At 43.2% G+C, this 275,990-nt stretch overlaps 10 protein-coding genes and 2 long non-coding RNA genes across 25 annotated transcripts; 5 read left to right on the forward strand and 7 right to left on the reverse strand.

Annotated features, from left to right (window-relative positions):
• Nucleotides 1-1,751: 1,751 nt before the first annotated feature.
• CLIC5 (chloride intracellular channel 5) lies at nucleotides 1,752-69,828 on the reverse strand. Of its 2 annotated transcripts, none has more exons than XM_027455333.3 (6): nucleotides 69,230-69,828; nucleotides 28,567-28,676; nucleotides 28,115-28,240; nucleotides 26,654-26,760; nucleotides 7,224-7,405; nucleotides 1,752-4,750 (listed from the first exon to the last, which is right to left on the reverse strand). In XM_027455333.3, exons 1-6 carry the CDS (start codon nucleotides 69,719-69,721, stop codon nucleotides 4,583-4,585), a joined length of 1,185 nt encoding a protein of 394 aa, XP_027311134.3. In that variant the 5' UTR covers nucleotides 69,722-69,828; the 3' UTR covers nucleotides 1,752-4,582. The 2 variants fall into 2 exon arrangements, with proteins under 2 accessions (XP_027311134.3, XP_027311135.1); XM_027455334.3 differs by lacking the exon at nucleotides 69,230-69,828 and adding an exon at nucleotides 54,773-55,141.
• LOC140002265 (uncharacterized) lies at nucleotides 24,573-29,754 on the forward strand. The gene is made up of 2 exons (XR_011808604.1): nucleotides 24,573-24,890; nucleotides 28,575-29,754. It is a non-coding gene; the product is annotated as an uncharacterized lncRNA (long non-coding RNA).
• Nucleotides 69,829-71,851: 2,023 nt separating the features above from the next.
• Nucleotides 71,852-79,514, reverse strand: LOC106020300 (uncharacterized). The gene is made up of 4 exons (XR_011808605.1): nucleotides 78,888-79,514; nucleotides 76,543-78,414; nucleotides 73,251-73,417; nucleotides 71,852-72,748 (listed from the first exon to the last, which is right to left on the reverse strand). It is a non-coding gene; the product is annotated as an uncharacterized lncRNA (long non-coding RNA).
• A 601-nt stretch (nucleotides 79,515-80,115) lies between these two features.
• On the forward strand, nucleotides 80,116-86,614 carry ENPP4 (ectonucleotide pyrophosphatase/phosphodiesterase 4). 2 transcript variants are annotated; one of them, XM_027455335.3, is made up of 5 exons: nucleotides 80,116-80,224; nucleotides 80,998-81,100; nucleotides 81,623-82,484; nucleotides 83,426-83,596; nucleotides 85,868-86,614. In XM_027455335.3, exons 3-5 carry the CDS (start codon nucleotides 81,665-81,667, stop codon nucleotides 86,230-86,232), a joined length of 1,356 nt encoding a protein of 451 aa, XP_027311136.1. In that variant the 5' UTR covers nucleotides 80,116-80,224; nucleotides 80,998-81,100; nucleotides 81,623-81,664; the 3' UTR covers nucleotides 86,233-86,614. The 2 variants fall into 2 exon arrangements, with proteins under 2 accessions (XP_027311136.1, XP_071892629.1); XM_072036528.1 differs by lacking the exon at nucleotides 80,998-81,100 and having other exon boundaries at nucleotides 80,122-80,224.
• Nucleotides 86,615-92,442: 5,828 nt separating this feature from the next.
• ENPP5 (ectonucleotide pyrophosphatase/phosphodiesterase family member 5) lies at nucleotides 92,443-102,838 on the reverse strand. The gene is made up of 4 exons (XM_072036529.1): nucleotides 99,640-102,838; nucleotides 97,094-97,990; nucleotides 93,922-94,098; nucleotides 92,443-93,130 (listed from the first exon to the last, which is right to left on the reverse strand). The coding sequence occupies exons 1-4, from the start codon at nucleotides 99,650-99,652 to the stop codon at nucleotides 92,757-92,759; spliced, it is 1,461 nt and encodes a 486-aa protein (XP_071892630.1). The 5' UTR covers nucleotides 99,653-102,838; the 3' UTR covers nucleotides 92,443-92,756.
• Nucleotides 102,839-102,978: 140 nt separating this feature from the next.
• RCAN2 (regulator of calcineurin 2) lies at nucleotides 102,979-181,610 on the reverse strand. Of its 3 annotated transcripts, none has more exons than XM_005030419.6 (5): nucleotides 181,450-181,610; nucleotides 173,884-174,110; nucleotides 118,955-119,128; nucleotides 116,717-116,888; nucleotides 102,979-110,151 (listed from the first exon to the last, which is right to left on the reverse strand). In XM_005030419.6, the coding sequence occupies exons 2-5, from the start codon at nucleotides 174,106-174,108 to the stop codon at nucleotides 109,991-109,993; spliced, it is 732 nt and encodes a 243-aa protein (XP_005030476.4). In that variant the 5' UTR covers nucleotides 174,109-174,110; nucleotides 181,450-181,610; the 3' UTR covers nucleotides 102,979-109,990. The 3 variants fall into 3 exon arrangements, with proteins under 3 accessions (XP_005030476.4, XP_021134836.4, XP_005030477.1); XM_021279161.4 differs by lacking the exon at nucleotides 181,450-181,610 and adding an exon at nucleotides 178,195-178,345; XM_005030420.6 differs by lacking the exons at nucleotides 173,884-174,110; nucleotides 181,450-181,610 and adding an exon at nucleotides 140,808-141,181.
• Nucleotides 181,611-193,065: 11,455 nt separating this feature from the next.
• CYP39A1 (cytochrome P450 family 39 subfamily A member 1) lies at nucleotides 193,066-222,765 on the reverse strand. Of its 7 annotated transcripts, XM_072036530.1 has the most exons (16): nucleotides 221,332-222,765; nucleotides 221,111-221,167; nucleotides 219,944-220,073; nucleotides 218,856-218,934; nucleotides 217,831-217,941; nucleotides 211,717-211,852; nucleotides 210,255-210,429; nucleotides 208,656-208,805; nucleotides 207,721-207,814; nucleotides 206,184-206,282; nucleotides 204,215-204,305; nucleotides 203,081-203,214; nucleotides 202,122-202,217; nucleotides 200,365-200,453; nucleotides 196,877-196,964; nucleotides 193,066-195,813 (listed from the first exon to the last, which is right to left on the reverse strand). In XM_072036530.1, exons 4-16 carry the CDS (start codon nucleotides 218,925-218,927, stop codon nucleotides 195,742-195,744), a joined length of 1,407 nt encoding a protein of 468 aa, XP_071892631.1. In that variant the 5' UTR covers nucleotides 218,928-218,934; nucleotides 219,944-220,073; nucleotides 221,111-221,167; nucleotides 221,332-222,765; the 3' UTR covers nucleotides 193,066-195,741. The 7 variants fall into 7 exon arrangements, with proteins under 7 accessions (XP_071892631.1, XP_071892632.1, XP_071892633.1 ...); XM_072036531.1 differs by lacking the exon at nucleotides 221,111-221,167; XM_072036532.1 differs by lacking the exon at nucleotides 219,944-220,073.
• On the forward strand, nucleotides 221,267-229,249 carry SLC25A27 (solute carrier family 25 member 27). Its single transcript, XM_027455343.3, has 9 exons — nucleotides 221,267-221,403; nucleotides 222,761-222,952; nucleotides 223,689-223,773; nucleotides 224,306-224,428; nucleotides 224,750-224,862; nucleotides 225,510-225,594; nucleotides 226,255-226,347; nucleotides 227,281-227,383; nucleotides 227,971-229,249. Exons 1-9 carry the CDS (start codon nucleotides 221,301-221,303, stop codon nucleotides 228,040-228,042), a joined length of 969 nt encoding a protein of 322 aa, XP_027311144.3. The 5' UTR covers nucleotides 221,267-221,300; the 3' UTR covers nucleotides 228,043-229,249.
• Nucleotides 229,250-230,236: 987 nt separating this feature from the next.
• Nucleotides 230,237-241,881, forward strand: TDRD6 (tudor domain containing 6). The gene is made up of 5 exons (XM_013109232.5): nucleotides 230,237-237,182; nucleotides 237,657-237,775; nucleotides 238,909-238,998; nucleotides 239,742-239,799; nucleotides 241,256-241,881. Exons 1-5 carry the CDS (start codon nucleotides 230,543-230,545, stop codon nucleotides 241,324-241,326), a joined length of 6,978 nt encoding a protein of 2,325 aa, XP_012964686.4. The 5' UTR covers nucleotides 230,237-230,542; the 3' UTR covers nucleotides 241,327-241,881.
• Nucleotides 241,882-242,459: 578 nt separating this feature from the next.
• On the reverse strand, nucleotides 242,460-256,746 carry PLA2G7 (phospholipase A2 group VII). Of its 3 annotated transcripts, XM_005030413.6 has the most exons (12): nucleotides 256,569-256,746; nucleotides 254,430-254,804; nucleotides 250,830-250,954; nucleotides 249,068-249,218; nucleotides 248,404-248,497; nucleotides 247,776-247,844; nucleotides 247,237-247,384; nucleotides 245,838-245,951; nucleotides 245,565-245,656; nucleotides 244,952-245,125; nucleotides 244,169-244,317; nucleotides 242,460-243,801 (listed from the first exon to the last, which is right to left on the reverse strand). In XM_005030413.6, the coding sequence occupies exons 2-12, from the start codon at nucleotides 254,482-254,484 to the stop codon at nucleotides 243,698-243,700; spliced, it is 1,275 nt and encodes a 424-aa protein (XP_005030470.1). In that variant the 5' UTR covers nucleotides 254,485-254,804; nucleotides 256,569-256,746; the 3' UTR covers nucleotides 242,460-243,697. The 3 variants fall into 3 exon arrangements, with proteins under 3 accessions (XP_005030470.1, XP_038032877.1, XP_027311145.1); XM_038176949.2 differs by lacking the exons at nucleotides 254,430-254,804; nucleotides 256,569-256,746 and adding an exon at nucleotides 252,233-253,952; XM_027455344.3 differs by lacking the exons at nucleotides 254,430-254,804; nucleotides 256,569-256,746 and adding an exon at nucleotides 252,229-252,364.
• A 1,825-nt stretch (nucleotides 256,747-258,571) lies between these two features.
• ANKRD66 (ankyrin repeat domain 66) lies at nucleotides 258,572-272,805 on the forward strand. Of its 2 annotated transcripts, XM_005030411.6 has the most exons (4): nucleotides 258,572-258,730; nucleotides 258,839-259,085; nucleotides 260,434-260,662; nucleotides 266,964-272,805. In XM_005030411.6, the coding sequence occupies exons 2-4, from the start codon at nucleotides 258,947-258,949 to the stop codon at nucleotides 267,142-267,144; spliced, it is 549 nt and encodes a 182-aa protein (XP_005030468.4). In that variant the 5' UTR covers nucleotides 258,572-258,730; nucleotides 258,839-258,946; the 3' UTR covers nucleotides 267,145-272,805. The 2 variants fall into 2 exon arrangements, with proteins under 2 accessions (XP_005030468.4, XP_071892639.1); XM_072036538.1 differs by having other exon boundaries at nucleotides 258,575-259,085.
• On the reverse strand, nucleotides 267,753-273,779 carry LOC101804486 (uncharacterized). Its single transcript, XM_038176842.2, has 2 exons — nucleotides 272,831-273,779; nucleotides 267,753-268,789 (listed from the first exon to the last, which is right to left on the reverse strand). The coding sequence occupies exons 1-2, from the start codon at nucleotides 273,777-273,779 to the stop codon at nucleotides 267,753-267,755; spliced, it is 1,986 nt and encodes a 661-aa protein (XP_038032770.2).
• Nucleotides 273,780-275,990: the final 2,211 nt, after the last annotated feature.

Raw genomic sequence — 275,990 nt, forward strand, 5'->3', positions numbered from 1 at the left:
ATGAAAAGACAGATTTTTTAAAAAATGTTTTGAATACTGTTTTTTTCCAAAAAAAAATCATTGCCTCCTTCAACTTCTCAACAAGTATAAGCCTCACAGCTTTCCTGCCTCCTCTGGAATCATTAGGTCACTGCAGTCATCAAAATTAATGAAGAGATGAAAGATTGAGCAGAAAGGCAAAATCTTACTGGAAAAAATATTTCTTAATATGAAAAGCAATTCAAGAATAATGAATACATCTAGCAGAATAATAAACAACTGCAAACTTCCCAACACCTAAAAGAATACATGTGAAGGAGGACACGAGACTTTGCATTTATTTTCCTGTTTAAAACACCAATTCATTCTAAAAAGTCAATGCTTCCACGTGCCTCTAGGGCCTTAAATGAGTGAGATTTCCACTGCCTACATTTTCACAGTACCCTAAACTTAGCTAGTTAGCCCGAGCTGGCCATTCCAGGAAGGGGCACTCTCTTTGCTTCTCACCTTTGCCGCTGGGGCAGTGGTGGGAGCAGGGCTGCAAGCAGTGGCCTTTGGACATCATCCCACAAGGTGTCTGGGTTATCATAAAATGTGCTTGTCTGTGTGCCCACCCATGAGCACTAGCAGTGAGAAAATGGCAGAATGGTTTTAGATTGCCTAGAGTTGACTTTCATCAGGGACAAGAGAGGAGGAAAGGTGGCTGGAGGTTAAATAAATAAATGTATATTCAGAATTAATACTATGCCCAATTCAGCTGGTCTTTCTTGCAGGAAACAAAGACGTCTAGCTTCTTTGTGATACCGACTGCCATTCTTCCCTGGCAGTGGCTTTTCAGCTGATGCAGACACAGGACAAAAGCTTGTAACCCATAGCTTGATATTCCCCACTACTCCTCATAAAGCAACACCACTTTGTAGTGGAAAAAGAAAAAAGTTTGTCAGAAGCCTTTAAACAGCCTTGAGACAGATACTGCCTTGGTCTTACCTGTACAGCAAGATGACCCCTTGGCAATTCAAAAAGTCTAACAAAAAATGAGAATAACTTGTATATGGGATCCTCTAGCACTCCCATATCACTGGTAATAGAAGAAAAATCAATATTAGTTCCAATATGAATGGAGTGTTGGATTGACTGAACAGGGAGCTTTGAAATAAATATCTAAGAAATGTTTGGATGAAATGGACATCTTTACAGACATTTGGTCTGCATTTCTGAAATGTAGATGATTAAATCCACATTGTTGGCTTCTTCCCCCTCTGCACTATGTCTTTCTTTACATCTTGCAAAAAATTTATGAACAAAGTTATTGTAAATCTGCAATGTCTGTCTTGTCACTTAGATTCTTTTCAGAAATGCTGCCTTGCCAATGTAGACATACAATCCTGTATGATTAATATTTATTACTTATAATTCTAAATACAATGGAAGGTCACCAAAAATACCCCGTGTAAAGGAGACTGGAGCCCTTTAAAACCTCACTGGTGATGGATCCTCAGTCTTGAGAACTGGGCTCAAAATCTTAGCAAAACACTTTTCTATGTAGGATTTCCAGTATTTCCTGCTTCTGACTATGGCTGAAGCCAAAAAGCACAAAGGTGAGCAGAAGTTACAGATCTAAAAGCATGAGCCTGGATTTCAAACCCAAACAAAGGTCAGGGAATGCCTGAACCTGTCCATAATCTTGCATCAGCCTATAATAGAGTTATGAATAAAATGCAAAGCCAGGATGCAGGGTGAGACTGGAATAACCACAGAATGGGCACCGTAGCTGATGGGAAAACAGTTTATTTTTTATCTTCTCATATCTATCAATACATTTGTCCAGATTTCTCATGTGTGTGGTGTTGCTAGAAAAGTGAAAATATTTTGGTTTTGTATTACTGATTGAAAGAAAGGTAGTTTGTGGAATTTTCGGTTTTATAATGAAATCCTAAAAAGATTTTAAGACATTTTAAAGCAAACCATCTTACAAAAAGCTCATTGTGCCAACAGCTCCTTTTCTCTTTGGTATAAGCTGAACCATTTTTAAACATCATTCTAAAAAAAAAAAAAAAAGAAAAAAAAAAAAAAGATGTAATTTGAGGTTGCTGAGATCAACTGATTGTGATTTGGCCCTCTTCTAGCAAAACTGAAGTAAGACAGATTCAAGCGTTTCAGAACAGGATTCAGCAAACTGGTGAAGATCTGGAGACAGAAGAAATCAGGACAGCCCCTGAGCTGGTTCATTTACCCTGCCTGCATCTGCTGCATGTTTGTATGATCTTTTTTAGGGCGCTAAATGCAATAAGCACAGAGCAAGAAGCTGTGTCTGCCTCTGCATCTTCATTCAAAGATCACTGCCACTGTGATTAAGCAAAGCCGCTAACTGAAGCACAAACCTGGAGAGTGACAACTGAGGAAGATTTTGTTCGGCATGCTCATCGCCAAATCATACTGACAGTGAGAAAATCCCAGTGACCATCAATCAGACACCAGACTTTTCACTTGAAACAAATTTGCACAGCACTGCTAATAGCACTCTGCTAAACTGACAGAGCCATCTTGCTCAGCATGCTGAGTGAAAACAAAAACCAAAAGACAGACGGAAAGGACCAAGTGGATTAAAATAAATAAATAAATAATTGCCTTAATTTAAAAAAAAAAAAAAAATCACAAATAATTCCAAACTCATGAAGAAATGTTTTTAACGAGCCACATGTGCTTGTGCAGACACTTCTAATCTCATTAGATTTTTCTGGCTGCTATTAGTGTTCTCTGAGCCAGCTGATTTCTCAGCAATATTTTAAAGAGTGCAAGCCTTTGCCCTCCAGTCTAGCCGTTGTTACAATAGCCCATTCTAGGGGAAGACTTGGGAGTTCATGGATTTTCTCCGGAGGTTTTGGAAAGTTCAGAAGAAATTGATCACTGCATGCAAAACAGCAGTCAGCCACAAACTATCTTCATAGTCAATGAGCAGCGCTCTGCTCCCAGCTGGGTTAGAGTGAAAAGTGGAATCGTCTCACCAAAGCCATGAGATGGCTTCAGATCGTCACTGCTGTCACACAGCAGAGGCTGGGTTTACTTGTTCTCTCCAGTCCTCTGGCTCTCTGGCTGCAAAGAGGTTCCTTGTAAGGTTTCCCCATGGCCTCAGCTCACCAGTCTGGGGGTTCCCTCAAACCAGCACAGCTCTCTACAGCTCTGATCAGAAGGAGAGCCACACCAGGTGAGAGCTGAGCTTTATTTCATCTTTGAAAACAATCATAAATGTTCCCAAACTGAAAACTGAGAGCCATGTACACCATGATACATATTAGGGCATGAGAATTTTATGCAAAAGAGCTGTCATTCTGGATTTGCTACAGTAATGTGCACATAATCACTACCCCAAAGCAGCTTTTTACAGGCAGATGCTCCAGATAGAACAAAATAATCAGCTTACAGAAACCAATCCAGCATCATTTAACCTCGATGGCTGAACCTTGGAGGAGCGGGACTAAAGCATCATGAGTGGCTTTGTCCTAGTGTGCTTGCCAACTTTCTGGCTGGAAGTGTGCCTCCTCTCTGCTTTTGCCTGCCCTCTTCGAGGCTATCAGAGTGTACAGCTCCCTGATAAGATGATGAGCGCTTGATGGTGACCCATCTGGAGCCCAAAGTGAGGAAAGTGCTTCCCCTGTCTGGAATTCGTATGCAGCAACAGCTTGCTCCTGCCTATCCACGTTTCCCAAGATAGCAGTATAAAGGAACTGGCAGCCGTACAGTCAAGACGATGATATCCTACGTGGTTTGGTTAGCTGTGCCAATTCTGGCTATGGGCTTGACTCAATATGCTGCCCCCGTTAGTGCTGTCTCTACAAACTAGCAGATCCACTGGGCACTTTGGCATTAGCACCGCTCTTCCAAGGGCTGCCTGCTCAATTGCTCAATCACTCTCTTTTGCTTTAAACTTCAGAATCCAGAAGCATCATGTAAATTTTATGCAAAGTAGCATCTGCAAGTCTGACATATTCACTCAGGCTTCCCCCTCTTGCGCCAAGTTAAAAATAAATACCCTATAAACTCTTGGGCCTGCTAAGACAAAAAATGCATTCAGATATATTTTTTTAAAATATAACTGCTAAGAGCATTACTCCTTTAGGGTCAAACTTTTTTTTTTTTTTTCCCCTCTCTCATATTTTGTTCCTTCCTCAAGAATTTCAACAGCACTGAAAAAAGTGTCCTTCAAATAGCCTGCAAAAGAACCAGTTCTACATGTCCCTAGTTGACTTGCTTGATATTTCAGCTAATATCATATTTTCAAAACTCCAGAGAAAACAGGTGCTAATATACCCCAACATGAAACAAGGAACTAATAAAGTGGACTCATTTCAAATACTGATTATGAGTAATACTAGTTGTGCCAGATCATAGGTTCAGTTTTCAAAGGGTCTCCACCCCCTACACTAGAGCTGCCTTCTCCTTTCCCCAGTGAGAGGCAGATTTGTCCTGACCAATACACTTGAACAGGTGAAGTCACAGGGATGCCAACCAGATAGCATAATGATAAAATATATCTTAAGGCAACAAGGAGAAGTGTCTGTAAAATGGGAATCCCCCAGGGATGCTGAGCTGCTGCAGGGGTCAGTTAGGACTTGCTGAGCCGCTTGGCGACATCTGCATAGGCTTGCTCGATTTCTTTGTCTGCTGCACAGGTGTTGGTGAATTCATCCCTGGCATATGCATTCTTCAGGTACCGCCAAAGGCCCGTCATCTCTGTTGGGAACTCAAAGTTGCGGTATTTCTTTGCAACAATCTAAACCAAAAGACAAAAGAGGGAGAGAAAAAATGTCCTGCTGGTAATGTATTTCCAGATTTCATTTCAGAGAGTTTCTTACTCTTTCTTGTAGTATAATTAACAGCAAAAGAGAAAAATGGGTAGTAAGATAATAGAGCGGGTTGCCCAGAGAAATTGTGTATTCCATTATTGGAAGCGTTGGGTTGAACAGGTCTTTGAGCACCCTGATCTAGTGAAAGATGCCCTAGCCCATGATCTTTAAGGGTTCCTTCCAACCCAAACTATTCTATAATTCTATATATGCTTCTTTTATATGCCTTGGGACACATGGGCTTGTAATACAAAGGCTCGAAGAGTGAACATTGGTTATCCTGTGTCTTGCATACTACTTGGCATAAGGACACTCTACTACAATTGCCTGGCAACTATCTACAAATTGTGCCCTTTACGGTACCTAAAATTCATTAACTTTACTGTGTTATTTTCTAGTGTTTTCCATCATCTTTATGTGCATCACTTCTTAACTCTGAGATGCCAAATAAGGGATCATATAGCTGAATCACAAATAATAATAATAATAATAACAACAATAATAACACATTTAGGGAAAGGCATTAGTAACAATTAATACATAACATTTTAATATTAGTTATTATATTTAACATTACACTACATTATATATTTACTATATTTATATTTGTTATATATGTAATATATTTTATTAGGCCAACGAAGTCAGAGGATATAACTACCTACAGCTGCTGGAAGGCTTTATCTGTGTTCTTGAAAAGGAAATATTCAGGGTGTTATGGGTACCATGACTGAGAAACCAAGATGACTTAGACATTATAAACAGCACTATTAGGATAAACTGGGGGGAGAAAATGATTATTTCAAGACTTGTTAGACTCGGAAATTGTCTATCAAGGGAAATTTTCGAGTTCTAAAAACACTCAGGCCCTTATTCAGCAAAATATTAAAGTGCATACTTAATTTTAAGCACCTGTATAGTCCATTGAAGTCAATGGGACTAATCTGTGTTTAAAGTTAGTTGGCTGGTTAAGTTGGATTGGGACATTTCAATATTTCTGTAAGAATATACTGTATAGAATAATCTTGTGGTGACAGAATGAACTAGCTGATAGGAAGGGATGGATTAGCTGATTTAATGAGTGCTTCCAATCTCTAATTTTTCTGACAGTATAAAATTGTTCCTGAGCATAAATTACATACATATGTGCCACAGAGTTCCCCTTTATTCTTAAAGCACATGGTAGAGCTGTTTTCCATCTCGGATTTCTTAGGACAGTCATGTTCTCAGAAATGACTACGATTTGTTTTTATTACCAGCATCTACTTGGTATATGAGGCCTTATGCTGTCCTAAACTGCATTTAATTAAGCATTCTTGCCTTCAATGATATTTCATACACACATGGGGAAGATAAAACCTGCTGAGCAACTAAAGTCAAGATTTTCACAACTTCCAGCACCCATTTTTCATCAAGTGAAAAACTCTTAATACTTTACCCTTTTCTTCCATCTGTAAAATACTTTTCAGATAATATACTATAGTTATGCTTGTCTGAGAAATATTTTAAGCCTCTTTTGACATCTTTCACTTTATCCAAAGGAAGCAGGAGTCATTAAGGGGCCACACAGTGATTTTGCATTGTCTGACTCCAAAGCCACCAACAAAGATGAGCCAAAAAGAAAAAGAGCTAACCCTGTGAGGATATTATACATTTCTTACCTGGTGACTTATGCCTTTTTTCTTTTCTTTTTGCATGTGTGCAGTCAGCTTCCAGGATCAGTTTATGTTTTGGCTCACCGAGCCAAATTAGATGCATGACTTGGCTTTAATTCCTAGCTTTCTTGCTTGCCAAGGTCTGCCAGGTACTTGCTTTATTCTAAATAAACATGTAATCTGATAAATTAAATAAATGTAACATTTGGAAGTCAGGATGATGTACATCATTTGCACTGTACCAGCGACCATTGGACATCGTAAAACCTGGATCTCGGCATTGACTTTGATTTGTTAACTTCTCTGTGTGAAACACCAGCTGGAACAAATATTCCACCAAAAGATGGAATGTCTCTTAAGTTACAAATGGGTGGGAACTGACTAAAGTTTTGACATCTCTCTTAAGAATAATGGGAAGTAATTAATATGAAAGATGGCTTTTACCAGCAGCAGGGTGAGAATACAGAGACAGGATACCCAGATCTTAATGTTGTCTTTGCTACTAACCAGTGATGGGACATTTTCCCCATGTATTAAATACAAAGTGGCTTAAGTGAACCTACGAGAAATACTGATGAAAACGTGTTTCAAGCTCTGCTTCTCAACCTGTATAATTGCTCAGCTATGCTAGGGAGCACAGAGTGAGTCAATACCTGGGAATTACATAGTGTGTAGCACAAAACCTCATAATGTATGAACCAGAGAACTTCCCTGGCTTCTTTGTCCATCATGTGGCACCTTTTACCTTGACAACATGGAGTTTGGGCAGAAGGTTGCAGTCAGCAAGGGTCAGGTCATCACCATCCAGAAACTTGCGTTTAGACACTTTCTCCTCTTCAGTGCTATTTGCATCAATCTCCTCTGGCAGTGGGGTCCTCAGATAGTCATCCAGCTTCTTCAGAGCCTTCACCAAACCTTTTTCAAGGGCTATGACAAAAAGGAACAAATAAGTGGTTAGGAGAGGGTGAGAATTATTTAGAAATACTCACCATCAGTGGCCGTGACACGCAAGAAAACAAAAGGAAAAATACACACACACACACAAAAAAAAGTTGTAGTTTTACAATTCAACACTCTTCCAGAGCAATTAAAGGCAACAGCAACAATTCCAAAGATGCTAACCAGAACTCTATTGAGCTGTAAGATACACTATAACTGAAACAAAAGCAACATAACAAAAACTAAATACAAAGCTAGATAAAGGAGATGAAATAGTTAGCCATCATTAAGATTTCCCTTACTTCAGGTTCATTTAGGTGCAAATTCTCTCTTTGATATGTCTCAAAAGGAGTGCCACAATGGAGATAGGACTTCAGACCTCAATTATTAAAGACTTTGTCCCACACTGCTGCTGGCTCTAAAGCATTCAACACTTAAATTACACTTAGACTTTATGCACAGCAGCATGTAAAAATTTTACTAGAAAAAATCAGCCTGGGCACAGAATTTGTGTTCATATGCTTCACCAGAAAGAAAGTAGAAAAATCTGATAATAACAATATACTTATAGAAAACTGAACTGTACACATTGACTGTACACAGGCTTACGTGTTATTTAAACAGCAAACGCTCTGGGGCAAGAAGGATCTTTTGCATCTCTGTTTGAAGGGTGACAAGCATGATAGGGTCCTGGCCCCTGATAAGTGCCCCAAACTGTTAAAACAATATAAATAAGAAACAGCAAGAATTTACAATGTGAAAAAATAACAACATGACTCATGGGCTTCAGGCCAGAATTTCAGCTGGTGAAAATTACCTGCCGTGATTTATACCTGCTGCAGACCTGGCCCAGAGTCAGCATTTAAGGCCTAATCCTGTAAAATCTTGTATCTCTGAGTAACTAACTGCCATTTAAACTTTAGGGAGACTACTCAATGTGTCGAGTTACTCATGCAGCGTATCACTACAAAGCCTAGGGAGATAAATATATTTATGGAGCACAACGTGAGCTTCAAAGGGCTGCCGTGTTTGCCCCATACAGGGCAGGTTGCTGGCACAGGTAGCTCTGCTGGCTCTGCTGTCAGCCACTCCTGTGTTTTTGGCACGGAGGGAAAGGCGGCATGTATGGGGCCACAGAGAGAGCAAGAGCTGAACACCACAGAACATGATTTCTCTGCTGCCCTGACATCCATTAAACCTTGTGCCAGGGGTGGAAGTCAGATTAAGCTGCCTGGTGCCTTGCTCCCACTAAGGCCTCTTGGCCAAGCAGCAGGGAACCACACCAGCTCTCTTGTGGCTGACTCTTAGACACAGTGGCAAATCCTGGCTTAATTGATTGACCAGAGGAACGACTGCAATCCAACTGAAAACACCCCGACAAACATAGCAGGGAGGAGCAGAATTTTATTTCTGAACGCAGATCATCTAAAGTGACTGAAGTGTTGCCATCCATAAAACAAAAGTGTTGCCATCCCTTATTTAATCAATTCAAATTGCATTTTGACACTGACGTTCTGCCGTCAGATCCTGGCAGTGTTGTCTTTAATCATCTGCAGCTGTGCTCCACCACACAACTTCTGCTGAAGGGTAGTAACTGCCTTGCGTGTAATATTACCCCATGTGGCAGCACTCGAAAGATTTAGCAATCTCGTCTTGGTTTGACCCATAACACCTGTTGAATAGATCTCTTTCTCTTGGTCAGCCTCAGACTATATCCTCTTACAATGAATTCATTTAGGGACAATGGAATCAAATTACTGTAATTGAATTCAATTTTGCTCATTCAGATTTTAGAAAACTGATTTAACTCCGAGTATTTTCCAGCATCCCTTTTGCCCAGTAAGATCATTAGTTCTTTGAGTGATCTGTGCAGTATTTCCAGTGGAAATGCTACTTTAGATACACCATGCTAGTCCCTGGGGTTATGTGTGTTTATAAAGACAGGACCATGTCCAGGTGACATGGATTTATGTAACTTTTTCTGGAACTTTTTGGGGCTTTTTTTTTTCCCCTCTTACTGATACATCAAAATGTGTCATAGTTGTCTCAAAAACAATGCCTGGAGTGGAGCCTATTTGTGACAGTGGGAAAAACATCTATCTGAATTCATACTTGGCTCTTGCTTACAACTGCTTTAGGCCAGAAATAAACATATGTGCAGGGTTCAACACATCCGAGACCTCATTCACAGGCTCTGCTGGAACTCACAGGATCCTGAGATCTCCCACTGAAGCCACTACAAGGTGGGACCATCTCATATTCTGATAATTAAGAACTACTACTTCTGACACCTGTGACTCCATTTAATTAATTAGAACTCTTCTGATCTCAGTAAAGGTCTCAGAACAGCCAGAAAATAGAAAGGCAGCAAACAAGGGAGAACTGACTTCCTTCCGACTGAATAATAACAGCATTTTGAAAAGCTAAGAGAATTACAAACCTAAAGTTGCAATTTCAAAATTTAGGTGCACAGGGTGGATTTTTTTAAAGAATTTTAAAAATTTCTTGAAATTTTGTCAAGACATTTTTTGAAATCCATATGCAAATACCCACATTACTAATCCTAATTTCTAGGAGCCCTATCGTATTCAGATTCCTCTATGTAATAGAGGTAAAGCCTTAGTTTCCTTGAGAAGGTCCTCGGAGAAAGCCACACTTGAAATAGCAGGATGTGTAAAAGAATCTTGAAAATATTGAATCAGGAGTCTTATGAGCCTGATGTCTCAGAGAGTGAAGTGTCTTGTACTGATATGGGTGAGAGAACTGCTTCATGGATTTGAATTCACCAGTGACTTGCACAAGTGAGAGGTACCAAAAGCAGGTCTGATTTTTATTTCTTACCAAATAAATTAAATAATAATTATAACAATGTGTGTGAAGAGCTGAGCTTTTAACAATGGTATTTCTCTGAAAAGTGGAAGACTGAGGTCTGAATGCCTTTTCAAAGTGGTCAGCCCAGACCTCCAAGATTAAATCGCACCAGTGGAGTATTGGGTAATCTGTACGTCTCTTCGTACAGATTATTTCAATGGATCATCATTTAGGGCTGATAACAGGTAAAAGCACGAAAAACTGTAATTTGCTCTCTTATCTGGTCAATATTTAAGAAACTCCATTAAAGATGAAAAAACATGAGCAAAGACTGAGAAATAATCTCCTCCAAAAAATCCTACAGCTCTGAAGGTTTTGGGTCCCTTGCTGAGAGCAGTCTCGGCTCACATTGCAGAGCAAACCAAGCAGAAGACAGATTTCAATCTGAACCTGCCACACTATGGATATTTTGTAAAAATCTGGACGACAACTATATGTTGTCTCCTTTGAGAACACAAAGAGCAGGAGGCACTCACTAGGGCCTTGTGAATATCAGTCACAACACTAGACAGAATGAAGACATTTCAAAATATTTGGCTAACTAAAGAATGTGTAGTTTTCCATTTGTGAATATATTACCCACAACAAATGTCAGAAGTGGCTAGACAGCTAATTTGCAATTTATCCTCATGGTAACATCATTAAAGAACAGAACAGGTTGGTTGATAAGAGCTGAAGCTCCATCCAAGTCAATTGTTGGGATTAATCTTCCCTAATGTGCATAAATAAAAATAATTGTTTTGAACTGAAGACCCTGAGGTTCCTCTGTAGTTAGTGGAGTCTTCTTTTCTCTGCCGTTCGTGGTGTGAGTGACCCTAAATCAGCTGTATGGAAAAATTTTCCTGAAGCGGCTCATCTCAGCCTTGTATTTTGCTGGTAATGTCAGGGTGGAGGATTCAATATTACAACACCAAGTGGAACTATGCCTGAGAATGTGGCTCTCTGCTGTTTTTGAAATTTCTACCTCCAATTTCTTCCCCACCCTGTAGACTCGCACTGTGATCTTAGAGATCCCAAATGTAACCAGCCCTGTGAGAGGAGCCCTGTCATCAGGTTACTATTGCAACATCTGCAAATATCTGAACTCACAGAAGCCATCTTTCTGGCCAGTGAAATCACTAAGCAAAAGGACACGAGCAATGCATTGTCTCCACAGAGATGCACTGAATATAAATTCAAATTCCAATAAGTTTTACCTGTGGATATTCAAAATCCGTGGTGGAATCTCCTCTCTCACCCTTCACTGCTGTGTTCTGGGTTATTTATGCAGCCAAAGACAATTTACATCAGTCACAATCCTGCTGTGTCATCCCAACAATAGTGAACAACGCTATCAGTAAAAAAAAAATAATAATACTCACGAGCTCTGTGAGTTTCCTCCTCTCCACAAAACTATGCTTTTATACAACTTTCCTTAAGAATTCTGAGTTAGAAGCCAGAAAAATAGCACTTTCCAACCTCAAAGCAACCACAGAACACTTAATGAATGTATTACCATCTGTCAAATGCACGGGGTGAGGTTCAATTTAGCTGATGATACCTAATTCACAATGACGCTCTGTTTTCAGCAAAAGGTTACTTGATGTTGAACAATGAGATTAACAAATCCTGACATGCACAGAAATACAAATAATGTAACAAAAGCTAATAATTGGCAAAATTGTGCTCTCAGTTACACTGACATAAAAGAGGAGTAACTCCACATTGTCAACAAGCTATTCCATATTTACTCCAGTTCAACCAAGACCAGATTTGGCTCTGTTATTCAACTCTTCAAGCAAAAACTTCCTTAAACTATTAGCCTATGCAACTATTTCCAGGGGACAAAGAGAAATCCTTCTGTCTTGAAACATTTATACCACTGAACTGAAATGAACAAAACATAGGAAAATGTAAATGCACAGAACAATCCTGCAAGTCAGGAGGAGGGCCAGATTCAAAGATTCATTAGTAGATAGTTTGGGTGAAATTTTGGCCAAACTGAAGCCTGTGAAAGTTTTGCTGTTGACTTCAGTGGGGTTAGGATTTCTCCAGCATCTTTTAAAGCCAAAAAAGGACTATTAGAATCATTTAATCTGACCTCCTGAATAATAGTGGCCATAAAACTTCCAGCGTCGTAGGTTGTTTCCATCTCTATTTTCTATGGGTCAAATAAGGCTGAAGCAAAATGGAAAGTAACTAGAAAGTAGTAAAAGAAAAATGGTTCGGAAAAATTAAAACTGATTCAGACCATCCACACCCACTGCATTTGCAGAGGTCAGACAAGGACTCTTCTTCCCCTTCCTTGAACTCAAATATTTCCTTCCTTGTTTAATGCTGGGATGAGGAGAAATAGCAAAGCAGACAAAGCACATAAACACCAATCTCTGTGGCCTGAAGGAGCCACTGGAAGGCAAATCATTCCATCTTAAAATAGTAGCCCAGGAAAAGCTGAATTACCACCAGAGGAGCCTTGCTCTCTCTTTTGAGAACAGGCAGACTGGCCACCTAAATTTAAAATAGCTAAAATTGGGTGAGATGACTCCTGTTTTACGTGTCTGAGTGGAACCATTTGCAGGATGAGGATTTTACTTGCTGGTTATTACAGCAAAGCATGGACAGCACAATAAAAGCAATAAGAACAATTGATTCTTTGGTCAAATTGAACATAAAAACTATTTGATCTACATTAAAAGAGAGTAAAACTGCTTACATTTTTAAAACAGTCTTAAAGAAAAATAACATAAATTTTCCAAAGGTAAAAACAAAAGTAAAATTGTGTTTTAGGTTGTTTGTTTAAGTCATGCCTACATATTCAATGATTTTCAGGTGACTTTCCAAATATTTATAACCTTTGAATTAAAATTTTCATTTTTTTTTCCAAATTCAAAAAGAGGAAGAAAAAGAAGAATCCTTTGTTTCAACAAGATTAGGAGAAAATACTTTTTCTTTTCAAAAGTCATTATTCACCACATTCAACTCACATTTGACCATAATTTAAAATACCAACACCTCCCGTGGTATTTTTTTTTTTTGTCAAATAAACATTTTATCACAAAATATTTTGTCCAAGCCAAAGTAAAACATATGTGGCCCTCTTCAAAAGGGAATACCACTGATAGCACCGTGACAACAAGACTGAAAAGTCATTGAAGTCCAGCAATACGATGGCATTTGTAGCTATCATCTGAAATCACTTGAGACTGACCTCAGCAGAGTTGCAAGTTTCTTAATTGTCAAGCCTAGGCAAGTTCAACAAACAGTGATCCATGTACAAAAATGAACAATGATTCCTGCTGCTACCCTGGACAACTGATTGATGCTTTTTCTTTTTACTGCTTTCTTCCACTGCCCTCCAGTAAGATTTATCCTGTAACACACGCAAATGAACTTGGTGAAATATGCAATGAGGGAAGAGAGGGAACAGTACATAAATATTCACAGTCTCACACAAACAATCTGAGATTTATTTCTCCTTTAAAAAAACAAACCACCTTTCCTGATCACTTCCAGATTCACAGAGTTTGATATTATATGAGACCCAATACTGTTTTCTGGTAGGAGAGGAAAACCAGCTAAGAAACAGCAATTTAAGGTAAGAAAATAATATCATTCTACTAGTCTGACAGTCTGATTAAAGACCAAGGATTCATATTTTCACTCTCTTTTTTCTACATCCTGCTCATTTTTTTTTCAGGCAGGCTCAACAGAGTATTGTAACTTTAATCTGGATAGATTAATCCTTCTCACATGGAGGAGCTGCGACTGCAATATGTATTACTGCCACTGTACTGCATATTGAACAGTTTATATTTCTCCCCGTGATTTCAATACAACCCTGGAGATTTGAGTGCTGCCTTGATTTCCTCTGTGTAGCCATTTAAAAGACAGGTGTCTCATCTCAGCTGGTTTTGTAGGCTCCCTCTCTGCCCAGAGGTACAGAGCATCTCTGGAGAGCAATCCCCTCCAGCTGCCCGACACCTGATGCAAGCTGGTGACTCACGCCACTCATGCCCTTCTTGCTGCACGAATCACACACGAAACCTAAAGGACTAGCTCAGACTAGACACCTAACTTTCGGGTAGGTGAAGTTGGGCAAGATGAATCCCACCCTTGGACTATAATTTCACAGTTCACCTAAGTGATGTTAGGATAATACCCGCCATTCTTTTAAAGTTACTGAGATATTTAGGGTTCACACCCCAAAGGGCAAGTACATCACTGATTTGAGCATTGCAACATCCCATTTCCAGGCATATTTCTGCCCTATAAAATCCCCAGCTCTAAGGAGGATCTATATTGAGAGGCAAATGAGTGGTTAGTCACCAAAAGGAGAAGGATGGAGGTGTGGCTCCCATGCATCCAAGCCATTTAGATGCCTAACTCTGGGACAAAGGTAGTTTCTGGGGTGAGTCACCTCTGCTATTAAAGATGTTCCACTCTAGATAAATAATTCAATATTCACTGGAACAGAGACTTGAGCATGTTCCCACAATAAAGGTAAATGCCCACGCTGAAAAGTAGCAATCCTCCTGTCTGTTTCCACTGGCTTAATGAATCAATGAAGACCTTGTTGTGTACACAGAGGAGAACCGAGCATAAATAGGCTAAATAGGCACATATTTTCTATGTACATACATTCTGTGTATGTCCACTGAGAGCAATGGAGTTGCTAAACCCCAAGAGCACTGCAGCCAGATCTCAGGGTAACATGGAGCTGAAATAGAGCCACTAGATAACCAAAGCAACCTCAGGAAACCAGACACCAGAAAATCTATTGAGGTACTTATGGGTGGGACTCACCTTGTCTACCTTCAGCTATCTAAATGTTAGGTATGTAGTCTAACCTAGCTGTCCAGGGCAGATATATTAATAATGTTAAAACGCAACACTAAAGGAATTTCCCTTCCCTTCCTACCCCATCTACAAACATCTAGGATGTGGACTGCTCAATCAGAGCTTCATTCTAAAGGTCAGGGATATTTTGACAGACCTGTCAAACTCCACAAAAAGCACATTGCTATATAATTGAGCAGAAACCTCAGTTCCCCAGGTAAATTTCCCTCAGCCAGAGCACAATGATTCACAGGAGGTTACCTGGATTTGGGAGACCTGAGTTCAAGTCTTTTTTTCCAAGCTATTCTACATGACCTTACATAAATGATTTAAATTCTCTACTTCCCATATAAAAATAAGAATGATAGCACTCTTCAGCCACAAACTTTACATTGGTAAAAGCAGTAATGTACTAGCCATGAATATTTGTTTCAGGTTAGAGAGAAATAAACTGTAACTACAACAAAAGTAAGAGACATCATCCCATTTTTGTGGTAGCATCTGTCCTACTCTCAGATTAAACCTGTTGAAACAGGTGAATTGATAACGTCTTCAGAAAGAAAACTAAACATATAATTCTCAAGTTTCTAGAAAGTTTGTTTTGACTTGGTTGTAGTTTTAGGTTAAATCTCATGTTTATTCCTTCCCTTTTCTTTGTTTTAATGTGGAGGCAATAATAAATATAATGTTTGTAATGTTATCATGAAGAACACAACTGGAGCACCTCCAAACTGGAGCTATTTTTTAAGAAAATCCAGGTGTTAGAGAAACACCAAAAGCAAGGTTCATTTCCAAGTCTCCTAGGAGTCCAAGTGACCCTGAGGGCAGGAAGCAACTGAATGTAAAACTACTGGCCTACAAGTGCCCCAGGAAGGGCAGTACCTAACTTGCATTTCACAAATCATCGTAACCCTATAGCAGCATGTAAGTGACAAGCATCTCTTCTAGATCACGTCCCCAAGGGCCTAATCCTGACATTTGCAATGCTAGTCTTGTGCAGGTGTCCCTAACCAAGTGTAGACAAGCAGCAGCTGATTTGCATCAGAACCCTGAAAAAAAAAAAAAAAAAAAGAAAAAAAAAAAAAGAAATCCCTACACATTATCAAGCCATATAGTTAAAGCATGAGATTATCACTCTGGTATCTTGATTTTTAAGGTACTGTGTTTTTACTCTGAGTGTGAAGTTTTGTTTTACTAGCACAGAGCAATCAAGATGATTCTGGGACTGACAAAGAAGAATTAGCTACATTTTTCTGCATTAAAATAAGGGAAAAGTTAGCTTCTGGTAGAGCATGTAACTAGGCTTCTGTGACAGTGCTGTGGGGACCCCTTGTGTTCTAATGTTTAAGCAAAGAAAATTGTTCTACAGGCTGTTGATGCTTCCAACTTTAAGATTAATTTATTTAAATCCTGGGGGTATAGTGGAATAAAGTCCCCTTTTCTTTACAGCGGGATAATCCCAATTGCACTCCAACAATTCCAACTAATTTATTTCACTTAAACAGCAGCGAAGACACATGAGAGGGAAGCAGCAATGCCTAGCCAGCAGAATCTGAGAATGAAATTTTAAAAGCTTATTGGGTCCCCAAATCCCTCTGTTCACATAGCAGATCTCAGCCTTAACTTATTTTTATTTTAATGTTTCTGGTATCCTCAGGTTCTGCTGGCTAGGCACTGCTGTTTCCCTCTCATGTGTCCTTTGTGTTCAAAAAAATCATTACTGAGATATATTAAAAAAATAAATAATGAGACAATAAGAATTACAAATGACTCATGTCTTTAGTCTATTCCACTTCTTCTCTGCTTTTGAGATTTTTTTTTTGAAACCCCACTAAATGACTTAGGGATCATCATGATTGTGCCTTAACTTCAGTGTTCTGAATGGAGCAGCAGCAAAAAGATTAAATTATGTTGGGATGCCTAACAAATTTCCAAGCAGTAGTAAAGAGGTCATACTCCCTCTTTTGCAACAACCCTGTTGTGACAAGTATTAAGAACATTTTTCCCAGTTCTGGTGTCCCCGATGAAAAAAGTCTTTGGAAATTCCAGGGAGAGGTTAAAGGAGAACAAAAATATAGTGCTCAAGGACTGGCAAACAAGCCTCAAAATGTCAGGTTTGAAGAGTTTATTTGTTTGACTTATCAGAGAGAAGGCCAGGAGGCTAAATGTGTGCAGCTACTCACCCACGGGCAAAATATCTGTGAGGTGTGAGTGAGCAATGTGAGCAGAGCTCTGCTGACAAAGGCACGGAGAGGTCTAATGGCTGGAAGCTGGACAAATTTCAGTTTCCACATTGCCAAAGCACTGCACTGCTTAAGGAACAAGTAGGAGGGAGCAGAGGCAGACTTAACTTCTTGGGGTGTTTATAAAGGGACTAAGAAAAGGGGTTTTTAATCCAGTTCTGGCAGAAATGGGAGAAACTGGGCTAGAGAGGGATAATGCTGCATGGGAAGGACACAGTCTAGGTACTTTTACATCCTTAGTGTCATCTCTGATGTCCTGTAACAAGGACAGAGCTGGGTTGCCTGTGCCACCTTCACTGTCAGAGAGAATTTGCTACTCAATAGTAAGGCAGTAACTGCAATTAAATCTCATCTCTCAATATTTGATCACAGTATCAGGGGAGCAGCTGGATTTTGGATTAGACGGACCAATGCCTTGAACTCAGGGATAAAGTATTGCTGCGTAGATGCCTTCCTCACACTTTTAGGGTCATCCTGACTCCAGGTTAAGGTTCAGAATATTTTTTTTTCAGCTTTGACTCACTGAGTCACCAGGGATTCACCTTCTGCAGTGCAGAATATGGACCAGTTATTGCCATCATCTGAGCAGCTCTCATTCAGCACATTTCCCCCATAGAGGGGCATTGTGCATCAAAGAAACTTCAGTTTCTCCTATTCTCTGCTCAAATTGAAAATAACTTATACTCTAAAGGACTGAAATACTAACATATTTGCTAATGGGTGAAACTGGCCGGGTTGTGCTTTGCAAGAGATCTTAATAAAAAACCCAAAGGTCCTTCTAGCCTCAAACTCTGTGAAATTATTTATTTTTTCAATCAGAAAAAAAAAAAAATAATAAAAAAAAATCTGGATATTAGAAAAGAACTGTGTCTCCAATTCTCATTTAGTCACCTTTTTTTTTTTTTTCCCAGCACTGTTTTCAAGCTAAATGTCAACTATTTAGGATCCCCTTTAATAAAGAAAATTAGCAACACTGATTTTCAGTTGTCTCATTCTTCTCTTCCCACTTATTTTATGAAGAACATTTGCATGCATAAAACAAAAAAATATGTTTTGGGAAAAACAGATTCTGGGCCAATCCTTCTCCCTTTGAAGTCACTAACAGTTTTGCAAACTTACTTCAGCAAAATCAGGAGCCAGTTGCTGGGCTCTCTCTCATGTGATAGCTCACTCTACCGTTGCTAAATATAAGCCTATGAACCCTCTTGGGATCGTAGGACCAGTTGGGTGCTTAATTCTAGACATTCGCGCATGTAAGATTTGGATATTTTACTGAGTAATGCCATAACTTCATTGAAATCTTGATGCATGCGTAAGATGCACCAAGTATATGGCAACCAGTGGAGTTACCCACCCGTGCGAAACAGCAGAGCAATGAAGTTAAAACCGAATCCTAAATAATAATGTAATTTAGGCCTCCCATTCCAGCAGCGAGGCACTTAATTCCTCCCAGGACTGCTGCCGCCAGATTGCTCTAATCCATTTCCAGCTGTGCTACCGCTCCTGTGTGCAAGCGAGGGAGCTCGGCTGGGAAACAGAACAAAGAATCCCAGTGCAGCCAGCAGCACTTGGAGGAATATTCAAACACACAGGGGAAATAATTCCCTCTTAAAGAAGAGCATCTGCCAACTACTGTTCCCATTGCAAGGATTTCAGTCTAGGCCTGGCCTGTGCATATAGGCCCTGATTCAGCAAATGCTCGGGAACATGCCGTCATTTGAGCGCACCATTAACTTTGTGGACTTCAGCACATGTTGTCACCTAGTTTCTAGGGTTTTTCATATTCTCTGTCACATATGTATATAAATATATATATTCTTTCTTTCTTTTTTTTTTTGTTTCTCTCTCCCTCCATATGGCATGCTGTGCTCACAGAGCTACATTGACATGCATACACAGATGTGTCAGAAAATGATGTCTGTGAGTACATTAATGGTAAATGTTTACTGTCCCCAGAGAGCCTGCAGCTAAGTGTGCTAATCAGCATTACCAAGTCCCTGCCTTGGAGGTCCTGCAGTCTGACCACATCTGGACTTACAGAGAGTTTTAGTCTTCTACTGGCTTCAAATATTATTTTTCACATTTCCATCAGAAAATCTTCATGCCTTAATTAGCAAAATTAAGTTGGAAGGTCTTAGAGGAAGAAAAAAAAAAAAAAACAAAAAACTAAATGATAGGAAAGTTCAGAAACTTTCCCTAGTAAGGTACATGCTTCTAAGGTTAAGGCGATGGTTTGTTATCATTTTGGAAAACTGAAAACCTCTTCCTTCCAATGGCATAAAATTTCAGTTCTTACTTTTGGCAGGTCAAAAGATATTGGTCCTTAAACCTGTCGCTGGTACCAGACAGAATATTGACGGCACTGGGCCTCCAGCCAGAATAATTTTGAGGGAAGTATTCAAAAAGTTATTTCTCCAGCAAACTTCTTCTGTAAAATGCTGTTTCTGAGCATTTTAAGACTGGTCTTTGATTACTGGGCATAGTGGAGATAAAGCAATTTAGGATGGATGCCGAGTGCAACTTGCTGCACTCCTTAAGAAGTTCGCACACAGCTATCACCACTATTTTAGTGATCTTTATTTGTGTGTTTTTATAAAAAGACAGAGTGGAGAACAGTTTTATTAACATATCATGAGTGAGTTATACGGGTCATCCCAAATGAACGGCAATAAAATCTTTATATCGCACTCACCAACATGTATTCGGTACTTTATGTGCCACAAATGTTGCAGAAAAGCTATTTTACATATGTTTTAAAGACTGGGTATTTTTTTATACTAGGACTGGTTTTGTAAAGCTGCCAGGCACTTTAGTTACCGCGAACCCAACAGTACTCAGCTCAGAGGGAGCCATAAAAACTTGTTTAAAATGTTCTAAAATAGCTTTTTTGTCCGTCAAAATGCCACAGTTAAAGATCTGTCATCCTGAGACGTTCCATAGTTAGAAAGCCCATCATAAAGCAACTCCTTTTCTCTAAAATGATTTTAAAAGCTATTTCTAGTCCATCCTGGTTGCACGACAGAGAAAACTTAATATCATCACAGTGTAGGACAAATTATGGCTCATGCCGGGTTTTGGACAGGTGTGGGGGGTTGTGGTAGAAAAGGGAAATTCTGCAACTAAAGAGGAAGAAGGAAAAAATTTAACGGCAAATTGATACACAGACACACATATATACCTATATATTTATATGGCACCTTGAAAATCTATGCAAAAGTTGTAAAGCATTAACATCGGTCCTGAGTCAGAGCCTGCTCCAAGATTCCTGCCGAAGGAAACTCCTGATCCATCTAAGGGTATTCAAACAGCTTTTTACTTTACCTTGCTCCATTAAAATCAACAGGAGCTTTGTCAGGAACTTTGCTGAGCAGGGGCTGAAGCTTTTAGGCACAGAAAAAGACAGAAAGATCAAAGGCTTGGGACAAGCTGTGTCACGGCTACAACCTGACCTCTTTGGATGCGAAAAGCCAGGCTGGAAGGAAGCAAGGTGACCTGCTGCCCCTCCCCAGTGGGCAAGAAGATGCTTTGGGGAAAGATGCTGTGCTCCCCTATGCCTGCCTATATGGTGATGGAGAGCATACCAGACCCTGTTTGTTGGGATGACACCAGCTGACCCACAGCATCAAGGAGCTCACCACAAAGGGTCTGCACCACAGATCCATCACTGCAGTAAATATTCAAGGTGGGTTTCTGGAGGGAATTACTATTCTGCTGGTTTAAGGAGGTATGCGATGGCTTCTAGAAAGGACCAGAGCACACTGTCCAGCCTGTGCACCTACCTATATGGGGTGTCTGACTCTTCTCAGCAGAAGAAACTCCACAGAGTCACAGCAGCTTAAAACTGATGTAGGCCAGCCTTAATCCCAGCCCTGTCCGTGTTCGCATACCTACTGTATGCACACACACTCAGCACACGAAGAGAGACATTTCCCACCTCACGCGCTTAACCACAGAGTGTGATGTAGCTACTGAAAGAGGTGAACAGCATTTAATCACATGTAAGTTAATGATTTAAATGCTCTTTTATTTTTGGCCTCTTGATGTAAATCCAAACCAGACACGTGGAGTCCTCTGGTCAGACGGCTGGAAATTCCTGTGCACGAAATCATGCTGGTGGTCTCCCAGCTCAGCGCCTTCTGAAGAGCTGTACAGTGAAATATCCTTCCGTACCACTAATGAATGCGCCCACCCACACTGGAGCTGGTGCCCCCTAAGAACTCAATTCAAGAACAACTTTTTAAGCTCATAAATGGAATCAAAGGGCTCATTCTATGAGCCAAAGAACTTAGAATTTGAGGCGGAACGGTTAATGGGTGGTTAATACAGGCTGTCCCCTTGGTTTGCAGTATACAGTCTTGCAAGAAAAATAATAAGCAGGATACTGAATACGTACACAGCATTCCAATTAATTAAATTGCATCCTCCTCTGATGAATAGATAAGTTGTTACTACCCTGGTTACTGTACAGAGCTTGAGTGATTTGCCCAGCATCAACAAAAGGAACCCAAGTAAGCTCCCAGGACCTTGGTTTCTCTCCGAGGTCCTTTCTCAGACAAGGTCTCCTGGATATTACACAGCTGCGAAGCAGCCCAGAAGTCTCAGATTTGTCATGCAAACTTGAGCAACGTGAACCTGAGGAAGAGATAATTTTGAAGAATACTGCCACTGCTTTCTTCCATGAAGGAGAATGAGCCATGAAGTGAATGAGCACTTCTCATAATTTTGAGTGGCCAAGTCCAGTGGCAAGGGTCGGAGGACTGAATAACCCAGTTGCACTATCTAAGCCAGATGTGGCCCTATTCTTGTGATGAGATGATCACTCCTTCAGAGAGGCCTGTTATAAAATTATCGAGTGACATGGGGGGTGGAAGGAATCAAGCCTGTTGTAATTGAAGTGACTTGAAATAATAAATGCACACACTTTCTTTAAACACAGCTTGCCACATCCTGAGAATCTGGAATCAATTCCTTCCCTTTCAAGAAGCTTAAAAGTGGTGGGACTTTGATATGGCATGAGCATGTTTGCTTCTGGGCTTACAGCCCTAGCCAGCCCATTCCAAACCTTTCAACATTTTTATATTATAAGACAGAAAAGTTAGCAAAACAAAGATGGAAAAAAAGCATCAGAGATTCAGGGAGCTATTAAATCAGGGCAGTCTAGCTGCCAAATACCTTTGGTAAGTGAATGAATCATGATCAATAACATATTGCCATGCAGCCTTACACGAGAAGGTTATCACCTGTTTCTGTGCCAGACATGAAACATAATGGCATGTGGCTAATGAAGTACTGCATGAATCCAGAAGAAAAAAAAAAAAAAAGAAAAAAAAAAAAAAAAAAAAAGAGGAAAGAAAGAAAAAAGAGGAAAAAAAGGATAAAAATGAAAAAAAAAAGGAGGAAGGAAGGAAGGAAGGAAGGAAGGAAGGAAGGAAGGAAGGAAGGAAGGAAGGAAGGAAGGAAGGAAAAGAAAAAGAGAGACAGAGACAGAGAGAAGAAATGGGTGTGGGGGAAGTACTATTATTCTATGTGATTTTAAAACATTGTACATCTAAGTAATTTAAATTCATCCAGAAAAATACAATTTTTTCCTTGAAAATTTTGTCAAAATCCATAGGTTTCTATGAAGTACTTCTCTTCTGACAATGTCACATTTGTAGGAGGAAACTGTCTTGGCAGAAGGAAACCTAGTATTTCAGGGAGATGTTTCATCCTTGATCGTAAAGCTTCCTGCTTTATACATTCACATATTTGCCAGCAGAGGGTATCACAATCTTAGAAACAAACAAATATATGTATCATTGTGTCTACTTACATGTAAGAATTCAAACACTAAACCAAGAAATTACAAATCTTATTTTTTCATGACGTTTCCACTTCCAGGAATTAAAAAAATAATAATAATAATAATAAATAATTTAAAAAAATCAGACGCTTAAAGGCTACAGGCTCTGTTATCAGTGCCTTCTCACCACCTCTCCATAACAAATAGCCAAGTGATGGCATCACTTGAAGTCTGAAATTGTTGTACGACCCTAGCTGTAAACCCTCCTGGGAGAAACACTAGTTTAGGCTTATCTTTGGCATGCATTGGGTTCTCGTTAACTCTCACATCCAGTATCCTCCTACTGTGTAAATCTCATTAATAATCCCAACCACTTCACACCACTTTTCCGCAAAGATTTCATAGCCACAGGCTGTAGTAAGAGCTCATGTTACTTAGATCTCGTGATCTCTGCTAAACCAGGATGCCCTGAAGAATGATCATATATAATTTTACCTAACCACACTTCTTACAGCTAGAGATCAGTGGATGCTACAAATTCCCATCCTGATATCCCATGCCTCAATGAATTCACCTCCCTGACTTCCAAGTTAAGAGACTAAAATTTAAACAACCTGATGTTTGGTGATTTAGGATACTTGGTATCCAACACTCTCCTATTCCCAACCAAAAACAATTAGAATTATTTTTGATGTAATGGTCTGGGGTCTCCATTCTGCTTTGGTTTTATTGACAAGTGTTCTTCTATTTTGATCATGTACAACAGATGTCCCAGTCACTGGTGTGGCTTTCCAGTTTAACCCACAAATTTGAGTCAGCTGAAGCTAGGACTCAAATAGAGGATGGATACGAGATGTGCCATTACATCTATTTGCGAGTTGCTGTGTATAGGAAATAGCCACAAGCAGCAAACTCTGTTCTTTTTGGACCTTACCTACTCACATGGAGATAGGGAAAGGGACATTCCTCCTAATTGCATAGTATCTAGTGTATAGTATCATATATTATATTACTATATATCATATATTATATCATCATTTATCATCTATCTATCATCTATCATACACCATCATATATCATATGTAATATATTTAGAACTTGCTTTCTGTTTTTACAGAGCAATATATAATTATTTCTGCTGTTATATAGGGAGGGTAAGCTGCCAAAATCTTTTGCAAAATGTAATGTATCAGATCAAGGCTAGAGTACCAGATCCCTTTTTGATTGATGCTTCAATTTAAAAAAATACCCATCCAAAATAGCTGCATTAGGAATTATGTATGCAGTGATGCAATCCTTTCCTTTCTTTTCTTTTTTTGCACATAATCTCTTCTCTGCCCAAGAAATTCAACACAGCTACCTTTTAATTAACTCATTATCTGCCATCCAAATCAGCCTTGAGAATAACTGCTGTAGGTTCAGATGAACTGGAAAGTGGGTAAAGTGTCCCTGAGATAAGGGAAATACTTTTCTTGCTCAGCCTTTGAAAAATTGAAGTCAATTACTCTGCTAAAATTGAGATCTAATTCCCAGATTTTGTAAAACTCTCCTCCCAGACCCAAGTACTCAGAGGTCCTCAGACACTTCACAACAGTGTTACAAAGAACACATAGGTACTCTGCTCATCTCAGCTTTATTCTCCTTGTGCTGCAGCACTCCAGCTGTAAAAAATTAAGCTAAAAACACCTCTACTTCAAAGAGGAAAGCCGAGTACCAGCGTGTGTCTGCTTATCACAGGAGCATGAACCAGCAACAAAATGGGGTAAGGAAGTTTGTACAGGGCAAAGTTTGTTGCTGTCTTGCAGCTTACTATCTCTTTTCCCTATAACCATGGTATGCTCAATTGCCTTGGAGAAGGATTTTCATTTTCTTTGCAAAAGTACTTAAACCAAGTTTGCTAGGCAGAACTAGGGAAAGCTCCCATTAATCACACTGGAGATAGAACAAATGTAGACAGCCCACCAGGAGCACTTTGCAGGGTTAGATTCTTTATCTCACAGTAGCAGATATCCAACCTTGAATTCCAGCACTGGTTGCAGCCAGATGCGGACACCTCTAGGACTGCCATTTATTACCAGCAGGAGCTGCCAGCCCTTACAAGTCCAGGGATCTGCATTTCGCAGAGTCACTGAGAAGCAACACAGCAGGATTTTACATGTGGACAAATACTTGTGACAGTTTTAGAATACAAGGGACAGCACAGCTGAATTTAAGGCTTACAGTTGCACCACGGACCATAAAAATTCCTTGTAAATGGCCAAGATATTTATTTTAACTGTAACATCTATTTAAGTTAACTCTTAATTTATCTTCTTTTTACAAGCCTTCCTACAGAGGTTAGCTGAGCATCCCATTGGCAGCAGACAAAAAAAAATAACTTTTTAGCATCCCTGCAAAGTGAAGCACTATAATTATTTCCTTCTGTTAACAACACAAAAAAATATTAAGGAGCAGATTTTTATCTGACATAAATCATCATTTCCCCATTTTCATCTCATGAGTCAGCCCCAGGCAATGAAATATAATCGCACAAATGAAATCTGTGGCAGAGCTGGAACCTGAAAAATCTACTTTTCTCTGAACAATGTGATGACTGCATGGTGTTTAGCATGCCTTAGGTCTCTGTGAAATTAGTAATACAAGGTAAGATGAACGTCAATGAATGACTGCAAGTTCTCTGCTAGATCATCTCAAGGGATATGACAGTGTAAATCCATTTGCTTTCATGGAGCAACAGGAGCTTGCACTAGCTGGAGCTGTGCCTCTCTGAGGGGAAAGGAATGTGCAGAAGAAAAGTGATTTCATTAAGAAGAGAGTGTAGGATGCATGTAAATATGCATGGCATCCAGCTTCGGGGGGGGAAGGGTATTTCTTTTGACACAAATGTATGAGGGAAAGTCTGGAGTGTACAGCGTGCAATTATATTTCTTAAAGCCACTTCTTTCATTCAATTTCCATTCAGTTACTTTCCATTTAATGTCACAATATGACTCAGTTTATATCAGCAAATGAGCTATACTACCATAGCATAACCACGAGATAAGTGGGAGAGCCTGGTGTCAATGTCTACAACTAAGAAATTATGCAGGGTAAAAAGGCACAGATTGCTTTCCGTTCATTCGCTCATTCATTCACCAATAATTCAGTACTAAACTTTTAGTACGGTGTCTATTGCTGTCACAATTTTGGACCCAGACAACCAGAACTCCTCACAAGAAGTGCCTGGGCCGAGTAGAAGCGTTAGAGCAAGCCACCAGCCACCTCTAGTAGCTCTGTGGGATCCTGTTCCGATGGAGAAGCTTGGCTACTATTGAATGCTCTCTGTCCTATCTTATTCGCTGGTATAGATGTAGTTAATTCGACTGTGGACATGTGAAGTACATCTGAACCTACCATCTCAAATTTATCAGCAGTGGTATCTGATATTATCAACACAGTTTACAATCAAATGAGGAGAAAACAGCAAAATAATTCAGCTTCTAAGCACAAAAACTCCCCGGCACATTTGATAATGACTCTACTCACCAGCATTATCCTGCTGCTTGGTGTTTTTGATGTATGCAGAAAATTTGGAGAAGATATCGATTCCAGCAGTGTTTGATTCCCGGTGCTTAGCAGCCAGCTTGGGATATCTGAAAGGAGGTTGGAGAGTAACAGCGTGTTACCAGCACTATAGTCATGATTACAAATACAATTTAAAAGAAGACATTTTTAAAAAGCCCTTTACGAGAAACTGCAATTAGCATTGTCATTTATCTCAAAACAACAGCTTGGCAAGACCCTCTTAATGATATCTGTATCTGTCAAGGCAGAGATTTGGGCAGTTACACAGGGATGGTTTCAGGACAAAGGTAATCACACTGGTGTTTTATGTGACCACCATCCAAGATACAGTGGCCTTAAATCAAGAGGAAGCATAAATTTCCAGAAAGGTGCAGGGGAGGCTGGCAGCCAGCTCTCTCTGTTATGAATGGCAGTCATGTCTAACTCCCTGAGCTGAAAATGTCTGCCAGGATGTAATAGTAAGGCATGTTAGCATCAGCCAGGTGAAGGAACATAAAGTTTTCAGTCTCTGAATTGTTGTTTTTATAGACATCTGGCACAAAGGAATATATTGATCTGAAAGATCAACATGAACTAACGACTCCTACTGATTTCAGTGGTCTTGGACTAGACTACAGAAAACTTAAGTACCTGATCTCTTGCCTCACGACTGGTCCTATGGCTGCTCATTCAGTTGGAGGTAAAATGCTCCATAAGGAACTGAGAATATTTTCTTTGATTCATAGATTTTAAGGTCCAAAACACAAGCCAGCAATCTTTTTTCTCTGTTATCCTTGTACTAAGTCCAAAATGCTTGACTAACTAAGGCATATCTGGTGAATCTGACATGTTCCTTGGTTGTTTGTTCCAATGCTTATTCATACATATTGAAAAATCTGTGCCCTATTTCTAAGCTGAATTATTTTGGTTATAATTTCCAGTCGTGGGCTCTTGTCATTTCTTGATGAGGCTAATGAGCACTTTTCTGACTCCAGAGCTCCTTGTACTCAGCAGTCAGTTCCCCTTCCAACCTTTTTAATACACCACACAGCTCAGAAGCCTTCAGTTTTTCATGATAAAACACTTTTACTGGCACAGATATTTTGTGTGGCAATGCTCTGCATCCATTCCAGGTTATTTTTAGCTCTGTAAAATGTGGACACCAGACCCCTACAATTTTTTATTTTTTTTTTAGCATTGGTCTCCTTAATTCTGCATACAAGGGCATCCTGAAATGTGTACAGAGAAAACATTCTGCAGTTATTAGTCATACAAGTAACTTTCACACATGGAAGTCATCTCACTGAAGCCAGCAAGTTTCATAAATAAATATTACTCCTGTAAGTAAAGATCGTAGGAGGGAGTGCTTTTTAGGAACTCCTCTTAGAACATCTTTCATTCCTAGGAAATGGCATATTGACTAAAAAAATCCCAAGTTCTTACTTTGGAGGTGCAAGAGTCTCTTCCAAGAATTCCTCAATCTTGTTAACATCTGTCTTGACTTCTCCATTAAAAGTCAAGAAAGGTGGGTGGGTCCCAGGAGCCAGATTGTGTAGATCAGCTGGCTTTCTGCAGAGAGAAAAAAGGTCATGGAATCACCAATCTTTATGGTCAGGTAGCTGCAAAGATATTTACAGTTCCTGCAAAATCAGTTTGCCCTTCTATTTCTTCAGCAGTTTGTGGTGAGAATACTTTTAAAGTACCCTGAACACCCTGTTTAATATAAAAACATTCCACAAGTGCAAAAAGAAATAACAGACTTGAATCCCAACTATTTTGTTGTGCACCACAGGCTCTCTAAGCCAGATACCAATCTCACTGAACTTGGTGGGGCCTTTCTATTGGAAAAACACTGGATCGTATAACTACTTTCAATTAAACTGAACAATTTTTACCTTTTCAGGTCAACAGTGGTGACGTTGAACACAACTCCTTTGAGCCAGAGGATCATGAAGAGACGCTGGGAGAAGGGGCAGTTCCCAATGCTTTCTCCATCTATACCAGCCTGAGGGATGGAAAAAGACGAAAAATAGAGTTCAGATATGTTAGTCACTTATCTCCCTCAAGATGGAAATTGGATGTTGAAAGAAGAATAACAAGTTCAAAAATAACCTACAGTGCCTGTTATCTTATCTAGTTTATCATTAGCTCCATAATGGAGTTAATCCAAGATTCAGCCTTCAGCAGGTGCTTGAGAAAGCAACCTGGTGCCTCTCCTGGGGACAGCTCTGGCTCTAGATGTGTCCTTTGCTTATGGCAAGCAACATCCAGAAGACTGTATATTCTTCTCACCATATGTTCACTGTATGTTCAATTACTCCCATCCTACAGGACTGCCTGCTGCGTTGACATGCTAGGAAACTCAGGTTTTCTGCTCTAAATCCGTGAATTGCACATAACTTGGTCACTGTTTTACTATCCAAAATGGGGACATTTGGAAGTGGATTTAAACTCAAACATGGCTAACATTCACTCATTCTTCTTCATGTCCAGTAAAGAAAGAGCCTCAGACACAAACAACTGGATCCAGACAGAAATCTGCATCTGAAGACTTCCAAAGTTCAAGGCAGACTTCAGCCGCCACATTCAGTCTGTTCCTATCTCTAGCACCTAATGAGTTGCCTACAAACCACTACAAAACAATAAAAAACTGCTAGTGTTAGTCCTAAGGAAACAGCTTGTGTTTTTTTTTCCTTTAAAAATTTATGGTCTTTAGCCATGCAAATTCTGACTTTAAGCCATAGAGGGATACAAATAACACTGTTTGAACTGAGCCAAAGCTGTGTCCAAGGACAACATCCTTCTACAATAATTACGCTTGTGGCCAAAGCTTTCAAGACGATAATGGTTTTGATAGATTTCCATTTTAATTTGTGGTACCATTGTGTTTAAAAGAGTCTTATAATCCTGGTGAAGCAACCAACCTTCCTTTGTTGACCCATATGGGTTGCATAACTGTATTTTATGCACACAGTGTGTGTCTGAAAATGGCTGATGAAAGAACTAAGCAAATACATGTCCTTTTCCTCTGGAGAAAATATTATATTACTCTGCTTGCTTTCATAAATTTTATCTTATTAATATTCAAGCTGTGGAGTGGCATTTCTCTATCTTAAAGAAGGAATCACTTCTAATTACTGCTGTTTTGTGAAACGTTCACAGACCAACTAGAAACATTTTGAGATGTGTCCAGTTGCTACAATGGGCATAGGAAAAGTTTAGCTGAAAGATTATCGGGTAGGCGTCATGAATCTTTCTCATGTCTTCAACACAGATTTTGATAATTCGGGGTTTAAAAACAATTTCCAGACTTCCCATCCACCAAAATATGGAGGGAGTGTGTATTCAAGGCTTGGAGACAGCCCATTGTAAAGTTTAGGGCTATGTAAAGAGTTTTTCTCTGGGCTCAGATTCGGTATCAAACACTCAGACTTTAGAGATAATTGGATCTGGGGGTACAGTTTGGCTGCACTTCTACCTGCAATTATAGATCAACCAAATGCCTGGCACATGGCATATACAAGAACCTGCAAACACTGTGGATAAAGTAGAGGTATGGTATGAGATGAGCAAGAGAAGATGCTTCTTCTGTCTGCTTGGCATGTGAATATACTAGTTTTGCACAACTTTATTAATTAAACAGTTAGCTCTGCTCTCCAAATTTCATGGCAGAACAATGACAATGTTGCCATGGGAATACCAGGCACCACAGTGTTGCATGCAATAATTACTGTGAAATTACGTTTATTGTTTTGGCTTTGGCTTAATAAACACTTGCCAAGAACTTGTAACTTCTTAGCCCTCCTAAAAAGAGTCAAATGCCATAAGGAAAAACAGTGACACAACAGCAAATTTCCCCTTGGCTTTTTCACCATCTCGGTCTAATCATACCCTTCATAGTGGAGTTGGCTATCAGAGTCTGCAAACAATATATTACAAACCTTAAACTGAAGGAAAAACAGATTGACCACTGAATTAGAGAGCAAAATAGTGCAGACAGAAGGGTTGACTCCCACTTAACATCCATCTTCAATCCATCTTCTCTGGACTTACTTTGTCTTATTAACTCCATTGAGTCTGATTCACTCTTCACCTGACTCCCCTCAAACTGAGTATAAAACCCTGATTTCCCAAGTCCTGCAGATACCTTCTGAGCAAATGGGTCTGGTATTGCCATAACACACAGAGCCCCAGCCCTCTTATAGGTCTCCATCCTGCATGGAGGCACTCTCCGACCCGTCCTCATAACCCACTTCTTGTGCTGCAAGTAACAAATTTCAACTTCTCAGGAAAGAGAGGCCATTTCCCTGCACTCTCCAACTATATATTCTCATAGGAAGGTAAAGGATTACCTAGATGTGCATCTTTTTGTACTTCCTCCACCCTGAAAGGCAACAGTGAAAAACCCTCTCAAGACCGAAGAGGAGTGAAGGTGGGACAGAGTGACTGAATGGCAACTAAGGGACAGTTGTGATGGGTCATGTGAGGCAAAGGGGTGCAGAAATCACTGAGGACAAAAGATGTGGAGTCTGGAAGAAATAATACTCATTTGGAGATCAAAAACAAAAGTAATTGTGTAGGTCAAACGAGGCCTCCAACAGCTCCAAATGGTCAGAACGTCTTCCCAACACTTCCAGACGAGTGGAAAACATTAATTGCTAGAGACATGTTGGGAATACACAGAGGAAATTCCAGAAACGAAAGATAAACTAAAGACACAGTATGGTATGATCTCTTTTCAAAGCTTCTGGATCTGGAAGCCAGGCTCATGATTTGGGTGGAGTCTGACTCATGGGTTTAGATCTCATGTGACTGGCATAATTGAAAATGCTACCACAAATCACAAGGCAAACTGGTGACAGAGGAGGGAACAGAATCAAAATCTCCCCAGCAACACAATTTATCCATTAAATTCAGCTCTTGTTAGCAAAAATTATAGGCAAGGCTCTGTTGGTTTTGTGAATCCTTTCTCGTTGCTTCTAACAGCAGTCAGCAATTCAATGCTCAGCACTCAGAAAGAGCAAAAACTTAGTGGGTAATAACTTCAAAGGCTTATCAGAGTGTCTTGAGATTACCTGTGAAGTCTATTAACTACTAGGAGGAGAGGAGGAAGAACAGAGAACTTCCCAGGCTTAGTCACTTTCAGCTTCAAAGGAAACCAGCTTGCTTAAAGCACCCTGGTAGCGACTAAATGCAAACCTATTATGTGTCTGTCTCAGCTTAAGGGCTCAGAAATGCAGGAATTAAATAATACCTTAATCAAGATCAAGAACTCAAACAGTGGACAGAAAGAAAAGAACAAATAATTGACAAGCTGTAGAAACACCGTTTATCCCTGCTGCTACTCACAAATGAGCACAAAAGCTCTCTCATGTAGCTTCCCTGAGGCACAGCAAAGTGATCAACTGCTTACAGAAAGGAGCAAGTCGATGAAATATGCACCTTCCCTGCCAGTAACGCTGGATATTGCTGATTCAATGACTGCAATCGGCTATAGACTTGAGGCTCTGTGGATGCCAGGATCAAGGAAACTGAGATTTTAAAATGTGCACTTGTAACTCTCAGTGCTGTGAAAGGGTTTCAGAGCCTCTTCCTCCCCACAGAACAGCAATGCCTCCTTTGCCCTATGGAGAAACACCTCACCTTTTCAGACAAAAAATACCCAGAGTGACCATGGAAGAGTAAAATGGATTCAGGAATTTGCTGGGTGAGACCCCTTGGCCAGTGCTCATCCCACTGAAGTTTCCCTGAGATGCCTAAGGCCCCCTGTGTGAGCAAGGCAGGGAAGCACATCCAGAAGATGAACCTAGCCACTTTTCATTTTGACTGAGCCTGATGAAATTTAGATGGGATGTATGTAGACCCCACTAACAGAAAAGCCTGGAGTTTGTGGAGGCAGAATTGCTGGATTCTTTTGCTCCATCTTGGAAACATCACTTTCTACTCTTGTTGCTTCACTTAAACCTTTATTTATTAGGTTAGCTACAAAACAGGATGCTTTTCTACTTGGCCTGTGACATTTAGGTACTACGCACCATTTGATGCATGGTCTTGCCCTGGAACTCAGTGTAATCACATTAGGAAAACCCCAGCATCACAGCAGCTGCTTGCCTCTGTCTGAGCGATGACAAGAATGAAGAAGGTATTCTCCTTTGTTATTTATAAGGCACTTCTCCTTAAACAATTTAGCTATTTTTAATGAATTAATTAAAGCTTAAAGATATTTGTGAGCACAAGCAGGGGATATACCAACACATCACCAAGGAACAAAATTACAGGAGGTTTCAGGAGGGAGAAAAAAAAGTCTCGGTGATTTTATGAGCTTGTGCCAAACACTTCTATAGAGTAGCAGCAATACCGAGAGCCTCCAACCACTGCACAGCATAGCTGAATGACGCGAACAGGGAGCTCTACTCAAGTTCAGGTTACTGCTTTGCCTTAAATGAAATAACTGTAATAAACTTCCTCACTGGTTCCAGAAATACTCCAACTGGTAGATGCAGAGTGACTGCAATGCATACAGGCAACTGTATGTTATTATACCTAACCTTAAGAGGGAAAAAGGTTTTGTTTCCAGTTCTTCCCCAAATATAGAAGCTTTATAGCAACATACTGTCATTAATAATGACTAAGCATCTAGCTTAAAAATGGCAGCACTGGAAAGAGCTGCATATTGGAAACCTCTGTGCTTTCTCCAGGAACAGAATATATTTGGTTTTATCTATTTTCCTTCTCTTTTAATTTTTCATTGCATTGGGACCATTCTGTCCACTGCTCTCTTGGACTCTCTGGTAAAGTAGGCAGATATTTTTGATGACACTAAAATACATTTCTTTTTCAAAAGGATTTTAACAAGTTAGCAAGAGCAGGCAGGCTAGTTCACCCAAATGTTTCCAAGTAAGGATTAAGGAGAGAATTGATTTCATCATCCTTACAATCAAAATCTAGATTCACATTGCACATGATTGCACTCTCTCTATTTTAGAATTGGGAAAGCGCCTGCCTTTTGACACTTACTCTCCTTACACTCAGAACCCAAAGGGGAAGTGAAAATCCTATTTGAAATGCAGAGCAGGCCAGGAAATATCCTATTTATTGTGCCATTAAAAAGAAAAAAATCTGTCTTAGTAATTATACCACACACACAATAGCACAGATCTCCATTGTAGGGAAAAATCGTTGGCTGCAACATGAGATCGGAGAAGCCAAGGTATTGCTTTAGCAAGGCTCATTTTTTTTTTTCCAGTTTCTAGTCTCTTTCACAAGTTCTTGTCCAAATGTAAAAGCCAGTAAGCTATTTGGAGTGCCACCAACGGAGAGGCAAGCTAAGAAGTGTATACTCATAGTGTAGCACTGGTAGGTCTCAAGCAAGAAGTAAATCTTGTAGTGAAAGTCCTGTGCATCACAGGACACTCTTGTTGACTGTGGCTCCAGTTCAGGAAAGCATTTAAGCATGTGCTGAAATACATCCCAATTCAGAGGAAGTATACGCTTGACTTTAAGCATGTTCTTAAGTCTTGATGATTTCAATGGGACTTAAGCACATACTTAAGTATTTTCCTGAATGGGAGCCTATAATAACAATAATAAATTTGCTGTGCAGCTTTTTAATTTCATTGGACTTTTTCCGAAATTTCATTTTGCTACAAGAAACTCCTAGCAGCAGCTTTCCAAGCGAGGGCAAGCTAGAGCAGAAATATATTCCTATGCACACATACATGGAAATGGACCATGTGCATACACGTCAAATAAAAATAGAGCATTTGCTAGAAAGACTGTCAGGATAGTAACAAAACAAAAAGGAAGTGGTGAATATCTTTAGCCAGCTCCCCAAAAGCCAGCCAAAATGTCGTCCAAGTTTGGCATACATACAGGCATACATTATAGATGCACATAAGCTTAACTTGGTTTGCATTGCTGGCCAACTTAAAGGGAGCTGGCTTGTTCCACGCCGTTCAAATTGGCTGAGCAGCACGTCAGTAGAGCTGAGGATCTCCAAGGAAAGTGCCGTTATTACACTTTCCAGGTCGCTGCAGTTTGGTTAGAGATGCATTTCTCCTCTCAAGACATTTGGGATTTTCAGGTGATGGAATTGCAGGTTGGAGACCCCATGGGTATTGGTCTTCAGGCTTGGTAAATCATTATTTTCCAACCTCTTATATTTATATTAACTTCAGCATGGGCAGGACAGGATCATATAGGCCAGGTTCTTCCTGGGGATCTTTTCATTACAGTTTAGGATGTTTGTAATTAAAGATCAATTGTGTCCAGTTGTTCCATCCACCTGGGGCAGAGCACTTCTACCTGACACATCAGCTGAGGTGCCGGTAGCAGAGCAGCAACCTGCACAGAGAGGTCTTGGTTTTCCTCAGGGTTTTTTGGGAGCCACTGGCCACTGCATATGTTTTGCTTTGAAATAACCTTTGTGATGTCTGGGAATGCCAATCTGTGTGTAGGTTAGATTCGGAAAACTGCAGCCTGGTCACAGGTGGACAGCCTCAGCATGGAAAAATTATTCATGTTATTCCATCACCTCTCCTGCTTTCTTTTAAAGCACTTAAGGCTTATGACTTGGCAAATATCAACAGAATAGAAAAGCACAGACTGGTCCAATACCTTGGACCAAGAAATTATTTTGTTCTCAAAAAAAAAAATTTGTAGATCCCTTACCTATCACTGCATGCATTCACCTTTACGAGAAATTGGTTATAAATAAACAAAGAAGTAGAACCTGTAATGAAACTTCTACACCTAAATATATACAGCAATTTCTAAACTAGGGAATGATAAAATATATATATTGTTGTGTTTTTTTTTTTTTTTCTTTTTCCAAAGACAATGCTCTGCTATGAGGAATTTCTGCATACCAAATCTGACTTCCTCGCAATTGTGAATAAGGGAAGAACCCCATGATTAGTGACAGACATTAAGCAACATTGGCAGTATTGTAAACACAAACTGCATATAGCAAGGTCTTTCACTTATAAGCATTCTTTTCATGTCAGCAAAATACCAGCTAAAGGAACGGGTCATCTACGCAAGCTGACTTTTTCAAAGGGGCTAGCAGTTTTAGAAGCTGTGAGACAGTTCAAAGATGGCTGACTTTTCAAAAGTATCAACTCTCCACACATGGAGAATCAGGCCACAAGCCACCCAGAAGGAATAGCTGTTTTTTAAAGTCTCAGTAACAATTTTCTAGATCTGCTTTGGGAGTATCCCTTCTATGAGCTTCTTGAGCAACTGGGGAAAAAAAATAATAACACGAGAGCACTGAAAAGCAAATTTCCATTGTCACACTATTCTTTTGAGGAGGACACATGGAATTTGGCAAATCCTGGTGGAGATGTACACCAGGTTTGGCCGTACCACTGTGCCGAGTGTCCTGGTGTTGGCGACCCAGCAGGACGGGCAGGGTGCTGGGACCATGAGAGGCTGAAAGAGAGCTCTCAGTGCCTGGCTTCCCTTCATCCCATCAGCCAAAATCTCCTTTCAAAATTGCTGAGACTATTGCAGTTTCCCTCCCCTCAGAAAACCCACAGCTTCTGTTCAATAAAGCTGCGGATGTTTTAAAATGTGTTTTTCTTTTAGACTTTGAGCAATTTAGAGAAAAATCTTGAAATTCTTCAAAAACCAAAATTGCCATTCTCATCACAGCTTCAAACTAGAGGATTATGCACAAAGTTTGTGTGCATCTGGACACAGTGGACTGCATATATGTTTTTTGGCTTGACAGACAAAAAGAAAATCATCCTTTACACTTTTTCTTCAGCTTCTCCAACCTAACAAAGCAATTGTGTACCCACCACTCACCAGGATCATGGCAAACGAGTCTGTATTCCCATATTAGCCGTTGGATGCAACTACAGCAAAAGGTTTTGAAAAGCTTTGTTTTTTGGGGGGGATCCATCTTCAACTATTAATTACAAATGAGATAACATGAGGAGGGAGGGGGGAGATGAGAAGAAGAACTCAAGAAATGCCAAATGTATAAGCTTAATGTATGGAATGATACTGGAACAAATGATTAAGGAGCCAGCTCACAAGCAAACGTGATATAGAGATGGTAAGAAAACATAATATTATATGGAACAAATGACGTTAAAATTATCAAATTTTGTTCTCTGACAAGGTATCCAGCACAGTGAGTAGGAAGGATGTGGAAGGTATCTAGAAGGTGACTTCTGTAAGGTTTCTAACACAATCTCCACATCATATTTTCATAAGGAAAGTAGGGAAATAGGATGTGCATAAAATTTCTGCAAAGTGCTTGCATGAGTAGTTGAAAAAATACTTTTGGAAAAATAATAATCAAATTTTCTGTTAGTTTAGATACACATAACAAATAGAGCTACCATAAAGGTCTGTGACAAGATGAGTCATATTTAATGTTTCCATCAGCAAAGTGAAGGAACAGAGAGAGCCCGATGAAATTTTCTGACAGCAACAAGCACAGAGGGGTTATTGGTATTTCCCAGGAGAGAAGTAGACTCCAAACCAATACTGAGAAGTTGGAACAGTGTCTGAAGTCACTTAAATGGAATTTAGTGAAGTAAACCACAAGGTATAAAACGTAAGAAGAGCAAAATCCATTGCACAAGTGTGGGATGGGGAACAGCGAAGGAGGTTTTACGTAAATCACAAACAGTATGAATCACCAGAATATGCGTCCACAAACAACAGCAACCTGATAATGTGATGTATGTGTGATGTTTTACTAGGAGTATCAGACAACATAACGGTCCTCAAGCACATAGAAGACTATTTTACAAAGAGGATGATGATCCACTGTTGCTCATGTCCACAGAGTATAGGATTATTATTTTGCTTAATTGCAGCAATAAAGCTTTAGGGGGAAAAAAATACAGTGTAATTATATGAAAAATGAAACACAAAGCAGGCTTTCTAAGGAGGTTGTGTAATAATCTGCATTGGTGGAGGCTTTGAAGAAATCAAAAGGGAAAAAAAAAAAAAAAAAAGGATGTGAAAACTGGTCTCTCTTTATTTCATTCTGCTGCAGAGAAGGGAGGTTGCATACAATGTTTTAAAATGCTTTCTAACAGTATATATTCGTGCCTGACAACAAAGCTGTTCTTGCTCTCAGTGCTAGGTGGTGCAGAATTCTGCCTTCCTCTGACCTGCACAGGATGAAGTCTGGCCCCAGTGAAGTCAATGGGAATTTTGCCTGTGACTTTGACGGGACCAGAATTTCACTCACAGGTTTAATGGCCAGAAGGGACAATTATAATAATCTTTCCTGACCTTTTGCATAATACAAACCATAGATTTCACTCAGCTTGTAGCCAGCATCTTGTGGTTGAACTAGAACATATGTTTTAAAAGGTTTTTGAGGAGAGACGTATGCTAGACATAGAGTGGTAGTAAAATCCCCTCTAGTGGTCTATGTTTGCGTTGCAGGGTGAAGTTCCTGCTCCGATTGAAGTCGACTACAAACTTCTCATCTGTAAGATTTTCCTAAAGATAACTAACTTTCCCCATCACTTATATATATAGTTTCTTTTTCTCTCTTTTCCAACGATTGCATTTCTGTATGTGGGATTAACTAGTGGAAGGGATCTTAGTCACAGGATCAGGCCAGTGCAGTACTCAGAAAATAGTCACCATTTTAGTAAAGGTCAACGGAGATGCTCAAGCATCAGCTACTGCTTGGTTACTGTGGCTACCAGGCTGTATCTCCTAAGAAGATGTCTTTCCTTAAGACAAGTAAACTTGTCCTGCAATGTATTCGTACTGGATGGCTGTCCATGCTCTGCGCATACAGGCTGCAAATCCTACATTTTGGAAGCATATGCCTATAGGGCCATATTCTGATTTTGGTCTTTCATTTCCAGAGCTATTAATGGACTATAGACAATCTAATTCTGCTCCCATAATAGTCAATATTCATAGAAAATATTCCTACTAAAGATAGATAATCCACTTATTTCAGTGAAAGCGGAATCATATTTTAGATTCACCAGTTGCTTTCTAATAAGTGATTAAAACCACAAGTGATTTTATGAGCTCTGGAGAAAAAAACTGGGAATGAATCTGTTTTAGGTATCCGTAGAGCACCAATTACGATTGTTTTAAATATTGATGATTCAATATCCCAAGAGCTGATTAGAGATGTAAAAAATTTATTCTCCCAGGAAAGCTTGTAGAAAATAAAGTGAGAACTAGGTCATTGTCAGAAATTGGCATGGGCAATGCAAATTATAGTAAAATTATTAATGTTTCTGGTAGAGATCGGGTGCAAATATAGGAGTCATTTCTTTAAAGAAAGCTCTGTGCAGAGACCTCCAGTTCCCACTCCAGTACCAGAATCCTGCTTGCAGTTGTTCTTGTAGGAATTAAATCTGTGCACATCTGGATTTTGAATGTCTGTTAAAAATCTCTGAGCCTGGGATGGTAATCTGGTCATATAGTACATTCTGCAAACGCTGATGAATTGCAGCCAAATTTCCATGCCTCTAAGCAGCATATCAGACTAACAAATAATAACAGCAGCCAGGTGCTGAAAGTTAATGCTGAACCTGAAATCAGATCCAGGGCTGAATTATTTATTGAAATTCCAGGACTTTATTTGTGCTATTAGAAGAGAGAGGCACTTGCAGCCCCTGCGAATACAGGGCTGAATGGAGGGCTGCCTCTGACAAGGGCATTTACCACTGAACCAGCTGACTGCCGTGCCAGCCATAATCTGCCCTCGATGGCCTCATTTTGTATCTTATTTAGCATCATATAAATATCTTCATGAGGTGACTTCTGAATGAATGGGAGGGAAGAGCTATCAGGAGCTCTGCAGAGTTATTCTGCAGTGTCCAGGACTCGGTCCTCCTGCCTCTTGTGGCATTGCCAAAGTTACCGGTGCTGCAGAGGGTATGAGACAAACCTCACCAAGATGGGAGCAATGGTTACAACTTTCACTGAAACCAGATCAAGTTGCATTGCAAAGGAGCAGTGCATCGCAGGCTCCAGATAGAATTTGATTTGGTGTTTGCATCTCACCATGACTTCCCAAAGCAACCCCCAATATCTTCAGTAAAATACTTACTGGTACAATAATGACACTGCAAGCATTTGGACTGAACCTTGAAGTTGTGTGGTTACAAATAAAGCATAAACAAATTTTCTGGTTTCCAGCTACTCACAGAGAAATCATTACAGAATTTAGTATTCAGGGAACATTTTTTCACCTTTAATATTTACTTACATTCCCAAACTGCTGTATTTGTTCATCTGGTCATTTACACTACATACAGTCAAATTTAGCCATTAAAGGGGTTGTTACTCTACAAGGTAACCTTTTCTGATAGCCATCTACAAAGGAGGGGAATGCAATGCTCCCTGAATATTTTATTAAACAAGAAACAGAGAGCAAGTTCTGAGTTTGTAAATGTAAATACCTGCAATGAAAACAAAAGCCTAAGAAGGACACAGACCCAAACAGCAAGCAAATGTTCCTTGTTACTCATCTCAAAGCAAAACAATTTGTGTTCTCAATATCAAACACTCAAGAGAATAACAGTGATGCGTTCCAAAAAGCTGCTGAGAAAGTCTGAACAAGCGTGTGTGCTATTGAAAGTATTATTTACAAGTATCTTATGAAGGTGTGAAACTAATGCATAATGACTGTTGCAAATAGGGAAAATCTGATGGATCAGTGAGCAGAGTCAGGATCATATTTCTTATTATCTCAGTGCAGGATTATTTCTTAAAACTTCTGTGTCTATGCTGTTTGGGTCATTTTGAAATGCTGCTTTGAAAACTTCCCATAGCATGCTTCTTTTACAGCCTTCTCAAAACACAATTTGACTTGATGCTCAGGCTTACTTTCCTCTAATTCCATTTTATTCTATTATCCAGCATAAAAGAAAAACTTAGATAATGAAGTTTAATTAAATGCTATTTCTTAAAATCTTGTAATTCTTCCTTTTCTTCCCTTGGTACAAAATCTCACTTACACCACTGCAGTTTCCCTAGCACCTCTTCACTCCTTCCTGTTCTCCTGCTTCTGGTATCCCTGGCCATGATGCCTGTTCTCAGTGTTGGCAGTTTTTATGCTCACCATCGAGTCCCCTCTCTTGGGCCCCTCATGCTCCAAGAGAACCTCTCTCCAAGAGGATCAGCCATGCATGGTGGGACTCAGAAGCAGTCAGCAACATCTTCCTCCTCACATCTCTCTTCCTCGGTCTCTTCGTCCATTAACAAATCACTTTCTCGGTGATTTTGTTAAGAGTCTCTCTCAGCAGCTTCTCATCACCATTATCTCTTCTTTCAGTGTCTTCTTGGTGCCGGTGTGTGTTCTACAGGAAAATGTTCGCTAGCATTTGAGAAGTTTCCCTGGGAGATTTTTGTTTCATCCTAGGCTCCTGGTAGATCCAGGAAAGAGAGCACATAGGTTTCCATTTTGCAGGCTGTCAAAGAGCTGTTTGCCATGATGACTGCGATTTGCAGAATGTCATTTGAACGACATACACCAAACAACCACCAGAAAAACTCATTGGAACATCCAAATTAATGAGATAATTGAGAAACTAGTATTTGCTGAGAGAATTTCTCATCCTTTTATATATATTTGAGTACAGCAAGCCCCAAATCTCTCAAGTATCTAAATAAGCTCAGAAAAAAATAGCCATTTTTTCATGTTTTTCACTACTAATTCCCTCTGAAAGAGAGAATGTGAAATGCCAAGTGCACTGGCAGTTCTTGAAAAATACCAAATCTAAAGAAATTCTATAAATACCATTTCCATTGAATAGAGAACCATCAGTTAGCACAAAAACCTTTTTCTGACAGCAGGGCACAACATGACTGTTACTAATTGCACCTCTCTCAACAGTCCTGGATATGTTTTATTTCTTTAAATGTTCCTCCAGATCCTTGGTGCACAGTGTAGAAGAGATGCCCAGGGTTTAATCAGGAAAAAAGCACTTTTGTCCATGCAAGCTGAAGCAAGATGCTGACACATGCAAATTGTGCTGGGATGCCAGCCAAGGTCGGGGAGAAGAGGCATTTCCTTTCCTTGGAAAAGAAAATCATCATATCAAGGTTACATCCCCTTCCCAACCACATCCTTTCCAGGATCACAAAGGCTGGACCCAAGTAGCTGTGTGCAATCAGCACTTTTTCTATTACTATTATTATTCTTAGAAAACCGTCTCTTTTGAGATAAATAATGCAGCCTTCAGGCCTAGATCCTACTTGGCGGGAAAGAGGGTGAGGTTTCCCCACAGAAGCGTGCCATAGGGCTGCTGGTTTCATCTTTGAGATGGACAGGTAGGAAATTCCCACTCCAAAACAAGTCTTCCTGCATCCAGGTTTGATTGCCTTTTGTATGGAGTGAGTAGTGAGAAGTGTGACCTCTGAGATGTGCAGAGAAATGCTGCATTGATGATGAACTAAATGATGAACATCAAGTCCAGGAGTTGGACTCAATGATCCTTGTGGGTCCATTCCAACTGGGATATTCTATGGTTCTATAAATAAGAAGAACTCCAAATGCTCACATTCATGCACTCTCAGGAAAGGCTCTTGGCTCCATCTTCAAACAGGGTAAATAGTTTTGAACCTCAAACAAGACCCAGATTTAGAGCTGGCTCTAGAGCTTAACTGGGGAGTGGGATTTACTGACATTAAAGCAAAGCCAAAAACCCAAAGTTAGACTAAAGTTATAGTTCTATAAAAGGCAACTCAGTAAACTGAGGCAAATATATCATTAATCTGAAACTGAATGTGCAAGTCAACAGAGGAGAAAATGAAAATGATTGAAGTGATAGAGGAAGTCTGAAACAAGGCTTAGTAAGGAAGCAGGTAGGAACACTGTATCCTTTTGTCTTGTCCTGAAAACGGAAAGAACTGGGCACAGTAAAACAATTAAAACTGCCATTCAGTGAGGTCCTACAACCTGCAAGAACATTCTGTGATTCAACTCCTCTTCATCCAGGAACAGCTTTTAAAAAAATACTACAGATAAAACAAACAAACCAAACAGGTCTCCAGTTGCACAACGAAACAGCAACAACAGCTCATCACAAAACACGGGGCGGTGAAAGAAAATCATTTCCTCCCATGATATGCATTTGTATCTGTTTGAAGTAAGCTGCTCATTCAGCAGCTAAAAGCAAAAGGAAAGCAGTAACACAACGTGCCTGTTGACCCACACAAATTGAATCACAATCTAGAAAAACACCGTCCACAATAGCAGCGGTCCATCAGAGGCCGGTTTCTCTGAATTCCACTCGTCTCGGACAATACACAGGTACAGATGTGCACCAGCACCCAGAACCACAATAGCTAGACACGGTGGGTGGCAATGCTCAGGGTGTTTATTTGGGTGCTGAAATACTATGGGGAAGAGAAACTTGGCAATTAATATAGAGGGGAACCTGCCCGACCTGAGAATTAATTTAGTATTTTGTGAGGACCTAAACCACAAAGCAAGAGTAGATTTATAGCCATTGATCTATGTAAAGAGAAAAAGGGGAATGTGATTTTAGCTAGAAAAGGTGCTGTGCTGCTAGAGATGAAAATGTACATTGGTGTAAATGTCTCATACATAATGAAACTAGGACATGGAGATGGCATGACTTAGGGAATGGCTACAGGACAGCCAGAAAAAGAATTCAGCTCTTGCAGCTCCCGATTTAGCTCTTCCTACTTCTCAGCCACAAGGTCTGACCCACGCTGGCATGGATGTTCAGAACATGGCCAAGGCAGCATCTGCCTTTTTTCATCTTTGAAGGCCCTTCAAAGGCCTTTTTGCACCAGGGGAAGTCTAGATTCTTGCACCAGGGGAGGTCTAGGTTGGGTATTAGGAGAAATTTCTTTACTGAAAGGGTTGTGCAGCACTGGAACAGGCTGCCCAGGGCAATGATTAAGTCCCTATCCCTGAAGGACTTCAAGAAACATGCAGATGTAGAGCTTTGTAACATTATTTCATGGTGGACTTTAGTACTAGGTTAAAGATAGGACCAGATGATCTTAGAGATCTTTTCTTTCCAACCTGAATGATTCTATGATTCATTCATAGAATGAATTCTATGATTCATTCATTGAATTCTATGATTCATTCATTGAATGATTCTATGATTCTATGATGGCTGGCCCTTGAGTACCCAGAGAAAGATTTTAAATTAAAAAAAAAAAAAAACTTACTTAAACAACACCTGAACAAATCCCTTTATAATATTGCGCTAAGGACACCAAGATACATTTTAAGACATGCAAGTGGCCTCTGAACACTATTTCTGTCAGAGTGGCTTCGACCAGATTTGTGCCACATTTCAGTGGCACAGAACACCAAACCTTTCTTCTGTGCTTGAACCAAGCCCTATTCTGGTTTGCCAAGACATCCTCCATAGCAATGTCTACTTGGTTTTCAGATATTAAGGCATGTTTATTCCTGTATTGACTCTAGCTATATGCTCTTCTTTACATCATATGTAGTCTTCCTCTGAACTAGAAGAATGAATACATTCATTCGTTCTTGAATAAATGAATGATTGATTTCTGTTTTTTTACATGAATGAGAAATACCACCTTAAGGACAGCACTGTCTTCAAGCTGGACCATCTATCTCCCTGGATTAGTTCATCATGCATTGAACTCAACTGCTAGGATGCAGCAGCACACACTCCATGGAGACAACAAGTCCTTTTCCAAACAGCACAATATTGTACTCAGATGTCTCTATTAGCAGTAGAAGCTGGAACATTTTATATGGGCTTTGTCATCTTCAAGGTTAACAGAAAGGGAAACTAAAGCAGTACATAAATCATGCAAACTTCCTTCTTCATGTAAACTGCATCCCCAGTATAACGACCAGCTATTAACATATGAAATATTGGCAAATGAAGAATCGAGTCATGATATTTTTTCTTAGTCCAGAAGAAACCAACATATGCAAGAAGAGGAAAAAAGTAATTTACTGTTATTGTGACTATTCCCATATATAATCTCTGCAAGTTTTATATCTATGAAATTCAAATTAGGTAGAATTTAAAGCAAAAGAGAGTCAGCTTCAGTCCTGAATATAGGTTTTGACCATTCTTAATAGATTTTACATCAAGCCTGCATAGATAAATACCATTGTCTTCTGTCATCTGACCTGTACACAAAATGAGGGACTACCAAGAATGAGGATTTAGAAAAGTGAACTGTCACTATCTGAGCAACTTCATCCTTAATGTTACATTATTTTTGCTGAAGAAGCTATAGCAAGGATAGGTTTAACTCCTACAGTCCCACAGGTGCATTAATTAGTCATTACAACACAAGTCTCTTGAAATATGCCTCAATTAGTGCTTTATCTGAGGTTTATGCATGGTTACCAGAAATAAGTACATAGAAGCTATTTCAACTTCATTTGGCAATCAGGCACATGGAAGAAAATTGGAGAAGCGTGATACTTCACTGGTAGAAGCTGAACCAGGAGACTTAGGGGACCAACACTGAAATGATGAGAACTAAGACACTTATTGGTATAAATTTATGAGTCTGTGAGAACAATCAGACAAAACAGAGAGGTTGGAATAGAAGTCACTACAGAAGATACAAGACCCTGAAAAGGAAAAAGGGAGGACTAGAAGGAGTTTGGCTCAACTGCTGCCTGAAAGCAGACAAACGTCCAGTTCCGTTTTGTTTGATTTCTTTTATGTCCAGGAAATCAGGATTTTCAACATACTTTGTTAGGAGACAGTTCTACATCACACACCTGATCCCACCATACATTTTCAGTGGTGTTCAGGATTCTTTTCTGGGAAAGAGCAAAGAATACTCCCTGCTCCCACAATGCCTCCACATCTGGTCGAGAACTATAATCAGCTTGTTACAAAGCTGGAACTGAGACCAGGAGAGCCTGAAAAACTTGTCCAAGGTCACTGAAGAAGGCAGAAGAGCAAAAGAGTACATAAAAGAATTTGGGTGGTAACCTAGCAATATTACTGACCTTATGTTGCAGCTTCTGCATGGCAGGACCTTTTCACATTTTGACTAGAGGTGGATCAAAATAAAAATCAGGAGTTTCAACCTGGTGAGAACTGTTGCTTTTGCTCTGTATTAGGATAAAGAGCTGAAACACTGATTTGTTCATAGGATGGAAGTTCAAAAATATCAGTATTTGGGGCCACTTTAACATGGCAAAACTTTGCAGTAGCATCATACAGAATGAAGTATAGCTCTGGTGCTTTGTGTCCCAGTCTCTTTTCTGAGCACACCTTCTCTTCTGACACTGTAGCCACACAATTTCTGTGGTACACCAGGGTAGCTGAATAGAGTAGGAATCTTATATCATGGAAGAGATTAATCATCCAGGGAGCACTGTCATTAAAGAAAATTATATATATAGCAGAGTAAACACATAAACACTCAGAAAGATAAGTTATCAAATGGGAGATCAAGTGCACCCTCAGAAAGTTTACAGACCACACCAACTCAGGCAGGCCTGTTGATCTGCTTGAGGGCAGGACATCTTTGCAGGGGGATCTGAGTAGGCCAGATCAATGGGCTGAGGCCAACTACATGGCATTCAACAAGGGTAAGTGCTGGGGCCTGCACTTTGGTTGTAACAACCCCATGAAGTGATATAGGTCTGGGGAAGAGTGGCTGGAAAGTTGCCTGGCAGAAAAGGACCTGGGGGTGCTGGTCGACACCGAGCCAGCGGTGTGCTCAGGTGGCCAGGAAGGCCAAGGGCACCCTGACCTCCATCAGGAACAGCATGGCCAGGAGGGCCAGGGGAGTGACTGCCACTTGGTGCTCGACCCTGGTGAGCTCGCATCTTGAGTGCTGTGAGCAGCTTGTGGCCCTCACTATGAGAAGGAGTTTGAGTTCCTGGGATATGTTTAGAAAAGTCCAATGAAGCTGGTGAAGGGACTGGAAAACAAGATGTACGAAGAGGGGATGAGGGACTGGGGTTGTTTAGTCTGGAGGAGGCTCCTCCTGGCTCTCTACAGCTACCTGAAGGGAGGCTGCAGGGAGGAGGGTGTTAGCCTCCTTTCTCAAGTGACAAGTGGTAGGATGTGAAGAAATGGCCTCAGGTTGTGCTGGAAAGGTTTGGATTGGACGTCAGGAATAATTTCTTCATGGAGAGGGTGGTCAGGCATTGGAACGGGCTACCCAGAGAAGTGGTGGAGTCCCCATCCCTGGAAATACATGTATTTAAGAGACGTGTGGACATGGCACTGAGGGACATGGGTTAGTGATGGGACTCAGTAGGTCAGGTTGATGGTTGTACTTGGTGGTCTCGAAGGTCTTTTCCAACCTAGATGATTCTTCTATGATTACTGAGACAGAATAATACTCTCTTACAGTCATTTAAGTTAACAGTCAAATAAAACATTTTATGGAGTCATTCCACATGTATGCATGAACTTTGCTATCAAGTTTATCAGCAAAGAGCAATGACAAGTAGATTTCAGTTACAGAAAAATCTACCTTAAAGTAAAAGCCATGGGGACCAACTTTGTACATGGGCAGATAGTGATAGGACAAGGGGGAACAGTTTTAACCTAAAAGAAGGGAGAATTAGATTAGATGTTGTGAGAAAATTCTGTATTCAAAGGGCGGTGAGGCCCTGGCCCAGGCTGCCCAGAGGAGCTGTGGGTGCCCCATCCCTGGCAGTGTCCAAGGCCAGGCTGAATGGGACTCTGGGCAACCTGGTCTGGTGGGAGGTGTCTCTGCCCATGGCAAGGGGGGTGGAACGGGATGGGCTTTAAGGTTCCTTCCAACCCAAACCATTCTGTGATTCTGTATAATATTACTGACTTTGGAACTTTAAAACACAACTGAATACATTTTGAATTACTTTTGCACTGTAATAATTTTCAGCTCTTAAGTATAATATAAAAGATCATGCCAGGAGAACATGATGCTGACTAAATTCATTATACCTACCAAAAAAAAAAAGGGGGGGGATTTTTTCACTCACAGCTGCTGTGTATATATACCATGGTTATAACACCTAGATGAATTTTATTGCAGGTCAGCAATACAAAGTACAAATGGGCAGAGCAAGGGTCAAAGAAGGAAAGGGAATGAGATGAGGATCTGTTTTGGACTTTGTCAATGTTAAACACTGCTTTGTCAAATGAACCATTTGAATTTACTTTCTAAATACATACTACAGCACTTCAGGCACCTGCTCTGATTTCCTAGTTCAAAAAGACAGGGGATGAATCCTGCACAAAATCAAGACCTTCCTTATGCCAACTGATTCTCCCTATGACTTTGAGTAAGCCTTCACTGAGAAAAAGTGTCATTGACATCTTTTAATCATTTATAACCCTAACACATAAACTCTGCCAATTAACAGCTGTCTAACTCTATTAAATAAAGAATAATTTGAAAAATCTTCTACTAGAGCCCTTAGCTGGCAAATGGAAATACTAGTGTTTATGATACCTCTCAGAGCTAGGATTAGTTTACAGATATCTGTCAGGTTTTGAAGAATTAGGTGTCATACAAGCACCAGTAATACAGGTAATACTAGTAATACAAGTAACACAGTTACTGTAATGATCATTTTGTTATTCTAAATGATCCTCACACAGCATTCCATCAAAATATATTTGACATAGCCAGGTGAACTGATACTAGCGTGTAACTACAGAGCACAGACATACTTCCTACTGGCTCTCTTGGAAAGGATCCCTGTATATTTTTGGGATGCTCTGTCAACCGATCTCTGTGACATTTACTGTTCTGGAATAGCCGCAGCAGAGCCATATATTGCCGATAAAAGTTTCCTGGGGACACTTATTGGAGCTTCACTGTCACCACTGAACTGTGACACACCAACCTGTGATTCTGACGAGACCAGAGAGACCAGAGAGTCAGCTGCCAGAGATGGAAAACAAGCTATCTGCAGCTAAACATAGAGCTCCCAAAGCATACCGATGGCTATTTCTAAATACAGGCAAAAACAATTATGAATATCACCAGCTCTTTATGGTGGAATTAAAACACCGTATTTACCTGATTTGACTATACAGCTCAAAAAAATGAAATAAAGGAAGGAGTTAGTAGATGGAGTTTAAACAAAATCTCAGATATGCTTAAGGTGAGATTTCTCAAAGGCACACAGGCTGGTCTAACTGCTGCTGCTGAACTCAGCAGTGCAAGCTTCACTGGATTTTATGGCAACAAGATATGACCCATCCTGAATGTCTCTAAAGTCTTATCTGTTCTAATTATGGGTTCAACTGAGAAAGGTATTTAAGGAAATATTGAAGTCCATGCATAGTCAACAAAAATTTGAATGTTTAATTTTAATCAGATGCTTTCGTCACATCTAACATAGATTGATGCCATCAAGTTCAATAAACGGCCAGCAGTCACGCCTATTTATCTAAGGGAAAGAAAAAAAAAAAAAAAGCAAAATGGCAGGTAAGGATGTCACTCACCTTTAGCTAATGATTACATCATGTATGCAGGCAGGAGACAGAGATGAAATTCCCTTCTTAACTTGAGATCCAGTTTCCCAATCAATCATAAAAGTGTTCCAGCCTAGGTTTAAGGTGGCATGGATAGTGGTTATATCCCTGCCAAGTCCTTTTGTACATTTGGCCTGCTTAAACTGTACACTGTCTGTCTCCAGTATTCCCACCAATGAGACACTTGTCTTTGTACAAGACAAAATCTGCAAATGCTCAGAGAGAAAACAGAGACGCAGACACACAGACTCTGGCCTGTATAACTCTGGCTAAAGCTTTTTTGGCATGTTGCTTTTCTTCATAACAAGGAAAAATATGCAACTTGCAACTTTAAAACATTTGCTAAGCATCTATTTCTTAATTTATTGAATTATGTTTTTTCAGCAGTACAAAATTAAAGCAAAACTAGATCTTATCAAAGTGGATTTTTTTACTTGACTTTATTCTTTAGATTACTTCATGGTAAATGCTGAATTCAAAGACCAGAGAAGCAAGTCTCAGGCCAGGTAGTATTTCTCCCATCTAACCTGGTCTGCAGTGGGTTACTACTAAGTTGCTTGTTCGAACAGTGTGATTCAGATTTAGGAGGCCCAACTATCTTTGCTCATTTTACACGCATAAATTCTGTGGGCTTCAACAGGGTCAATCCTGACTTGAAAAGAACTGAGCAAGAAAGGAACTGAGCCAGAATCACACTGAAATGCTTGAAATCTCCTGTACGGAGCTCATGAAGCAACATTATATAAGTGCAAACAAAGCTTTAAAATTATTTTCCTCCCAGTACTTATGCTGATGTCTGGACTACCAGTGGACTTTGGTATGGTTTGGAAACCTTGATACCAGTGCACAAAGACAGCACACTGGAAGACAGGAGACTGCTGCTCATGCACCACCTCACCAAAGTTTGGAGGAGACAAGGCCTATGAAGCCCACCATTTGCTCGGCAGCTCAGAATGGACAAGAAATGCAGGATCCTTACAATAACACCCATGCTCAGGGCAGCTGCCAACAATATGTTATTGTCCTCCTTGGACTGCCAGACAGGCTGGACCAGCTGTTTCAGTATCACTATTCTTCTTCCTGGTACTTTTCTTTACTATTTCCTCTTTACCTAGAAAGTTCTGCTAAAGGTAGAAATTTTATTTTATTTTTTTTTTATTTATGGAAGACAAAAGCTGAGTCCACAGCAGCTGGTAAAATATCCAGTCTTCTTAAGAAACAGGAATGAACTTTGTGCCTCCCAGATCTGGTTGGTATTTCTAGTCATCATCAGAATGTTTCTAGAGGGCAGTCTATGAATCAAATAAATTACAGAGCCTGTATTCTTATAATAGGTTAAAAGGAGCCTGTCAAGCTCTCTCACCCAGTTAGCAAGGCCATTACTGGCTTTGAGAAGCCCCAAACTTTGTAACTGAAACCAGTTTTCTTATCTCAATGACTCCATCACCTTAAAAACACAAAAAGCTTTAATAATGGGGAATGATTGCACTGAGAGTAACCTTTTTATCTGCATCTTCCTTTAGGGTTATATTAGAACAGCTCACCAAAATCCTGACTGGGTTAGTCTGAAATCACCCTATGGTGGAGATAATTAAAAACATCCGGGCTCGCCCCTGGCCGAATCTTGGCAGTGCTTTTAAGCATACTCCTAATAGACACCTAAAGCTCCTCAGAATGAAATGTTTGGAGGTGACAAACGGCTTGTAGGCTCCCAGCATGTCTGCTTGCTCCTCCAGCAGACCACGGCCACACCGAAACTAACCTCTTTTCTTTATGATAAGCCTCTAGCAGCAATGACTGGAGGAGTCCTTACAATTATATCACCACTGTTAGTCCTTGAGCCTTACTTTGGCTGCTGCCATATCCCTGAGATGCTGCAAGGACACCTTCACCATGGCTGGTCATGCACAACGCTCTCTGCTCCTAATGGGTGGGACAGGTTGAGAGCATTTGGTGTGGTTTATGACTTTATGCCTTCAATTAGCATCCAGTCAACGGCTGAGTCAGTGAGTTGAAGGTCTCTAACAGGTCTCCCTCTGTGCTTTTCAAGCACTTCCAGTAGATGGGTGTTGTCATGACTGCAGGTGAAGGCTCTGTGAAGTAAAGCCTTGCACCTTTTCAGCAAAAGCTCTTGCAAACCTGGACCAATGACCGTATCCAGAATATCCACCCCAATGCCACAGCGATGACTGGCTGCAGAAATAACTGTCTGCCAGCTCACTGCTTGTCCTCCTACTGCCACGATGACACCACTGCCTTTTGATCATCAGAAATACAGATTCTTATGTATCTTACTATAGATATTTCTAAATCAGCAAGATATATTTAATTAAACACACTTTGGACAATTTCTGTGTTTTGTTTGCTCTCTAGACTGTGCTCGTCCTGAGCAATGCAATCAGACAGCTCCACTTCTGAGTCTTGTTTGCATCGTGTTTGGTTTTCCACGTTTAAGACATATCTGCAGTCAAATTAACTTTCCAGATATTAAGCAGTACTCTAATTCTGAAATGCAAGGAACATACATCCAAACACCTGGTTACACAGCAAACAAAAAGAAACCATAAAAGTTCAGTGCTCCTCCCATCTGCAGTTTAATAGTCGGTATTGCTGCACGTCTCTCAAAAGAACACCAGTTCGGTTTAGTCATTACATTCAAGTGTACAGGAGCAAGACTGCCAAAAAAAGCTAAATATACCTTCCATCAGGGTGTCATTTATACAGAGGCACTTTGCTTCTCCAGCATACAAAGAAATAAAATTAACCTGAGTTACAACCAGCTGGGCTAAGCACAGAGCAAGCGCTACCTCCTGATGCTTACTTCCCCAACGCTGCTGCTGCCAGCATCCTTCGCTGCCATATAGCAAGCCTTTTATTTTCCAGCAGCCTCTTCCAAGTCCTTGTCAAACAAGTTCAGAGAGTGATTTGCTGCTGGAGAGTTTTGGTGTTTGCCACGGGCCTGCCTACACAACCTGCGGACTCGGCTCCAGCAGCGTCTCCCCTCTCTGCCCAGTGCCCCATCTTCCCACCCCTGTGCCCCGGCCCATATTTGGGGAAAGGAACAGAAAGGAACGCTCCTTAACAGCAAACCATCTCCAAGATCCAGGTTAGGGCACCATTAGAAAAACAGAAAAAGGAGTAAAATCAATGGGGATGATAACAAATAGGCATGATAACCGCTTAACCCGCCTCTGCCATCCCAGCTCAAATGCCCGTGTCCTGAAGCAGCACGGTGGTGCCCAGCCTATCTGCATGGCTGGGGAGATAGCTGGCCTGCATTAGGTTACAGCACGGCTCTTTTGTTTACAGTCATCCCTCTGCTTGTCTTTCTAGGGCTCCTGCTTCACCACTTGTTAAATAGAAAAAAGGAAATAGAGCAATTGTGTAACACCTCTTTTTTTAACCTGAGACACCAAGTGCTTTTATTAGAGGCTCGCTGGCTGGTGAACAACAGCCTGTTCTGCTTTATTTGTGCTTGCAGAAGATTCAGTTTTCTCCAGGCCATACCTGCTGTCTTACATCTCTGCGTTTTCTGGCCGCGTATTCATTCAAGGGTGCATGGCTGAACTCTTTCCCTCGAGTAAATGTCAACTCTGCAAAAGCAAACGATGAAACGCTCCCAGACCCCAGCACTGCCTGCTCTTAGCACTTCCCTCGAGTGTGGTCCTTGATGTTTAGATTTTCCACCTGCCCCAGCATCTTATACTCACCTGGAAACTGCCACCTTTCTGCTCTTCTTCCCAAAATTAAAACAGCATGAGGGCCTCCTCCTGCTCCTCCTCCTCTGCAGTATCCCTTTATCCAGTTATCCTTTTAAATTTCATACTCCAAATAAGTTTTCACCTGTTCACATTTCTCTTACACACTCCTATTTTTCAGCTTTTCGCTCCTGTCCTGTTTGGATCTTCTTATTTGTTTTTCAACTTTTGAGCTGTCTGGTTTAATACTCTGGTTACGTGCTTTGCTATTCAACTTCTTAGACTTTTAATTAAATTAATGGCACCTTTCCAAAACTTCAAGAACTGCAATTTTTCAACCCAAACGCAAAGTCTCCAGGAAGATACCAATTAATCCTTTCACTGCAGCTCAGCAAATGATGAGTTTTATGTGAGTCTCTATACAGCTCAGTACCATGCATTATGCAGGAAGTCACGTTGCTAAAAATGTTCTTTCTGGAGTTATAAATCTTCAGGTGGTGGCGTGGCTCCACTGACTACAGTAAAAAAAATTTGCCACTCACTTATGGATCCAGAGCTTCACACACTGAAAACTGGCCTTGACTTTCACAGCTGATGCTAGTTAAATTACCATACAACACAAATCTCCGTATCAGCCTCAGCAAAATAGGGTGGGCACTAAAATGAACCACAAGTTACAGGTTTGCCTTCCAGAACACATTTGTGAGGACAGAACACAAAAAATCTCACCGACCTATTTTTTAGCACACAAACCTCTCTATTAAACTCACTTAGGTAGAAACAACTTGCAGAGGAAAGGTATCAGGATGTACGGACCCAGGCAGGTCTCTTTTAACATGTTAAGGTCCACACAAGGGATGTACCGGACAGTTACAAGCCAGGAATTCTTGTAAAATCTTTGACTGATAAGGAAAAAAAACTCTGTACTGGCTCGGTCAGAAAGGCCACACCTGAAATGACTGGTTTTGGAAGATGTATACGCATTGTGGTATGTGGCTGACATTTCAACTTATAGCCCAAAATATCCATCAGGGAGTACAAAGCAATTATGTACCCTCAGCTTGACAGAAGGGAGGAGCTGGAATTTGCTTTCCCAATCATTTGGTACTCTGTTTGCAAAGGGCCCTATATAACTCCCACATATTAATAATGATCCCATCCAAACCAGGGATGGTTTAGGCTCGGAGAGACCAAACACCTGGGTTTTACATGGGCATGGTGGATTGACATGGGCAGAGGCTTTAAAACATGCTCTGAACGTCAAAAAATCTGAGCTCTCCAGTGGGACAGCCTGCGTGAAGTTTGCTGTTACTCAGGTTGTTTGCATGATGGGGCTGAACTGTGCCACTGACTTTAGCAAAAAAGTTTTCCTATCCCAAGACCAACAGATGTACCCAGTTTGAAATATTCTAAAATATTACCATATAATGGGTGCACTTGTTTTTCTTTGTTTAATCACTAGATCAGTTTTCTTTATTAGTCACCCTTGTAAAAAAATCAAACTGGGCTTCAGAAACCAAGAGTCCAGGAAATATAATCAGAAGTCTGCCAGCTTAGCTCTACCCTTTGTGTTTCCGGAGCTGTCAGTGCTTCAAACCGAGGTACTGAACTGTGGTGCCCCTCAGCTCTTTGCTCTTAATTCCCAAAAATGGAGAAGGAAGTTGGGATTCCTAACAAAAACCCTGGCACTCCGAAGTCGGGACCCAGCACGTTGCAGGCAGCAGGCTAAGAATAACAGGACAAACTCACAAGGAGAGCAATAACAATAAAATCAAGGAACTCTGGCTCTCCCTCTGCAACATTACCTAATTCTAATGTCATGAAAAAGAAAGCAGCATGAACGTGTTTGCAGGAGATAACAGGCTGTCACAGCACCGCGTCCGCTCAGCGCCAGAAAATTAAAGTTTGATCATTAAATAGAAGCCGAGGTGATCCGAGAGCCACACCAGTGTCCAGTTCACAGAGCAGCTTACCTTGACAAAGAGCTCGATTTCAGGGTCCTTCCCTTCCCCATTAGCACGAAGAGAGTCTGTCATTTTTCACCCCCAAGGCCACTGGCTGATCTCCCGCTATTAAGTGGCAAAAGGAGGTTTCAGCCCCACAGCGGGTGGGTTTCCCTTCCAAAGGAAAAGCTCTGCCAAGCTTTTAAAACATCACTCGCAACAATAAAACCCGAAACCGGCGGTGAAGACAAGTTTGCAGGTGGATAAATAAATAAGAGGCAAATTGCAGGCAGCGGAGGAGCGGTCCCCGCCGCGGGGCTGTACTTCTTCAGAGCAACAAGTGCTGCTGTGCTCTGGTACAGAATCCTCATCTGTCAGAGCTGCACTTCTCGCTGCCTGCCCAAAATAGCCCGGAGCATAAAAACAGAGGGTGGGGTTAACTCACAGGGGAGGAGACAAGCTCCTGGTACCTACAGCAGGATCGGTCTCTGAGCAAAGGGAGACGGGCAGAGGGAAGCTCCACGACAGGCTGGGCTCCTTGCTTTGAGCACTGGGGGTGGTTTTCCTTCTCTTCTGAAGGTGTTTTGTCCTGCTGCTCAGCTGTTTGAAATCCTAATGCTGTCACTGCTGAGGATGGAGAGGGGAAAGAAGCCCGATTTCTTTACCCCATAGGCTGGATGCTGTGTCAGGGCAAGGAGTGTGCAGGAAGGCAGAGCTCTGCACAAGGTGGAAAGCCCTGCATACTGGCAACAGGGTTAAGCTGGAGAACGAAGAGCTACAGGGCCTGGGAAAATAAAATTAAATATTTGGGGCCAACTATTGCTGGACTGGTTGCAGAGTGGGGACTGGTGTGTGATGGCACGCTGAAGCACGGAAGAAAACTTCTTTAAAGGGCTTCAGCCTCCTAACTGACACACCTGTGATCCCTTCCCTCACCCTGGAGTGACTCAGAGGTCACCAGGCACAAATCCTGAGCAAGAGGTGGCTCGGGGCGCGGGGCACTGACAGGGCAAAAAGGCACGGGGAAGGGCTGCGCCCAGGGGTGGAGGGGCCGGGCGGCACCTCCTCATCTTTGCCATCACTGTCAGCAGGGACCGGCTACCTTCACGCCCTCAAAAAGTCCCTTTTTGGGACATTTTAATTGCAATACCTGACTTTTTAATCACAAAACGTGCTCCCATTTCAGGACCGCAGCAGCTCCCTCCCGCATGCTGGGTGAGCCAGGCATGGTAGGAACAAAACTGACCTCGCATGGCTGCGGCACAGGTTTACCCTCCCCTACTGGCACCCACATGGCTGTCGGGAACTGTTCTGACATGATCAAACAGTCGACTTTTTATAAGTGCTCCCAGCTGCCAGCCGTCGCGATAATCTCTGATTCCCTCCCCTGACCTCCAGGCGCTTGACACAGGTCCAGGAAAGCAGTGGCCAACATCTCCGCAGCATTTTGGGGAAACTCTCTGGGAATGCCTACCAACAGCTGTTGCATGCGCTCCCCGAAGCACTCAAATGGTTAACAATCTCGTTACGCTGCTGCAACTGTAATTACAACATAATCAACCTCGTAATTAGTGTAAAAGTGCGCTTATGGTTTTTAGATCTAATTAGCACTCATTCAAATAACTGGAAGGTTAACTATAAGAGAATTAAGTGTTATTACTCCTTTGATTTCAAATTTTTACATGTAATTTTTGGACTAGGTACATTAATTACCAAACATTTATAGTATAATTATTCATAGGCCTACAGGCAAACTTCCAAGGACATGGGCTAAGCGTACTTGTGTGTAGCACAAAGAATCATTGCACTGTAATTACATATTACAGTTATAAAAGTCAGCCAAATATGTAAGTACAGTCACCGTATCTCTGAAATGCATCCATAAATAATATATTATCATCTACGTGGCTATAAATTTTGCTGGAAACTTTCTTTGCTTTAGCATCTCGTGCAACACTATAATTTCCCTTTATTGAAGGCTCCTGATAAGGATGGCAAGTGGGCTGTCCTGACTGAGGTCACCTGTAGCTCCAGCCTCACTGCAAACACTGTTTGGATATTGGCAAGTGTTTTGCAGGGTTTGTATCACAGGAGGGTATATATCAGCTCTGGAAGAAGAAAATATTGCCAGCTACAGTACTGGTAATGCAAAAACAAAGTGTTTAAATAAAATCAGCATTCAAGGTATCAGCAATTACAAAGATTTGTGTGGCCTATTTAGATTTCTATTTTAGAATGGAAAAACATGCCCTAGAAGTGCCTACTTTTTTTCCACTGGTAAAAAAGGGAGCCCAGGGTAACAGCCTCAGATGGAAGGCGTTACAATGACCAGACAAATCCCACTGTAACTATTAAGTAACAGAAATTAGTGCCTGATTTCTACACACGTGCCATCTCTCACTTCAGGCAATGTGCATGCTGTGCTCTTCTGGAAGTTCAGCTACAGATGCAGCAATTTCTGCAGAGACTCAACATATCAAAACATTTAAATCCTTCCTCCCCAGTTACTGTCTGGGTTTAGTCATGCATTGTAATTAGTTTGTAAGACAAGGATTTTTAGACTGAAGGACAGCAAAGTAGAAAGGAAACTATAAAGTCCAAAGAAAGATAAGAAAACCTGAAACTGTTTTCATTTTATCCCAGATTTAACGTAATGTAGGAACGGGTCAGGCCCCATGGGCTTCATGCTGCTGGTGGGCCACAGCGAGAATAATCCAGCCCACCTCAAAAAACTCCAATTTTCACAAATCTCCCTCTGGAATCCCAAGAAGAGGCTCCCTGCTTCAGCTCAGGTTTATTATTGCTAACAGAAAGCATCATCCTGAATGTTCATGACAAAATCAAAGCTTAAAAGCAAGCCTGTTTGATTATAGGCCACTTAATTAAATGGGAGTGAATGCAAAGATACATAGCAGGGAACAGGATTATCAGGACTCTAGCATAGGACCTGCTGTAGAGCATTGTCTTTAGTTATTACAGCTACATTCTGTGAAATGCTTAACACTTTCCCACTCCTAAGAGTTATTTTGGAGAAAACAGGACTTAGATCTTTAAAGAAGTTGCTCAGATCCAGGAAAAATAAATAAATAAATAAATAAAGAGTCCTTGTTCATATAAATGCTGAGTTGTTTTTTGTTATTTGTTGTTTTTTTTTTTTAAATAGATCCTAAAAGCTTGGTTTAAGGTAACCATTATAAGAGGCAGTGAGGAGTAGGAGGAAATATATATATACTATATAATATATATAGTATATTATATATATTTATATTTATATATATGTAATACTTCAGGAATCTAATCATGCATTTTCTGCTTTGCTGTCATCTAAAACTGACTTATCACTTACATCTGGGTGGAACCTTTCTGACTATAATGGTTATTATTGTCCACTTGGCTCTATTTTGTGTTACGAAATCAGCTCTTTCTTCAGTCAAATGAAGGGTAAGATACCGATAAATAATTAGTACGCTCTCATTCTGCTGTGAAGAATGAGTCGCTTCGTTTGGCCTATCATTTTCTCGCAAGTCAGAAGTAGCAGAGGCTTTGAGTTACCTACAAGAACATTAGATACTGAATTATGAACTCTTCATAAGCCAAGTCATTATCGTTTGAGGCTTATGAGACATATAAATGAATATGACCACATCGTGCCATTAATAAAAGAAGAGGCAAGCTACAGAAAAGGAACCGTCACATCTCCACGTAAGACCTCTATTGTAGGTGCACTCTACCACTATCAGCTTTCACGGGCCTGATCCAAGCCTCACTTCCAGCAAAGATTTGTCCTGAGGGGGTGAATCAGAGGCCAAGCATCCAGCATGTAATTCTATCGTGGAGCTCTCCAACAGGCCGCTGAGCTACCAAGAAGGATCAGTGCACAGAGTGCATCCCGCGGCGTGCACGTGGTGCCGCTGCCCATTTCATCCCGGTAGGGCAAGGAATCACAAGTCTTGTGTGACAGAGAATATTTCCTGGAAGGCAGAAACATTATGTTTTTATTTCTTTTTTATGTTGGGAATAAACTTCCGCTATGGAATAACAAAAGAAGCAAAATCTTGGTGCAGCTGGAGTAAATGGTATCGGGAGCTACAATTTTTACCTGGGAATTATTTAACTGCTTAATTGCCTAAAAGGAAACCAACCAAGCAGCAAGTGCAGACCCAGGTACTAAACCAGCATGTGTGAACAGGTTATGAAAATATAGCTTCTGGGGACAGTTCTGAATTACGGTAATTTGCAACTGCATTTATTGCATGCTGGTATCTTTGACATAGTATTTATTTAACAAGCGAATATGTGAGAAACTGTGAAGCCAAAAATAAAAGGGATTAATTGAATAGTTTTAATTTTCTTTTGAATTACAACATCTCTATCTAGCTCTTGTTTGATCTTCAGAAAAATCAAAAGAGATTTGGCTCAGATATTTGGGGTCAGACTGTTCACCTCCCCAGGGGAACAAGGCATGCCAGGATGTACAAAGCACTTCTTAGCCTCAGAGCAAGGCTGGGTGAGCAGACATTTTCCCCCAGTTCCAGAGATGCACCGTGCCTCCAAATGTGTTACTTTGATGGAGCAAGGAGGAACTGTGATTTTGTTCCCTCTTCTAAATTGTGCCACACTCAGGGGCGTGGGACAAAAGACAGCCATACAACAGCTGCACAGCCTGATTGTCCCAAGAAATGGATGAGGTGGCAAATGCTGGGCCAGAAAAACTTTGCATTCCCCTTAAATGGCATTTTTTAGATATTCCCCTCCACAGCCATCCCCTAGACATTGTAAATCTGTTGTAGCCATGAGCTACAGCAGCTGTCTTTCACCATACGGTGAGAATGCATGATTTTAGCTCTGAAGGTCTCTGGACAAAACCCAGCTGCTTAACAAAATGGGAGATCACTAGCGTCAGCTCAGATGGGAGTTTCACAAAGTGAGCTCCATGACATGATTTTTCTATGTACTTATGTTTTCACATGGATGCAGTATCAAACCTCATTGTAACGTTAATGAGCATTAACAGCTTCAGGAGAAAAACCCACTGCTGTTCAGGGTGAAGGAGGATTTCGTTATGGATAATCATCTCTCCACTTGCATGGAGACAGTCAGAGCTGACCATTCACAGGGAAGTGGCACTTGAAAGGTACAACATCATTTCCTAATGCTGCATTAGGTAGAGAGGTTTCTAGAGGACAGAGGTTTCTTTAATTACCATTATCTCCCAAACCATCAATTCAATTAAAAAACATGAATTTCTTCCATACACAACCAGGACAGCGCTGGAAAGCAGTATTGCAGGGGATATAATGGAGAACATCACAGATTGTCCAGATCTGTGGATTATATCAATAACATAGCTGATGAAAAAGGGAATATGGATATCCTCAGCCCTTGTTTTTCAAAATAAGTCCTCCATAATGTTAAGTGCTATGAAGAAAAATTACACCAGGTAAATGTGGTGTACCCACTGTTGTTGACTCATTGCTGTCATACAACTAAAACCACATAATTTTACTTAAAACTCTGCAACAGAGGAAATAACACATATCTCTGTCTTAATTTACAGGTGCTCTTAGTGCAAGTCCCTGTTTAGATTATTTCTGTTCATTTCTTGGCGCACTTCTCATTACAAAATAAATCTAAATTGATTATAACTTGATGCATATAATTTGATGCAGCACACAATGCACTGCTCCCACCCTGATTATTGAATATACAGAGAAAAGGTTTGAAATGGCATGTTCATGTCATGCAGATCTCAGCCTGGGTTTCAATTGCTCCCAGTAAACAAGGCCCCAAGAAGGCACAATTGCTGCTGATTTCGGTGGATGCATTTGTGTTTCACTCTGTTGTTTAGCAAGCAATTTGGCTAACTGCAGAAATTACGTTCCGTATCGATGCGCATTATTTCTAAAAGATGAAGCCTCAACAGCTCAGTTTGAAATTACTCGTGACTCAAAGCTGTTCCCTTGGGGTTCAAGTGCTGGCAGCAGCCACCTTCAGCTGTGCCAGATGGAGCCGTAACCAACCTGCACAGCAGGTTACGTGCACACATCTGCACGGCAGATTACAGCATCCTCCATGGTGTGTGCACTATTTGGCTTAAGAAAGGGGCTTCTGGCTTTTGGCCCCCCAATAAACCCATCCGTGATCACTGTGAAATAGCAGAGGTCAACATCTCGTCGATGGCAGTGCTGTGCGCCTGGGTTAAGTGCTGCTGGCTGACCTTGAGCCTCCAGTGGACTGTGTAACCCTTCCATCCTCCTTAGAAAATGCTCATTCATTTTTCATTTCACCTTTGGGTACTTCTGTGCTAAAGTTTCCATAAAGTTTGCCAGTGATCAAGCTCACTTTCCCTAGTGCATCACCTCAAGCTGTTATGAAATGAATGGCAGTGTGGTCTTTTCTTTCTTCCACACAAAGGCTCAATGTCTTGACATTGTAAGATCTCATTTTATTTTTCTTTGCTTAGAGACCCCTTTCACAGCCCTGTTAACTCAGGCAACAGCATGGATCAGAGCAATGAGGTTAGCTGAGCACAGTGTGAACCCCTCTTCAGCAGCGACACTCACAAGTTATTAGATTTCCCTGGTGAAAATTAGCACCACACACAGGTTATGAGGACTTTGAGATCACATCCCTAGGTGAAGGAAGGTGGTGGCAATTCTTAACGAGTTTAGCTTAAATCTGAAGGTAAATCCTAGTGGGAAATTCAGTCTGAAGTAATGGGGTCTCATTTAAGCCTGTCAGAATTACCTAAATCTCAAGATTTCCACAATGTGTATGGCAGCTATCACTTTTATAAGGAACATGTGGGCCCATGGGTGCTGGCTGTGATATTCCACTCTCACTGCTTGGTGACAATTATGATATAGCTCTGTAGAAAATGGACTAGCTTTTCCTGGGAGACCTGCATTAGTTAGGAAAACGCCAATGATATATGGAGCCCTTTACTCATTATTAGCAATTTCCATCCATTCCTAGCCAAGCAGCAAGTGAGAGTTGGATGCCAGACATACTCATAAATACACATAAAGGCATTTTGTGATGTTGTGAGAAATCCTAAACCCCCCTGCAGAGGAAGGCAGCTGTAAGAGACTCTCAGGTTCTCCTTTGGGTTCAGGTTGACACTGAAAAACATCCTTCAAAGAAGGAAGGCAAAGAGTTCAGAAAGGGAAACTCAGGTGTGCTGCCGGGAGTGACTCCTCTCAGTTCTGTATCTGGTACACATGAGAGCTCCTACCAGCACTGCTCATGCTGGGTTTCCTGAGCACAAAAGAAAGACTTCATTCTACAGAATTATCAAACCAGCATCCTCTGCAATTATCTTGTTTGCTATGAGTGATCTCTCAATTAAAACATAAATTAAAAGGTAATTGAATGTTCTTAGGGAAAATGACTAGGCAGTTATAAGTGACCTTTTCAGATAATTAAGTGTATCAGATCAAAACTGAAGGCAAGCTGGCCAGGTCATCTATTGAGGTTGCAGGATATTATAAACCTATTATAGACAGGGAAAAAAAACAAACACCCTATAGTTACACTGAAGAGGAATCCACCCATATAAATTCCATAGTGCAAAGCTTCATAAAATCACAGAGGAGGACTCACAGCAACTGGAATTAATCCAGGAGGGAATGATTTATTATTGATAGGGCTGATACTGCCACCTATTTTTAAGTCTCCCTAATGCTTTCCCTGATTACAACGTTTTCAATTCCATATAACTTTTGCCAGACTATAGAAGGGGAGTTTTTTTCACACAGGTGTCTGCCTTCTTTACTTATGCACAGCGCTTCAGACACCCAAAGGTCTCTCTTGGAATGCAATCAGCTGCTGAAGCCACTGTTCCCAGTGCCACTGTCTACATTTAAGGAGAGATGAAGCTTGAAAGGGAACAGAAATGCAAGAATGTGACTCGATTCCCGCCTGGTCAGCAGCAAGGCTGAGAACAGACTCCTGAATTCCTCAGTGCCACTAGTGCCAAATAAAAATCCAATAAAAACACATCCAAATATCCAGGATCCCCTAGTTAGAGATCATTCCCTATGCAGCTATGTGTGTGCATCCAACATTCCTGCACAGAGAGGCACAGGTGCTCTACCAGCATGTTCCCTAAGCCTTACCACTGGCCCACCTGTCCCGCTGTGCTTGGAAAACCCGAGCTTTGGTGTATTTTGTTAGCTTTAAAATTAGAACTTGTTTCCTTCCTCCCTGAGTCACACAGCCCAGTGTGCGCCTTTATTCCAGGAGTTAATTGTTAAGGGGAATTAAGCAGCAGAGAATGCTCTTGGGCGACCTGCGTCGCCCAAGAGGAGCACCGGCTCGTCCTGGCCGGCAGCCACAGAAGAAAGGCCAGGGCAGCCCTGCTGCGGGCTCTGCTTTTATACTCTGCTATTTTTAGCTGTTATCAGCTGCGGGGCCTGGGGCCAATCAGCGCCCAATGCCTCAAAGAAACCCTGCTCCAGTCCAAACTTCATTCTCCGCAGCCTCACGGGGAGGAGCCCGATGACCGTGATTTTGCTGCTCCCAACTTGTGCTGCTGGCTACGTGGTCTCGTTAACTCACAGCGACGCACGCCGAAGTAAATGAGTAGTTAGGACCAGGAGGCAGCTGCTGAGTCAATGGAGACGCTCCCTGCCTGCATTTGGTGAAAACACAAAGATTTTTGTTTGCCTCGTGAAGCCCAGTGCGGAATGCGGTCCTGCAGAATGATACATGGATGAATAAATCAGCCCCTGCCTTTCTGTCCTTTTGTTTTGCTAAGGTGTTCTTTGTTATGTCATTTAGGAACTATGTACTGTGTAACTAGAAACTGCTTGTTGGGTACTGACAAATCCATCACCATGGAAAGAGAAGGAGGGCGGGTGCCTGGGCATATCACACCTCGCTGATATCCGACCCTTCTCTGGCATATGTGTTTAGGTCTTTCCACAGAAATGTGACTTTGCCGTGATTTGGGGCTGTGATGGTGGGGTTACAGCACAAAAACCCAGCCCCTAAGGCCATGCAAGGTGCCTGGCCCCAAAGCTGCTGTTTTGCAGGGTGCAGGTCTCCTACCTGCCAGAGCATCTGAATCCCAAATCGTGTCCAACACCTCAGAAAGAGAAATTTCCAAATTTTTTTCAAATACATTTTAAAATAAATCCAAAAAGAGAATAAATTCAGGTGGGCAGAAATCAGAAGAGAGATCAAATACACATATATTCGCGTATAAACTTCTACTCCTGTTTTCTTCCCAGACAGACCTCAAGCTACAGGGATAAAGCTCTGAGCTTCTACACAGAGATGCTAAATTTCCTAAAAAGCAGTATTACAGACAAGGAAACAACTGCATCAGGATTTCAATTAAGGATCCAGAGAGAAGCCCTTTGAACCTAATGAAGTTAAAGTTCAGGACCAGTACCTGTGAGTACACCAATGGGAAAGTGAAAATTAGGCTCTGTTGGTGCTCTGTAGGCAGACTAGGAAATGTCATAGAGATATTCGAAATATATATACATATATATTGCTGCTGGAAGGAAAACAGGTGTCAGGGTAAGTGAAAAACTGTGAAAGGCACCAAGAAATTAATGAGGCTTCTTCTGACTGACTCTAATGTGTTTACATCAGGACATTTCACTTAACTAGAATGATGTATTTACTTAAATGATGGTGGATATCTTAAACAAGGAAGTTATTAAAATAATCTTTTTTTTTGCTTCTTGTTTAGTCTAGATATAAAAGTAGAAACAACCTGACACAAGATGCAGCTGTGAAAAGAGGCACCTTTGTAGAAAGAATTTATGAGCAGAAGGGAATTGCTATGACTAGCAGAAGTGGCTGTCCAAAAAAATAAAAGTAAATGATTGGCATGTTTAGCCCAAAAACACCTGAGGAAGTCTAAGTCTAAACTGACAAAAGAAGTGCCCAGTGGAAGAAGGAATGCTATCAGACCATGCTGGCACAAGAACAAGGATGCATTAGCTGCACATGAATAAATGTCATTTGGAAATTAGAGTAAGGGGTCAAGCCACCAGAGCAGTGACATTCTGAAACAGCCTTCCAAAATGAGTAATAATGGGCACTCAGCTTGCAGGCGGACCTTGATCTGTTTATTAGTTATGTAGTATGTGATGAGGCTGCCTGTGACACAAAAGGACTCAATTTTGTGTCCCAAAAAGTCACCTGCAGATACATGAAATTTTCTTCAGATTACCAGGAACACAAAAAAAAATCATGTTGGTAATTGTGCAAAGATTTTCTCCTTTGTGTACCTCATGTTTTAATACATATAATCAAGCAGGGAAATTATATTTCTTTCTCAGAATACGTGTTCTTGAGTTTTACTTCATTAACGCTTGTGGACTGCTTGGAGGTGACTGCATGGAAACTGCAACAGAAAATCAATTAATTTGCAAATCAAAATTCTGCTTTCAAACACTGTTTGCCTATATTGAAACTAGACCTACGCACTAAGCTATTCACTTCTCATCTATTTCTAATTGTGTTGTTATATCTTCATGAAGCTCACCGATGTTTGGCAACATTATCAGAATTATACCAACATTAAAATGTCAACCACAGTTGTATCACTCATCGATGTGATACCTGGAGGTCTAAATAAGAAAACCATACCTGCAGATAACATGCCAATGACTCATGTTAAAGAAATATAGCTCTTTTTTTTTTTTTCCCCATAGAATATAGATTCATACAGGCTTGTAACATTTTCCATTAGGCACTTGTAAGTATTTAAAAAATTGACATTGATACAGAAATATATTCTGGTGTACCTTTCCACCTATGAGAGTGTATAAGAGGACGTTGAAAATATTTCTGAGAGAACCAGTAAATACAGCTACAGAACAGTGGAAATTTTCCCTCTAATGCAGGCTCTTATGATCCAAAGACACAAAACAGATTTTCTTTTCATGACTAAATTCTTCAGCTACATTTGAAAGGATAACTAAGAGAGCAAACCTAGTAAACTCATTTGGCTTTTCTCTTCTACTCTGGTGTCTGAAATGAAATGTAACTATAAAACAAAGATAGTTGAAATAAGTATGTATGGGGGTTGCTGTTAAAAAGTAAATAAAAAGGATAAGAGTTGAATAAATTTAAAAAACAGTGCTGTTTCTCCATCTTGGAAAGAGGCTAATATGACTGAGGTTTTCTCCCTTAGACTGTCCAGCAAACCATCCAACATCATGATATTTGTTTACTGTTGCACTTTAACCATTGCTGAGTATAGACATCAAAAGAGGAAAATTAAATAGCCTGAAAAATCAGTGTGGAGTTTTTTTTTCCAGACTGATTACAATGAGAAATATCTCACCTTAATGATACCCACTACCAGAATAAGCTTCTAGTCTAATTGGTCATCCAAGCTCTGTATTTAACATGGTGTCATTCAGCTTCCTTAACTTCAGGTGGCCACCTTGCTGTATTCAGGAGCCTATGGCTCAATTCAGCTGCCTCAATCTCAATATCCAGCACCATCTGAGAGGCCCTAGGAGAGCTGAGACATCCATAAACAGATATGAGAAAGGATATACGGGACACTCGTGGCCTTCTGCAGGGGCAGCTGGAGCTCAGGAGGGAAAAGGCATCCAAAACAACAAACTGAATCAGGTCACCACTTGATACAGCTAACAGAGTCTGCAGAACAACTAACATTACCCTACAGCTGGTGCCTACACACGAAGGAACATCCCATTGCACTATTTCAGTAAGCTTTGTGTTGCAAAAGGAGCCTAGACACTCTGCTGAGACACAGTTAACAGCTTACAGACACCTGAAGTTAGGTTAAGTAAGCCAAAGCCAATCCTTTGTTCCTAAAGAAAACAAAGAGCAAAGAGGAAAAGCAGCTTTTTTTTTTTACATATATTGTTACCAACTGCTCTGCTGGGACTATCTATTACTTCGTCCTTGTAGAACATCAGTCTCAGTAGAGTTTCTGTTTCTTTTAGGGTATTGTTTCTGCAATAAACAATTAAAAATAATACAAAGTACTCTATATTGGACAGAAGCCATTTACCAGCTGACTGCAATGTTAGTTGTCAGGGGTAGTATGAGCAAAAAAGTAATCAATCCGCAAATCCAATCATTTTCCTCTCCTAAAATGTAACAAAGGACAAAATGTTTCAAAAGAAAAGGACAAAAGGGGCTTGGATAACAACCTTTATTTTTCTGAACATCAAAAAGAGAGTCAAAAAAAAAAAAAAAAAAGACACCAACAAGAAACCAGTAAATAGATCCCTTTTTAATTTTCTCTTCGTATGACCTACATATGTGCTTTGTGTTTGCTCTGGCTGCAATCAAATCACTGCAGAGTTACATTTCCCAGACAATGCGGGTCCCTATTCTGAAGCTGTTGCTACGTTACTGGGCTGTACCCTGCCGCTGTCGCTGCTGAAGGTGGCCCAGGAGGGGTGGCTGCACCTTGGCTCACGGTCATTTCCACTGGCCAAAGGGGTGCACGAGCAAGGCAGGGGCTTGGCAGAGGTCAGAAGCAACACCTTTTACCCTCGTATCCAAAAGATTAAGTGAACTGCTGTTAAAGCACACGCTCTGTTCATGACTGATAGGCAGGGAGCTGGATGTTATCTATAACAGAACCGCCACTCCCTAGCTTTTCATGGACAGAATAATTTAGGTAAGTGTAAATCAAGCCATGAAGAGACCCACAACACAGTTTTTCTCCTCAGAAATAAAGGTTACATGCCTACCAGGATTACATGTTAAAACCTAAGAGTTTACCAGTCTCCTGTCCATGTCAGGCTCTACAAGGTAGCCACAAAGCCACGTTATGTCTGCATGGTATGGTGAAGGTATGTATGCATTGTACTGTATGCATTAGTAGAGCGAAGGCATTGGTGATAGTATTCTTCACCCTGTATTTACACCAGAGTAGCTCTCTGCCTTCAAAAACATGCTGTTTTCACTGATGGGTCAGATCACATCCCTAAGAGAAACCTAATGCTCCTGAAGTCAAACAGACGACACAATCCTTGCGATAGCGCTGCATTACAGCTACGTGCAAACAGGCAAGCACTGCACGGTCTAGGTCGTTACCGAAACCTTGACTGGGGAAACTCCAGGGCTGGAAGATGAACTTTGTCATCCTAAATGTCTCAGGATAAATAAATATGCTTAAAGTATAGCAGATGAAGCATCCTGACTAGAGACTTGGGCAAATGATGAATTAAAGAGGCACTTTCTGGAGTATTTTTTTGGCACTGCTAAATACACTACTTGTACCTGAAAGCGAGAACTGAAGGAATACAGAGATTAACTGGAGAGAGTCTGGAAGAGGTCAAGCAAACAAAAAACCCCACACCACACCTAACCACTCAAAGCCTCAAAATCACAATTCATGCCTGAAGGCACGCTGGAGGAACTGTATTTGTTTAGTTTAGGAAAGAAAAAAAAAAAAAAAAAAAAAAAAAAGGAAATATGATATCTGTCTTCCAATACATAAAGGACCTAACTATTAAAAAGAAAAATAGCATAGCTGAGAGCAAGAGAATTTTAACAAAGGAAAATATTTTTCCCAGGAAAAGAGGAAAATTGCAGCACTTTAGTGCCCCCCTCTCACCCCCCCCCCCCAACTTGCTCCAGTAGCTCCATGTCCCTCTTGTACTGAGGAACTCTGACAGCAACTAATCAGTGTAACCGCTGAATCTGCATCTCCAAATGTTTTCAAAGTTATAAAAGCATTTATTAGAGGTAGTCTAGATAAGGCTGGAGGTCACATTATACAATCACTTGATATTCCAGCGTAGTATATCTGTAGTTGATTGTAGTTGTAAACTGTATTAAATAATAAGACTATCTGGAGAGAAAAACATCCATCAATTTCATTAAAACAATCCAAAAAAAGTATCTCTTTAGGCTATTTGTTCTCCAGTAGTCATTTCCAGCTATGGCCATGTTAGCTTGAGCATGTTGCATCTTGGTCTTTAAATCTGCCATAAAGGATGAACCCTGAAAACAGTTGTCCAATCACAAAAATAAGTAAATCTAAATACTGAAAGAAATAAAAGAAATACCTCTTTCAGGGATGAGAACGTCAGGAGATTTTATTGCCCTTATTGCCCTTATTTAAGCTATATATTTCGTTTTCTCTATAGCATTAATAGCTATGACATTTGAGCTACTAGATAGCAAAACAGGGGGACAGTTGAACCAGGTTAACTGAACCAGTCCAAGTAGTAGTCTAGCTGTAATGGCAAGGAGATCTTACAGAATAAATGAATTGCTGCCACAACCAGAGTACTGTCAGCATACTCATACTTCCAGCTGAGCTGCAGAAAACCCAAGCACCTCCACACAAGTACTCTCTTCACGTGTCTTAAGATTTAAAAAATAGAAGACTGGCTTGGCCTCCTGAAGCATGCAGGCAGCAGGCTTGGGAACAAAGCTGTGTGTAGCTGTGTTTTACTGATTTGGAGGACACACAGACCAATTTGGGATTTAAAGCTAGTGGACTCTGAAAATCATCCAAGCTCTTACCTTTACAAACAAGAAAATCTCATGATCTTCCTCAAAGTTGTAAATTTCTCTCAAGTTACTGCTATGGGGGAACTTGAGGGAAGTTGGAGAGTTGGAAGAAGTGCTCTGGCTCCGACGCAATGGGAAGCCCAAAAATTGACAAAACATGTTGTTCTCGAATGTTCCGTCTTCCACATGTTTATCTTCCTGAGTTGGGCTCATCTGATTCATCCTCTGGTACGGGTGGTCATCTTCAGCGCTGTGTTCTGAGGAAGATCCAATCTCCCCATCAGCCTCGTGCTGAGAAGCCACAGAATTACTGCGGCTGTTTTCTGGGCTCTCCTGACTACAATCCATCATCTCTGGATCAGTAGTGGTGGAAGAAGGAGAAGCTGGATCTTCAGGGACATGATTGTAAAGATGATCCCCTTTGTCTTCCTCATAGTCTGGAATCTCAAAGATACTGGTGTCATTAACATTTTGATCAGTGCTGGCAGAGATCTCATCTTCCATGACTGCTGGCTGGTGAGTTTACCTGCCTTCTGGTACCTTAAAAGACTACAACTGAAGTGAGGTGTTGACAGATAAACACTCTTGGGGAGGAAGCAGAGTCTGTGGTATGCTTTTTGAATGCTCTGCTACACATGACAGATCTCCAACAATAATTTACTAAGAGCTTTAAATCAACAACTACACTTCCGCTGAAGTAAATGATAGGGTTGTCTCACCGTTAACCCCTTTCTTGATCTGACTGCTGGTAACTATATCTTAGGGTTTAGAACCACTTTTTGTTCTTTGTCTTATCTCCTGACCAAGCATAGTGAAAAGAAAACTGAAGCACCTAACAGTATTAGAAAGCTATGATAAAAATCACATATTCTTTCACTTGTGTAAGGAGGTAGAAATGCAGACTTCATTCATTTACTCATCTCAACACACTAAAGCCTAGCATTAAGGAAAAGCAAGGCAAAATTGTGCAATATTTCAGTGGCTACTTACAACATCATCAGTATCATCAACAAATAATGAATGATCGTTATAAATAAAACAAATTAATTAAAAAAAAAAAAAACAAACCTCTATGCAGAACAGGCAACATACTTGAACTCTCTCCAGTTTTGCCATGGGTTCGCCTTAGGACCTTGAACCAGTCATTTTGCTTTTATCACCTTCACTCTCTCATCTGTAAACTATGGCTCAAACTGTAAAACACTTGTGAGCCTTGAAGTCTAGGAAAAGAAAGCACTGAGTAAGTGTTAACTATTATCGCGTACAGTTTAATACGTTATTACTTCTAATCACATTTACCTTGCATATCTCTGTATTTATAAAACATAAACAACACAAACCCAAGTTTCCAACGTTGGGTTAGTTCCACTTGACTTTTGCAATCTATTTATCTCTAAGGAATGGAGACGCTCACAGATATCCACAGAATCTTAAGCAGATGAAGACAACCGCCCTTGGGACAGGATGATCTGACCTCTAAAAGACCCAGATCTGAATTCACCAGAATTATGGGAGCTTCAGATCTTACTATCTAAAGATTTCTTATCTATATGCTTACTGCCTCTCAGTTATGCAGATTACTAACAAAATAGTTCAAATTTAACTATGTTTAATCTTATGGGTTTGAGCCAAAAACAAATAATAATAAAGGGGGGGGGGGGGGGGTGGCGGGGGGCATTCTCTTGACCCATCATGTTGACTTAAAATCCTTAAAACTTCCTGAGATGCAACTGTCACAGCTAGGTTGGATTTCTAAAAGTAACCCAAAAGAGAGGTTAAAGAGAAAGATCGTGATTCCAGCAATCTCCAACCAGAACAACCAGGGGAACACATGTCCTTTCACGTGATAGAGTAACAGCTGCTGCCTGCCTGCGATTTACGACTGTAGTTTACTGTCATTATTCTTACATTGAACTTTTTAGATTGCTAATAAAGTTGATATATCAAAAGCAAACCAATAATTCAGCTTATTAAACTTGGATTCACCTTCTAAGGCTCTTAGATAATCTGGAAAGCACCAAAATCTTACTCACATCCACGTTTAATCACCGTAACAGTGAGGAAAACCACTACAGCAGAATTTGAATTCTCGACATGGAACCAGCAATACCGTAGAAAGATGCAAGCATCAGAGATTGATGAGATCTTGTCGCTCATGAGTGCACGAGACCTAAATGATTCTGAAATGTGTGCTGTGTAATCCATATTGCAAACTTCCAGCATTAAAAGTCAGCTATTAGGCTACCAATAAAACTGTAAAAATAATGAATTTAAATTACTACTGTCATGACATTTGGTTCATTAATCAAACTTACAGACTTAACTTTTCTACCATGAGATGCCTGTAGAATGATTTATATCCAGAAATTGGTGCTTTACATAAAACAGAGGTTACATTCTGGTTTTGTGGAAGGATTTTTGCTATCAAGTGAAAATAAATTTAGTAGTATTAGAGACAAAAATGTTACAAAAATCTGTGTGTAGTCTAAATTGGGATTTTACGGGATTCTCTTTGTGCACAGCTCCCAGCAGGAAGCTGGAGACCCAAAAGCACTTTCCTGGACAAATCCAGTTCCCTTATCTGAAATAGGAAAGTCCCAGTGACAGTGGAATTAGTGAAATTATGCAGCAGAAGGAAGAGAAATCCAGAGCAAAGACCTGCACTGAGGAGCAAGCTGTGGGGCCTTCAGCATAGCAGCAAGGGAGCAAATACCTAAATGACAGGCACTGAAAGATCTGACACTAAACCTACAGTCACAGAATCAGAATCACAGTCATCCCTTTACAGATCACAGACATACAACAGCATTGCCAGAGAGAGAAACTTTAGGGAAAACCAGAAACCCACTGTGTCATATGACCCTTCCAATAATTTGGGGTTCTCTAACTGCTGACTAAAAGTATTAAACAGAATTATACCTCCAGCCTCTTCTGCTTTTCTTACTGATTCTTAGATCAGGTGCTTTTAACCCAGTGTTAGCATGCAAAATTCAAGTTGTAACTCAAGGAAAGACAAATAGCAAAGAAGAAAAACAGCTCCCCAGAGTTGTCACTGAGGCAAAGAATTTTATTTTAATAGTAACCTTACAGACCTCTGAGGTTGTAGCACTCTTCTCCATGTTTGGCTCAGAGCTTAGAAAGTGCTGCTTCAGAAAACTGGTCCAGTCCAGAAGTCTTGAAATTTTCCTGTGTCTTTTGTTTTCAGTACAGTCTACAATCTGTCACTATAGTAAAGAAATGTAAATTTCAAGAAACCTAGGGAAAAAGTTCCTAGTAAGTTCATTGATTTTATAACTGATTTTTTTTTTTTCAATTAATATTTTTTGCTTTTAAAAAAGCACTGGCATTTCTTCACATTTTATAGAAATTCACTTGTATTTCCATCTGCATCTGGTCAAATTCTTCTGAGCATGGCCTTGGTAAGTGACTCCCACTGATTTTCAAATCTTTCTCACCCAAGGTTAAATTTCAGGGTTAAATATTCTGGGATCATAAAAATTCCCTTCTTAGTTACTCGTGCTGGCAAATCACCTGAGGAAGAAAAGGATAAGGACACACTCAACTCCTTCAGAGCAAAACAAAGAGCAAAGGACAGTTGTGTGGTATTACAGCAAATGACTTTTTTTTTTTCCTCCACAAAGACATTAGCAGGATGCAGCAGCACCTGCTGGAGGGTATAAAATATCACAGGTAAAAGATATAAAAAAAGTGTAACATACAAGTATCAAAAAAAAAAAAAAAAAAGGAGTTGGTGTTGATTTCATTAGTCACAAACATGAGTTAGCTGTGTTCTGTTTTACCCTGCATGCCTACCAAGAGCAAAGGAAAATACCACTCAGCTCCAAGGTCCAGACTTCATTCTTGTGCCAGCGATAAAGCCCCACAGGGCGCACAACCACCATTCAGAATTTACACAGGTGGAAACCAGGTGTGTTTCAAATTACATGATATGAACCCGCCGCTAGTTTACAACCCTTACATTTCATCTGCAGGGAAGATAGAAAGAATTTTAGTGCCACAATTCAAAAGTTACCTGACTACAGAGGTGATTGAAACTGAGGTGCCCACACTGTGCCCTTGGGACACTGCTAGAGTTGTGGCCTGCTCTCCTGTGTGCTGCTCCCTCCAGTCCCCAGCCAAAAAGATCTTCATCTTCAGCAAAGGAGCAGGGCAGAGCAGCAGTGAAAAGGCACCTTTCTCCTGCAGGAAAATGAGAAGAAGGAAGGTGTATAAGGCAAATGATTCTGCACTCTGTAGAGGTAAGAGAGCATTAAAAATCTCAGCACGTTGCACTCCATTCTCTACAGAAAAATGAAGCCCTCCAGGCACCCATCCCAGCCCCACAACCACCAGAATGGAAAATTACAAAGAAGAGAGATCACCAATTTCATCCATCTCCCAAATTCCTCTGGTCCCAAATCTAGAAGGCGTTAAATTAACATAGCAATACTTTCTGCTTTTAGTTCTGTAATTCAAACTGTGTCACTTACCACTATGTGTGTCATCGGCACTCACGTGAACCACCCAATAACACTGGTCACTTGCTTTGCAAAAATAGAAATAACCACATAAACCATAAGCAGCAAAGCTCATATAAGGATGGAGAATGCAAGCATGCAAGCAACAGAAGTATTTATTTTCAATATTTTTTTTTTCACTTTATGACTGAATTTCTTTTTTCCTTTTTTTTTTTTTTTTTTAAGAAAGAATAAAAAGAAAGAGTAAAAAGAGATAGTGAGAATTAACATGATTCTGATTACAGCTTTCAGTTAGTATGCATAAAACACAAGTCACTGTCAACCAGTAAAATCTAGTAGGTCTCATTTTTAGAAACTTTGGTTTTACTAAGCTTATCTATCTGTTGTTCAGCATCTAGATGAAGCTCATCGCTGATTCCTTCTATAGTCCAACAGTAGAATGAATGGTGTCAGAAGATGAAGTATATTCTGTTGATGGTATTTAGTAATGCAAATCCTCAGTCACCTGAGCTTCCTAAAACAGCCGTCTTTTAGACAGCAAGCTTGGAATTCAGCCACATTTAGGAGCCTAGCAGTGGGCATCAAAATTCACAGTAGGAACCTCAATTCACACTGCAGAGATGCCAAGAGCTCAGTTCAAAAACCCAAGCACACACAGACATTTATTAGTATTTAAGCTGCTTGCTTAGACCATCTTTGTTTTATCCCAATGATAAACTATATCCCTGACAGACTTAGAAGACCATGTTAAAATCAGCCCCCTGAAGCTGCTACTGAAACTGTATGTGCTCACCTGGTAATCCTAACAGAAATAACCACCTCCAGCTTTGGCTTATTTGAAAATGTCAAGCTGAAGACCAGCTTATAAAGAAATTCCTGCACTGCTAAAGTCAGGTACCCCTCACCTCCAGAGAAGAAGAGAACGATGAGAAGAAGAGGATGTGAAGAAGGAACAGTAAGAACAACACCAGACCCCTAAACTCCGTAGCGTACCTCACATTTTCTCACAGATTAATAATTAAACGCAAAAAGCCACATTACACTGTCTAATTAAATTCCCTGTACAACAAGAATTTTACCTGGGTACCCCTTTATCTAAACCACTAACTTGCATATCTTCTAGAAATGCCATCGTACTGCCATAGTACCGAAAGCTTCAAGAGATGCCTCATCCATCAGTTCCATGAGTAGCTTCACTAATTATTAGTCTTGCTTAGGAACAGCAATCTGCTTCCACTGGAGTTTCTCAGGAAGTCATCTCCAGCTGGCTCCCACTACAATTTCACGCTTTAGTTACCGAGTCCTTCAGTTTTATTGGCTCTCCAGGTACTTACACAGTCTAAGCAAGAACCTACAAATCTTTCTTGATAACCTAAGCAAATTGAGATGTCTTTGCTTGCTTTATAGTATCTTTTTCCGGACAGAAGAGGGGCAAGACAATGGAATAAACCAAAACACTCACAGTTGCTGGAAGCTGCTGGACCCAAACAGGATGGTGGTAAACAATGCTTTTTAAAGTCTGTAGGAACAGAGGGATCTTAGCATCTAAAGAGTAAGGACCCTTTGCACTTGACAGCACTCACTGCAAATCCCATGAGTATTCCTGGCCATTTGGGACACTGGTTTTCCAAAAAACACCATTTATGACAGCACTAACATTCCCACAGCTTTGCAACACATTATCTCAGCTACGCTACGGGTTCTGGGAGGAAGACTGTTTACAGTTTACAGACGTATTACAATAAAAATCACAATAAAATCATACCACTTCATTCTCACTCCTGACTGCATGGAATACTTGGATGAAAACACCACCAATTAAACTTTCTTACGACATTTCCAGTCCCACCTTTTTCTTAATAGGTCAGCAGCGCCTCATCTCTTGCAGTTCCCAAACTGTAAGGTTTTATTCGCTACTGATCTTACATTGAACAACACAAGGCAAAGAACTTTAAGTAGCTTTCAGCTCTTAGGAAGACTCCATGCAGGGTACTTTTCTACTTTTGCCCCAAGCTCTCTCTCTACAAGAACGAGAGCCACAAGATCCTGCACCGCTTATTCCTAGAGCCATTAGCACTCACAGAGCTGTATGGCAGGAACAGACTGTGGAAAACAGGTCCAAGCACCTTCAGCTCTCCACAGTTTTTCAAAACGAGAATAGGTTGGTTCAAAAGGAGGAACAAGGCTGTTCAGTACAACACTGTTCTCCTCCAGTCTTGAGATGGTCACGTTTGGATGTCCAAGAAGATCACACAGATGACTGTGAAGGACAAGAGGTTGCACAGATGTTCTGGAAAATGTAGCTGTAATTTAGTGTGCACATAGAGTTAGTTCATCATCTGAAACTTACTTCATTTCAGTTTCATTTTAACTGTTGCTATATGCAGCTATTAGAGTATCTCTATTCTATTTAAGATACAGGAAGAAAAGAGACAGAAAAAACATTTCAGAAGATAGAGGACTGGTAGAAGCCTTGGATCATTGCATGATTTTTTATACAAGAGTCAACATGCCCTTGAAGGAGACCTCCAGAAATCCATTTGCTGCTCAATTACCTGGATTCTGTGATCTTCAGGGGCTGGCTCCTAAACTCAGGACCTCACTGTAATAATGGTCATTTGCCTTCACCCAGATTTTTCTTTGCTACTAGCACTGTATAACAGATCTATTTAAAGCCAGCACACCAACAAATTTGACTCTGCATAAGACAAACACTTCTCCACCAGGAACTGGACAAACAATACAAAATTAATTTTGCACCAGACACTTGATTCTCATATTATAAATAGATTTTCATTGCTAAAAATACCAGGCATAGCCATTGTCAACAGACATTTTTCAACTTACCTGCTGCAGGGCCTAAACAATTATTACTGATTCAGATGTTACAAAACCCTGAATATTGGCTTTTCAGTTCCTTTTGTAAAGCTTTGTCTGGTTCATCCTCCAACTCCACAGTTAGAAATTCCATTAGAATACCTGATGGCCTAAGAAATATTGATGTTCTATTCGCCCAAAGCAACCGCTCCAAGGAAAACAGTTTTATTTGCCTTTAAAATCTGGCATCATTTCAACATCCTTGTTTACCCCCGAAACTAAGCACACATGGGAAGCCCAGCAACCAAGCTTTAAGCTTTTATACAGCAGAGGCTCTAGTGACTGATGTAGAAAAGGCAGTGACACCACACTGCTCTGTATCACCCCACCACACAGCCTCAGGGATATCATTCCATAGACAGTTTGAGAAACCGTGCGGTTAGGAGCTTCATTTTGTTTATAGTCTCCATATACAACCTATTCTTCAGATGAAATAGGCACTAGAAGCTGAGAGTCTAATAAATTTTAACAGCTGTTAGTCACTTTGTCAGCTTTTATGGTTTCATGAAACGTCTTCACGTTTTTCTTCATCTCTTCTATATAAAGTGCATCAAAATACTAAAAGTAACCAATTTAAAAAACTACTCAGCAAGCGGAGTAAGTCAGCAAAAACTGATCATGGAGATCTGTCATGGATAAAACTGAGGGGAAAAAAGAATACAGAAAAATGCTTCTCTTTCAATATTCAATCTAGTTACTTTAACTGGAAGTAATGAAAGTGCCCTGCATTTTCTTAAGAAATTAAGACAAATACCTGAACTATTCATGTGCAACACCGTGTTTCCACCTCAATAAAAAGGAGTTGCTTTCCCCCCACACCAGTACCAACAGGAGAATATGGTTGCCCATCTGGAAACCAAACGTTTTACTAAACCTAACCAAAGACTGAGAATGTTTTGTAGTTGCCGACCCTTTACTTTCTGTCATTCAGTAAATTCCACAGACACAAACAAATGTGTATCATGGTTTTCAAGCTGCAACCACTCAGCTCTAGCACAGCAGCAAAAAGCTGGCATCTGAAGCATCTGGCAGGACTTAGTACAATCTAGTGCTTAGAACTACAGTCTGCAGACAAACGTGGGGTGAAATACAATAAAGAGAGAAAGGTGGTGAAACGTAACCATCTTGGTCATTTCCAGTTTTACTTAATATAACTATATACATAACTAGTCCATTTCTTGTTGGCATACACTGTACACAGAACTGAGACCTGCATTAAATGTGATACGTGTTGGCTAGCACATTTCAGAAGCGCAGAGTTGGTGAGGAACGCTGCCTTTATGATGCGTCAAATTGGACGCATTACAGGTGAATACTGTAAATAGGTTTCAAAGCATATGGCTAAGGGTAAACAAGAGATTACTCACACCTTTGAGGACCGAATAGCTGAGTAAGTATGCTGCCGAACTAGGTTAACAAGTGACCTTTGATGATTATGTCTGTATCTCTCAATAACGTTGGTAACAAGACCTGAGTCATATACAAAACTGAATCAAAATTAGACAAATTAAAAAATTGCATGTTATGTATACCCTAGACCTTTAATTCACTCCCACAATAAATCTTTAGAAGCAAATGCAGTACAGTAATTGATAAAGGATATTGCCCTTTCCCACGTGGCCGTGTGCATATTGACAGAGCTGAATTAGCATAGCTGAAAAAACAACCCACACCACAACCTTGACTTGAACTTTACATCTGAATTGCGAGGTCTCAACTGTTTACCTTTTTCTTTTCTTTTTCTTTTTAAATAATCCTGTGCTTTGCCACACTTAGTACACTCCATGAATCAAGGTGAATCAGAGAGGCATGTCACCTTGTCCAGCAGTTTTCTCTTGCCACCTGCAAATCAGCAGCCATAACTTTAAAAGCACGCCACAGTTGGCACACAGAGGTAGCATATCCTGTTGGACTCATACATATGTGAAAGCCATTAAGAAGAAACAAGCTGAAATGTATGCAGCATTCAGGACAAACAGGCTAGCAGGGCAAGCAATGCAATTTAGATCCTCTGCTTAAGTCTGCCATGAAGCTATAGACATGTCTCTTTCTCTCTTTTTTTTTTTTTGGATGAAATTGGAAATGTAGTTATGAATTCTGCTGTATTCTGTTCAAGGACACGTTTTCTCTCTCTACACAGAGATGATTTTATTGTAATTCAGCACCAGTAACTTAACAGGTTTTGCAGAATTACTAATCCATTCTCATAATAAAAAGGTTAACCAACAAAATGCAAATTGTTTGTCTGAACTTAGGCAAACTGACCAAAACCCAGAACAGGCCTGAACACATCACACCACACACTGCCTTCTTACCAGCAGCCCTGGCGTGCACAGCACCTACATTCAGTAATGCTTTCGTTATGCGTGTATTCTGGGCTTTAGGGTAAAAAGGTGTTGTCACGAGAGCATGACAAGGTCACGCAGAGCCAAGCGCATGAACAGCCAGCTCTGAGCTGTGGGACAGAAAGGGAGAGGCGATGGAGGAGAGTGGAGATCTGCAGCCGCACTGATGACCCCACAGCCTGGGGTTGCCGCAGCACCCTGGGGGAATGCCAGACCGCTGCTGGCCACCCCACAGCGTCCCACCTCACGGGCACTCCAGCCCAGGGTGACAATGAACACCATGGCCCCCAGTCACCACAGCCACCTGCTGCAGCTCCCCTCAGCCTCGCTCCCCGCAGTTCTCCTCAGCCCCGTTCCCCCCAGCCCCTATCACCCCGTCAGCTCCCCTCAGCCCCACTCCCCTCAGTTCTCCTCAGCCCAGCTCGCCTCAGCTCTCAACTTCCCTCAGCCCCCATCAGCTCCCCTCAGCCCCATTCCCTTCAGCCCCCTCAGTTCCTGACTCCCTTCAGCCCCACTCCCCCCAGCCCCTACCTCACCCCTTCAGCCCTCTCCCCTTAGCTCTCAGGTTCCCTCAGCTCCACACCCCAAAACCCTGTTCCCCCCAACCCCTATCAACCCCCCCAGCCCTATTCCCTTCAGTACCCCTCAGCTTTGCTCCCCCCAGCCCCTATCAGCACCCCCAGCCCTATTCCCCTCAACACCTCTCAGCCCCACTCCCCTCAGCCCCCCTCAATTCCTGACTTCCCCCAGCTCCACTCCCCCCAGCCCCTATCAGCTCCCTTCAGCACAGAATCCCAGAGCCATTAGGGTTGGAGAAGCCCCCCCAAGACCACCTGCTCCAACCACCCCACCACCAATGTCACCACTGAACCCTATCCCCAAGCACCACGTCCAACCTCTCCTTGAACACCCCCAGGGACGGTGACTCCACCACCTCCCTGGGCAACCCGTCCCAGTGCCTGACTGCTCTTTCTGAGCAGAAATGTCTCCTCATTTCCAACCAGTACCTCCCAGTACTCCCAGTCCCTCCCAGTACCCCCATCAGCCCCCTACCCCTATTCCCCTCACCCCCCCCAGCCCCGCTCTCCCCAGCCGCCCCCCCCCCATTCCTCCCCGCGTCCCTCCCCCCCCTCCTCCACCAATCACAGCCGCCCCCAGCGGGCTCCCCGACCAATCGCAGCCCTCCCCGGCCCCCCCCCTCCCTCCCCGGCCGATGGCTGCCGTTTGCCCCTCCCCTCCCCGGCCCCTTCCCCTTCCCTTCCCCGGCCGCCGCCGCCGCTCCGCGCCCCCTCGGCGGGCACCGCACGGTGGGCACGGGGCGAAACCGCCGGGGGAGGGCATTGGGGGGGGGGGTCTGGGGGGCCTTTACGGGAGGATTTGGGGGTGTTTAGGGTGAATCTGGGGGTTTTGGAGCGAATCTAGGGTGTTTGGGGTTTTTTCCCCCAAAATAGCGGGGTGCCCCCGAGGTGGCGGTGCTGGGCTGCAGGGGCTCTTCCTGTGGTTTGGGGGAAATTTGGGGGGGTTCAGGGGGGCCTCAGGGCCCTGCGGCACCTTCTGGCTGCTGGGGGTGCAGGGGGAGGTAGGGGTATTGGGGCAGAAAGTGGGGTCACAGCGCGCTGGGGGCACTGCAGGGGTAGGGCAGGAGATGCATGGGAGGGTAAACCCAAAATATTTCCGTCTGTGTGTCCCTGGAGTATCTGACACTGCTATGGTTAGGAAGTTCTGTGCTTTTCCTTCTCTGATCAGCCCGGTTTTTGCAAATACCCTAAAGGAGCAAAGTGCTGGAGCAGGGCTTGCCTTGGGAGCAAGGCAATCTCACATCTCTCATTAATAATCCCGAGCTTCCTTCCTCTTTAACACCCTCTAAAATCCTGCTGCATCTCCCCGACCCAAGCACCTGTCACATGAAAGAAGTTCGAGCGTGTCCTTCCTGCTGCCAGCTTCTCCTGACTTAAAAGGACAGGGAAAAAGCTCATGAATTATACCCTGCATCCATACTGTCCTTTAATTCCTTGATAAGAAATAACTTCCATCACCGCACAGGTTACTAATGTGTTTTTTTTTTCCCTTTTTATTTTAGAGAGACATATGGCACACAAAGAACAGGTTTAAATGCTGTTACGGTCGATGTATAGCAGCTCAGAAGGAAAGCAGAAGTAGCTCCTGGCAGTTCCCTGTATTGAGTAAGCAATAAGTCAGGAGGAGTGTTGAAAGGCTCAGAAGCCTTCCAGCAACTCCAGATGGTAGGAAAGGTGGGATGAAAAAGGAAATGAGTTGCTGGGCTGAGCACTGATGTGTGAACACGAGTCCTGAATGTGGAGCCAAAGCTGTTTAGTGCCTGTGCTTGAACATGCAAAAAAAATATGTGTTGTTTGGCTTGGAGTGCAGAATGTTAACAAGAGAGACAAAATGATGGAATAACTGCTTTAAAAAAAAAAAAAAAAAGAAGAGAAAATGACTCTTCCTTTCATTTAGTCTGCGATGAAAAATGTCTCGCTGCTCATTTGTTTTGATACGTGAGGAGCTATGGCAATATATGGAAACTTCTGAAGTCAGCAGGGAAACTTTCTGTTGGCCTCAGTGGTTGTTTACACCACTTGTTCTCCAGTTAACCTCTACAAGGAAGATGTGTGTGATGTATAGCTAGTTAAACTGGTTCCAGCGCGCTTATTTTGAATTGAGTCTTGTCTTTTTACATTTTTCAGGTGCATCTGCTTAATTGCTGGAAATATTTTGAAGCATCAACCATGAGCTTGCTGCTAACCTTGCTCCTGTCTGGAATAGTCGCCTGTTGTGGTCACCCGGGTGATTCAGTGCCTAGGTTACTCTTAGTGTCCTTTGATGGCTTCAGGGCTGATTACTTGGAAACCTATCATCTTCCTCATCTTCAGGAGTTCATTGAAGATGGTGTGCTTGTAAAACAAGTTACAAATGCTTTTATCACCAAGACTTTCCCAAACCATTACAGCATAGTGACAGGTTTATATGAAGAAAGCCACGGCATCGTGGCTAATGACATGTATGATGCGGATACCAAGAAAACGTTCTCGCAGTTCAATGATTCAGATCCCTTCTGGTGGAATGAGGCGGTTCCAATTTGGGTAACAAATCAGCAGCAGGGAAATGGGACGAGTGCTGCTGCAATGTGGCCTGGTACTGATGTAAAAATTAACAATGCGACCCCCCACTTCTTTATGAAGTACAATTTTTCAGTAAAGTTTCAGGAGAGAGTGGAGAAAATTGTTACGTGGCTGAACAGCTCTGATCCAGTAGTCAATTTTGCTACGTTATACTGGGAAGAACCAGATGTGAGCGGGCACAAGTATGGACCGAACGATACTGAGAACATGCGCAAAGTGTTAGAAAAAGTGGATAATCATGTTGGTTACCTTAAGAGTAAGCTGAAGGCCTCAGGTTTATGGGACTCAATTAATGTCATCATAACGAGTGATCATGGGATGGCCACATGTTCTCCAAAGAAGCTGATTGTCCTGGATGGCTGTATTGATCGCAGTAACTATGTTCTCATCGACAAGAGTCCAGTTGCTGCAGTGCTGCCAAAAAAGAGTATGTGCTGGTTTTTGTTTTTTAAGTTGTACATTGAAGGGGTTTTGTTGTTGTTGTTGTTTTGTGTTTTTTTTTTTTAAGTAATATATTGAGATTTAAATCTTGCTTACCTTCACATCTTTTGCAGGATGAGTGTAGCTAATACTGCACAACTTTGACATAATTTAATGGAAAAGCAAAAAAAAAAAGTCAGTTTAGAAGTTACTTTGCTTTGGTAATCAGTGGGATGAGGAGCACTGTGTCAAATTACCTATGCAATTAGGCACTTAGAGTGCCTGCTCCCTTGTTGCTCATGTATTCTATAAGGTTGCAATTCATATTGAGCATGAAATAAGCACACAGGTTTATTCAGAAAAAAAAAATGTCATTATTGAGACTTCCAACTAAAAATCTAAAATCAACGTTGGTTGCTTTACAGCTTTCGTTTCTGTGAATGAAACTTGAGTTTTCATACTGTGAATTAGTTTTCTGTATCTCAGGGTAGTCTCTAACAGGTGTGACTCATGACACTGCTGGTCTTAGTTTCCTCAGCTGTGACCAGACTGAAGCAATTATAGCAAACAACATGATTTATAGATTAGCAAAAAGTTTATTTTCACTGCTTTGGCTAAAATATTGACTACTTTGGTGTGTGATTGCTTTCTCTTGATCTCTCTGCTTGAATTTTTTACCCACTCCCCACTTCTCCAAAAACACAGGGTTGAATTTTAGGTTTCAGACACAAAGTGCCTGGTTTAAAATGGGTGCAAGTTATGAAATCCACTTTGATACATTTCACTAGGGATGTAGAACAATAAGTTACTCTGTCTTTTAAAAAAAAAAAAAAAAAAAAAAAAAAAGATTGTTTGGGGAGGGGAGGAAGAGATCTAGATTTAATGAGATGATTGCAGTAAACAGGACATAATTTCCAACTGTTTCATATGCATTTTTTTTCTTGACAGATAAAAAATACGTATACAACTTACTGAAAAAATGTGGCAATCATATGAAAGTATATCTCAAGGAGGAGATTCCAGAACGATTTCATTATCGGCATAATAAGAGAATTCAACCCATAATTCTGGTTGCAGATGAAGGCTGGACAATTGTGCAAAATGAGTCTCTGTTAAAATGTAAGTGTCATTTCCTCGTTTGTGCTCTTTGTGACTTGCACTGGTGAACTGTTTGGTTTATTCCAGCAATCTGAAGCAGGTCCTAGCTTGCGAGTGGAGTCTTTGCACTTTAGAATCATCTCAGACAATGTTTTCCAGAACATTCTCAGCCTCAACCTGGGGTATTTGAACAGATGAGGAAGATAGGGGATGTTCTGTTGGCTCCAACACTTGACTAAGTTCAGCTTAATAGCCTGAGATACGCTTTGCTGGCAAACTTGCCTCAGGTAACTCTAAGTCTGTATTTCAAGCTTTGACCAGCATGTGGTTTAAATATTTATGCATAAAACCATACAGAAAAGAAACATAAATAAGGAAATATTTGATGTTACTGTACACACATTAGTGAACACAAGAAATGGGAGGAAATGTTATAAATAATAGGAGCCCAATAATAATGGCTAAGAAGCCAGAATTCTTCCTGTCAGGAAGATATCAAATAGCATGTTTCAAAACCAGTGACAGATGTTACTTCACACAATGCACTGGTAAGTTATGCCCTTTCTTCCTGCTCTACTAATAACGTATATATGGGTTCAGAAAGCAACTGGGCAAATTTTTGGAAGAGAAATCCATTAATAGAAATTAAATACAAAGGTACCAATTTCCAGAAAGTTTCTAAGCAGCAGAAAGCTGCTGGTATGCCAGGGCTAGCACTCAGCTAGCTCTGTGGCATGGTTCCCAGACTATCTCTTATGACTGGGTGTGGGGTGGCGGAAACTCCCAGTTTCGCCCAGCTTGTCTGCCCTTTGCACATTTAAGTCCAAATTTTGTCATTATTTGTCCAGAAGTACTGTTTATGATGTAAGACGTGCTTGTATTTGAATTTCCCCTAAAAGTTTGCTGCAATCATCCTCAAACTGACAATGTTTAACACCTTCAGTTCCTTCCTAATAGAACTCTTTGTTTTCATGGTTAGGTTCAATGTAAAGTACCTAAAAATAGTTAATAACTGTATATTTAGAAGTAACAATACTGTCTTGGTTGAAATGAGTCACTTGTCAAAAGAACTTTGCTAGCCACAGCTTTCTAGAAGCAGGAAGGGGGTGTTTTAGCCTAAATGGCCATGTAAGTGTTTATTGTTCTCGTGGACAAAGTGGCAGCACAATGATTGGCAAGTGTACCAATACCAACACTGTTCCTAGCAGTGTTAGCACACGTGCGTCCTCCTGCAATAGCACTGTTCAAAATGAGTAAATAGTGGAAGGAAAAATATCTAATCAAATCTAATTAGATTAGATCTAATCTAATCACAAGCAAGATAAACGGTGCAGGTGTGTCTTCATAATAACAAACACAATGGTACAAAACGTTAAAAAGGAACATTGAAAGTATACCAAAGTGGTAAGTGTGACTTCAGGCAATAGGACTTGTGACATTTCAGATCGGAAACCGTTTAATGAAGTGGTTAAGGAGACAGTTCTGGGGGCAGATTTACTAAACTGATACTAAGAAATGAACTGTAAACCAAAACACAGTCGCTCAAACTCTGTGCTGAGGGTGCTATGAGAAATTTTGGCACGTAGAACACATTTGTCAGGCATGATATTAGGAAATTGGACTATGGCTGCTTTTTAGCTGTTTATATTCCACAAAATGTCACAGTATTTCTTAAAAATCTACCAAATGCCCAAGTACTGGTGACCTTGTAGCCACAAAGTTCTGTTGCGTGTCTGTGATCCTTTGCCTGTTTTTTGCTTTTGATTATGTAGGGATTTGTTTGGGTATCTAATCTGATAAATTTGGGTACCTAATCTGATAAGCGTGACCTAAGAGGACTTTAATATGAACAAAGTGAACACTGTCAAGGGGAAGATGTTTGACTTTTATGAGGCAGGTGCTTCTTAAGGGGAAGTATCTTTCCAAAATCCAAGAAACACAAGCTTGCATTCCAGCTACTGACTTGTGGAGTGGTAAAACCCTTTTCAACTTCAGCATGAGGAGGGGGGGGTGGGGTGGGGGGGTGGAACTGAAAGTGTCAGTGAGCAGAAAGAAAAGAGATTAACCGGGGGAGGTGAGGAAGGAACATGGCTTAAGGCTGGTGTGGGAGAAGACTGCTGGGGAGTCAGGAAGAGGGAAGGGGCTCTGGGTTCTTTCAGAGTTTGGTCCAAGGGCTGCGTTTAGTTTCTGCATCAGTCCTTGGTTACAATACATGCCTTTTTGGGGGTGAGGGGAGTGCTCTATATGTAAACAGTAACTGCGATGTTAACTCTTGCATTTGCCTTTCTCCAGTAGGTGACCATGGCTATGACAACGCTCTCCCAAGCATGCATCCATTCCTGGCTGCTCGAGGGCCTGCTTTTCATCGGGGCTACAAGCAGAGCACAATAAACAACGTTGATATTTACCCAATGATGTGCCACATCCTCGGACTGACCCCGCAGCCGCACAATGGCACTTTCAGTAACACCAAGTGCTTGCTCACTGACCAGTGGTGCATAAATCTCCCCGAAGCTATTGGGATAGTTATTGGGGTTCTTATGGTACTGACTACTTTCACCTGCATTATAATAATCTCAAAGAACAGAGTAGCTCCTCCACGTCCATTTTCCCGACTTCAGTTACAATCTGACGATGATGATCCTTTAATTGGATAGCATGCAGAGAGCTGAGCCTAGCTTGCTAAACAGTGGTTTCAGCAGGCAAGTTCAAGATTGCACTGGACGGCATTCTTTGATGCACTTTAATGGTATCTGTGTAAAATACTGTACAGCCAGAACCTGTTAACTTGTTTGTGTGTGTTACTTGACTAGTAAAAAATATTTTCAGAAAGAAATACTGAACAGGTTGCTTTTTGCTGGAAGAGATGATTTAAGAAAATAAAGATGTTTAATTTTTCATTCAAGACTTTGAATGCTTCTAAAATGAAATTCCAGAATGAAATTCCAGACTGTGAACTAGCAAGGATAGACAAAATGAATTTTAACGTTTGTAAGTGATAAATATTTTTGGTATTAAATTTAAATTAATGTTGATTTCTTTTAGTGTTTTTGTACCTGTATTGGAGAGAGATTATTTTTTTTCTGAGTTAGAAAAAGTTAGTTCAGTTTGGACACTATATTCTGATTTGTTCTTAAATCTGGGGAGAAAGGGTGAAGAGAAGGGGTGATACTTGTGTTTCCACCTTAAGCCAGCAATATGACAAGTAACTGGTGAGAAGGAGAAAGGAAGTCAGTGAGGAAAGAGCTGTTACGTATCACTTCTATGCTGGCAACTTCTAGCTTGAGCAATGAAGTGTCTGGTCCAACAGCTAGAACACTGGGCAGATGCTGAAGCTTCCGTGTGTGTCTGTGGATGACTCAGTTCTGTAGTTTCTGCACTAGGAGAGCTGAGACAGGACTACTTGCTTATCTCAAGGACATTGATTTAATCTGAGAATCCTTGCTTGGATTATTCAGCTTGATGGGCTGGAGTAGTAAAATGGCTGCTTCTAAACACTATGAAAAGTTTTTTTCAGGTGTGAACTGCCGAATGTGTTACGGAATAAAAGTGGGTGATGCCCTGTGTACCGGCTGATGATTGTCTTCTGAAGGCTGTCATGTGCTGAAAAGGAACAAGTTGAAAATGTCATCAAGCAAGGATTCAAAACTTTTTGTTTTAAACTTAAAGAAATCTAAATTTAAAGAAGAAGGCTATAACTTCATTTCTCAGTTAGGATGACCTTTTATCAAAGTTCTGGTGAAGACCAATGCTAATTGTCCTAATTGAACCTCTAGATTCCTTTTTAATTGTTTAGTCTAGTAATTTCCCGTACAAGAGGAAAAAAAGGTAGTTTGATTTAGATAACCTTAGTTACCTCATCCTTCAATGAGGAAGGAATGTGAGATGATGTTGTCAACGTTAACCCAGAAAGAAAACTGCAGTTACAAAGTCCTTTTCCTATATGTTTGACAGTTTCATGAGCTGGTGAGCTGAAATGAGAGAGCTGTGGTACGTGGTAGCATGCAATACGGTTTCTTGTTCACAAGCTCAAATTCAGTGCAATTTGATGTTAGCCACTGACATCCTCTTAGTAACTGAATGGACCTCCAAGTGTGGATCTTGGGGGGAAGGGCTACTTTGAACTGCCCACTGAAAATATGATAAACTAGAGTTAAAAATGTGCTCCGGTTTTGCTAAGTCATATCTCCTCTTGTCTGAGGATTCTGTTGTATTGATTAACCACAGAATACAAAAATGAACCTATTCTGCTTTCTTTTTCCGTTTTTAAACTAATCATTCTTACTACTTCATTATTTTTTTTTTTTAAACTCCAGATTAATCTGAACAGAGAGAGGCTCAGACCCTGGAGCCCCTTCAGAGGTTTTTCAATCTCTGCTGTTTCTAACAGCATACTAGATGTTTGACAGATGGTATGATATACCGGTAACTAGCTTAAACACAAGTTGCTGCTGCTTTGTCTCGTGTTGGAAGATCCGAAATACTTGATTGCATACAGTAAGAAACCAGGTTAATGCCTAAGGCCAAAGTGAATGTTGAGCAAGGTAGAGTGCGGGCTTAGAGTTGTGAAAGGGAGGATGCTCGAATTCCTCCCTCAGAGGGAGCTGTTGGATTCCGGTAATTCTGCTAATAAAGGCTGCCATCCTCAGAGGGTGGTAGAGGTGCTGGAGCTGCTTTGTACCGCCTGTATTTGGAGAACCACGACAGCTGAATTATCTTCATCTCGCTGGCAGGCAGGGCAAGACCAAACTGTACTGTCCTCTGACCACAAGGGTTATTCTCCTAGATGCTAAAACAGATTATCTCAGCACGTGCTGCGCTCTGTCCTTCCTCTCCTCCCTCCTGCCCCGCACTGTTAGCCTCACAGCATGCGATCCACATGCGTTCAGCTCCACGTACATCACTAGGACAGGCCAGGCTCAAGGTTAACGCCCAGATTTTAATTACCAGGAGCGTAAATGTGCAGCGGGTAGCACTGATCTCCACTAACTGCTGTAACAGATAAGGAAATGAGGCTTGAGTGCGTTGCTCCAGCTCGCCCTTCGATAGGAACTGCTGCAGACAAATGAGCTCTGTGAAACCAGAACGTGAGCAGCAGGAGCTAGCAGGAACCCTTAATGCCTTGTACTCCTCTTCCCTTTATCACTGAGAATAAAGCCTTACAGCGTGCAGTGGGAAAGAGTCAGAGAGCTTTAATGATTACTCAAGAAATAGAATAAAACCATTCCGATTGCATTGCCTGTTATTTTCAATCCCAAAGATGAAATATGCCCTGTGGGAGTGCTGAGCGCTCTTCCTAGTGCAATTCTTTGCTGCTGGCAGGGTGAGTTTCAAAGGAGCTCATCCATGTCCAGCACTAAAGCCAGGCTTTTCAGAGAGATTAGAGACAAAGCCAGATAATCCAGAACGTGGCCTTTCTCTTTTGAGACAAAGGTAATGTATGTACAGTCATTTGTTTAAACTCTTAGCACCTTACACTTAAAATCTGTACAAATTACTGCTTGTGAAAATAAGCTGCTCGTTTCTTTCTGAAGGGTGAATTCAAACCATCAGAAGCAGCTGTGGTTCCCCCTTCCTGAATGCTGTGATACAGGAGACATCCCACAACAGGTTGTGGTAACCTTAACGGCTGGTTGCATACATTCAGCTATGTTCATACCGGGCTCATTAGGAAAGGGGAAGTTTTTAGTATTTAAACTGGCACTGGAGTGGAGGCTCACTGCTGGGAATTAAGTTTTACAGGGACTGATGTTCCATTTCTTTATTTGACCTCCATAAACCAAATCTCAGCTCTGGGTGTAGAGGCCATAAAACACCCATCCCCCTGCAGTGCTGTCGTTTTTGTCCACAGCTGTAGGACTGAGCTGATTTCAAATAGCTCTAGGTCCAGAACATTTGTTTCAAAGGAAAGTTTAATTTTATGATAAATTCAGAAGTTGCTGGCTTATTTTCAAAAGCAGTATGATTTCACACCAAAGATCAGACCACGGGGACAGATGTCCGCTTTAATATGCGGAGTGCCAGTCTTCATTGAAGAGAAAAACAACGCGGCAATGGACATTTTTTGACTTGGTATGACTGAGACTGCATCACAGAAATACCATTCATTTGCAATTCTGCTACTGAATTTACTGTTTTAACTGTGCTCGCAACAATTTTTGTATTCTAACTTCTAATAAATGCTCAAAATAACCTTTCTGCGTTACAGACATTTCATTTCTTGAAAGGTGCTTACATCAGCATAGGTAGGATCAAGACAGCATCTGTGGTGATAACTTAAGCTGGGAAGATGAACAGCAGGACTCAAACTGCCTCATGGTCACTGCCCTGTGCAGCTCAGGATTGTCTTGTGTGCCTGAAGTGTCACGTGGCACAGCTCTTTGCTTTATAAAAGCCAGCTTTTGTGCTTTTTTTTTTTTTTTTTTTGAGATTGCATTTATTGTAAACAGTATTACTGTGGCTCTACCAAGGCAGCTTGGAAGAATATTTTTAGTACAGGAAATATTTGAGATCCATATGATTTAAGTTCATTGTTCCCCAAGTCATCCCCCATGACTAAAGTTTTTTGCCTTTTTTTTTTTTTTTTTTTTTTTTTTTTGAGCAAGCACTCAGTGCTTGATAGCACTATTACAAAGATATATTTCAGCTTTAACACTTCCGAGCAGGAAAGAAGCATTTGGCATCTCAAAGTATGCTTCACAGGTCAATAGTGAAGGACAAAACCATGCACGCAAGCTTCTCAGTCCCCAAGCTTACGCTACAAGTAGTACACGGTGTACTCATATCCACTTTCCAATCGGTGTGTTCATACATCATAAGAAGTGTCACATACACAGAAACCAAATCCCATATCCTCCCCAGCCAAAAAGGTAGCCTGAAGAATCAATCTCACATCACAAGTCTGAAAAGCTGGCATTTTTCTCCAGTGGTATCACATGTGCTTTCGATTTCAGTAAGTGCACAGACACGAGCTGAAAACAGTGTTCAGCACTGTCTGGGCAGGCATCCTCACAAGGTAGCTGCCCAAGAGGTATCTGCAAACACACAAACAGTGAAGGGAACATGTTTAAACTTAAACTGAAATACCTGAATGCTGAAAGGCTCCCTTTGGTTTCCTAGAAACTATCATTTTACCCTCTTCAAAGAAAGGCTTTACAGTGCAACACAGGGCAGTTAAACTGAGAAGAGCTCTCATGGTCGCAGTCCCAGCCTGCTTTGAATATTGTGTTCCCCAAACTCTTTGTCAGTGGAGAGCTATTGCTTTTCTTGTCATGGGAATAAATCCCAGCAGGGCTGAGCAACGCTGACCTTGCCCCTTCCTTAAAATCAAGGGTCACCTTGTCTTATCGTAGGACTGCGCCTGTCACAGTAAGAAAAGGGTTGAATACAAATCACTGAGAAAATAACGCAGTTATTTTCACATCTGCCATAAGCATCACCATGAAACTACTGCAATAAAGACAATTTATGTTAAAGCAGCTTGTTCCAAAGTGCTGCAAACAGGGTGACTGAAGAAGCTGCATATGATGGGGGGGGGTTATGACACCTTGAGAGGAAGTCCATCTCCAATATTCATCGTTACTCCCATAAAGCCAAAATGTCGATCTATCTTTAAACACACACTCAGTTTGCACCGCATTTGGTTTTCAAGTTGTAAATATAGAAAAATGCAGTCATTTGCCACCCATTATGGATAGTAGGTAGGGGAAGGAGGAATTAGTAACAATTTAGAAATCTAGGTTTGCTTCTCAGGCTTTCCAAGCCTCTCTAGAAACTACTGAGAACATCACTACTGCCTCTGTTTTTCAGCTTGATGATCCTTCAGTTTTGGTTGGTGTCAGCAAACCAAACCCGAGGCCTACATAAGGGGCTGCTCCACGAAGGGCCAGCTTTCCAATGTCAGGCACTGCTACCCCAGAGGTTTCCCTTTGATGTTTTCATAGGAAAATGGTGATATGGTAAAACAAGAGAGAACACAGAACAGTGACACTAGAACAGCAGAGATGAGTTAGGTTGAGGTACAGAACACTTCACATCCCCACACCAGGGGCTCCGGCCTTCCTAAAGCTGCTGTTCCAGCTAGACCTTGCCTTGGCGTCTCCACTCCCTTCCCTCTCAAGCCTTCCCTGCACCTAGCTGTGGCCTCTGGAAGCTTTCCACGTCTGCAAGACAGCTGAATGCCAGCCATGCAAGTGTCCTGTAAAGGCTGAGGAAACCAAGAGACGACTGCATGGCAGTGGGCTGAGCAGTAAGTCGTGTGCCACTGCAGAACTGCCACCGAGGCGGTGAGCTCACTTCTGAACTCACCTGGATGCCATTAGTTTAGTCAGGAATTAAGCTTAGCAAGACAAATTTTGGATTTAGTTCATTGTAGCTCCTTGCTAGGCCTGCTGGCAACCCTCCCATCTGCAGCCTGAGCTGGTTAGGCACAGCATTAGCTAGGCACAGCGTGTCTCCAAGGTCAAGAGGTTCCCATCCTTGCCCTCTGCTGGGTGCTGTGGATAAAGCAATAAAATTGCTTTCACAGAAATAACAGACTGAATATTACTGTGAATTTTAAAAGAGTTGTTTTTTTTTGTTGTTTTTTTTTTTTTTTCCCCTCCTTCAGGCATTGTGCTCAGAAGCTAAACAAAAACTAACTCAGAGGAAAGCAAAAACAGTTTGTAAAGAAATCTGATGACTAAACAACTTCTGTTACTTCATATCACATCTTTCATACATACCTTAGCCAGCAGCTTCTCACCTACCATCTAAGTGAGCTCACAAAACCAAACAAAAAAGGAACAACAACAGTAACAAAGTAAATAAATAAAAACAGAGGCAAGATTAATTTCAGCAACACCCACGAAAGACTCAGAAAAACATAGTTGTATTGACTCACACTTTTATTGACTCAGAATCAACAATTTTCCCTGGCAAAGACATTGCTCTGCAAGAACAAACTCCAGTCTTGTACTTTCTTTCATACCAAAGTGTGCTTCTTCAGATTTAAGAGTAGGGTTTTTATGGCCATTCCTGAAATTGTGTATTTAATCCTAATCATATCAAACTCTAAGGCCCCACTCAGACACATCAGATAAAGCACGAGACAGCAAGCAGTCTCTGGTAACAGATCAGATTTTACACACAGTGACAAGCTCAGTATCACTCTGAAACAAGCTTGCACATGTACTGGCAAACATTATAAATCTTGTAAGAGTGGCCAGGCAGCTTCAGTATGTTGCATTTGCATGGTACTTGTTTGGATGAGGATTACATGCTTAATAAAAAGTAACAAAAAAATCATAAGAAGACAGCTGCCTAGAAAGACTCCAACAACAGTAGCACAGAGGTCTGCTCCCAAGAATACAGGAACCCTTCTAGCAAGAATATCTTTCACATTGTTGAAGGAACCATTGTTTGGCAGGGGAGTAATACCAAGGAGATGGCACAACAAGGGGTACAAATCTGTAGAATTCATGGCTTCTCTGGTGACATTCTTTCTGAAAGCAGGCCCGACTGCCAAAAAAATTGGGTGCATTTCTTGTAAGTTGTTGTCATATCCATGATTACCAACTAGAAATAAAAGAGAGAAAGAGAGATAAAGGTCAATATTCCAACGTTGCAAAGCAAGCATTGAACCTGTTCCCAGAACTAGCATAATGCAGGAAAGGAACAGCCTCATTTATTCTTGCAGAGGTTTAATAGGAAAAAAATTGGTCAACAGCACAAATATCCCCTAGTAAATATCAGGTCATAGAAACATACACAGGAGACACCTTAAAAACAACTTAAGAGCTCATTGAAATAAATAAATAAGTAAATAAAATTCACATGGCAGTAACTCTACTTTAAATGGCATCCTACACCCAACTATCCTCAATTTCAGTCAAGGAAAAACGCTCACTTTGCAACTGGACCAGTTCTCTTAGAAAAGGCTACGTAGCTCAGTACTCCCAAATAAACAGCACACGACAGAACACTATTCATCCTCAATGAGTTCCGTTACATCCTCCTTCATTTTCTGAGAAAGAGCTCATCAGCTTGCTAGATCTCACAGGGAGACCTCAAGTTATGTGGTCACTAAACCACGTGAATGGTCTTATCTCATTAGGTTTAACTTTTTGAAAGACTAAGTCCAGTTCCCTCTCCCTGAACAGCAGTGTACTTCCTACCTCATCAGGGAAAATATATATTTATCTTTACAAGTTAAAAACGTAATTATATAACTATATAAATCATATATACTTAGTTTTCCCTCCCAGTCTTAAAAAAAAAAAAAAAAAAACATTGGTTGAGGTTGGGAGAGAAAGTACTATGTGAAGCTTCTGACTAGGAAGATAACACTGCAAAGACAGAATACTTACATGGAAAACCATCGGACTTATTGAATACGATCTCCCATCCTTTATCAGCCACAGCTAAGATTGGCTGAATTTTATGGTTGTGCTTGTAATGAAATCTATCTGGAATCTGCTCCTTTTTATAAACAGTCATGTTGGGATGAGCGTTGGCCAGAGCTTCATATACTTCATCCAGTTTGCCTTCAAACAAACAAAAAAAAAAAACACCAAAAGATAAAACTATGGATATGTTTACTAAAACCATCACTACTTTAAACACAATTGTCAGGAGAAAGAAAAAAGGACAAAATGCACTTCCCCAAAGGGTACTGTTAGTTCCCTGTCTTTAAAGTGCCAAACAGAGGTGCCACATTGTTTCTTAAATTGCTTATTTCTGTTTTCTGAACTTTGCTTTCCAGTAAAAGTCAGTGAGCATGCAGGGTGCAGCAGGACAAGCTGGGATGCCAGCACAAAGAAGGGAGAAACCAAGACACTGCCAGAACATAAAAACAAATCCAGAAGTCTGTATGTTTGAGCAAGCTTCTCCCCCTTCTGCCTCCTAACACTTAAGCTTAGATTTGTGCTGAGGATTGCGCAGTGGTTTTAGTAAAAAGCCTGTTGTATACCACCACAGAACCTCAGCTGTGTGCTATTTAAGCACCTTGAGCTACACCCATGCACAATCCACACCTCTGAGTCCACAGCTGCTCTCTGCAGGCCAGCTGCAGTGCTTCAAGGTCTGAAGCAGGGCTGTGAGACATCCACCTCGTCCCTGTGACCCACACAGATGTTTTCAGCAGCTAAGTGGGATTTAGGCCCACCCTGCCACTTTGACCTACCATTTCTAGCTAGTCCTGCCTTCAGACCCAGCTGTGGGCCCTGTAAACTGAAAATAGTTTAATATATAAGGTTTCTTATCTCAAACTGGCATAAAATGAGAATCATCAAACTTAAGAACTGCAATAAAGGCCAAAGAGAGGCAGCATAACTTCTGATATAACAGACACTAGCTACAGCAATGAGGAAAGGACTCCATATTCATACCTCCAGGACTACATCACTAACAAAATTTACCTATGTTAGTCCTCTGTATGAAGTAATAGGGAGGAGAAGTCCCAAATATAAGAAACTGTGTTATTACACTAATTTAGTTATTTGAATTAATATATTTATATTTGATGCAAGAAAAAGCCAGCACCACCAGCTGTACTACAAGTACCACCTTCAAGTAGTTAACACAGCACAGAACAACACACTGAAATGGTTGTTTTAATTCATTTCCCTGGGGAAAAAGTATGCAGCCAGACAGTTACAGTAGCAGAAATCTCTGTGTTTTTAAGCATTCAAAATTTTTCTGAATGTCTTGCTATGCTTTATCATTCCCTTAGTTTAAGCAAGGCAAAAGAAATAACTGCATTGAAAAAAAAAATCAGACCTATGTACTTAAGTATATTTCACAGTTAAAGTGAGAATGAATTGTACTGTTTTACAACAAAATCAGTTAGTAAAGCAGAAAGTAGTAATTTGAGCTGTGCTAAAAACTAATTCTTGCTCACTGTTAGTGTAGAATAGATAGCTGAACCTCTGGGCAAGAAACAAATCCAGCTAATTTCTGAAATCCATTGAAATGGCTTGTTTTGTTTGTTTGTTTGTTTGTTTTTTATACACTATTCTGTCATCTAATTGTTGCTTAAAGAGACTTTTTTTGTTGTTGTTGTTCTAAAAAAGGGCATTTTACTGGATAGGAGAATCAGGTTACGCAGCTTCAAGTTCTCATTTACCACATTAGGGGTGCTTCAGCACTAACCTTTACTTTTACAATAGCTCCTTTATTTGGTAATGAGAACATCCTGGTCAGCACTACCACGTCTGTGTCCACTAGGATGGAGTTCTCAAACTTTGCTCTTCTGTCATGACCGAGAGAAACAGCGCCCAGCTACGAGCACACGAGTGTACTCAGGCTGCAAATGAATCTCGTTTTGCAAACTCCCACACTGACCTTTTAGTCTGCATTAGTAAAGGAGTATTATTCAAACTAAAAATGACAGCAGGCACTTGTTTACACATCGAAAGGTCACATAAGTTCACAAAGTACTCTCCCTGCTGGTGTATTAAATACTGCATGCTGTCCATTAGTGATGCAAATGTTACACAAATCTCAAAACACACCTTTTCAGAAGGCCATCCTATAACTCAACTTCCAAATTACTGACCCTGCCTATGTGAAAAATGCTCTTCTCCAGGCTAATGCGTTAGCCCCACATAGTAATAGCTTTTGATCATAGAATAATGCAGGTTGGGAAAGACCTCTGAATCATCTAGTCCGAGCTCTAACCTAGTGCTAAAGTCCGCCACTAAACCATGATACTAAGCTTTACATCTACACATTTCTTGAAGGCTTCCAGGGATGGTGACTCAACCACTGCCCTGGGCAGCCTGTTCCAGTGCTGCACAACCCTTTCAGTAAAGAAATTTCTCCTAATATTCAACCTAAACCTCCCCTGGTGCACCTTGAGGCCATTTCCCTTTGACTTATCACTTGGAATCAAAATAAAGAGCAGCACCTCTACATCAGCAAGATTAAACAGACAACTGGCACTTCAGCAACCCTTCAATGACTGCAGCCAGGCTTCTGGTTTTGATTCCAGCAGTGCTGTTGTTCAACATTATCAGAGTAAAAATGATATGAACGTACCTGTCTCTTCAGCATGACAAAAGGAAAAAAATAAAAAAAGTGAACTGCAATAGCTTTTAAGTATCAATCAAATAGCTAACACAGGCTTTCTATTGATTGAAGGTGCCCATCTGGTCTCAGTTTACTGTGTGAGTTATAAATCTAGTTCTTCATCCATGGCTTCAGCATCTTGATGAAAGGGAAGACACATAACACTCAGTAGCTATCCATCCGGAATGCCATTCATCCCTGATAACACCATGAGATCATCTTACTTCTCGTAAGACCTAAAGGATATGTGGCAGTATTACGCAGAGACAGATTTGCTCACTTTCCATTTTAGAAAGTTAATCCAGGCTTTTGACAGAGCTGTCAAAAATAACAATGCTGCAAATACTTCTTGTTCAAGGGTGATGCCCTATCAGCAGCAGTGCTGCTACTACCACTGCAGTTAAGTAAAAAGCCTGTAAAGTTCTAACGCTCAATATTTCCTTCTGAGAATGTCAGTGCTACAGCTCCTACCTTCTTTTGGCAAAATAGCTACTGCAGGAGAGTGGTCAATGACTTGATAGAGCTCTCTGTTCACATATTGATCAAGCTCAATGAGCCGCTCTGAGGATGACTGTGACATCCCATGGTCACTCGTGATGATGACATTTATTACATTCCACAGCTTCGCTTTCTTCAGTTCAAACATCAGGTATCCCAGCTTCTTGTCAATATCACTAATTATTGGCCCCATAAGTGGATTTTCTGGGCCCAGAACATGGCCCATCTCATCAGGTTGTTCCCAGTAGAGCAGACCAAAATTTATGGGTTCTTCCAATTTAAACCAGTCAATAAACCTAGCAACTCTGTCTTCAAATGAAACAGATTCATTGTAGGGCATGTAATAAGTCGGAAGGACTCCATGTATTTTCACATCCGTTCCAGGCCACATAGCTGCTCCAGTTTTATGTCCTTCCATCTGGTTTGTTACCCATATCGGGCTGGCTTCTTCCCAGAACTTGGAATTATAGATCCCACTTTCCCGAATGGAGCTATGGATATCCATGTTGTTCAGAGAGAAAGTTTCATTCAGAATAGGGTCATACATCTCATTAGCAACTATACCATGGCTTTCTGCATAGAGACCTGTCACCATTGTATAGTGATTAGGATACGTTTTCGTTATGAACACGTTAGTGAGCTGCTTAACGTGAACACCATTCTCCATGGCATAATGAAAACTGGGAGTTGAGACTTTATAGATGTAGTCCCATTGAAATCCATCAAAAGATACCAACAACACCTTGCGCTGGTCTGGCTGGAGAGAGACAGCGCTTGGAAGAAATAGTAAGCAAGTCACCAGGACTCTCCAACAGCAGTTCAGGGCTATGCTGGAAGGTGTTCTACCCCTCTTCTGAGGCAACATGGCACCTGCTGGGTAAAGACAGAAGGTTTATTTGCACTATAATTTGCTGAATGAAATACAATTCACAAAGAAACTTCCTTACGTAACACCACCACCCATCTTCTTCCTTTCTTCCTCACGCTCCCAATATACCAGAACTCCCACTCTTACCACTTGACAATTCTAAAGTATTTTCTGTATCCAAAGAAACTGTCCTATGAGAAAGCTTCTGCTTGAAAAAGTTCAAGATGTAAACAGGGGCAGTTCTCAGCTTGGGAATACCAAAGTCTGTTTCCACCAGAACTTTATGACCCTCATATAAAACCTTGGGGCACTTCTCCTGCAAAAATGGCAGCAGGCACGCTAGCATCACCTGGTAGCACGGCAGGCAGGAGCAGTACATGCTGACTGCACAGCTCCCATCAGGGAGGATGGGATCCCAGCTAGAAGCCACTGCAGGTTCTCTGCCCCAACACCCTGTATGGGATTGCCAAGTGTGCATGGTACAATTTATAACAGGGAAGCGAGCAAGCAAGCTTTGCATTTCAGATACAACAGTATAGCAAATAAAGGATTTTGCGGCTTAAAAGGTGTCAGATCTGTTTGTTAGACAAGGAAATAGCATGAACATCATATTCCCAACATTTCATCTCATCTCTAACCTGATCATAGCTTCCCTGTGTAACCAGGCTCTTCATGATCAACTAGTTTGGATGCTTCCTATCCTACTGCAGGTAGCAGTACAGATAGCTTTACAAACAAGAATCTACACAAGTCATACAAGTCAGGGTGCAGTTTAAGTTCTTACAATTAACCACTTCGGTCTCCAAATAGATTGGGAAGAAGTGGTTGAAACACTCAGTAATATTTTAGATGGCTCACAACTGTACTACATCTTTCAAGCATGCATAAATCCCATCATTCATCCGTTCCAGTCAAACACCACTGCTAGATGAGGGCAAAAGCAGCAACAAAAGCACGGCAAGTAACAAGACCAGTGATGCAAATTCTCTGGGGGTACAATGATCATGAGACTCCATACCCTAAAGCATTTGCTCCCTAGATAGATATGCAGCACTAATTCCTATCGTGTGAGTCAAGGATATTGACTAATCTTACCTACGATAGGCATTTGTTATCTAAATAGCATGACATAATCCAATGCATAATTTCCTATCAATTAGATTGATCTCCACCTAATTGACCTATAATTTCACACTGATGGAAAGTGTGTTCCCTACTTCTTGCTCAGCAGTATCATTTAACCACAAGACCAGATATTGTTCCATCTAATCCTGCACATGAACTGTACTTACACCACACACTGTTCCCTTGAATTTCCCATTTGTAATCCTTTGAACCAGTTACTACTGAAATTCAGCTAGAAATCGGTGACTATGCCACCAAGTACACCAGTGTGCTACCCAATAAATCTGCATGAATATTCGGGGCACACACATATCCTGGTTAAAATGAAAAGCTACAGCATAACAAGCACCTCAATATTACAACAAAGATGGAAAAGTGTTTGTCATTTTGGTAGGACACAAGATATACTCCATTGGCTCTCATTTCCCAAGCTAAATCTCTCCGCCCCCCCCCCCCCCCCCATGCATGCCCTGACTGGCATGTCTCCCAAAATCCTAGCCTGGAGCCCTGCTAAGAACAAGCTGACCCTTCAGAGGCATATCCTTGCTGCTGGCCCGCACCCTAGACACGAAGGCAACAGAATCACAGAATCACAGAACCATAGAATCGTAAAGGTTGGAAAAGCTCTCCAAGATACCTGGTCCAACCGTCCCCCTACCACCAATGTCACCACTGAGCCATGTCCCCAAGCACCACGTCCAACTTCTCCTTGAACACCCCCAGGGACGGTGACTCCACCACCTCCCTGGGCAACTCGTCCCAGTGCCTGACTGCTCTTTCTGAGCAGAAATGTCTCCTCATTTCCAACCTGAACCTCCCCTGGCACAACTTGAGGCCATTCCCTCTGGTCCTATCACTAGTTACTGTGAAAAGAGGCCGAACCCCAGCTCCCCACCCCTTCCTTTCAGGCAGTTGCACAGAGCAGTAAGGTCTGTCCTGAGCGTCCTCTTCTCCAGATCAAACATCCCCAGTGCCCACAGCCACTCCTCACAGGACTTGTGCTCCAGGCCCTTCACCAGCTTCGTAGCCCTGCTCTGGACATGCTCCAGCACCTCCATGTCCTTCTAGTACTGAGGGGCCCAAAGCTGAACGCAGCACTCGAGGTGCAGCCTCACCAGAGCTGAGTACAGGGGGACAATCACCTCCCTGGCCCTGCTGGCTGCACTATTTCTGATGTAACCCAGGATGCTGACGGCCTTCTTGGCCACCTGGGCACACTGCTGGCTCATGTTCAGAGGAGCATCGATCAGCACCCCCAGGTCCTTTTCTTCTGCACAGCTTTCCAGACATTTTGCCCCAAGCCTGTACTGCTGCATGGGGTTGTTGCTGAAGTGCAGGACTCGGCAAGTAGCCGTGGTGAACCTCATCCCTTTGGCCTCTGCAAGACAGAACTGCCCAGGCCCACTCCCTGCAGGACTTCTTTCAGCTCCAAGAGGATGGGAGGCACATGCTTGGGGCCCATTCACCCTCACCTCCCCCTGCCCTATGAAGCCTATGGGACGGCTGAGCTGCAGGCCCCCATTCTAGGGAAGGACAGGCACAAACTGAATCCCTCCCAAGAGAAATTGGGGCCACTCTTCCGAGCTTTCCACTTCAAGGTGCCAGCACCCTGGGGAGCGCAGGCCCCTTGGGGCTGCTGGGCCTGGAGCAGAGGAGGCTCCGGGGGAGCTCCCCCATGGCCGTCAGTACCCGCAGGGAGGTGCGGAGAGGCCGGAGCCGGGCTCTGCTCAGCGGTGCCCAGGGCCAGGCCCAGAGGCCCCGGGCCCAGCCTGGAGCCCCGGCGGCTCCCCCTGCCCCTCAGGCAGCACTGCTGGGCCCAGGGGTGCCGGAGCCCTGGCACAGGGAGAGCACCTGGGAGAGCACCCCGAGCCCAGGGCCGTGGGGCTGGGCACCCTGCTGGGGCAGGGGGGGACAGGGGCACCCAGGGGTGCTCCCAGTCTCAGCCATGCCCAGATACAAGCTCACAGAATGCTGGCACTACTGCAGGGGATGGGGCAGTGGCCCTGTGGCCTTGCGAAGATGGCAGAGCAGGGAGCACCCTGTCATTCACCATTGTGTGTGCAAATTAGCACCCTCACCCCTTGACTCCCTCTTTTCCCCCCTCTCTGAAGATGCCTGCTGTGCCAGGCCATACACAAGGCAGTGGCAGCTTTGCCCAGCCACGCTGTGCTGCTGTGTCCTCATGTCTTGTTTTTCTCCACCTTTCAGAGCCCAGACTTCTGTGATGCCAGCACAGAGCCAAAGGCAGGGAAACTGTGGGTTACGGTGCCAGAACGTCCCATGGCATTACTTTCAGTAAACAAGGGCCCAGCCCAGGCTAGCTGTACTTTGAACCGACTGTAAATGCAAGGAGCAAATTTGCTTTCATTTTCTGTGTGTCTGCAAGTGCTTTTTCAGTTAGGAAAAAAAAAAAAAAATAAATAAGGTTTTTAATCCAGGTGTTTTCTGCCTTTTTTCTCCTCTTATGTTCTGAGCTCCAAATTTTCTGGTTTTGTTCAAGCATATAGATACTTTTTTTTCCATGCTGTTGTGATGTTCAAGACCCATAAACCATGCACTGGGATGTAGAGGAACACAAGTTTATTCTCTTAATCTCTCTAGAAACTGAACTGAAGGGGTTTCCCATCTTTACTATTTGAGGATCTGTGCTATGGAGAGGTTCAAACCCCACACCTTGCATATCTGCACGTAGATCTCATCCTGCTTCATGGCAGGATGTGGTTTCACAGCAGGTGTAGGAAACTATTATACTTTTCACTCATGCATAGGAACATTCTACTTCTTTATACTTTATACTTACTTTTTTATACTTTTACACTTTATAGCTGGCACTGCTTAATTTATATGCCTTTCTACTGCAAACAAGCATCAGATTGCAAAGAAGACACTGTTGTGGTGGGTTGGTTAGGAGTCTTTTTTTTTTTTTGACTAGTCCACACAGGATGAACTTGCTCTTTTTTTGTTGGTGGTAAACCTACTGGAAGCTTCTGATCTCCAATGCTACGTTATTAATGCTATGTTATTAATAACGTGGCAGAAAAGGTTTGCATACAAGGCTGTAATCCGGGTAAGCTTCTGGCTTTCTCCCCTCCTTTTTGTGTAAAGTTAGGGCTTGGCTTCATGAATGTGCGATGGTGGAGCTGGCCAGGCTCATGCTGTAAGTGGCTTGCTCAAGCCTGGGGCAGTGGCAATGTCTGGTCATTGTGCCTATACATTTTAAACAAGGCTGATACCTTTCTCCACGGAGAGCCAGCTCTAGGAATTATAGGAAGGGACAAGGATCTTTTGTTTTCTAAATATCTTTTTTTTTTTTTTTAATTCCTCACTGCTGTTGTTTTGATAAAGATACGACAGAGACTAGTAGAAAACTGTAAATACTGCTGCTTGCATTGGTAAGAGCTGTATGGGTACAGCTTTTTGTACATGGTCAACTGAACTAGACCCTACCTGTTGCATGAAGCTCAGCATCCAATTCCTGGCAGCGATCTGACACCAGAGGCTTCAGAGAAAGGAGTAAAAAGGAAAAAGACATTATGAATTTGCACCTGTGTGTACCATGTGTATTGAAATCTCATTGCAATGTCTCCCATCGTTGCTCTGCTTAAGTAGGAAAAATTGTACTCACATTCACGGTTAGTTCAACTTGAATTTTGTCCTTCCATCACTTGGATCAAGGGGGCTGGGACGCTGCAGTAGTGACCTGCACGCTTTGGCAGTGGCTGGAAATACTTGCTAAAGGTACAGGTGTATGGGGATTTAAGGTGTTGTTCTGAATGCCTGGAAATAGTAGTACTTGTCTTGGGTGCAAGAAATAAATCATCCGCTTAATACTTACAAAATGCAAATAAAGCATAGACAACGAGTCTGCTAATTCCACCAAAATGTTTAATACCATAATAGATTTTCACTGAAGTACAGAGCTAATGTGAATATTTGTACAAAATATGTGGTTAAAAATAGTATTGATTTATAATATATACAGATATGTCACATCTGTGTCAGAAATGCAGACACTTGAATGAGAACATGATTAATGTTTTTAGGTCTACAACAACATACATGAAATATTTCTGCAGCTACCCACAGTAGGACAAGTTGCCAAGTCGACACTTAAGGACCCATCCGTCATTACAGATGACGTTCCTTTCAAAAGTTTCTGAACAAAAACTCTGCTCCAAAATGGATTCAGAACATTCACCTCCATTAACTGAACAGTGAAGAGAACACATCTCTCTGACACTAATGTGGACACAACTTTCTCGTACAAGATTAATGATCAGTTACAATGATTTGTTAAAACAAGGCTGCTGTTCTGGTGTGTGATAATAGAGAATTTTAATCCTGCTTGGTGGATACTCTTACCGAGGTGAGTGAGGAAGCCCCTGGCTCAGGGACAGCAATGGGCCCTTCTTAATACAGCTCTCAATTAGATGGATTTAAATCCTGAAGTCTGTCCTAAGGTCCTGAATGCCTTCATTTTCCATTAATTTTGAGGCTGCTCAGCACTTTTCATCCTTACTCTAGCAAGAATCTCACCTACAAACGTCCCAGATTCTAGGATTTGCAGCCACTGCACCAGTGCCCAATCCTGCATTAAAAGGATCCACAGGTGACTCATACTGCAGCCCTAGAAGCTTTGTGTAGCAACTAACAAGTTGACAAAAGGGGGAAGAGATGAATTAAGGTGTTTTTTTTTGATTGTTTGTTGTTGTTTTTTAAATGTTTTCTGAGCATCTCTGCAGTGAAGACGTTCGGGGCTCTTGCCTTTGCACGAGGACTGCTGCCTCTATTCTGCCTCCAACAGTGCAAGCTCCCCTCCCCTCCAAGCCAAATACACCTGACATGTCAAAAGGCATGTGGGAAAGAGCCTTTACAACACTTCCTCCCTTGTAATTTTACCCCTGAATGCAGCAGTCTAAATGTATTTAAAAATAGAGCACAGCTCACTGTAGAAGTCTTTCCTTTTCAGAGGAGCCTAGAACAATGAAAACTGCTGAACTTCCTCCCAGATGTGCTAGAACAAGAAAAGCCACATCTTGGTTTGGTTTGGATCTTTTTTCTAACACAATTAGTTATTAAGAGAGTTGCATGAGGATGAGTGTGAGGGTCTATCTGGGACTTCAATCCATACCTGGTTTTGCTTTGTGGTACAACAGAACTAAATGTGATTTCTTGGGCAGAGGGGAATTGAGGAATTGCAGAGGTCTTAAATTCATACTAATTAATACACGATAGAAGGCAAAAAGTGGCTAAATGTTTCATGTTAAAATGTACACATTGAAGGAGCAAAAGAAAATTCAGTAAAGCTTGCTTAGAGGGGCAATCTAAAAGCACTCTGACTTTGATCAGGGTATCTGTAATAGCTTTCTTGTCTCCCCTCATCCACAGACACCTGCCTCCAGTCCCCCAGATCCATGACAGATACTGCCTTCCCTTCAAGCAAGCTGTTTCAGTAAGCCTATTTGTAGCTATACCTACAGATTTCATCGCTGGGCAGTAAAATAATGAAGGACTCGACCCCTGTGAGCTGCTGAATCCATTTGAAAAAGCTGGGCTGCTCATAAGGAGGTGAGCTGGTAACTACAGACCCCATTACAGAGCTGTAGTGTGGACTCCAGACCTTCAACACATTCTGAACTCACCCCTTCTCTTGCTTTGACTCTAACTTTAGAACAACAATAAAATAAAATAAATGGTTGTACAAGGAACAGCAATAGCCACACTATCAGTAATGAAGTCTACAGAGCTTCAGCTGTCAAGCAGTCAAGGCATGAGCCATGCCTGCTGCAGCTGGGAGAAATACCTCCAGCTCCCATTGTTCGGTGTCATGCAGGATTGGGTTGCACCTTATCACTTGCATGCCCAAATGCCCGGCAGAAATAAATATTGCCTATCTGTGGGTACAAATTAAGTGCGTACCCAAGCCATACGCATATAGCCATGATTTCCTCGAAGCTCAGTTTGAGATCCTTTTGGCCACACAGCTCCCTACTGCTTACAGCTGAAGCCTCAAAATTTATTTCCAGGTGTCGTGTCCAGTGCCATGCAAGATGGAGAAGCCACAATCAGCACGGAGGCAATGCAAGATTTCAACTCCATCCGATACAGAACCTTACAGTGGTTGGGGAAAACTCATCTGTCACTCAAACGTGAAGAATAATCAGGCCTTCTACAGTGCCTTTTATCTCTAAAGGACTCCATAAAGAGATGGCTATTAACACTTGTTCTAATCAAAACACATATTAAGGCCTGTCTTTTCAAAAGGAATCAGTGAGCTTAGAGCTTACATTTCCAACGAGATGTCTTAAAGAAATCTAATTTTCAGAATCATGAATAATGATCCCTCAAGAAACTGGGTCTTTTCAGCTGGACACCCAGATTTTTTATTTAACTTTATTTTTATATAACTAAGTGGAGGTTGTCATAAGATCGAATAGAAGGACTTCATGAGACAGTTACTCATCAGACTCATCTCCTGCATTCCGATAATTTAGAAGAACCAGTACAAATTAACACAAGACACTACAAAGAGTCGTTTCCAATTTTTGTAATGATTAATGCCAATAGAACTTTTCCCGCAGCCTCGGCATTAGTTGGATGCCATGTTCCTTAGTCAAAAACTGATGCCCACTGTATTTATCATTCTTTAGCACAGAAAGAGCACCTTTGTCTGCCAGAGATGTGCTTTCTCACCCGGGACCATGCTATAGTCTTTGTTTGCATACACCCAGCCAAACCCAGAGCAAACCAGCGCAAGTTCATACCACTCAGTGAAACTGCAGCAGTTTAAAATGGAATTGGCATATCCTGACAATCACTGGGTTATTTTGTCCACATTTTTTTTAATTTCAACTGAAACAGAGTTTGACCTCTGTCAAACATTTCAGCATTTTCAGTTCTACCAGTTAAGAGAGCACTGGCATGTATCACCGCAGTCGGTTTAACGTGGTTTACATCTTTTAGGTGCAGCTTTTCAAAATGCCAGCACAAACAGAACACAAAAATACTGTTGCCACATGTATTTTTGAAACTAAGCTCTGAATTACACAGGTGTAAAAGTGGTTAATTAGCCAAAAGCTTTTTAACACTCCTACAAAACATGACTAAATGGAATACTTTGATGGTATGTACATCGTAAGGGAAAAGCTAACGTAATTTGTCACAGTGCTCAGACGTACCACTGCAATCAGGTCTCGCAGGTCGGTTGTCACTTACTCTGTATAAAGAACAGTCTTTTTGCAGAAAGCTTTTTCGCTGCTGCTGAGTGTGGGGGGAAAAAGAACAGAATAAAAACAACCTCTCCCCCCTCCCCCAAGCCAATATAGAGCCAATAACTGTTAAAGAAATGGACTGCAATATATCTATTGGGCACATTTTTACAGTAAATATGCCTGTATTCTTGCTAAGGTTGAGGAAGGGATGCTCTTGCTGTGTTTTCTTGACGAAAACAAAGTGTAGGTGAGTCGTACAGCTGGGCTGGGAAGGGGAGCGTTGTATTAGCTTACGTACAAAAATCAAGGCCACAGAAATTCCGTATCCTTCTGATCTGAAAATGAAAAAGCAGGTTCCAAACCGCCCTTTCTCTGTGCATTTTAAACCTTTCCGTGCTGTTAGCTGCACTGAGGAAGTCATTTGTAATTCCTGCTTTCATTTCCAGCCAGCAGCAGCAGCCACCCAGCAGAGGGCCCCAGCACATCGCTGCCCAGGCTCGGGAAGGGCAATAAAAGGGACGTCAGCTATGTCACCGTGCACAAACGGCAATGTAACAACACAGATTTCACTCCTATTTATATTGCTACAGGAGAGTACTTCAGCACTGTGGACACCCTAGGAAAAGTGCAAGTCACAGGGGCTGAGCTGGTGGATGCTACACTGAAGAAGATTCCCACCGAAGCGGGGGCTGTGTCTGGGAACTACTGAATTAAATAGGACGTTTATTTTCCCAGATGGTCAGCATTTTGTTGAAGGAAGCCTTTCATACCAGACAAGAAACAGCTGTTAGCAAAATACCAGGTTCTCTTAGGAGAGTCGCAAATGCTATTACTTTTAGGATAGGGCCATAATTTTTTTTCAGGTACTGTGGAATAATCTACGATGACCATATTTAACTATAACGGTGAGATATAAATGTTTATCATTATTACAACAGGCTTCTGCATTTTCAGGCTTGTAACTGCCTTTCTGTTTCTGTGCTTTAATCAATAAAGCTATGCTCTGCTCCCTCCTGGGTAGTGCTATGTAGTTTATGAAGAGCAGTCATTGAATCGGACCTGTTTTTAAATCTCTCTGTAAATGCACTTTGAGGAAAGAACATTTAAGACCCAGTGCTTTATTTGCAGTGTACTTTTACATCACTGGAGGCCAAATTCCACAGTTCAGAACCAATCTCTCCAAAGTCTGAGTAGATGGATATAAGGACTAGATTCAGCCCTGACATTTTGACATGTAAAAAATCAAAAGCATCAGCTCTGGAGGTCTCTGGTCACTGACATCAGCTGAGGATGTGGCCAAGAATTTCTGTCATACAGCACATAGCAACAAAAAAATCTTAAGCATTTAGATCTTACTCTCCCTGTTGATATTAGTCTAAAACCAATGGTTCAGCGTTCTGTATGTTCTCAAACCAGACAGTGGTGTTACTCCTGAAATACCGCAGGTGGCCTGTGAAGGTATCTTCGATAGGAACATCAAATTCGAGTCCTAGGACAATGGGTAACAAATGATTTATTTAAATCAACTCTAAGTGCATCACTGAAAAATAATCCAAGTGACACCTCTAAGGAGATACTTGAAGACAACTTTACTCAGATATCATGGAGATCCTAAAGCCCCATTTTGGTTCAGCCTCTGCTGTATTTAACGTGCTTCTATTAGTGTAACACACACACAACGATGTCCATAAAGTATTAACAGTTATCACGTTATAGATACACGCTAAGTAAAGCACTAACTTCAACAGGAATATTTCAGGGGGCTGTGGTGGTCAGAGAACAAACTATAGGAGAATGGAAAGTCCTTACTTCTCAAAATGTCCTCCCCATGCAGATCGAGAATGGCATCTCCTGTCTCCACTGATAAAGCAACACACTTTTCTTCTTGGAAGTACTGCAGAGCCAACAAATACCACGACAAGGGTGACTTGACCTTTCCGCAGCTTGTAGCCTCACTAAGGGGGGGAAGGAACCCTCCCTCACAACCCTGGTCATTAGGTTTTATGAGAAAAAACTTGATTACAGAGCCTAAGCTGTCTTTTCCGATCCTAGAGTGAGCTTCCAAGATTTATATGCTGATTTTAACTTGCAAAAGAGTTTAAACCTTGGAATCTCACTGTGCCATTTTACAGTCATTTTCAGGAGTACAGCTGCAGCTAATTAGCTTAAAAATCCCACTGTATCGTACACATATGCTCAATTTTCTGCAGTATTAATTTCAGTGGAACTACTCATGTGCATAAATTAAGCGCATGCTTAAGTATATGCAAAATCTGAGCTCAAATGTCTAGAAAATATGTTCTCAAAATGACAAATACACATGAAAAAAAAATCATCATGGAAGGTCTACCAGACAGGGAATCCAGTGTCTGTCTGCTGTCGGCCATGACGAAAACACAGAACGATTTCTGTAACCCAGTATACATTGCAAGTGAAAGAAACATGCAGGACAGAGTGAAAAAAGGGGACTCGATTGCATGCAGTCTAATTTCAAGTGTGTAATTATGGTCCTGTTTTCTTTGGCCTAAAAAAAAAAAAAAAAAAAGAAAAGAAAAAAAGAAAAAAGAAAAAAATAAGGAAAGGAAAAGAAAAACAAAAGAACACCAGCTAACCTCTCCTCACATCCACAAACCCAAACTGCATACAGCTCAAGAAGGGCTTTAAAGCACAGGAAACGGGGAGGGAAAGGGACTGATTGTTAGGGATGTACAAGTAATTACTACGTTTCAGGGCTATTCAACACACCACTAGGAAAGCATTCAGCCTTAATCATTACTGGAACTTACAGCTATGACAGAGAGCAATGAATCCCATCTTAAATGAGCAGACAGGTTCTCTTTCTTCCTCAAACTCAGAGAGAAGTACCACTCAGACCTTTATGGAAGATAAAATGACAATCCTCACCAATATTCTGTCTCCCTCCTTACAGAGAGAGACTGAAAGACCCCAAACCCTTCAGCAAGCTGCTGCCTCTCCCCTCAGCCCAGAGAGCTCGGTGTCGCATCCCTACCACCATCAAGGACTGGTTCACTCTACAGCTGTTGGTGGAAGAGGGCATTTTTCTGTTCCTAAAAAGGTTACAAGGAAAATATTCCTTAAAAAAAAAAAATACAGAGGGTCAAAAGGCCACCAAACTGCTGGATTAAAAACAATTCACGCCTTCTCCCCTTAAAAAAAAAAAGAGAGAAAAGGGGGAAAAAAAACAAACAAACTGAGGTCTGCTGGGGAACTGAGGGCAGAGAAGCAGGCTCCTTGATGAAGGGCAGCAGCAAGTATTCTGGGAGTTTCAATATCAAGCCTGATACCAGCCCAATCACCCACCGCGACCGATCTCTCTGGTGGTGGCGTTCCAGCATGCAAATTACAGCTGTGGAAAATCCTCAGACCAAACCCCTCCCTGCTTCAGCCTTGTTTTGTCCTTTCCAGCAAACCTATCAGTTGGTGTGTGATATGGTTACATATTACAAAGATCTTTTTTTTTTTTTCCTAGCCCTTTTGTTACATAGGCTTGATTACTGAGAAGGGATTTCCATGAGCTTAATGTCCTGGTACTCAAAAGGCGATGGCTGCCTTTCAAAAATAAAAATAAAAATAAAAATAATAAAGCAAACAGAAAACCACAAGAGCTGTGCTGGAGGAGAGAAGTGCTGCTTCTGCTGGAGAGGCTCAGTTAGATACAGGAGGTGGCAGACCAGGGCGCCGAGTTTGAATGATTTTTGGCTTTGGAGAATTCTTTGGGTCCTCGTCTTCTTCCATGTCGCTGTCGCAGACGTGCACTACCACGCTGGGAGTGGATTCTGTTCCTGCATGCAGCTCGTATTTCTCTCCTGGAAGCAGAGAAAAAGAGATCAAAGGCCAACAGTTTGAGCAGCAGCACAGATCGTGGCATTTTCAGATTCCTACAACCACATAGGGCAGATGTTCGTGGGCTGCTCCTACCCATAGGTGAGGGCAGGCATGGCTACATCATACCTACTATCACAGCATATGAAAACCAGTTAGAAGTGAAAAACCACTGGTGTTTGCACGGGTGTTTTGCACCAGTAGTAGTGGCCAATGGCACTAGAAAGAAATACATGGAGAGAAAAGAGAATGCTGAAGTTCCTGGGTGAGAAGAGGGACTAGGGCTGAACCTCAAATATCTCCTCTGAAGCCGTATGTCAGACCCGCTGGGGTGGGGATACATTTTTTTCTTTCAGTCTAGAATGGCTCAGGTAACATCTGAAGGTCCACTGGATTCTGCAGCTTGTCAGCTCCAGACTGAAACATCAAAACTTGGTCCAATGGAGCTGCCTATAAAGGGATCTCCACAAATAAATATATACACAGATACCAGATGGATTTAGAGATTCAAGGCTCCTTACCTGGGGCTCTAACAAATTCTGTCTATGTAGATAAGATTAGAGTACAGACTGTAAATGGTCACTACCAGGCTAAGGGCTTAAACAGTAGAAATCAGATTTTCAAACTGCCTACATTCCTTCTTTTAGTCCGCACCCAGAACTCCAAGGAGGAAGCTGAGTATGTCTAAAATGGAAACGGGTGCAGTTACCTGAATAAATACACAAAGGAAAATGAGGATCAGACATGGGACTTTCAGGCCAGCATTCAGTCCATGTGAGCAGTACTGGTTATTAAATGACAAGGAATTAAGACTGTAAAGGAAAAAGAAGTCCTAACATTTCTGACAGGATGCACGGCTCTTTCAGAAGGGACAGACCCTGACAACTAGAAACCACTCCAGGTAATGTGCTGTTATAAATTGGACTATTTGTCACCTCATCTCCCGGCCCCACAAGCTGGCTTCAAGTTCAGATAGGGCGACAATGACCACGCAGCTTGGATTTTACCCGGCAGCTTGGATTTTTTTCATAAGGCTGCTCCAAAGCCACTGCATATTGCCTGCAAAATAGTCTGTGATGAGGAAGGATTTTGCAGGCAGAGGAAGGTCCCAATATATCTAGCTGAGCTGTACTTGTGGTACAGCAGCTCCCAGTACCTGCATCGCAGGCAGGCACTGATGGTGCCAGGTGCTGTACAGTAAAAGTGAGATGGCATTCCCTACCTCAAAGCACTTGGAGCTTGCTCGTGTTATTAATTTGGACTTGTATTTATCCCCAGCTTCGTGGCAGAGCAATGCATGCTAGGAGGGTGCTGCAGGTCCGCGTTAGCACACACCGACTGTCATCATTGCTATTTGTGCTGAAAAATTCTCAGTCCAAATAAGACTGGCTGGCTTGGGACTAGAGGACGAGAGAACACGTTGCATTTTTGCCTAAAAAATAGGAGGCAGCTCCTGAATAATAGCTATAAGTCAGGCATCTTGCTGTGCGAAATATTTTACCGCTGTGATACCATTAATGTTGACATTTAACTGCTCTATTTTTGGCAGCCTCTCCTCCGAATCCAAATTGAGCAAAGCATTGCAGGTCTCGCTGATAGGCTAAAATATAAAAAGAGAAATGGCTTGGTTGTGCTGCGATGAGAAATTATATGGTTTTTCTTTGCCTATTTTCCCCGCGGGCTTCAGCTAATTTCTCAGCGATGGGCTGACGTCAATGCTGCCAGCCGGGCTCCGAGGGCTCCATTGGTCACTGTCAGCTCCCAGCGGCTCCGCAGCGCTGCACACACACAAAAGCCGGGCCCTCTCCTTGTGCGGAGGAAATCAGATTCACCGCCCTCTTAAAAAGGGAACGATCCCAGGTCAAATGCCACGTCCTTTCACCGCCCAGACCCTTCCCGCAAGGAGCCTCGCCACTGTGAAAGAGCAGCGGGAATAAGCGCAAGCGCGGGGGAAAATATTTGGATGCCTCCGGCACAAGCGGCTGCAACAGCAATTAATGTCACTTTGCGAATCAAAATGTGAGGCACTCCTAAATTGGGGTTTTAAGGCAGTTATTTCTGAGCATAAACGAGCTGCAGACTTGATTCTCTACTCACAGTTATTCATGCCTGCAGAACTGCGGCTCGAGATGCAGAAAACCTTTTTATGGCTGAGCTGGGAACAGGACAAGAGTAAGCAGGGGACGCTTACACAGCTGCACCTTGTTCCTAAACGTGCTGCTTGCAGGAAAATACTGAGGTAATAAATGCAAAAATACAAATCCAACCGGTACAGCCAGATTACTCCTTCCCTCTGAGTTACAGGGCTGTCCCAAGCTAAGGGCAGCAAGTTGGGTTAAGCAAGATGGTCAAGACTCAGCAACGTCTGCCTGATGCTCTCATCCAGCTGTCTCTCTGATGCTGTTTGTTACGCATCCTTCGCTTTCTCAGGCCCTACCTTGCCCCATCATTCCTGCTCCTCACACTTGCCTGGAGGACTCCTCAAAGGACTCTTGGGGAAGAGGTCTCGTTCTCCTCCCGCAGCATTTCAGCCACCTCCACCCCTTAATAAGTTGTTTAAATATTTGTGGAGCTGAGATAATAATGGAAACTCCAGTAAATTTATTCAGAAAAATATCTCCAAATTTATCAAATATGCTCCAACATCTAAACTCTGCCTCCAGGATATGATGCAGGGAAGAATTAAGCTGTGGCACATCTATCATATTAAGTTGCCCGAAAATATTCCTTAAAACCCCTTGAAAATTGCAGTGGTGTTCCTCTGTTTATTTGCTTGGCGTAAGAAAAAAAGAGGAGTTGGAAATTTCTCCCTTTGACATAGAGTCTACCTGTGTTCGTGGCACTTGGCACAACCTTCAGTGACCACGTGAAGCAAACCCGCAGCCTTGGGTAATGCACAAAGGATGACTAAAAGCACAGCACAAAAACAACTGATGATATTTCAGAATTAAAAATAATGGCAGGTGATTTCCTATCCCTCTGAGTATCGGCACTATGACCTTTTATTGCCGGTGCATCTCGTGTCTAATGAGGCTCTTCTGTCCAGCAAAGACAACGTTCATACACTTAATTAATAATGAAGGACGGGTAATGATATTGTGCAGCTAACTCATCCCCGATTCCGACTCATGATCAGAGGTTAATGGGTTCAGAGCTGCCCACCCCATGTTAAATATGTCATTAGCAGCACAAAAACACACTCCTTTTGTAGTCCCTCCATCCACGTGCTTTACAAATAATATGGTGCAGATAGCGGGTGGTGCTTATAGAACTTGTAAACTTGTTTATCCCTTGTGAGCAGGGCAGAAGCCATTGCCTGTAGCTCTTCAGAACACACCCAGAATGATGCTTTCAGAGCATGAAAGGTATTTTACATCACCTGGAGGGTAGCTCGAGGGCATTTAGGAGGTGCAAAGGTGGAGGACTGGGAGATGTGGAAAGAACCAAACCTGGCACCAGCCTGTCTGTAAGGGCTGCTGGCCTGCAGTGTCCTTTGAACAGGGCTTGACGCTGTGAAGGCGAGCTGTAGGGAGGAACAGGTTGTGGAGAATTTGGGGTAACAGGTTTGAAAGAGACCAAAAAGCAGTAATGGGGAAGGAAAGAAGAAATACGCATGTCGGGAGGGGGTAGGGAGGGGGGTAGGTATGCACTACTTGTATGCACAGAGCTGCAGAGCTGTTTCCCCTCTTGCAAATATTTCTCATGTAAAATTATTTCCTGTGTTTCACAGTGGGAAGCAGCTAAGACCTTGTAAAAAAAACACATGAGGGCCAAGATTAGAAAAAAATTGGTGGTTGGTAAGTGCAGGGAAGAGCCAGGTCAAAAGCAGGCCAGGCACAGACACAGCACGAGGTGAAGGGCCAATCTGCCACCCCAGGTCAGTGCCATCGCTCTGCATCTTCATCGCCGTTCCCCTACTGGAAGTTCTCGCAACAGCGGACGTGGTTTTCATCAGGAAGATTAATGATCAGACTTCTCTGTTTGCAATGTACTGAAGAAATGGCAGGCTAGCAGTCAGAAGCAGGCAGAGGTTCCTGGCTTAGTGACCGAGCTGTTTGCTCCACTCGTATCTCGCTCGAAGCTCAATCTCTACACATGCAGAAAGTGAAAATCTACACCAATCAACCAGAAAGTAAATAAACACCCCAAGGTCCTCCCTAAGATCCCAAGATCCTCCCTAAATGCACCCTCACTGAACTCAGTTTAACGCAGGAGGACCAACGTCCAGCTTCCTTGGTGCACAGGAAAAATAAATCCTTGCCATTAGACCGTGGAGGTGCTAGACAGTCCTTGCTGCAGCCACGAGGCTGCAAAGAGACACCTGCAAAAAACAGCTAGGAAAAGAACAGCACGCTGCAAAGCTGTTAACTAATTCTTGCCTGGTTGTTTTACTCTGGAGTGGATTTCCCAGGCTTGTACCGAGGGATAGATCAAGTGGCTAGGGTGGTTATGGCCAGGCACTGTGGAAGGGGATGACCTGTACTCGTGGAATAGGTAAGGATGTACAGCTCCGTGTCCCAGCAGTGTGTCTTACCTTCCCAGCAATGCAGGAGAGTAAAAATTACCTTGTGCTGAGGGCACATAAAAATCTGTTCACTACTTAGATGCTTAACTGCTTTTCGCTGGTCCTCAGATATTAATTTTACCAAATCAGAGTGTTTTAAAAATTCCTCACAAATTACAGACACAGAACTCAGGCTCTAGCATTCTGCCTTACGCACACAACTGTGCCAATGAGCAATTTTTTTGGGGTAGTTAAGCCACACTTATATTTTTTATTGCGTTGTTTGAATGAAAAGAATGAACTTACCTAAGGTTAATGGTGTTAGCTGATGTCTAGCAGCATGTTGTACTGCTGTGATACAGAGAAATGAGCTTTGGCGGCGTTTGTTTTTCAATTAAATTCTAAACATAGCAAATGCACGACTGAGAACTGCAACACTATTTTAAAGCCGCCACTGCAGTTAACTAAAATTGATCTCTCTAACAAGTGCTAAAAATAGAAAGAAGAGAGCACACAATGACTTTTCATATCGCTCCCTGCAGGCTCCTTAAATAAGGGCGAATATGACCTTCACGCAAAGCTGTCCCAGGGTGTGGAACAATGAGTGATATTTCACATTCCACTGCTCTAGAACAGCAATTGATTTATTACCCAGCTAGCTAGGGAATTCGTTTACATGTTTCCATTTATAACACTGCTGCATCAAAGGAAAAAAAGGAGTTTTTTGTTTTCCTTTTATTCAGCAGTTTAGAAGCAAAGCATCAATTCTGGAAGCAATAATCTGCAATGTAGTACAAAGAGTTAGACCTGACAGTCTTTTTCTACGGGCTTTCCTGCTGAAGGGGAATAAATAAAATACAGGAATCTCCTATTCTGCCCCTGTGAGAGATCCCATCAGGAAAAGATACAAGAAGATCCTGCAAACCTCCTGAATCAGGAAGCATCTTCCTGCACCCTATGCATTCTGTTGGTGGGTGCAGTCACACAAATGCCCAGATGATGAGATGTCTGCAACTGACAGCTACTCTCAAAACATGAACACAGCATCTTTAATACAGCTGGAGAGAAACCAATCCTCGTATCCCCCAAGAATTTCAAAAATAAACTCTATTTTTCATGAGCTGACCCCCACAACTGTTATTAGGTGGGATCTAAAGTATTTGTTTCAGTATGAAGGTGATTTAACATGCCATTTTTTCCTTACAGGTTATGAATGTAAATTAGACTGATTTCTAACTCGGGCCTGAAACGGGGACGTTTTCCATTTTGAACATTTTAAAAGGGATGCTTTAACAGCATTCAATGAGAACTTTTTGTAAAGATGACAACTAAATCAAAAGTAATCCTCTCCAATGAAAAGCGTTGGTTTCATCAGATAAGCATTTTCTGAGGGGAAGCACTGCCTCAGAAATCCCAGCTAGCTTCAGTTCCTGGCATAAGCTGAAGACAGAACAAAGTCTCTCTGCATTATCCATTTATATCCATTCTTTGATGGATGCTACAACTTATCCCGTGCCTTCTGCACACCATGCTCAAGAGAAAACAGTCCCAACAGAGCAATCCCGCTGGGGCTGGGGAGTGGCAGTCCTCTCTCTACAGACTTGTTACCATGAGAGATTCTCCACTCTGTTGGTGATGCAGTGATGCTTAAACACTTGATGAAGTATTCCACATCTTGAAACGCCGTACGGAGCAGGTGTGATTTAAAGCAGATACTCTACTCATGGACAAGCATTTGTCCAGTCCCTACACAAACCATCAGTTGTCTCAGCGAAACAGAAGAACAAGCACTAGAATAAATTGTGCAAGCAAGTTTGATCTGCTACGCAAACAACACTTACAAGCTGCAGATAAGATATAATTATGTATGTACCTAAAGTAAAGCTCATTTTCAAGCAAAGAACCAGTTGGTCTGCGTCAACTTAAATCCAAAGCTGTAATCCAGTTTACAGGCTTTACCCCAGCCCCCTCGAGTTATCCTCCATGCTGCAATTTCTCATTTGGTTTTGCCCAACATTTTTTTCACACAAGGACCACAGGCTTACCTGGTCCTAGCTTAGAAACTGCATAAAGGAGGTCGTAGTTGATGACAGGCGTTGCATCATCGATTGGCTGCCACCCTACAGGTGGGGAGGCTGGAGGCGAGATGAGAAACTGTTTTGCAGGCTGTGGCGGAGCCAAATGAAGCTTGTCTCCATCTGTCTCAGAGGTCTGAATCTTTAAAGCATAACAAATACACTGTTTAGTTTGTGATGGGGAAATGGAATGATTACTCAAATCATGCACTTCTAATACCAAATGCCACCCAGGCAGGGTTTCAGCATCAGTCTCAGCAGACAAGGCCTGCAGATAAATTTTCCCCTCAACCTTACAGATGGTTCCTCTACAGTAAATACGCTGCGGGGGGCTGCTACATGAGCAAAGCTACAATGTTTGTGCCAATCGTGTATGTTCTCTGAGAATAAGAGCAAAGCTTTGGTACCCACAGTTGCATGGTAAGAGACTTCTGAGGCTAAAATGGTATTGTTTGATCTACTTGCCTACTGTCCTAAATAAGAGCAGGCATCAGATTAGAAACCAGTAATTCTTGCACCAAGGCAGGAGTTTCGGAAACTTTTCTATTTGGTTTCTTTAGTTGATGTGATAAAGGAATCTATCATGTTCCTTAGTCATTTGCAACTAATTATACTCATTTTATTTCTACCTTAACTTCCCTAGTTTAATTCTTGCTCTTTTTTTTTTTTTTTCTATTAAAGAAACCTCAGCATACACGAATTATAGCACAGCTACAGGCATACCTGAGCAAGTTTAAAACCAACTCGGGCCCAGAAGCAATGAACTGCATTTGCATGAAAGCAAGTTCAAGATAAACACCCTGCTATTTCTGAATGGATTCTGCAAAAGCCCAGTTTGGGTCTCTCCACTTCACGTTCCCCAGAATTTCTAGGTCTGGAAGTGCTGATTCATTCTGGCTCAGGGCCATACAAACACACACTGCTCCAGACACTGTGCTGCTTCCACAAACTCATTCCCTGGACACAACTAGTAAGCTCTTTTAAGATTGCGTGCACTGGAGAATATGGAGAAGATACCTAAATGGTTTTCACAGAATCACAGAATTTCTAGGTTGGAAGAAGCAGCTTGGATATGGAGAAGAATCATTGTTATGCAAGTTGTTCTTTTTCTTGGGTTATCTCAAATTTCCTGTTAATCTCTTGACTGTTCAACTAGAGTGAAATGACTCCCCAGTCTGCTTACCAGCAGGTTTTAAAACCTTTAAAAAAAAAAAAATCATCTGAGCCAGATCTAGGAGTTAATGGCCTTTAAAATGGGATTGAGGTAGATTTTCAACACCAAAATCCAGCTGTAAAATCTTCTGAACCATCTAACCCGTTAAGCATATTGGGGTTTTCACTGCTGCAGTTTCCCATCTTCCTGAGAAGGTTCTGCTTCTGCCTAGGCTCAAAGCAGCTCCTATCCTACCCCAGCTGTAGAGATTCAAAATTTAACAGCCTCTTCGCTTAATTAAGATCTTCAAATGAGCCTGCCCTTAACCTAAGGCCTCTATCTGGCAGCTTAAAGCATGCTCCCATTACTTATAGGCACTGGTGAGTATCCCACAAGCCACACTGACCACGGCTATTTATTAAAATACGATTAGAAGATGTGGTGGTCAGGGCTCTCAAGCTCCCTCATCTTTCTAGTTCCTGGCTGGGAGATCCAAATTCTCTCTCCCTTGGTCAAGAAGAATCAGACATTCATTTTCTACTTTCAAGTAGAAAGTGATGGATATGATCACTTATCTCCCCCAAGCTGGGGGCATTCTTCTCCCTACTATCTTGAAATTAGTAAGTTCTTCTTTTAGAAAATTCATGCATCTATTTAGTTAGGGAAAAAATGGTTGGAGAAAGCCTAACGGTGGCTCAGGGCTGCAGCCAGATAATTCAGCCCTACTTCTTTTATGACCTTACATACTTTACTGCCTTTTATTTTTTTTCTTTTATGGCTAGAAAGTTACCCACAGCAAATACCAGATGTTGTAAATCAGTTCTAAGCTATGTAACTTGTGTGTTGAATAAGCAACCTGGGTCCCAAGTGGTCCTTTAAATTAACTGTAGACCTGCAGGGCAAGTACAGCTCACGCAACAGAAGGATGTTTGAGTAATCTTTTAGCACCAATATTGGGCAAGGGAGAAACTTTTATTGCTTTTATTCAGCTTTATTGTACAATATTTCTATAAAAGCTATGCACTAACACAGAAGTAGATATGAGATTTCATTACCTGTGCGAAATACAACTTTAACTTCTTCCCTCTGAACTGTGTTTCATGCAGCTCTATCCTGGCACGAGCGGCTGATTTGGGACTACTGAAATTTATCCGCACGCGTCTGAAGCTCTTAAACAGCTGGAATGTCACACAGTCATCGTAGGCACGGAACAAGCCTTCAAATTTCTCCTGCAAATGAAAAAGAAACAACAGTGAAGATTAACTTGGTGTTCTGTCACGTCAGTCTGTTCAAACACGATCTGGAACTTGAGGACGACGGTTTAACCAGCAGGTTTCAGCCTTGGGGGTGGCTGTCCACGGGTGAATCAGGGCTCTGCAAAAAGAAGTTAGGGAAAAGCATCGGGCTGAAAAGTGCTGACCTCTGGAAAATGTCTGAGGGAAGCAGTTTTCAAATTGAGAACCCACCGGCTATTGAACTTCTCATAAAAGTTGAGCAAGACAGTGATGGCATAGCGCTTCATGAAATGAGGCTGAAAAGGGCAGAAGGCTGAGAATACCAGACGACTGATCTCATCTGTACAAAAGCAAACACGGTGCAGAATGACGACAGAGTCAGCAGACACAGCCAGGCCTGCTGGAACTGAGGGCTACATTCAAATCAGCACTGTGGTCTCGCTTTGCATTGCATATTGTGTTTTTTCTGGGTGTTTTGTCATTTAGATGCTTAGAGCAGATATAGACCTAGTCCTTGAGAGTCGGCGTAGCAGCAGGAAAAAATGATTCGATGGCTGGAAACAGTAACCTGGCCCAAAGACAAATTTCAGGCTTAAAAATGTTGCGCTACAGAACAGCATGTCCAAAAGCACGTGACGCAAATAAGGATATTTTAACACTGTGAGAGAGGTCTGAGAAATACCAAATCTCTGGATCTGGAAATCAGCAGGAATTCAAGGTACAGTAGCACCCCTGGAGGATCAGACTCCCTCTGTTTTCTCTGTAAGCTACGGGCACACCGACTAACGTCACATCATCAGATGAACCTGATGACCTTAACTCTGATACCTGCACGGGTCTTTTCATGCACACAAGCAAACATTCATAAATGTTAAGACCAAAAAGGAGTGGTTATTACGGAGTCTAACATTTGTGCTTCCTCAGACCTGAGGCTGCCATCCAGCGAGGACCACGTGAAGTCCTAACATTTTAACATATGCAGTCAAGACTTGAAGCCTTACAAGATGGGGAATCAACCAGAACAAAATCCCTTTTATTAGGAGTTCTTCATCCTGCAAAAAAACTTGTTTGAAGTATTTCATCCACTGAAGGCTATTGTGTCAGGTGGGAAATAACCTCACGTGTGCTCTCACATATCCGAAAGTAAGCACTTTCTTACATATTTAGGTGACTTCTCATGGAGGAAAATAATTTCTTATCTCTCAGAGTGGCTAACGGGTAGGGGCTGCAGAAGGAGAAACAGAAAAATCCATTTGTGTAATCTGATCAATACTTCAGTCCTCATCTGCTACATGACAAAGAGTACAAAACTTTGAAAAATGTACCCCAAAGAACCACAGGCAGCAGGGGGCCATGAGCAGAGCTGCGTCCTCCTGCCAGCACCAGAGGCTTGTGAAAGAGTTAACTGGAGAACGAACCAGTTGCATGGCAAAGAACACGAAACCTCGGTGCGCATGTTCCACGTTTCCTTTCATTCCCTGCCAGCTCTGTGGTCTTCTTCCCCATAACTGATATTCCGTCCCTGGCAGCCTTTCAGAAGAACCTCCCCGTGGTCTATTAAGCTTTCATGATTTTCATTTCATTTTGCCTGACCTCGCTCACCTCTTCCTCTCACCACAGGGGATACTTTGAAGGGGAAAAAAAAAAAGAAGAGAAGAGAGCTCAGTGGTTTGGTCGGGGGCGAGGAAAGGCACACAGCAATCCCACAAACAGCAGGAAGCTGATGGGTTTGCACAAGCGGGTCTAGTCACAGCACCCAGCATTTAAATTGTCAATATTTCACACCTTTGTTTGATTTTTTTTTTTAAGACTTTTTTTTTTTTTTTAACATTTTTTGCACAATTTAATTTTCCCAAGCAGACATCTGCCTCAGGTTGGAATTCGTCTAAAGGTCAGCCAAACACAGCAGTCCCCGCAGCCCTGGCCGGGTTGGGATGCCGTCCGTGCAGCCTGCAGGGACCTGGGCAAAAAGGGCTGAGGAGGGAGGCAACAGGACAGCAGAGGGACGTACATGTAGAGTTAACTGATAATATTGAGTACTTGGGATGTAACTACCTGTTGCAGCTGGCTGTTTAGTAGGAAAAAGATTCCTGGTTTTTCACCCTGGCCAGTCTCACGCCTGCCTTCTTCTTGCACAGCACATAAAAAGCCCATGGGGTCCAGCCCTTAGGGGACAGCACATCCCCTAAGGATGTGGGACAGCAGGGAAGGGAACCAGCCTCCAGCTCATCCCAACACCAAGCACAGCCACTGCACCAGCCAAAAGGATCCACACAGCTCGCTTTTGCTGCGTTTTTGGCTGATTATCATAATGACCTCAGCAAAGGTCATTAATCACCAGCTGCAGCTAATGGCCCTCAGCTGCATCTTGAGCCGGCCCAGCTCCTCCCTGCTGGATATTAATTCCCAGCAAGAGCTTCATGCCTTCATTGCTCTGGCCTGTGACTTCTGGTAGCTGCTGAATGCACTTAGCTGGGTAAAAGTCCTTCAGAGCCACTCTGGTCTGTAAGAGAATGGATCTTATACATCTTAAAGACCTTTAGCAAATTCTCTCCCCCTTCAAGTCTTTTGGATAAATAATTCAGGACTCAATCATCTCAATTCAGGGCCTTTTAAAGCACTTTTATGATTCAGGATTTTTAAAATGCTTTTAAGTCTCCAAACTTTCCGAATACTTTTTAAATTTCTGAAAAATCAGAGAGAAATGTCTGAGGTTAGGCTGTAGCGTTGCTTATCTTAGAGTAGAAAGTGAGTCAAAATGCAGAAAGTCATGAAGCTGTGCATTTATTTCCTGGATCCTGGCAATCTTCATCCATCCAAAGTACGTCTCTGGGGGACCCACTTAATGCTCTGACAAATTTCAGTGCCATTCATTTGACCAGCACTGTAGTTCTCATCCGCTCCCCTGGGGACTCTGTGCCCCTCTTCAGCACTGGCTGCCCTTCCTCATACCGCACCTGCAACCTCACCTTGGCTACTATATCCCATCACTCAGCACCACTAGCAGTTCCTGGGCTTTTTATTATTAGGACTAGAGGGAACGGCCTCAAGTTGTGCCAGGGGAGGTTCAGGTTGGAAATGAGGTGACATTTCTGCTCAGAAAGAGCAGTCAGGCACTGGGACAGGTTGCCCAGGGAGGTGGTGGAGTCACCATCCCTGGGGGTGTTCAATGAGAGGTTGGACGTGGTGCTTGGGGACAGGGTTCAGTGGTGACACTGGTGGTAGGGGAAGTGGTTGGAGCAGGTGATCTTGGAGGGCTTCTCCAACCTGAATGATTCTGGGATTTATGACAGCTGATGTGAGGATGAGCAGAGCACCATCCAAGGAAGAAGACCCCTTCTTCCTGCAGTGATGCCCAAGCTCCAAGTCCCAGAGCATGAGGGCAAAGTTGTGCACCCATGGACTCAAACCTATGGCTGCTACTAAACAGGAGCCTGCCGGGGGAACTTGAGCCTGCAAGGCACACAACAGAAGCAACTGGTGAAATGCAGCCATGAGGAGGCAAACAAAGCACTGGATGCATCTGGAAAAGTATTTCCAGCAAAGCAAGGGAAGCATTAACAAGTTTATATAAAGCCCCATTACACCTCATTAAGGTTACAGGCTTTGCTGCCTGCATCCCACAAAGATTAAGGCAAATGGGAACAGGTTCCCGTAACGGCTACCAAGATAAAAGGAATGAACAACTTACCGAGTAAGAAATTAAAATGCTTAGTTTATTTAGCAAAGTCAAGCCGGAGAGGAGACATGACTGCCATCCGTAATTTACCAGAACGGTGCAGAGTAAAGAAAAAGCTATTGAAACCGGAGGGCTGTGTTGGCAGAAAACAAGCGGAAACAATTGGCATGAATAGGTTTAGTCTGGAAGTTAGGCAAAGGGAGTAATGACTCAGAAACAGCCTTCCAATTACAGTAGCAGTGGCGAAAGGCTTTTTGAGGATGGCGTTCGGTCAGTTCATGCGAGGGACCACGAGAAAGTATCCACACAAGCACTGCAAACCAAGGCTGCCTGAATTAGCAAGTGAATGGGGCTGTGCCGAGGCAAGTTCCTTCCAGTGCTGTGTCCCTGTGATTTATTTCCAAACACTTCGTCCATGAATAGCTCCGCTGCTATTGTGCTCGCTCAGGACAAAAGCCAAAGCCTAATTCAAATCAATGGAAGTCTTTCCACAGCCGTCAGTGAGCGCTGGATTCGAGCCCTAGAGCTGCAACACAAATTACGTTTTATTCTTCAGCATGTTTACGCGCATTATCACCCTTGTTACACATTTGATTTAGGAGATGGTTGTGATTTAAAACTTCAGCCTAATCCTTTTTCCTGGAGTTTTGTAGGCAAACAAAGCAAACGTTTTTTCAATTTCCATTTTTCTGTTCATTTATATAAAAGAGAATCCAAGTAACTAATTGTATGCAACAACCAAGACATAATTTACAGTTATGAAATAGTTTTTTTCCTGAAATGAGTTCTGCGTTTGATATAAGCTTTCTTAGAAGAAAAACTCCTATCTCGGAGCCCAATGTCTTCTGTTTCAGTGCAGCCACACGGGTTGTAACACCACAGAGCTCTCACGGAGCACCGGATGAAAGATGAAAATTGGCAGAACATGCGGAGGCTGCGCTCTTCAAAGTCAAGCATTGATTGAAAATTGAAAGAAAAGAAAAATTGAAATTGAAAAATCAATGGAAAGTTCCCAGTTTATAGCAATGAGAATGGGCTGGCAGCTTAATCCTAGAGGGACGGAAAGTCACTGAAGTGGCACACTTCTGTGTGTACGTATATATATATACATATGAGATGCTAGGAAATATCATTAGGAAGTAATTTCAAGATTGCGATGTGTCAGTGCCACTTAAAGGGTACCCTAACGAGCTAGTCTGGATGTGGATGGCTCTTGTCATCCGAGATCATGAAAGGTGAAGGCAGGTTGGGAAAGCAACAAGAAGGGGGCTGCAAGGATGGCCAGAAAAGTAGTGAGCCCAAAGCGGGAGGCAAAGGTGGATGATCTCTGCTTGGGATACAAAGCAGAGTATCTCCAGCTACATCTAAATGTAAGAAGTTAGGAAATATTGTGAAAGGATGGGAATTATCTGCATTAAAATAACCAACAGTGTTGGTATGAAACAGACTGCCTATTAAGACCTTTAGGCTCAAATTCAAGAGGCATGTAGACCAGTAAAATTTGGAAGTACTACTGGCCCAGAAGTATTAAAAAGGCTAATTACTGTCATGAAAAGGATAGGAACAAAAGATTATGGGACGGCAATATGCATTTCTCTAATTCTGAAGTCCATCAAAAAGGGGCTCATTTCTAAAAATGTGTCTAAACAGAACTTCAAAGAATTCAGTTCACCTCAGGAGCTTTTAACAATTATTTCACGAGCCACAGAAGGCAAACAGGCAGTTTGAGGTAACTCAAGTGAAAGTGTATAAATCTGTTACATGAAAGTAGCCAGTGTAAGCAGCAACCTAATCAGAACTATCACATTTTCTAGTTCTAAAAATGTGAAAGTTACCAGGCAGCTTTGGAAGTGGGTATGAGAAAGCACTACTGATTCTCAGTTAAATTGCAGGAGTGATGGAAAGGGCAGAAATAGTTTAAATCAGTTATGATGATGATCAATAAAGAGCTCCCATGGTCTCATCCTCATGCCTTTAAGAAATGGCAGGAGACTAAAATATCAATTAATCACTCAGCGATCACCTTAAGGCACAAGTTCTCCCCATCCATTGTGAAATGTGCCCTTCCAGCTGTCATTCACCAGTGTACGTTTCAGATGGGAACGTTTCTACATGTGAGAAATTTTGAAAGGAAGGGGAAAAAAAACAGGGCAGACTGGGTATTTTGCCAGGGAACCGAAATTACAAAGTACTCTGCAACGACTGCCTGGTCACCCTGCTGTTTTGTTGTATTTCTCACCTCGGAACTCAGTGCACCATTCTGCTCAGCGCTTCCTAAATAGAAAACCACATTTATATTAGAGAATTCAAGCATAAAAAGAGGTTGGGTTTCTTTGTGCCTTTTTTTCCCCCTCGTTTATTTGTTTTCATTTATTTTAAATCTTTTGAAATTGCACAACTGTCTCGGTACATCAACAAACCAACACGAGTTTCCTACCCCAGTTCAGGCAGCTTGTTCTGTGGTTAGCTTTCTGGTAAGGGGTGGAGGGCAGGTAAATTGTGAGCCAAAGATGAAATAAAACAGTACAGGTTAGAAAATATAAAAACCCTAACAAGCAAACAAAAAAACAATGACAAACATTAAATTTTTCTCTCTCTGCTTAAAAACAAAACTGATTTGCTTGTACTATTGCCATCCTGCTAATGTTAAAGGGGTTCTCAATACCTTTCAGTCCTACTATGCGGTTAGAAAGATGCACACTTTGTGTTCCAGACCTGATAACGAGTGACCTAGTGCAGAGAATTGATGCTAGCCAGCACACACGTAGCCATAAAGCACGCCCTGGTCTGTGGCTCAGGCATTCTGCCGTGTTAGACCTAGGTCAGTGCTGTTTTGGCTGCATCTACACGGATCCTGTAGATGCTGAAGGCTGCATCTCCAGGGTTTTGCTGTCCTTACATGCCAGCTTCTAACAGCAAAAATAGTAGATAAAAGGTTGATTGCTTGCAGATTCAGCGCCTTGCTCCAGAAAGAGACTTGGAGAAAATGTAGCAGCCGTTACATAATGTGGGGTAGGCATTGGTAATTCATCACCTCACAAAAGATGGCCGTGAAAGAAAAAAGAAAAAAAAAAAAAGAGAATCATAGAACCAGTAAGGTTCGAAAAGGAAACATCAAGCTGGAAGAAGCCTGATAGCTCCACCTCACGCTGGGACGGAGGCAGTAAGAGAATCCCTCGCCACCAGTCCTCCTGCAGAAGGACGGTCCAGCCAGGAGTGCTAGCACTGCAGCAGCACCGCCAGCCTCCCGGCGAGCAAAACGAGGCAGACTTGCCTCTTGAAAACCAAGCGAGCTACACAAATGCATGTCCTGCTTCCAATTCATCAGCACAACAAAAGGTACGGAGCTGAGATCTGCCCCAGAGCTTCATGGAAGCAGCATTCGCGGTTCAGAAGCGGCTGACAAATGTCAGGGGCACAGAATTTTGCTGCGTTGCCTTTTCTGTTTTTAACCAGCTCACATCCCTGTTTACCTCAAAGTGACGCACATTCCTCCTGCTTAGCTCCACTGATCTGGAAACCAAAGGCGCCTTCAAGATGAAATAAACCGTTCCTGTGGCAATGCCAGGGGGGTGATTTAATATACTTTGGAGACTTCTCAATTCCATTTCACACCCAACGACTGAGCTTGAAGGAAAAGCCACACTTTACATTTCTTTTTTTCATAGGAGCTCTGCTATTTTACTGTATTGCCCACGACAGCTTTTCTGAGCGCTCCACATTGGAAGCCCTCCAGTTGCAGATGCCGCATCCCCGAAACACGGGAAGGAGGCTTTCCAGCCGGCTGGCCGAATGCACGTTGTAGGAATAGATCCTTTAGTTCTGCCCCTGCCTGAGGAGTGTCCTGCAGAGACATCAGGCCGGTCTCTGGGAAGCTCCTTTTCATTACCATGCAGGACACTATTTTGTGCATCGTTCCTCAATCCTTTTTTTTTCCCCCATCACATTTGGTAATGAAAAAAAAAAAAAAAAAGAAGAGCAAGTTTGTGGAGCATTTAAAATAATTCCTATATTTCCAAATAGCAGTGTTGCATTTTGGCTTGAGACTGATGAAAATAATGCTGATAATGAATGCAGGAAGAAAAGGTCCTTGCAAGCTGCCCTGAAGTAAGCATTTGGTGTTGTGTCTTTTTTTTTTGTTTGTTTGTTTGTTTAATTATTATTTATTATTTTTTAAGAATTAAAACAATAAATGGGTAGGTAATGTATACAGTGAACTCCAAGGAGCGTTCAGTTCAAGAATGTACACAGCACAACACCAGCTATCAGTTCTGCCTTATTGCTGGAGACATCTACGCCCAACATCTAATTGGTAGCACAACAAATTGCTGTGGATATTCGTAGCCAGCATCAATAACTCTTAAAGTTCCTGTCACCTTAATTTAGCAAACAAAGGTGTGGAAGAAAAACAAACTTAATTAGTTTTTACCAATAGTTGCTCCATCTCTGCCAACAAGGGCATTCCAGTCGGAGCAGATCTGCACAGGGGGTACTGAGGACTTTCTGGATGCCCGTTAGCAGTTGGAGCACACCAGGCACGCTCCTGGAGTAATTTCATCTGAAAGGAATCCAGCTCATGGGCTCATCTGTGATGCGAACAGAAGTCCAGTTAATGGAGATAGTTGCCCCATGAGAATCCCCAGCTCAGACTAAAAAATGTGCTGATGTAGACTCAAGCTGGTATCTCTCCCGATGATGGCTAGCTGGCATTCCTGAAAAAGCCTGCAATAAATAAAATGTAATGGCCACTAACAAATAAGGAGCTGCTAGTCAAACTTGTGCAGGAAACTAGGGTTGCGAGGTTATTCATTAGGAGAAACAGCATGAAAAATATTCATAGCACTGTATAAATTTAGGGACTGTAAAAAAAAACAGAACCTGAAATGTTCATTCATTTATTATGCTACTTTTCAGGGATGACTGAAAACCTGAAGGTTTATCCCGTTGGCTCTTCAAGGTGGACCATTTTTGTTTTCTGTGTGGCAAAAGCGAGGTGAGGACATATGTGTGGTCACAGCGCCCACGCAAGGGAGCTGTGAGGGGAGAAGCACCATTTTCCATTTCCATTCTGGAGAAATCTACTTAATTAGATGATCTAGAAAGTCAGATGATCTAGAAAGCTCAGTCTCTTGTTGCCAAACCTGCTGGAGTGCCAAGGGACACCTCTGCTGGTGCCAGTGACACAGAAGCAGAACCTCACTGGCCAGAACACTGAATATGAGAATGAAATATAGGAAAGAAAACACTAAAAGAGCTGAAGAACTTAGTTTTATTTATACGCTTGGAGATGTACTGTTGTAAAACATCCATAAAACCCATATTATTCATTCCCTGTCTTTTTCAGCCCAGTTAACTAGAAAAATAAACAACAAAAAGCCGTGGGACGGTTTAAACAAATAAAATGCTTGTCTTGCCCATTCCTGATTTACTGGCTTGCCCGCAGTGATCAACATTTACAGCATTTCAGCTGTTTCTCATCACAGTCACGGGGAATACTTTTCCCCTTCCCGTCTCAGTGCAACCAAATGCAAACTGCACCAACATAACTCAAAATAAGAGTTCCAGCAAGGTTTGATTGAGAAAGGACACCAATGATTTCGAAGACAACCCTTTAGTAGAAGAAAAAAAAAAAAAAACACAAGCAGGAGAGGGGAAGAGAATCTCTTTTATGAATGTTTTTTAATGGGAAAAAGGTAGAAAGGAAAATGATTGACGCAGCAATGCCCATTCTCAGAAGTTTAATAAGAAAATCTGTGCTTAAAGTTAACTTCAAATGCAAGCAGTTGACCAGAGACAAAAATGTAGAAGGTAGTGTACACCCACACCTTAGTCTTTGCACCCCTGCACTAAAGCATGAAGGAAGGAAGCTCTTACCTCCTCTCTTGCCTCTCTGCCTGCTGTTGCAGCCCATAACACAGGGCAGAACAGGCAGAAGTGTGACCACTGTCTGTCGCTCTCCTGCTACTGTTTTACTGCTCCTTCTTCTTGCCAGTCAGCCTGGCCCATCTGTCATTCCGTCTTACACTTCGTTTGTAAATTACTCAAGCCGCTCTGCTTTCTGTATACATGTGAACAGCTCCTGGAAGCTGCAGCCTCTACGTCTGGAGTCTCGCTGCACAATGAAAACACAGCACGAGCAGCACTGTGCTACCCCTGGGTGAGCAGCAAACCCACATAAATCCCACGTAAACAGCACTTCAAGGCCAATGCTACGCGAAGGAGTTCAATAAAGGCACCTTTCAGCAGAAATATGTGGTAAAAAAGAAAACTAAGAAAAAATCAGCTTGGGTCAGAGAAGAACAGAGATGAAGCCTTCTGCCTGCATGGACAGCAAGGAGAGGGATACAGGAATGCCTCTCCGGATCCGTTTCAGACATCCTGGCCCATTCAGCTCACTGTAGGAGATAGAAAGAGCTCGCACTGGTCACACAGCAGCCACTGTAACTGAATGGATGCCACGAGCAATTCCAACAGATTTCACCTGATGGGCTAGAAAAGGGTTTGAGGGTTCAAAGATGCATGAGGGATGCTTACAACACATCACAGCATGCCTTTCTGCATTTTGTGCTTGGTTAATGCACCATACCTCTGCAGGACATGAGGGCACTTCAGACCTCCCCTTATGGCTTAGTTTGGCTCAGGCCAGGCTTGGCTCAGACTCCACTAACAGTTCTGGTTATCATCTAGGTCAATAAAAGGCGAATATGTGAATTTCTAGGAGAGTTTCAAGTCAGGAGATGCTGAAAAGGACCAAAAGACTGGATTCAACTACGACCTTCTGCTTCTGAACTTCTGCGTCTGGTCCAGTAACCACTCAAGAGGGTCCATCAGGTTTCCTAAATTGAAAGAAATATGGATTCCTTGGTCTTGTTCTCCCTTAACTTTATATTTTAATCAGTGATTAAAGAAAAAAAAAGTTTCTAGAACATGAGCAGGTTTACAAGTATTGAAATGCACCACGATATGCACTTTTGATGTTCAAGCCTCATTTGTTGTAGGACATAGCGGAAGAAAGCCAACGCAATCCTTAGGAGAAAATGATATTAATGTTTCCAGAGTGGTCCCACGGAAGGTGTCCATGGAGAAGCAAGCCATTAGATGAATCACTCGCTGCTCCTCAGCCGGGCTTGTTGGGGGTCACACCTAATGTGGTCACACGTAGGTGGCAATTCCCTGCTCAGCACAGGACTGGAACACGATGTGCCTCGGGAAAGGAACACGAGTCCATACGTACTGCAGCACCAGCTCAGCTCTGCGTTACACCCCCAGCTCTCCAAAATTAAAATACGAGCACTTCCAAAACTTGTTTTATCTACATCGAAATCAGGCTTTGTTTAAAGATTGTTGCGTTGTAATCTTAAAACCAATTTGGTTCCTGCGAATCAAAATGCAAACTTTCTGCCCTACTCCAAATCGAGCAAACAGAATGTGTATGTTGGGGTTATTTTGGGTTGGTTTGTGGGTTGTTGTGTTTTTTTGTTGTTTTCATTCTTTTTTCTTTTAGTAACCATGCAATCTCTTTTAATTTGAGAGATCCAGCAAAAATATGTTGAGTTACTGCAATCTCTTAGGCAAGATTATTTCCAGAAAAGGCTTTTATGATTCATGAAAGTTTCCTTCTGTAGCTTGCCAGTGTGTCTTCATTACCAATTCTTTATGTACATGTCATTTGCAACCTGCTTAACTCTTTGTGGTGTTTCCTTCACTAATTCTTCAAAGAGAGAGCTCCTTGTGGCAGGGCAGCACAAGGAACAGAAAGGTCCTCGACTCGGCTGGTGCTGAGCGGTGCTTACACCGAGACAGCGGGGTGTTACCAGCACTATTCCCATCCCAAATCCAAAACACAGCACCATGGCTGGATGTGGTGCTTAGGGACATGGTTTAGTGGGTGACAGTGGTGGTAGGGGGATGGTTGGACCAGATGATCTTGGAGGGCTTTTCCAACCTGAATGATTCTATGAGCTACTATGAAGAAAATTAAACTTGAATGTTTTCTGAGTAGAATAATTTATCATTTAGGCTGGAAGAGATCCATAATATCAAGCTCAACATTGATGTAACACTACCAAGACCACTGCTAAGCCATGTCCCTCAGTGCCAGGTCCTCACATCTCTTAAATGTCTCCAGGGATGGGGACTCCCCCACCTCCCTGGGCAGCCTGTTCTGATACCTGACCACCTCCTCCATGAAGCAATTCTTCCTGATATCTAACCTAAACCTCCCCTGGTGCAACTTGAGGCCATTTCCCGGCATCCTGGTTTGGTTGGGTTAATGTATTTAGATGAAGGAGAAAATAAAATGAATTCCTTCTCGTTATTACATAGGATACAGGCTTTCCTCACAACGGGAATCGCGATGTAAAAAATGGAAAGACACCAGTGAGTGTATGCACAGACAGGAGAAGGATAACTACAGGTAGCAATCTGCTCCTCCTCATTTCAAATGGAGGAACTGCCACCAACTACCATGATTACATTAATGCATGGCCCTGAAAGAGACCACCATAAGGGACTGCGAGGGTAGCGTCCTCCCACACTCACCCGCTTTGTGCCCACCGAGGAACCTCTGATTAGCTATAATCTGCTGGATACAGCTGAGCATAATGCTGTTATCATTTCGGAGAGTTTAACTGTGAATTTGATTTTGCAGATCGGGGTAGAAAATGGATGGAAAGCATCTGCATAAAGAGAGATTATACAGTCTTCCTTCTAAGCTGCTTTTATATTGTCACTAGCATCCATTTCTGCATTGTCCTATAAAAACCTGACAATGCTTTCTGGTTTGAATAAACTTCAGTGGAAAAAAAAAAAAAAAACACAAACGTGCTTTGCACTTTGAGAGGCTGTTTTATCTCCAGAGGCAGGTCACAGCCCTCAGAGGACACCAATAACTGAAGCTGCATTGATGCCCAAATATCAGAGAAATGCCGTGTAGTGGTCAACACACAGCTAATCAAAAAAGAAAAATATGACAGTGTATTTTCATTCCCAATATAGTGCCTAATTAGCCTGCAGGACTTCAGAGCGTTATCAAACCTAATGAAATCAAAGAGTGTATTTCAGAAAATTGGGCTTGTGCAGACTGGTAAGGAGAAGACTTTGTGTGGAGCTGTAAGCAGATGCCCAGCACCTAAAGGGGAGATGCTGGGCCCAGGCTACTTACAAGTTATGTCGAGGGAGGAGAGGCAGTGGTTTCTATCTGCCTCAATAGCCGCTAGCACTGACCACTACCAGACAGGATACGGACGAGGGAATTTCAGTCTTGCAGTGATATAATTGTTTTAGTAGGCAGATGGAAGAAACCCCAGGGTGAAAAAGCAAATATTCCTGACCAAACTGCTCCCATGTCATTTTTCAACCAACTGGATAATTTCCAGTTGGCACGGATTCTGTTTAGAAACAAGAGCTGGAAAGTAGACTAATCCTATCTTACAGCTAAAAACAGCACTGCTCTTCATCAAAATCATTTTCATTTCCTGATGTGAAAAATGTACCAGTAGCTGCATGATATTAAAAAGATCCTGGACCAGCATTATGAAACTGAAGCTGCTCCTCATAGGGCCTTGTGTGCAGAGCTGTTGAGAAGTCAGTAGGGAGGCAGCGAGCCCAGTGTCTGGCGGCCAGAGGGGTAACCAAATGTGGATTCTATTTTTATGAATGTTTTTTTATTAAAAAAAAAAAAAAAAAGAAACAAGTAGGACATATAAAAATAGCTGGTATCCTGCAGAGTCCAGTTTCTTGCTGTGTGACAGCTTCACGCCATCTCTGTGTCCTAAAGGAAGTTACTTGCCTCACAAATGCCATTATGCAAGTCCATAATGTGTCTCTCAAGGAGTCTGACTCTGAAGAAAGATCCTAAAGCACTAAAGTTTGGTGCAATTAGATTTTAGATGACACACAAATACACAGGACCAGCAATTTCTGAGGGTCTCAACCTGGCAGCCGGACGGTACCTGCACCCAGCTGCAAGTCCCCACTGCAGGGGCTGTGCTCACTGGGACTCACAACCAGAATTTCCATCTTTCAGTTTCAATCTTGGCTTGTACTGTGTCCTTAATCAGTATGGGATACTACTATGTAATTATAAAGGACAAATTATCAACTAGAATTATCAGCTAAGAGTGAACACATCCACTCACTGAGTCCCTCAGTGCAGCCCTCGGACTGAGCACAGGGTACACAGACCAGGAACACAATAGACCTGGACTTGCTATAGATAAACCTCAAATTTGATGGAAAACATTTTGGGGCAGATGAATCAAAAGAGGTTGAAAGCAATGGTAGCTTCCTACAGATAAGTGGTCTCAAAATAGAGCCGTTCAAGATAATCTGCAGCTGTTATCAGCTACTTACTTCATTTTACACAGCCGTGGCACATTCCCATTTACTACAGTTTTACCATATCTATACCAATTACTCTCTCTGCAAAGTAAATTCTCCTTATCGAAGGCATTTGAAACCTCCTCTGTATAAAATCCTTATTGTCCTCTTGCTCTGCCTGTTTCACACTATATAAAGCAGTTAAAGCTTAAGCAGCAATTTTAGCAAACATCTAGCCAATGACATTCAAAAATGTTCTTTTCTTGGGTGCAGTATGTGTTGAGTAATCACCTGTTCCTCTGCTACTAGATGTCAAGGAAATGGTTTTATTCTGCACTACTTGGTTACATGAAGCTCTGTCCCCTACCCCAAGAAATACCTCTCCTTTGGGAGTTAGGCGTGTGTGCATGGAGCTTAAATCACGACAGTTTTTCAACAGTTTCAGTCTAGTTATCTGCTACAATAGCAAGAAATAGGTCTCTGAACACCTTTCCTCTTGATTCATTCACTGTTAAAAAGAAAAATCAACTTCCCAAATCTCTAAAACTTTAAGTACGTCAATAATTTGCTTCCAACATAAGCAGCATACTTATTATTACTATGAATACATACAAATTACTGTTACAAAGCATTTGGCTTCCCTCCCAGCTGTCATAATTAATAAGAATTTTTTCCAGCTCACCAATCCTCTGGTTATGGTTCAAGGACTAGCAGTAGCCCGCAGGTAGCTGGCTGGTCACACCGTCCTAGAAATCCTGTGACACAATCAGCTGCTTCTCTAGATAAAGGTAGTACCTTTCACACTTCACTACTTCTCTTCTTAGGATCTGCAAACCAGATGGCAACACTAAATCTCATTTTACAGACAAAAGGTGTGCATCCGAGATATCCTAAGGCGCGCTTTGGTACATTTTATCAGGTCCTGTACACTTGTATAACTTTACCTTACCTCTATTTTTGGCACTTCTCCTCTGCTCTGGCCACCACTAGGTGTCTTTTTTTTTGTGTGTGTTTTGTTGTTGGTGGTGGTTGTTTCTATCAAGTTAGCTCATGATCAGCCAAGTTCTTTATACAACCACACACAAAACCAGTCATCCTGTAACCCTCTCTGCATTGTTTGCTCTGTGTTGTCTTCTTGCTGTTATTGGATTTTCATATTGTTTTCCTCCTTCCTAGGTATTACAAAACTTTTCTTGTTCTCATTTAAACCCACTGCTAGCTGAAATTCATTTTACAATGTTGCACACTTGGTTTTCGCTTCATATACAAACCCTTAAACTGCTGTAAAGCAAAAGGAGTATCTGATCTAGCCACAACAACTTCTCAACACACATCCCATCTATCCTTTGCGTCGGGATGGATGATCTCCATCATGCACTCAGAAGCACTGTTTTAACTGCTAATCCTCACACCCCTCCAGCCCTCAAGCAGTCTTCTAAGAGGCACTATTCACAGGCTCCAGGAGTTTGCTGAAGATGACTTTTAAAAATGACATTCCTCATCCATCTAATCTCAGACTTTCCTTACTTGAAAAACGCACTTCAAAATCATTTTCCCCAAAAGTACTTGCCATGAAGTATTTTTTCCATGAATTGCTAACTTTGAAATCTAAGGTCCAATACGAATTACCCACCTCCATTTGCTGAAAGAGAAACTGTCTGTCCCCAAAGCATTCTCCTAATTTAACATAACACTTTGTAACATATCACTTAGTGTTTGGATACTTCCAACAGTATATACAGTATTGTTCCTTATTTCTAGTATCATCCACCACACAGTACAACAACAAGGGAAAACACAATTCCTTCTTGCATTCCAGAGAGATGAAGCAGGAAGGAAGACAGACAAGGTAGGGGTAAGATATATTAAAAGAGAACAGATCTTGGCAGCGTACAAAATATATCGTGTCTCACACGTGCATACATAGCTTGGTCTTGCCATATCCAGTCACTTGGGGATGAGAGGCTGGAGAGCTGGCCTGTGGAAAGGGATCTGGGGGTTCTGGTTGGCAACAAGTTGAGTCTGAGCCAGCGGTGTGACCGGGCAGCCAGAAGGGCCAGAAATACCCTGGGTTGCACCAGGCATGGAATTGCTAGCTGGGTGAGGGAAGGGATTGTACAAAGGAAGGGCTACAAAGGTAATGGTAAAGGGCCTAGAGGGGAAGGCGTGTGAGGAGCAGCTGAGGTGCCTTGGTTTGTTCAGCCCAGAGCAGAGCAGGCCGAGGGGAGGCCTCATGGCGGCCTGCAGCTCCCTCACGAGGGGAGCGGAGGGGCAGGCGCTGAGCTCTGCTCTCTGGGGACAGCGACAGGACCCGAGGGGACGGCATGGAGCTGGGGCAGGGCAGGGTCAGGCTGGGGGTTAGGGAAAGGTTCTGCACCCAGAGGTGGTAAGGCACTGGGACAGACTCCCCAGGGCAGTAGTCACGACACCAAGCCTGACGGAGTTTAAGAAGCATTGGGACAATGCTCTCAGACATAGGGTCTGGTTTTGTGTGATTCTGTGTAGAGCCAGGAGTTGGACCCAAAGATCCTTGTGGGTCCCTTCTGACCCAGGATATTCATTCCATGATTTTGTGATCTGGTTTCTCCTTGCAGGTTTGCCGTGCAGGATCCTGCAGTGCTGCTGGGGCTGGTTCCTCTGTCAGAGCTACTGCAGTGAAGGGCTTTTCCTTGACTGAGCACCAACAGCAACACCAAATGAGGGCAGCTAAACGCACCCTAACAACACTGATGTTATGAGAAAGTCATCTGTGCTGTCAAGAATTAACATGAACAAAGCAGGAATCAACCTCTAGCCCAGATGGAAAGCATCAGCTGGAGCCAAACGTTATGGCTGCGTATGCATCGAGAAACATTGCCAGGGAGAAAAAAAAGGGGAAAGTTTAAGTTTTTTTTCTCTGGACAAATAATAATGTTAAATATCCTATACTGCTGCTAGTGCAGGGGGCAGCTAAGCAAACATGCCTCAAGCTAGTAGAAACTGAAGGTCATCGGTACACTCTAAACCAAACAAAAGAGTCAAGACTCAACGCTGGAAGTCAATAAATACAGGAGGACCAGACAGTCCCCTGACATGAGCCTCAGAAGTCTCCTCTGTGGAAAAGTTGAATTCTGTTGGCACTTAGATGATGAAGGTGCTTATTGCCACTGAGCCCTATAAACAGGGGCAATTTTCAGTAAAAGCCCAGGCACATGCTCCTGGCATCCCTTGAAGTGTGCGGCTGGACAACAGAAAACCCTGCGTCAACTGAGCGTGGGTCAGACGCTCTGCTTGGCCAGCCTCCCAACCTTGGCAAGTTGAGTGTTACCCAAGTGTTTGATAAACTGTGCTACTCGTTTTGTTCAGCATCTCTTCACCAAGAAAGAATTCGCTGCTTGAAACCACGCTGTCATGGCTGTTTGCATTCTGCATATGATTAGATAATGTCTTCCAAAGCAAACACGCTGCTTGGCACACGAACGGTCAAAACGAAGTGGATTATTTAATGCCTTGGGTATAATCACTCCTGGAAAATATTACAGGAAAAAGCGTCCAACTATAAAAAAAATACCCATTCATCTATGTGCTAAAATGTTTATTAAAATAAGGAGATGCATGCAACATGGTTAGTGGAGACACTTCCCTTGAAACATACAATTTTGCTCAATATCCAAGTCATGCTAAGAACCAGCAAGCTATCGGTAAAGCTTGAGACAAAAAAAAAAAAAAAAAAAAAAAAAAAAAAAAAAAAAAGCTTCAGAGAAACACTGCACTAGATAGATCACTATGGATCTGAAAACAACTTCAGCTGGGAAAATTTATTTTGAGGAGGGGAAAAACAAACCCAACAACAACACAACAACGGAAGATTTGGGATTTGGGTACTTGCCTATCAAACATTTTACAGCTGTAACACTACATGCAGACAAGAACTATGAGAATAAAGAAACTATCAAGTACAGAAAATACTAATGCAAGAGATTATAGAATAGGTCTTTCAGCTGTCAGGATTATTATTTCTTTTTTGTGGTCATGCCGTTGTTTGGTTTTCCTCTTGTGTCTCCAGTTTTTGGAGTCATGACTGTGCAACAATCTCTCCCCTTAAACCAAGGCGATGTGGCTAAGGAGAAGAATTTGAAAACAGATGCCCTGAAACTCCCCAGGCAAGGCAGGGTTTCTACCTCTGGGCAGCTGGCAGTACCCAGAGAGCAGCAACGCTTCCCTTTTTCTACCACTTTCTTCACTTGACTCTAATCTTAGAGCACTTAAGCTTTAAACCTCAGAACATCTCTGGGAGCGAGTGAGCCACTTTTACAAATGGAGAATTGAAGCGGGGATGAAAAAAAAACACAGGAGCCAAATATTCTTTCGCTCTCAGAAGTTTAGATATGGTGTTAGGCAGCTAAGCCTCTCACAGGCAACTACAAGGCATGAGTAACCTCCAAATACATCCCAAACAAATATCATTAGCAATATGCTCACGGTAGCATTTGAACTAAATAATGAGTTTGCAGATTGACGGAGATCCCGCTCCAGTGGGGATTAATCCCGAAAAGCAGTATGGTCAAAACAGAGGAACTATTTTTACCGTCTTCCTTGGCTGCCTGTCTCATCTCCACCTTATTTTTTCCCCTGCATGAAGGTAATGTTCCTATCTGCGTTACTTTACCTTACTGTCTTCAGATGCAAATTTAATCAGCCTCCATCATTAATATTTCTTCTCTGTTGCCGTAGTGCCTGGTTGTCCCAATCATACCTTGCTGCCTAGCCTCATGGCACGTGAATGTAACTGAAGAGACCATGAAGAATTGGCAACATCAGAACGTTTTGATTTGAGTAAGAAGCGTGAGTTTAAATTCTCTTCCACTGTTTCAGTAACATCTGGAATATCTCGATTAGAAATAAACAAAATATTCATTAACTAATTGCTTATGTAACAAACATTACATAAATTCATCATCTAGAGATTCTTCATTAAGAAGAATCTTAATTACCCAGGTGAACTTTGAAGCAGAACTGCACTACACGCTTTCTACGGGTATCTCCTCAAGTTCCCTGATTCCAGACGTAGAGGCGCTGCATGGTTAAGTAGCATCTTGATCAGCCTGACCCAATTTTGGGGCTATAAAAGGCAAGCTCAAAGCAACAGCTGCGAGGAAGTGGAAGGCCCGCTCGATGGGTTCATGGATGGCCAACCAACGGTGTCAGCGCCGTGGGCCAGCTGCCAGCTTCAGGGCACCCACCCGTGCTTATTGCAGGGATGAGCTGCTCCAAACACCAAAACTACAAAGCTTTGCCTTCAGTACTGAGCGAGCGTTCTCCTGTTCCAGAGGCCAAATGGAAATGGAGCATTTCCGAGCCCGTCTGCCAGACGCTAAGAGCAGAACGCCTGCGGAGTAAGGTCATTTCCATGGGTGGGAAAGCAGCAATAAACCCGGCAGCTCGCTCTGCTCCGGCACCCAACAGCAGCCGCTGCCTCTCCAGCACCAGCTCAGGAGAAGCCACGGCTCCAAGGAGCCACCATCATCACCACCTGCTCCACAGCCCCAACACACGCTGAGCTCTTCCGCTGCAGGCCTGCCGAATGGCCCCTGGCCACATCAGCAACCTGGGACTTCAGGTTTTGGTTACTCGTGCCTTCCAGTTGAAGGCAGGGACTTTGGTGCTTGCTTTTGCTGTTTTCCTTCAACTTTCACACCCGTAGCCTCCTTCCTTTCCAACCTGAAACCTGGACGTTCCCCTCAAAGTCATCATTTTTCTACAGATGACCACCTTCAGAAAGCTGATATGAACCCCATTTGCAGACAAGAACCCCACAGGTTTTTTGTTGTCGTTGCTGCTGGAATTCTTGGAGTTGGCACCGACGTGCAAATGAGTCTGCAGCGAGCCACGGGTGGCCGAGGACTGTCTGCTTCTGGCATCCAAGACAGGCAACTTAGAAGTCGACTTACCATTTCCAAGCTGCAGTGCAGTCTGCAGTGCAGTCTCCTCTGTAAATATACCCAAAGTCTTTGCACTCACAGCATTTGAATTCAGATGCCAGGGGAAAAAAGGGCAGGTTTAACCGAAGCAAACAAAGCACTGCAAGTCCAAGTGATGTGGCACATGAAAGGGACTCAGCTTCTGCAATGTCCCTGTCAGCCTTTTGTTCTGTTAGCCCGTGGTCTTCAGCTGTGTTTTTCAGATGTTGCAGCTTAAATCAGCCTCATCTAACTCTCACCAAAGTCATTGGAGAGCTTCCTGCTGATTTTATGGAATCCCAGTTTTTACTTTTTCATTGCTACTGCCTTATAAATAAGGATGGAGGAAGATCACTGCAACTTTAATTTCTTGCACAGCCTAATATTCAACATGGACCAGACACTAAAAGACAGCCACTCCAATATGAGCCTATGTCAATGCAGGTCAATTTCTGAATTTAGAATTAAAACAAACAAATCTGTTGGTACTTTAAGGAAGGGAAGAAGACAACAAACATTTTTCTACTCAAAGCACAAGAGAAAGCATGTCCCGATGCAGGCAGGACCGTCCACCTGAACCACTCCTCCGAATTATTCCCCATCAGTTCCATCTCTGAATCCCCTACTGAACTGTGAAGAAAAAGCTTTTTAAATTAACAAGAATCTCTCGCTAGCAGCATAAAAGCATTTGTACACAGTGTGTGTGTGATATCACCTGGTAACAAACCAACAGGGGAATAAGAGTCAGGACAAACTCTTGCGAATGGCAATGCTTTTTTTCCAGATATTTCCATTGGCCTCAAGGTATGACTCAGAGTTAAACAGAACAGGGGTTCTGAATTTGGCCTCAGATTTGTACAGCCTTTTCCCCCCCATCCCATGTTTTTAATACTAAGAAGACAGCAATCAGATTAGAAACTAATGTTGTCTGTCCATGTCCTTTAAATAAACAGCTGAATGTCACTGTGCTATGCCTCTGAGCTCTTTCAGCTGATCTGTGAAAAGCATACTTAAAATTCCTCTTTCAAACTTAATTTGCAGCGATTTTCTTGTAGTAATATCATAACAAATGAGAAAGATAATTGATTTCAACAGTAAGCAATTACATACAATGATTTTTCTACAGCAGTCGTCTAATTAAGAGACTACGAGCCCAGCATATCAAATCTTAGAATGAAGCATTTGAGGTATTCACACGAGATGCAAGATGCACAACTTTTTGTATTCTGCCCTATTGCAAATGCACCAAAACACTCGCTCCAAACTTTTAACCCTTCGCAAAGATTTCCCACTCGTCTGGGTTCAGAAGCCAAGGAACAGCTCCTGCTCAAATGAGTAAAGACAGCTGAAGATCGTCAATATTGATAAATAACAAACATTCGCGGCACGGCTGATCTAAAAAAGTGACACCGGACTAAAAATATCTCGAGAAAATTAACAGTGAATGGTTTGTTCTGAAGATGAAGCATGCACATACACAGATGCCAGTTATATAACCCATTTCTTAGATCAGGCAAGAGTAAACACCGGGCTGTTCTTTCAGCTTATCAGACCACGGTAAAAAGCAGGCACATTTCTCTCCCACGTCTCTCTCTCCCCTAATTAACAGATTTTTTAACGGCGTGCCTTTTACTACCACAGCAGAATCTCATTCTGAATCGCTACGTACAAATCCCCATCGCTCCCACAGGCTTTTCTAAGAAGCATCTGCAACAAAAGAACAGTAGGCGCATACCTTAACCTCTTGGTTGGCAAAAATCTCCACGTCAACCCCACAGGCGACCAGAGTGGAGACATCACAGTCCATGCTACGAGCTGGCATCCCCCCCTTTTGCACACAGAGTTAAGCAACCTCCGAGTAACAAACGCCTGGAAGGAGACAAAAATCTTCGGCTCGGTATTGCTATTGAGCAGTCCGAAATTCTGTTTCAGTGCCGACAACGAGCGCAAGCCTCCGCCACGAGCTCTTTGCCCTTAACTGAGTTGCTCCTTGCCTTCCCCTCGTACACCCACCGACTGAGCCGGCGGAGCATAGTAACAGCGCTATTCCATCTCTCATGGCAATGACATCACCACCAGGACTGACATAAGCTAAATCTATTTTTTCAACCCTTTTATCTCTAGGCAGCACAGTGGATCAAATTGAACATGATTATGTGCTAAATCTGAACTCCGACTAAATCAATTCAAGCAGCGTTCGCTGGCAACTGAGTCATAGCTGTTGTTTCAGCTGAGTGCTTATGTTGGCAAAAAAAAGATCGCCTGACACTGAAAGCTCTGCTCCGAGTGTAAATTAACCCAGCATTTAAAGCCACCAAGCTTACGGTACGATCCATTACTTTATTACACCTTAAAATCCACAGCAGAGCAGCTAATAAAATAGAAGCAACAAAAAAGTCAGCATTCGGTTTTCCTTGCTCTTCTTTACCATACAGCAAGCTACGTGACCCCGTGCAGGGGATTAGAGAACATCTCGTCCCACCAGCAGAAGCCATCAGCATCCTGCAAATGTGACCCCATTACTTATAGACACAAGTTGCACCCTGACTCATCTTCGGGAAGATCAGAGGCATGTCTGTCTGTGACTCGGAAGTCAACAGCCCTTCAAAGAACAGAACAAGAAAATGTCCCCTGAAATGAGGATGTCACATTAAGCAACCCTTGTACCACTGTCCTTAGAGTTACTTCTTCTCAAATGTAACAGTTGAGCAGGAAATGCACCAAGTAAGGCTTGTTTAGACCCAATAACTCAGTGTGTCTCGTTGTGTTTTGTCGGTTCATTTTTTACATCAGAAAGAGATGTATCAAGAAATAAAAGTCCCAAGTTTGTAGATATTTTAAAGTCGATCTTTACCCGGAGCTGCAACATCGCTTTTCCTCTCATTTTTCATGCTCGCCATCCATAAATCACTTTTAATTGTTGCTGTCCTAGAGATGACATTTATGGCTAGGTCAGATTTACAGGCAGAATTAAAACCTTTAACTATTGCAGGCCCATCAGACTGCAGCAAACACAGGCCATGCACTCAGCTTGCTGGGCAGCCGACACAAACCTAGCAGCAGCAGCACCACGGAGCTTACTCGGCTTCACTGGCGGATATTGCAGCTTGCACCACGCTTTGGGATGATGCCCATGCTTTGCTGCTGATCTTTAAACTTGACTGATCTTTAAACTAGCTCAGGTGGGGCTGCAGGCTACGAAATTCAAAACAAAGAGACCTGGGGAAAAGGCCTCAAGTTCTTTGCACCAAGAGGGTGGTTGGGACATCTGGAAGCAGAAGGTGCACACCAGGCTCAAGCTGCCCAGCTTCCTGCCTTGCTCTTTCACCAGCACCAGAAGTTGGGGAAGCACAGGGACCTGCAGGTTAGTTAACAAAAGAACAACTTCTGCTGAGAAATTGGCTCTTTACCCTGGGAGCTGGCAGTAAATTTGGATGCTGATACAGCAAAGCTGACATCCATTATCAGAACTTTCCCAAGTTCGGTTCAATTACTTGGCCATTTTTTAACTTGCATTTACAGTAGCCCCGTCAGCAGCAATCACAAAGGAAGATCCAAAACCAGACTAGAAACTTATCCCTGCACTAAAGATTTTACAAACTGGGAATATACAGGTCAACAGAAATAGGTAGGACAGCACAAGGCAGCAAATGAACGAATAGGGTTCAACTGTTTTCTACACCAGTCACTTGTTTTTTTTTCCCCCCCACAAACCACAGTAAAAGATTTTTAGCAAAGAATTTGAAGTTACCATTCCTGTGTGTGTTTGGAAGAACTTTTATGCACATATTTGAATATCAGATATATGAGATAACACAGAAAAAAAAAAAAAAAAAGCCTACAGATGCCTGACTGAAGTTCTAAGTAGGCAGCAATGGAAAAATCATGTCATCAGAAAGCTGAAAAGTTCCTAAGTGGTTTTCAAAGAGCTGGAAGGAAGCACTGCAAGCAAAGATGAGTCATGGGTATCTGAGCCTAGCAAGAGTTTTAGCAGCATGGACCAACAGAAGACAAAAACTGCAACAAACTCTGCAAAGGAAAATATATCAGGAATGAGACAACACCGAGAGGTGGCCCAAGCCTGGCCTCACAGCAGCGAGGGGGAAAGGATCTCCCAGCCCAGAGCCAGGCTGGACAGATAATCCTTTAACAATTTCATTTTTTCATTTTTTAAATCTGTCGTCTCTCAATTTCAATCGCCTGTCTGCTTAATCTTGTGAGTGCTGGGACGTAGGGTGCACGCTGACCTGTTCCACTTCACGCTTGTCCTCGTGCTTCTGCTTCTCATCTCCTTTCAATCCAGAATCACTGCAGCTTTCCCACTCCATCCTAGTAAAGAAACCCTTTGCAATTATTTTAGTTTCCTCTTGCCTACTCCTACGCATAACCCATCTTTTTCCCTTAAAACCCCTTCCAGCTCATGGGGTATTTTAGCAAGCTCCTGACAGACATCCCAGTTGGGTTCACTTTGAGAAACCAGAGATCACCTTGTAGAACTCCACAGCGTGCTTCAGAACTTCAGCTTAGGTCTCCCAGTAGATATTATATTCTACGTCACTACTCATTTCTCACTTTAAATCAAGATAAAATCCTACCTGAGATTTTTTAGGGCACTCTGCAACTCTTCAGAGCTTCACCTTTTGTTAATAAACGTTATTTGGCTTTTCATTTTACATTGTCAGGTTAATATTGACTGCTTCCTCCAGATCAGGAGACTTGTTCTTCATCGAATTGAAATAAGATTTGTTCATTTACCTATAAGAAATTCTGATCTCTGGCTACAGATGGTCTTGCTAAATTCAATTTACCAAACTCCCAGGAAAACTAAAAGCATATCTCATGCCTGACTTAAAGCAGTCTATTTAATAAACAGTGATCAAGATAGAAGGCGTGCACTTCAGCATGCTTGAACCTACGCCTTCAGCAGGTTCTCCAGATCAAAGACTGCTACAGGTCACCACCTCTGCCCTACTGCTGGTGCAGGGAAGCCCCTCTCTTGCTGGCCAGAGGATTTTGGGATCACATACACCCCTTAAAATTTACCCAAGTGCCCTGCAACAGGAGCCAAGGTGCAGGAAGCAGAAGAGCAGTCCAGACATCGGTGAGCTGAGCAATTGCCAATGGGAGCAGCATTCTGTTAGCATTCAGCAGGAGTGCATCTCCACTCTCTCGCTGCCCCCTACCCCTTTTATACTGGGCTTAAGACCCCAAGCAGTAATTGTGAGGATGGAGAACAAGCAGAGCACTTGGAACAACAGTCGTGTGGAAGTTTTTTTGATTTATTTCATGTTTTGACCATAATAACAATTGTGCATGGAATTAAACGGGCACCGTGCGTGAATAATTCAGGGGAATATTTCAGAGTGAGGTTAAGAGCAACCCAGACCTACTTGCACATGTAAGCTGATCACTGACATACAAAGCTTTTAGTTACTTGTGCAGCCACCAAACAGGCTCTGGAACCCAGGACAGTCCTGATTAAATGTCACTCAGGCTGATACTCATTCTTCACAAGAACCAGCATCAGCCACTAACAGCACTGAGCTCTGATGATTAACGCTTGATGATCAAGTCTCATACTTGAATCAGCAATCCCCTGCAAAAAGGCAAAATTCCCCAAATCAGAAGGAAAGTAAGTCGTGTTTTCAGCCCGTGCAGTGCCTGGGACTGTACAGCCCTGCCCTACAACCTTTACTCCTCTGTGTGTAGCTTTTGTTTTCCTACAGTGTTCCCACAGACATAGCTCCAGCTCAGACGATGCACACAAACAGGGCCATGATTTAGGCTTTCCAAGCTCAGCTGTCAAGTTGTTAAAACAATTGCAGAAAATCTTGACCCCCTTTTGCAAGCAGACCATTACTGATTTAGCCTTAGGGAAACTTCCCCGTGTGTGGACCTCATGGTAACAGCAGCCACATTAGAACAAAAAATATCAGCTAAATTCAGGAGCCAAAGTGACATTTTTTGCTCCCAAGCTAAAGCTTGTGCTCGTTACTACTACGAATAGTAGGATTATTTCCATAGCAGCTCTGCTCACGGGTGCCTACCATGCTGTTTATGGTGCTGCACAAAGGCAGGACAATAAAAAGAAACCCCACGTCGATGCCCCATTGGTGTTTGAATGGCACCCTATAAATAGATTCACATTGTCTGTCTCAAACGTTTTTAACAACGTGCATCTCCATCGATCTTCTGCAGCCTACTACGAAAGTCAAAAGCATTTAAACCAAGCTCCCTCATATACACGTAGTTATGAACAGACATTCATAAATAGAATCCTAGCTCTTCGAGACAAAAATAGAAGGTAAATGGGTAAAGATTAGTAAGAGGTCCAGAGGAACGCACCAGGAACACAGCAGACCAGTGGGACCGGGCACTGAGGGAAGGATTCTTCCTCACCTGTAGCTATGCCTCAGTTTACGCTCGGTGTGTAGCCGAAGGTGAAAGGCTGGCACTTCAGGACACGATGCAGAAAGAGGTGTCTGAAGTTAAGGGAGACATGAAAGCCGTTCAGATAACACACGTTACCTGATGCCCAAAAAAACACGCTAAGTGAATTCACTGCTAGCTAGAAATAACAAAATTCCCACTCTTAATTCCCCAAACAGAACGGCCATCAAACGTTACACCGCTAGTTACTCAGTTATGCCTCTTTTTATAACACCGTGAGAATTTAAACTCTTGAAATAAACCCTTCTAAACAGATGAAAACCCCCTAGATTCCATTAATATCCATTAATGGATTTCTCCACGAGCAGTCAATAGCTGCAACCACAATGTATTTCGCCTGAGGAACCTATCTGCATGGGAATACTCGGTCCCAGGTTCTCAACTGCTGCCAAAATTTCATGAATTTCCAGAGGCTAGAAAGGGCTTATGTGAATACAGAAATACAGAAGTTAAAAATACAGCATGTAGAACTTCTTTGAATTCCTCAAAGGTACTAGAGCATCTATACATCAAATAAAGTATCTTTTGGGGTAGAAATTTTAACTGTTATTTATGATAAATAAGAATCATCTAGGTTGGAAAAGACCTTCAAGATCACCAAGTCCAACCACCAACCTGACCTTCTGAGTCCCATCATCAACCCATGTCCCTAAGCACCAGGTCCACATGTCTCAAATACCTCCAGGGACTCCACCACCTCCCTGGGCAGCCTGTTCTGATGCCTGGCCACCTTCTCCATAAATAAATTCTTCCTGATATCGAACCCAAACCTCCTCTGGCACAACCTGAGGCCATTTCCTCGCATCTTATCACTTGTCACCTGAGAAAGGAGACCATCATCCTCCTCACTGCAGCCTCCTCAGGTAGCTGTAGAGAGCCAGGAGGTCTCCCCTCAGCCTCCTCTTCTCCAGAGTGACCAACCTCCACTCCTCAGCTGCTCCTCATATGTCTTGTTTTCCAGTCCCTTCACCAGCTTCTCTGCACTTTCCAGCAACTCAAAATCCTTCTTGCAGTGAGGGGCTCAAAACCGAACACCATACTCAGGGTGTGATCCCATGGCTACAAGACCACTGATTTTCCAAGAGGAGTTTCAACCCCAAGCTGAAGTTCCTAAAAATTCTGAATTAAGAACAACTGTGAGCGAGAAAACAGACTCACAGTCACTTCCGCTTATAGCAAACATTCATTCCTATTGTTTGAAGATTTTTAAAGGTGCAGAATTTTGGCCAGAAAAAGCGAGAAACTGAAAGTTTAATTAAACTTAGAGTAACCCTAAATCAATACATTTCCCATAAATACATTAACGGTAAAGTTTGGAAAATCCTTTAGATGAACCGTGCCTTGGCTGCCCTCGACATTTGGAAAGGAAACTTTTCTCTAAGTAATGTTTTGTTTTTCTGTCAGTAATAAATTTTCGCCGCTCAAGCTTAGAGGTCTCATTGTCTGAGAATCCGAGAGTCAGAAAATAAGACAAATCATAAACATTATGGAATATTTCTCCTCCTTTGGTAACTATCAAGCCACTCAGAGCACCACATATGATCATGTAAAAATACTTCAGCATCTGAGCAAAAGAGTGTGTCACTTAGCCAAGATCGTTTTGCTGTCTCATTTGGGAACACACAAGTTTTAGCTCTGAGTCAGAATTGTTCAATTACTTTTCATGTTGCAGTATCATTCATAGCCCTCAGCTTCCAAATATAGGGGCGGGGGAAGGAAATCAGGGCACGTAACCATTTTCAGCAGAATGAAGAAAAACCCTTCCCTGGGCCTGATCCGCATAGGATGATGGTTCTGGTGCTCCTAGACTAAGATGGAAGCAAGACTCCAAGGAGATGGATTCAGCTCCTGATAGCACTACTAAGTGACCTTGGACAAAACATGCAAGAAAACACATTCAGAAGAGCTCAGCCCTCTTGTATTTTATTTGGATTTTAAGTGTAAGCTGTGAAGGGCATGCTCCATTACCAGGCATTTAATAGATGATGCAGTTTGGGAGAGGCCTGAAAAGCTCCTGCCTAAAAAATGTGATTTACTGTCATCCGAAAACTCAGTTAAAGGTTTCAAAATGCATTTTAGAATCATTTCCATTTACCCTTCCTTGTCTCCGACCAGCAAGGGTATTTAACATGGCTGTATGTTTTTCTTGTCATTTGAGATGCTTCATCACAGCCAAATGCCCTTGAAAGAAGAGCCCGGAATACCAATGCTCGCAGCTGTGAGAGCCCAACCTTATCTCCGAAGCGCAGCGCTGCACAGGACACGCAGGTGAGAGATTTAATGGCTGTGCTGCGAGAGAACGGCGCTTCCTGCCAAGCCAGCAAAAGCAGTCCAGCTCGAAGGAAAAAAACAAACTGTCAAACAGCATGCGGTCAGACAGCAAATAATGAAGCAATGAATAATAGATTTCTTCGGTAATTGCTATTTTCTCCTGATATTATAGGGTGGAAGTGGGCATTTATTTCGCTGAAACACTTTCTTAAAGCAGATAGCCCCTTCTGTGAAATTCCCTCACCCAACAGAAGGATAAAATAGCCGAAAATAACCCTGAAGTGTCAGTAATTAAAATCTACCCAGTACGACTCTTCGCTCTTTCCTTCATTAAAGAGAGAATACACTGTCTTCCATTTTGATAAATTACATTCCCTGCTACTGTTTATTGATTTACATTTGTATGATGACTGGAAATTAGACAGTATGGGATTCAAATTGGGGTATAAAGCTTCTCCAAGGTCTCTACAATGAAATTTAAAATCCCCGCTAAGGAAACTTTCTCCAGCAGTATATAGCATATGAGTAATTCCCAAATAACAGTGAACTTGTAATTTATTCATAAAATGGCTTTGTCTGAGTCCCTCCCCACCAGGCTGATCTCATGATTTCACAAAGAGAAGTGGGACCGTGATGACCCCTGTAAGAGCCTGCATCCTATGTGAGGGTATGAAAGGTCAGAATCAGTTTCCCCCCTTTTCCTCTCCCTAAAAGGACAGACATTTTTCCCCAACTAGAACAGGACGTGAGGAATAGTCCCCCTTTGACCCAGCCCAAGAAAATACCAAAAACAGTTTTCCAGTCTTCTGACTTGCACTCTCGGTTTACTTAATATTTCAGTCATTTTTAAGCTCTGTTTTTGAAGATGCCTAGTTAAGACAGTTCTAAATCACTTTGTCACTCTGTATTTTGGTTCCCTCCAAAAAAAAACGGCATTATGATGTGTTTTCAAGATTAAACTGGCAATAATTAAATAGTGGGTACATTAAAAAACACGAGCAAGTGACACAAAACTGATCTTACTTCAAAGTAGCAGAAGTCTCACTAGAATAACCCACTCCTCTCCATCCTATGCCCTTTGAAGTTTACTGTGAAACATGAATTTGAGATTGTGTTTGTTTGGAGGTCACTTATTTGTTCTACAAATTTTCTCTCCGTGAGCATAAAAACAAGCAGGACTTACTATAGAAAGGCAGGTCAGTTATTTACTGAAAAGACAAAAAAGTGTAAGTATTAATTTGCAATTTTATATCTTAGTGTCTATACGTTACAGCCATAAGCTGAGTTACAGTCAGAATTTCAAACTCATCATCCCAGCTTAAGATGGGCAAGCAAACTTCTACTTCACTTGAGACATCACCAATTATATTTCCACTTCTTCAGGCCACAGAGATAAAACCAGGCCCAAATACTCCAGTACGTAGCAAGAGGCATCTTGGATGTAACAGTGGCCCTCAAAGGAATTGAGAACTGCTTTGCTTTAATCCATGGCACTGTTTTCATGAACTTGAAGAGATTCATGCTCCAAAAGGCACATAAACAGAGGAAGGATAGAAGGTCACAACTCTTTAAATTAGCTCTTAAAGGACTGCTAAAAAGTATTCTGGCATTGGGCGATATCAAATAATAGCAACCACTTTTCATGGAAAGGATATACTCAGCAGCTAATGTGGATTCATTCCCACTCTAAATTACTAAGTGCATCTCACGCGTGTTTATGTTTCTAAGAAATAAGGAAGTAGTTGAAGAGTCACGAGCCAAGAGACATTCCTTGGAGAATGAATTAGAACTCGAACAAAAAATAATTTCTTATCTTTTGGACAGAGCAGCCGAAAGAGCTGTATATTCCCAGTTCAGTCGATGTTCTTTTAGCAACTTAAAATATTATTGTAATGTCTGGTTGCTATTTACAAAATATTTTATATACACCAAAGAATGCAGCCAAACTTCTGAAGGGGTATGTACCAGGCCATATACAGCAAGAAGATTTTAAAAAGAACACAAACTCCCCTGCAATACAATCCCTATACCAAGATGCAGTCTGCTGCATGGCAGAGGGCTGCCCCATAGGAGCCGGACCTACAAGAAGGCTACTGAAGTCTTCAAGGCATCAAATCCACTCAGGAATGATGAGCTTAGTGTAAGGATTTGCAGATAAAAGATTTAAAGAGCATCTTGCTAGCCACTGAAAGACAGCCTCAGCAGCCTACCACCTCGCTGTGAGCCAGGAAGCTCCAGGAAATGGGACAAGGCACAGCCACTGTCCTACACCAAGCCCAGCTCAGCAGCATCACCACCCAGTGGGGACCAGAAGACACTCGCTGATCAAGCTCGTTCTGGCATAAAGATGGGAACAAAGCAGGGACTGTAAAGATATGAAAGAGAAGGTGGATGATGGACAGAAAAAAAAAAGATTATATTAAGTTCTACATACACGTGAGGCTAATTACAAAACTGTAAAATAACGTTCAAATAAATCCCTACTAAATATCTCTTGGTATTTTGAAAACACATTGATAGCAAAAACCCTTCTGGAAGGCAGAGCTTTTATCAAATATGAAATAACACCACAAAGAATCTTCAAGGCCTTGATTGGTTTGAAGATTTTATTTATTTAAAATATCATTTTAAGACCTGGAAAAATGCTGTATTTGAAATGGCCTGCTAATCCACCCCCCAGTCCCGAGCCTTTGACTTTTCCTTTAAAGCCTTTGAACCATTCCCAAGCTGTAACTGCTGCGTTTCAATTTACTAAATGAATTCTTTACTTTATTAACATTAATAGGAATAATTATTTTCACTGATTTATTTATCACTATGCAAATTCCTGGAAGTAAAAAAAACATTCATGCAAGCTTAATGTACAAAATTTTCTTCTTGGTTGCTTTGTCTCTAATAGATGTATTGGCTCCTTTGTTCAATAGGAAATAATAATTTTATAAATCACAAAAATGTGTCACATTTAGGTGCTGCACTTGGTGCTGTACAGACCCTGTGCTGGTTTTTGACCTCTCAAGGAGCCCAGAAGGACTTACGGATACAGAGATACCCACAGACTGAAACTTGTGGAGGATCAGAACTGAACCGCAGGGGATGCTGATGTCTTGAAGACATAATCAGGTCTGAAAAAAGTTAGCACAGAGAGAACTCACTGACCCAAAGCACAATCTTTGTGTTACATCCTTCTTGACTTGTAAACAGCCCTCCACACCTGCTCTCCACAACAGTAACTTGCAGTGCAGATCGCTGGCATCCTGAAGGAAGGCTGGTGCATACTTCTGAGCAATGTCATAATCTTTTTTTCCCTTTTTTTTCCTGCTATCAGATCTAGGAATCTTCTCATTAAGTCTCTCAGTGACTTCATAATCCCTTCTGATGCATCTGTTTGCCTTAGTAATCATTGCATTCAGCTCAATCTGCTAAGCAGTTAGGTTTTTAGCCCTGCCACTAGTACTTGGAAATTGCTCCAAATCCAAATGCTGTTAGTTAGAAACTAATTTTCAGACAAACTTGAGGCCAATCTTTCTTTTTTCTTTTCCTCTTGCATTTATAAACAGCAACCAAACACTTGCCAGACTTTGTTTCTGCTGCATAAAAACGAGCCAAACTCTCCCACATGGTATCAATGCGAAAAAAAGTCATTTACAACAAATGATTTAAAAGCAGCTTGGTAACTTCTATACGACACACACAGCCTATAGGTCACGTTCTAGCTCAGCTCTTGAACCACATGGCTTGTTAGCTTCTCACAGAGAGACACCATAATCTGTGACTCGATGTGCTGTTATCTGCAGCCTGGCTGTGTTAGCTAACAGAACGCTGTGGAGGTGCTTACATGAATAAAAAGTGCTCTGCAGCCCATACAGTTTTAAATTTAATTGTAAGAATGGAATTGGATGTGTGACAGAGATTTCGGTTTTAAAAATGGCAGAGAAAAGAAAACCAAACCCAAGCTCCTTTCTTCCCACTATCACAAGCACTTTGTCATTCGTGACTATGCAGAACTTGCTGCAGCAAGAGAGCCACTGAAAACTGCTTGGCTGGGGGAAGGAAAAATTAGTAATTTATACACACACACACACACACATATATATATATGTATATGAGCCTCTTACACTGCTTGTTTTGCAGCATAAACTTTTCTAACAACTTGCCTCATATTACTTCTGAAATCTCATTATTTCATAGAATGGTTTGGGTTGGAAGGGACCTTAAAGCCCTTTCAGTTCCAGCCCCCTGCCATGGCAGGGACACCTCCCACCAGCCCAGGCTGCCCAAATCCCATCCAGCCTGGCCTTGGGCACTGCCAGGGATGGGGCACCCACAGCTCCTCAGGGCAATCTGACTGCTTTCTTGTTTTAGTGCATTATTTACAAGTTGAAATAAAACCCTAATCTTTTACTTCAAATCAAGGGCAAGGGGTGAATTTAGGTCAACATCTAGTTTGATGAGTCCAGGTTTGTCACAAAGCCATTATGCCATATGACTGGGCAAGAATAAAGTGTTTGTTTTTTTTTGTTTGTTTGTTTGTTTGCTTGCTTGTTTTGTTTTTGTTTTTTTAATATTGGCAGAACTGTGGTAGGCAAGAACAAGCCTACAAAACTTCAAGATATTTCTAGAACAGATTTTGAAAGAAGAGATCATTGCAATACAGATACTTTAAACTTTTGCCTATGTTTTAGCAACTGGCTCTTTCTTTTTCTTTAAAGCAAACCTTTAACAGAATTTGTCCAGCATGCCTTATATCACATATACAAACATGCAATAAATCACCTGATATAGAACGGGACAGCAAATCATTTGGTAATACAGTGCAGATGGGATCAGTATAGGGATCACCAGGTGCAGATGATGGCACCAAAAAAAAGGACTTAGAAAGTACCAGAATGGAAGAGAACTATTAATAGTGCTTCCATTGAATGGGATTATTACTATTAATAGTGCTTCTATTTAATGGGATTTTTACAGTGATTTTATCTAGAATGCTAATGGAGATCCACACGCAAACCATGACAACCCACGCAGCAGACACACATTCACGGAACTGCCAGTGGCTTAATGGTAGAGGTGTCTTCAAAGCAAAGAAAGATGAAAATGAGGATTACAAGTTCATCACAGACTGGCAGTGCTGGGAAGGTAATGTAATTAGTGTTTGCAAAGAGTCAGTGCTTCAGCAGCAGAATTCTTCCAGGTAAAGAGAGGAAAAAGTATTTTGTACTGTATTTTTCTCTCTTCCAAGAGAGAATTCGTAACTTGGCTTCACAGTGAGTACATTTTAAAGAAGAGAGCTAAATAATGCTGGTGGTGGCACAGCAAATGAAGACCCACCTGCCATGAAATGACAAACTCTGGGATGTCTATGGGAACACTAACAGGACTGCACTGGTACTGTGGTTGGAGAAAAGGGCAAGGTTAATCTGAAAGAGCAAAAGGGGTGGCAAATCTTGAATGGAGAGATGAAACAGCAGCGTGAATACGTCAAGGTGGCAGTGCTAGGGGGAGAAGCTTGAGCACACTCCCATTCCATGCCATTCTGTATCATCAGAAACATCAGAATGAGGGGCACCACGATTCATAAGGAAGAAGCCTAACAGCAATTTTTGATGATGAAAAAGGATCAGAACCATAAAAATCGAGCTTGTGGTCAGCTCTGCTAAGCAACTGCAGTGGCCACTACCTTGCTTTCAGGCACAGAGACGGAGGCGAAGAACTGTTCTCAAAACTGAAGTTTGCTGAGCACAGATAAAACGTGATGGATTGTCTAGGTCTGTCACCTGGAATCAGGACAACGATATTGTGACATATTCAGCATAAAAGAACAAAAAAGACGTCAGAAACGGCGCAGGAATTCATTTCCAGTCACTCAAATTTTACATTGTCAGCAAAGCAGACATAAATGAAAGTCCATTAAAACAGGCCAACTGGATTCAGGGAGCCAGATACCAAGTGGGAAGCTGATTATGTCAGTAGCATAAAAGCTGGAGTTGAAGTCAGGTAAAAAAAGGAAACGTTCCAAGACAACTGAAAGAGGCTTCCTACCACAAGAGGCAACAAAGGGCAGAGCAACAATGGATGATGTCTCATCAGTAAATTGGGAATACAGTGTCGAATCCAAGTCTAACAGGAGCTCATTAATAACCTAAACTAAGAACACAATGGAAGCTATTTTATTTCCACAGAGTCTGATTTTAATTTGGGTAAAAACTTCAAGAAGTGCCAGTCGAGAAAGTGCCCAAATCTGTACAATAAAACGATTCTAATGACTGTTAAATTGGTACAAGCAGCCAATCGTTTTAAATTAATTGGTCTAGAGTGATTAATTTACATGGGTGCAAACAGGCTGTGGTAGGGTAGATCTTGAGAGTTTTAATTCTCCTTCTGTTCTCTTGCCTATGCAGGAATTACAACCATGCCACACAACCAAAACATAACAGGAGGCACGGACTGGGAACCAGAAGGCTGATGCTAGCACACCAACACTCGTGTTTAAAGTACTGAGCCTACCAAAAATATTCTACTTCACACAGAGCTTTTTTTTTTTTTTTTAAGGAATTCTTTATAAGACAGTCTTAAGCTGCAATTTTTATTATTATTATTGAAAGGGGAGAAGGATGAATAAGAATCACAGAAGATTTGCAGGTAGAAGGCAGCTCTGGAGATCACCCAATCCAACTCCCTGCTCTGTGCAGGTTCAAACCTCAGCTGGCTGCTCAGTGCTGTGCTCAGCCAAGCTTCAGATATTTCCAAGCTGTAGATTCCACATCCTCTGGGGAACCTGTTGCAGCATTTCACCACCTCACAGTAAAGACTTTTTTTTTCTTATGCTTAAAGGGAATTTCTTATTCCAATTTGTCTACTGCTGGTTGTCCTTTCAGCGGACACCACCAAGAAGAGTCGCCTGGCTGCTTCTTCGCTTCTCCCACAAACCAGTTGGTTATTTACACACACTGGTAAGATCCTCCTGAACCTTCTCTTCTCTGGGTTAAGCAACCAGCTCTCTCGCCTTCTCCTTACACAGGGTTCACGTCCCTTAACCACCTCCATGGCCCTTTGCAGGACTCTGCAGCGTGTCCACGTCTCTCTCATCTTGGGGAGCCCCGAATTGGACACAGCACCCTGCTGGGTCTCACCAGGACGAGCAGAGGGGAAGGGCCACCTCCCTCAACCTGGCCTAATGCTGCTCAGAATGTCTTTGACTTTCTTCACCACCAGGAGGTCTGGGGGCTTACGTTCACTTTGGTGTCCACCAGGACTTAACGTCATTTCTGGCAAGCTGCTCCCCAGGCAGTCAGCCCGTACCGCTGCAGGGGGCTGTTTATCATCTTCCCATTCATACACAGATACAAAAAAAGCAGTTCTTCACACTCAGTTTATGTGAATATACAGAGTTAATTCCTTCTACACACAGTAAATCAGTTGTGAAATACCACCTGGAAAGGGAAGTTTATAATTAAACGTTTGCTGAACATTCACTGAAAAGTTAAAGATGTATAAATATGAAATAACATCAGCAAGATCACTTAAGATGTAACAGAAGCATAGGAGTCATATCTACGCTAAAAAAAATAAAAAAAGAATTCCTGGCATCACTAGTATTTATTATTTGTTTCATTCTTGTTTATCCCTGTGGAGTCTAGTACATTGTATTAGGTTCATTGTTGTTCATTGTATGAAAAACAGTCATATTCCCAAAGAGCTTAACATTCAGATAAGGAAAGTTTCATCGTGTGAAACAATGAACCAATCGTAAAATAAAAAAATAATAATAAAAAAAAGACGTTGGCTTGGCATTTTAACTTTCTAGCTGATAACTTATCAGAAAATTTTTGTCTGGGTAAGACTTCCATTTATTATGCTAAAAGGGCATCAGCTTCTAAAAGCTTCTTGAAGCAGAACGCTGGAGAAGCGTCATTCAGTATGACTCCAGGAACCAAACCTAGTTCCCAGTAGAGAATTAAAAGAGCAAAAAATACTTTTCTCCAATTAACTGCATCTCATATATCAACTGCAAAAAAGACAGAAGTTACTATAAAGAGTGTACATCCTTCTTTGTGAAGGAGGAAATGCTCTCATGTAGGAAGCGGTGCCATGTCAACTGATTCGTGATAACCCTGACTGAAGTTCAGTTGTTTTTTGTTTTGTTTTATTCCTCCTGGGCCCATGTATGAATAAGTTTATCAAACATGTTTCTCTACAGCATCTGTGAATATATCCCCAAATGTATGCTCATCTCAATGTCTTTTATGTTCCTCTGCTCTAGGGTTCAATAAGTATGCAATGGAGGGAATTAGAAATGGCAGAACTTACCACCTTCTGGTATAGGTAAGTACAATTCAATGATCACATCATCAGGCAGAGAGAAATAAGACCTATTTGCAAGCCTTGAAAAAAATTCTGTATGTTTATATTCAATATATTCAAGCTACTGATGTAATTCAACTATTTCAGGATGCATGGAACACTCCCCAAGCCACTCCCCAAATAAAGTGCAATACTTTACAAGTAATATAACTCTAAGTTGGAAGCAGGAGATGCAAAGAATCAAAACTAGAATTTTATTAAGTTATTTCAAACAAAACCCAGTCTCCTTACCACGTCTGGTCTCTGAAGAACAGAAATACTCAATCTTCCCATTTTGTTCCAAACACACGGTAAATTTAAATAAATCATTTACCACTGCCTATTTTAGCTGATCCCATTTATCTAAGCCAGGCTGTTACTTTAACCATCTTATGCAGTACCTTGCTTTCCAAGTAATCCTACATACTTCAGAAAGACTGTGAAATAAGACAACAGACATGCACAAATGTGGATCTGACTCCAATTGTCTTAATGCAACAATATTTCCTTCCACCACTCCGTGTTTAAAAAAAGAAAAAAAATATAATAAAAAAGCAACATTCATGGGCTATCTGTAATAGCAATGTACGTTAAATGTCTTAAATAATCCTCACGATGCATTTACCCTAACAACATCCCTGGCACACTAGGCAGGAGCCCTCTGATACACAGATGAAGCAAGCAGCCAGGATAGAAAGATAAACCTGTGAAGCTAGGTCTCAAGCCCCAAACAGGTCTGTAATTGCACATTTGTGTTTCCTCTCCACCACGTGGACTCCAAACTATCCACTAAGGATTTTCTACTTAATATGTATCCAAGATAATTTAGGTAGAAATACCCTTGTATCAGCTGGTATGAAGAACCAAACTCACACAACTGGTTGAATATGATATACAGTTTGAACTACTGGCATATTTCAAGTTGAGAATTTAAAGTACCTGCACGAAGGAAAAAGCTCCCAAGCTTCCTTTCCAAGCTTTTCAAAAGGTCCTTATCTCCACCTTCTGGTGAGTCTATTTAGACAGACCAGGGATTCCAGCAGTGAAAGGGAAAACACATCCTGAAAGTGAAAAAAGAGCTCACATTCATTCTATCAATGTTGGGAAACAGGAAGTTTCCCCTCACAAAAATAAGCTATTGTATTTTTTCCTAGGCTGCACAGAACTCACTGCTTATTTATGTATTGGGTTTGTGTGGTGAGGTTTTGGTAGCGGGGGACTGCAGGCACAGCCTCTATGAGAAGAATCCAGCAGCTGCCCTGTGTTAGATAAGGGCCCTGCCGCTGGCCAGAGAGCGATGCTGTTTGCATCTCTGGGAGAGCAGGGTTAAGAAAGGGAAAAAAGCTGCTGCATAACGGCAGCTGGGAGAGAAGAGAAGCAGCTCTGCAGCCCCCAGGTGAGTGCAGCAGGAGGGCAGGAGGTGCTCCAGGCATGCAGCAGTTCCCCTGAGGCCTGTGGAGAGGCCCCTGGTGGAGCAGGCTGTCCCCCTGCAGCCCGTGGGTCCCACATGGAGCAGATCTCCACGCTGCAGCCCGTGGAGGAGCCCCCGGTGGAGCAGGTGGATGTGGCCTGGAGGAGGCTGTGGCCCATGGAGAGCCCCCGCAGGAGCAGGCCCCGGGTCCCCTGTCCTTATCTCAACCCTCGAGCCCTTTCCATTGTATTTTCTCCCCCTTTCTCTTCACGGAAGGGCAGGTGAGAGAGTAGTTGTGGTGGAGCTTGGCTGCCCAGCAGGGTAAAACCACTACCCCACAGGAACATAAAGTGCAAGCTTCACAGAGAGCCTGAAGCTACCCCAGCAGTACAGCCATGTTCCTGGGCACATAAGCAACAGCAATTTAATCTTGCAGACTCAAGGGGGGCAGAGGGTTGCCATGCTTTCTTGGAAATCACATGCTCCTTATTGACACCTTTAGGAGCACACGAGGATAGCAAAGCAATGTGTCCAGGAATAAGTTTTGCCTTTGTTCCGAGTAATTTCTGTATCTGAGGTCTTTTATATTTATGTATTTTTATTCAGCACCACTGCTAAGGGCCAGGTTTTAAAACCTTCCAGCACAAGCCAGGCATCATCCACCTTTTCTGAAGGAATCCACTAGCACATACCAGCCATTCATCTCAGGTTAGAAGAACAAGATTTATTTAAGCCCTGGAAAGCTGTTAACTCCAGAAAGAACATCATCGACCCACTATTAAGTGCTTGTTTAAAAATTCTCAAACTTCTACATCCAGCTCACTGCCATCAGTAGAGCAGAGAAGCCATTTCATCAAAAGTTAGCTGTCACAGTAGGAGACCCATAAAGTCTTGAGCAAATATGAAAATGTGAGGAACATACACACAGAGATGAAACACTGGATATTTAAAAACGCATTAGGATTCTGAGCTCAGCAGACAATTAAGAAGTATTAAAAGCTATTTATTAATATAAAGCACTAAGAAGCAATCGGTTTCCCGCAGTGCTTATATCAATACTTGCTTTTTGGAAGACTGCCTTCAGCACTGCAGAGCACTTAAATTCCAGTTGTATAAAATGTGCTGTTCAAACCCTGCAGAGGATTTCTACTCAGCTTTTGCTCAGCAGCTCCAGCTCAGCTGCAATGTCCAAGCTGGCAGTGATTTTATTCAAGTAGGAGCAACTGTACAAACTGTCTGAGATTTCCTGCAAGTTTGATGGATGCTCAAAACTTGAGCTACCGTGGTAACTTGCACAAAGAGGCTTTAAAAAATAAATGTCATTTTCCTAGATGCATGTTCTAGTTAAAGATGAGGTAATTTGAAAAGTAGGTCCTACAGTACGGAATAACAATATGCATTCAGCAGCACCCTCTGAGTTCACAACCCACGAGAAGTAAGGCTGCTGTCTAGAGGAAAGCAAACAGCAAGAGGAGAAAAGCAAAGGTAAAGGAACCGTGTGACTTCCCACTTCAGATGTTTTCTCTAACCTTTCTGACCAAGCATGCAAGCACCTATCCCTAGTACTTAGAGGGATGCTAGGATGAGATATCAATGGACACCATTTTGGGGTTAAAGGCTTCCAGAAGTTTTGCTTTTGTCCTTTAAGGAAGGAGATAACTCTGATGTATAAATGTTTTGGTAGATGTAGAGAAAGATGGTAGGAAATACAGAGGTCCTGATAGTGTCATTCCAAGGTTTTCAAATATTATATTATCCCAAATATTATCCCAATTATTATCCCAAAATATTGTCCCATATAAGATATGGGACAATTAAAAATATTATCTCAAATATTATCCCAACACCCATTTTTAATTACCTGTGCTTCAAGTTCAATGTGTTGCTGCCCACTCGCTGCATGTGGGTGCAGCCACTAATAAATCACCTTTACTACATCATCTCTGGCACTGATGGCCATCAAGATTCAAGTTGTACCCCTCACATCAGGACCTGCCTTTGCAGTCCGTATTCAGCTCTTCCAAGAGTCTCTGGAGCAAACCTCTTTTACTTTAGGGGCTCGTAAGGAAGGTGCACTCAGGCTTTGATCTTGCACAACCCTTTAAAAGGCGTTCGTTCTCCTCTATTAGGCATTTCTAGAATGATTGCCCCTATTTCACATGCAGTACTTCCACGAGTAACCAGCTAACCCCCAGCCATATGTTCAAGCATGTGATCCCAAGATATCACATGAGAAATCTCAACTAATCCAGCAGGCTTAAGCTGGTATCAGGACACCAGAGCTACTTCCACAAGAAGCAAATTAAGCGGTGCCAAGGCTCATTCCCAATTCCTCCCAACCGTCAGGGAGAACAAGAGCAGAGTTGCTCCTGGAGGAGGGTGAGCTGGAAGCAGAGGGTAACCACAGCACGGGCAGTGCCCTCAGGGACCGGGGCCCAATCCTGCAGGATGGGCTGGGCACAGCATCCAGCCCCAGCAAGCAATGGGAAAAGGCCTGGAGCTACCCAGGGAGTCAGGAGCAGCAGGAGATGGGTCCACAGAGAGAACAGGAAAGGCTGCAACAGAAGTCCAGGACTACAATGTAGGTCTGAGGATAGGACGATAGGACTTGAGACATAAAAGAACCCACATCATTGTTCAGGCCGGGAATGAAGGCCCCATCCTGACCTCAAACACAGCTCCTGGACCAATAAGCACAAAGTGAGGCTGGTCTCAGTAACTGAACCCTACCCTATTAACTGACATATGAATTATTTCAAAGAAAGCTTACTCTTACCTTCTGAATCTGCTATGGAGAATGATTCCTGGGCCTCTGCAGACTCCCAGGCCATCCTGGAAGTTGTAAGGGACAGTACTATTTGTCCCCAGCCAAAAGCACGTCACGGACAATTTTAACAATTCAGTTGAAAAGATTATCTCACATTACAGCGCTGGAAGCTGTGCCAGAATGTTATTTGATTTACAGCAGCAACACAGCCTAGGACTACAGCATTAGATATTGCACTTTCGTGCTTATTAGGATCAAATTCCTTCTTGGTAGAGACTTACTGACATTCACTTGAGCGACCCAAAGTAATACATCAATTTAGACTTTAAAGAAAACTATGACAAGGAAGACAGAACAGATTTTCCCCTTTAGAACTGATCTAATGAATATGCCATAAACTACTCTAGTGTCTAGTTAAATTGTACTTGTCAAGTTTGCCCCTTCTCTCCGTTTTATTACTAAATCAGATATAGTCAGCTATTTACACAGCCTTACCTTGTAGCACTGCTGCTATTTTTCCCTTGAAAAATAGAATCTGTTTTACCAGGTTTACAAGCAAGCACAATAAATAATTTCACTGTTTCACTTCCTAGCTATACACAGGAAATTACAGATGAAATCTAGCAAGTGGAGTAAGGAAACAGTTCAGAAATATGCGAAAAAGTTGATAAGCAAGATAAAAAAGGTGCACTGCTAGAAGCTGAGCTCAGATAACAAACCGCAATGCACTGCAAAATTTGAATCTCCATTAACCAGGAGGAACACACTGCAAAAGAACCATGATGATAATAAAAAATTACCCTGTAAAGTAATTTTCAAAGGCTGAAATGTATTTAGGGTGAACACTGCCATTTGTATTGCACAAAACCAGCAAGGATTAAAACATATTTTTTATTTGATACTCAAGTAGCAAGGTATTTAATCCTCTATGCCTTAAACTAGCCTGTGGTATCTTTATTTTTACCTTCCCTCCTTTGCAGAGCTGAAGAGCCATGCGGTACAAGCAGGAGACAGCAGATGGCACCCCTGGCACTCCGTCAGAGCAGAGCACACATCTGCTGATGTCCTTCAGCTCTCACAGCACTAAGCATTCATAGACAGCTTTTTTTGTTTGTTTTTGTTTTGCTTTGGTTTTGCCCCAGTCAGATTTTCCTTTATACCATATGAATAATCTTAATTTATAACTATGTAGATTAACTGCGCTATCAAGGTGAATGGCTGCAAGTAGAGATCAGAAGGAAGAAGTGCAACAGTGCCTTTCACATTCATAATATTCATCCTGAATTCCATAATTTTGGTGTTTCTTGTTTTTTAGGCACAATGGGCCTGTGTGAAAATCCTATGTTCAAATCTTCTCCCCTAACCTTATTCCACATGCCTAAGATACGACTGCAAAAAGAACAGAACAGCATAAATGACATTCAGGTGCACCACAAAGCTGAAAAGAAAAGGTATTAACCAGAATCTGAAGTTTTACCTAAAAAAAAAAAAAAAAATCAGTGTCATGGGATACCAAAGCAACCCATGTTTTAGAGGCCTGGGGGTAACAGCAGTCTATATGCTACAACAAAGTAGATAAAGGATAGCTGAAGGTCCTTCAAAAGCAAAATAAGTAGGGAGGGCAGTAACTGCTAATAGAGTGGAAGGAAAAGCAAAGTAGCTACTAAATACTTCAAGGAGATCAGCCTAGCCAGAAACTGCATACTGCTTATTTGCAGTACATATAAGCAGCAGAAAATCCCACAACAGTCACTCTCCTCACATGATGTTCAGCTTAGGAGGAATTCTGAGGCTCCAGTGGCTGCTGATGTCTGTGTTCAGCCTGTGCTCCCTGTCAGATACACTGCCAGAAAGTAGCTGTGCTCTGTTCTTCATGGAGAAATGCTTCTCATTCCACGTGCAGATCTGTGCAAGAGTCTGCTAGGGGGGAGGAATGGGCAGGAACATACAGGAATATTCTGGGAATTTAAGTTTCGCAGGAAAATCTCATTTTGTACTACATTCAGAAAAGGTACTGGTAAGGAATCTCTGGCTGAAGTTTCCCACAAGTACCAGATAAGGATTTGATTCTCAGACCTGAATTAGATGCATCCAAGGCAGACAAACAGTTTGCACAAGCTATTTTAAACGGTTGCTTTCATTGCCACTGTGTGTCAATCAGATCGTTCTGTTTGGAACAGCCAGACTGTAGTGCAGTAAGATTTTAAACAGATCATCTGAACTGTGCTTCAGGGGCAGTTACCTCCACAAAAACTTCTCAGCTTGAACACATACACAGGACTCAGCGCATCGGTTATATTTAAGTCATAAAACAGCAAGGGGTCAGAAAAAAGAACACTCAGTTATAAAACTGCAAGAGTGATAGATTAAGACCATCAGTAATTGATATAACCATTTCTTTGGGAAAGACTTACGAGAAGCTCTAAGCTTTATTTAAATTATTTGAAACTGAAATAAGCTAAAGGAAGAGAGATCTCCCTCCTCAGAAACACTTATATAATTATCCATGGTACGTGTTTCTCCCTCTAACTGCAAGAGGAGCAGGAGCAATGAGAGTCCTTGTATCAGAAGCAGCTACACCACAGCACACACAGCAGGTAGAGCAGGCACTACGTTTAAGCAATACCTGAAGTGAACTGGCTGTAGAAACAAGGAAGATTTGTAAGAGATAAGGGGATTTACAGGAGACAAGAATAAGGACAGCAGAACATTGCTCCGGTGATGTATTTCCGCTGTTTCTGTCATCAGCAGCAGACATTAAAGGAATTTGGAACTGTCCATGACCAAAGCCTTTAAGTCAGATGGTGAGAAGCAGCCACTCACGTTTATTTGGAGCAACTGGATCACTAGTGGGTATGAATGGGCCCCCAGAACGGGTCTGGAAGTTACTTACATGAGCATGTACCACTGTGATCCAAATTTTCTCTTTGCTTGTTAAGCACAGGTTCTTAGGAGAATGCACCTGAAAGCTTTGTAAAGGAAAGAAAGTGAAAATAGCCAGTGCCTAAAGAAAGCAACACTTGCTGGAGTACATTAAGTGCATTTGAAATGACACTGGAGCTAGCCTCAGGACAAGTGCCTGCGCTCTGGCAAGGCTCTCAGTTTGTGTATGAAGTCCCATGAACGGGAAAACCAAACAAAAATCACATTTGTTTCCAAACAGGCAGAAGCCTGATGCAGATAGCCCTACGGCATGATGTAACACTATTTAAACCATGTGAAATACCACCAAAGTTGATGTGAAAGGAACAGGTAGCTGAGCCTCTGAGCAAGCTGACTGCATTTTAGTCATGGATACTACAGGGACACACCATCAGTGTTTCAAAGACTCATGAAGAATGAAGACAGAATGGACACGTATTGCCTGACACCATGGCACACACAACTCTGGTCCCAAATTAAATGCCTTAGAAACAGGGCCAACTCCCATTCAGAAAGGGGCTTGCACTTTACTTCCTCAGCATCTTCTGAGGTTTATTGGTTTTGTTCTTCCCTCAAAAGCCACTCAAAAGGCAGGAGAAACTATCACACTTCTCCATAACATTACTTACAAGAACATTAAATGCAAAAATTCTAAATGATCGCGTGAAGCGGTCTGACAATCTCTATGCTTTTTAGGCTAATTGCAAAGTCAATTAAGAAACAACACATACCCCGAGTCGAATCCACCCTGCTGCTATGTAATAGATGCCTTCATTACTCTATTTCCAGGGATATCGTAATTTCTTTTTCCCATCCTACTGTCATCTAAACTTCCAGCTCATTAGTCTCTATTGCATGGAAAAGGTTTCTCTCATCCCTCAGAGACGTACACGTTGCAGCTACCACATCTGCAACGCCTCTGCTTCTGTATTAAGTTTCAAAGCCCACTACAGAAGTCACGTAATCCAGGCAGGGTAAAGTGTCTATAAAATGCAATCAAATTATAGCAAATGAACCAATGTCGTTAAAAGTGATCACCTTAAAGCAAGACAATAAAAAAGTGCAAGATGCTTCATTTTTAACACCACTCATGCACTCATACTGCACAGGAAACTGAGAAGTGGAACAAAATCCTCAGCTGACAGGACGGTGCAGCTTATCAGCGGATCTGTTACAGTTCACACTGCCTGAGGATCTGATCTGAGAAGAGCCACAGAGAAATCCCCGCACTAAGGCAGCGAACACTCTAACTTCCAGCAACCTGAAAGAAACATGAAGTGATCTGGCACAGGAGACACATTTTGAAATGCACAGAAGTAATTGAGCATTCCTTTCACCTTGATTCAACTCGGAATTTGATCTCTCACCTCTCTGCTCTGACTGTTGTGAAATTTGTCTTTGAAATTTGTCTCAGGCAACACTGCAGTCTGAAAGCTGCTGGCTCTCTTCTGCACCTTGCATTACCCGAATTCACCTTCTAGAATCTCTCTAATTTTTCAAGACTACATTGCCTTTCAGGCATGTTTTTTTTTCAACCCCTGTTAAGCATTATTTGATTTATTAAACAACCTCTGGTGCGGTGTTCTTAACATTTATTTTGTATGAAACATTTGAGAAATTCCCTTAAGTAACCAGTAATTAGAATTGTAAATTTACTATTTTGAATGTGATTAAGCCAGAACATAGCTTCTTTGAATGCAATATCTTCGTGCATTGGTAATAAAGGCTGACCTTCATTTAAAAGCCTTTTCCTTGGGCCAGAAAACTGATATCCGAACTTGTGGATGGATTAGACCCTCTGATGGCATTAAAATAAGGAACAGCTGCTGCCCTAACCACATTAGGGTGGCTTTACTGCACTTTTTGATTACTATCAGCTAGATAAACAGGTTTTTGTTGACTTTAAAATGACAGTTTCCTAGAGGGAGAGAGGCAAAATTGCTTTTTTATTATTATTATCATCAGGCATCAGTGGTTAGGACCTGGTTAGTGGGACAAACCAAGGAATTTACTATAAACTACAGCAAGGCAGCTTTTTCCTTGAAAGACGCAGCTCTTGCTTGTATCAGTAGATACCAGAAAAGTTGACTCGGTTCTTTACCATGCATTGTGCCAACACAAATTTCAATTAGATGCAAGGATGTTCCTGTGGAAGTTATTGCTGTTTTACTGCACCAAGTGCAGCTTGGCATCCAGCTTCCTGGCTTTACAAGAAACATGCTGCACCTCAGAAAGAAAAAAAAAAATAGGAGTAAAACTGGTCAAGAATAGCACCAGTTATATAATATATCAAACCCTCTCAAACCTGGCAAATATGAAATAACATAAAAATCACATGGAGAGATCGCTCCTAAGTTTTCTTGCTCTTGATCCCAGTAAGCAACGCATCCTGTTATAATCCTGAGGAAAAGAGACTGAATTCCATGTACACACAACATCTCAGATGTTTTTGCACGGGATAATCAGAAGGAATAAAAAACCTACACAAAAACCTTCTCTGTCAGCCGACGTCCTTGGCTGAACTCCCGTCCTGGCCATTGCTGGCAGCAGGGTAAGAGGAAGGCACACTGGCCTCGCTGCTCCAGGCCAGACCCTGGCTTCCTCAGAGATCAAAAGGCATCTGAGTGCAGGAATTTAGTTCAACCTATTAGAGGAGACAGACAACTGCAGAGTGGAATCTTAATCTACATTTGTTCGGTGTTTAGGGATGTCTGGATCAGACCTACCCATGGTTTATCCTATAGTGTCCATCGTGTGAGTGAAAGGGGTAGTTAAAATGGGAACAATTCTTTACTGCCTTACAGATGAGACCTTGCAACTCCCCGTGGCTCTCACAGCCCCACGTTTTCTCATGACACAACAGCAGGTCCTCCTAACCCTTAGCATGAATTTACCAACGGCTACCTGAACGTGTCTCATTATCCTCTAAAATATTCAGAATTTTTATTAATATTATTATTATTAAAAAGTCCCCTGAATGGTCCTTTCCCATGAAAGATTTCCCACCCACCCCCCTGGTTTCTTGAGATAACCCTCTAGGCTGCAGGGTAGAGCATGACCACAAAAAGCTGATACTAGAAGAATTTTTCCATAGCTGCTTTTAAGGAGAAAAGTACGTTTCCAAATTTAAAAAGCAGACAGCAGCCGCCATATTACGTGCTCTGGAAAGAACATTAATCAGTTTATTTTAGTGATTTACAAACAACCAGTATAGCTAGATGCTTTGAAACACTGCTCCAGATTTCAACAGCAGCAAATAGGGTCCTACCTTCGGCCCACTTGGGCTGGTGCCAGGCACGTTCTCCCATTGAAGCAAGGGCATTTCTGCTCCCAGGCACCCTGAGCACAGATGGGAAAATAACCCCAAGCACGAGCTGAATTGCTCGACAGCATCCACATTACAGGCATTTTGGGTCCAGAAATACTCACGGCTTGTATTTTATTCGTTTATTTTTAATAGAACATTTCTGGGAGTAGGAATTAAACATTCATTGAATTGGGGAATATTTGGAGCTTGCTAATTCCTGGATGTCAACGGAATAGTTTTGGCCAAATATACCTTCTGCTGCCATGAGAAGAACAGAGCACATGCCCAGATTCAGCCTGACCACGCTGCTGTACCCAGGCAGTCTCAGTGTGGCCTTCGTGCTTCTTTGAGGGCTACCAAATCAGGAAGCTGATGCAGTGCTCCAGAAAAAACAGAAGTGCTGAAGCCTATATGAGGAGACCCACCTGAGAGGGAAGGAAGTGGAAGGAATGCCCAAACCAGACCAGGCTGATGACTCCTTACAGCTCCATTAGAAATTCTGCAGATCCCTTCAAAGGCTGGTGTCAGACCCTATATACGTGTATAAATATGTAAGAGCTCCTTTAGTACCTTCAGCAAGTTGTCTTATGAACAGCAATAAGAGCAGCTTTAAATAACATCCTTATAAATAAACGTGAAAATACTGAATAAGCAAGGCACGCTGATCAGAGCAATTAATTCATTTTCTTCCCCCGAATTAGAATGAACATGTCTTAGATCCCCAAATGCCAACTTCCCTGCTGCCCTTTCTCTGGTAAAACCTCAGCTCCTTGCTCTTGCTGTGGTTCTGTGGCCCTAGGGGGTACAGGACAGCTTTGGGATCTTAGCAGCAGTCCAGTTCAGATGGTTCATAGGGCAGAGAACATCCACCCCCACATCAGCTGAGCTTCCCGACAGCACTCGCTACTGAGCTGAGAGTAAAGCACAGAAACAAGAGGTGCACCCAGGAGCTGTTACACCAGGATCCCCTTCCAACAGTCACTAACTGACTAAAAGGTCCAGCAGCTGCACCCCAAAAAGTTAACCAAGGAAGATTTACAAATGACAAACACCGATTCAGTCACACTGAGGAAAGAACTTTTATCACGGGGGTGAATGATTGAAGACTGTCACTCCAGCACATAAATTAGGTGGGACCTCAGCTGCAGAACAAAAAAGCTCGTAGATCTTGTTAGCTGAAATACCGTAACGCACAGCTATGGATCACAGAGGAAGGATTTGAGATGAATTAGGTGAATTATACACTGTAAGCGACAAATGCTACTGGAAATGAGTTGTTTCATTCTGCACACTTCCCAGAGCAAGAGCAGCACCCCACAGGTACTCCAAGGTACTTTCAATGCACTGGGTTTGGGTGGCAAGGGCCTGGTAGCGGTGGGCTGCAGGGGTGGTCTCTGTGAGCAGAGCCCAGCAGCTGCCCCATGTCAGATTCAATGTGGCTCCAAGAGGGACCCATCGATCACAGCTTCTGTGATCACATCAGAAAAAGAAAAAATTGCTCTTAGATATCTGCAAACCACCTGCTAGAGAAGGGACGAAGACACGATTCCTAGAGGGCAGCTCTGAGTCAGGAAGGACACTGCTTCTGCAGCCTTTCGGTGCAGGCTGTGTTTATTTTTATTATTACTGGGTGCACGTATAGTGTATGTTAAAGAGGTTTTTTTTTGTTGGTTTTTTTTTTTTTTTAAACAGAATGATAGGGAGTAACACTCGTCCCCTGTCCAAAGCAGGACAAAATGAAGTCAAGATTCCACAGCACAAGCCCCAGCCTGCATCAAGTGGCAGCTTCTGATAACACTATCGTATCAGCAGACAGCCACCTTAAAAGGTAGGAAAACTGAAAGTAAAACAAAGCAACAGCAAGTGTACCAGGAAGGCAGGACAAAGGCTGCATTCCATTCCAGCCTTGGAGCGGTGACTTTATCTTGCTAGGGTGACTTTCCACTGGGGCCGGGCTGAACACTAATGTTAGAATAAAAAGAAGCGTGCCACCCTCCAAATATAATGATGACTCAACACCTAGAGGCTTCAGTGATGTAATATGGCCAAAGAGGTTCTGACTTCACAAGCTAGATTTTAAAAGCGAAGGCCAGAGGAGCAGGTCTCCCCCTGCAGAAACAAAGCCTGCCTCCGACAGCATCATCCCAAATTAGCCTGCAGGAAGAGGGAACCAAAGAAACATCTCACGCATGGCAGCAGACACGCCGGCTCCACTTTGTTTAGAAGGAGCACTGAGCAGGCAGAGCCATTTCACTGTGTGTGAGAAGAGTCAGCAAGCATCGGGAGGAAGTTTCTGTTCCAGGAGTAACACATAAAAGTTAAAGACAACACAGCAGGCCACTGAGCTGTCCAACGCCTTTTACTGCGCTGTAAACAGCCGTAGCAGCACGAAGATCTGCTTGGTTGAGAAAGCTGAATGCAAGAACAGAGGAACAAAACTCCCCGAGTAAGGCCAGAGATCTCGTAAAGCATCGTCCTCTGACACATTTTCCAGCACTCACTTGAGATAACCTGAAATCCTCTTCAAGGCCTGGGCTCAATAAGCTAAAGTGAAATCAAAGGGAGTCTAATGCAGGCTGCTGTAGGAAAATCAGGAAGTCATCCAATAGATGTCAGTAAGGTTGTAATAGGAAAGAATCTCTCATGAAAACACTAGCTGCTTTTCTAATTCCACTAAAGCAGGACTACTGTTTTCATTGACTTAGTTTGACTTTTCTACTCCCTTTCCCCCCTCTCCATTAAGCTCACAGTTCAGGAAATGCATTTGTATCACCTTCACTCCCCAGCTGTGCATTACCACACCGACCCATCCCATCAGGACCCATCTCATCAGGAGAATAAAGGCACGAGAGCTCATTGCTTCAACACACAGCATCACAGCATGGCTGAGGCTGGGAGCACCCCTGGGTGCCCCTGTCCCCCACTGCCAGAGCAGGGTGCCCAGCCCCACATCCCTGGGCTCAGGGAGCTCTCCCAGGAGCAGCCCCCGGCCCCTCTCAGGGCAGCCTGTGCCAGGGCTCCGGCACCCCTGGGCCCAGCAGTGCTGCCTGAGGCGCAGGGGGAGCCGCCGGGGCTCCAGGCTGGGCCCGGCGCCTCTGGGCCTGGCCCTGGGCACCGCTGAGCAGAGCCCGGCTCCAGCCTCTCTGCACCTCCCTGCGGGTACTGACGGCCATGGGGGAGCTCCCCCAGAGCCTCCTCTGCTCATGCAGAGTCCGAGCTCTCAGCATCTCCGCGTGGGAGAGGTGCTCCCATCCCTTTACCATCTTAGCTGCCAGTTGCTGGGCTCCCCATGGTAAGCCCATGTCTCTCTCACAGTGGGGAGCCCAGAACTGGGCACATTTGGTCACGTTGTTTTGTGTTTTGTTTTTTTTTTTTTTTTTTTTAAATGTGGAAAAATAATAATAATAGTAATGATGTCTCCTATTGATTTTAATTAAATTGGCAAGACAAAGCATTTGATGGACTTCGGCTCTCATTTCCTAGGCAGCTCCACCATAACTAAGTTGCTTGGAAACTGATTAATCATTCTTTATCTGAATTACTCTTGGCTTTAGTGAGGCGCTGCTTCCACCTTGAATCAGAACAGCGAGAAAAGAAGAGCTTGCAGCCTCTAAACAACCCGAGGAAATGTGCCTTTCCCTTGTGTAAGCATATTCTGATAGTGACATTTTTGAGTAAGCATCTCCCAAGGCATTAGAGCATCTTACAGAGCTGCAGATGCCTCACTTTGACAGCGTGCTTACCGCTTTCAGCCCAGAGGAGGTTACAGCCACAGTACCGAAGTTACAGAAGGACGGTTTTACAGCAGGGTGATGTACATTTAACACTTTCGCTGTGCTTTTGTTATTATCTGGAAAGCCGGAGGGCTGCATGTAGCAATTAACTGTTAAATGAACGTGTTTCCACCCTCAGGAGCAGAGCCCTGCCCTTTGGCTTTTCAGGACTGCTTTATCTGGAAAGATAAAAGGAGCAGCACCCCCCCAGCAGTCCCTCTGTCAGCCAAAAATAAGTCTCAATTTCGCCATACCTTGCTAACAGAAGGAGTCCCACCAGTTTTTCCCCCCTAGAGACATGTGACAAATCCCAGGACTTACGAGTAATTTTATTTTTAATTTCTTTAAAAATAAGACTTCTGTGACCCAAGTAGGGCAGTGCTGTGAGCTCCAAAATAAACAAAATCCCACCCCTTCCATTAACTGGTTATATGCCAAAACAAATAAAGAATACAAGACAACGACGGGGACACAGACACATTTGCTCCCAGCTTTGCAAAAGCCCTGTTAATTTCATTCTCCAAACCTTTATTTTGCCTTAAAACCTACCTGAAAAGCACAGCATTTTCCAATCACATTGTGAAGAACGTACAATTTGACTTTCTTTAAGAAGCAGCAAGGTGTTTGTGTGGATAAATAAAAAAAATAACAGCCTCCCCTCAGTCGTAGGGAGCTGTCAGTGCACTGAAGCTGCTACACCAGCCCGTGTAAACCCTCAGACACCCATATCACCAATACAGCTGTCTGAGGCACTGCCCTGACCCTAGTGGAGACTTTTTTGGCCACGAATACATGTTTAAAATAGTCCCTGTGTCCATGAAGAGACCTGAGGATGCCAACAAGGAGAACACTCAAGCCTGGCCTGACACTGCTGGGAGAACTCCTCGTGGTCAGAGGAAGAAGGTGCCTTTAGCTGCCAGCATCCCCGTGCACGGGCAGGACAGAGGCTTCCTACCAAGCACTGTAGGACTGTGAGGCATTGCTGGAAGGGTGCACCTCACACAGGACACACTAAGGGCAGAGGAAGCAAATCGGCTTATCCACAGCGCAGGTGTACGTGCAGCCAAGTTCCCTCAAGGCTGTCCGAAGCACAAACTGGGATTTACCCTGGATGTGATACATAGTAGTTAAACGCCTTCAAATTAACACAAAAATATTTAAGGCACTCACTTTAGAACATTTTAGCAAGTGTCTGGCTTGGTTATGTAAGTGTTAAAAGCTTCAATTTGACAGCTCAGCTTCTGTAACACTTCAGGTAACATAGTGTTAAAGCTGTCAGTGTGAATCCTTTACATTAATATTGCTGCTCAGAAGCTTCTATCTTCGAACTCGCTGCATAAACAAAGCTTACACACCAAATCAAAATAACCACTCATACCGACAGGTTTCTCTGCAAGCTAACTTGCAACTGCTGAACCGATCAAACCTCCATTTTTCTCCAAGTATATAAAGTCAAAGCTACTGCAAAAACTTTACTTTCTGAAAAGTGGGTAAAAAAAAATAGATCTCCTGCAGATTTAATAATTACCGTAGTACATTCTTTTAAAAGAGCAAACTACAGCAGTAGAAGTATATTGTACCACCGTGTATTCATTGGATCAATACATAATTGACAATGTAATCGTTACCAGTATTTATTAATTGTGATTGTTTGAGGTTTTTAAATGTTTAACGTCTTAACTTGACAACGTGTGCCCTTACCCTGTAGCAACAGTTAATAATAGAAAGGATTATGAGTACAAATCAACTGGGAACGCAAGTATGTGTTCTACAGGAATAATAAAAGGCATAATCAGCTCCCCAGGTCCTTGTATTTAATGAGAAACCTGGAGGTAATCCCATCTAAATATAGACTTAGCACAGTAACTACTTACCTGCAAACAGAGCTCTTCGATCCACGTCACCGACGGACAGTTTACGGACAGGGAACAAGGGACACCTCCACAACCCAGCTGCTGTTCTTAAGACAAATCCTTATGTCCTGCAAGTCCACGGGGATTGCCATCCCACGTACTTACATAATCTCCCATCCCATTTTCTAACTAAGCCACTGCCAGAACACAGCCCTCAAAAAGAGGGAAAGCTCAGAAGCGTGTGGGGATAGAATCTCTGCAGGGGGAAGAGAGATTCTCTAGTTCTAGGCAGGCTTTTGTTGTCTTCCTTTGAAAGTGTACTTTCAGAGCCTTTTAAAGTCAGAAATACCTAGGAAGGCATTCCCAAGCCTCTAAAATGTGCATAATGAACTTTAGTAGTGTGGAAAATGTTTACTGGTTTGTTAAATTCCACAAAATAGCACAATGTAAATGTATGGTGCTTATGAGCAAGAGGACTGCAACAGAATAAAACGATGTGCTGTTTTCCAAGACAGTTCCAAGTACTGTTTTTTTTTGTTTAGAGCACAGTACTTTTTTTTTTTTTTTTTTAATATATGAGTATCACAGCACTACACAAAATGATTGCACCTCTACTTTTACTCCCTTTTCATCTGTATTATTCAAACATACCCAAGACATCACTACGGAATACAAAAGCGTCTAAAAATAGAAACCAAAACACTGCAAACAATGGCACTTGCCTAGTCCAACAAATAGCACTTCCAGCATCTCTAACAGAAAGCCTGCCTCCCTGCAAGTCCTGTTCTGTTTTCCTTTCATGTGGTAATTTCCCTGCTATCACAAAGGTCTCTCATCCTTCCTGGCTTTGCATCCATCCCAGCAAAACCGCAGTTTTATCAGCCAGTTCCACCTGAAACTCACCCTCTCTGCCACCTGCTTGTGTCCAAATTAAGTATTCTGGACAAAAAAAAGTTAATTAGCTTCAGATGTGCCCCTAATTATTAGCCCTGACTAACTTCATCAGACAATAATGCCCCCAAACTATCAGTTTGATATTCCTGACACCTCCATCAGGAAGAATTCCAGGCTTACAAACATGACCTAAAGGCATCCTGCAGAACATGGTGGTTTTTTTTTTTTGTTGTGCTATTTCTTATTCTTACTTTCTTATCCTTATTTCTATTTCTTATTTTTTATTTTATTCAGCAATATATCATTTCAGGCATTCTCTTTTAAACTAATTGCAGAGTTGGAAAATATTCTCATGCAGGTCCTCTTTTCTTTGTTCCACTAGCACTCATTTTAAGTCTTCCAGGCAAGATAAAACTTAAAACCTTTGAGAAAACACAGGTAAGGCAGCCTCCTGTTGCAGCGGTATGCGACGAGCAAGCAAGAGGAACCTGCTTTCATGTGTTTAACTTTGCCACCTCCACCATGACTGCGACTACAGTCGCTATGGAGACACGCACCCACATCTCAGTATTCTGCAAACCTGAACAGGAGAAAAACAGTTTTGTTCACTGTAGTTGGCAAAAAGGCTTTTAGGCTCTTGAAATCAACAAAGATCACAGTACAGCAGTGTTCCCCACCTGAAAAAAAAACACTCATATGCAATCCAGTTTCTTTGCATGTGACAAATCAACTCATTTCTGCTCCCTTGATACTGCACTGAACATAAACATCACACAAGTCCTATGTTTCTCTTCTACTGAAAGTACAGAAACTGGCACGGTACCTTACTGTCCTCGCTTTCAAACACAGACTGGTGAACATTACAAGCAAAGAGAGAATTCGGGAGATCGTTGAAGTCAAGTATTTCATGGAAATCTTCTTCTGTAAAACACCTCTTTAAGTCATTGTCACTGTTGATAGAGTAGAGCAGGAAGTGACCTCCATCCTCCGGGATGCAGCCATAGTGGCCGAGGCCTCTCATGCCAAAGAAGTAGGAGTCTCCCCTCATCCCTAGGAGCATGGAGAAGAGAGACATGGTTATGTTACACTCTAAAATAGTATATACGCAAATATAGAGATTTTAAGTTTGGGGCTTAAGTTGTAGCAAGTATATTCCACTTTCACCAAGGCTTAGAGAGGGACTTTGCTGTTGTCTCGCTTACTGGCATGGGAAAGGCCTAACAGTATCAGCACAAGCTGCTGAGCACATCCAGAAAGGAGGCGTGACTGAAGTCCCTGTAAGGAAACACTGTGTTGGATTTGGGTTTAAGAAAGTCCCATTTGTTCCTGGGAAGGCAGGCTGGTGCTGCTGAGCTCGCAGGCAGCTTGGAGAAAAAGTGTAATGCACTGGATGAGAAGAACACATTTTGAAAATGACACCAAGCTTCAGCTTAAAGGAATAAAAGATTACCCTGTTGAAAAGCAGCATTAACACAAACGCATCAAGAAAACCAGCACAACTAAGACACATTATGGAGAAAAAAGCTCGTTTTTGGGTGCAGTTCAAGGACAGAACATACCCTGTTTTTCCATCCCCATTAAAATGCAAACAGAGAAATTGCTAATGACATTAGGAAGCAAACAACAAAGTAAGCAAGGAGTGCACCCAAGTGATAATTCTCATTGCTTTTTAGGAAAATCCTGCTATCTTTGGAGGCTTTACCCCCACATCCATCGGAGTAGAAAAATCATTCTGAGAGACACTGAAGGGTAGAGAAGTAACAGGCACATAGATCAAACAGCATCCCTACTGTTGGTACAGGAATAAACTTCATACCAGCCAAGGGAAGCATGAAAATGTCCAATTAATCATCAGCATGTTCATTAGCGTAAATTCAGGTATTTACAGTGACTGGCCCAGCCTCTAGTACAGGTGTACTAAACCAGCTCCAAGCCATAACCTCCCTAGAGCTCCCATAAGCCGAGTGGAAGCAATGCAGAGGAATAATTAACTCCCTCCTACTGATGTTTCTTGCAGTAACAACACGCAATCGGTGGCTTTGTTCTCACCCCGTAACATAAGAGGTTAGAGTTACATAAACACAGCACGCTCACCTGCTCCAGATCTGCCCTTGTGCTACTGCATGCTTGCTGCTCTCTAGTAATAGTTGTAAGTATTGGGTCAACTACAGTTTGCACAACTGCTGTCCCAAAAAATCAAGCCATGGGGCTTCTTTAGACAGAATAGTTTCCTAGACCTGATTCTGTGCGTGCAGTTTACGAGGGAGGGGTTTAAAACAAGAGAAGGATGCGGCACTGTAAGGAAGCTGGGGCACTAGGAAAGCCTCAGGTTAATTCCCTCTGGTCCTGTGTCACCCTGAGGACAGGTTTTCAGCTCTCAAATCCTCACCGGTATTTTTGCCAGCTCAGCCCAACACTAGCACAGCCTGACAGTGGGAGCACACCCAGGGAAGTGCTCTCAGGAAACAGCAGCCACTATTTGGGAAGAAACTTAAGTTCAGAACACTTCCCAACTCTAGCAAGAAATATTAACAGGTCATCTACTCCAAACACAGTCACATCTATGTCTGTTTGCCTCACGTCTAGCTCAGACTAAGATTGCATTCATTGCTTTTAGGTTTACAAAAATAATCCTCGAGCTCTGTATGTTACAAAATACAACTTACGTGGAAAGCAGACCTCCTAATGAGCATAAGGTCTTTAATTCCCAACAGGCAAATTACTTGCAGTCAGCGAAGCCACTGGGTATCTTACAGTCACACTGGGCAAGCCCCTTTTCCCCCGGACACAAGCATTAAGCTGGAAGAGCCCACTCAGCAGAGGGATGCTTCAACAGCAACCTTACACAACAGACTCAGGAGGATAAAGAGGATGGGAGCTGATACTCGAGGGCTGTAGAAACTCCCCATATGAATTAACACCCAACAGGCCTTCTAGTGATGAGGAAGAGATGAAACAACCGGGAGGAGTGAGGTTTCACGTCCACAGAAGTCTCCTAGGATGTGACAAAACAGGAACCTGGTGGCTGAACGGGACTTTGTACAGCAACAGACACAACACAGCACGTTGATTTGTTTTCCCTAGGCTGTTCTAGTTAGTTCTACAGATCTAACTTTTAGGCTAAAGAATAATCTTCAGTTTCACTGCAAGGTGTGACAGCCACGTTAAGGATGACTTTATGGCTGCCAACAAATTGCATGCATCCTGTTCCTAATCCCCAATGCATGACAAATCTCTTAGGGCTTGCAGACAAGTAAGGGATTTCAATACATGGCCAGAAGTCAGAAGTCTCCAGGCTTCTTCACTGAGCAGCTTTTTTTCCTGGGAGAGCCGTATTATAAAGTTAGGAACTCAGCAAAGCTACAACTTGTTTAGCAAGCTGCTAAACAGAGGAGAATTTGGAGTTACAGCAGTGAAGTTGGAGTTACAGCAGCATTCAGGTTCCTTTCCATCCGAGCTGATAACAAGGAAACAAGTACACAGCACAGCAGGCACTTCTCCAACATACAGCTTCACGGTTGGTCTGAGATTACAAGCTAACAAATACTCTTCCAACACGCTGTGTGACAGCAGCTTTGCTCTGCTGAAGCTCTGTAAGCAAAAGGAAAGCTCACTCCTCTTTTCAGTCCGTTCTCGAGACAGATTTGCTGTCCTGCACAATTAAGAGCATGTGCACGGCGTAGCTTCATACAGCTAAGTTTGTGAAAAGCATGGAGGGTACTGCACAGGATCAAGCGTAGCACCACAATTATAGAGAAATCTCGCTAATGCTCCCCAAAAGAAATAAACTGCCAATGAGCCTGAGCCCAATGATAATGAGGGAGGACAAACATCCTTCAATCAACAGCATTTGCTGGCACACTTCAAACCCTTGGGCTGTAAATTCAGTTTCCAACTGGATAAACTAGCACTTCTGCCAAAAGCTGCAACACAATCCATCACCTCAGGCTGCCCGCTTCCAACACCAGCTGCTCTCTGCGCAGAGACAGCTCCCCGCCACCTTTTGTGCTGGGGAAAGCATCTCCTGCTCCGCTTCGTGGCACAAGCATGCACAGTAAACACAAAGTTTACTGACTTCGCCTAAGGAAAAAAGTTTGGTTTTATAACTCCAATAAACCCACTGGGAAGTTAACTGAAAGAAAAAAAAAATAAAAAAATGCAACAGAAATAGAAGAGGCCACCAAGGTTTGGGAATGGGCAGGTCACAGCAAAGGTTAGGATTGTATTTTGCAGCAGCAAATCTACTCCAAGCATTCACGAAGTTGTGATCTGAGTTTTCACAGCTTTGCCTTAACTTTATAATAGGTCACCATATCATAAGTTATTCTCAGCTAGTCATGAGTGGGAATTCTCACCTTTTCAGTATTATTTATAAATTTAGACATATATAATACAAGTCATAACTACACAGCCTTCACTGTCTATCAAAAACCTTAAAACTCAAGTATTTTGCTGTTACTGTGTTATTTCGAGGCTTTTTTTTTCCCCTGAGTTTGCTCAGCCACTTCAGAAGTCCTGCCAAAAATACTCTTTCCAATTATTCCAATTTAGAACAAAAGAATTTAGATTTCAAATTCCCCAAAATAATTAATTCTAATTCGTGTTTACTCCATGAACTGGATTGCTCTACATAAAATAAACGCAATTAAGAGTCATCCTATATGCAACAATAGTACAATCACTGGATGACGTTTCCAGCTCCTTTCCATGGCTTCTGAAAAAGTAAGCCAAATTTTCCCTTGTGGTCCCTTTTAGATTTTCACAAAAACCTGGAAAGTCATCCAAGTCACGAAGGGTAAACACCACTCATTTTACTTTATAAAAGTAAGGAGTTTTGCTTCTCCCTCTACAATTCAAGATTTTTTTTTCAAATGCTTAAGGGACCAGAAGTTGTCATACTGCATTTTAAAGAAATGGCAGTGCCATATAAACAATCCAGCAATGCTAAGGCATCGTCCAGCACCTACAGCGATGAGAAATTTGGTCAGCAACACCTCAACCTGGGACCACACAAGTAAATGCCACAACAGAATCCAGACACCAGGACACAAACAAAATGAACCCAAGTTCACGCAGCCTTTAGGAAATGCTTATAGCTTAGCACTTCAATGTATCCCCTTCAAACGAAGCTCACCTGCATGCCATCCGTGTTCCTCAGTCTTGTTTCTCACTTTTGTGTTCGGTTTTGACCCTACAGCTTCAAACCAGAAAATACTCCGCACGGATAAGAGTATCCCAATAACTGCAGTTCTGTTAACCCTTTGGAAATTGCGTGAGCCACTCCCCTTCCAGACCCTATGGGCCATCTCCTTGTTACTTCTGTGCAATTCAGGCTGCTTCACTTTGTGCTGACAGAAGTTATTCCCCACTTCTCCTCCTCTGATCATGGGGTGCAAGAGCTTGTCATTTACAGTAGCTCAAAACATCAAGCCCATGAAGTTTTCACCACATCCCAACGTGTTTCAAAGGACCAGTTGCTTAAATGTGACCACACACGTATAGATTTATCCACTTTATTTATGGAAATGAATTTCCTCAGTGACCATTTCCCTGTCCTAAGAGGTGGTTTTTTTTTAAAGAATCCCTTGGGGACACCAAGAAACAGGCACGTATCTCTTCAAATTGCTAGGAAACTTTACTTTTATTATTATTATTAAACACTGCTTGCCATGACAAACAACAAGACTAAAAATAGCATAAAGCAAACAAAATGTTACAAATAGAAGCTTTAAATATAATCACTATAAACTAAAGCTATTATTGAGTTCTGACTGCAAACAGTAATCTACAGGAATTGAGAAAATTTGGGAAAAAAACAATCAATTTGGAAGAAAAAAACAAAACAAAACAATAGACTTGCAGTTGTGTTTTGTTTGTTTTTAAGAAGGGTCCAGGGAAAGTGCAAGGATTCTGCCTGTGCTCCCACTAAAAATCAGCAAGTTTTACTGGAATTTTAACAGATGGGAGAAAAATAAACTGAAAGCTGCCCAAGTAAGATTTTCATGAAACAAAGAAAATTTCTTACTTGAAGCATTCAGTTGAGTTAGTGAAGAGGAGTTACCAGTTTCCTTAGTGTTAGCTTATGGATGCAATGCCTGTTGAAGTCAGCTGGACCCACAGAGAAGACACGAGTGTAATGGGAAGTTCAGTTGGCAATAGCCTACTGAAATTCCATTCCATTCTGCAAAACGAACGCTGGAGGTTAGCATTATTTTCACATGCTGCTAATTCGTCACTATAGAACGCTCCCGTGGACTTAAATGGAGATATTTTACTTAATTAGAGAGCAGAATGGGACCTTGTGAGACAGCACTAATGAACTGCTGCAGGTCACAAAGCAACAGACTGCAGGCACCCTTCCCCGAAGCTTCTCCCCTGCATCCCCCACCTGGGCACTGATGGCTCCCCGCACAGCATCACAAATTACTGGCACATTTTAGCTCCCTTTTGGGTGGCAACACACAAAAACAGTGCCCATCTCCACTATTGCTGTTACAGAAGGGGCAGAGTTATGAGGAAGAGGATTTTTTTTTTTTTATGCTAACTGTTACAAATCCCAAATGTTCTAATCCTTTCCATTGACATTAGAGCCGTATTAAATTTAGCTGAGCCTTTGTAACTATTTTTGGAGGCTTTTAGCATCCAAAGGGGCGATTCACTTTTATTCATCTAAAGCAGGGCTGGCCAGCTCAAGCTGTTCAAGACCTGCACGTGGCTCAAAAGGCTCCGGTGTGCCTCCCACGCCAGGGCATCTGCATACATGTAGTAAAGGAGCTCAGTGGGTGCCGGCTTGCCAAGCAACCCATATGCCCTGCCGTGGGGGAACAAGAGCCCTACTAAGTCAAGACCCCAGCCCTGTACCAAAATGGGAAGGTGACACCTAGGGAGCCAACATCAGGAGAGATTTTGTGATTTAAGGTCAGGGAGTTAGGCTAGGATTAATCAGACACAAGAGTTTCCACGGCACTGTTAATGTATTCAAAGGGCAAAATCCACGCAAACGCCAAAGAACAAGCTTTCCGATCACCTTTACTCGCCCCTCGAGCTACTCTATTAAAAGTGAGCCAGCTTTAAAAAGGGCACACGGCATTACAGCCTCGCTGGCCTTCAGCCAGACCTGGCACCTCACGCAGAGGTCACTTCGACAGCTCTCTAGCTCCTACCACAAACCCCACCAACATACCCCACTCCTTACCCAAACCAGCCTGCCCTGCTGCGAGGAAAAAGGAAGAAACCACACGTACCAGGACTGCACGCGACCAGAGCTGTTCACAGTGTTCAACTCTCAGGAGAGAGTCGATAGGAGAGGGCAGACCCCGTGAGGACAGCCACAGCGTGATGAAGGCTGGGCGATTGCTTCCACAGGGCGCTGCCCACGGGATGGGAGCTGCCGCTCGCTTCAGCTCATAAGCAGCCAGCACGGGGAAAGGTGCAATTCTGACAGGCAGTGCTCTCCAGAACAGCCATAGGAAAGCCATTCAGGCTGTAAAATCATTCTAAATATCTAAAAAATGCTTTGGTAGAGCTCGGGATAAAATCTCAGTGCCTTGAAATGGATTTCTGCTGGTGCAGGTGAGTGACACGAAACTAAAAGTTAAGGTCACAGTGCAGTGACAGAGATCTTCAGTGCAAACAACTGATGAGCAAAGCCCCCGAGCGTGCCTACGGGCTGTGAGGTTTGGAAGAGGGCAGAAACCAGCTCGCACAGCCCCAAACTCCCTCCTAGAAGCTGACGAACAGGACTCCTCTGCACAGCTCCTGGAAACAAGAGTCACCAGCTCCCAAAAGCGACAACCTGCAGGTTCTGTGATGGTTTCATGTGAGGTGCCAGCAGGTTTTGTGATGATTTTATGTGAGGTGCCAGCATGTTGTGTGATTGTTTTACCTCCCCACAGCCCTCACCTCCACCTGCCCGTGACACGGAATAAAGGATCCCGGCAAAGCAGGGTCCCAGCAGCAGCTCTGCCTTTCCATGCCAAAGTTTTCACCCCCCTTGGGGTGACCAAGCAGCGCACACACCCCAAATCTCACCCCAAGCCCCCCTCAGCGGCTCCCAAGGGGGGGACACAACGCGGGGCTCCTCCTGCACCGCCTCCCCTCGCCCCATCCCCTGAGGATCCCAACCCCACACGCCGCAACCCCTTTTTTAAGGTCGGCAGCAGAGCCCTGAGGCAAGGAGACCCCCGAGGGGCCGCTCCCCCGTGCCCAGCAGCCCACAGGAGGGGGTCGGGGGCGCTTCCAGGCGATCCCCCACAGCTCCGCGCCCCGCCGCCATTTCGGGGGCACGACCCCTGTGGAGATGGGGGGTCCCCTGCGAGCCCCCCTGAGGGCAGGGCGCTTGCATAACCCCTCAGGGCTCAGCAGCGGCCATGCCCTGCCCTGTCCTTACCTGCTGCTGAGGCTGGCTCGGCCTCGGCCGCCGCCCTTCCTCCCTTCTCCTCCTCCTCCTCCTCTTCTTCACCTCCGGCTGCCGCTGCTGCCCGCGGCCGCCCCGCGCCGCTGAGGCGAAGGTGGAGGAGAAGGCGGGCGGCCAGCGGACGCCGACAGCCAATCGGCAACGCCCGTCCTCTAAACAGGCGGGAGGAGTGGCCAATAAGGATGGGAGGAGGGCGCTTAGCCCCGCCTCCTTTGTGTCCGTCCCCCCCCTCTCCTCTCTCTGGGGACGCTGCCCGCCCTCCGCCGCCTGGCGATGGGGAGCGGGGGGGGGGGGGGGGGGGAAGATGGGGATGGGGGCGCCTCGTGTGGGGACGAGGCAAAGGGGGAGATCTTCGTCCCCACAGCCCGGGGAGTGGGGGGCGTAAGAAGATGTGGGGAGGGATGGGGTGAGGAGATGTGGGATGAGGAGATGTAGGGTGGGGGGATGTTGGGGTGAGGTGGGATGGGGCTGAGGAGATGTGGGGTGGGATAGGGTTGAGGAGATACGGGGTGAGGTGAGGAGATGTGAGGTGGGATGGGGTAGGGAGATGTGGGGTGTGCAGGGGATGAGGAGGTGAGGCGAGGTGGGTGAGATGAGATGTGAGCTGGTGACATGGGATGGGGTGGAGATGTGAGGTGAAATGGGCGAGGTGAGGTGGGATGGGGTGGAGTGAGGTGGGGTGGGATGCAGAGAGGAAAGCACCCATGATGGATGCCCACGTAGTGCCAGCACACCCCGGCAGTGACAAAGCTCTTGATGCCCCCCATGGTGATTTTGTGGGACCTAAATGCCCCTGGGGATGGGGCTCGCAACCTCCACTTCCCAAGCAAAGTGGCCTTGAAGCAAGCTCCATCTGGAAATGGATACCTTTAAGTTCTCATCTTCAGAGCAATGACGAATAAGGTGGATCTCCCTGTTACAGATGGGGCCAGAAGCTGCATTTTTAGGAGTCTTGAGGAACATCAGGGTTACAATGGAAAAAAAAGCTGATGGCAGTCGTGATTTTAAAACGAAGAGAAAGCATTCAGATGACCCCAAGGCATGGTTTATTAAAGGAAGGGCTATTTGCGCTGCTCCAGATGTACGTGGGAGACTGCTAAGCTTCAGAGGCTAATGCTGATTTTCTGTGGTCTCTTTGCTTTGGAATGTAATAATGCGAAGGGATTTAATCAATAGGGTGATACAGAAACGTAAATTGGTTTCTGTAAAGATGGCTTTGAAAATCTATAGAATGTAAGGGAGAACTAGAAGGCTTCTATACAATTCATAAATATCCTATAAAATACACGGGAAGAATAATTCTCCATTCGTTAAATGCATATAAAAAGATATAGGCCATTTATAGCAGCACTTTCCAGTAATAGCAGATGAAACTTGTAAAGAATGAGATCAATATTGGGATGACTCCACCTCATCTCTGCAGGTACCCAAGAGCAACACATGAGAACAGGGTGTGTGCGTGGCTGGACCTACAGCAGAAGGGTTTCCTCCTGGTCCCATTCCCTAAGGACTAACTTATACCCTGATGCATAACTGCTCTAGAGATCTTCCAGACTTTCTTATTTGCTTCTATTTTTACTTTTTAATATAAAACATGTAACTATTTTACTACTGATAGCAGTAATTTATAATTTCTTTTTTTTCTTGTGTCCAAAATATTATGGCCGTGACCTTACTGTTTTAGGCACTACGCATAAGAGAAAGCAAGCTGTGGAAACAGATCTGTTACGATATGAGCTGTATCAGGTTTTAAATCAATTGATATGCTCATTATTTTTTTCTAAGAATAAACCTGATCGGATATCTTCCTTTGTTTCCATTTAGATGCATTTCCTTTGTCTTGTTTTACCATTCTGAGTAGGAAGAGCACCCACAGTGCTTCTTCTGTCCCACATTTTATGTCGTACACTTTAATTGTATTTTCTTGTCCTGATACCTCTTGATTGTCTCTTGTTCCCAGTAACCAGTCTCAAGTTTTATTCTTTATCCTCATATTTTCATATTGGGCAGAATATTTTCATTGGGATGAAGTTTCCCCCACGTTTGTTTTCCTTGTATTAATACAGGAATCTCTACAGTTATGAAAGCAAGCTAATCCACACTCAGAAAGAAAACAGGAACACCTAAGCCAGTTCTCTGGAAATGCTTTTGTGTGCATGCAGATGTTATTGCTAAGGTGAGTGGGGAGAAAACCCCAGAATTCCACTTTTTACAATAAAAAGTCCATCAGATTAAATAATAACAAGAGTGGCAATAATTCGGGGTTTTTAATAGCCCTGTTGCCAGCATTAAGTTTTTCTATCAGGAAAGGCCACCAAATACTGTGTTATTTAGACTGGAAAAGCAGGACTGCAAAAATAAGAGGGGGAGAGCTTCCTTCCTGGAGTCTCACTGCTCACCCGCTTGGACCCCGGCGCTATTCAGGGCATGCAGCCTCCGTGGGCACCCCGTGCTTCCGAAATGCCGTGGGCATCTTCCCCCACCCCGAGCAGTTGCAGAGTGCCAAAACCTGGAGGAAGATGAAATTATGGAAAGAATACCAAAGGAGGTGATGAAACAGCTGCCACTCGCAGCATTTGCCAGCAGCGCCGCAGTCCTGCCCCCGCAGAACTGAGTGGGAGTTTTGTTACTGATATCTCACGGTGCAGGCTTGGACCATCTCCTCCAAATCCTGAGCCACCCATTATCTTCAGTTTGCACCTGCTTCTTATCTACAAATTTAATCTGTGAGCAAAAATGGCCTCCCAAATGTACTGGAGCAATCACAGTGGCTCGAAGCACAACTGAAGCAGTGTAAGCAGTCTTTGGTCCCGTCTGACCACCAGAACATCAATGCTAGGAAGAAATGTCTTAAAATCATTTGATTTTCAAGAAGCGAGCAGTCCTTTTACATTTCTGCTCACCGGGATAATCCCAAACTCTTTGGCCAGAAATGGATTATGATTTCTTATGAATGGTCGAGTGCAGAGATTAGAGTGGATAAAGCAAGTCAAATTAATGTTGGCTGTATCAGCATTAGCATACCCCTGATTGTTTCTGTTACTTTTTTAGAATATAAAAACAGTTGGATCCATCTAGCTCTGTATCTTGTCTCTGCAGCCGAGAGTGGATGGCTTAGTGAAACAGTGTAAAAATAGACCATGTATTCTTCTCCTATTTACCTTATAATTTCCCAGCAACTGGTGAGTTAGAGACTTCTGGAACTCCGGGTTGCCTCCAAGCTCCAGTACCTAGTAGCTACCAGTGGCCCTGTCCTCTGAGAATTTGTCTTGTCTCTTTTCTTACCTCTTTTGGGAATTTGCTTTCCACAATGTGCCTTGCCATGGTAATTCTTCACCATGTAAAAACAATTTCAAGCCTGCTTCCTGATTGTTTTGCTAAATGTTCTTTTGTTATGAGAGGCAGTAAAGGAAATGTGTTTTTTAACCATCTCTCCATCATTATTTTGCAGGTTTTAATTGTATTTCCCTTCAGCTCTTTTTCCAAACTGATGTGTTTTTCTCTATTTCCTAGATGAAAGCCATTCCATTCTTTATTGCCATTCTCCCTCTTTTCTAAATTTTACCCCCCAAAAGTTTTCTTTAAAATGCTGATCCTACTAAAACGACTTGAATTTAGCTGGAATAGGCAAGAGTGGTGTGGCTGGGGGCCTCAGAAGAACTCTCATCATCTGAGCAATAGGGTCCTGTGACTTTGGGGGTCCCCTCTCCATCTAAGGGGAGAGATCCTAATTCTTAGCCCTCGGTTCGCCTCTCTGACGACTCCCTAGCCCCACACAAATATTTCAGAGCTGTCTGCTTTGACCCCTAGATCTCTTGCAGCAAAAAGCGATAGCTCAAACCAGGCTCCACGCACGGGGTTATTTTTTCACGTGTGCATTGCTTTGCACTTATCACCGCTCAGCTGCATCTGCTGTTTTATCACCCAGACACTCAGTGCAGTGAGACAACATTGCCTCGACACCTCTTCAGCTCCGTTCCGAATATGTGCAGCAAATGCAAAGCAGCTGAGCTACAATGCATTGCAGATGGTTAAAGAAAAATGCATAAAGCTAAGGCCAGCTATCCTTGCCTTGTATCTGCAGAGCAGTCTGCACGGCTGTGGGGACAAGACGAATGATTCATTGCCACCATGAGAAGTGCCTGCAGAAAGGGAGAGCATCCTTCACTCGCTGTACAGTTTCAGAGCCTGTGATACCCTTGTGCATGATTCTCATGGAGGTGCCGAGAAGCCCACGCTGCTGCTGTGCTCAGGGATGCGGGTTGTCTCCAAATTTCCTACCTGGAGCCCAGGTGAGTGGGAAGAACTTGTGGCCCCGCTCTGTGAACTCCTGAACTCCCAGCACTGCTGTGGGACAGCCCCTGTATCTGGGTCTGTTGCTTCCTAAACCCTCTCTCTGGTAAATCCCTGTTGTTTCGGAGCATCTCCAGGGGCAGACAGAGGTCAGACAGGAGGCTGGTGTGCTCTAGGGCAATGAGAACAGCAAGAAGGAATCTTCATATTTTCCATCCACTTCTGAGAGTGCCTGAAAAAAAAAGGCTTTGTGATTTGACATTGCAAAAATTCCACATCTAACAAAAAAAGTCCCACAAAACAGAGCTTTATTATTTTGCAGCTAGCCCTCAGTTTTGAAGACAACAAAAATGCTATGTCCCAATTTCTGGTTAAGGAATATTTTTAACCAAGAGATGTTTTTTTAGCCTGGATGAATGATAGATCAAGGGGAAAGATGAGTTTCAGTGACTTTTAAAACAATCTCCGTTTCAAGAAAGAAAAAAAACAAAAGGCTTTTGTTCTGTAACAAAAACCATCCTTAGAGTACAAGAAGTACAAGCACAGTTCTTTCTCTCAAACCTGAAATATTACAGCCAGAGAAGGACATTTTAATTTTGTTGAAACAGACGAGGTGTTCACCTGTGGGCTACCTGTTTCTTTGCAGCTATCATCCCCATACAAAATTGAGGCAGTGCTGTGGGAATTGCTGATCATGTCTACACCTGCTCCCCAAGCTCCGAGCATCTCACGGTGCGAAGGTGGTGACGAGCTGCAGAGGTAGGATGTTAAGAGATCGCTTTCTTTATTTCTTTAAAAGACTGTAGTTTCCTCTTGATGCCCTTTCCCCAGTGATCGTCTCTCTGCGGTCCTACACGAAAAGACCTTGCTGTTTATTTTATAACAGGTTTGCTAAGGCCAAGGCCTGTGTGAGGTACCACACAGACTCAAAAGCAATCTGGGAGTCACAATTCCACGGCACAGGTGATAACATCAGCTCAAATTCCTCACGAATAAACCACATTTTGCTGCCATTTGTTAAGAGAAGCATTTGATTTCTGGGATTTACCCAACATACAGGAAGCCAAAACATCTGGCTTGTCAAGATGACCATAAGCTTGCAGAGGGAATGACAAAGATGCCAGACGAACAAAACCCAGGAAATAAGCACAGTCTAACCCAGAACATAAGCTCAGGCTCTAAACCTATCGTACCACCTTTCTGCTGCACTGTTTTCTATCTTTTTTTAGACTGAAATTCTCCGGGGAGGAACCTTTACATATCTTAGGACATGCAAAGCGCTGTGACGGTACGTAACAAGCGACTCTTCCCACCTCTCCTGCTATTTCATAGGCTGTGATGAGAATTATTAGAAGTGACTTGCCCATTGTGACCCAAATGGAAATAAAAAAATGCAATGAGCCATAGCTATGTGACCTCAAGCCAAACGCTGCAAACTCGCGTACCTAAATATAGACACCTAAATGAATGGCCTGATTTGCAGAGGCACTGTGCAATTCTGGCATTTGTAGGTGCTCTGAAAAATCAGGATGCTTCTGTAGGTATCTAAATATAGACCGAAGTTCTGAATATATTATTCAATCTGCTTCAGAACGTAAACAACAAAGAAAACAAAGGTACTACAAATCCTATTTGTACATGTGCTAATTACCAAGCCACACAGTGTAATCAACTGCAAGACACAATTTAATCCTATAAAGTGAACAGTGTGGTAATTATTGTTTATTAATTGTAGAGAAGGAACCCTAGGATATTTAGGAACTCTAGTTGTGAAGCACTGCCAGACAGGTTTGATAGAGAAGTCCTTTGTGTCTTCGTTTTTAATTCATCTTTGTCCCTAATTACAGAGATGAGCTTCAAAATGCCAGATTAAGGAGGTTTTGGTTTTTATATTGTGAGATCATAAAACAATTATTTACATTTAATTCGCTGAAAGAGGGATTGATGGTCTTAAAGGGGGGTGGTTTCCTTCTCTTTCTGAAGCTTCATTCGTTATTCTGACACCTTTAGGCAACTGTTGAAGACGTAATTATAGCATTGGAAGCAGAGGAGTGCGAATGATGAGTTATTAGTCAGCAAATAACACCACACAGAATTCAGTTAACAGAAAATAAGCCGCCCAAGTAGATAAGTAACAACCGAGACTATATTTTTGTTCCTGAACTGTGAAGAGAAGTAAAGACTTAGTGCCTTTCTCAACACTTTTACTAAGACATGTTTTGGTTCGACACTTGATGTAACGTGTCGTGTGACAAAGCTGCAGGAGAGGCAGCCAGTCCTTCCAGGCGCTATGGTTTGCCAGTCTTACCCCTTTCAATGTTGCACTCTGAAAATCTTGGAGGAAAGAGTAAGCTGGGCGAAAAAGGGGTGAAAAAAGAGCACTAATGAAGCTCATGGGGAGGAAAGAAACAACGAGGGGAAGCTAAAAGGGAAGGGAGAGAATAAGCAGGGCCTCTAGGCTAGCTTCTACCTTGGGGCTGCTCCAGTGCCAGCTCTGGGATGAAACCTGCTGTGAATTTGTCAAATAAATATGCTTGCAGAAGGAGCCCATGCTAGAGAGGATGCCGTATATCCAGTGTGGTGCTGACAACGGGACAGCCCCAGCCCACTGTGCCCAGTTTCCACCTTCCACCACCTCCCAAAGATGCCGGTGCCGTTCTGTCTCCCTGTGGAGGGATAAATTATCTTGTCATGGGCAGATCCGTGCTGGCAGGTGTGGTAGCTCAGGGCAGATGCTTTAGTGATTGCAGCTCTTGCTTTGTTCTCTCACTTGGATTTGTCCAGGCTTAGGGGTATGTAGAGAACTCGTTTCCTGCTCGTTCCTAAAGACCCCTGTGCTGACCTGTGCGAAATCACAGAATCACAGAATTTCTAGGTTGGAAGAGATCTCAAGATCATCGAGTCCAACCTCTGACCTAACACTAACAGTCCCCACTAAACCATATCCCTAAGCTCTACATCTAAACGTCTTTTAAAGACCTCCAGGGAGGGTGACTCCACCACTTCCCTGGGCAGCCTGTTCCAATGCCTCACAACCCTTTCAGTAAAGAAGTTCTTCCTAACATCCAACCTAAAACTCCCCTGGTGCAACTTTAGCCCATTTCCCCTCGTCCTGTCACCAGGCACGTGGGAGAACAGGCCAACCCCCACCTCACTACAGCCTCCTTTAAGGTACCTGTAGAGAGCGATAAGGTCACCCCTGAGCCTCCTTTTCTCCAGGAGGTCGCCCCTGAGCCTCCTTTTCTCCAGGAAATGCATGCCTGCAAAACCTCTGAACCCGATGGAAAGGCCAAAGTCTCTAAGAAAAGATTAGCCCAAACAGCAAGGCTGGATTTGTTGATTAATGCCTGAAGGACAGAACATGACCATCTCCTGGTGATTCGGGTTTTCTTTCAGGTATTTTAAGGAACAACCAGAATGTTTTGATGAGACTGGCTTTTAATGAAGTGCTACTTGATTTAAGTTCACGGTCAGCGAAGACCGGTTGCCAGGCTTTCAGACAGTAAAACATCCTTTGGTTTATTTTTTCAGAAAAAAAAAGGGAACTTCAAGCCTCAGTTTAAATGCCTGAAAGCACTCTTGTCATCATCCTTTTATATCTGTGTATTACTCCAGTTCTGTAAACAAGCTTAAAATAGTCAATGGTAATACCAAGATTCGAACAGAGGAAGAGCACCAAAGGCAGCATCTTCAGCGGTGATGAATTACCTGACGTGTACGACTCCCTCACACCATGCTTTGTGTCTTGCAACGCTCAACTACTCGTTTGAACCTGGGAATGACGCCCAGGTGGCTGTGCCATGACGCCGGCAAACATTTCATACCAAAACATTTTCTTTTGGTATCAAGTAAACGGAAGGAGCCACTTAATGCTCTTCTGAGCGATGATGGTTTTCAGAACTGGGATGGGATTAAAAGGTCAATGCCTTGCAATTGCCTCTGGATCTGTGTCGGCAGTAACAAAGACCAACATTATGAAACTTGTATTTAGTGGAAGAGAGTCATGTCCACTTACGATGGAGATCTTTGGCATGAAAAAGAGTAACAAAGTCCTATCTTCAGCCTGGAACACGCTTTACGAGTGCAAGACCCCATAACTAAAGGAGACTGGAAATACAGTGCTGAGGGTATTCCTCAGAGCCTCGTTTGGCACTTATTTGGGTCAGATCCATGACAGGACCCAAGAAAAATTGAATGCCAAATCTTGCCACTCCCTAATCACACTCTGCAAAGAACAAGATCCTCTGTAGCCTTAGGCTTCTTTAGCCAGCTGTGATTACCTGATCAGATGTCTGCTAAACACTGCCTTGTCTGACCAGTATCATACCCTCAGGAAAGATGTTTTCTGCCTTTGTAAACTCTTTAACAGATGCTTTATGGCAGTGGACTGCCTGTATAGAGAATTCAGGTCTTCGGAGTGTTCTGATTTGTGTTTTGCAGACCCCTCAGGTTGCCTTTCCTGCCTCTCTCCACCCCAGGTGTGCAGAGATGGCAGATCAGAAGCTTTTGTTTCAGAGAAACGCACAACTTTGTTTTCAGAACTATTAATATAGAAATGTAATTTCAGTCCTCGGATAACACAGCTCCCTTTTCTGACCTGCATTTTTACCGCATTTCAGGTGGAAATCTGCTAGATTACACTTCGACCCGCTGCAGAAAGGTACAGCAAGCTCCAAAGGGCCATCCATTACTGAACTTCATTTTCCTCAGGAATAGGGGAAATGTCTATCAGTAGATGTTATAGCTCCTCTCCAGCACAGGACTTCTTGTCTTCATGTCCAAAACCCACGTCATCCCTTTCAGGCGTAATATCCCATTGAAGCTCAGGCCCAGTTGCTTGTTCATTTGCCACAACTCCTCCTTCCTCACTTGTCTTTTTCAAAGCTGCAAAGATTTAACAGTTGCACATTAAACTCTTTCAATATTTGTTGGTACTTGGGAAGGATGATACACAGCAAAGCCAGCACACAAGTAGAAAAGCCTGATAGAACTTGAAGTTCGAGTACAAATGTAGTTATTTTCTCACAGGCAGCTCTAGACATCCTTCTGGATTGCTCCTACCAAGTGGTTGGCTTTATCACAGCATTTTTACTTAACAAGAAATGTGCCCAAAGCCTTGAGTTTCCAAGCTTTGCGTGAAACACAAAATATTTCTGAAGATTCTGGGATACAGCTGTTACATCAACATCTTCAAAAGCGTGAACCAAGATATTTCAAGTATTTCTTATGAATGTTTTGACTGCAGCTCTACAAAGAATGTGGTTTCTCAGTCACACAACTGTGACAGTTCCCATTCAGAGAAGCGCGTAGCTTACCCCAATTCTTGCAGCCAGCCATCGCTAGCAATAAGCGGGCTCTGATGAGTGTGAGTAATACTTACAATTTTTAATTCACAGAGTTTGCAGCAGCGGGTAATTATCATTATTACCCCAGTTTACAGATGAAAAAAATGAGTCACTGAGAGATGAAGTGATTCGCCCAAATCGCGCACTGAGTCAATAGCAGAGCTGGGAATAGAACGCAGAATTCCCTGCCTCATCCATCGGAGCCCTCAGATAATATCATTTTATAAATGCTCTATCTTTGTAAAGACTTCGGTGCTATAATTATCTTCCCGGGACTCTCATGGAAACAAGATATTTATAACTCCATTAAGCCTTTCCTAGTAATTTTATGATCAAAGTGAAAAAAAAATAAATCATCTTGTGCCAATCAGTCGCACGTTCAATGTCATTCAGAATGGCTACATGATGAAAGCTTCTCCTTGGTTGTTTCAATTAAACGCTTGCTATCTGCTGAATGCCTTTCCTGTGTCTGATTCCCCTTCCACTGCATACCAGTGGAGAGGAAATATTTTTTGCCATGTGATGAGCCACACATTTAGAATGTACCAAATAACTGGGAAAGATGCTTGCTGCCCATTAAGCCTACTGGTTTATACTATAAATGTTTTTTAGAAGAAAATGTTTTTCCTAGAAGTGCTTAACGTTTGCCAGTTTCCCCTAACATGAGCAAAGCTACCCCAGTATTCCCACTTATGCTTGATTATCTGAAAAAGTACAACAGCGATGCCAAGACTAACTGTAAAAACTGGTGAGCAACAAAGGCAACAGGACTGTGGCTTAGCAAAGCACTTAAGCATGTGCTTAAATTAAAATCCAGTCTCACTCTGCAAACCAATCGTTTGCTTAAAGCAAAATAAATGCTTGGGTTTTGCTTGGCACAGCACTTAAGCACATTGCAGAACCGGAGCCATCAAATTAATTTCTGTTTGAAAGGAAGTCATTATTTTTAGCTTAGCTCTCAATAGCTCCAGCCATATCTTTTGGTCCCCAAGTATCTATTTTGAGGAGATGTATGTGCTAAGCCTAAACCTCTGGTTTCTGTGACAATCAGCAGCACAGAAACGACTGAATGCCATTAGTAGTGCAAAGAAAGAGCCCACTTGAAATACTTGACTGCTAAGCACAGATGAGAGGGGCCTCCAGTGAGGCTCATTAGAGGGAAGACATAAAAGAAGGCGCGATTATTCTGGGAGGTGGCTGCTGATACGGAGGGTTATCTGTTCGCTCTGTGACTGAAGAAGATTCACTTGGAGTAGGTCAACGATTTTAATGGAAAATGTTTTGATGAGTCTTCTGTCAAATAGTATATTTCCACAGGAAATTTATGATTTCAGTGAAGATGTTTCTACTTGCCTCAAAAACATCAAAAAAAAGGGGTTTCTGCAATGCGGTTATTTTCTGAGTTTTGTTTTGTTTTCAGAAACTCTTAAATACATAACAAAGTACAAAAAGTGTTAAAGGAAACTCAGTGTAAAATAGTTTTTTACTTTTCACTTCTTGTAACTGCAGATTTTCTCTCTTAGAAACAGGAATTACTTATTCCAATATAAATTAATACCAACAGATAGTCTTGGCCAGCCCAGGGTGTGGGCTTTGCTCAGACAGATATGGCGTATGGCACGTCTGAGGTGGAATAACTGCATTTTCAAAGACATCATGGCCTCTGCGTTCCCTTTAACATCCATACTGCATACACAAGGGAGAAACACAGAGATAGGTGAAAATACATCTCATTCTCTGTGGGTTTAAAAATCTCCTGTTTCTTAACCCTAGTGCTAGTGGTATGAATAAGAAGCTCCTTGTGACTCCTACTGGTAAGAAGAAAAGCCTTCTAACAGTAGGAATAACCAGGTAAGAGCACAAATCACCTGTGGAACTTGAGCGTTGTCATTTTTAAAACCAGACTGGACAAGCACTTGAAGAATTTAGAAACCATTCACCCAATCCTGAGTAGAGCAGAGTGATGACCTTTTAATAGCATTTAACCCTGTCCCAGGGGTGAAGTGCTATCCCTCCCTCCCCCAGAAGCTTCTGAATTATTTCCAGGTAGAAGACCCCATATAGCTCTATCACCTGACTACCACATTGCTTTACTAATCCGTCTCACATGCTTTTTTTCTACCTAGGAAAGTATGGCAAGTACACGGAGCTGTCATCCACAACACAGCAGGCAGGCAGCAGTGGGATTCCAGAGTCAAAGCCGATTCTCTTCACGTGCTTCTTTGGTATCTCTCCAGGTGTCAAGTGCAGGTAGTGCTCCTTTCCTCTCAAAAGCCTAAACTTGGGGAAAAAAAAAAAAAAAAAAAGAGAGAGAAAAAAAAAGCCCTGCCTTCACAGACAGTTATTTTCATAACTGATTATGGCCTGCTAGGGAGTTGCTAAATCTGGCAGCCTGACAGAAGTGAGGCTGCTGCAGCTCCGTGCCCGCAGGTCCAGCCAGGAGAGACTGAGTGGGCATTTCCCGGAGGCACACGCACAAACCCGTGTGTAACGAGTACAGATGCTGATGGCCATACACATCAACACGGGCAGAAACATGCAGCATTCCCACAACTAGCACCGCTAGCCTCATCCTGCTCCCCTCCCTGGCAGATCGGGGTGCAGGTCTGTGAGTACAAAATATATCTATGAACATCTATTTACAACACAGATCCCTCCAGTTGCTGGTCCTGAATCCTCGCTCTCCCTCGTTGCCTTGGTCCTTCCAGAGGTCAACTCCTTCTGGCTCACCCCTAGAGCCACTCCAGCTACTTGCCAGCTTGGCAGGCTTGATTCTTGCTGCACTGATCAGGACCAGGGCATAGCCAGACAAAACTAACAGTCGGAAGCCTGTTCACGTGCAACCAACTCTTTTCATCCCTTTATCCCTTCATTTTCCCACATTTATTCCTCCCAAAAGCATCCAGACCCCTTCCTTTGCCCACCTTTGGTTCCTCCCATCAATATCCCACAAGAATTCCTGTGCAATTTAGATGCTCCTCTTGGTGCCCATGGGAGTCACCTCTGGACACAGGGCTTCAGGTGCCTTTTATTCAGTGTAACCAAATTGATGCTGACCTTCAGGTCATACTTCCCTTTAGGGACCTTTGACTTTAGTCAAATTTGCCATCAGAGAATTTTGTTTTTTTGAGTTAATCCCTCTTGGGAAAAAACAAACAAACAAAAAAAACCACAAATCACAAATACAGTATATGGAAAAAATGAAAAGAAGTGCACATTGAAAATAGTTGCTTAGATTTGCAAATCCACAAGATACCTGAGCAGATATTGTGGACATCTCCAAATGTTAAAATTAAAACACATACTTTTGGGTAATGACCATAGAAGAAAACCAAGGGAATAGTTCTCAGTTACCAGAGCAATTCTGAAACAGCAGTTAAGAGTGCAGCTCCTGCAGAGTTAAGCACTATAAGCCAAATTAGATATTGGATGAATCGTTTTCCAGACACATAAATCATTAAAGTTTGTTAAATTGTCGTGTCTGTAGTTGAGATAAGCCAATCATTGAATGACTTATACGAGTTATTTTCCTATGGATGTTATTCTCATAGTTTTAAGTGTTTCTGAAAGTCCATTTGTGTTTTTTTTACAAATATTTCTCAAATGATGAATAATCTTCAAAGACTAAAAATACATGCCCGCTATTATTGTATATGAAATCTGACAGCAGTTAAAGTGTTGGTATCTGAACTTATTTGACAGCTTCCTTGAACAACTTTTACTAGGTGTTCTTTATAGGATTACATCTTTTTAGATTTCTGCAAGTTTGTCTGTTAAGTCATGTTAAAGGTAAAAATGTTTTAGAGCTCACACAAGCGATCTGATGAACAGTGATGGCTTTTCTTGCAATCTCTGCACTTGATAACCAAGCATCATGATCAAGCTTTCATTGCATATTTACGGAAGGTCCATTCCTGAATCCTGTGGAGCAATAAAGCTCAGTGAAATGTTAGGTGTTCCAGTGGAACAACACCTCAGGTATTTGTCATGCTTGACATTTTTCTGTTATTAATGCATTTTATTTGCAATACGTTGGCCCCAATTGTAGGCAGGGTAGACCAGATCCTCCATGACCTACACAAGCAACAGGACGTAAGTGATGCTACTTTATGGTGGCCAAGGATCTGATCGAGAGGTCTCTGCTCAGCACCTTCGTGGCTTTTGGGCACAGCAAAGCCTGGGAACCACAGTTACCACTGATTTCTTAGCCTGCTGCATCACCTTCACCTTGGCTTGAAGAAACCCACAGGAAGCAGTGACCTGGCACAAGGGACCTGTTTTTCTCTTGGTTCTAACAAAACCTCCATGCTGGATTTCCAGATGTAGCCGCTTTTTGTCCTGAATGTTTGCTGAGTGAGTTTAGCGTATCAGTTAGACTACCAAAGAATGCAAGTAATTTGGCCCACAAATTCCAAATGCAGCAGAGCTTGATTTTTAAATACCAGGAGGCAGGCAATCAGGAAGAAGAGCCCAGATATGACTGTACTGTCATGGCATACACAGAGTATGTACAGCATTCAAAATTGAAATTGAGAACTTTTATGGCAGAGAACCTATTTGAACATGGAGGGTAGAGAAGCAGCTCAGTGGGGCTGACAAAGCGAGGTGAGTTAGTACTGGGCCGCTCTCATTCCCGGCATTTATACTGGACCCGGAATGGTGCCATGGGTTGCTGTGTCCCCACCAAATGTAGAGGGCTCTGCAAAAAGAGGATCAGTAAAAACATGAAGTTAGTTCAGTTAAAGGAGCCATCATCTTGTTTTAATATTAAGATATTACCATATTCTTGGAGCTTTGGCCTCAAAGAGTCAAGACCAAATACTGAGAATATTTCTTGGCTTTGCAGAAGCCACTCGTTAACTTTTATTCCACTTCCTCTGACAGAGGATGACACATGAGATCTTAAGAAACTCTAATGGTTTGGGATATCTTCACCAGCATAATTGCCTGTGGGTGCAGACCCAATTTACAAACAACTCCACTGAGAGCTGGGATGGCAACACACCACCAGTAAGGATGAGGCAACCTTCCACCCTGTTCTGGTGGGAATGTGAGATCAACCTCTCTTCAAGAATTCCTCAACTTTTAGCCCAAAGGGCAATGCTAACAAAGCCCAGACCACTCTTAACTTCTCTCTCTTCTCCCTGGCAGTTTAGCTACAGGGCACGCGTGTCATGCTTAGGCTGTGACAGCAGACACGTTCATTCCACAGCACTTCGTGTTTGTGAGGAACCACAAGTTTTGGAAAGTGGAAAGGACACTTTGCAAATGGGATAAGAAATTACTGCTGAGTGACCACGCCACTCTCTCTTAATGGTAAAACCTCTCTGTGTTGCATTTGCTCCTTCAGCCCTACCCTAATCGTTTTTCTTCCACAACTCAATATGTAACGGAAGAGCACTGAGAATGCTGCATCTGCTTTCATGCCTGCTTCACGTATTAATAATCCATTTCCATATTCATTGGTTTTGTGAATAGCAGAAAGTAATTATAAAACCTCTTGTAATGTTTAGGCAATGATGAGACAAAACAATCTCAGGGGTGCATTCTTGTACAGACAGCACAGCCCCATTAGATCACTGGAGTTACTCTGGGTTTTCTGAGTAAAAGTGAAGATCAAATTATTTCTTACATGTTTTTAAATGCTTCTCTCAGCATTTTGCTTCAGTATAAATAAGCAGTTAAGAATGGCTGTTCAGCTGAGCACGGTGAATGAAGGATATAAAGGTGTGGAATGCTAAATAAATGCACAGATCTTTTACCTCCTTTGGTACCGCATCCAAAAGCACAAATTCGTATTTGTACAGGAACAGCACAACGAACAACTGGATTTCCATGATAGCAAACCACCTGCAAGAAAAGAGAGAAAGATGTTCGATATCCAGCCTGATGATCACACTTGTGGTATTATCAGATAAGAAACAGATTATCTTTTACACATTTTACATTCCATGTCTCAGTTCCGCCTGTAGGTTTATCTGCAGTAGGAAAAAATGCTGTGGCTTTGTTCAGCTTCACTATTCAGTGCAGAACATGAATGTAGAGGCTGCCCCTGCTTTCTGGTGAAACTTTAGAGCAACTCTATCCCTCTGACACCCTATTTTAAAACAGCTCCTTATCATTAGGGTTTTTTTCCACTGTGTAAACATTTATGTTCTTCTAACACTTGCTGACTCGAAATAACTTCCTAGGAGTGAGAAGCCAGTCAAATATAGAAAAGGCTATATGACTAATTGTGCTATATAAAGTTATATAATACAGCTGGGAGCCTGATGACATCAGAGGAGATGTGACAGCGGGAGTTATTACTTAATGTGTCAGCGTTAGAATGCAGCATGAAACCCAAGGGCATGATTTTTTTTTTTTTTCTGTAACATGCTCAGAAAGCTCTTAGTCAGTGCAGAGAAGATTTCAGATAACTACAGATGAACTCTTCTCAGCTATTATTTTTTAATGTCACTACGTACAAGAACTTTCTGCATTCAGCCACTTGCGTGTACCTGTGCCAGGTCAGGGCATTACTCATTTGCAGAATTTAGCCATATGTCTTAAAGAGCTAGTTGAAATAGTCAGACTGCCTTACTCTTCTACACAGTTTATTTTCCATTACCTGAGAGATGCTGGAAAACTCGGAAAAAAAAGCTATTGGGGAATTCACCAGGGAGAAGAGCACATGACTGCACGTGGCGTCTGCCTGGATTTGGCCCGGCAGGTGTGAAGAGGGAGCTAATAAGTCCCACAAGACCCAAGATAACTTCTGCAGAGCTGTTCAGATCTGCACACTGAGCTGCCCCGTGCTCCGGAGTGGGAGGATGCTTGTTTGTTTTGGCGTAGCTTGAGACCCAAATGATCTCTGTGATTTCACATTGCAATCACCTTGAGATGGGGAGCTCTTGGTGACCTTCAGTTCAGGGGAGAGCAGTGCAGAGATACATGAATGGAAACTAGCTCCGGCCAGGCAGGACTTGCTGGCCCAAACTCGATGCCAACAAAAGTGGCTCCTTTCAGTCACTGCACTGTTGGCACGGTGCTGCCCTGGGCTCCTGATGGTGCTCCAGGGCTCCTGGTCCTGCCCCTGCAGCCCACCGAGATCTCAAAGTGCTTTTTCAAACAGGCTGCTGCTGTTTCTCCCCTCTGCAGAGATGCTGAGGCAGAAGGAGGGTACCACACGTCAGAAGGAGAGCTCAGGACGAACCAGGAATGAGAGGCAGGACTGCAGTGTCCCAGTGCATCCCTCTCTCCCTGTCCATGTCGTACAGAGCACAATCCGTGAGCTCTCTTGCAGCTGAATGCCCTTTAGTCCCCGCTTGCCTTTCATATTCATAACTGAGTCCTAAAGCAGTTTTCCTCTAGGAGCTCTGAGTCACAGATGCCTTCCTGCTTTATTTAGTGACAAGGGGGCCAACCAAGATGCACTTTCTCAAGTCTTGTCCCCAGTGCACTGCTGTGTACTTGTGTTCTGCAGCAACCCAGGAGCCCAGCTGGGCACTGAGATCCTGCAGTAAATGGAGGCTGAGAATGAAATCACAGCCCTTGTGCTGAAGGGTTTATAACATCAGTGTAAGATCAGAGACAATGGATGGATCCATGCAAGATAAGCACCAGCAACCAGTCTCCTGGTTAGACAAAAGTCATGTTAGACTAGCAGCTCCACTTTTCCCTTTGGTACAGAAATGGCTTTGTGGGAGTTTTTCCCATGTAGTTTACTAGATTATTTAACAAGTTATTTTCTAGCTTTCAGTTCAATTACATTAGCTTTTGATTTCATGATAAGATTTTGCAATATGTGGAGAAAATGAAATGTTTAATACATTTCATTTATAAATACCAGTACTGAATTAAATGAAAACTCATCTGAAACCTCAAATAACATTGTTTCATTCAGCTATACCATGGACATCTGCAACCTGGGATCTGGATACATCCCTTCATTTAATTTCCTTTCTTCCAGGACTACCACATTATTATTCAGAATTACCATCAGAGAGTGTGGAGGTGTGTGATACCATGTGGCCTGCCAAAGGCTTTGAAAGGACTTTTTGTCTATCAGCAAGTGAAAGACTCTCCATCCATTGTCCAAGTAGAAATGTTATCATTTTCTTTTGAACCACAAAATTATTTTAGAGATGTTATCAGAGTCCAGAGAACAGCCAGAACAAAGAAATAGGTCAGTGTATATAAAAAAGCAGCTTTCAGAAACGTTATTTTGCAGCTTGTCCTCTACTTGTGGATGCCTCTTGTGACTTTTGCTGTTGCCCTTGCTGGGAATGAGGCTACACTCAGCTCATATTTAGCTCAGGAATATTGGATAAGCCATGGAGGTACAGCAGTGAGTGAGGACTTTACTTTGTTAAGCCAAAAGAGTGGATGCAGATTTATTCATTTTACTTATGCATACAATGTCTTCACAAAATTTATCTGACACTCATGTCCAGCCTGCTATAGGGTACAGATTCAAGGTTCTGTTTCCTTCCAACACCCTCTGGCTTCCTTTACTGCATGTGGGACTCTTGGATTAAAACGACCTGTTTTAAGGAATCTCGGTTATTTGCTGCCTAGAGCAGACCCGGTTCTGAAGGCAGAGAACTGAGCAAAGCGATGTTTTAACACAGAAACAAGGAGCAGCTGGCTCCCTGGGATTTGTTCCAGGAAGAGGGACCACAGAGAAAACAGCAGAAGGAATGCAGGAAGCACTGAGGCTGGCATTGCTGGGTGAATGGAGGAGACAGGATCTGCAATTTAAGCCATCGTACAATTGCGTGGGCCTTGATGGAAAGACGAGAGACTTAAACAGAGAGGAGCCATTGAAGACATTTGAAGATTAGCAAAAATGGCAATGGCATGGAGGATGGAAAAGTCTCAGACCAGAGAAATGTAAAGTTAGTTTGGAAGTGGTTTATGGTGACTTAAAAGCCTGCTGTGTCTGTGAAGTGGCATATTTGTACATGGAACAACTCCCTTGATGAAAAGGTGCCTCCAGCAGCAGCAGAGTTAGGCTTTTCTCCCTGGGGAATATCCCTTGGTACACTAGTCTCAGGTTCTGCTTTTGCATCGTGGCTTAACCTGCTTTTTCCAGGAACGAAGCCACTTTCAAATTAGTTTAAATAAGGTCCAGATAATACTGAACATTAGAACATTGACAAAGCAAAACAATGAAAACACTGTATCGCCAAGTGTAAGGGGAGCCCAGTTCAAGAGGGTTGTTCTCTGCAGGGTTTGGGAATAAATAAACCCCAGCTGTTTCACTGACCTTCCTGGACACTGATGCTTCCCTCCTCCAAATGCCACAAAGCTGTCCAAGAAAGCATTCTTCTCTAAATTTGCCTCTTTCCAACGATCCTGTGGGAAGAAACTTTTTTTTTCCAAATCAGCCTTATATAAATAAAGCTTAACTTTATTTCTCCAGGCTAAAAATGACCTTGAACAGCTAATCCTCAATACAAAGTTGCAGTAATGCCATTTTTTGAGTTCAACCTGTTAGCGTTAGAGTCTGTATTCAAAAGTCAGCAATAACTCGGGGAAACAAATGATGGTCCCATCTGAAATATACACAGCTGCCTCCAAGTGCTGGAGAAATTTTCTAAATCCACCCAAAAAATCATTCTTCCTATACATTCCCATTGTTTTAAATCCCACTTCTTGAGCTATTGACATGCCTATAAAAATGTGACCTCCTTTTAAATACACACACATTCAAAGCAGCTCTTCAGCCAGTGCCCTTCCTCAGCCACCAAGCTGTATCACAGCACACAAAGGACTCATGCATCTTTCAGGCAAGCCGTATCTCAGGTGCTATGCACAGGAAAATTCAAGGTGTATGAGAAAAACGTGAGGATTAAACAGCTTCATTCTCAGGTGCAAGCCAGTATGTGAGAAAATGGTTCAAAACTAACAAAAAGAGCCTATCTGTGCCCAGAGGGCTCCTTGTTCCAGAGGGTTTTGAGAAAAAAACAAATAAGAAGAGCAGCAAGGCAATATTGGGTTAAAATTTGGGTGGACTGACAGTGACAGAAGCACATTTTTTGAATCTTGGGTGATAGCCTCCAGAAACTCAGCACAACTCTACCAAGGCCTTCGAGTAACTTCGCTAAGTTTTTTGTGGCTAACGCTTCTGATGGAGCCCTTAAAGAAGCTGCGATCTTCTGTTTGTTTATCTTGGATTTTTTTCAGCTTGGGCTGTTTAGAGCTTTCTGAAGAGGGAATCTGTTAGCATGAAAATATAATAAAAGCAAGAAAAAAACTGAGGTGATGAAACAAGGCAATACAATTTGGAATGACAATATCCAAGGGTAACTGCCCTATTCCTTGTGGAGGAAGTACAAGTTTTAAACAACTTGTTTTTTTAGGAAGTTACTAGAGAAATAAGTCACTGCATCAGGGCTTCTGCTTGGGGTTTCAAAGAGGCAGGAACAGTTATGAGGGATTTCAAATCGGTGAAGAGTTTGCTAGAAGGGGAATTTTGTTTGAATTACTCCTTGATGTATTTCTAAAAAAAGACAAACTGCTCTGTAGAGGATGGTGCTAAAAAGAGCAGCTACAGGCCTGCCCACACGGCCACCTGGAGTGGAATAATAAGCAAGAAACTCTAGATGAGCTACTAAATTAGCTGAGCTAATACGTACCAGAAATCATCTGACTGGAAGGACCAGTGAACCTGGGTAAGTACATGGAGATGAGCTACACAAACAAATGCCAGGGAGAGCAGAGGACGTGGACCTTGTTTCCACACTGAAGTCAGTGGTGTCCTTCTACGGTGGGCTTTGAATCGAGCCCAAAGTGATACAAATGATATCACCAAGTGATATCTGGAACAGGTAACTGAACTTTAAAGTCTTGCTTACCCCTAGAGGCTCCTCCTGTCTGAGCACACATTCTCTGCACATGAGGCCACCCTCCAGCGGCTGGGAAATACCCAACTTGAAGCCAATTTGTCCCTGTGCTTTTATTGTGAAATAGGTGAAGAGGAGAAAAGACGACAAAACACCCACATCAGAAGTGACAACTTACAGGTTTGAACATTTCTGGGTCAGGAAAGTATTTTGGATTCCTGTGCAGCCAATACGGAGACAACATCAACATATCACCTGCAGGGATGGTGAAATTCTGAAAAGGAGAAAAAAACCTGAAGAAAAGAGAAAATCACGGGTTCAGCTCACAAAGCAATCTCTCCTCAGTACATCTCTTCCATCAGCAGCAATTCCTGGTGCAGGTGGTAGAGCCACGGCGGGTATATGACACATCTGAAGCTTCTTGCTGCTGCCATTTTTTCCTTAAGGGAGGCCTAAACAGCGGAGAATTTGGAAAGGCTATTTTTGTTCTAATTTAGTTTTTCAAGAGTGGAAATAATAGAAACATTATTTCTGTCTTTCCTGCTTCTTGGTATGAGTGTACCATGTGAACTTATTTTTTTTCTAAACCTTTTGTTCAGCATCTCCTTCAAAATCCAAAGAAATTCATAGAAAGAGTTGTATGACAGTAGATCTCTGTGGGACTTCATTTCTTAAATGGGCAAGAGTGCCGATTCCTTAAGAGAGTGTTTTTCCCTCAAGCATTTATTTGTTAGACGCTTGATTGCTGGCACTTTCCTTCTGAATGGCAGTGAAGGGAACAAACAGAAGAGGAGCTTTATCAGTTACTGAATTATGGTTCCTTCTACTGTATTTGCTGTATATGGTTCCTGTTTTGTATACCTTCTGACTGTATCTCTTGGTTTAATTAAATTCAGTTTAAATTTAATTCATAGCTGAAGGTAAGACTGTGAGCAAGAAAAGCAAAACTGCACTTAAATTAATAATGTTTAAATTAATGATGATGAATAAATTTGTTAAGATGAAGAGAATATCATGTGAGACAGTGAGACAGTATCTTAATTTTATCTAGATCTTTTAAGAGGGATCTTTCTAGAAGAATCACAAAGCACCCTTCTGAAGAAACAAAGAAACAACAACAAAAACCCCAACTCTCACCTGAATTCTTATTGGGTTTACAACTTTCTTGGTGATTGCACCCGGAGACCTCAGCCGTATGGCTTCCAAAGTGCACCATTTAATAAAAGGGAGGTTCTTTAGGTCCTCTTCAGAGACTTCTATTTTATCTTTACCTGTTGTGGCACGAGAAAGAAGACTCTGTGTAAAAATTGTATTTCATGCTTGTTTTGATACATGCTGATATGAATTGCTTTTGACTTCAAGACTTTAGGACCTTGTTTTCACCAAAAATTTTCTTTACATTTCTAAGTAAACAGAAACAGCCCAAGATTGGTAAGAAAAGTTTCTGAAAATAATTTAATGCATCTGTGGTGGCTGTACTTATGGCACTGGTCAGAAAAGGCCAAACAAAGGTCACATTGAAAGTTAAGCATCCGCAGTCTTTTTTAGTAGTTTGGTAGGACACTGAATGGAAATCTCAGGGATTGCAGCACCAAGACAAGGAGCCATGGCTGAACTCTTGGCCTGTTAACACTAGAAAATAAATTAGAGCCAGGAGACAGGCTAGTTCATGATTGTCCTTATTGTTTAATTATCCACATTACCCAATTTGGTTTTGACCCATGTCAACTAGGAGTCTTCCAAGAAACTCTAAGCATGGTTCAGGGGAGTGGATGTGTGAATGACTGCACTCAGCAGGTGACTATTTTTTGAAGGAAAGAGATTAGTCATGTGGCAGTGAATCACGCTGGACAAACTGGCCTCAGATAAGAGAAAAGAGAAGAGTTCCTGGCCTGTTTTTCCACAGAATAGCTGGTGAGTATCACACAATGAAAAGCAACTGAATCAAAGACCTCATCTGACCCTACCAGAGCTGCACAATAAAAGCATGAAACTGGTTAATACAAAACTAGGCCTAAGGGATTGGTGTAGAAGGAAGACACAAGTACACATGGTTCTTTTTCTACCTTCTCTTACTAACACCAAAGCTGTTTTTGCTTAAAAATAAGTCAAGAGCATTTGCTGAACACACAGAGCTGGACCCCATGTCTTTGGTTGTACCCTGAGCAGCAACATTCACTATTCCCAGTCACTGACCAAGCCTGCCATGTGCTGGGCCAACCTGGAATAAATCATTTTGAGGTTCCAGAAAAATGTAATCTGATTTATTACCTGCTTTGCCAAAAACAGAAGTCAGGTCTTCCATGGTTTTCTTGTAAATGGAAGGATAAGACAGGATGAAAACAAGGGTCCAAAATGCAATCTAAACAGAGATGAAAGTACTTTAACTCAGGAATACAGAACAGAATTACAGTATCTTTGCAGCAAATCAGAGGCAGGTGACAACATTTGCAATGTCTGGATGTGCCTGTTGTGGCTGGGGCACACAGGGTACATCTACAGGCTCAGATCCTGGGAGATTAGGTCTGGTCATCTGCTGTGTACTTATCTTCAGTGAGCACTATACAGCTCTGGCTTTGAGCTTTGAAACACAGAATCCTTTCATTAATTTCAAGTAACTAGGTGTTACAATGAATTTATTAAACCATTGTGTGTGATTAGATGTAGCTGCATGAACAGAAAAAAAAAAAAAGTAAATTCCTACTAAGATTAACAGAAATGAGGTTCAGTAGTTTGCAGGGCATTGTCACAGTGAAAATAATAGTAATAATTATAATAATAATAAAAAAAAGAACAGGAAAAGTTTTAATTATCAGCAAAACAAGCAGTAGTATATCCCCTTTAGAAATAATTTGCTAACTGATCGTGCACTGAAGTTGAAAATCAAGAAATTTAGGAAAGGAGTAAATCCTCTTAAGGAGGATGAAACCAGAAGGCCTTGTAGCACTGCCAGGAGCCTCTCCCTTGCTGAGCCAGCGGGAGACCCAGCCCGCACGTAGACCTGGTCACGGGCCATCTGTGCTGGTGAGGGCTGAGAACTCTGCTATTTCCCAAATAGCCCCACGTGGACACAGCTCTCCTTCTGCAACACAAATCTGGTAGCTTAGTTTTCATGTACAGAGCTTGGACACTGCCTTCACTGCATGGAGGGAGAATTAAATTGTTTCAGATGAGAGGGTTTAACAAGGTTTAACTTGCTTCTAAAAAATCCCCTTGGAAGGTGAAAGGCTTCTTTTCATCATGCCTGTCACCGGAGCAGTGGCTTGTGACTATTCTGAGAAACAGCGAAATATCTGCATGTCTATTTAGAGCTGAATATTACAGAAGTAAGTAATGATAGTGTTATGGAAGGAATGTCAGTTATCCTGATAACAGACAGCAGGCTACGCCTCGCACTTGTACCAACGTGCGGATCTACAGAAACCTCACTGAAATGGATGAGGTTCCTTTGGGGTAAACTGCAGCATTACCCAACCTACAAAACCCATAGATATATCCAATAGAAGTACATATAAAAATAACTCACTATCATTTTTTTCCTAAGTCACATCTGTAAAGGGCATAACTGTGCTGCAAAGAGCTTAGTAGTCACGGTAAATAAAGGATGTGTTTGCTGCTATGGATTTTTGATCTGAGAAATTCCTATAAATGTCTTTGGTCAGCTTAAGCTGCGTTAGATACATTGGGCTTGTTAGTATAGATCTATCTGTTTCATTAATCCATCAAATCAATATCTAACGCGGAGAAAACTTACATGTAAGTGGCAGTAAAATCAAACTATTGTTTTTCTTGCCCTGAAGCAACGCTGGAAGTTGTACAGCACATCCCCCAAAGCAAAAGACCCAAACTCACTCAGGGATATATCCACAGGTGAAGTTCCCCTATATCACGCTTCTGATACTCTTTACATAGAATATTTAAAACAGATAATACAGCCACCATGTTTCAAAATGGCGTTGGATGCTTCTCACAGCTGAAGACTGTGACCTTAATAGCTATGAGATACATGCTCCCCAAATGTTATGATAAGGGAGATTATAATTTAGGAAAAGTACGGGAAGAGCTTTTCTTGTCATTGCTTCTGTGACATTGCAACCTGAGTATGTTTGTAGAGATGTATGTGGGTGTGATAATCCCTTCTTGGAATACACGCAGTGTGTGTGACCTCTGGTTCAAACTCTTTGCTTCCCGAATGCAGGCTTTTGAACAGGCAAGGTGTTTTTCTAGCTGATGTACTTACAGGCACAGCATTTGCTTGGGAAGCCCAGAGCATTAGGAGACCATAATTGGGAGCCAGATGTTTTCCTTGTAAATTATCCAGGAGATGCTGCAGTAGAGTCTGTTACAAAATAAATAGTATTTCCAAAAACATATTAAAATCTAGTTTAGGGCAGGGCTTAACAGAATTCAAGGATATGACATAAGACTATTTTATCACAGAGAAGTAAGGTTAGTTATGGGTTGTTTGCAGTCACAAAGCACAAAGATGAAAGTGAGACTCATAGGAAGAGGGCCAAAAGAAGTCAAGGCACCATGTGAATCCCTGCTGAATACTTGCCCTGCCCTCCATTTTCTTACAGTTTGCAGGGGATCTTACTTCCTCACTCTCCATTTTTGCTTGCATGTGCAAGAAAGAAAAAAGTTTTTTTTTTTTTTTAATTCCTGCTCCTGTCTTTTGAAGAGCCTACACACTGGATAGAACAGACTGAATGAAAGGAAACGAAGATGTTCTCTCTGTTCCTGCCAAAGAGGTGACTGCTATGAAGAGATGGTCTGATCTATCAGCAAAGCCCTGAGTTATAAAAGAGTTCCAGGTGCTTTGTTAGCAACCTAACCAGGGACTTTAATAGCTTTGAGATTATAGAGACTGTGTAATACTCTAGCTCCAGTTTTTGTTTATAGTATTTCCTTAATTGTAACCCAACCATTCATTTAAGACAAAGTTTCTTGTCTGGTTTTCAGAGGGAAAAGGCTGATCTTGAATAAAAAAATGATCACTCTTTTTCCAAATTCCCTACAACGCTATGGGCTTCCTATTTCTTGCACCTTCTTACCTCCCACCATTCCCTTTCCAGCCCCCGGTTTCTTTCCACCACTCTGTTTTATTTTAAATAAGAAAATACAGTATGTGAAGCTTTTAAAGTCTAAATAAAATTTGGTTTGTTTAATGATCTGTTCTGTAACCATTCAGTTGATCAAGACTCCCAGGCCAGTCCGCCCTCGCACTTGTCAGCCGTATTGACAGAATTCCTCCCATAGCTAAGGAGAATAACCAGGGGGACAACTTATCACGGCTTTGACACAATCAATATTTAGGGTACTTGGCTTCCAATCCAGTTATCTGTTTTTTTTCCCCACTAATCTGGCTGCTGGAGGATCTAATCAGTCTACACTAAGGTTTAAAATAGTACATGTGAGGTTTTGAAATTTCACAGCCCAGTGCCCTCAGAGAAACAACCAAAGAGACTTTCCCTCACCTCTTTCAACTGCTCGCTGTAACTGCGATACCAGAGGCTAGCTACGGGTCATTGTGCTGATCCCTTGGTGTAAAATTCCCTGAAGATGTAAAGCCTCGGAAGCAAACTAAATTGAGGAGTGGGGCTCAAGAATTATGGCTCTGACCTATGTAGGAAACAGCAATACTGGACAGTTGAGGTATATCTATAAAGGCTGACATGTCTGGTACATTTCTCCCAGTACAGAAATAAATCCTGCCCTTCATTCCTTCAGTCAGAATCTGCAGCAAAGTCATCTTTTTCATAGCCTCGGATGTTTACCTTGGACGTGGTCTCTGAAGGGTTGGTCCTTTCAGCATCCGACACTACTTTCTCAAATAATTTTAGAAGCCATTTTTTGGATTTAGACCAGTTCCTGTACAGAAAAGCAACAAACAAGAAGCACTTAACCGAGGCAGCACAAACCAACGTTTCCTTTTCCATGAGAAGGACTCCTTGGTTTCTTTCCAAGAGCCCCTAGGCAGCAGCCAGTTGATGAATGGTCAGTCTGCCTGGCAGTGGTGTTGACTGATGTGAGGAACAGCACGTCTGAGACCTTCATAGCCAGGACCTGTTACTTGAAACCCCTGGATTTTCACAGTTACTCCATAGAGGTTTCATTCTGACTTTGGACAGACCGCTTAGGTCTATGTTTTCAAGAACAATCCTCTCTGAGAAAACAAAGGTCTCTTTTTAGAGTATCCTCAGTTCTCTCTGAAGGTGACTGCGAGGTGCTCAAGGTGCTGTCATGGCCCCAGGAGCACTGACGGGCTCTGCAAGCTCTTTCCTTGGGTTTTGGCTGCCTCTACCCAAGGTGAGCTCCGCCACAGTGCCGCTGTGTAACCTGCGGGCAGAGTGCCAGCAAAATAACAAAGGCGTGAGAGAGCAGAGAGCTGCCTCACTGGAGATGCCCTCAGCTTGGGAGTTACATTTAGGCTCAGCTCTTTCCCCTCTGCCCAGTTCTGTGCTGCTCCCTGCCAGGTCCACCTGGACCCTGCCCCCCTGAGCAAGGCTGCCTCCGATTTGTGCCAGGAGAAATAGATTGGACCAGGCCAGGACTTTTCTGAGGCATCCAGCTGAAGGCCTGCATGAGCCAAGGATGCATCACTGCTGAAGACAGCGCATCACCCTCCAGGAGAACATCCCTCATGGTTGATATCCCAGCAAGAAAAATGCCCACAATGGGCACACCACAGTTATCAGCCCCGTTCCCTTACCTCAGGAAGCACTCTGGCATCTGAGAAGCGTATTCGAAGTCCTCATCGTACTTCTGAAAATGTTCTTCGAACTCCTTGAGTTCGCTCTGACTTGTCGGGCAGATGCCTTTCCCAAACAGAGTGTTCACCACTGCTGGATACATGACGTGCCTGCAAGGACGAGATCCCTGTGACTTACAGGAGATGGGAGAGCTCTTGGAGCAGCCCTAGGTCAGGTCTCACAGCTGTCACAGATTTTAAGCAGGGGCTGGTTGATGCACAGACCTCAGGGAAGTCCCCTGAACGTGGCCAAACTTCAACACCTGGTACTTGAACAGTGGCAGAAAGGCTCTGGCAGCTGAAGTCCTGTTCTCCCCAGTAACCACCCCTCTCATTTCAGGTTAGCTGTGTGGACCTCCTGGGCATTGCACAACCCTTTCTGCAACCAGACACCCAGGGAAATCCTTCCTTTGGCTGTGGTTTTGCTGGACAGAATGACACTTTCCTGTTTTCTTTTTGTCTCACCCCTTCCCAATTTGCTCCTTTGTTATCCTGCAAACCCCGAGCTCCTTTCCCAGGCCCCTTCATCTGTACTCCAGCTCCACAAAAGCCTTATGCAGTCTTTGCTGGCTTCCAGCTACTTCTGCAAGTGTATTTCAGGCAAGAGCTTTTGCTTTCTTGCTTTTCTAGAGATCACAGGGAAGCTGGAGCCACCTGCTGGCTCTATGGTTGCAACTGTTGTGGCCCATGGGCTGTGCAGGTGCTGCTGTGGCACAGAACAGGTCCGTCCCTGCCCTCAGATACTTGAGCCCAGGGAAAAGCCCACAGATGGATTCAGGTGGGCGAATAATCACAGAAACACAGAATAACAAGAAAAGGTGAGCCAATGCTAGCAGAACAAGCAGTGGTGTAGCACGCTACCCATTTGAGTTTTTCACAAGAAACAGATCTGACTTTGATCTCAGAGGGGGAACATCACGGGATGTGGAGGTTTGCACCCCATTATTGAGACCTTTGGGATGGAGAGATGGGAGGTTTCAAAGACCCTTTTCCCCACCTTCTTCCCCCATTAATCAAAACTGCATTAAGTGAGCTGACAGGTGCTCAGTGTTTTAGCTGCAGTACAAGTCTTAGAGACAGCTCCAAGCCAGAGGCAATGTTCAACTGGTAGTCCTGATGCACAGGCAAGGTACAGGTGTTCCTCAAGGTGCTCAGGAAGGAGGAGGAGTTAAAAGCTGTGTTTTTGTCCCACAAAACTGTCAAGGGATTTTTTTACAGGAAGGATGAAGTTCCAGCACCACAAAGTCAACAGCAAAGCTCTTGTTTAACAGCGCAGGGCTTGGCTTACATGGAAAGTTTTTAACCTGCTGAAGATGAAACATTTTGTCTGCTCTTCATGAACACGAAAAGCTTTCATCCCATCTTTTGGGAAACGAGACTTGTTGGAAGATGCTCTGCTATTTCTTCAAAGTAAGTAATTCAAATGTTTCTTTTAGCTGGGAGCAATGAGCATCCTGACACAGATTTCCTACGACCTGCGAGCCTGCGCTCCACCTGCTTTATTCTAACATCTCTGCTTCCACACAGGATGCCACGCATTAGAGCTGTAAATTCCCTTACCTTACCAGGTCATTCAGGTCGCCTGCGCCCTTGGTGCCCAGGTGTCCCATGTGCTCATGCAGTTCCCTACACAAAGTGCCCGTGAACATGTGCAGATTAGAAGGACCCATTTTTCCCTTCATCATGCTGTACAGGGTACCGTGATTCTGATAAAAGGCTTCTGCAGGAACAGAAACTAAATACAAAAAGAAATAGAGAAGTTTGGGAAGTATTCACCAAAAGAAAGGAATGAAAATTTTTTCATGCAATTTGTGACTCTACGTGCATTAACCCTCATTTTTCTGGAGTGAAACTCCCAGAAACATTTGTTCTCACCCTGTAAATATTTAGGTGAGACCCCTGGCTTCTACCAGTCTAATATCTTCCTGCCTCTGGTTTCAGTCCCAGAACCAGCAATCAACAGAGCTCCCCCCAGCTTCAGTGGGGATGTGCAGAGATGCACACACACTCTGTACATGGACAAAACCAGCTGAAATGGAAATTAAATGAACCCAGTGAGAAAAAGTTTGTGTCTTTACACTACAGCACAACCTCTCAGTCATACAAGTAGAGGCTGAGAGCTGGGACTGCTCAGCCTCGAGAGGAGCAGGCTCAGAGGGACCTCATCATATGAATATATGGTGGGGGCAGCAAAGAAGATAGAACCAGGCTCTTCTCTGCAGTGCCCAGTGGCTGGACAAAAGGCAACAAGCACACGTGGAAATCCAAGAACTTCCACTGAAACATAAATTTTTTTTATTGTGAGGGTGGTCAGACACAGGAACAGGCTGCCCAGAGAGGTTGTGGGAATGCTCCAAACCCTGCTGGACAGGGCCCTGAGCAACCTGCTGTAGGTGACCATGCCCCGAGCAAAGGCTTGGTCTAGATCAACTCCAGAGGTAAGTTCCAGCCTCAGGGATTCTGTGATTTAGTCTCTCTGCCCATTTTTCTTTCATTTCACACCCCGAATTACCAAATTAGTTAAAGTAATTCCTGTCAGTGCAATTCCACAGATATGAGGACACATGCTGAAGGAATATGCCACTGACAATGGGATATACACCACAGCCCTTTCAGATGACTGTTGTACTACAGGGTAACAACTAAACATTGCGATAAACTGATTTGCAAATTAAGTGAGAGAACAACACACTATTGCTCCAAACCTGTTACACATGGGTGGGGTGTCTGGCTGCAGGATAGGACCTGGTCTCTGAAAGGTGCTGCTTGATGATAAGACAAGAATTGGCCCTGGTTCAGAAACCTCTGAATCCTTGTGAATGAACCCAAAACACTTCACAGACTTGCAGTGCTGGAGCTACATGAAGGAATTCCATTTCCCCTGAATTCTGGAGCATGGTCATGGGTTAAGACAGACATTTAAGACATGATCAAAACTTGATGGGCTTTGGACTGGGTCTTTAACATTCCTGGGCAATCAGATTTGATTCCCATTAAAAAAAAAGAGCAAGAGCTCGCTTACCTGCATTCTCAACAGCTTGTTGCACTGCCTGTTCAAAATTTAAGTCTTTAGAACTAAAAAAGGCTTCAGCTCCCTCTTCCTCAGTCACAAAAGTAAATCGTTTTCCCAGAGCGAATACTGTGAATACAGGCCCGTGCTGGAACAGAGAGAGACTTTGTGTTACTTTTACTTTATTGCTAACGTGTTTTAAGGGAGCCCCGGCAGGGGGCAGGCCTGTGGGGAGGTCAGGGGAGAGGAGCTGCTCCTTTCGGCTCTCTGCACGCCTTGGCTCAACAGCACATGAAGATGAAGATGCATCAGAACAAAATCTGCAGACTCACAGATTGGTGACATTACAGGTGCCTGCCTGACCTCTTGAGGAGCAGAAGAGATTCCTTCCCTGAGAGCAGTATGGCACGTTTGAGTTATTCTACTGTTCAAATAGTATGGCCTACCTGGATTTAAAGAACCAAGTGATAGATATCTACAGCATCCTTTGGCTGCCACAGCAAAGTACCCACATCACAAACTCCATAATCCTATCTATTTCAGTTCATGATTTCCTAACAAAACTCCCCACTCCTGCATCTTTTAACTTTTTTTTCCTTTCCTAGTTTAAAGGGTCTGCTAATACCAGTGGTATCTTTCTTGTACAGGTGCTTAAGGATTAATCAAAATGGTTAACAAACTCTTAGATTAGTTGGAGTTTGTTAAGCTTTATATTCAGGGAAGGTTTTTGACAGCATAAAACGGTCTTTTATTCTCTCTTAAACTTCTTCCCTTAATCTAGTATCTTAGAGTCCTCTCAGAACTTTCAGCAATACACATTTACTTCTGAATTCTTCCATTATGAAAAAGATCACTGATACTTGTAGATACTTCAAACTAGCAAACAAGTCTGCACAATCTACGGGCTGTCAGATTCAGGCATACAAATCAAAATTAGGAAATGAAGCATCTTTTCTGTCTTTTCCTCAGTGAAGGTGATTTCTGCTCAGAGGCAAAAGCCTTGGATGGAAATCAAAAGCCCAGCACTGATGTTTGTCTGCACAGCAGTCTTTTGGCAAAGTTATTGCACAAATTGAGTGTTTTGGGGCTTTCATGGTCTCTAGCCACATCAAGGAACTCGATTTTCTCTTGCAGGTTATAATGCTGACAAGAGTGTTAAAAAGTTTTCAGTTTATCTGTTTGGAGTGCTGAAAAGCTTTGAATCCACTTTGCCCACATGGCTAATGTCATTGACTTCAACCATGTCTTTTGTTGTTTGGGTCTGTATTCGAAAGCCTGCTCCATCAAAAGCTCTTTGAAGCCAAGAAAAAGATTCTTCCTGACATCATTTGAATTTTGATTGTGTCCTTCAACTGTAAATTATTAAAGAAAGAAAGAATGTTTAAACTCTCTGGGTGATAATAAATAAAATATTGTTTTAATAACAGCTAGTTTGCTAAGCGTTTTTTTTGTTTTCATGGATAACAGCATCAGGCTTGGTAAAAGTCAAGGAGTTTGCACTGTGTTTGTTTCTTTCTGAATTTGATATTTTTATAGCTTTAAAATGTACAGTAAAATGTATTTAAATGAATTTTCAAATAAAATAAAATTTGAATTAGTAACTACCTCCAAACAAACTTAATTACTTAATTACGGTCACACTCTATTAAAGACTGGGACACATTTCTGTATTTTAGGTGAGGAAGATGCCCAAGCTCCCATCGCAGTTGATGGAGATATCGTCTACATGGTGGGGGGAGCCTAAAGCCTGATTCGGCTCACCAGCTACAGCACACCTCTTATGATGAAGTGAGCTGGACTGTCCTTAGGCTCCACTGGACAGGATGAGGTATGTGTCCACTGCCCCTTGGTAAAGCTAGACACCAAGCTCACCTGTAAACACCTACACAAACAACCTGGTGTTAAATCCCATCCAGTCTACTGCCATTTATTTTAAATAGTTAAAATTAAACCTGTAGTAAACACAATTAAAATTGGAAAGCTCCATACAGGACCTCCTGTACAAGTCAGCTTAGAACAAGTCAGCTTAGTTGAACAGCACAGTGATGGAGGATATTCAAAGTGACGTCTTTCAGAGAGCAGAATTCTGTGTCATGCAGGAAAACACAAATAACTATAATATGTGATAACTTAAATGTACAATTAAAATACATCAGACTGAAAAAAGTTTGAGGATTGAGCTGCTAATGGCAACGTCCCCCCAAGACTAAACACTGCTCTGAACATATTGGGTGCAAGGAGTCTCCCAGCGTGGTGCAGAGTCTGATAAATGCTCAAGGTGTAAAGAAACCATGGGAGGGAGAAACATCAGTTCGCAATTGCATTGGATTGAGACAAGTTTCACCCTGGAACCTTTCTTTGGGGGTGATGGACTGAGACTATTTTCAAAGGAAGTATTAAATATAATGTATTAAATCTAACAGGCTTGCAATCACTTAACCAAGTGCCAGGTCAATCAGTAATAAATATTAAATTTTCTAGAAGGATTGACATATGCAGTTGCAGAACTACCTACCTGATCTGTTAAATCACCCCCAGTGCCAGCAGAACGACAGGCAAACATGACACCTTACTAAAATGCTCCTGAGGGAGGAGCTGGGAAGCTTCACAGAATCATTCCAGCACTGCTCCAATTTTTATAAGCATTAGTGAAGACCAGAATAGGTAGTGGATGTACTGGAGGAGAGCCCAGTGCTCTCTATAAAGAGATAAAGACAAGTGGCCTTAAACATTTTACTAAACAGCTTACAAGGAGGAATGAAAAGTTTGATGATAGTCTGGAGATATTTGGGAGTTTAGAGCAAACTGTGAAGATAAACATCACGGAAGTACCAGAAGAATCACATTCTGACATGACTCCAAGATCTATTATGCAAGTGATAATGAGAGCTTTCATCTTCCTAGGAAAGGAGTGGAGAAAGGGCAGCAAGCATCTAAACCTTGTGCCCACACCTTTAATTTAACAGGTGTCTCCGCCCATTCCGTCTTGGACGGGATATATTGAGATAGAAAATGTGAAGGGATGCACAGGAGGATGAACAACAGTATGGAAACTTCAAGAAAAGAGTAATGATTCCAAGTTTCTCACATTGCAAAATCAGGTGGGTACCGATTAGAAGGTAGCTGGTTTAAAGCTAGGCAAAATACTTTCTTCATGAGGTGCCTTGGTAAATTACAGCTTCAGGGCCATGGGATGCTATGGAAGCCAAAATGCACAGGGTAACAAAAGGGGTTAGGCTAGTGTAGTTAGATCACTTGGATGCAAATCCCAGCCTATCAAGTCCCTAAACTCTTGACAGCCAGAAATTTGGAGGGAAAAGCAGAAGGCGGTATACGCTCATCTGGGTGTGCATCTACCAAGAGCGACTGCTCGAGCCAGATACCTGAATAAACAGACTTGTCATCTGTCCTGCTGTAATTATCCTCATTTTCTCATGTAAGAGCATCAGCTGCTGGAGCAAGCTGCCCAGCAGCTCTGGATTTGCCACTGTTGCATTACGGGTGGGTTCTGATGGAGCAGGGGTACTGCCTGCCACCACTGCGCTCCCACCTACTTGCTCTGGGTGAAACAGGGCTTGAGGAGGAGACCTGCTGCTACACAGAGGCAGAGAAAGCAAGATGAAAATCCTGTTCGCATTTAGGGTCTCTGAGGCACTCCTATAGAACAGGGAACACCGCACCAAACAGCGTTTGAAATTGAAGCCGGGTGGCTTCAGGAGGAAGAGGTGGTATCTTTTAATAGACCAGAGATGAAATATTTTATTAGAGCAGGGAATTTTGCTTTTGTTAGAGCCACTCGTGACACACGGAGGAAAAAGTGACAATTCTCCCAGCCCACATACTCTTCTATAGGAGGAAAACGGAGGCAGCAATCTTCAAGCAAAGTGCGGACTGGCAGCAAAGGAAATCTGGTGTGCTGCCCCAGCACCTGAGGGAAGAAGCAGTGAAGGAGAGGCAAAAAATAAGACAGCAGTGAGACTGTTTAACCCTTCAGGACAGAAAAAGAAATGAATGCCATTGTGGCAGGCTGAAGGACTAATCTATGAGAGTAAGCTTCTAAGTGTGAAAGTCTCCTTTGACAGTACCAATCCTACGCAGCTGGGGAGCTTTCACACTGCCTGGAGCCCGTTTCTGAACAGACTTGTTCGTGTTCAGCTTGCTCGTGCTAAGGACACTTAACCCTTTTCTGGCAGCATTATGGAGCTTGAAACTATTGCAGATGTATTTTGCAACCCTTGCAATGCCTGGTAACAACCCCTTTGGCAGGCAGCACCTGTTTTATTTGGCTGCACTGTGCGGCAGTGCTTAGTCCTTTAAAAAGGAGCAGGCAGGAAAAGGCTTGTCTGTCCTGGCCTCAGTACAGAGAGGGAGGCAGGTCACCATGTGGGAGGATGTTGAGGTGCTGGACTAAGGAAACAGTTGAAAGAAAGGCGCTAAGAAGCAGGAGACTATAAGAAAACAAAAACAAAAGCCTTTTCTTTCTGCTTTATCTCTTTCTGCTTTTTCTCTTTCTGCCTTCTCTCAAGCTTCCCTTCATTAAAATTGTTTCTTGGTCTAGTTTCTGTCTTTACAAATGCTGACCCTTGGGTTTCTGAAGTCCTTCAGGTGTTGCACAGCAGGAGCTGCCACAGCACCAAGTGTGGCCTACAGGAACACAGGGAGATCAACACCAAACTCAGAGGAGCCAGGGCTGCCAAGTGTGTGTTTGTACTTCAGTGTGTTCTTTAATGTGCAGAAGTTTTGCTCATTCAAGATGTAAATGAACCTTCAAGCAGGACGTTTCTGTCTGGTTTGTTTTAAAAATTTAATCTGAGAGACTTTGTTAACAGCTTCCTAGGGAAAATAAAAAAAAAAAAAAGCAACTAAAGGAAGCTTATGTCATCATAAAATATCTGTCCCCAAAGGGGATTGCACTGGAAATGACAGTTTAATCTGGCTGCCACCAGGATATGTTTTCAATGGAACAAGGATCTGCTCTAATAGCCTCGTAACAGAAGAGCCAAAGAAGCATTATGACAGTTTTTCAAGCGAGGCTTGATCATTTTTTTAAAGTATTATATGACACGGTTCCTGAAATGTAGGAGAATGGACTTGAATGAGGTTTCAGTCTGAAATTTCTGCTCTTGGATGAATGAAAATTACTGATCATGCTATGCATAGATGAAAGATGTAAGAAGAACATATTAATACAACCCTACAGTGCACCCAGTGCGCTTTATTACAATATGCACAGCTCGTGATGCTCTTCTTACACCTCAGTCAGCTGATTATACTTGGACCTCAGTTTCCATTTAACACTCTGAGTTTTTAACACCCACAACTGCAAAGAAGTATTTATAAATATGAAATATAATAGTTAAAAAAAAGAAAGCAGATTTTAAACATCCAATGTTCATTAATGCTTTTGTCAAATTTCAGGATTTTAGAGCTGTTTCATTTTTAGATAGTGTTTGCAAGTAGTGGGCCGTGTGGTCCTTCAGTACTGAACACCTGGGGCTGAAAATATTGCATCAGGAGCAGGTGACAACATCACCGCATGAAAACAGGAACATGGATTTTATGTCACTTAATATTAGCTGTCCAGAATTTAGGTATCTAATCTAAATGAATTGTTTAGGCTCTTGCTGTATAGACAGACAGAGAGAAAGACACATTCTCCATGGGTAAATCTTCACAACCATCTTTGGTACATTTGTTAGGAGGACAAAGTTGCCTGCCAGGAATGCCTGTGCCTCTCCTCAGTGCTGTGCGATGCTAGCTGATGCTTAAAAATGTCCCCTAAGTTAAGGTACAAAAATAATTAGGCTCCTGGTCCCAGCATCTGCCACAGGGCTGCCTGAATTATCTGAAACCACGATTAACACGTAGCCAGACTGCACAAGCAAAACAGCAGCGGAGCTGAGCCTGAGCAGGGCGATTCCAGCACAGAGCTCGGACCGTGGCTGAGCAGGCTTCCTGACACAAAGCCCAGCCCTCACCAGCTCAGTGCTCCCGACCTTACAACGCGTGACAGGAAAGGGCTGATCGCTTTTGCCAGGTTGAAACTTCAAGCACAAGTTTTTCCTCGCCTTCCCCCCTGCAGGAAGCGCACACACCCAGAGGCAGGCACGCCGCCGCAGCCCTTACCTTGCTTCTGGCTTGCTCTATAAACTCCAGGGGAGCTTTCCCAAACTGGAACGTGGCTCCAACCCACGGGATCCAGCTCCCGATGCAAGGAGGGCAGCTCGGGTTTCTCGGCTGAAACAAAAACCACTTGACAATAACAACAAGTCCCAGGAGCGCTGCCAAGAGCACAGCCAGAGCCATTTTGCCTCTCACTGCCTGCTGCAGCGGCTGCTCCGCCTGCCGCAGCACCCTGCAGGGCCAGGATTGTCCCTGCCGCTCAATAAGGGCTCTTGTATCAACCTGGCCGGCTGGCTGCCACCACGGAGACACAGGGACAAAGCAGGGAGCAGCCTGGGGAACAAGCCCCAGCTGTGAAAAAGGCAGAGCAAGTTGTCCACCGCTCCGGGATGAGGACCAGCTCTGCTGTTTGCAAAACTTTGACGCTGCTGTGCCAAATCCCTGCACTTTGCACCGGGGAGATGTGCTGGGGGGTTGCTGCAGTGCTGCCTGGGCAGCCAAGGACGCTGCCAGGGACACCGTGGCAAAGCAGCAGGTCACTTTTCTCCATTAAAAAAATATTTTTAGCAATAAGAGTATTGCAAAACAGAGGCTGGGACTTGCGGACATTTAGCCTTCAACACGGCAGATGACAAGGAATATCTGCAGACATCTCCTTAAGCGATGAGCCTCAGGAAAGGTCCCTCTCACCCAGCCAAGCTCACGTCTTTAGGGGCTTCGTTAAGTCAGCACCCAGAGCCTTTATCTGCTCCTCAGGCACTGGGCACACTATTAAGTATCACATATATTACTATCAGACATATCATTATTATAAATTGTGTTATCTGAAGCATGGGCCAGCTAGCAGAAGGAAACGAGACACTCCATGATCTCCCACATCCATTTATCCCAGCCATCCCAGGCATCTTTTAAAGCCTTCTGTGCTGGGGTGACTGGCTCGGTAGAGGGGACAGCAGTGGATGCTGTCTCCCTTGATTTTAGCAAGGCTTCTGACACCATCTCCTACCCCAAATTGATCAAGTACATACCAGGTAAGTGGACAGCAAGCATGGTGCACCCCAGGGGTGGATGCTGGAACCGCCATGGTGTAATGTCTTCATCAGTGACCTGTGTGGTGGGACAGAGAACACACTCAGCAAGTCTGTAGATGGCACAAAACCAGGAGCAGTGGCTGACAGCCCGGGGGTATGTCACCCAGGACATCATCAGGGTGGAGAAATGGGCTGACGAGAACCTCATCAAGTTCAGCAGAGGGCAACATGAAGTCAGCGCACAAGGGCAACGTGAATCAGGCTGGAGATGTAAGCCTCGTAATCAGGGAATTGCAGAATGGTTCAGGTTGGAAGGGAGGCTCCAGAACCTCTGGAGGTCATCTGGGCCAACCCCCAGCTCAAGCAGGGCCACCTCATGTATACTGGCCTAATACTGGAGGATATTTTCACTACATGCACAACCCAAGCAGTGAGTGTGAACTGATCTCTATGCACAGGCGAGACAAGCCCCGAACACATTGTGAGGACGTTAGTTAAAGGCCTTTGTGTTTGTTTCCATTTTTGTTTAGCTTAGCTTCTGCTTCCTGGGAAAGATCTGGTGAAGGAAAAGAGATGCTACTGACAGCATTATCGCGAGGAGGACACAGCCAGTATGGTGGCATGATTGTCACTAACAAGCTGCCTCAGACTAGGTCTTAGGCCTGATTAAGATAATGTTTCATGTTTGTTTTCCAATGGAAAATGTCACAATCCCCACTGCTGAAGGCAGGCTGGAGGAGTGGGGCAGTCTGGCTGCCTTGTGCAGCAGCACCCAGCCCTCCCTGGCCCTGCTGCTGTGCCTCCATCGTAGCTAAAGTCCATGCTCCCTTCCCCTGCATGCAGCCTGAACTGACTTTGGACAGAAATCAGAAACTGCTGTGTCACTAAAAGCCAAATTAAATAAATGCTAAGGGTTTTCTTTCCTAGAGCTGTTTCCCTCAGGATTTGGGGATAAATAAAACCCAGATGTCGAGAGCTGCTGCAGCAAACGCTCATCTCCAGCTCAGACTCATTTGTGTTCCTCAGTGCTGTCCCCACATCAGCCTGGCTGAAAAACCAGAGAACTTCCCCAGACGAAAAATTACCATGGAGTGATGTTCCCTCCATAGGATGCTAGGTTACAGGGTTTACTTTAAGGAGGGCTCTAGTTGGCTTCCAGTCCCTAAAGCATGGTTACAGAAAGGACAGAGAGAGACAGTTTCCAGAGGTGCACATCTGAAAGGACAAGAAGCCATGGTTATTAGTTGGAACCAGGCACGTTTGTGTTAAATGGCAATCAACCTTCCTCCCATTTTCATCAGCAGCCAGGGGGTTTTGTCGGTGCTTTGTCCCATCACAGCACAGATTCTAACGAATTCTAACCCAACGAGGGATCCAATTTAATACTGATTATGGGTGACCCACAACATAAATTCATCTCACTTGCCCTGGATATTTTACCTGCAATGCTCCCTTCATTTGTCTCAATTATTGTGACCTGGAATGCATACCGAAATGTTAGTTAGGGCTGGGGGGTGGTTCTCGGATGATTTCTGTGTCCTAAAAACCCTCAAATCCTTAGCGTGAGGATTAGTGATTAATGGCTAATGATTAACTCAGAGATTCAGCTGAGCTTTAATGGCAAATGAAGAGCTTCTCTTGAGCAGCCCGTGCCTTATTTATTTATTCATTTTCAGGATGAGAACAAAATGTGCCTACATTAACCTAAAAGAAATTAAGAATCGCACATAATCACTGGGGTTTCAGTGTTCATCCAGGAAAAGCTTGAAACCTCTGACATGCAGGGGTTTGGCAGAGACCAGCTCCTGCCCTCCCAGGTTTGTGTGCCCCTTGCTCAAATTGCACAGCTCCATGCCGAGCCCCCACAATTTCCCCAGGGAACTGCTAACAGTGCTAGGGAGCCCGTTCTTCAGCTCAGCATGTATGTAGCTGCTGCTAATTTTGCTTTCATTACACCAGATCTGGATCAATTAAATCTGTCTGAAAGCAGGCAGCGACGGTGCCTAGGCAGCCATTTGGCACCAGGATGCTCTTTCGGGACGCTGTCGGTGACAAAGATGGTGCAAACTGAAACACCCCACAAAGCAAACAGCCCCGCAGCTGCTCTCATCATCTTGACGCCTTGTTAATGATTTTTTTTTTTTTAACATGAAGACAAGTGTCAAAATTGTGCGCTCCCAGCCTGCTGGCAGGGGGCAGTGCTGCTGCCAGACTACATTTCCCAGGAGCCTGCTGTCTCCCGTGTCACTCACCGAGGACCTTGCAGCTCTCTACAGGAATTCGGGCTGCTGCGTTTGGGAGCGCTGGCACTGTAGAAACATGACCTTCAGAAATTTGCCTCCTAACCAACCCCGAGTACAGCTGAGCTAGCGTGGCCAGGGCTGCTCCTCTTTCAGAGCCGTGCACGGTGGCTGCTTAGCCTTGCCGCATGTCACCTGCTACATGGTACCTGCAGAAGACGAGAAGAGCTTACCTCTTCCAGAGAGATGGCCCCGGGCCAGCAAATTCGCTCTGTCAGCCTGTGCAGCCACTGTGGCAGAACTAGGTACAAATCACCGTGGTTTGGCTGGAGGGAAGGGGATCAAAAATTGGTTTTGGGGGGCAGGGAGATCTTCAGTCCCCGGATTCCTCGCTGCTCGGCATTTGGTTCTGGCATTTCTGCTCCAGCAAATCTGCTGCTTCCACTCTGCTCGCTCTCCCTTTTCCATGATTTAAGCTTTGCAAGTGCTTTGTGCCACATGAGCTAGCTGTAGGATCTTTCGCATGGAAATCTTCGCCTCTGAGACCGAAGGGCAGCAGTCAATTAGCACAGCACAGTTGGGACTAACCTAACCTTTGCACTTGCTTGTTTTCTGGAGCAACACTAGAGGCAGTCTTTTGCCTAAGGGTAGCATCAAGGTGCTGGCTTCTGCAGGAATTTGCTTTTTCTAGTTAATGTAGGTTAATCAAAGAAAAATCAAATCTCATGTTCTGGCTACGGTAGAGATGTCTGTAAAAACGGATGGTAGCAACCTGCTTGGTGAAATGCAGGAAACCTGGCATCTGCATGGCATTGCTCTGTCCTCAGTAACTTACTTGTAATATTTCTCAGCCTATGGTATATGACTGCTACAGACTCTTACATGCAAGCCTGTTGCAGTGTGCTAACCATTTGTGATGTCTGTCTTTGCTGGTCTTGTGAGCGCTGTGTTACCGTGCCCCATCACCTGGAGAGCCACCGCTGGCCTGCATGCAGAGGGACACCTTTACGCCAGCTGTATAATGACTGCTGAGGATTTTGAAATTAGGGGCAGCAAAAAAGCACCCCCATTGTGCCAAAATGGAGGTGGGCCACCTTCCCTGGCCGTTCCTTAATCCTGTGAAGGAATTAACAGCTGAAACTTGCTCTTTGTGTCTGCACCAGCAAAGCAGCACTGGCGTGGTTTAGGGTGGCTTGTAGGATAGCTGCTCACCTGCATGGATATCTGCGTTACACCATGGCCAGCGTGGGGCTGTCTCTGGTGCTGGGTCATGTTCTGCCACCATGCTGGGCAGAGCTGGAGAGGCCAGACACCCAGTAAGAGATCCAACTGATCTTCGTTCAGGAGGAGTAACTGGAACAGAGCTTTTACCCCAGAGTCTCTTGGGAAGTATGTGTATGGCATGACGGCTTGAAAAAGAAGTAAAGGGAGAAGACTTGGGGCTTGATGCATGCTTGTGTCTCATGCCCAAAGCCACTTTGAACAGATCTGGATGTGAATCACCTCCTGCTCCCCACAAGTACTCCCGCCCTGCTACTGGTCGCTGCACTTTGCTCACACCTTGCTGCCTGCCTTGGGATTCGGGTGTAGATTTCACCAGCATGGTGGGTCCCGCCATAGCCGGACCCAAACTCACGTTTGTCCTCTGCTCCTTCTCTTCAGTGACGTTCCCTCTGGACCTCACGAAAACTCGCCTGCAGGTCCAAGGTGAAGCTGCTGCGCGGGGCAGCAGAGCTGCTGCCGGCCAGGCTGTCCCGTACCGTGGCATGCTGCGGACGGCAGCTGGCGTGGTGCAGGAGGAAGGCTTACTGAAGCTCTGGCAAGGAGCCACGCCAGCCGTCTACCGGCACATAGGTGATTATCGGCAAGTTCGGGTCCTGCTTGCTGTGGCCAGCAGCCTCGGGCCACGAGCTTCCCCTACCATGTTGTACTTTAAAGGTAGCTGCGAGGACTTCTTCAGCCTGCTTTGCAATCCCACTTTGAAATAAATGAGGATCTGGCTCAGTCCCCTCTCTTCATGGCCTTGTTCTGGCCTGTAGGAAAACAAAATATAATTTCCCTGTCAACTTTGCAGGAAGGTCCTCTGTGCTAACACGCACTCCCAGTCCTCAGAACAATAAATGTATTTTATCTGAGGGAAGTGGGGATGGACTGGGAAAAAATATAAGGTTGCAAACACTAGGATGAAGAAACACGTTAACGGTCTGGCCAGAAGTAACAGCTTGCTGTGTTTTACTTGCCGAGCCAGTGACATCAACAAACCTCAAAAGCACTCGTGGGAGATTCTGTGCTTGGCAGCCAGCTGAGAGGGGAGCAGTGCAGTAGGGTCTGCTCGATGTGCTGGGATGAGCCACGCTGCCTCTTGGTACATTTATGGCTCAGCCAAAAAGATGTGAAAAAATTCCTGGCTATAGCATTTGTACCAGCCAACTGCCTTCCTTTACCCATTTTCACCATGAACATGAGCAGTGACCAAGTGGCCCAGGCAAGCTTCACAATGTTTTACAACAAATCCCTTCAGCTTTCCCTCACCCGGTGACCTCCAGGAATGGCAGACCTCAGACTTACCTCCTGCTGTTGTTTTCCACAGTGTATTCTGGTGTTCGGATGGTTGCATATGAACATCTGCGTGACTCCGTGCTCGGAAGGGCTGAGGATGAAAGCTTTCCTTTCTGGTAATGTTGCACGTGTGCTTGTGCCTATTTGGGTATTGTCCTTTACTGCATGTGGCCCTAGAAAGCTGTCTTCTCTTTACGGCTTGCCCACCTAAAGAGGGTAAAGATAAATAAAGTAATTAAGCACCTGTATGGACTGCCTGGTGCTATGGGAAAGGGTTTTATGTATTGGCAAGCAGTTCCAAGTTTCAGATTGACATTCAGTTGTTATAATATATACAGGAACCTCTCTTGTATCTTGCCATCCTGCCTTTAAACCTTAAGTGAGGAGCATAATGAAACCTGGAGAGGAAGCAGAGCATCTTGGTGGCAGATTCTCCATTTTTTGTATTAACTGGGAATTAACCAAACTATTCCTGACTACATTAACTACCTGCATTTGCCACAATTATCATTTTAACTTTGGCTGCCAGGATAAGAAAGAGCCACTCACATTTGTCTCACTTGGGCCATGCTGCCGAACTCTTTAGCACTGTGATTTGTGAAGCTCCTCAGTGTATTTTGCAGTGTGTTTGATTTCCCTGTGCGGCAGGAAAGCTGTTGTTGGAGGCATGTCTGCGGGTGCCATTGGACAGTTTTTTGCCAGCCCAACTGATCTGGTGAAGGTGCAGATGCAGATGGAAGGGAAAAGGAAGCTGGAAGGAAAGCCATTACGGTCAGTTCTTCTCCAGGGTAGCATTTATCCGCCTGCGTTACTCTTTGGTAAAGTTGTTAGGTTTCTTACACATTTAGTATTGCAACACAGCTGTGGAATCAGGGGGTCACCTATCATTAGCGACCAGATTTGTGCATACCAGGGAAACTCATGTTTGCTAAGATGTCGTGGTAGGAAACTCAAAGATTAAAGGGATTCAGAGGTCAGATCCTCGCAGGTATAAACTGCCACTCCTAAGTGAGGACCTGGCTCAGCAAAGCTCTGGAATATGCAAAGATGTCTCTGTAGCTGGGTTCTCTCTCCATTAAACTTTGATTTTAGATTTCGAGGAGTGCACCATGCATTTATGAAGATCCTGTCCGAAGGAGGAATTCGGGGACTTTGGGCTGGATGGGTGCCAAATGTCCAGAGAGCTGCTTTGGTAAACATGGGAGGTAAATTGAATAACTTGGCCTGTGGTGCTTTAGATCTTAAGTCTTTGGGACTGAAAGGCACTGCCTGTGGCTTCCAATCATAAATGTTGGCTCTGTTCTTGCCATATCCTGCAGCACCACCTTGGCTATTTTTTTTAATTTTGCATGTTTTAATCTTCTTTGGGATGCTGGGTACTACTTCCTAGGGCAGTCGGCAAAGGATTACATTAGCAGCATGACCAAAAAATGTCTGTTGAGATATAAAATTGGAGGTGGCATAAACTGCACCTTGCTAAGCAGCAATAAAGGAATCACTGGACTGATCATCTGGATGGTCGCAGCAGGAGTTACATGTATTAAATGAGGGCTATATAGTAAATGTCATCATGAATTATTCTACAGAACTTTCCATTTGGGATCCATGCTGCCATTTGTAGGGCAGAACAGCGAAGAAGGCAGTGGGAGGGAGCAGGTACTCACATGTCTAACGAAGGGAGCTACGTGCCACAACTCGCATCAGAAACCGGGGGCAGAGTGCTAGCTGTGCCAACGGGAGGGGCTGCACTGCAAATTTTGGTCTTGCCACATCTCCATCCTTTGTCAGTAACAAACAGCACAAACACCATTTGCTTCTGATGCTGGTTTTTTCCTCATTATTCTCATTACAGATCTGACCACTTACGACTCAGTGAAACACTTCTTGCTTCTGAACACACCACTCACAGACAACAGTCTCACTCACAGCATTGCCAGGTGCCGTGCTCCTTTTTTACCTCTTTTCCACTGTGGGGCATTCCCTGCCTGGCTGACTGGACCAGCATGCCCTCTGTGTGCTAGCAGAACCCCCAAGTCTTTGGCTGTGATATCGATGATAAAACTACCCTTATATTGGTAGTGGTTTGAGGTTTTTTTTGCCTGAGAGAATGTCACTGTGCAGGAATCACAAGACAAAGGATGCTAGGAAACTGCCCTCACCAGAAGGGCCTTAACAGTACATTAAAACACCTGTGAGAGCACACAAATAATTCACCTTTCTGAAATTGCTACTGTTTTATCTACTTTATTTTAACTTTAGCAAACAGTAACAAGTGATATAACCTCTGCAGAACAACCTCTTTTACTCCCTTGAATTATGAAGAGCTCCGCTTTACATAAGCAATAACATAAATCAACTATTATGGGTCCTTTATCCCTGCCTCAGGACTACACACAGAGGCGAGGGAAGCTGGCGCTGAGAGGACATTTGAGAAGAAGCAGTACTAGCAAGCCTTCTCCTAAACAGGTTTATGTTAATTTATGAGGTATTACTCATGGTTTTATGATACCTGCTTTCATGGGTCTTTAGTATTGGAAATTAACTTGTGGTAAATCATTGTGTTCTTTTTTTTGCTAAGTACCTGTTGTTATTGACAGTGGCTGTTCTGGCTTGGTGGCTGCTGTCCTGGGAACTCCTGCTGATGTGGTCAAAACCCGGATAATGAACCAGCCGAGAGACAAGCAGGGAAGGTACGGACACTTTGGGGACTTCTCGGTAGGACAGCAAGACCCTGGGTCTCTCTGATTTCACTGGGAGTTGGTCCAGGTGCTAAGTCCTGGTCTTCATCTTGTTTCCTTTTTAGTATTTCAGTTTTGCATGTCTCAGGGGTTTTGTTGGGATGATCACACAGCCATACCAAGTTCCTTCAGTGGAATTCAGAGCAATTAAGACTCCAGTGAGCTTACAAAAAATAATTGTACAAATTCGGCTGATACAGGTTATTTCTTATTTGGGAATGTCCTGGTTTCAGTTAGCACAGAATTAATTTTCTTCCTAGTAGCTGGTGGAATGCTGTGTTTTGGCTTAGGATGAGAAGAGTGCTGATAACACCCCGATGCTTTAATTGTTGCAGAGCAGTGCTTATACTAAGCCAAGGACATCTCAGCCTTTTGCTCTGTCCTGCCAACGGGCAGGCTGGGGGTGCAGTAAGAGCTGGGAGGGGACAGACCCAGGACAGGTGACCCAAAATAGCCAAAGAGGTATTCCATACCATCTGACGTCATGCTAAACAATATATAGGGGTGGCTAGCCGGGGGGGGGGGGCCGGACTGCTTGGGGTTAGGCTGGGCATCGGTCAGCGAGTGGTGAGCAATTGCATTGTGCATCACTTGTTTGTACATACTATTATTACTTTCCTATTATCACCATTGTATTATTATTGTTATTATTTTATTATTATTTTGTTATTATTATTTTCCTGTCTTATTAAACTGTCTTTATCTCAACTCACGGGCTTCACTTTCCATTTCTCTCCCCCGTCCCAGAGAGGGAGGGGGGAGGGTGAGCGAACGGCTGCGTGGTGTTTAGCTGCCGGCCGGGTTAAACCACGACAGGGAAGGGCTTTATTTATTTGTGAATTCTGTATTTGTAATCCCAACTGTTTGTTTTCTGCACATTGCTAGAGGTCTGCTGTATAAGTCTTCCACGGACTGCTTGATTCAAACGGTACAAGGTGAAGGGTTTATGTCTCTATACAAAGGCTTTATACCAACCTGGATGCGAATGGTAAATGCCTTTCACTGTCTTTAGCAAAAGTTGAACAACGTAGCATGAAAATGAAGGGAGTGTTTTGCTCTATCAACATTTCAGAGTTATTTGGGTGTCTCTATTTAACTGCAGTTAGCATAGCTGCTCATGGATGAAATGACTGCAGGCAGTGTCACTTCCTAGGCACAGAAGAGGCTTTTGCCTGACACCAGTGTATTGCTCTAAAAAAGCAGACAGCACAGCATGTCAGCTACAAGGGTGCAAGTTTCTTATTTTATGCAAGGAGAACCACGGAATTACCTGATTAAGGTTTTGGAACAAGAGAAGCCTTTAAAAAAAATTAAGAAGCATTCATCCTTAAGTAGCTCCCAAGCATGAAATATTTCAGGCTAAACATTTACAGGCTGGCAAGCTTGCAAAATTTTGTGGTGTCTTGTCAAGGACTGTGCAGCCCTAACCATACACAACATCAAAGTTTTTGTGTGACAGACATGAGATTAAGCTTGGGAATAGTATCTTTAAGAAGAGTCAAACACAGTTTAATGTACTGGGATTATTTTGTCAATTCTGTTTCAAGCTTCTAACTTCTGTGCTTGCTTTCACAGGCTCCTTGGTCACTGGTATTCTGGCTTACATATGAACAAATCAGAAGGATCTGCGGAGTTAGTTCTTTTTAAAATCATGAAACCACATCAATATCCACAAAACAAAGAACAGGAAAGCTGTATTTTCATTCCACAAGACATTCCTACCCCTCAAGGAACTAATTCATTTAGGAGACTGGAGTAGGATCGCATGTATAAATTGCTGCCCTAAATCCAGTCCTTCCTGGGTGGGATGAGCCATGACTTAAGAAACCTAGCTGCTTGGCAGACTGCTGTATGAAGGTGAAGTTATCGGCAAGAAAAAAAAAAAAAAGTCAGAGTAAGACCTCAACTGGCACCGGCATCAGCTTTCTGGAAGAGTGAACACAGGTTAAAAAAAAAAATCTAACAAATACAATATTGTTTGTTTTGCAATAGTGATGATTCCTATCATTAAGGACAAGAGCAGATTGAACAATGCAGCACTGAACACGGGGCTTACCAGCCTACAAAATCACTTGGGAATTTTTGTTATTATTACATTTGTACTCACATAGAAAAAGAACTACCTCTATAGTTTGATACCTCAGCAAACCAAGTACGGGGTGCTAGGTACTGAAACAGATTGAAACAGTTCACTTGACTTTCAATTCCCTTTGCACAAAAGGCAGAAGGGGCTGTGCTCCTCGTGCTTTTCAGAGTCTGTTTGACCTCTACACTCAACGGAGTAACATCCACAAGTGAAATTCAGTCCCTGAAATCGAAAAGCCTAGGAAAGCCTAGGAAATCAAAAGCCTAGTTCACTCTGTGCCACTTGAGGGGCTCACAATAGGCATGCTGTCCACAGGACAAGTTGAACTACTCGTCCTTTCACAGTGCCAGCGCTGACATGGCAGGTTGGGTCACTAAAGTACCACTTTTCCATGGAAATATTCACTCTGCCCTTTTTAAATCTAGGCAGAAATATAACATTTCCTTTAAAAAACAAACAAACAAAAAAAGAATATTTTAATATATATATATAAATATTTTTTTTTTTAATCTAAAGCTTTCCACGTTTTATAGGAAAGAAGCCTGCTTCTGTTTGTCACTAGGCTTTGTCTCTCAGGAGGCAAAAACACACTCTAGTAGAAATCATAACGTAGACAGAACAAAGCTGGCTTTGATTTAACAACACCAAACAATGAAATGACAGTACAAAACTTGTGCTCCAAGTAAATACTCAAGATTTCTTCCAGACTAGACTTTGCAACCAGTACCTCCCATGTGCCAATTTCTGATTAAAACCAATTTCAGTGTCTTCTTGGCTTCACTTGTCATTTTTGCTTAGGTTGTGGGTTTGTTGTGCCTGCATATGGTTGGGTGTGTGACTCTAAGGTGGGAAAATAATGCTGTGTAGACACTTATCTTACCACTATTAGGTGATCAGAAGTTTTTTTTTTGTTCAGAAATATTATTTTTTCAGTTGCCAGGCTGAGGAAATAATCTGAGTTCTTTCCTTTTTGCACATCATCACCAGCAACTATAACCCAGCAGGCAAGGCTGCTTCTTCAGTCACATCCAGAGCAGCCCTGCCTGCAGACCCATTACTCAGATAGACGATGTTGGATATGCAGAAGTGCCTGATCTATTGAGTTAAAAAAAGTCATTTTAGAAGTCTCTTAGTGAAGAGTTGTTTTTAACTCTTAAGAAAGCATTTTGAGCACTACACACTGAAGAGATAACAGTACTGAAGTATAGTATTTGTATTGAAAATAACTAAATTTGACTAGAAAAAGTCGCTACTTCCCGCACCACTTTTTAGTGTGTGGCAATTCACGATTTTTCAAGCAGAAGCTTCTACTACGTGAAGCACAGGGCCACGTTTATTGGACTTACCAGTTTCAGAAGCTAAGAGTCAGCCTGAGGAGGGCACCCTGGCTTTTAGGCTGGGCTCTCCTGTGTTATAACAGACAGACACGGCTCCTGTTTGCTGCTTCACGAAGCCCTTAGAGGCGGCTCGGCCCCTGTCAGAGGCGGCCCGGCCCCTGTCAGAGGCGGCGCCGGCCGCGCTCCAAAATGGCGGCCGCCGCTGAGGTGCTGAAGGAGCCCGCGGCCCCTCCCGTCCCGCCCTCACACCGCCGCCCCCCCACTAGCCAATAGCCGCCGAGCCTTGCTCCTAGGTCCCGCCCCCGGCGCTCGCTTCACCCAATGGAGGCGAAGCTCCACCCGGCGCCGTGCCGCTGCCGGACAGCCGGCATGGAGCGGTCCACTCTCAGCGAGGGTGGCGCCGGGGGGGGGGGGGGGCTCCGCGCTGAGCCCTGCTGACAGCTTTCTCCCCCGTAGCGCCTCCAGACGTCCTCCATCTAACACAAACAGCCAGCTATATTGTCTCACTCCCTTTTATCTTCCTTTCATTATCCTGCTCCCATCCCTTTTCCTTTCGTTCCCCCCCAAGGTAATTAAAATGGACTCGACCACCCCGGCGGGGCAGCCGCACCGGGCCGTTTAACGCCTGGCGGGTCACGTGGGCGGCGCGCGCTGTATGAGGGGGTGAGGCAGGAGACCCGGCCGCCATTTTGCCTCGTGTGGGGCCGGTGGCTGAGGGGGCGCCATGGGGCTCGCCTCAGGGCTCCCTGAGCCCGGCACCGCCGTCACCCTGCGGGTCTGTGCTGTGGGTACGTGCCCTGAGGTGCCCGTCGTGCAGCTCTGGGGGTCGCTGGGCCAGCGCGGTGCTGAATACAGCCGCCTCCGCAGCGAGATCCAAGCAGTGGCTGGGCCGCGCCTCGTTAATGCCCCGGGCCCTGTGGTGCAGGCGGCTGGTGGGGCTGAGCTGCGTGCTGGAGAGCTGGGCCTGGTGGAGCTGGCCGGGCTCTGGTACCGCTGCCGTGTGGTGAGTCGCTGTGGCAGGGAGTACCGTGTGTTCCTGCTTGATGAGGGCTGCACAGTGGCTGTCTCTCCTTATTACCTGGCACGGGGCTGCAAGGAGCATTTCTGCCTGCCACCTGAGGTGCTGAGCTGTGTTGTGGCTGATCTGATGCCGGCTGGAGGCCCCATGGCAGCTGCCTGCGGGGATGCGTCTGTCTCCACCTGGACAGCAGAAGCTATGGAGTTCCTCAGTCACCTGCGTGGCAAGAAGGTGTCAGGCGTGGTGAGGGAGGTGATGGTGCCGCAGCACCTCACGGTGCTGGAGCTGCCCCAGCTGGTGGCCCAGATGCATCACCTGGGCCTGGCCAGGCAGGTTTCTCCGAGTTGGTTCTGCCAAGTGCTCAAGGACTGTCTAATTCACGAGCAGTTAACAGACCAGCTTGGACTGCAGCCTCCTGCACCTTCCCTCACAACAGTGCCACAGCTTCTCCAAGTTTTCCACTTATACCAGCCAGCGTCACCTGCCTTGGATTACTTCTACCCACAGCTTCAGCTGGGTGTGACAGAGCCTGTCATAGTGACCCACGTCTCCGACCCTCACCGCATCTACTGCCAGTTGCAGAGCTTGTCCAAGGAGATCCACCGCCTTTCTGATACCATGCGCCACATTTATGACAGGTGGGAGCAAGATGTACTGCCCAAAGTGGGCTCACCCTGTGCTGTGCGTGGCGTGGGGGGCTGCTGGTACCGAGCGCTCCTGCTGGAGGTCACCGCTGGGGAGCAGGACCAGCAAGTGGCTCATGTGTTCTTTGTGGACTACGGCAGGAAGGAGACCGTGATGGGAGCCAGCCTGCGCCATCTGCCCCTCGAGTGTCTTCGCATGCCTGTGGTGACTTACCCCTGTGCTCTTCAGGGCGTCTCAGATGGGGGTTGCAGCTGGTCCCTGTCGCAGATCAATGAGCTGAAAGCTTTGGTGCTGGGCAAAGGAGTGCGAGCTCGCATCGAAGCTTTTAACTCCTTTGAGCATCTCTACAACGTGAGCCTGTATGGGGAAAGTGGCATCAACCTGAACCACATCTTTGGGGTGCAGGCTCGCTGCCTGGTCAGCAGCCACCTGCAGGTCAGCCAGACCGAGGCGGGGGAGCAGCTGGAGGTGGAAGAATCCACAGCTGGAGAACTGGAACTGCCACCGGGAGCCCCTCCTGTGGCTTTAACGCCCAGAGATCTGGCTTCTGCTCTTTCAGTTGGCGTGAACCTGAAGCTGGGTGTGTTCGATGACGTGCAAGTCTCCCATCTCCGAGACCCGTCCGAGTTCTGGCTGCAGCTCCATGAGCATCACCAGCTCTTCAGGCAGCTGATGCAGAGCATGTGGAATTTTTACTCCAATGCCACGCAGCTGGGTGATGTCGTGTGGGACCTGCAGCCTGGATCCCTTTGTTGTGCCAGTGGGAAAGAGGGGGCCTTTTATCGAGCAGTAATCACCAGGGTTCTGGAAAAGGGTGTGGAAATACACCTGATGGACAGGGGCAACACCGAAACTGTAGAGCGGGGTAAGGTAAAGGAGCTCCTGCCTCGGTTCAGGGAGCTACCAGCTTTAGCACTGAAGTGTTGTTTGGCAGATGTCTCCCCTCTGAGGGGGAGTTGGAGTGAAGACTCTGTGTCTGCCTTCCGAGACATTGTACTGAACAAGGGACTGAAGGTTCATTTTCGCAGTGCACAGGGTGATAAATATGTGGTTGAAATCTTTGACCAGTCCCAACTGGGAGAGAAAAGCGTGGGTAAACTCATGGCCCAGGGAGGGTATGCTGAGTACCAGGGGTGTGAAATGCCTGTGACTCTTCCAAAATCCTCTGAGAAGGCTGTGAGGCAGGCCTCTTCTGCAGCGGCTGCTGGGGAAGAAAAGCAAATGAATGCAGCTAAAAAGCTTAGGGAAGAACCTGGTCTAAAGAAAAATGATAGAGCACTTAGTCCTGCAGCTGTAACAGTCAAGGAGAGCCCTGTTGCAACCACTCATGGGTCTAAAAGTACTGAATCTCTTCCTGCTCAGGTGTACGAGGGCAAGGAAAACCTGCCCGTCTCTCACAGGCAGCGTTACGTGGAAATGAGGCCGACTTTTGCTTACGGGGGTCAGTTGGAAGTGGGAAGTACAGTTAGTGTGGTTGTATCATGCATTGAGAGCCCTGGTTATTTTTGGTGTCAGTTAAGTAGAAATTCTGATGACTTCACTGTACTAATGGCTGAAATTCAGAAGTACTGCAAAAATTCATCCCACCCAAATACTTGGCCGAATTCAGTCTGCTTAGCCCAGTACTCAGAGGATGAAAAATGGTACAGGGCTCTGATCGTCGCTGAAATTACTTCTGCAGAAAAAGTAGAAGTCATATACGTTGACTATGGCAACAGAGAGTGGGTGTCTCTGACGGGTCTCCGCTCGATTCCTGAACATTTCCTCCAGTTAAAGGCTCAGGCTTTCAGGTGCAGCCTGTACAACTTAATCCAGCCTAACGGCCAGGACCCATTTGTTTGGGATGAAGCAGCAGTTCTGGCTTTCCGGGAGTTTGTTGATGCCTCATCGTGTCACTTTGAGCTGAGGTGCACAATATTTGCCTTGGCTTCTGTTAATAATAAGGAGCTCTTTAACATTGTAGATTTAATGACACCTTTCCAGAGTGCTTGCCAGTTACTGACAGCCAAAGGTGTGGCCAGACCTTTGTCACCTGAGAAACCTCTGGCATCCTGTGTCCAGCTCCATTCGTTCTGTTTTTCCACGCACGACATCAAAATTGGGAGTGAGGAGGAGATTTTTGTTACTCATGTTGATGATCCGTGGATGTTTTACTGCCAACTTGAACGACGTGCAGATGTCTTAGCGCAGCTTACTGATAACATCGGGCGCCTCAGTGAAACAATGACCAGCTTAGAAACCTTGCCAAAGCCTGGAGACCTGTGTCTTGCGAGGTACACAGATGGCAGCTGGTACAGGGGAGTAATTACAACAATGAAACCCAACAAGGAAGTCTTTTTTGTGGATTTTGGTAACACAGAGACAATAGAGAACGATAATCTGCTTCCTATACCAAGTGATGCTTATGATGTCTTGCTTTTGCCCATGCAGGCCATAAAGTGTTCCTTATCTGACATAGCCAATGTTCCCAAAGAAGCTACTGGGTGGTTTAAGGAGGCTGTCCTGGAAAAGCAATTAAAAGCAATAGTTGTAGCGAAGGAATCTGATGGTAAGCTGTTAATTGAGTTGTTTGATGGCAATACTCAGCTGAATGCAAAACTGAAGGAGGGGTTAAGATTAAGAAACAAGGCAGGACTGAGTAGGCAAGTAGAAAACGAAACTTTGTGCTCACAAGATACAGATGTGAAAAAGAGGAATGAGCCTGCAGAGTCTTCTCTGAACACAGGTAGGCCTCGTGAGAAAAAGAAATGCAGATCTGAAGCCCAGGGAGGAGAGGAGAGTAGCAAAACACACGTCAAGCCAGGAGGTGGAAACCTTCCCCAGCCTTCTGTGAAGAGAGGACTGCCAGGTGAATTACTGGAGGCTGCTGAGAAGCTGAGCAGTAGTGAAGGTGCTTTGTTAGCTAGAGTGGGGGAAGAAAAACAGACTGTGCTGTCTGTCAAGGTGGGTGCCCAGTCGGATAATAAATCTGGTACCAAAGGCAGATCAATACCAGTTAAAAATGTATCTGACCTACCCCAGCGGAGCATAACGCCAGCTCACGAAGTGTTAACATACGTTTCCCATGTAAATGATCCTTCAGATTTTTATGTTCAGCTCGCAAGCGACGAGGGTCAGCTGAGCACCATTTCAGAATGCTTGAACAGTGAAATGCCAGCAAAGGACCCTTGCGGGCAACTCTTGCAAGCCGGAGACTTGATCAGTGCTGTTTATTCCGAGGACAGCCTGTGGTATAGAGCTGTAGTAAAAGGGAAGGCTTCTGGTGACTCAGTCAGCGTACAGTACATTGATTATGGCAATGCTGCAGTGATCAGCATTGATCAAGCGCACAAACTCCCTGAAGACTTGGCTTCAGTTCCAGCAATGGCCATTCACTGCTCTCTGAGTGGACTTCAGTGCAGTAAAAGTACGGGCTGGTCAGAGAAAGCGATCGAGTACTTCACCAAGAGAACAAGTGAAGTGCTGCTCACATGTGAATTTGTAGAGAAGGCTGGGGATAAATGGGCAGTTATGCTCAGTGATGATCAAGGAGTAATAACAGTCGATTTAGCTGATGAAAATCTTGCAAGAAAAGAAGGGTCTTATTCAGCTGAAATACTTGATGGAAGGGAGAGTGGTGATGCGGTAAATACGTGCCAGCCTTTGCCTTCTCAGGCACTAAATGAAATTTCCAGTGTAAGTGATAATGAATCATTCCCCTGGAAGTTTCCAGAGGCAGGTCAGACTGTACAAATCTATGTCATGGTCGTAAAAGGTCCAGAATATTTTTGGAGTTGCAGTGCTGATACAGAAAGCATAAACTACATAGAGGAAAAAATAAAGGAAGCTGAAAACCGTGGACTGAACTCTCTGAACAGCTGCATTAAAAGTGGTGATACCTGTCTAGCAAAGTACAGTCAAGATGGGAAGCTCTACAGGGCCAGAGTCACCAGCGTAACAGATGATGGTGTAGCTGTTAGACATGTGGATTATGGAAGTGAGGAGACTGTTGGCTTGGAGATGCTCAGACAAATGCCATGTGAATTGCTCAAAGTACCTAATCAAGCGTTTGCTTGCTGCCTGTCAGGTTTCGATTCCTCAGAGGGCTCGTGGCTTAGCGAAGCGAAAGAGAAGTTTTATGATATGACTGTAGAAGTGTTACTAGAAGCTGAAGTAGTAGAGACTCAGGACGATAAAGCTTTTGAAGTCCCTCTGTGTGTTGTCAAACTGGAAGCATCTGGGAAGAGTATTAATGAAGAGATGAAAGCTTTTTGGAAAGCTAATACAGGAAGTGATCACAAAGCTGTCCCAGACCTTGAGAGCCCCGTACAGAGAAGCAGCTGTTCAAGCAGTGATACGGGTCTGTGCCTCAAAAGAGAAACTACTGCTGGTTGTGGATTAGCTCAGGAAGGAAGCGAAAGTGCCTTACTTCGTTCTGAATGTTTCTTGGATGTCACTTCTGGGTGTTCAAATGCTGGAGGAGCAAACACGTTGGTGGGAGCTGTTAAGCATGTGCCTGGGAAGGCTGATGACGGACCTGAAGCAGCTGAGACTCAACGCAACTTTGACACAGAGGTCCCTCTGCTTGAAGAGCCTGCTGTCGAGGTATTGTTAGAAGCAGCAAGAAGCTGCAGCCCTCATATCTTGGGGAGTGGGATGAAACCTGCGGTGCAGGAGCTGCCTGGAGCGCCGCTCCTACAGGACGCTGAGCTGAAAGCAGAGCAGACAGGTGGTGCTTCCCCAGGCAGCCTTTTCCTAGGGAGCAAACAAAAAGAGCTGCAGAGATGGCTCCAGGTACAGCCTTCTGCAGGTGGTGACGCAGGGGCGTTGATGGAACTGGATCAAGTACAAATGCACTCTTACGATGATTTAAAAGCGCTCATACTGGAACTGGATGCGCTTTCAGTGCACTCAGCTGATGAAGAAAGCAACGAAGCACTGGGAAGAGAATCACCTGAAATGCAGACTGCTGCTGGCAGCGAAGCAAGAGAGAAAGTGTTGGAATGCGGTGCGTTTGATCTGCCCCGCATGCACGAGGAGATGGAGGAGTTGGCAGTTCTGAAATCTCTCAAAATTTTACCCTTGCTCAACAAGAGAGACAACCTGGTGCCTTCAGTTAGCGATGGAGGGAAGGCGGAGCTGTTTCCATCTGATGTTCAGCTTCCTTTGGGAGAGAACGCAAAGGTACTGGAACTGGATCTGTCAAGGGTTCATAAAGCAGAAGCTTTGCAGGAAGATTGGATAGAAGTGGAGCCTCCCCTAATGCTGCCCTCTTCTGAACGTAGGCCTGAGAAGCAGCTCCACCTGAAGACCCATGACATGCTGTCGATGCTGGGCACTGAGATTGAGCAGCTGCTGGAGTTGGTGCTGCCTGACGTGCAGCCTTCTCAGGAGGATGGAGAGGAGGACTCTTTAGGGCTGGAACACGCTGCCCTGCAAAGTTCTGCAAATAATGGAAGTCAATTCTCATTTTTTACAAAAGACTTAACAAGCCAGAGGCCTGTTTGCACCATAAAATCATGTGACTGCAGAGTTGAGAAACATAAGGAGTGGCAAAAGAAGAAGGATGAGCGTTACGTGGAAGAATGGATGAAAGAGGACTTGGCTGAATCATTTAGAGATCATAGAAGTGCTCCTACACACGTGCAGTCTTCAGGCTGTGAACCTACGGATGCAGGAACGGGAAGAACACAAAATGATAACTTGGCTGACTGCAGCGCAGGTAAGGTGTCTGATTTTAAGGAGCTAACTAATAAAAATGTTCATTTAAACACAAAATGTTAATGAACTAAGTGAATGTTCATTCATTTACATGTAAGAATAACTTGTAGAAAACAGATTTTTATTCATTAATTATCTTTTAAGGCTTTATTTTGGTGTTAACCTGAGTATGCATTGACTGGTTATGGTACCGATGGGTTATGCAAATCCGAGTATGTGTAGTACTGTGGAAAATGTGACGGTAACAGCAAGTAAGCTGAGAGGTTAATGGTTTTACGATTGGAAATCTCATTCTAAACATGAATGCGCTTTCAAGATTGTTTAGGATGACAGATTTTTGACTTTATTATTAAAAAGTAGTGTGGGGGAGTACAGGGGGACTTGGGGACAGAGTTATAAGGGAGTTGAATCTTTTGGCTTTTTTGGTTGGTTTGTGTTTTCCTACTCCTTCACTGACATGTCAACCTTTTTGTAGAATGCAGTGAATACACTTGTAACCTAAAAGGCTTTGCTGTTGGTTCAAAATGCGTGGTGTGGACATCCCTCAAATGGTGCGAGGCTCGCATTTTGGAGGTATCTGAAAAAGGTACCAGGGTAAGTACAATTGAGTGCTTTTTCTCTATTTGTAAGACGGGGTCCTTTTTTTTATTTCTTCCAAACTTGGAATATTTAGCAAAGGTGTGCTACTTGTGAGGTCTGATTTGGGACTAGATGGAACCAGGTGTCTCACACTGAGTGGATGCTAGATGTCAGTGCTTGATGCTGCCTTCTCATCTTATCTCCCTGAGTAGTCTGGGAGGGCTAAAAAGTCTGGCTCCAGTTTGAGACAACACTCCTGGTGTGCAGTTCTATCTTGACTGTCAGTCACTGTTCTGCCATGGAGCTGTATTGCCATTAATGCCTGTGAATCTTGACATCGTTTTACTGATCTTTTAGGGGGTTACTGCTAAAAACAGTAGAAACATAGAAAGGAAGTTGAATTGTATATTAAAAGTAGCGTACAACTATTCTTACGTCTGTGAAATAAGTCTTTACTGAATTTGTGGCTGGTGGAAGTTAATTCAAACACTGGATTACAGCATGCTGGGCTGCCTTGTGCTACTGCTGTTCTTTAAGATGGAATGAATGATTATATGCTTAATGCTTCCTCCTCAAGTTAGGGGTGTGTATAAATGTATACACATATAGAGACATTAAAAAGATAATAAAAGGGCTTTTGAGTTGTAATTTAAGGTTGCAAATCTGAAAGATCATTTCATAAAAGTAACTCCTGGGAAGATTGAATGCCTGAGGTTATGGGAAGCCAGGTCTTCTGTTTGCAGATTCCTTTTGCTATCTAAAGCTAGTTCAGCTGCGTTCAGGAGATGAGTCAGGTATGGAATGATAGACCAATTTATGAGTTTCTTGTCCGCTCTGGTTTACTGGGTGTTTTCCAGCCTTTCCCTCTCACAATACTTGGATTACAATCCCAGGAGAGGCTTAACCTGGGATGTTGTAGAAAGAACTCCATGTGAAATACTTAAATGCAGCGATTCTTTGCCTTAGATTCAGTAGTGATGCTCAGGTTTACTGGCAGTCAATTTCTTCTTCCTTAGAAGATCCACACTGAAAGCTTTCTCAGAGGTAGGGAACCCTCTAGGAATTTTCTCTTCTAGAGTTGTTTTTCTCTTACTGTGTTTTCTTGGAGCATCAGCGGTGCTAGCGAGATGTTGGCTCTGTCCACGCAGGTATTGAATCTCTCCAGTGGCAGTGAGGAGATCGTGGATCCGGAGAACGTCTGGAATGTTATTCCTGACCAGGCTTACAGATCACCCAAGGTACGGTGCTCTGTGGGACTGGGGAAGCCTGGGGATTTATGGAAAGGGTGCTCTGAGTTGTCATTCTTACTGCCTCAACATGAGGATGGAAAGGCAAAACAGCATTAATCTGAATCTGTGCATTTGTGCTAACTGGCAGTAGCGCAGTGTTTTTAAGACATTGTATTGTCCTTTCTTTTGTAACAGATAATACAAATCTCTATGGAGACTATAAAAACTTAAATCCATGATTTATGCAACCTGTTTATGTAAAGTATTAGCCATTTGGTCTGGTGATAGCTTAACTTAAAAAAAAAAAAGCTTGAATCTTGAATAAAGAAATGTTGCTGGAAGAAACAGAATAATGCTGGTGCCACACAGCTTTGACAGATCATGCAACATGATTTGGCAAATCATGGAACGTGTTTGTATTACGAAGTGATTAGGCAATGATAAGAAGCTTTTCAACAGTATTCTTCATGAAGCACCAACCAATGAAAAGTTCATGTTTAGAACTCAGAATTAAGGCTGTCAGTCGTGCTACTGATGGTGACAGGAGACTTAATTTCCAGTTCATTATTCATAAGTTTTTGTATCAAAGGAAAAAAAGTGGAAGATAACTTGAGGGATTCATGTGGGGAGGGGAGGGGAGGGGAGAGTCCAGCAGTGCTGATGTGAAAAGTTAGTCTAATATTAAAAGGAACACCTCAGTGGGAAATATTTTGGCAATGGTGCCAGCTTGCTAACAGAATCCTCTTCTTTAGGCAATTAACCATGCAGCAGAAAACACGCTGTCCTCACTGGAGGAATGCTTGCTTCAAGGTAAGATTACTGTAATGAAGCTCCCAAAGAGGTTGTCTGCTCAGGATTTAGATGTATTTTAATTACCTAATAATTGCTTTATTTTAGAAAATACAGTTTAAATACCTTTTTTTTTATTATTCAGGTATTTCCTTTAATACTGCTGTAAATTTTCTTATAGTGAGTGCAAATGATGAAAGCTGCTGATGTCTTGATTAGAAATCAATTTAGAATTTATTCAACCTACTGGACTGAGCCTCTTGGGCAAACTGGGGTGGGATACCTATCTGTGGTACAGATTTTGGTAGAATTTGGGGGCATTTGCTGTCAACACATCGCTTTTTTCACTTTTTGGAGGCAAGGTGAGGGACTGCTGGTCAGACTCTACTAAGAATTGTAGTTTGGCTCTTCAGTGCTACAGTTCCTGAGGAGATCTTAGTCTCTGAAGCTAAATCCATAATTTTGTTATCTTAGTTGTTTCAAGGATAACTTGTGAATGGTGCACATACATCTTTAATGTTACTTAGATTTTGGAGTGTAAGAGATGAATATCTCTTCTGTGTACCAAAGGGAATAGTACAGGTGCTTTCAGATCACGCACCGTTTCCATAATCTATAGAATTGTGAAGCAGTTCTGGTCAAAAGGGGCTTTTGAAGGACCTTTATTGTACCTGTGCCTGCTCAAAGCAGGGCCGAGTAAGTCAGGTTGCTTGGGGTGTTCCACTCAGGTCTGGAATTTATCCAAGGGTGGAGATTGCAGAACTGCTGTGAGCAGCTTGTTCCTGTGTCTGACCCGTGTTTCCCTGAGAAAGGCTGAACTAAGCTTGCCTGGAAGTAGTTTTTGTGTGTTCAGTGATTGGAAACTGTATTTCAGTACAACCCTACCGAAAGCTGACTGACCTGTGGGTTGTGGCAAAAATAAAAGTGGTAGTGAAGAGAACTTGATTAAACTAATGAACCTACGCATCCTTTCTCAGTTGCATCACTCAGATGCCATCTTATATCAAAACCAGAAACAGCAAGAGAGAAATGTTTGCAGTTTCTACAACTTCATTTAGATCTTCTTTTTCTTCCTTGGCTGCCTTATTACAGTCCAAATATGACCTCTGTGCATATTTTGTGTGGTTTCAAATACACCCTCTTAGCAACAGCTGAGTGAACACGAGCAAAGGCCCTGCAGTTCAACAGGATGCAAAAACTGTCACTGAGGTTTATAAGCCCACTGAGGGATGGAGTGCCTCTGAACTCACAAGTGAAATCTGGGAGCACTGCTTGCCTCATCTGCTTGGACAGTTCAGGTGTTTCAACTGTCATGTCATTTTACAGAAACTTCTCATGAGTAGGTGTTTAATATGGTCTAATATGTTGGTAGTGTTCGTCTGAAGGCTTTTACAGAACTATGACTTCAGATATTAAGTCATTTATATACGTATACAGAAACATCTTGATGGATCTGATCTGTTTTTGTTCTCTATAGAAAAGCAAACCAGTTGCGGTTCAGCTAAATCTGAAAAATCTGAAGATCCTTGTTCTCTCCAGCATTCCTGAAAGTGATGTTTGCCACGTGAAGCTTAAAGCAAGTACCTGTGTACACTCCATTGCCATGAAAATGGGTTTTAATGGGATCAAGACTACAAGCAAAACACTGAATGCTGCTTCTACCGAACTGAGCAAATGCCTGTTACTGCCATAAATCCCTGTCAAAGAATTAGTGGTTGCTGGCAGACCGGTGCTGTCTGCTTAGCATCTTAAAGCTGTGCTGTCTTTAATTAAACAAGAATGTGCCTCTTGGTGGGCATTCATTACTGAATGCTTTTGTGTCTTAACTTATGCCTGACTGTCAGTGGGTTCTTGAACAAAAGTTTCTTGTGAGTTACTGCTGTATAGGCCGCTGTGGCGCACAACACTGCTTTCTGCTGTTTGCTTTTTGAAAAGTTCCTTTTTTTTTTTCTAGAAAAGTTCAGGGTATTTATGGGGAGGGGATTGGGATAGTTTTTGTTTCTCTAGAGAAACAGTTGTGTGGCATTGGAAGTCTTGTATTTGGTGCTGTTACAAAGCAATGGAAGAAGCTGGAATAAAGCTGACACTGGGGCATGCTCTTCAGGGTTTTGTTAACGACTGGCTTTCTTTCCCTATGGGTTTGCCCCAATACAGTGTGACACGTACCCCATACTGTCACAGGTACTGTGTGTCTGCAGGTCATATGGCTGTGCACATCCTGCAATTCCTGCTTCTGTTTTGATCCAGAGTCATTCTCTAGAGCACCATGAGCCATGCCAAATGCTTTGGAACACTCCACAGTTGTGTACAAAACAGAATTTGTGTTTGTGACATAGCCTTCAGTGGCAGTAACAAACACTGAAGCCTTTTATCTCCAAATCAAGCAGACCTAGCAGTGTGGTTATGCTTGCTGCATGTGTAGTGTGGTAAGAACTTCTACACCCAGCTGCAGCTTACCACACTCTTCATGTGTTGAAAAGGGGTTGCTCTTTTTTCTACTGTTCTGTGCTTCTGTATAACGTAGGTTCTTCCATCTCTTCTGGGACTGTGGATTTTTCACAATGCCACAGTGAATTACAAACATAATTGTCTTGCTGAGCATTACAGTAGCTCCTGAGCATTAGCACTCGCTCAGTAAACACTTGTATATTGATCCCCTTAGTAGAGACAAGACACGGTGGTAGGCTGTAAAGAATTTAATTAAATTCTGAACAACAGGCCTTAGATATCATTTGCAATCTCATGTTAAGATCACAGATTATATAAATATTTAACTACAGTTAAAATACAACTGGAGCAAGCAATGGAGTTGTTTGTAACCTTATTTTGAAACAAATAGGCTACAGTTAGTAGTCCCCCTCTTGCAAGGCTTATTCACTTAATAGTTCTTCCTTGTGGCAACTTGAGAGTTCTGCTCTAAAAATCAGAGCTGCCTTCAGCCACCCACACAGCCAGCTTTTTCTGCTGACACATACAGACAGCAATGCCAGAAAATGAACAAAGATGAGTCTCTAGAGAGTGTTACAACTGTACAGGACAACATGATCAAACTATGCTTGCATGCCCCTCTTTAAAGGGAGCAGGTAGAACTGACATAGCTATTCCACAGGTTCATCTACAGCAGAATTACATTCACATGTCACCGCGTGACAGTAGTAATATAGAGATAGCAGTGGTAATAGAGAGAATAATACAAGAGACCATGCTTAAAGCTTTGCCTGGGGGGATTACACTTACTACACTGACCATTTCAGCAGCTTTTTGAATGGAAACTTCTGAGTGTGGCAGCATGAACAGATCTTAAAATGTAAGTGGGATAAGTTTGTATGAAAAGTCACATGTCAGAACAAACTCCTTGCTGTGCTGTTACCTTAACCTATTTCCTGTTGCTTTTACTGTAGCTCTTCTTTTAAGCAGACAGTTCTGAAGAGCTTCCTCCTGGTACCTCTCTAACTAGAAGGAACAGAAATCTGCCCCAACTCCCAGCTGTTCCCAGAGCACAGCTGAAATAATTAAGTTTAATAAATTAGTTTCTTCTTACACTGGAAAAATAAAAAGGCTTGCTGGATGCAAACTGACTTAAAGCTTGGTAAGCAGAACTTTAGTTGAATTCCTGGTAGTTTAATTTATCTCTGCAAAGTTGATTCTAGGTCAGAAACAGAATATTTAAATTACGATCAAGTGATTTCCTCCCTCCTCCCCCCTGCCTATAAAGCAGAAATTACCCTGTTATGGTATTATTTCTGAGAATCCCACTAACACATCTGAACTTAACCTTTCTACATTTGGATATTTTTTTGTTGTTGTTGTTCTGCACCCCAGAAGCTGTGTTGGAGGCCAGTGCAATCACATCTGAGCAATATCTGGCCAAAATTAGTGTCCTGGTTCCTGTGGTATTTACAGTACTTCCTCGCATTCCTTACTCGCCTTGAGATGGAGATAAGTCAATGTTGGTACCAGAAATAACATTGGGTCCTATGCCATCCACAAGGGAATCCCACTTATCAAAATCTTTCGTAAGACCTATAAATAGGGGGAAAGAAAACCCAGATGGTAATGAGTTGTCAGATTTCTGTAAAATGATACCAAAAAATTAAATAGGATACATGAATCAACTTGACAAAGTAGGGGATGCAGTCATGCACGCTCCTAGTTTTTACATACAAGCACAAGTGTACTGAAACTCAGATGTTCTTCCTCTGAGTTGCTTATATTATAGAAGTAACGTTTTCTAGAGTTTCATTCAAGTCTGCATTTTTTCTGCTTAGACTTTTCTGAGACTTACTTGTAGTGAAGAGTAAGTTGAGATTTAACTTGTAGTAAATGGTGGTTATAAAAAAAGGAGTTACATGTTTATATCAAAGCATGACATGAATCAACAGATACTTACTCAAATGTTTCTGCAGGAAGGCTAATGAAGCATGATTGCTTATATCGATAGCTTCATTGGGATCTATTTCTCCTTTTAGTTTGAAAAACTTTCCAATGATTTCTCCGCTCACAAAGGTAAAGTCAGGAAAGCTCTGATGCACTGACCCTCTGCAAATACAGAATTGATCAACAGGCTCATAAGAATGTAGGAGTTAGATTAAAAGATGACAGAGGCTTCTTGAAAGCCAGACACATCTTATACTATCTTATCAAGCAAAGGTTAGTTTCAGGAGCATGCAAGGTTAGCAGTAAATTGTGCCATAACCACAGAAGGGAGGAAGTTCTGTTTGTGCTTAGCCTATATAACCACAACAGCAGTAAGAAGGCTTAGCAAAACTTTGAGATCAACAGGTTGTCTCTTTGCCCTAAGTGCATTATACAGGTGTCTGCTCCCCTGTGCATGGTGCTTTTATTAGGGGAGTGTACAGCTGCACCCAGAGGGCTATTTAAAATGCCCAAATGCAGACGGGTGAGGTACGGAGCAACACTTGTGCCCAGAAGAGGAACGCACACCTTGCAGTGTCTTAATATTATCACCTGTGCTGAGAAAGGTCTCAGTCTCCTCTGTAGCAGACGTATTGCTATCTAATTTAAATGTGCAGTGCAAACATGGGCCCTGAGGAAGTAGTGACTGTCTGTCTGTCCTGCAGCTACCTGTAACTGAACAGCTCTGACAAGAGAATAAGTTCTGTAAACAAAGATTCATCCCTGACCACAGAAATGGTGCATCCCTGGCACTTACTTGATGGTGATCATTTTCTTGTTTGAGTCATTGGAGCTAAGCTTCTTCATCTTCAAGATATTATCGGCCCACTGGAATTTTTCAGAATTGATAAAAAGCAGCGGTTGCTGGACACTGTTCTTGTAAGTGTCATCGCCCACTGGGAGCATCCACGCATCGAGGGCAATGCCACACCTGCCAAAAACAACATCTAGATATTGTCACAGGTAGAGAGCTTTGTGCGGACGTTTTCAGCATGCTTTGGTTTGCAGCATACATAGGGAAACTGATGATACTGAACAGGTAAACGCGTTAATGAATCACTTTGTAGCGATAATGTTTTCTACTCTGGGGGAAGAGGATTAATCCATTATTGCATTTGTTGGTCTCCGCTGCCAGGTGCAGCTGGGCACAGGAGCTTCTGCAAGGTTCCACAATGTCATGGGAAAATACAATACAGCTATTGTGTTCCTCTGCATCCCCAAAGCTGAAGGAAGCACGAGTTGAAGAAAATGAGACATGCCAAACATTTTTTCTTCAAGAGCTAAATTTGTAGCTGAGGGATCTTAGGTAAGGCTCCCTACTCCAGGCTTGTCGAGTGCCAAATGTCCCTTTCTTTGTTTCACATACTTACCTGAATCTAATTTCTTTGCTGAGACTCTCAATAACTGTAGCACCACCAAAAGAGTGTCCCATCACAGCTATTCTGCTAGTATCAACAGAATCCTGTTAAAAAAAATCCAGGTGCTGTAAGAGACTTTCTTTCCCCTTTTTTTCTTTTCAAATAAGTTTTTCATCTACTGTGTGATCTTCAGAATAGTCTACAGGAAGCAGTTTAGAAACGGAAGAGGAAACCCAGAAGCTTTATTAGGTGGTTAACAGATTGAAGTCGTCAACTTTCACTCACCTTTAGCTTATTCCAGTCAAAGTCTGAATTCAGTACATTCATTACTTCCTCCCCTGAATTGATTTTTAGAATGAGGTTGAGCGCTTTGATGCACTCCTGTGCTCTCTGCTGCACCTGGGAGACAGAAAAGATGGGACAGAAGTAGAATAAATTATCAGACAACTGCTGGGTTTTCTGGCTTGTTGTACACAAAAATTAGTTTATTTTTTTTTTAAATATAAGGGACTGGTACAATAAGCACTATTCTGAACTGTAGAATGGATCTGTAAAACAAAACAAAACATTGAGAAGTTTTGATCAAATGTGAATTTTGGGGGCCCCAAATTGTTGAAGCTCTTGTGTAGATCCTCCACTTGTCCCATCTGCACAATAGCTCTGAAAGCATCTTTATGCTGGATGTACAGCAAAAAACTGCCTCAAAGCCCTTCCTATTTTACATACATACACATTACTAAAAAAATGTAACATAGCTGTTGCCAATACAAGTTTTCAACGTAAGAAGTGTTCTGGATTTTCATGTTTAGTTAAAAACAAACAAACAAAAACAAAACAAAACACAAAACTTCAAAAAGAACCAACGAGCAGCAGTATCCTTGGGAACAACTGAGCGTAGCCAGCCAGCGAGACATCTCTTTATTACTGAATTTCAAGTAAATCTCAACCTCCTGGCTTCTCTACTAGAGAAACATACAGGCAACAGCTCTTGCATGTTATTTGCAAGCTCAGATGTTGTGCAGTTGGACTCACAAGAAGGATGTTGAATGCACACAGGAAGGGACACTCATGCTGCTGTCTGTGTGGCCCTGCAAGATAAACGCTTCCCCGTTTGAGTCTGCGCTGGGTGGAAGAAAGCACTCCCATATTTTAAAGGTCAGGTCTGTGCTTGGAGGAGCTTATCGCCACGACCACATGACATCTAGCACGGATGCTGCTTATAATCAGGAAGTCTGCACTGCTTACACTGCTATAATCCATGTCAAAGTGTGTCAGAGGTGGTGAAGCAAACATCCCCCTTAGAGCAGCGACAATTCATCTTGCTGGTAGCAGTAAACAAAAGCTACAGCAAGCCTAGGGCCACACAAACAACGCTTAAAGACAGGGGTGGGCAGCAAAACAGGAGACAGAGGAGAAACAGAAAGCAGAGGAGAAACAGGTGACACAGCAGACAAAGAATGACAGCGCAACCTCATGGGAAAGCTTTGTTAAGGAAGTAGTTAATGCTAAGAAAGCTTCTGTTGGAGTTGCCATCTTCAAGAATATAGCTTCAGGCTATTTCGGATATCCACCGAGCCATGGCAGAAGACTGCAGGCATGGCCAAAGTGAAGAAATCTGCAAATGTCAGTCCTAAACACACACTGATCCTGCCTCAATTCCTTGATCGCAGCCCCGGGAGGGTACCTGCTTGTGACGCAAGCAACGTTCTTCCTCTCCCGATTTTAGTTTCCTGTAGTAGATCCACTCCTTCTCCATGTTTGGTGTAGACTCTTCCTCTGTTTCAGAAACAGACTTTTTTTTACAGTAATACGTTGCTGAAGCTGATTCATCTCTGCAATATCAACAGAAGGTTATTTCTGAGGATGTATCCCATTCCTTCAGGATGAAATCAAAAGAAGCCTTAGCTTTCACTTTCTTCAAGAAATCCAAGCTCCCAACCAGTGCTGCCCCACCAAAACTCCCCCCACCACTACGTTCGCCAGGTTCTACCAATAAAAGAGAAAAATAGTGTGCTTGAAGAATGACAAATGATACGTGCCACAGGACTTTGCATTAAAGGGCTTCAAATTTATCTCCCTTTGGTTAGCTAGGAAGTGAGCTAGGGAAGGGGTTGGGGCTGAATGTGAGATACTAGTTACTCCTTTAAAAAAAATCTTTACATGTAACTATTTATTACCAGAAAGCTTCTCTCCATCCAACTGAAGAGCACACAATGTACCCACCTGTGCTCCACTGCAGCCACTATGAAGCCTTGAGAAGCCATCTCTATGCAAATAGCAGAATAGATTGTCCTGCAATCAGAACCACACTGGTGATACACACGCACTCATAATGAGTTCAGTTGCACTGCTCCTTAAACACTGCACCCTGTATGTGCTAGCCCCCATTCTGTATTTCTTCTCTCTGCTTTAATTTGCTAACGAGCAGAGCAGGCTGTTGTATGCCAGTCACCCAAGGGTGCTTTTTGTTGCACTGCACCCTGTTACTGTTTCAGTACCTATTCATCAGAAAATGTTAATAATTCTTAAAGTAGCACATGGGACATATTGCATTTTCAAAGAGCTGTCCAAAGATAACTACCTAGTCCTCACAATGTATTTATGCATGGGTAAATACCTGCACCCCTAAAATATATATACCTGGGAAGCAGAAATAAAGAAACCAACCCTGCCTTTATTTCCTGGCATTGATTTCAGTGGAAGCATGCTGATACACAGCAGCTTGTTCTTCACATCTCTTTTGACTCCACAGGGATCTCACCCCCCTACTGAAAATCTGTTCAGAACCATTCTTAGAGACTGTTGTCTCCATGGATGACAAAAATAGTTTGTCAACAAACTGCTGAATTACCGAAAAGCTCCAAGTCCATGGGAAAAAACGAGGAGTGGGTATTTTTCTCCTGGCTTAAAATCAGCATTTGGTTTTGCAGGACAGGTCACAGAACCTACATAAAAATGGAAACGTGTGTCATTATCACTTAAATGAGAGACAACACTTGTTCCTGTGGGAGAGATCCCACAGGAACAAGCCTGGTGATTTCAGAAAGGTCATCTAAAGATTAAGGTAGCAAATCTTAAAATGCAGAAGATAAATGAAGACAATTCTGCAAACACATTCTACAAAAAGATGTTTTATTTCTCCTGTCCATAGCCTAGCACAAGACCAACCCTTTAAACCCTGCAAGAACAGATTTCTAGGAGCAGCCAGGCATCCAAATTCTGTTTGTATTCAGAATTTCGCATCTATCTGACTTTTGTATGTCTGCAAAGTTCCCTTTGTGATTTGAATCCTGAAATAGGGGCAGCTTCCCCGTAACCACCCAGACACTCCCACATACAGCGATCATGGACCATGGTCCTGCAAAAGTGGGTCATGTCCAGCGTTGAGCCTCACCACCCAAACCCTTCCCAAACACACGCTCCTCATTGGGAGAAACTAGTTTTCAGTCAAAAACACGCTGCTCACATACACAGCTCGTGCCCTTGTCAAGAAATAAAGCCCAAACCAGTCTCACCAACGTAGTATTGGAAAAGCCTTTCTCCTACAACCCGGTACATGTTAAGGAAGTCGGAGAGTCCTTGATAGTACTCTTTATCTGGAATCCACGGTGCCTCTTCATTATCTGTGGCGTTGCATGAAGGGTAATACAGGCGTAAGAAGCTTCCCTAGGATCAAAAAATAATAATAATATATATATATATATATTTTTTTTTTTATTTCTTAATATATGACGAAAAAGAGGGAAGATAAAAACATTTGTGTCAAGGGCTTCAGTTGCAAGAAAAACAGCTCAAGAGAATTTGGAGAATCTCATGAGAATATTATTATTCAATGCAGGCTGAGCTTTGATGGCAGTCCTATGTCGCTGTCATTTTGTCCCCACAATGACTTGAAGCAGTACAACTGCTGGCATCCTGGCAGCGATGCTCACACAAATGTCTCATGGAGCTGCTACCAAGCTCATTCACCCTGCTAAACTGGGGGAAAGGTAACCGACCCTCCCAGAAGTACAGTTTTCCACTGGATTAGGTCAGATTTTCCTCCGAGACCAGTATCTGGATGTGTGGCCCAGCAGATGAGGTTTGGGCAGCCAGGGGCACGGCCTCAACGTGGCCATCGTGCTCCCAGCTAACTCGAGCAAACAGCTCCTTCTGCCACCAGCAAAGCATCTGGACAGCAGAGCAGCAAAGGAGTGCAGTAACTACTGTTCTTCCTCCAGTATCTCCTCACCAGGATGATTACAAGCCTGTAAAGTCCATCTTTCTAACCAATTTTATTACTTGTGTTCCTCTGCCTCCATTTCTTACCACTGCCTTGGGTTTCCTCTTGCCATTTGTACGCCAAGTCTGCAGGGGAACCACACAGGCTCCCCGTCCTCCTCTTGCCAGTATTTTTCCTACACAGCAGTGTACCAACGTGGTCTCTTCAAGGACATCTCCCAGCAGACAAGGTGTGTTCCAGACGCTGCTTGAACACACCACCAGGCTCCTGCTGTGGCTTTATTTAAATACATTCTGTCTAAAACTGCAGGCAAAGTGCATGAGCCAGGGAGAGCAGCGTGAGCATGAGCTTTGGAATCAAGTCTGCTCCTCTGAGCACAAATTTATCAGTTTCATACACAGCGTGCACCAAAAGCTTGTTTAATGAATCTTGTTTCCATTTACTCATCAAGCTTCAATCAGCCTTTGACACGACGAGCACTAAGGAGGACACCACGGAGCCTCCATCCAGGCTGGTAATGACATCAATTCAATCCCAGAATAGTCCCGCTGAATTTCTCCAGGTGACAGTTTACCAGGAAAGGAAAGAGGTTCATTACCTATCCCTGAGAGAATTGCCATTAGGCAGATTGCTCATCCACGAAAAACACGGGGGCTGATTGCAAAGAGAAGCTAATCACTCTTGGGTGCTAATAGAGCGGAAGCTCAGCAGAGCCGAGGAAAACCTACAAATAACCACTGCAAACAGGCCACAAATCCCACCTAGCTGTTCCAAAGAGCAAATCTGTACTGCAAATGCACAGTCTTCCCACAAAAAATACTCAAAACCAAGAGGATTTGAAACAGAAACTTGTAAGCGAGCCCACCAGGTGGCTATTCACTGCCCCTGCCTTCCCATCGTGGTGTCTCCCTCCTTTAATGTCCTGGAGGCACCCAAATGTGCCCTGCATGCATCCTGCACCTCTGCTCACACCTTTTGCTCGATTCCCCCAAAAACCAGAGTCGTGAGGCTGGCAATGAGCCTTAAATCCAAAAGAGGGTGAACCCAGTGCTTACCTCAGCTGCGTTTTCTGTCATCAGGTCCGTGCAGCCCACAGAGTGCGGCCCCTTCCCTTCGGGGATCCTGTAAAACTTCTCAGCGCTGTTGCTGCCCATTTCCTTTGGCGCCTTCGCCGACAGGCCTGGGGAGGAAAAAAGAAAAAAAAAACACAAATCAGAAGAATTTGGGGCCTTTGTGGCATCTGTACTCATTGTGAGGTCTGTGAGCAGACCATATGTCCTGAGAGATAAAACAAATACAGTGCGTTAAAGGACCGGGACTGCTCAAACTGAGGATTAGGCTGATAACAGCTGCTATTGAGGATCTGAGCTCCGAAACGCCAAGACACTGATCTGACACTTCAGCATGGTGGTGGCGGCAGTGCTGGTGGTGGCAGGCCCCAGGCAGAGCGACACCCAGCAGCAGAGAGGCCGCAGGGCACCCAGAGGTGGCAGCGCAGGGCCCAGCAGGGCGCCCAAGCCATGGGTCAATGGGTTCCCTGCGCCAAGACCCGCTCCCGGTACGGGAAGCAGGAGGGGAAGTTTGGGGTTTTTGCAGCTCCCTGTAAACAAGCCCGGCCTGCACGGCTGGGGCAGGGGGCTGAGACCCTCCCGGCACCCAGGAGGTGGGGAACGGGGCAGCTGCGGGGGGCAACGGGTGCACTGCCCCTGCCTGGGGGGCCAGGCTGCATCCCACCCGCAGGGTAGGACAATGACATAAAACATGTTGGAAAATTAAACAAGGTGAACGTAAATATAAAATAAAAATGAATAGAAATATAAAATTAAAATCAAAATCAGGAATGAAATTCAAAATAAAAATAAACTTCAAAACAAAACTTCAAAATAAAATTAAAGTTAAAAATGGAACTTCAAAATAAAACTTCAAGATAAGCTTAGAAATAAAATATCAAAATAGGAATAAGTTTTAAAATAAAACCTCAAAATAAACTTAAAGTAAAACTTCAAAATAAGCTTAGTATAAATAAACCTCAAAATAAGCTTAAATTGTTAATATAACAATAATGATATTAATAGCATATATAGCATTATATTGACATTACATATGTTGATCATATTATATTACATAAATCATATTATATAGTAATATGTTAATGTAAATAAACCTCAAAATAAGCTTAAAAATAAGACATAAAAATAAGAATAAACTTAAAAATAAGACCTCACATCAAGCTTAAAAACAAGACTTCAAAACAAGAATAAAATTAAAAATAAAGCCTCAAAATAGGCTTAAAAATAAGACGTAAGAATAAGAACGAATTTCAAAATAAAGCTTTTAAATAAACACATAATACAATTTGAACTTGGAGGTGGGACTTTACAATAAAAACAAGAATTAATTTAGGAATAAGAACCAACTAAAAACCGGAGGGAAGGATGCAATTAAAGCACGCACAAACCACCGAATTCCCAACCATCTGCCCGGGGGCAGCGCCGGCGAGCCGCGAGGAGCCGAGCCGCAGCGAACGGAGCCGGATCGCGCCGAACCGAATCGACCTGCACCGAATCGAGCCCAAGCGAATCGCGGAACCGAATCGAGCCCAGCCCAAGCGGGCCGGGCCCAACCCCTCCAGCCCCGGCGCCGCTGCCTCCCACCCGCTCCTCCCCGGAAGGTGCCGCGGTCTCCGCCCCACTTCGCCCTTTCCGTGCCGCAGCCATGGTGCGGCGGCTGCGCTACCCGGAGCAGAAGCTGCTGAGGCGGCTGTCGCTGGTGAGCTGGGAGGCGGCGAGCGGCGTGGCCGAGGTGCGGGCGCTGCGGCGCTACCGCCTGGGTCGCCGAGAGGATTGGGCTCGCTATAAAGCTTTAGCCCGGGCCGTGCGGGGCTTAGCCCGGCGCCTCCGCGATTTGGGGCCGTCCAGCGATGCTTTCCGAGCCCGTTGCGCCTCCGCCTTGCTGGACAAGCTGTACGGTTTGGGGGTGCTGAGCTCCCGCCGCTCGCTGGCTCTGTGTGAGAAGGTGTCGGCCGCCTCCTTCTGCCGCCGCCGCCTGCCCTGCGTGCTGCTGAAGCTGCGCATGGCGCAGGACCTGAGGCACGCCGTCACCTTCGTGGAGCAGGGCCACGTGCGGGTAGGGCCCGAGGTGGTGACCGACCCGGCGCTGCTGGTGCCGCGCGCCGTCGAGGACTTCATCACCTGGGCCGACGGCTCGCGCCTGCGCCAGAAGGTCCTCGACTACAACCAGGAGCGCGACGACTTCGACCTGGCCGCCTAGGGATGCGTGGGTCGGGGGGTGGCTGCTGGCCTGCTGGCTTTTGGGGGGAACGCTGACTGCCACAGCGCACGAAAAGATGGCACCAGGAGCAGACATCGACCGCCAAACCCCTAAAATCCCCCAAAACACGCCCAGGAGGAGACGTGCTCACTGTCAGCACAGCTGCTTTTACCATCGACATTCCTTCTTTAACACCACGCCACGTGGGCAGACAGCACCACAAACTGCTCAGACATCACTCCGAAAACACCTGGCCCCGTGCATCCCGCAAGGACAGTGCACTCAGGAAGGTTTCTGCGAGCCTGGCACTGCCATTTCAATGCCTCAGATGCCAAGCAGCAGGAGGACGCTTTCATTAAGCCTCCTATTTGGGGACAGAGCGCTGATGCCACCCCGCTTGGTGACCTGGACGCCACTTTCCAAAAGCAGCCTCGTCCTGGGAGGTTCTGCTTTCACCCAGCACAACTCAGGGGGGTTTGCAGTCAGCAAAGAGGCCAAAGAGTGAATTTCTGGGACTGTTAAAAGTTGTAGCCCCAAACGGAATAAATACATAAGTAAAAGCTAATGTTGTTTTTGTGTAAAGTCACAAGGGGAAGCCTGACTGGCAGGGCTGAGCCCTGTGGCTGTGGGGGCTCTGGCTGGGGAGGGTTGGGGTGAAAGCAAACCTGAGCAGTTCTAGGGCTGTCAGGAGCTTCATTCGCCTTTGAAAAAAAGGGCAGAAGAGCAAAAATAGACCAAGTTGGTTTATGGTGTTGAAGAAATGCGTATGCTGACTTATGATGGAGTTTACCTGAGTCTTCCTAGTAATTCTAAAACATTCCAGTGAGCCCTGCTTGTCATCTTACAGAACTTTTTTTTATGTAACTTTTATGTAACTTTTTTTTTTCCAGCTACAGGCTATTACAGAATTATAAAGTGCTCTTTCTAGAAGTGCTTTCTTTGCTGTTACCCTGGGCGACCAAAGGATTTGGCAGCAGAACAGGAGCGGAGCTGTGGGAGCTGTGGCTGCTCTGGGTCTGGCCGCGCTGGTGTGGCTGCCCTGAGCAGGAGGGGCGTTGGGTGAGTGGTGTTTGGGGGCTGAGGCAGGACCAGAAACCCTCTTATGAGGGTTTTTTAGAAAACAAACTAAATGTTAATATCTGTACCAGTGTCATAAGCCAGATGTATTAAACTGTGTTAGCTTTTAGAGCAATAATAAGTGTTAAGAAAGGGGCACATCTCCCTAAAAGAGATGGGACTTCCCCACTACACTTGATTATATGAACAACTCCAATTTATGCTGACATTTATTTTGCTAAAATGTTACCTGTAACACCTTAAGAAGTCTTTCTCGGGGCACACGCTTTGCTCGGGTAAAAAATACAAATGGAGAAGATGTTCCTTACCTGAAGCACGACTTTTCGTGAACACCTTGCCAGCCCTCGTCCAGAGCGAAGTCATCGTGTCTTGGGGAATTCAGGAGGTGCCCAAGCCGGGTGCGGGTGAAAACGGGGTCTGCTCCGCTTTACTCTTCCAGGAGAGTTTCAGTAAGGGCGCAGTGATGTGTGCTGCTGTCCAGGAGCCTGAGCAGGGCGTTTTGCTGCTCGGATGCTGAGCTGCTTCGTCCGCCCCTCGAAGGAAGAGCAGAAAAGGAAATCTCGGGTCTCAAGCACAGAGGCGGTCGGGCTGGTAACCTCAGCAGTGTTTCCTCACCACCCTCCTCCTTTGGCCCCAAAACAGCTTCACGCTGTTTGCTCGTGAGCCTCCGGTGTCTTCTGCAGCTGGAGAGAAACAAGCCACCAGAGCGTAAGTTGTTAAATGGTGACTAATTGCCTCGGGGCTAATTGGCCCCTACAAAGCCGTTCTGTGGGGCAGGAGCATCCAACGTTCCTGCTCTCTTCTCACGGCCTCAGAAATGAAATTCTTGTGGTCCTTTTAGGAAACGTAACAGAGCAGGCAGTGGTCAGGGAGGTTTTGCCAGTGCCGCTGGGTTTGGGCTTTTGTTTTCTGCCTTTTTTTTTTTCTTTTCCCTGGCCTTGGCCCGTTCTCTATTTGGAGGCTGCCAAGGGGAGGAGGAACGGAGTCCGGGGAATGTGTGGGAGCGTGGAAGAAGGAGTCCTTCACACTGCTGCCTTTTGTGTCGCGGGGACTAAATGGCCCAGGCTGTCATTGAAAGGCAAATGTGCTGATCTCAGCTGCTTTTTCCAGTAAACAGCAATACTGCATGTGGAAGTGGCCTCCCAAATCGGGCATCTTGGGGTGGTTAACTCAGATGATGTCCCCATCAGTAACCAGTGATATCTCATTGCTGTGAGCACAGACAGCACTGCAGGCTGGGGAAGGACAGTGTAACCCCATAGCCACACGAACTATTCCCCACTGGCTAGAGGCATCACTGAGGTTTAAGTACATCCCCTGCTGATTTGGCACCGGAGATTGAACCAAAAAGCAATGCTCATCACTGAGGGATGGGGCCGCCTCTTAATTCCTGCCCCAAAAACTAAACTGAAATGTGAACATCACTGGGGCCGGGGAAAAAACACCCCAAAGCAGTGTGACAGCGTTAGCCTGAGGGCCCCAGTTCCGGCCCCTGCTCTTAAATGCCCTGCTTTAGTCATTGAAACAATTTTTCTTTGCTTCAAATATGGGGGGGACACCAACAATGATGCTAGAGTTGGAGATCTGAGCATCTCCAGCCCACTCCGAGAGCTGCCTGTCGGAGGGTGATGTCCCCAGCAGGACATCCCGACAGCTGCTGGCTGCTCTCACCCGCATCCCCAGTCAGTCGGTGTAAGCCCAGGCTGTGTTTTACCCTTGGTTTCTGCCCCAAAATCCTTCCCCCAGGCTCAGCCCTGGTGCAGGCTGGAGGTGCTGTGTCACCGGGTAAGGTCCAGGCTGGTTATGGGGCAGGTCCTGCTGTGACTAATGCCTGAAGCCACCACGTAGTCACCTGCAGGGTCAAAGCCCACCAGGGGAAGCCACGGCCCCAAAACACCCTCTCCTCTCTCTGACAGCCCTGGTAGGAGCCGGGACTAGTGCTCGGCATTGCAGACAGGTGATGGAGTGAGGAGGGTGCTGGCACCGAGCTCCCCAAAGAACTTGGGTCAGGGAGGACCTCTGGAGGACATCTACCCCAAACCCTGCCGCAAGCGGGGCACATGTGGAGCAGAGAGCTCAGTTTCTTGTCTCAGTTTTGACTATCTTAATGCTATCTTCACTCCCCGGAAGCCCTGAGCAGCGTTTAATCGTTGTGATATGTTTGTTTTTTTTTTTTTTCCCTTTCCCTCCGGTCTGTGCTTCCCCTGCTGCAGCCCGGCGCTGCTGCTCCCCACCCCAACACCCTAAATACCAGCAGGGCACGCACCCTCTCCCCTTCCCGTCATCCTGCAGGGACATGCGGGGATTTGGGGTCAGATAAGAGGAAGATTGCGAGCCCTCGTCCGGCGCAGAACTCCTTAAAATCCCCCTGCCAGCCCCGTTGCTCCTCCCTGCGCTCTTCCCAGGCTCTTTTTTCCCCCTTCCCCAGTGCCTGGCGCTCCCCGTACCTGCTGTGCGGTGTCCTGGCCACCCCCTGCTTCTGTCCCTGGCTCGGGAAGGAGCTCGATGGCTTGGGAAGTTGCTCGAAGGCCCCTTTGGCTGCCTGTGGCCCTGCAGAGCGCAGCGACCGGCGGCTGATCCCGCAGGAGGACGTCTCCCATAGCAAGCAGAGCGGCTGCTGGGCTCTTCCCGAAGGGGAGGGACCAAACTTTGCCTTACTTTCCAGACGGGACAATCTTTCTGGGAGAAACCTTTCCCCAGGCCTTGCCAACGAGTCTCCCACACGGAGCCATCCCACCTCCAACCCCTCCCAAAAACTAAAATGCTGCACTCGCAAGAGGACCCCGCTGTTGTTCGGATGCTGGGTGTCCCCTCTGTGTGTCAGGGATGAGTTTTAACAGGGGCTGGGCTCAGCACCTGGACCCCCCGTGACATCCAAGGGAGGATGGGGAAGGTCAGAGCAGCTCCGTTTGGCTCAAGGTCTCTGCACAAAAATCTGAATCTGATCTTAAAATCACATAAAAAGGGGACAGCAACGCCCTGAGGAAGCGAGTCCCACTTCTGGGTGCCACTGCTGGAGTGGTTTAAGGTGGATTTTGAGCTCAGGTCCCTACTAATAGAGCAGATCTGCCCCCATCCCTCTTTGCACAGCCCCAGTGTTTGCCTCCTTGATGGTGCCAGCTTGGCACATGTACATGAGTGTGGTCTGCAGGCTGGGCACTAACCCTCAACCCAGCACTGATAACAAAAGGTCAGCTTTCAGAGGGATCAACGGCCCCGTGAGCCTCAAGGCTAGCAAAGGGAGGCATGGAGGGTAGGTAAGATTCAGACTGGCCTGAATTGCTTAGGAAACTGAACCCACAGACTGTCTTTGGAGAGCTGCTGAGCTCGTGGGGTGGGCTCATTGGGTTTAGTTCCTCACCCTTCATGTGTGTGTCAGCACGATCTAAAGTTACCAAAAATGGGTTCTTGAAGTTCCAGTTACATTTTGCTGAATTTTGTTGGCATTTCCTTGGAAAGGAACAAGAAAAGCATGTGAAAATATGATTTATTTTTTTTTAATCTGTATTTTTGTCCAATGCTCATTTCAGTGAAGAGCTGGATGCACGCTTCAGTATCATTTTCAGTGTAGGTTTAATGCCAATGAGAGGTGTCGGAGGACTAATGTGAAGACCTCTGATTAATCATGGAACAGGTTTTTCAAGGCAAGTGAGAGGCAAGGAGGAGGAGGTGAATGAATGATTGAAGTAACAGGTATGTTCGAGCCAATATTACTTCTGTGACCCACTGAGGAGCACCAAAACCCATTATATTTTTTATTGTGTTCACATGTTCCCCTGTCGTGTATGCATCCTCCTCATGTTCCTCTGGCTCCCAGGATGCAGCCCCTAGGGTTGGGAACCTCCCTGCATCAGCCTCTGCAAGCCCTGATGCTAGTCCTTTATAATGTGCTCAGCATGGAAATTACACTCTTCCAAGCTGCAAGCTGTGAATGGTGCTCCATGAAGCAAATGTCAGTGAAGCAGAAACTGGATAAAGTCCTAAAACTCTTCCAGTTTCTAAAGGGGACTGGACTAATTGGCTCAAGACTAGGCGTTGGTACAGGAATATAAAAGCTTTGTCCCTGTTGATTTGGCCAGACTGGAGAAAATATCGCAGTAGTTCCATCCACAGGGTGATGGGGTCCTATAGGGCTCTTTGCAAGCTGCTTCAGTGCCCCGCTAGCAAAGCAGCTAGAAAAGGTCTCCCCTTTTCATTGAAGCCCACAGCCTTGTAGGGGTTGAAGATCTGCTTGCATGTCTTGATTTGGGTCTGTTTTATGGGACTGGAAAGTGCAAATCACAGCTATGGAGATGAGCATTTTAAACGACATGGCACAGCTAGGCTTTCTGCACAAAAGAGCACAGAAGATACTCGCCAGACATTTCTTTCCTTACACTAAAATGCTGCCAATAACGAATCTGCAGTACTGGCAAGGGAGGAGCCAGTTTCCAGGGTAAGTGCGTGACAACAGATCGATGGCAATGTTTGGCCTGAGCTGGCAGCTCTTTAGCAACATTTTTGAGAAGTGCAACGTGGTTTTGCCTACGAGTCTTGAAAAAAAGGGCTGCACTTTGCTCCAGATTTCCACAACTGTAAACTAAACGTCACCATCAATCTCTGATCGCTGGTTTGATAATAAATACTTTTTTTTTCTTCTTCTTCTCTCATTTCTCTTTCCTTTTTTTTTCTGGATAAATCCTGGCTTCTTACAGTGCACGTCTTGTTTTCAATCCAGACACTGCCTGACCCAGTAAAACTGCTTGAAGATGAGAGGAGCTGATGCATCAACAAGCATACACTAAACGACGTTGCCCTTTCCCAGATTTTTTCTGACGTGTGCAGCATGACGGAGCTCCACGAAGCCGTGGCTGTGGGTGACTACGACCTGGTGAAAGAGATTTTGAGGAAGGGGCGCTGCGACCCAAATCACAAGGATGTGGACTGGAACGACAGGACCCCGCTGCACTGGGCTGCTGCGAAGGGTAAGCATGTCCCTGCTCTGTCACCTCTGCAAACCATGTCCTAAAAGGCATCACAACTGCAGTTGTCTTGCTCTGATAGCAATTAATAGTGGCGATCATCATGGTTTGTATCAGATCCCTTTGTCCTTAATGAGGAAAATGAGAAAGACAATATAATTTCGAACAGGATCTGTGCCCACAAGATAATTTATGGGATTATCATCAAAGAGATCTTTAACACAAGACCAGAGCTGTTAAAGTCAAATATCCCTTTACAGCCCTGGAAAAATGTGAACACAACAATACAGATGCTGTATAATTGTACACAGCGTAAAACGTGTGCTTCAGTGTTTGGTATATGCTGGGATCTCGGATCCTGATGCCTGCCTTTGCTCAGAAATCAGTTTGCTGCTTTACAGCTGGTACCAAGTTTTACACCTGACGGATTTCTCATTTGGGCAACAAAATAGGGAACCAAGTGATTTTCATAAAGCTGTTTCATCTATATATAAATTTACATAACCGTTATATGTAAAATGTTAATGTGGCTAAAATGCAAACTGTAAAAATGTAAACTGTAAATTGTAACTGTAAAAACGTGAAATCAGGGAATGAGGACCTATAAATGCTATGATTGCCCTCTGATAAATCCAAAACAACAAGCAGTGAAATCTGTTTCCCCAGGGAAAACCACATGTACACAGCGGTGGGTTACTGTGGGATGATGGCGAGATGCTGGCGTGGCCTGCATGCCACTGGGAACAGCCTCACTCAGCAAAGGCCATGCTCAGCAGGGTAGAAATAACTTTATTTTTGCTTCTTTGGGCAACTCCACAAGTTAGAAAAATGTGAAGCTGAAATAAAACAAGTTATTTCTCTATCTCATATCAAACTTTTTTTTTTTTTTTTTTTTAATTAAAGCTGCTCACAACTTTTTAATGTTAAATTTTATTTTGGCTTGAGCTAAAAAACAAAATGAAAAAATGGAACAGTAAACGGACAATTAGTCAAGGACTACTTGCAGTTACAGAATCATTTAAGTTGGAAAAGACCTCTAAGACCACTAGCCTAGCACTGCCAAGCCTGCACTTGGGATGTACTGCTCAGAAAGCAGCAGAAAGCTTTTTGATTTTGTTGCTGTTCTTGTTGTAAAATACTTCTGGAAGCTATTTACTTTGGAAAAAAAAAAAAAAAGAAATCAGCATTTTCCAAAGAGTATTCCTTATTTGATAAATAAAATGGCTAGGCCACAGGTAAAACATGACTGGAGGGAATCATGACCAAGTGTGCGGTGACTGTCTCCTTCAGCCTAAAAGGCCTATAAGGCCTAATTTTGGTGCTTTTCTCCCTATTTTTCTCTCCACACCAGGGCAATCGGAGATGATTAAGCTCCTCATGGCTCATGGTGCCCGCCCCTGTCTGAGGAGCGACGCGGGCTGGACCCCGGCTCACTTTGCGGCCGAGTCGGGCAGACTGGGTGTGCTTCGCACCCTTCACTCCCTGCACGCGACCATGGATGCAGAAGACCTCTTCGGCGACACTCCCAGGAGGCTCGCAGAAATCTACGGACACAAGGAGTGTGTCAAGTTCTTAGAAATGTGAGTAGCAATACCTGTTTCCAGCACAGTAGGCGACGATGATGCTGAGTGGTATATATAGGGCCAGAATGAATTGTGAGTGCATTATTAATCTTTCTGCCTAAACCTGTCAAAGCCGTTGAGAATTAGGTTGGAAATGAGGAGACATTTCTGCTCAGAAAGAGCAGTCAGGCATTGGGATGGGTTCCCCAGGGAGGTGGTGGAGTCACCATCCCTGGGGGTGTTCAAGGAGAGGTTGGACGTGGTGCTTAGGGACATACGGGTGACATTGGTGGTAGGGGGATGGTTTGAGCACGTGATCTTGGAGGGCTTTTCCAACCCCTCCTGTGATTCTCTGAATGCATAAGAGATAAGCAAATGCAGTTCTTTGTCACAGGGAAGCCATTGGGAAGTCTTTTCTTATTGCACTGCCTTCCATGGTTTGCCTTGGTATGTTTTCAAAAACATTACAACTTCATGACATCATTGCTTTTGTAAGGATGTTACAAAGCGATTATTGAGCAATGGAAGTGAAAGGAAGAACTAACAATGCCATGAGTATTAACCTCTTAGAGTGGTGACCGCTGACTGCACAGGTTAAATTGTGTAAGAACAGCCCTTTAGCAGGTAATGATAGTGTATGTACAGGATTTGTGGTAAAAACTGACATACATTTATTTATTTTTTTTAACATAACTATTGAAAATTTTACCATTTGATCTGTTAGTAAGGTGGCCACATTATTAGAAGGTATTGCTTTCCAATTCTGGAAAAGTCCTGATTGTCTTAACCCTTACAGTTATCATTGTGCCATCATATGCAATTAGTATTAAGCTTTTAATAGTTCCAAATAACCAGCTGTGTTTTTCAGCTCTGGCTCAAAATTATTTTCATCTGTGTGAATTGTGAATCTGTATTGAAATAGATCTCAAGTCTCAGTCTTGGCATACGTAACTTCAGTTATTGGAACAAGTCTATTTGTTTGATTGTTTATTTGTTTTTCTGATAAGTTTGATTTCAGAGCCTTTTACAGGACTCCACAACATGCCCAACAAAGGCCCCTGGGCAAGAGGTCTCATTTGTGTTTCCCTGAGAGTCCCAAGGCTGAGAGCACCCAAAGGCTTTTTCCTTCCCTGAAGTTTTCTCTGATTTTGCAGCCCTGCTGTAGTTTGTAACTGGAATCTTTCTTACTGTTGTGATGTTCTCAAGACTGCTTTGGCACCATACAAATCACCTGTATGCACATATCCAACCCAATGTCTCCAGCTTGCCTTGAAGACCACGTACAAACTACATGTACAGGTCCATGGTGCAGATTTGGTGCTGACTGTCCTTTCTGCAAGGCCTCTCCCTTCCTCTCCACCTCCCAGGCTCATGGCTGCCTGTTGCCACATCCCCATCATCGAGGAATTCAGCACAGGTGCTGCCACGTTCAAAATGAGGCTGTGCAAACGTCTGTGGTGGCCAGCCTCCTCCAAGCATCGCTTTTCATGAACCCCATAAACCTGTTAGCTTTCTGCTGTACTTCTGCAGCTTATTGGTTCCTGCTGAAGTGCTCCTTCCCCCCTTTTTTCTTGACACAGCATCAGTGTCCTCCCATAGGTACAGACACCCAAACTGTGCCAAACTATCACGCGAACAACTTTCTAGGAGAGCCACACATTCATGTTTCTAAGCTCTGGTTATTGTGGAAGTGGATGTAACCTTTGCATGTTACCTGCCCATCCCACATCCATCCTAATGCTTTCATCTTAATGAGGATTTTCTCTTCATACTGTCCTTGGGTCTTTGCTTGCATAGTTTCTGTATCCGAACAAGTAAATACTTCCATAGAGAGTGAAAAGTCTGCAGACTTGTACCCCTCGATGAATCATTTATAGCAGCTGACTCCCAGTTCAGCTGCTGTCGTGTTTACATGAATCTCAGCACAAACTCCTGTTTATCGAGTTCTGCCAAGGGTGTGGAATTTGCTCCACACTTGACTGTGCCTGAGAGCCACGGTGGTGAGGTGACAGCAAGGGGGAGGTTGCCTGGATCACACAATGCCCATGGCAGGCGGAGGTGTCTGCACAGCTGGGATGGGCGGTGGAGGCAGCTGGAAGAATGATTGACAGGAAGGTTGATGGGATGATTGGCAGGAAGATTGATGGGATGATTGACAGGATGATTGATGGGATGATTGACAGGAAGACTGATGGGATGATTGACATCCAGTCTGAGGCACCAGATGAACAGAGAGGCGACAGCCTAAGGCGACTCATGTAGCTTGTGACTGGTTTTCTGAGGTGAATGACTAATTTAGGGCAGAAAAAGTGAATAGTTGCTGTTCAGAGCCATGTGCTGGTCTGAGTCACCCTGTGGCCATGCACAGCTCAGGCAGAAGCATGGCTCGCAGGAGGAAAGGGTGTGAGTGCTCATTGTGCTGAGCTACAGCAAAGCTGCAAAAGGTTCGGTGACCATAACACAGAGGAGGTGACAGTGCAGTGAAGTGAGATGGACCCAGTGTCTGTCCCTTGGGGGACTCAGGAATCCAGACCAACCAGGGCTGCAAATCTCCCACCATAGAGACCTGAGAGAGGTGCAGGATTAAGGGCTGTGACAACTTACAAAACAGAAAGACTCTTTGAATGCCCGTGCCTTGGACAGTTTGCAATGTATGGTCACTGCACAGGAACAATGCAGCCTGCAGGCAGCCAGAGCAGCCAAAACTTTGTCAACGGAGTTTGGGAGCCATTTTTATAAGCCCAACCTCTGTAATTTACAGCCACAGTGAAGGTGTTCACCCTCATGCAACAGTTTCACCTCCTCACATCAGCAGATAGAGTTACCTAGAAGGAATTCCTGGTATTTTTAAATTACCTTCTGCTTCTGCAGATGTGCAGAAGGTCCAGCAGTTATGTCCATCTTCAGGGATCGCCGAGGCTCTGGCAGGAGCTGGGCAGTACTGCTGTGGCTGCAGACACAAAATGAAGTTTGTGTGTGCATGCTAATGCTGCGCAGCGCAGAGTAGATCTGGTCACCCTGTTGGCTGCATTGGGATGTAAATGTGAGGAATATTTTGTTACACAGCAGCACTGTCAGTCTTGAATATTTGCCTGTCATGCAAAATAGTATGAAGAGAGAAAAGGCAATTTATAGAATAACAGCCTGAGGGGCTGTGTGAAATGCAGGGCTGGAGTGCATATCTAAACAGTGAGAGGAGCACCCAAATCCTTCCTAGATCCCATTTCAGCCTTCCTGCCACCACCACCATACACCTTGCACGCTGTGTGCCTGCCCGTGGTGCTGCTGGCTGCATGAACACACGCTTCCACATGTGGCCAGAGTGACTGCTCCGTGCTGAGGGCTGTTTGCATCCACATGTAAATATTACACGTATCAACACATTAATATTATTAACACATAAATATTAGGAATATTCTGCTACAGAGTATCTGCACCACTCACCGAGGTTTGCATGGACATGCAAAGCATTGAAACCAGCCTTCAAATGCAGAGCTGCCTCTGAATAACAATTTGCATCATTTTATTTTTTTTTTCTGCACCACGGTTTTACCTCGGATGCTTTCGGAGCTGCTGGGAGTAGCGCCAGGGCAGCTCTGAGACCTGTGGCCCATGCCTGCTGCCATCCTGCCTGCAAAGAGCCAAGAGTCCAAACTGCGGCAGAGGCTCCCTCTAGATGAACCCAGGGCACATATATATATGTATATACATATATATATATACGCACAAACATATGTACTAAACCCACACTGTGCAGCGCATCTCTGTGCAGAGCTGCTGGCTTGGCTCTGTGCTCTCAGCTGGGACACCCCAGCACAGATGTAAGGGTGTTGCTGGAAAACAAGTTTTTGCAGATATTTGGCAATGTTTTCATCAGGGCTCCATAAACCGTTACAAAACCAGAACTCTGCAGGGAGACAAAATGGTTTGCCAGCAACAAGACAGGCCTTACAGCTATATTTAGCATTCGCTGTGGCCTCACCTTGACTATTGCATGCAGTTCTGGGCTTCACAAGGTAAAAAGGATATTAATGTCCTTGAATGCATCCAGAGGAGGGCAATTAAGTTGGTGTAAGGGCTGGAAGGCATGCAAGGGCTGGAAGGCTGAGGACACTTGGGTTGTCCAGCCTGGAGCAGAGGAGGCTGAGAGGCGGCCTCAGCACTCTCTGCAGCCTCCTGGGAGGGGAATGGAGAGGGCGGTGCTGGCCTCTGCTCCCTGTCTGGGATTTAGGAAAAAAAAATTGCTGTGAGGGTGGTCAAGGACTGGAACAGGCTTCCTAGAGAGGTGGTTGATGCCCCATGGCTGTCAGTGCTCAACAGGCATTTGGACAACGCCCTCAGTAATAGGCTGTAACTTTTGGGCAGCCTTGAAGCAGTCAGGAATCCGGACTTGATGGTATGAGTAGGTCCCTGCCACCAGAACTACTCTGTTCTTACAACTGGGTGAGCTGTCAGTGTGTCAGCTGCTCCAGGCACGCAGCAGTTCCCCTGCGGCCTGTGGAGAGGCCCCTGGTGGAGCAGGCTGTCCCCCTGCAGCCCATGGGTCCCACATGGAGCAGATCTCCACGCTGCAGCCCATGGAAAGGAAGAGGTGTAAAAGAGCATCTGGGTGGGTGTCTGGCAGCTGCCCAAGGTCAGCCCACCACAGCGGCTCCTGTTTTTTTCAGTACTGTCTCATGCTAACCACTACCGTGAGAAAGAAAAGGTCTGATTTGCTTCTTTTGCTACTTCTGAAAGACAGATGTTTTACCTTTGGACATGAAGGATAGGCATATTCATTCTTCTAAAACTCCTCACTGCCTACAACATGCAGAAAGTAGCTGTCTGTTTTATAGCTGGGGTCACTTTTTCCTAAGGTAATTGACTGTGTCAGTGCCTTGGCACATATCAAGATTATAAAGTTAACACTTAATAGGAAAAATATTTGAAAGCTGTGATTAACAAAACCATAACTAAGTTAATAATAATAATAATAATAATAATAATAATAATAATAATAATAATAATAATAATAATAATAATAATAATAATAATAATAATAATAATAATAATAATAATAATAATAACATATTCCATATTTTTTCTGCCCAGATAAACATATTCATTCTGGTCTTGATTAAAGTGTTTTTAAATTTGCTTTGCTTGTTTGCAATGGAAAGTGTAATGAAATCAGCTGCTGTTTCAAGACTGTAGGAAAAACCACAGTGAAGTATGCTTATTTTCAGGCTTCCAGTCTGACACTGAATGACACTATATAGTGACACCACGTGTATATATATATATATATATATAATTAGTGACACCACGTATAGTGTCATTCAGTGAAGATGTGGGACTATGTTTGTTTGATAGAAAACATACGAGTATCATGAAAAAATGAGAACTTTTTACGGAGGACAAAATTACAGAGGACAATTTCCAGCTCACTGCTGAGCTGGAAATACCAGGGCTTGGGTGGATGATGGCTCAATATCTGAAGTCCATATTTCACACACTTGAAATCATGACAATAACTTGAAAGACATGTATGAGACCCCCAGCAACTAGAATAAAGTTGTGAATTATCTGTACATGGAGATACAGGGCTAGAGAAAGTGGTATCTTTCACATAACTTGATGTTTTTCCATGCAAAATTTGAACCTTAGTTCTATGACATTACTTGATGTTAGTTATTATTTTAAAAACAGATATTATAATATCTGATATAACAGATAATAACAGAATTATTAAGTTTAAATCTGTTTTTGAATGCAAATTTTAGGAAAATTTTAGGACTGAATTGCATAAAGCATTTGTGAGGTTAAAAGATCATCTGGAAAGAATAACTGTGTCCAAATTCTCCGAGATTCCAGTGGTCTTCAGATCTGATGTTTTGGCACAAAAAATTCCTAGTACTCATGAATGAGCAGTACAAAACTTTAAAAAAAATGAAATGTTGTGGTTGTTGTGAATTAAATTGCTGTGTGCAATTGCATTACAATGTGCTTAAGTCTCTTTAACTGCACAAAAATTTGCAAGATCAATCTGAGAGCTTTGCATTAGTTGTGTAAAAATTGTGCTACAATTGGGTTTCCAATGATTACAGCATGAATTTCACCATAGATCCTTACCAAAGGTTTTCCACCTCAATTCATATGAATACCTTCACTTGGTCACTTGGGGTGATGTTGGATTTGGGGTGACCCTGAGGGTTTTCTCATGGATTGCTGGCAATAGCATTTTGACCATGATCTGTTACTTTGGATGGGCTGCTCATGAGCGGTGTTGTGACTATGCCGTACTCTGTTTTTGAAGATAAACTCTTGCTTTCTTCCCCAGAGCAGAGGTGGAGAGCAGAAACTACCGCAGGACGGCTGCAATGAAAGGAATTCCTGTGGACCAGAGAGATGAAGACTGGGAACTCAAGAAAGAAGAGTTTGAGAGAAACTCATTATGTGCTCGCCAGACCTACATATCCTCTGTTCAAAAGAAGAATCGAAAGAAAATGGGGAAGCGGTAATGTGCCCTGCCTGTTTGGTACCACTGAGAACTTGCAGTGCAGAGCAAAAACACTGGCAGACCTAAGATGCAGGGTGAAATATGGAAGAACAACAGAAGCAGCTGGCCACAACAATGCATCTTTATAATGTACTGCAAATTTTGTTGGTCTTAGGGAGTAGGTAGGAGACTTTCTGTCCATCTGTGTGTATATATGCACAGCCACAGCAGAAATGATTTGGAAAACAAAATGGGTATGAATAAGTTTAGCTAAGTAGTTTCGGTCAGCAAACACAGAAGAATTTTTAGGTACACAGTGCTCTTATACTGTTGTCCCCCTTTCACAGCTAGTCCATAGACCAGATCTAAATTATTTTATTGACAGTAATTTAACTCAAAGAATTAGTTAAATGAGAACATAATAATAATTTATTTAACTCACAATGATTTAATTCAAAGAATTTTAATGAAATGTTCTTAATTTAGATAGAGAAGATAGCACATCGAAATCACCTGTACTGGCTAGAGAATTGCATTAAAGATTGAAGGACTTGGTTTCGAGAAGAAAAATTAGAATTTTTCCTGGAAAAATTCAGAATTTTTCCCGGGCTCCATCCCTTATTATACTTCCTAGCACATGCAAAGCTTGCGCTTCACACAGGGCAGAATCCTCAGCACTATCTTTTCCAGTTTGGGGCTGCTGAAAATCAGGATAAGGGAATGAACAGAGGGAAAAGCATACTGGAGTACTAAAAAGAGAAACGTCATAGGATTTTTCTCCCGACTGGGATAAATCATTGTCAAGATCAAACATATGAAGTTGATGCCGTAGATGATGAAGAAGGACAGCAGAGATTTCATGGCTTTGATGTGGGCATCCATGCTGAGGTCCTTTGCTGAGCTTGTCTGCATCTTGCACTTGTGTCTCCAGAGAGAAAAGAGGAGGAGAAGGGCAGAGAAGATGACTATCATGAATGCTATGGAAAAGCCAAAGCCGCAAATGTAAAAAATAGAGGAGTATTGTTTGTTTATTTTCTCATTCAGTTTTCTGGAGTATTCTAGGGAGGTGAAATTGAGGTTGCAACAGCTCACTTGATTGGTAATGTCAAAAACAGGGCTACACATGACCAGGGACAAAACCACTGAACCCAAGAGCAGCCATGGCACAATCCTGTCAATTTTTACTTTCAGGTAGATGAAGAAGATATATCTGAAATTTGCGATTTTTATACAATAAAAAACATACAGGCATGTCGAAAACCACAAGTTGGAAGAATTTGAAATACAGAGAAGAGGTGCAAATATTCGGGGTACCCTGCGGATATAAAATTGCCAGTGAAAAAGCGTTGAAGTAATGGTATATGCCCATGTCACACACAAAAACCAAAACCTGGAACATCCCAGAAACAGCAAGATCTTCTCACTGGAGTTAAAGCTTTTCTTTTTAACCCAGGTAAGGCAAGACACAGCCACAATGAAAGCATTGATCCACATGCCAGCAAAAGCCTGAAGTGTGATGACGAGCATAACGGTGATATCGTATGAAGTAGCGTTAAATTGCTGCTGCGAGTGGGAAGCTTCCATCCTGCACGACGGGTGGTGGACACGCAGGCTGCTGTGCCGATGCTCAGCATAGGATGGCAGATGCTGTTCCCTGAGCATCACGTCTGGGAAGAGGAGTTTTATAGAGCTGGTGGTGGGGGGCCGATCTCAGTGCTGCTCCTCTTCAGAGCAGCGCAGGTGCAGGAATGTAAATGTGGCAGATATTGCCTTACCTGGCATCAGTACCAGTCTTCAATATTTGAATTTTGGCCCAGAGGAGCTGTGTTTGGTGACACAAACAGCAAATATGCTGCTTTGACATTTTACTCTCGGAGGGCACCGAAACCCATCTTCATTTTCCCCGTGGTAGAGCTTTAATCATAAGTGAACAGGCGCGTGGTATGGGGAAGGCAGTTCAGGATAAGGAGGAATTTCTTTTAAAGCTTAAACTAAAGCGTATGAAGCAAAGGGGCAAACATAAGCATGAGTCCCTGTGCTAGGGTCCAAAACCCATATGCCAAGTAGAGTCTCTGGGAGTGATGTTAGGAGTTTAGGGGATGGGACCATGCTGTGCTCCCTTCACCCTGAACTTCTCTCAAGCTTCCAGATAGCTTTAGGTCCTGAAAACCTGTTTTGTTTGTTTTGTTTTCCTTTCCTTTATTTTCTTTTCTAACAAGCAAGTTGTGTAAAGCTCTGTAGAGCACAGACTTCCTAAAGACTTTGGGTTTGTAAAGAGCCTTTCCCATTGAGACCACAGTAACCAACCAGATCATGGCTGATGCTGTGATGGAAGTAGAAAATAAATTAATTCTCATCAAATAGCTCTATAGCTACAAGGAATAAACCACCAGCATCTGCTTTTTTCAGAACAAACCCCCTGTCTTCTGGGGGATATAAATGCAAGTACCGCTCACCGAGTATTGCTATCACATGCTTCTATTTGCATTTTTTTTTTCCACTAAGACCTAGCTACAGTATTAACCTGTTGAAATGTTTTTGCATGAGTAAATCCATATCCTGTCCTGCTTCACCCTGGCCTGTGTGGCTTGTGTCCACAGGGAAAGCACTTGGTGGGATCCCCACACAAAGCACTGGGAGCAGTTTGCTTCATAGGCACGTCAGTGGGACCAAGCCAGGACCCCTCGTGGCACCTCTGACGTGAGGGACAAAGCCTTGAGGTCTCCTGAGGAAACCCAAACTAGGATGCTTTGTTTGAACTCTATGGCCAATGTTCTGTTGATTACAAAAATAACACAACTTTTTAAATTAAAGATGATGTTTTACCCCCAAAATAACATATATAAAATCTAAGTGTTTCTCTAAGTGTTTGCATCAAGATGTTCTTAGAGAGTAGGAATGAGAGCTTCTGTCCATGTGAGTGTCTATATGTATCAGACCTCAAATACCAGAAAACTACAGAAGGTGTATGATAGACTAATACTGTAATTCACTGAAATAGAGCTATAGTCATAGAAATGGCAGCATCTACCCATATTGCCTGGGAGGGAAATCTTTTTGTTCCTATTTGACTGAGGGAAGCACCTGAGACTGTGGTTCTGCTCACTGTAGTGATGTCCATGCCCTTTGCTTGTTTGCTTCTGGTCCTGAGTCAGGCCTAGGTTCTTTTAGGGGCTCGTAGGCTCTGGTGGTGCCTGTCTCTTTTCTTTGGCAATGGGACATAGTTGCTTCTTCTGTTTTCATGGAACTCTGATGTTGACCTCTTAGTGGACATGAGCTTAACAGCCTGTATCTGCCATCCTCAGTCCAGCAGGAGGGAATACGTGCTCCCTCGTTAGTGGTTTCAGCCATTTGTGACTGCCAAGACAGTTAGAGCACTGCCTTATTTTTAGCAGTGCCCCCAGCCATTTTTATATCTGTGTTCACAGGAATCCATGGAACCACTCCTGAGCTATCCCTCTTTCATCTTTTACTCTTATCAAAAAGTGGTAAAAGCATTTTTGAATTGTTTCACTTCTCGATTGGGAAAAAAAATATTTGGAATTTGATCCAAGGCAGTTTTTCATGCTAGCACTGGGCAGCCATTCCTACTGACCTCTGACACCTGTGTGTCTGCTTTCCCTCCCCTTTTGGGACTTTCAGAGATGGAAGAAGGTATCTTCAGCATGGTTTGCTGGAGCTGCATTTCTCTTTGTGTGAAAGACGTTATTTTTGCCTGCTGAGCCTTGTGGTATGCAAGCTTTTGAGGGGTGACGTGACATGGGTTGTAGGCTACTCTGTGGCCTTTTTGTGAAAGCGATTGGGACTTCATGTTAAAGGATCGACTTTGTGAGCAACATGAGGGAAAGAAGGGAGACATGGCGGTGCCTGTCCTTGAAAGGCCTTTAGGTGGGGAGATGTGTCCAGATGACATTTAAGGCCCACCTGTCTTGGGGGATGTGGGTGGTGCAGTGTGTCCTGTTGTGGAACTGGACTCAGTGGGGTTTGGCATCTGATCTGAGAAGTGCAATTGCAGCTAAAGGCAAACAGCTAAAGGCCATGTGCTCTGACTGGCTAATTTTGATCAGATGCCTCGGGCCCTCTCTTTCTTTGTAGCAGAACAAGATCAATGTAATTTTTCGCTTTACTAGTGCAGGAGAAGCCAGAAAAGAGTGAAAGCTAATGGTTGGTAAAACAAAATAAAACAAACAAACAAAAAAACCCTTTCTTATTAATGTCTTTTCCTTTCCTTGTTGTGGGGGTGGAGGGGAAGAGGGAAGGGAATGTTCTTTGTCCATAGAAGAAGCAACCCTTAAAATAAAGAGCTTACAAACCAAGCTCTTTTCCTTCATGTCAGGATTTCATATTATTGTCCTGAGAAAACTTGTGTTCCCCGAGGAGAGCTATTCCTCTGGACCAATTTCTAATAGAGAGCACGTAGAAATCAGTGAGCCCTTCACACTGCTGTCCTGCCGATGACCACACCTCCTTTATCTGAGGAAGATCTTTGAAAAGCTTTCTGCTAGTAGGAGTGCAACAAAGGTTGTCCTAGCAAATACAGCAGAGGGAAAGCTTGATAACTTATTGAGCGAATCCATGTCCAGCTGGGATAATGTTACACCTGAGGTGTAACACCTGAGGTGTAACATCACAAAAAACATTCTGCTTGTGCTGCACCTCTTCCACATTGAGCTAATCTGCTGTGATGGGATGGCCTTCACTGGCTGGTAGACCCCCCTCAGCTGCTCTCCCACTCCCCCTTCTCAACAGGCTGGGGGAAGAAAATGAGATGGAAAAGCTCATGGATGGAGATAATGGCAGGGAGATTGCTTACCAATCGCCAACAAGGAGAAAAATAAAAGAAACAAAAAAAAAAGACCTTGGGAAAATTAGCTTCATTTATTAAAAATAGAACAGGATAGTGAGAAATGGACAAAACTAAAAAATCTTCCCCCACATTGTCCTTTTTCCCAGGCTCAACTTCACTCCTTCAGTCCCAAATCTTCCTAAAACTCCCCTCCGAGTGGCAGAGGGGATGTGGCCTGATGGTTGTGCTCAGCCCATAACAGATCGTCTCTGCCACTTCTTCCTCCTGCCAGCCCTCCAGGGGCCACAGCGTGGAGATCTGCTCCTATGTGGTCCTCTACAGGCTGCAGGGGAACTTCTGCCCCATGCCTGGAGCACCTCCTGCCCTCCTGCTGCACTGACCTGGGGTCCAGGGCTGCTCCTCTCTCATCGCTCCTCACCTCTCGCTGCCACTGTGTTTCCCTCGCAGCTCTGATAAATAAGAGTGATTTGCATATTCACACACAGTGCATGATAATTGTACAACTGATAGTATTACAGAGTGCACAGCCACAGCAGAAATAATTTGTAAAACAAAGTGGGTATGAATAAGTTTAGCTAAGTAGTTTCAGTCAGCAAATGCAGAAGCATTTTTAGGTACACAGTACTCTTATACTGTTGTCCCCCTTTCACAGCTAGTCCATAGACCACATCTAAATTATTTTATTGACAGTAATTTAACTCAAAGAATTAGTTAAATGAGAACATAATAATAATTTATTTAACTCACAATGATTTAATTCAAAGAATTTTAATGAAATGTTCTTAATTTAGATAGAGAAGATAGCACATCGAAATCACCTGCACTGGCTGGAGAACTGCATTAAAGATTGAGTGACGTGGTTTTAAGCAGAAAAAGTCAGAATTTTTCCCGGGCTCCTAGCACATGCAAAGCTTGCGCTTCACACAGGGCAGAATCCTCAGCACTATCTTTTCCAGTTTGGGGCTGCTGAAAATCAGGATAAGGGAATGAACAGAGGGAAAAGCATACTGGAGTACTAAAAGGAGAAACGTCATAGGATTTTTCTCCCGACTGGTATAAATCATTGTCAAGATCAAACATGTGAAGTTGATGCTGTAGATTATGAAGAAGGACAGCAGAGATTTCATGGCTTTGATGTGGGAGTCCATGCTGAGGTTCTTTGCTGAGCTTGTCTGCATCTTGCACTTGTGTCTCCAGAGAGAAAAGAGGAGGAGAAGGGCAGAGAAGATGACTATCATGAATGCTATGGAAAACCCAAAGCTGCAGATATACAAAACAGGAGAATATTGTTTGCTCATTTCCTCATTCACTTTTGTGGCATATCCAGGGGAGCTGGAACTGAAGTTGCTACCCCTTAGTTCATCAGTAATGTTTAAGATGGGGCCACACATGACCAGGGACAAAACCACTGAACCCAAGAGCAGCCATGGCACAATCCTGTCAATTTTTACTTTCAGGTAGATGAAGAAGATGCGTCTGAAGTTTGCTATTTTTACACAATAAAAAACATACAGGCAGGCAGAAGCCCACAAGTTGGAAGAATTAGAAAAGCACAAAAGAAGTGAAAATATTGGGGTCACCCCACTGATAAAAGTTTGCCAGTGAAAAATCATGGAAGTAATGGTATATGCCCATATCACACACAAAAACCAAAACCTGGAACATCCCAGAAACAGCAAGATCTTCTCACTGGAGTTAAAGCTTTTCTTTTTAACCCAGGTAAGGCAAGACACAGCCACAATGAAAGCATTGATCCACATGCCAGCAAAAGCCTGAAGTGTGATGACGAGCATAACGGTGATATCGTATGAAGTAGCGTTAAATTGCTGCTGCGAGTGGGAAGCTTCCATCCTGCACGACGGGTGGTGGACACGCAGGCTGCTGTGCCGATGCTCAGCATAGGATGGCAGATGCTGTTCCCTGAGCATCACGTCTGGGAAGAGGAGTTTTATAGAGCTGGTGGTGGGGGGCCGATCTCGGTGCTGCTCCTCTTTAGAGCAGCGCAGGTGCAGGAATGTAAATGTGGCAGATATTGCCTTACCTGGCATCAGTACCAGTCTTCAATATTTGAATTTTGGCCCAGAGGAGCTGTGTTTGGTGACACAAACAGCAAATATGCTGCTTTGACATTTTACTCTCGGAGGGCACCGAAACCCATCTTCATTTTCCCCGTGGTAGAGCTTTAATCATAAGTGAACAGGCACGTGGTAGGGGGAAGGCAGTTCAGGATAAGGAGGAATTTCTTTTAAAGGCTTAAATTAAAGTGTATGAAGGAAAGGGGCAAACATAAGCATGAGTCCCTGTGCTAGGGTCCAAAACCCATATGCCAAGTAGAGTCTCTGGGAGTGATGTTAGGAGTTTAGGGGATGGGACCATGCTGTGCTCCCTTCACCCTGAACTTCTCTCAAGCTTCCAGATAGCTTTAGGTCCTGAAAACCTGTTTTGTTTGTTTTGTTTTCCTTTCCTTTATTTTCTTTTCTAACAAGCAAGTTGTGTAAAGCTCTGTAGAGCACAGACTTCCTAAAGACTTTGGGTTTGTAAAGAGCCTTTCCCATTGAGACCACAGTAACCAACCAAATCATGACTGATGCTGTAATGTAAGTAGAAAAAAATTTATTCTCATCAAATAGCTCTATAGCTACAAGGAATAAACCACCAGCATCTTCTCTTTTCAGAACAAACCCCCTGTCTTCTGGGGGATATAAATGCAAGTACCGCTCACCGAGTATTGCTATCAGATGCTCCTATTTGCATTTTTTTTTTTCCACTAAGACCTAGCTACAGAATTAACCTGTTGAAATGTTTTTGCATGAGTAAATCCATATCCTGTCCTGCTTCACCCTGGCCTGTGTGGCTTGTGTCCACAGGGAAAGCACTGGGTGGGATCCCCACACAAAGCACTGGGAGCAGTTTGCTTCATAGGCACGACAGTGAGACCAAGCCAGGACCCCTCGTGGCACCCCTGTCCTGAGGGACAAAGCTTTGAGGTCTCCTGAGGAAACCCAAACTAGGATGCTTTGTTTGAACTCTATGGCCAATGTTCTGTTGATTACAAAGTTAACACATTTTTTTTTTTAATTTAAAGATGATGTTTTACCCCTAAAATCACATATATAAATCTAACTGTTTCTCTAAGCGTTTGCATCTAGATGTTCTCAGGGAGTAGGAATGAGAGCTTCTGTCCATGTGTGTGTCTATATGTATCAGACCTCAAATACCAGAAAACTACAGAAGGTGTATGATAGACTAATACTGTAATTCACTGAAATAGAGCTATAGTCATAGAAATGGCAGCATCTACCCATATTGCCTGGGAGGGAAATCTTTTTGTTCCTATTTGACTGAGGGAAGCACCTGAGACTGTGGTTCTGCTCACTGTAGTGATGTCCATGCCCTTTGCTTGTTTGCTTCTGGTCCTGAGTCAGGCTGAGGTTCTTTTAGGGGCTCGTAGGCTCTGGTGGTGCCTCTCTCTTTTCTTTGGCAGTGGGACATAGTTGCTTCTTCTGGTTGCAGGGAACTCTGGTGTTGACCTTTTAGTGGACATGAGCTTAACAGCCTGTATCTGCCATCCTCAGTCCAGCAGGAGGGAATACGTGCTCCCTCGTTAGTGGTTTCAGCCATTTGTGACTGCCAAGACAGTTAGAGCACTGCCTTATTTTTAGCAGTGCCCCCAGCCATTTTTATATCTGTGTTCACAGGAATCCATGGAACCACTCCTGAGCTATCTCTCTTTCATCTTTCACTCTTATCAAAAAGTGGTAAAAGCATTTTTGAATTGTTTCACTTCTCGATTGGGAAAAAAAATATTTGGAATTTGATCCAAGGCAGTTTTTCATGCTAGCACTGGGCAGCCATTCCTTCTGACCTCCGACACCTGTGTGTCTGCTTTCCCTCCCCTTTTGGGACTTTCAGAGATGGAAGAAGGTATCTTCAGTGTGGTTTGCTGGAGCTGCATTTCTCTTTGTGTGAAAGACGTTATTTTTGCCTGCTGAGCCTTGTGGTATGCAAGGTTTTGAGGGGCGACGTGACATGGGTTGTAGGGAGTAAGGACACTCTGTGGC

The sequence above is a fragment of the Anas platyrhynchos genome, chromosome 3 (genome assembly GCF_047663525.1).
Source record: "Anas platyrhynchos isolate ZD024472 breed Pekin duck chromosome 3, IASCAAS_PekinDuck_T2T, whole genome shotgun sequence".
In the NCBI taxonomy this organism is placed as follows: domain Eukaryota; kingdom Metazoa; phylum Chordata; class Aves; order Anseriformes; family Anatidae; genus Anas; species Anas platyrhynchos.

Coding starts and splice junctions, on each gene's coding strand:
- CLIC5 (XM_027455333.3), bottom strand. CDS start 69,721: ATGGAAGATGAGATCTCTGCCAGCACTGATCAAAATGTTAATGACACC. Junction 28,241..28,566: donor ACCACTGTTGACCTGAAAAG/GTAAAAATTGTT, acceptor TTCTCTCTGCAG/AAAGCCAGCTGATCTACACA. Junction 7,406..26,653: donor CAAGCAGCAGGATAATGCTG/GTGAGTAGAGTC, acceptor TTTTTGTCATAG/CCCTTGAAAAAGGTTTGGTG.
- ENPP4 (XM_027455335.3), top strand. CDS start 81,665: ATGAGCTTGCTGCTAACCTTGCTCCTGTCTGGAATAGTCGCCTGTTGT. Junction 82,485..83,425: donor TGCAGTGCTGCCAAAAAAGA/GTATGTGCTGGT, acceptor TTTTCTTGACAG/ATAAAAAATACGTATACAAC. Junction 83,597..85,867: donor AAATGAGTCTCTGTTAAAAT/GTAAGTGTCATT, acceptor GCCTTTCTCCAG/TAGGTGACCATGGCTATGAC.
- ENPP5 (XM_072036529.1), bottom strand. Junction 94,099..97,093: donor AGCTATTTTGCCAAAAGAAG/GTAGGAGCTGTA, acceptor GTTTGTTTGAAG/GCAAACTGGATGAAGTATAT. Junction 93,131..93,921: donor TAAGTCCGATGGTTTTCCAT/GTAAGTATTCTG, acceptor TTTTATTTCTAG/TTGGTAATCATGGATATGAC.
- RCAN2 (XM_005030419.6), bottom strand. CDS start 174,108: ATGAGGGGAGACTCCTACTTCTTTGGCATGAGAGGCCTCGGCCACTAT. Junction 116,889..118,954: donor TAAAGTTGTATTTCGCACAG/GTAATGAAATCT, acceptor TATGCTTTAAAG/ATTCAGACCTCTGAGACAGA. Junction 110,152..116,716: donor AGTTTCTAAGCTAGGACCAG/GTAAGCCTGTGG, acceptor CTCTGCTTCCAG/GAGAGAAATACGAGCTGCAT.
- CYP39A1 (XM_027455338.3), bottom strand. CDS start 218,927: ATGAAGACATTACACCATGGCGGTTCCAGCATCCACCCCTGGGGTGCA. Junction 207,815..208,655: donor ATGCCAGAGTGCTTCCTGAG/GTAAGGGAACGG, acceptor TTTTCTGTACAG/GAACTGGTCTAAATCCAAAA. Junction 203,215..204,214: donor TTCTGTTTTTGGCAAAGCAG/GTAATAAATCAG, acceptor GTGCCACAACAG/GTAAAGATAAAATAGAAGTC.
- SLC25A27 (XM_027455343.3), top strand. CDS start 221,301: ATGGTACCTGCAGAAGACGAGAAGAGCTTACCTCTTCCAGAGAGATGG. Junction 222,953..223,688: donor AGCCGTCTACCGGCACATAG/GTGATTATCGGC, acceptor TGTTTTCCACAG/TGTATTCTGGTGTTCGGATG. Junction 226,348..227,280: donor CCGAGAGACAAGCAGGGAAG/GTACGGACACTT, acceptor GCACATTGCTAG/AGGTCTGCTGTATAAGTCTT.
- TDRD6 (XM_013109232.5), top strand. CDS start 230,543: ATGGGGCTCGCCTCAGGGCTCCCTGAGCCCGGCACCGCCGTCACCCTG. Junction 237,776..238,908: donor TATCTGAAAAAGGTACCAGG/GTAAGTACAATT, acceptor CTGTCCACGCAG/GTATTGAATCTCTCCAGTGG. Junction 238,999..239,741: donor AGGCTTACAGATCACCCAAG/GTACGGTGCTCT, acceptor CCTCTTCTTTAG/GCAATTAACCATGCAGCAGA.
- PLA2G7 (XM_038176949.2), bottom strand. CDS start 252,491: ATGGCTGCGGCACGGAAAGGGCGAAGTGGGGCGGAGACCGCGGCACCT. Junction 247,845..248,403: donor CATGGACTTGGAGCTTTTCG/GTAATTCAGCAG, acceptor TTCTGATTGCAG/GACAATCTATTCTGCTATTT. Junction 243,802..244,168: donor CTTCCTGCAGAAACATTTGA/GTAAGTATCTGT, acceptor CCCTATTTATAG/GTCTTACGAAAGATTTTGAT.
- ANKRD66 (XM_005030411.6), top strand. CDS start 258,947: ATGACGGAGCTCCACGAAGCCGTGGCTGTGGGTGACTACGACCTGGTG. Junction 259,086..260,433: donor GCACTGGGCTGCTGCGAAGG/GTAAGCATGTCC, acceptor TCTCCACACCAG/GGCAATCGGAGATGATTAAG. Junction 260,663..266,963: donor TGTGTCAAGTTCTTAGAAAT/GTGAGTAGCAAT, acceptor TTTCTTCCCCAG/AGCAGAGGTGGAGAGCAGAA.
- LOC101804486 (XM_038176842.2), bottom strand. CDS start 273,779: ATGGAAGCTTCCCACTCGCAGCAGCAATTTAACGCTACTTCATACGAT. Junction 268,790..272,830: donor GAAGCGCAAGCTTTGCATGT/GCTAGGAGCCCG, acceptor TCCTCTTCCCAG/ACGTGATGCTCAGGGAACAG.